This window comes from Thamnophis elegans, chromosome 16, assembly GCF_009769535.1.
Source record: "Thamnophis elegans isolate rThaEle1 chromosome 16, rThaEle1.pri, whole genome shotgun sequence".
Classification (NCBI taxonomy): Eukaryota; Metazoa; Chordata; class Lepidosauria; order Squamata; family Colubridae; genus Thamnophis; species Thamnophis elegans.
In genome coordinates, this window is record NC_045556.1 from 25170789 (window position 1) to 25449124 (window position 278336).

At 47.4% G+C, this 278336-nt stretch overlaps 13 protein-coding genes across 25 annotated transcripts in view; 9 read left to right on the forward strand and 4 right to left on the reverse strand.

Moving 5' to 3' along the window:
- Window positions 1-12328: 12328 nt before the first annotated feature.
- MAP1A (microtubule associated protein 1A) lies at window positions 12329-51290 on the forward strand. 2 transcript variants are annotated; one of them, XM_032233713.1, is made up of 6 exons: window positions 12329-12393; window positions 22100-22182; window positions 22545-22685; window positions 23272-31069; window positions 46190-46419; window positions 46522-51290. In XM_032233713.1, the coding sequence occupies exons 4-6, from the start codon at window positions 23422-23424 to the stop codon at window positions 46675-46677; spliced, it is 8034 nt and encodes a 2677-aa protein (XP_032089604.1). In that variant the 5' UTR covers window positions 12329-12393; window positions 22100-22182; window positions 22545-22685; window positions 23272-23421; the 3' UTR covers window positions 46678-51290. The 2 variants fall into 2 exon arrangements, with proteins under 2 accessions (XP_032089604.1, XP_032089603.1); XM_032233712.1 differs by having other exon boundaries at window positions 46190-51290.
- On the reverse strand, window positions 46756-102824 carry PPIP5K1 (diphosphoinositol pentakisphosphate kinase 1). 2 transcript variants are annotated; one of them, XM_032233714.1, is made up of 29 exons: window positions 102617-102824; window positions 102353-102530; window positions 101795-101990; window positions 101621-101711; window positions 101221-101306; window positions 100169-100323; window positions 98887-98988; window positions 98588-98749; window positions 98127-98248; window positions 97870-97971; window positions 94917-95003; window positions 94701-94776; window positions 94410-94519; window positions 94053-94138; window positions 93144-93269; window positions 67014-67135; window positions 66655-66837; window positions 63334-63475; window positions 62735-62958; window positions 62510-62637; window positions 62196-62310; window positions 61743-61850; window positions 61548-61664; window positions 61022-61186; window positions 60781-60865; window positions 58460-58582; window positions 56576-56638; window positions 53731-53868; window positions 46756-52173 (listed from the first exon to the last, which is right to left on the reverse strand). In XM_032233714.1, exons 2-29 carry the CDS (start codon window positions 102500-102502, stop codon window positions 51857-51859), a joined length of 3681 nt encoding a protein of 1226 aa, XP_032089605.1. In that variant the 5' UTR covers window positions 102503-102530; window positions 102617-102824; the 3' UTR covers window positions 46756-51856. The 2 variants fall into 2 exon arrangements, with proteins under 2 accessions (XP_032089605.1, XP_032089606.1); XM_032233715.1 differs by lacking the exon at window positions 56576-56638.
- Window positions 102825-104917: 2093 nt separating this feature from the next.
- On the forward strand, window positions 104918-114841 carry CKMT1A (creatine kinase, mitochondrial 1A). The gene is made up of 9 exons (XM_032233165.1): window positions 104918-105316; window positions 108096-108294; window positions 108383-108478; window positions 112419-112640; window positions 112923-113008; window positions 113575-113698; window positions 113859-113993; window positions 114203-114328; window positions 114636-114841. The coding sequence occupies exons 1-9, from the start codon at window positions 105162-105164 to the stop codon at window positions 114750-114752; spliced, it is 1260 nt and encodes a 419-aa protein (XP_032089056.1). The 5' UTR covers window positions 104918-105161; the 3' UTR covers window positions 114753-114841.
- A 3060-nt stretch (window positions 114842-117901) lies between these two features.
- On the forward strand, window positions 117902-120374 carry LOC116519338 (zinc transporter ZIP1-like). Its single transcript, XM_032233178.1, has 3 exons — window positions 117902-117945; window positions 119109-119412; window positions 119726-120374. Exons 1-3 carry the CDS (start codon window positions 117902-117904, stop codon window positions 120329-120331), a joined length of 954 nt encoding a protein of 317 aa, XP_032089069.1. The 3' UTR covers window positions 120332-120374.
- A 9237-nt stretch (window positions 120375-129611) lies between these two features.
- On the forward strand, window positions 129612-136027 carry PDIA3 (protein disulfide isomerase family A member 3). Its single transcript, XM_032232918.1, has 13 exons — window positions 129612-129848; window positions 130117-130195; window positions 130293-130410; window positions 131222-131326; window positions 132050-132179; window positions 132788-132904; window positions 132991-133116; window positions 133523-133705; window positions 133926-134034; window positions 134552-134680; window positions 134935-135014; window positions 135224-135281; window positions 135643-136027. Exons 1-13 carry the CDS (start codon window positions 129706-129708, stop codon window positions 135760-135762), a joined length of 1497 nt encoding a protein of 498 aa, XP_032088809.1. The 5' UTR covers window positions 129612-129705; the 3' UTR covers window positions 135763-136027.
- Window positions 136028-144792: 8765 nt separating this feature from the next.
- Window positions 144793-147302, forward strand: HYPK (huntingtin interacting protein K). Its single transcript, XM_032233066.1, has 4 exons — window positions 144793-145029; window positions 146095-146150; window positions 146803-146854; window positions 146979-147302. Exons 1-4 carry the CDS (start codon window positions 144844-144846, stop codon window positions 147072-147074), a joined length of 390 nt encoding a protein of 129 aa, XP_032088957.1. The 5' UTR covers window positions 144793-144843; the 3' UTR covers window positions 147075-147302.
- A 49-nt stretch (window positions 147303-147351) lies between these two features.
- Window positions 147352-155541, reverse strand: MFAP1 (microfibril associated protein 1). The gene is made up of 9 exons (XM_032233065.1): window positions 155350-155541; window positions 155023-155242; window positions 154802-154931; window positions 154321-154508; window positions 153976-154084; window positions 153733-153893; window positions 148708-148867; window positions 148431-148520; window positions 147352-148285 (listed from the first exon to the last, which is right to left on the reverse strand). The coding sequence occupies exons 1-9, from the start codon at window positions 155429-155431 to the stop codon at window positions 148103-148105; spliced, it is 1323 nt and encodes a 440-aa protein (XP_032088956.1). The 5' UTR covers window positions 155432-155541; the 3' UTR covers window positions 147352-148102.
- Window positions 155542-165142: 9601 nt separating this feature from the next.
- On the forward strand, window positions 165143-190431 carry FURIN (furin, paired basic amino acid cleaving enzyme). 2 transcript variants are annotated; one of them, XM_032232521.1, is made up of 17 exons: window positions 165143-165288; window positions 170782-171085; window positions 176725-176901; window positions 177082-177180; window positions 181166-181261; window positions 181712-181840; window positions 182087-182163; window positions 182391-182479; window positions 182565-182737; window positions 182824-183036; window positions 183921-184021; window positions 184107-184210; window positions 184296-184413; window positions 185368-185547; window positions 185635-185759; window positions 187044-187160; window positions 189097-190431. In XM_032232521.1, the coding sequence occupies exons 2-17, from the start codon at window positions 170906-170908 to the stop codon at window positions 189651-189653; spliced, it is 2535 nt and encodes an 844-aa protein (XP_032088412.1). In that variant the 5' UTR covers window positions 165143-165288; window positions 170782-170905; the 3' UTR covers window positions 189654-190431. The 2 variants fall into 2 exon arrangements, with proteins under 2 accessions (XP_032088412.1, XP_032088413.1); XM_032232522.1 differs by lacking the exon at window positions 176725-176901 and having other exon boundaries at window positions 165144-165288.
- Window positions 190432-196472: 6041 nt separating this feature from the next.
- On the forward strand, window positions 196473-212551 carry FES (FES proto-oncogene, tyrosine kinase). Of its 4 annotated transcripts, none has more exons than XM_032232498.1 (18): window positions 196473-197395; window positions 197895-198068; window positions 198204-198300; window positions 200340-200523; window positions 200831-200968; window positions 201063-201191; window positions 201353-201475; window positions 202119-202305; window positions 202536-202628; window positions 205830-206039; window positions 207176-207298; window positions 207374-207427; window positions 208196-208314; window positions 208944-209038; window positions 209326-209449; window positions 209785-209942; window positions 210136-210258; window positions 212178-212551. In XM_032232498.1, the coding sequence occupies exons 1-18, from the start codon at window positions 197180-197182 to the stop codon at window positions 212312-212314; spliced, it is 2484 nt and encodes an 827-aa protein (XP_032088389.1). In that variant the 5' UTR covers window positions 196473-197179; the 3' UTR covers window positions 212315-212551. The 4 variants fall into 4 exon arrangements, with proteins under 4 accessions (XP_032088389.1, XP_032088392.1, XP_032088390.1 ...); XM_032232499.1 differs by having other exon boundaries at window positions 196526-197395; window positions 205830-205952; XM_032232500.1 differs by lacking the exon at window positions 207176-207298 and having other exon boundaries at window positions 196527-197395.
- Window positions 212552-212643: 92 nt separating this feature from the next.
- Window positions 212644-245259, forward strand: MAN2A2 (mannosidase alpha class 2A member 2). 3 transcript variants are annotated; one of them, XM_032232497.1, is made up of 23 exons: window positions 212644-213956; window positions 214032-214289; window positions 214380-214524; window positions 225994-226165; window positions 233524-233651; window positions 237261-237434; window positions 237731-237917; window positions 238091-238268; window positions 238366-238568; window positions 238658-238840; window positions 238923-239037; window positions 239135-239202; window positions 239325-239490; window positions 239809-240045; window positions 240134-240256; window positions 241079-241193; window positions 241276-241409; window positions 241521-241662; window positions 241826-241959; window positions 242751-242828; window positions 243026-243220; window positions 243340-243450; window positions 243604-245259. In XM_032232497.1, exons 1-23 carry the CDS (start codon window positions 213825-213827, stop codon window positions 243757-243759), a joined length of 3534 nt encoding a protein of 1177 aa, XP_032088388.1. In that variant the 5' UTR covers window positions 212644-213824; the 3' UTR covers window positions 243760-245259. The 3 variants fall into 3 exon arrangements, with proteins under 3 accessions (XP_032088388.1, XP_032088387.1, XP_032088385.1); XM_032232496.1 differs by lacking the exon at window positions 242751-242828 and having other exon boundaries at window positions 238091-238302; window positions 238484-238568; XM_032232494.1 differs by lacking the exon at window positions 242751-242828.
- A 3405-nt stretch (window positions 245260-248664) lies between these two features.
- UNC45A (unc-45 myosin chaperone A) lies at window positions 248665-267007 on the forward strand. Of its 3 annotated transcripts, none has more exons than XM_032232455.1 (20): window positions 248665-248884; window positions 248979-249015; window positions 249098-249273; window positions 249420-249512; window positions 250101-250268; window positions 250914-251082; window positions 253654-253824; window positions 253902-254073; window positions 255974-256274; window positions 256433-256527; window positions 256944-257085; window positions 258206-258346; window positions 258500-258624; window positions 259460-259526; window positions 259613-259726; window positions 259838-259953; window positions 260041-260158; window positions 260234-260389; window positions 262041-262074; window positions 264389-265109. In XM_032232455.1, exons 1-20 carry the CDS (start codon window positions 248708-248710, stop codon window positions 264811-264813), a joined length of 2997 nt encoding a protein of 998 aa, XP_032088346.1. In that variant the 5' UTR covers window positions 248665-248707; the 3' UTR covers window positions 264814-265109. The 3 variants fall into 3 exon arrangements, with proteins under 3 accessions (XP_032088346.1, XP_032088345.1, XP_032088344.1); XM_032232454.1 differs by lacking the exon at window positions 264389-265109 and adding an exon at window positions 265935-267007 and having other exon boundaries at window positions 248667-248884; XM_032232453.1 differs by lacking the exons at window positions 262041-262074; window positions 264389-265109 and adding an exon at window positions 260628-261192 and having other exon boundaries at window positions 248668-248884.
- PRC1 (protein regulator of cytokinesis 1) lies at window positions 262190-269573 on the reverse strand. Of its 3 annotated transcripts, none has more exons than XM_032232457.1 (14): window positions 269485-269573; window positions 269275-269407; window positions 269069-269191; window positions 268764-269000; window positions 268523-268693; window positions 268289-268438; window positions 267980-268127; window positions 267758-267894; window positions 267586-267681; window positions 267363-267509; window positions 265208-265309; window positions 264177-264278; window positions 263427-263606; window positions 262190-262995 (listed from the first exon to the last, which is right to left on the reverse strand). In XM_032232457.1, exons 1-14 carry the CDS (start codon window positions 269493-269495, stop codon window positions 262918-262920), a joined length of 1815 nt encoding a protein of 604 aa, XP_032088348.1. In that variant the 5' UTR covers window positions 269496-269573; the 3' UTR covers window positions 262190-262917. The 3 variants fall into 3 exon arrangements, with proteins under 3 accessions (XP_032088348.1, XP_032088349.1, XP_032088347.1); XM_032232458.1 differs by having other exon boundaries at window positions 263504-263606; window positions 267755-267894; XM_032232456.1 differs by having other exon boundaries at window positions 267755-267894.
- A 1217-nt stretch (window positions 269574-270790) lies between these two features.
- Window positions 270791-278336, reverse strand: part of VPS33B (VPS33B late endosome and lysosome associated) — a 10251-nt gene continuing 2705 nt past the window's right edge. Inside the window, exons 6-23 of the mRNA XM_032232717.1 lie at window positions 278027-278072; window positions 277742-277836; window positions 276658-276762; window positions 276214-276310; window positions 275718-275795; window positions 275480-275553; window positions 275270-275356; window positions 275094-275184; window positions 274751-274825; window positions 273552-273616; window positions 273402-273456; window positions 273271-273317; window positions 272979-273111; window positions 272802-272875; window positions 272631-272732; window positions 272461-272533; window positions 271897-272007; window positions 270791-271418 (exon numbers count right to left, since the gene is read on the reverse strand). Coding sequence (XP_032088608.1) covers window positions 271339-271418; window positions 271897-272007; window positions 272461-272533; window positions 272631-272732; window positions 272802-272875; window positions 272979-273111; window positions 273271-273317; window positions 273402-273456; window positions 273552-273616; window positions 274751-274825; window positions 275094-275184; window positions 275270-275356; window positions 275480-275553; window positions 275718-275795; window positions 276214-276310; window positions 276658-276762; window positions 277742-277836; window positions 278027-278072 — 1488 coding nt within the window. The 3' untranslated portion in view covers window positions 270791-271338. The remainder of the gene's footprint in view (window positions 271419-271896; window positions 272008-272460; window positions 272534-272630; window positions 272733-272801; window positions 272876-272978; window positions 273112-273270; window positions 273318-273401; window positions 273457-273551; window positions 273617-274750; window positions 274826-275093; window positions 275185-275269; window positions 275357-275479; window positions 275554-275717; window positions 275796-276213; window positions 276311-276657; window positions 276763-277741; window positions 277837-278026; window positions 278073-278336) is intronic.

Below are 278336 nucleotides of genomic sequence, written 5' to 3' on the forward strand. Positions count from 1 at the left end.
GGAAATAACTGATATTCAAGACACAACTAAAGACATTATAGTAGAACTCCCAGAAGAAGCTCTTAGGGAGGAAATAACATCACCACCACTAGAACCAGTTATCACTGAACCAACTGATGAACTAACTCAAAAACAAAAAGAATTGAAGGATAAGATCATGGAGCATTTTCTGCTTAATGAGGAAAGGCAACGTTTACCATCACTAAAAACTGTGCCGAAGAAAATTTTGGCCCCTATCATGAAAATGGTTAATGCAGTGTTTTCAACAATTGAACCGGGATCCATCTTGGAAACAAACCAGTTAATGTACAGCGCAGCTGTAATAGTCACTAATGAACTAGGCATTAAAATTAAAGTACCTAGTCATACAACAGAAAAAGTATCAAAGCCAAAGTGGAAAATCCGTTTAGAACAAAAAATAAAAAAATTAAGGGCAGATGCTAGTAACTTAAAGAACATGCATGAGCAACGGCTTAAAAACAACAAAATCATAGATCGGCTAATCAGGAGATATAGATTGGATACAAGAAACATCAATGAAGCTGTAGAGATTGTAAAACAGCAGATAACAGCAACAGCTAGAAAAATTGAAAGATATGAGGCACGAATCATCCAATATAAACAAAATCAGCAATTTCGATCAGACCAACGGCGTTTTTATCAAAGTCTTAATGTAAATGGTGACACCAAAAGTGAAAAACCAGAAAAACAGGCCACAGTTGAATTCTGGAAAGAATTGTGGGAAAATGCAAAGGACTACAACAAGGAAGCAAAGTGGATACATGACTTTGAGAAAAGCATTGGCAACAAACAAATGCAAGTATTAGAAATAACAACTGAGATGGTCAAAAATCGAGTTAAAAAGGTAAAGAATTGGACATCACCTGGAAAGGACCAATTACATGGTTTCTGGCTCAAATATCTGACCAGTTTACATGCAATATTGGCCAGGCAACTGAATGAAATTTTACAAAAGGGCCAAATTGATGAATGGTTGACAACTGGAAAAACATACTTGATTCAGAAAGATCCAACTAAAGGAACAACACCTGAAAACTATAGACCAATAACATGCTTGCCAACAACCTTCAAATTACTCACAGGCATTATTGCAGATAACATGATGGATTATTTGGAAACAAACAACATCTTGCCAGTAGAGCAAAAAGGCAACAAAAGAAGGAGCAGGGGCACAAAAGATCAGCTTCTAATTGATGAAATGATATTAGAAAATTGTAAGAACAGAAAAACGAACTTGAATATGGTCTGGATTGATTACAAAAAGGCATTTGACTCACTGCCACATAGTTGGATCATAAAATGCTTAGAAACAACTGGCATTAGCAAAAATATTACATCCTTTACTGAAAAGGCAATGAAACAATGGAGAACTGAGTTGGCAGTAGGGAATGAGAGCTACGGAATGGTTAACATCAAGCGAGGAATTTTCCAGGGTGATTCACTTTCACCTCTTCTCTTCATCATCGCAATGATCCCACTATCAGTAATCTTAAAAAAAATGAAATTAGGCTACCAAACAGCCAAAAAAGCTGAAAAAATTTCGCATTTACTATATATGGATGATTTGAAACTCTATGGAAAGTCAGAAATAGAAATCCAATCATTGACAAACACAGTCCGAGTATTCAGCACCGATATTTCAATGCAGTTTGGCATGGAAAAATGCGCCACTGTATCCATAAAAAGGGGCAAAATCACTGCATGTGAGGGAATTGAAATGCCCAATGGCCAATTAATTAAATGCAAAGAAAATGAAGCCTACAAATACTTAGGCCTTCTGCAGTTGGATAACATCAAGCATGGAGAAGTAAAAACTATTGTCAGGCGAGAGTACACCAACAGAGTTAGGAAAATTTTGAAATCTAAATTGAATGGTGGAAATACAATCAAGGCCATAAATACCTGGGCAATACCAGTTATAAGATACACAGCTGGTATAGTTAACTGGACACAAGCTGATTTGGACCTTTTGGACCGAAAAACCAGGAAACTAATGACAATGCACTACAGTTTACATCCACGTGGTGATACTGATAGACTTTACCTGCCCCGAAAATCAGGTGGCAGAGGATTATTACAAGTGAAGCAAACAGTTGAAGAAGAAAAACATGCACTGGCTGATTATTTAAAAGAAAGTCAAGAACATCTATTAATCGAAGTAAAGAACAAAAATCTACTGAAGGCCCAACAGACGAAACAAGAATACAGAAAAGATGTGATAAAATCAAGAATGGAGAGTTGGCAGAACAAAGCACTGCATGGCCAATTTCTGGAAAAAATAAAAGATAAAGTGGACAGTGAACAAACTTGGTTATGGTTAACAACAGGTACATTAGAGAAAGAAACAGAGTCACTAATCCTGGCTGCGCAAGAACAAGCTATCCGCACAAATGCCATTAAGGCCAAAATCGAAAAATCCTCTGATGATGCCAAATGCAGACTTTGCAAAGAAGCTGATGAAACTGTTGATCACATACTCAGCTGCTGTAAAAAAATCGCGCAGACTGATTATAAATTGCGGCACAATTCAGTAGCACAAATGATCCATTGGAATTTGTGCAAAAATTATAATATTAAAACAGCAACAAACTGGTGGGAACATCAGCCTGAAAAAGTCACCGAAAATCAGATGGTCAAGATCTTGTGGGATTTCCGTATACAAACCGACAAAATACTGGCGCATAATACACCAGACATCACACTGGTTGAGAAAAATAAGGTCACAATCATAGACATCGCAATACCAGGTGATAGCAGGGTCGCTGAGAAGGAACATGAAAAAATCGCAAGATACCAGGACTTAAAAATCGAAATTCAATGACTATGGCACAAACCAGCAGTGGTAATTCCAGTGGTAATTGGCACACTGGGTGCTATTCCAAAAGCACTGGAATTACATTTAAAACAGTTAAAAATTGACAAAATCACCATCAGTCAAATGCAAAAAGCCGCACTGCTTGGATCTGCACGCATATTAAGAAAATACGTTACGACGTCCTAGGCCCCTGGGTGGGGCCCGACTAGTAACCAATGCCAAATCCGGTGAAACAACTGGCCGCTGTGATACAATTGTATAATAATAATAATAATAATAATAATAATAATAATAATAATAATAATAATCCTCTGATGATGCCAAATGCAGACTTTGCAAAGAAGCTGATGAAACTGTTGATCACATACTCAGCTGCTGTAAAAAAATCGCGCAGACTGATTATAAATTGCGGCACAATTCAGTAGCACAAATGATCCATTGGAATTTGTGCAAAAATTATAATATTAAAACAGCAACAAACTGGTGGGAACATCAGCCTGAAAAAGTCACCGAAAATCAGATGGTCAAGATCTTGTGGGATTTCCGTATACAAACCGACAAAATACTGGCGCATAATACACCAGACATCACACTGGTTGAGAAAAATAAGGTCACAATCATAGACATCGCAATACCAGGTGATAGCAGGGTCGCCGAGAAGGAACATGAAAAAATCGCAAGATACCAGGACTTAAAAATCGAAATTCAACGACTATGGCACAAACCAGCAATGGTAATTCCAGTGGTAATTGGCACACTGGGTGCTATTCCAAAAGCACTGGAATTACATTTAAAACAGTTAAAAATTGACAAAATCACCATCAGTCAAATGCAAAAAGCCGCACTGCTTGGATCTGCACGCATATTAAGAAAATACGTTACGACGTCCTAGGCCCCTGGGTGGGGCCCGACTAGTAACCAATGCCAAATCCGGTGAAACAACTGGCCGCTGTGATACAATTGTATAATAATAATAATAATAATAATAATAATAATAATAATAATAATAATCCTCTGATGATGCCAAATGCAGACTTTGCAAAGAAGCTGATGAAACTGTTGATCACATACTCAGCTGCTGTAAAAAAATCGCGCAGACTGATTATAAATTGCGGCACAATTCAGTAGCACAAATGATCCATTGGAATTTGTGCAAAAATTATAATATTAAAACAGCAACAAACTGGTGGGAACATCAGCCTGAAAAAGTCACCGAAAATCAGATGGTCAAGATCTTGTGGGATTTCCGTATACAAACCGACAAAATACTGGCGCATAATACACAGACATCACACTGGTTGAGAAAAATAAGGTCACAATCATAGACATCGCAATATCAGGTGATAGCAGGGTCGCCGAGAAGGAACATGAAAAAATCACAAGATACCAGGACTTAAAAATCGAAATTCAACGACTATGGCACAAACCAGCAGTGGTAATTCCAGTGGTAATTGGCACACTGGGTGCTATTCCAAAAGCACTGGAATTACATTTAAAACAGTTAAAAATTGACAAAATCACCATCAGTCAAATGCAAAAAGCCGCACTGCTTGGATCTGCACGCATATTACGAAAATACGTTACGACGTCCTAGGACCCTGGGTGGAGCCCGACTAGTAACCAATGCCAAATCCGGCGAAACAACTGGCCGCTGTGATACAATTGTACAACAACAACAATAATAATAATAATAATAATAATAATAATAATAATAATAATAATAATACAGCCATATTATATGGGTAAATATCCTTATTTACATGGGTATTATATTATATTATTGTAAATATCCTTAAACATAATACAGTTTTATGTGTGTTCAGCTCCAGATTGTTCTGGCTGTACTACAGACCAGCTGATCTCCCTCTTGTCTATATGCAGACTCATCATCATCCCGAATGAGACCAATGACCTTGTATCATCTGCAAACTTCAATATTTTAATTGAGGGATCATTATTGGTATATAGAGAAAAGAGTAATGGAGGGAGCACACAGCTCTGGGGAATGCCTGTGCTCATTTAATTGATATCCTCCTATAAGGTTTGCAGAGCTACTACAAAATGCATGCTTCTATTGTTTGCTTTGGTTTACTTTTGCTTAAAAAAGACCATTTCCTTGGCCAACTTTGGCATAGAAAGCACTCAAGATGGAACTCATCTATCAATTCACGTACTTATGTATGTAGTTTGAGATCAAAAATTGACGGAGTAAGGACTTGTTTCAAATTCCCATTTTCCCTATCATGGAACACTCAGAATATTTCAAGTTGTGTCCTTTAGACCAACAATTATGATACATGGCTGAGGCATCTCAACTTTTATCTTGTTGGAACACAGCCAGCTTAGACTTTTCTGACGAAACATTTCAAGTGAGCTGTTTTGCTCTGAGCTGAAAACAAGTCTTTTTTTCAGTTTCATGCATGACTAAAGACCAGCTTGAAGCACAGATCTTCAGCTCTTAACAAGAACAAAGTTACTTCTGATTTCTGAGCACATGGGGAAGGCTCAATCTCACCATATTGTGCGGCCCTGGTGGCTGCTTTCCTGTGAGTACGCAGATCTTCTTCTTCTTCTTCAGTCCGGGCTGGGATGACTTGCAGAGAGGGGCCCTGCCTGATTAAGAACCATTCGTGCTGGTCCAAAGGTTTTAGTCATTTGGGAGTTGTATTCCAGAATTTGATGACTGTTTATTGATTCTATTGTCAGCAGCCATGGCTAGTTTGCAGACTGGTTTGGTTTGGTTTAGTTTATTGGATTTATATGCCGCCCTTCTCCCAAGGGCTCAGGGCGGCGTACAACATTAAAAAAAACACATATTATAAAAGTTAAAAAGAATTAAATAGAATATCCCAAACAAAGCCAATTTGGATTAACAATAACATTTTTTAAAAAAAAATCAATTAAAATTAACAATGATCAATAATTTATTTTGTTTTGTTCAGGCCAGGCTGGCTTGCTGGAAAAGCCAACTTTTTAGGGTGCGTCGGAAGGACCGGAGGTCATGGATTATACGAACCCCGGGGGCAGCTCATTCCAGAGGAAAGGCACTCCCACAGAGAAGGCTCTCCCCCTGGGGGTCGCTAGCCGACACTGGCTGACGGCACCCTGAGGAGGCCAACTCTGTGCGATCGCACTGGACGGTGGGAGGCTACCAGTGGCAGTAGATGGTCTCGCAGGTATCCTGGGCCTAAGCCATGGAGCACTTTAAAGGTCATAATTAGTACCTTGAATCGCACCCGGAAGACAACCGGCAACCAGTGCAGACTGCCTAGAAGGGGTGTAACATGGGAGCACCTAGGTGCCCCCATGATAACCCGCGCAGCCGCATTCTGGACCAGTTGAAGTCTCCGGGTGTTCTTCAAGGGCAGCCCCTTGTAGAGAGTGTTACAGTAGTCCAGGCGAGAAAAGACAAGGCCATGAGTGAGTGTGCACAGAGCATCCCGATCCAGGAACGGGCACCATTGACGTACCAGGCGAACCTGGTAAAAGGCCCCCCTGGTCACGGCTGTCAGGTGTTCTTCTACACTAAGCCACGTATCCAGGAGGATGCCCAGATTGTGGGCCCTCTCTGAGGGGGCTAACATTTCTCCCCCTATCATCAAAGATGGAACAAGATGCACAAATCGGAGTGACGGAAACCACAGCCACTCAGTCTTGGATGGATTGAGCTTGAGCCTGTTCCTCCCCATTCAGATCCGCACAGCCTCCAGGCATCGGGACATCATGTCGAGAGCATAGTTTGGGTGGTTTGGGGTAGAGATGAGAAGTTGGGTATCATCAGCATATTGATGATACTATACCCCAAAACCACGGATGATCTCACCCAGTGGTTTCATATATATGTTGAACAGGAGGAGTAAGAGAACCAACCCCTGGAGCACCCCACAAGTGACGCGCCTCGGGGTCGATCCCTGCCCTTCAGTCAACACAAACTGCAACCGATCTGACAGGTAGGAGGAGAATCACCATAAAACGGTGCCCCCAACTCCCAACCCCCCGAGTCGTCGCAGTAGGATACCATGGTCAATGGTATCGAAAGCCGCCGAGAGGTCTAATAGATCAGGACAGAGGAGCAGTCCCTGTCCCGGGACCGCCAGAGATCATAGACCAACGCAACCAATGCCGTCTCCGTGCTGTATCCGGGCCTGAAACCTGACTGAAACGGATCCAAGTAGACAGCTTCATCCAGGAACTGGGGAAGCTGACGTGCTACCGCACTCTCAACAACCTTCACTACAAAGCGAAGGTTGGAGACCGGACGATAGTTGGTTAAAGAAGCTGGGTCCAGGGAAGGCTTCTTAAGGAGGGGCCTCACCACTGCCTCCTTCAAGGCAGTGGGAAAGAACCCCTCTCTCAACGAAGCATTAGTAATCACCTGGAGCCAGCCTCGTGTCACCTCCCGGGAAGCCAAGACTAACCAAGAGGGACACGGGTCCAGCACACAAGTGGCAGCCCTGAGTCTCCCCATAATCCTCTCCATGCCCTTGGGGGTCACAGGGTCAAACTCATCCCAGATGGTCTCCACAAGATTCATCCCCGTCGACTCGTCCAAATCTACCCAGTCAGAGTCCAAGCCTGTCCGGATCTGAGCGATTTTATCCTGCAGATACTGAACAAATTCTTCAGCCCTACCCTGCAAGGGGTCTTTCCCAGTTCCTTGGTTAAGTAAGGAGCGGGTCACCCTAAACAGGGCGGCTTGGCAGTTATCTGCGGACGTGATAAGAGCAGAAAAATGTTGCCATTTTGCCGCTTTTATTGCCACTAAGTAGGATTTAATATGAATTCTTACTAGTGTTCGGTCAGATTCGGACCGGCTGGCCCTCCAATCATTCTCTAGACGTCTTTTCTGGCGTTTCATCTCCCGGAGGTCCTCGGTAAACCAGGGAACTACCTGGGATCAACACCGGGTCAGAGGCCGCAAAGGCACAACATGATCCAAAGCCCCAGTGGCCGCCCTATCCCAGGCTTCCACTAGGGCTTCGGTCGAGTTGTGACCAAGGGATTCAGGAAACGTCCCAAGCTCCATCAGGAACCTTTCAGGGTCCATCAGGCGCCTGGGGTGGAACCATCTAGTTGGTTCCGCCTCCTTGCGGTGAGGGGTAGCAGTATGGAAGTCAAGCCTGATGAGGAAATGATCCAACCATGACAAGGGTTGGATAGAAATATCCCCTAAATCTAGATCATTCATCCACTGCCCAGAGACAAAAATCAGGTCGAGCGTGTCTCTCCCATTATGAGTGGGGTCTTGAATTAACTGAGTTAGGTCCATAGCCGTCATGGAAGCCATGAACTCCCGAGCTGACTCAGATGTCTCGCCAATGGAAGGCAGATTGAAATCCCCAGGATCATAAGCCTGGGGAAATCAACCGCCAATCCAGCTAACACATACAGCAGCTCCGGCAGGGCTGATGAAACATAGCAGGGAGACAGGTACGTAACAAAAAGGCCCACCTGAACTCCAAGGCCCCATTTCACAAAAAGGGACTCACACCCGCCTATCTGAGGCACAGTGACCTCCTGAGGTCTGAGACTTTCCCTAATAACCACCGCCACCCCCCCGCCCCTGCCCTGGGCTCTCGGGTGGGTGTACATGATATATAAATTAACTAAACAAAGTAATATGTTTATGGCAGATCTAAGCAGAAAGCCATTTGTTCAAGGTGCATCAAATCATTTCTAGAATGCAATTTTTAGGCCCCAACAGCAGATAGGGGCTTTGGGTATTCTAATGGGGGACTTATTCCATCTGATATACCTATCGAATATTTTCCTTCCCATGCTAATAAGTCAAGCTCACCTCCCATAACTCCTATGCACTATTCTTTATCTGAGGTCAGTTAAACATACATTCCCTACCCTCCACTGATCAAATTCACATTGCTTTAGCCAAATTCATTTATTCAATTTATAAGAAGGTCATGTCTGCCATCTTGATATTTGAAACCCTGACCTCAGAAATGCTTATGCTGTTGGTGTAATCAGCCACTGACTTTTAGCCTTTTTCTTTCCCTTGCCTGTCTTCTTCCATGAACTGGAAGGATGGAAGAGACCACCTGTGTTTCAGCTTCCTTTGCAGATAAGGTGATACAATTTCTCTGGTACCACTTGTCATTTATTTGCAGGAGTTGATGGAAATATCCTCAGGTTAGAAAAAGGTGCACATAATAAAATAACACTGTACAAAAAAAGTATTATTTATTTTTTAAATCACCATGATCATATGTTGACCATTACATTATTCTCCATATTGATTTATTGTTGCCAAAGTCATCCTCTCATCAATTATTAGAAATGAAATTCTGGCTTCAGGTTGACATCGCGGCGAAAACAGACTGGAAATTAGTGGAGCTCTGATAAGCCCCACAAAACTCAGCTGGTACCTGCTGCTGGAAGGCCTTCGGGCCATAGCCATCTTGTAGGGATGGTGAAGAAAAGAGAGGCACTTTGTGGACCACGAGTAATTGGGAATTTTCTCGCTAGGACAAAAGCAGCTCTCCCGATCAGCAGCTGGGGGGGGTGGCCATTTTCCGATGGTCGTCTCGAAGCTGGGACAACTGGGCCTAAGAATAGAGCTCGAATGGTGTTTGGACAGAGTGCTGTAACTGGATGAAATAATTGCCAACTCTCACTTAAAGAATTTTTTTTAGAATTTTGAAAACCAGGTCTTAAAAGAAATTTCGGGGCTTAGAAGAGTGGCTATCTTGCACTTGGGGGGAAAAAGAAAAATCAAAGTCCATAAAATAAAAAGCCAAAGAAGAATTTTTGTATTTGGGAAGCTGGGGAAAGCCAAAATATTCTTTTAAAAAATGATTTTCGGGAGAAAATAGCATTTTTATGTGTATTTTAAACCTCCTGGATATTTTGACAATCAGCTGTATTTGTTAGACTACCTTATATGGAACAAAAATTTAGAGTGCCATCTACTGGAGAAAAAACTACTACAATATTCAAAGCTCAGCAGGCTTGGTGAGTGAAATATATACTAAGACTAAAATAGATAAAACAAGAGAAGTAGCAGCTGGAAGATTTGACCTTGGCTATACAAAAAAAGAGAATTTGGACATTGTGAGAAAATTTAAGGAGTGCTTGTGGGTTTTTTTTTCCTTTTCTTTGCTCTCTTTGAAGAAAGCTAATTTACAACTGGATTTGTTTATTTTCGGAATTGTATTACTATTGAATAATATTAACTCAGTAGAATACCCTACTTTTGAAGAGAAGAAGAATAATTGAAGAAAAAAAGAAAAACAAGAAAATTAAATACACTTTAAATGTATAGAGATAATTGGGCAGATTTTAAAAACTTTTTAAATTGTTATAAAATGAAGTTTCAGATATATGGAGAAATATTTTTGATGCTAAAAGAAGTACGTGAATCCTTGATAGGTAATAAAGAAACAGAAAGTTTGTTTAAACACACAGAAAAGAAAATAGAAGAGGAATTTGAAGGGGGGGAATTTAAAGGAAATGCAAGGTTAAAAGTTCAGAAGAGGAAGAAGCAAAAGTCAAGAATCAATTAGACAATACTAGAGAAATTTACAGAAAGGTAGAAAGGGTACAGAGGAAAAGGAGAAAACCCTCCCCAAAGAAGAAGCAGTTAAAAGACAAAAAGGGACATATTTTGCAAAAACAAGTGGAAGTTTTGGTGAGAGGGGTGCAAACCATACAACAAAAAAAGATAAAAGGGAAACAGAAGAGAGAGTGTAACACATATAAAAATAAAAAAGAGAGAAATAAGAGAGCGGGATAAAAGGCAGATCAAAAAAATCATTAAAAATGGGATCCTTAAAAGAGCAAGGGATGATGGATAAGGAGGCAAATGTTAACAGAAGAGAGGTATAATAATAATAGGGTAAATATTAGTACATACATATTATAAGTTAGATCAGTAGATGGGAATGTGAAAGTAGATAATTTAATAATACCATTAATTTTGAATAATTTAAACAATGTGGGGAATTTAAAATGTTAATGATTGGGGAAGGAGAATTCATGAGATATTTTCTGTGAAGAAACAGGATAAACAACTGGAAAAACTGGAAAAAAGTGAAATACAGGGTGTGCAGCAATGTTAACTACATGTAAAAATTGAATAAGAAATTATAAAGAACTATGTAAAGAGAATAATATTGTTGAAGTTGGAATAGCAAAGATGGTTAAAATGATTAATTTGTAAAGATGAATTAATAGTAATTAGTTGGAGACAAAAAGAAAAGGATGTTTAGTAATGATATGTAAGCTTAAACAAATTAATGGAAAAAAGGATTAAATAAAAGAGATGAACATTGATAAAAGTGGGAAGATTATGAAACTATGATTATAAATATGATGTATAAAATGTGACCAGGTCAACACTCTGTCCATAAAGTATGTATGATGGAAAAAAGAAAAAAATGTAATAAAACGTGTTTTTTTTAAAAAAAAAAAAACAAATAAAATTCTAATAAAATCCAGTTTAAGGAGGCATAGAGAATGAAAGATTTAGATTATTCAGGAAAACTCTGGGAATCGATAGAGACTGTTGCCAGTATGATGGAGCAAATAAGTGAGGTGCATTACTTGCATTCTGGCTTTATTTCGTATGTAAAATATTACTGAAGTATATAGGAACATGGCTATTTTTTTTACCTGTGCTTTAATTCCGGTGGCATCTGCATTGAGTCCTACAGGGTGGGGGCCTCTGGTGTTCCTTCAATTCAATCTCTTCTCTGTTGGGACCCCCTTCTCTGCAGCAATATTCGCCTTTGCAATGAGGGGGACCCGCCCCTCCGCTGCTGTGTGGATGAACCTTTCACCCAGGCCCCGGGAGTGGGAGCCCCCTTTTTTATTGATTTTATTGTTATTTCTGGAAGCCTGCAAATTATATAAGAGGCTGCTGCTGCTGCTGCTGCTGCTGCTGCTGCTGCTGCTGCTGCTGCTGCTGTGGAAAGGCAATCATGGCCAGCGCTGAGGCGGAAATCCGTGTTCGGGCATCCCAAGCACAAAAGGACCCTCCACCAGACCGAGAATTCAGGCACCAAGCGGACCCTTCGGCGCCAGACGTCCAGCCCCTCAGACTTCTGTCGTTCGGGCGTCCAAACCGGGGGGAAGGCAGCGCCACGCCATCGGGGCCGGAGAGTGGGACCGCCGCGGCAGCCCAGCCACACTTCGGCAGGCTTCTCCCTGGCGAGGAGCGCCTTCGCGGGCGGGCGGGCTTTGGGGAGCTGCTCTGCAGGCTCTCGAGCCCCCCGGCAGGAAGACCGCCGGTCTCTGCCTCCGCGGACCTTTGGTTCCCTGCTGCGGAGGAGGAGGAGGGCACCCGCCTCCGCCAGAACCCCGCGGGCCTCGCGGTTGAGGCGGCGCCCGGCGGGGGCAGCGGCGGCAGGCGCGGCCACGGCTCACAAGGGGTTACGGCTGCTTGGGCGGGCGACGAGCGGCTCCTCCTCCGCATGCTGACAGCAGCAGCAGCAGCAGCAGCTGTTTGGTGTTGCCGGGCCCGCCGGTAGGCTAGTTGCCGCGGGCATCCGAACGGGGGGCGGTGCCGGCAGGGGACCCCGCGAGGAACGGCCGTCGCCGGGCAGGTGAGGCTGGGCGCGCGGCGGCAGCTGCAGAGAAGCGGCCGGGCATCCCCTCGGCGCTCTGCGCATCCAGCCGGCGGAGGAGGCCCGCGGGGCGGCCCTGATTGTCCGGCGCGAGGAGGCTCGGCCCTATTAGCCCCCCAGGATCTCCCGCGGGGACGCCTTTGGTAGCGGGGGGGGGGTCCGCGTGGGCGCGCCGACCGAAGCTCCCCAGCCTCCGCCGGGGAGAGGGCGGCACCTGCCCGCCGCCCTCCGAAGCCGCTCGCCCGAGCCGCTTTTCGGCCTGCGGGGAGGGCTCCTCGGCCAACGCCCGCCAAGTCTCCCGCGGGGAGGGAAGCTCGGGAACTTGCGGCGCACGCTCGCCCGGCGCGCCCACTGCGGCAAATTCCGCAGCTGGCGCCCTCTGCTCCGAACGCCCGGCGCCCCGCCCATCCCCGGGGCCCAGCTGCCGGCGTCCAGTCGAGGCGTGAGCGGCGGCCTCGGGAACAGGAGGCGGAGCGGCCGTGGCTGATCCGGCGGGGTCTCCCGGCCCCGCGGCTGCTTCCCCCTCGAGCTCAGCGATCGAGCTATTGCCCCGGGCGCCATGCCGGCTATTGGGGCCCGTCCCTCCGGCGATCGGCGGAAGTGCAGGCAAGCCGTGTGGGACCCGTGAAAGCGTCTCCGGTGGATTGGGCAAAAGGAAGGAAAGGTCCCGACCTGGAGAAGCCCCCCAGGCCTCGGCCCCGAAGGTCGGTAAGCGGCAGGAGGGCCGCCCTTCTCCTTCCCGGCCGGAGAAGGTCACGCGCAGGGAGGCCCAGTGCCTCAGCAGCGTCTAGCCATCCGCCGGTGGGCTCCTCTGGGGCGTCCCCGCAGGGCCTCAAGGGGAGGCTGGGTGGAGGGGACGCCTGTCTCCGGGAGCAGAGCAGATCTCCTTTCTGGGCTGCCCCTACAGGCAAAGGACTCCCCTTAAAGGCTCCTTCAGGGGTCACTGTCCTGCCTCCCATCCCTCATCCTCTCAGTCCAGGCCAGAGCAAATTGGAGAGTTGGGGGGGGGATATTCTGCCAAGATCTCAGGGCTGCTTACAGGAGAGGCTTCTGCCTCCTCCTGAGGAGGGATCTGGGGCATCTTCCACTGCAGAGAAAGGAAGCTTGGTTATAAGTGGGCTTCTAGTTTCATTCCAGATCTCTTTACGCTGGTTCAGAGCTCCAGTGTAGAGCAAGAAGCCCCTGGGCGTAGGAAGAGGATGCTCAGGGGATCTTTGCAATCCAGACCTTGACCACATGCTGAGCTTGCCAAGAGCTTAGAGATGCTTCTGACTCTCCTGCCTGGGTAGATCATTCTTCCCACTGTTACCAGTGGGAGAAAACTCAGGCAGGTCAAGGCAGGGAACCTTCACATTGCCCAGTTTCAGGTTGCACGTCAACCATTTGGAGGTGAAGACAAGGTCTTGATGCTAGACTCTTAGCATATAGCCGCCTCTGTGGATTGGGTGTGACATTTCGTGACAAACCCATGGTTGCTATGGTACAATGAATTTCCAATAGTTTCCAGAAATTCCTACTTGGAGGTTTATATCCCACAGCACAAACAGTTGAAAGAACTCCACCGACTGGATGTCCTTCAGCAAGGTTCCACTGGGCAAGACATGATTGGGATCCCCTAGTTTTCTCTCAGGTCAGTATAGCAGGCCATCCTTCACAATTCATCATCTCCACAAGGGGTCACTCTTAGATTGTCCCATTGGCATCTTATCACTCTTAGAGCATCTGGGGCAGAATTCAGAAGCAGGTAAGCAGATCTAAGAGGGCAGTAGCCCCATTCCCAGGAACCCAGGGTTACCAGGCACGCTTGCTCACACACGACACGTATAGGAAAAGGTCGGTCTCTCTCTCTCTCTCTTCTCTCTCTCTCTCTCTCTCTCTCTCTCTCTCTCTCTCTCCCTCCCTCCCTCCCTCCCTCCCTCCCTCCCTCCCTCCCCCTCCATCCATCCATCCATCCATCCATTTAATCTATCAAATTTATAAGTTACCCATCTCCCTCACGCATCTAGTTTAAAGGCTACAATGTTACGTGCAGCATTAGTGTGGGCAGCTAAGAATGAATATATAGTTAATCATTTAGATGTAGAGAAAGCATATCTTCATGCACCGTTGTAACATACTATATATTTACAGAAGCTTGCAGGATTTAAAACTGATAGTAAAACTGATTGCTGGAGGTTGAAAAAGAGTCTTTAAGGCTTGAAGCAATCAGGATATGAGTGGAATCAATGTACAGTTGCAAGAAAAAGTATGTGAACCCCTTGGGATTACATGGAGTTTTGCATGAATTGGTCATAAAATGTGCTCTGAACTTCATCTAAGTCACAACAATAGACAAACACAGTCTGCTGAAAATAATATTACACAAACATCAGATGTTGCCATGGTTTAATTGTACATAACATGTAAACATTCACAGTGCAGGGAGGAAAAAGTATATGAGCCCCTAGCCTAATGACGTCTCCAAGAGCTAATTGGAGCCAGGAGTGAGCCAACCTTGACTCCAATCAGTGTAATGATATTGGATATGTTGCTGACAGCTGTTCTGCCCTTTAAAAACACACACCTGTTGTGGGTTTACTGGTTTCAAGAAGCACTGTCTGATGTGAACCATGCCTCGCAGAAAAGAGCTCTCAGAAGACCTACGATCAAGAATTGTTGACTTGTATGAAGCTGGAAAGGGTTACAAAAGTATCTCCAAAAGCCTTGATGTTCATGTGTCTATGGTAAGACAGACTGTCTACAAATGGAGAAAGTTTAGCACTCTTGCTACTCTCCCTAGGTGTGGTCGTCCTGTAAAAATGACTGCAAGAGCACAATGCAGAATGCTTCATGAGGTAAAGAAGAATCCTAGAGTGTCAGCTAAAGACCTATAGAAATCTCTGGCACATGCTAACATTTTTGTTGACACATCTACAATAAGGAAAACATTAAACAAGAATGGAGTACATGGGAGGACACCACGGAGGAAGCCATTGCTGTCCCCCAAAAAATATTGCAGCACGTTTGAAGTTTGCAAAAGAGCACCTGGATGTTCCACAGCACTACTGGCAAAATATACTGTGGACAGATGAAACCAAAATTGAGTTGTTTGGGAAAAACACACAATACTATGTGTGGAGAAAAAAAGGCACAGCACACCAATATCAAAACCTCATCCCCACTGTAAAACATGGCGGAGGGAGCATCATGGTTTGGGGCTGCTTTGCTGCCTCAGGGCCTGGACGGATTGTTGTCATTGATGGGAAAATGAATTCCAGAGTTTATCAAGACATTTTGCAGGAAAACATATGACCATCTGTCTGCCAACTGAAGCTCCACAGGGGATGGGTGATGCAACAGGACAATGACCCAAAGCATACAAGTAAGTCAACACAAAAATGGCTTCAACAGCACAGAATACACCCTCTGGAGTGGCCCAGTCAGAGTCCTGACCTCAACCCAATTGAAATGCTGTGGCATGACCTTAAGAGAGCGATTCACACCAGACATCCCAAGAATATTGCTACACTGAAACAGTTTTGTGAAGAGGAGTGATCCACAATTACTCCAGATCGTTGTGTAGGTCTAATCTGCAACTACAAGAAACATTTGGTTGAGGTTATTGCTGCCAAAGAAGGGCAACCAGTTATTAAGACCAAGGGTTCACATACTTTTTCCTCCCTGCACTGTGAATGTTTACATGTTATGTGCAATTAAACCATGGCAACATCTAATGTTTGTGTAGTATTATTTTCAGCAGACTGTTTTTCTATTGTTGTGACTTAGATGAAGTTCAGAGCATATTTTATGACCAATTCATGCAAAACTCCACATAATCCCAAGGGGTTCACATACTTTTTCTTGCAACTGTATAGTTAAAGAGTTAACTAAGATAGGTTTCAAAGCTGGCATGGCTGATCCATGTTTGTTTAAAAAAGAAAGTAATGGTGTGATTTCATTGTTGCTATTGTTCATTGATGACATAGCATTAATCACTAAAATCACTATGAGGATTATAACACTGTTAAGGACGCAGTTCAGTATAAAACATCTTGGTGAGAGTAGGCAATATCTTGGTTTACAAATAGATAAAACTAGGGGAGGATACAAAATCTCACAAACTGAGAAGATTAACCAGCTACTCAGGACGTTTGGGATGGAACTGTGTAAACCAGCTAAAACTCCAATGAGTCAGGATTTAGCCGTGATGACATACAAAGCCCTGTTTTCGATGAAGGTATTTATCAGTCCCTAATTGGTAGCTTATCTTATCTCAGTAATTGGTCAAGGCCCGACATAGCATATAGTGTAAATCAATTAGCCAGGTTTAATGCTGAACCTACTGAAAGGCACTGACAAGCTGCTAAGAGGGTATTAAGATATCTTAAATAAATGATGCATTATGCATTGTATTTAGAACCTAAGGATGATCTGAGTTTAACTGCATATGCTGATGCACGTTTTGCTATAAATGTGTCTACACGGAAATCAACATTAGGGTTTGTTGTATTCCTGGGAAAAGCACTAATTGGATGGCGGTCTCTTAGACAAAAACATTTAAGTCTATCAACTATGGAGGCTGAATTCTCATGTTTGTCATTATTATGTATGGATTTGATTTGTTATAAACAACTCCTACTTGATATGGGGATTGACATACGAAATCCTATTGTTGTTTATGAAGATAATCAAGCAGCAATTCAGATGGCACCCAATCTTGCTGTAAAAACTAGGTCAAAACACACTGATCTAAGATATCTAAATGTAAGGCAAAGTGTGAATGGTAAATTAGTTTCACTGGAGTACTGCATGTCTGAACATAACATTGCAGATCATTTTACTAAGGCCCAAGGTAATATAAAGCATAAACGTTGTTGCGAGGAATACGGATTAAGATTATAAACTTTATATATTGTCCTACCCAAAGGGGAGAATGTTAGGAATATAATCTAATGGTTGGGTTGGCAATATATAAATCATGTAACAATGCTCTACCTGTTTCTTTAAATCATGCTGTAAAATGTGATTGGTTGCTGTTTCCTCAATTGGCCATAAGAGGGACCCAGAATCACTGTTAGGTTCTGATCTGATCTGATCTGGAAGCTGGCTGTTAGAAGTGCCATATTGTGATCAGCATGAGCTATTGTAAGTTTTGCAACTCCTAGCAAACTTTGTATACCGGATTGTTTGTATTATTATGGACTATATTATTTGGATTATCCCTAACTGAAAGCTATTGATGACTGATTGTCTTAACCATGTATGACTTGGACTGTTTGATGGACTCTGATACCTCTATTTCCACGAAAGTAAAAGCCTACTTAAACTGCAGTATCTCTGTATGCTGGTTTGCGTGTTCTCCAACAACATTCTCACAATGCTTCTCTGAACGTACTCGCTCTCCCAATGGGGAGCTTACCTAACAAGTCCCTAAAACCTTTGGAAAATATTCAGCTATGTCTTGGCCCAGTCTTGCCGTTTCAACCTGTGTGTCTTGTTCAGTGGTGGTTGGGTTTCAGCCTTCCTCACCTTGGCCGTGTCTCTGAGCACTCAACACCTTATACCTCTGGGCACTCCAGGTGGGTTGCAGTTCTGGAAGATGACAGCGCTGGAGGAGGATGGGTTCCTGGTAGTCTCACATTTGATTCTTCTCAAATCTTTGGCAGTTAATTTGCGTCTTTTTCTCAACACATTTCTTGCAGCAACAAAACGTTAGATCCCACTCCAATATCTTAACAAGAGTGCTGCATCCCTCTGAAAGACCTTTTACAACTTTTGACTTATCAGAGTCAGTTAAATCTCTTTTTTCGCCCATTATGCCTGAGGAAAAGAAGCTGCCTAATAATTATGCACATCTTGATATAGGGTGTTGATCTCCTTAGTTGACACCCTCCCTCAATACGCAAATACAGATCACCTGAAAGGGCTTGCATCCACTAAGCATTCCGGTTTATACAGCTTGGAGGTAGAAAAATGCATAAAAATGATGATATGGTTTAACTTAGTCACTTGCCAAATAATTGTGCACACAGTGCAATTCATCAGAGATTCTATTCTGAATCTATTAAATTCCGCAAAGAATGTATTTGAAGGAATGAAAATCAGATTTTCTCTTAGCAATATAAAAAGATTGTGTCAGGGCTGCTTCACTTAATAACCAAGAAAGAAACCACTCAACTCCATTTTGCAGAATTAAGAGTACTTTTACTGGTTATAAATAAATAGAAGCTAAGCAAAGCTGGATATGAGATAAAAGCATATCGATGTATGACCCATTCCCCTCCCCTTGGTAATCCCAGCTCATAATCCAACCCAATTACTTCAAAGGTGTCATGTGGGAGACATCTTCAAAAATCATCATCAGGTTGGTATGCCGGACAGTTGGCCTTGGTGGGAAACTCCTCTCCCCGCTACATGCGCAGTAGATAGTAAGAACAACTCCCTTCTTACAATCTCTCCTGTACAGAATATTTCCCACACCCAAATACCATCCCCCCACTCCCCGTTTCAATGGCATCTGAAAAGCAAGCAGCAAAACAGAGGCTGACAGATTGACTCATGATTTGGTTTTGCAAGCTGCTGGCATTATTTTGAGAAAAAGATGGAAAAGTGTGTCAAGAAACCTCTGAAACAGCTGTGAATTGCAAACAGAATTATAAATAAATTTCCCATTTCTTCAAATAATTTCTGAAGCATATCTGATATGATTATTTTTTTCTGAAGATTGCTCTAGAAAGCCCCTCCTTGCCATTTTTCTAGTATTGTATATTATAAACCAAAGAAGAAAGTATTTCAAGCAAGCAAAAGTAAAATACAAGCCTGCCCCACTTTTTTTCCTTTTATCTTTGTGTGGCTTTAACAATTTTCTTTTAGTATATCTCTGTAAGCTACAACAACATTACATCTCCAAGTCTAGTTCATTAGCTTTTTTGTCATGTGGACTCCATGTAGAATCTTTAACAGGAAACAAAGTATTGCCAAGAAAGTCTGGTCTCTTTAACTGGCTTGGAGCAAATTTATACCAAAGCATTTTTGTTAAAGGTAAAAGTTATAAAAATAAGGGTTTTTTTTTGGGGGGGGGGAGACTACACCTCATCCATTTAAAAATCAAAGTGTCTCGCTTTTTTTTTCTTTTTTTCTAATCCCAAAATAAGGTTTAGCTCATTGCAAGGAATCTTTTTTTTTTTTAATTGAAACAAGTACAGCATCTTTCTTTACATCTGTAGAGAGTGTATCAATCGATTACAGATCCTCCACGGTCAACAAACATAACTCATATTAACTTAAGCATTATTATATATCCATTTTCATTTGACTGTAATTATTATTTAAAAGTAATAATACAAGTAATAATCTTGAACAATACCTGCCCACACCAGTGGGAAAAGAAAAAATCAAAAAGAAAAGGCAAAAAAAAAAAAATAGGACAAAAAAAACAAACAAACACGACAGGCAGGGAAAAAGAACAAAACACAGGTATCTATTTAAAAAAAAGTATATCAGCTGGTTACAACATGCTTTGGTGCTTCTCTTCCATTAATTCATATTAATTCAAATATCTTAACTCAAATGTTTACCATATTAACATCATTATACCTCCAGTTTTAATTACCTATAGTTATTTAAATATCCTTCATCCTTAGCTATACCAGAAAATTAATCCATAACACATGCTGACATTTCATTTACTACTTATAAAGTCCTCTATTTACATCAAATCCTCATATCCTTTTTTAGCTGGACATCCATAATATTTAGTTATATCATATATCATAACATTTTCCCAGTGTTGATTAACATTTGATTGTATGTATTTTATTTAGTTTTGATAATAATGATAGTTATTGTAATTAATACTCTTTATGTATAATCCAAAAATGTTTTCTCATATCCAATTGTTATTTATCATATCGACTCCACATTATATACATTACTATCAATATCAATTATTATTCAGCTATATCTATTACAAAGAGAGCAATTAGATTAGCTAGATTTCTTCAATCTATCAGCCAATTCCACATTATATACATTACCATCAATATCAATTATTATTCAGCTGTATCTATTACAAATTAAAATAATCAGGTTTAGCTAATTTTAAGTTATATTCTTGCATCTGTCAGCCTGTGTCCCTCCAACAGCAAAGTATTCTTAATCCAGTTGCCATTCGTTGAATAAATTTACCAAATGTTTTTATAAGCAAGTCCAAACAAAAATATCTTAGCACCTTTTGGCTCTGAATGTCAGTGATGAAATAATGATGTTGTCCCGGGCTTGTAAAATTTTTCAGATTGACTTTAATTCTCCAGGGTGGAGTTTCCATTTCTCCTGCACTCTGTCTCTTTAAATGAATCTTCTTTATGGCTCCCCCCCTCCTTTCTTCCTCTGAGATAGACCAGGCGCCATTTCTCACATTTTCCATTTGTATTTCAGGAACATTCATTCAACAATCTCAGTTTTTCCTTCATATTTTAAAATCATATGATCCAGTTTTCTTTCCAATTTTTGAAAAGAGTCAAAAAGCTCTTGACATGCGGAGAGAAGAATCTGAAATGAGGCTTCGGACGCCATGATGTGTCGTAGTTAGAAATTCCAAATATAAACACGCTGAAAACTGTGCAATCTTATCTGATCGTAAACACAGCCAGGTAGTAAAGATGTCAGATCGTGACAGGCTAATTAGTAGAAAGTTGACTTTACGATCCACTTAAAAAGAGTCAGTGAGGGGGGTTGCCGAAGCATTCCTTTAAGTATTTAAGAAATAAGGTAGCCAACAGCCATAAATCCATTAGAAAAAGACCAATTCGCCGCTAGATTCTTCTATTTTATGGTTTCAATTAGTTTAGGCTTTTAACGCGGACAGTCTCTCTTGAGTAATAAAATCAGCTTACCAGATGACATCACTTCTGCCATTCTTAGGGGCAACCTACAGTTTCAGTTAGCACGCAGCTAATCCAGAAAGGAATTGGCACGAGGAGTTAATACCCCCCCCCCCAGAGACTTTGCAGGTGTCTCTGAGGTCCTGGGTCTCTCCTCACCTTCACTGTCGTCTCCGGGACAGCTAGAGTTCAAAGAACCCGTCCAAAAATCCTTCGGAATAGAGGAATTTCAGGAATAGCCTGAAACTCCGTCTTCTCACTGCTAAGCCCCGCCAATCTTATCTTTGCCAAAAAATAAATAAATCTCTACCTGTAGATTAATTACTTCCCAGATTGATGAAGAAATGAGGAAGGTGGGGCTTAATGCCCTATATAGGTTAAATCACAATTAAGAGCACAGATGGAATCCTGGAACTTCCAGCAGCTCAATTTTCAAACCCTCTGCAAAACTTCTGCAGTTTACTCATGAGGGGCTGCTGTCCAGAGTGCAATTTATTATACAATTGATCTGACAAGATCACATTAACCAGAAAGCACCTTCCAGACAATGCTCACGGCTCCTTCAAAGATGTCAGCCTGCCATAATTTCCTACCAGATGCCCTGAAAACCAAGTGGAATTTCCTTGCGGTTGGTTCATAGTTCAGGAGAATGAACGGGAGAAAATATCAACATGAGTAGTCATAATCGACTCTAGACTTGAAGACTTTCCACCTGAAGAATTCAGCAAAGACCTGGTCATAATGGTCTTGAGTGTTAAAGCAAATGGGACCTATTGCAATTGGCAGATCTATTTGAAAAACAAAGCTTCTCTCCTTCTCTCCAGGTCAGAGGACCCTCCATCACCAGAGCGAGGACCTGGACACCGTCATCTTAGTCAATCCTGACGAGTGGAGCGCTGTGTCAGAGGTAAAAACATAGAAGGCCAGCATGTCTGGTTTTGTCACAGTTGTTGCAACGGAACTGTACAATGGCCTGTCAAATATGAGCTAAAATGTGTAAATGTCTTGAGCCATTCCTCAAAATTGTGTGCTTAACTACGGCATCCAGGCCCTGCTTTCTAAAAGTAAGCTGACCTCCTGCTCTTCCTCTTTATTTAACTGCAGTGTATTGATTCTCCTTAACACTGTTGGGTGAATATGAGTCCAAAAACATCACAGAGCTTGGCAGGTGTTTCTAAACCTTGGGGAAGGTGGGGCACTTCTGTTATAAAGTTCTGAAAACCCAGAAGTCATGAATAGGAAGCTGAAATCCATCTCTGATGTGAACAGGTCCGTTCTTTGATATGTGGCCCTTCTGCCCACAAGCTGCTAGTCCTGTGTGGGCAAATCTCTGACCAGGGAGGTGATTTGATTCTGCAGACTGGGACTTTCACCTACCAGAAACTCACCGGCATATTTGCAGATCCAGAGGTAAGCTTCATGAGTGGGTAAACTTGGATTCCAATTGAATCAGCTGGCTTTGTTCCCTTGCCACTAGTTCCTCCTACCTTGAATTTAATTTTGGGAGTCTAGTAAATTTTGTCTTAAGCCATTAGCTACCTTCAGCACTAGCAATTTGAGTTGTTGCGCTGGAGACATTTTTATATGGAGACTCGTCACATGGCATTAATTCAGAAACATTCAGCATGTTTTCCATCATCTGAACTGTATAATTATATATTCCAGAGATCTTAGATACTTTCTTAGACTCTTTAAAAATTCCTCTCTAGTACCTGCTCTTCTAGTCAATATAATGATTAAATAGCATCTTTATGTGTCTAATTCATATAAATGTAACATAAATATATGTCTATATTTCATATAAATTTAATAAATAAACATGTTTCTACTAAAAATAGTTGTAGGTTATCCAGGAGTAACAGACGGATCTATAGATTATTGATCGATTGTGTAGTATTTTTTTTAATTAAGATGAATTTGCATAGTATTCACTAAAATAATTTTTGAACTTAATCAAGAAGATTTCATTATTATAACTTGTTTTAAACTCTTGTAGGTCACCCAGCTTCTCAGTAATACCAATCCAGCTTCTAAAACCTCCCTCACCATATCGTGCTTGGGAGAAGGAGATTGGAGAAATCTTCGACACTCCAGTTTCCAAGACCTTTTTTGCCTGAGAGTTAATCCTGATTCAGTCCTGCCTGAGATGGATGGGATATCTGAATTTGCTGAATATGTCTCTGAGACAGTGGATGTCCCATCCCCCTTTGATCTTCTGGAACCCCCAAACTCGGGGGGGTTTCTAAAGCTCTCCAAGCCCTGCTGCTACATATTCCCAGGAGGAAGGGGGGACTCTGCTCTCTTTGCTGTCAATGGATTCAACATTCTGGTTGATGGTGGCTCAGACAGGAAGTCCTGTTTCTGGAAACTGGTCCGACATCTGGATAGGATTGACTCAATTCTCCTGACCCATATTGGAGCTGACAATCTCCCTGGTATTAATGGACTCTTGCAGAGGAAGATTGCTGAGCAGGAAGAAGAGCAGTCACAGGGATCCACTAACTACAGTGACTGGATAAAAAACCTTCTGTCCCCAGAGCTTGGGGTGGTTTTCTTCAATGTTCCTGAGAAGCTTCGAATGCCAGAGTCATCCATGAAAGTCAAAAGAAGCATTGCAGAAGCCAGCCTGACCCTGCAGTACCTCAACAGGCTAAGCATCAAGCCAGAGCCTCTCTACAGAGTGGTCACCAATACTGTTGAGCCAATCACTCTGTTCCACAAAATGGGTGTTGGGAAATTGGACATGTACATCTTGAACCCCGTCAAAGAGAGCAAGGAGATGCAGTTTCTCATGCAGAAGTGGACTGGAAACAGTAAAGCCAAGACAGGCATTATCCTTAGCAATGGGAAAGAAGGGGAGATTTCAGTTCCCTATCTAACATCCATCACAGCCCTTGTAGTGTGGCTTCCTGCAGGACCAACAGAAAAAATTATACGAGTTTTGTTTCCAGGAAATGCACCACAAAATAAGATTTTGGAAGGTCTTGAGAAACTCAAGCATCTTGATTTTCTGAAGTATCCTGTAGCTACCCAGAAAGATATGGCTTCTGTCACACCCTCTTCTGTGCTTAAACAGTCCAAGATTAAACAACGGACAGACAGTAAAGAGAGCCTCAAATTATCCCTTAAGCCGCCTACAACAAAGATAGTTACTGAAGAGGGCTCTAAAGAGATGAAGATGGAGACAGTAAAAGAGGCTAAAACTGAGAGAAAGGGAAAAGAGCATTCTGAAATGCTTCAAGAGAAATTGGTTAAAACAGAGAAAGTAAAAATTGACTCCAGCGATGCCCTTAAAGCTGAGAAAAGAAAACTTGCCAAAGACAAAGTTGGCAAAAAACATCTGAAAGAGAAAGTTTCTAAACTGGAAGAAAAGAGAGACAAAGAAAAGAAAGATGTTAAAAAGGAGAAGAGGGAGATTAAAAAAGATGATGGGAAAAAAGAAGAAAGGAAAGATTCAAGGAAAGATGAAAAAAAGAAAGAAGCTAAATCAGAGTTAAAAAAAATTTCTAAGCCAGACTTGAAGGCATTTACCCCTGAAGTAAGGAAGACTTTATACAAGGCAAAAGTTCCCAGTAGAATTAAAACTGATAAAGTTCGTACTAAAAGTGAAAAGTGCACCAGTGGAGAACAGAAGCCTCCAGCTGTTCCAAAAAACCAGCAGCAGCCTCAAGGCCCACCATTTATAGCTGAGGAGAGGCTTGTGATATCTTCCCCAGAGGACCTGACCAAGGATTTTGAGGAGCTAAGTTGTGAAGAGCCAAAAGAACCTCATCCTGCCTCTGCTCCTTTAGTGGCAGAGGCAGTCTCCAAGCATACGGAAAGGCAGGATCCCTGTGACCTAGCTGCTGAAAAGGGGGTGCTGATATCCAAAGGGACCAGTAGTTCAGGATTTCCTTCTCTGGCCATGCCAGGGGAGGAGATGGTTTTCCCAGAAGGTGAGGTGGTGGAAGCAGGCAAATCATCTGAAAAACCCAATGAAAAAGCAACCCTAGCAGAGCCTCTTGGGCAAGAACTGGATGAGAACATGAGAAGGAGTGTTGGAGAATTTCCAGGAAAAGGGAAAGATCAGATACTATCACATAGGGAAGAAAAAACTGCTGCTTCAGGAAGGGATTGGGTGTCCGCAAGAGAAGACGCAAGCTTGAAAAAGAAAGATGTGTTTAAAAAGGCAGAGCTGGAATGGACATTAGAAGATGATGTAAAGGCAAAAGATGAAGAGTTAGTAAAGAAAGAGCTTTCTCAAGTTCAGCTGCCTCAAGACCCATCTTTGCTTTCTGATGGGAAAAGAAAAGAACACAAGACAGAAAGAGTGAACTCAAGCAAAGTACCTGGGAAGTCACCAGGGATAAGGGAAAGGGAGGACTCTCATTTGGGAGGCACGCCTTTCCCATCAGGAGAACATATTTCCTACATCCAAGACGAAACCATCCCCGGCTACTCAGAGACAGAACAGACCATCTCGGATGAGGAGATCCATGATGAGCAAGAGGAGAAGATGGCACACTTCAAGCCAGACATTGGCAGTTATGACATTGCAGGATCAGATCAGACAGACACCTTTGAAGTTGCCAATGGGATCCAGACTCTTACAGCACCTGAAGTTGCCAAAGGACAGGAACCTGAAATCCTTGCCTATCCTACAAATCTTGTGGCAGCCCCTTTGGCAGAAGAGGAGCATGTCTCTTCAGCAACATCCATTACAGAATGTGACAAACTTTCCTCCTTTGCCACTTCTGTCGCTGAAGACCAATCAGTTGCATCAATCACAGCGCCACAGACAGAAGAAACAGGCAAAAGTTCTTTCCTGTTGGATACAGTGAACAGCATACCTTCCTCTCGAACAGAGGTCACCCAAGGCCTAGATTACGTACCTTCTGCTGGTACTATTTCTCCCACATCTTCCCTAGAAGAGGACAAAGGCTTTAAGTCTCCTCCTCCAGAAGACTTCCATAGTCAAATCGAAAATGAGCAGAAACTTGAAGCCTGCAAGAAAGTTTTACAGCAGCAGCAGCAAGAAATCCCACACTTTGAGAGGCCTTGGCAAGCAGAAGAACATTATGATGCCCTAGTGTTTTTACAACAAGGGCCCCTGAGAGATAGTTCCGGTGATATATCTATGGAAGGACCTCAAGAAACAACCCTGCTTTTGAGCGAAGCAAATGCACACTTGCTGCATGTACAACAAGGCTCTGGCGATTCTGAAGATCGCTGCATAAGCCCTGATGATAGCACAGTCAAGATGGCATCTCCCACTAGTGCAGGGCACACACCTTTTCATCAATCCCCTATAGAGGAAAAAATGGACTCCACAGAAGCAGAGATGTTTGAAAAGGCAGCAAAATCTCCTATAATGGGGATTGAAGTAGAAAGACCCAACAGAGCAATGAATGTATCCAGAACATTTGAAGGCAAGGGGAAGCATCATGAAATCAAGGAGATGTGCCTTCATGACATGCATGGCCTGGAAGCAGCAGCCATCCTGTGTGCAGGATTTTTATCTGCACCGAATGAAGTCAGGAGCCAGCATTTGGAGAAAGAGGAGCTAGCAATAAGCTTCTACCACAAACAAGAAACTATTGATATTTCTGACCTGGAGCTTCCCACTAAAGATACCCTTCTAGAGACCTTAAAAGATGCATCATCTAAAAATATTGGCACTGCCAAGGAAGCATCCCATGAACATATTGTTAGGCCTGGGACTGAAGAGTTCTCTGCTTCAGAAATACCACCACCAAAAGGATGGGAAGCAATTTCAGACATATCTAGAGATGAAAAATCTTCACAAATCATTAATTTACCAGGGGAAGAAAAGGCATCTTCTTTTACAGATGAAATCCCTGGGAAGACATCATATTCTGATAATTTTATCACTGAAATATTTCAAGTGGGTTTGCATTTGACAGAAACTGGCTTAGAGCAAAAAGAGTCTGCTTCTTCAGAAGATAGTAAATTTGTTTTGAGTCTTCATGAAGAAACCCCTTCATATTTATTCAAAGAAGAAATTTCTCCAAGGGATGCTACACTTCTGCTTATGAAAGAGAGCCCTACTAAAGAAACATCATTGGGCATGCTTGTGGAACAAGTGTCTCCTAAAACTAAACACCAAGCTTCAGCAGAAGAGAGTCCAAGTACAGATGAAAGATCAGAAACTGATATAAAAGAGAATCCATGCAGTTCCTCTTTAAATTTTCAGCAAAGTCCATTTCTAGATGCCACCATAATAAAGCCTTCAGCAGACCCTTTTCTGGAAAATGAAAGATCAGCTTCTTTAACAGAAAAACAAACTTGCAAGGAACTGTCTCCCAAACAAACATCTCCAGAATCTAAGTCCTCAAGCTTCACATCAGTGAGCCCAGTTTTAGATAGCAGTGCCTTGGAAGTTTCATCTGGAGAGAAAGAGCCTTGTCAATTTATAGGAAAGAAAGAGAAAACAAATGATCTATCTCCAAAAATAGAAAATCCTTATATGAGAGAAATAAATTACGAGAAGAAAGTGTGGTTTCCAGAGGTAATGAACGAAGTACCATGCAAAGAACAGCAAATGAAATATGACAAAGAAAAGGGAGAGTCTACATTTTTGGATGACAAGGTAGACATATCTACTAAGAAGGAAGAAAACATTCGCTCTCTGGAGAGTGAAGACATTCCCAAACAGGATAGTTTGGATGCTGAACATGGCTCCTTTCAGGGAGACCCTGCCAACGAGAAGGATGGCTTTTTATTTGTAGATGACAAGCCTACGTTTAAAGAAAAGCCAGCTCCCCAAGCACATCCCAATCAAGATATTTTGAATTCAGAGAAAGTTGACCTTTGTAGTTTTGAAAATAGTCCCTCTTTTGAACTTGAAAATAAGCCAAAATCAAGTCTGGAATGGACTTTTTTGTCCTTTCCACACCAGGCTAAGATGCCCATTTCAGGGCAAGGAGAAGAAGAAGAACCTCTCCCTCAATCTAATCAAGTAATGGAGAAAGTGACCTCACACCCATCTTTTGAACCCATGAGTGAAGCTATGGAGTCCCAGGAAGGAAAGCAAAATGCTGATGAGAAATCACCTGATCACGCAGATGCCAGTAGAAAGCAGCCAAGAACTTCTGCAACTCTTCTGAATGCAGGGCCAGGGTCAGAGGAGAATAGACAGTTTTATCCTGACCAAGATTGCAGAGGAAGCAGAGATCTTGACATCCCTTCACAAGACACACACTCCTTTGGCCAAAGCAAATGCTCTATGTGGTCAGGTGCTCTGGACCCCTCCGGTTCTTTGGAGTCGCACGATTCCAATGCGAAGGCAGGTGAGAAAGGGCAAGAGAATGAAGAGAGGGAACCAACTCCCTACCCTCATGAAAAAACTTTCCAGTATGCTGATGTCTATAGGAGTGTGATGATGTCAGATGTTGGCCGTCCTGGAAAGGATGCAGTGACCAAGAGTACTCAAGCCTTGAGCCCTCAGAAGGAGGAGTTCCTCTACCCCATTTCCTCCAAAGAAGAAGATTCTTACCTCTCCACTCCTACTGAGAAAGAACTCTCATCCCCAAGTTCGCCAAAGGTTACAATGGAGCATTCCTTTAAGTATGCGGAGGTTACTGAGCAGTGTTTTCAGGATCCACATTCCATGATATCCACAGACACACAATCTAAAGAAAGCCCACCAGAAAGCCCAATGAACCTCCAACCTGCCTCCTCTTTGGGAGATACAACCTTCAGGGACATGTTTAAACAGAAAGATCTAATCATTTCCCCTGAAAAGATGAGCCCTTCAGATAGAAAACCCAGTAAGGAGCAGGAGTCCTCAATGGGTTTTCATGCCAAAGATATTTATTATGAGAAAGCTGAAAGAGAAGATAGCGCTAGTGACTCAGAGCTGGAGAAAGGTGCCAAGGAGAGGTCAGAAAAAGAATCAGGGTCTCCAATGGTAAAGCACAAAGAACTCTATACTGTGTCAGAGAAGGGTAACATCTCTGTCCCAGGACAAGAAATCTATGATGGGTCATTGGGAGAGGGAAGTCACTCCAAGAAAACAGCCAGTGGCAGCCTTGCAGATCTCAGCAGACAGGAAGGGGGCTCAAATATGTCCCAGGTGGCCATCGAACAATACTCCAAGGAGGAAGAGCAAAAGAGCCTCTTAGAAAAAGCCTGGGATGATGTTGACCCCAAAAGCTTTTCACCTGCAGCCTCTGCTAAAGACAAGGACTCCCCAAAGGGACCCGTCCTCCTTCCTAAAGGACTTGATTGTTCTTCCTCTGGATTTGAACTTTCCTGTCTGGAAAAGCATGAGCCATCCATTTTGTTCAGACATGAAGCCCGTTTCTCCTCACACTTGGAACATAAATCTCTCATCTTAAACATGCCTGAACCTGCTTCTTCAGGGAAAGCCCAAGAAGATGAATACTTAGAGGTATCAAAAAAGGGGGATTCCCCCTTTGTAGAGCTATATGAAGAAGAAGGAAAGCTCCCTTTGTGGACATCTCCAGAGTATTCAATTCACAAACAGTCATCCAGCCCCACTGAGGAACCTTTCTCAGGGACCTCTCTCTCTGCAGGGCAGCCAACAGGTGGCAGCCCCTTCCCCAACCTCCAATACATCTCGGAGGCCCAGAGCCCACACATCACCTCTCCACTGCTTTCAGAAGAGGCTGCTTTAGATGCGGTAGAGGATGTGGCCTCTGCCAGCACAAAGGCCAGGCAGCCATCAAAAGCCACTTGCACAGTTGGCTGTTGTCCACAGCCAGCAAGCCCCCAAGAATGGCCAGCAGCCGCCACTCCCCTTCCTAATGCCCTGGCCACTTCTCTTCATGATCAGCAGGAGGCAGGAGCGACAGTTAATGGCCCCACAGAAGTCAGCCTCAGTCCACTCACTTTCTATGATTCATCACCCATTTCAGAAAAATCTAGGTGGGTAGTGGAGGAGCAGGAGGAGGTTAGTGCAAGGCAGAGCCGTCCCCTGTCCCTGTTGAGCCCTTCCCAGGAGGACTTCCCAAATCCTCGGTTGAGCAGCCAAAGAGAGGAGCACGGGGAGACTTGCCAAGCAGTAGAACCAGGCTTCAAAGCCATATCTAACTGTGGCCAGAAAGCATATGAGCGTAAACAAAGAAAGGGTGAATTATCTCCATCATTCATCAACCCAAGCCCTCACGATTCATCAGAAGACAGTGAGTTTTCACAGGTTAAAGGGCTTATTTCAGTAAAAGGAAAGCCACATTCAGTTCCTGGTGGCCATAGACCAACTACTTCTGCTCTGGAAGAAACTCCTCCCACCTCTGCCAGTGATTCAGGGACTTCTCAGTCAGACTCAGATGTTCCTCCTGAAACAGAGGAATGCCCCTCAATTACAGCTGAGGCAGCCCTGGATTCAGATGAAGATACTGATTATCTCCCAGTAGACAAAGCTGCAGGCAGTTCCCAGCATGGCACAAAGTATGGCCAGGACCCACAACCTGCTTCCTTGCCAGACCCTCAGCCTCAGACTCCACATCCAGATGTCTGCATGATGGATCCTGAAATGTTGCTGATTGAGCAGAACATGAACAGACTTGACAAGATATCCAAGAAGGGCATGAAGGAGAAAAATAAAGCATTGAAGAAGCTACTGGGCAAGTCCAAGTCCTCCGCCCCATACCAAAAAGCTGATAAATCATTACTTAGTCCCATGAAGCAACCATCTGACAGGTCTTCAAAACCAGGGATAGCCAAGAAAGAGAAATTGCTCAAGCCACCCATGGAAGACCGAGAGGAGGGTTCTCGAAGCGCCCACACCAGCCCTGGCAAGAGCCTCATCAATGGTGTCAAAGCTGGCCCAGGTAAGAATGAACAGAGGTACAGATTGGAAAGGTTCGGATCTTCCAGAGGAATGATTATTTGGGCAGAGGAGCCCAAATATCATCAACCCTTTAGTGCTTCTGAAAGGTCACCCTCGTCATCAGGAGACTTTGAGGGGGCACAAGAATTAATACAATACACAGCAGAGAGTCTGGTCGATTCCTCCTTCCTTTATTAGCAATATAAGGGAGGTTACTACCAGTGGTGGGATTCAGCCAGTTCGCACTTATTCGGGAGAACCAGTTGGTAACTTTCTAAGCAATTCAGACAACTGGGTTTTGGAAGAAATCTTTTGTTTTTTCCCACTTTACAGGGCTAATCCTGTAAGGAAGGCAGGAAGGAAACATTCTGGTGTTGTTTCTAGCCTAATCTTTATTGCCCTGCTTACAGAAACTGCCTCTCCAGTTAACCCTTATTACCATTGTAACAACTAAGGTGAAGTGCCCATCGACCTGAGTGACATTGACACATCCACATGATCACATGACCACCGAGCCCCACCTACCCAGCTGGTCATTAGGGCAGAGAACCGGTTGGTAAATTATTTGAATCCCACCACTGGTTATTACTTTCATTTTTATCCATAAAATGTTTTAGACAGAATTAAATTAATTACAGGGGCTAAATAAGCTATAGATGCCTCCTCCTTTTTCCATTGCTTTATCTGCCTTTCTGACTACTAATAGCAAAGCCCCAGTAAAACAATTAAAGGCTTTGTTTACGTATCCAAGAGTGTAAGTTCACTGTCTCTCCCTACTGGATGCATGTGCAGCTTGCAATGTTGACAAAAATATGCATTGCAGTTTCTTAGCTCCCACTTAGAATTAAGTCAGGGAGCAGCAGCCTCAGCCTGGCAGGATGGGAAATCAGTCTCATGAAAGCAATTTGTGTGAAAGAAATGCCCCTGGAGGTCCATCTTGGAGCACAGCAGAGTTTTCTGGACCCTGCTCAGGAGCGTGACGTTATCTGCTCCATCTCAGGATCTCCAGCCAACTTTTCTCCCCTTCCCTAGAACTCTAACAGATCGTTTGAAGTCTTCCCAGTTCTCCCTCTGTCCCCTACTTGCTAGTGCAGCCTCCCTTTCTCCCATACAGAAGTTGACATCTGTGAGAAACTCGTCTCTACTTCTGCTAGCTGCCAGCCTCAGTTAATGAAAAGGCTGTGCATTTGGCTCAGGACGTGGCAGGATGGCACCCAGGCTTCAGGAGTGCCATTCTGTCATATACCCCCTCCATCTTATGAGGGGTTGGGGTCATTTTCCCCCCAGCCTTTGTTTCATTGATATCTGCATGGCAGGGGACATTCTTTGGCTCACTTCCAGATCCAGACAGAAAAATCAGCAACTTGGTACTATTTTCCTGATTAATGTTAACTGCAAACCTGTATGGTTGCAGAGTTAGCATTATTTTGTAAGCCTTCTCTTACAGTATTTCATCTTTTCTGATCAAACTGTGACTTCAAACCTTACAACCGAATCCTCAGAGCCCACTTGAGCGATGAATTACTTCCAGTGTCCTTCTTATTTGTGCTCATTGACACCCATGGATACTATTCTCAACTCATGGCAGGTTGACCATTTCATTTCATTTTCATTTCATTTATTGAATTTATAGGCCTCCCAATCCCAGAGGACTCCGGGCGGCTTACAGAAATGAAAAATATTAAAAAAGGATTTAAACAATAAGATACAACAAGATTAAGAAGAAAACACAACCTGCACCCAATTAAAGGGGGGCTGGACCTCAATCAAGAGGTCAACAGCCCCAGGCCTGATGGAAAAGCCAGGTTTTAATAGCTTTACAGAAGGCCATGAGAGTGGGTAGGGTCCGGATCTCTGGGGGTAGCTCATTCCATAGGGCTGGAGCGGAAACAGAGAAAGCCCTACTCCAAGGCGTCGCCAGCCGGCATTGTCCAGCTGAAGGCACCCGGAGAAGGCCCATCCTGTGCGATCTTATTGGTCTTAGGGAGGTATGCGGCAGGAGACGGTCTCGTAGGTATCCGGGTCCTAGGCCATGTAGGTCTTTAAAGGTGATAACCAGCACCTTGAATCGTGCTCGGAGACCAATGGGAAACCAGTGCAGCTCGTGGAGGATAGGTGTAGTATGGGTGTACCTTGGTATCGCTCATGCGGCTGCATTCTGGACTAATTGTAGTCTCCGAACACTTTTCAGGGGCAGCCCCAAGTAGAGCGCATTACAGTAATCCAGTCTTGAGGTGATGAGGGCGTGAGTGACTGTTTGAAGTACCTCCCGGTCCAAATAGGGTCACAACTGGTGCACCAGGCGAACCTGGGCAAAGGCCCCTCTGGTCACAGCCGACAGGTGATGTTCCAAAGTCAGTTGCGGATCCAGGAGGACCCCCAAGTTGCGGACCCTCTCTGAGGTGAGCAAATTTTCTCCTCCCAGGATAAGGAGGGACTAGCTGGACTGTCCTTTGGGGGCAACATCCACAGCCATTCAGTCTTGTCAGGATTGAGTACGAGTTTGTTCACTCCCATCCAGACCCTAACAGCTTCCAGGCACTGGCACATCACTTCCACCGCTACACTGAGTTGGCACGGGGCGGACAGATACAACTGAGTGTCTTCCGCGTACTGGTGGTATTTAATCCTGTGCCGGCGAATGATCTCACCCAGTGGCTTCATGTAGATATTAAATAGGAGGGGGGACAAGACCGACCCCTGCGGCACCCCATAATTGAGGGGCGTAGGAGTCGACCTCTGTCCTCCAACCAACACCGACTGCGACCTGTCGGAGAGGTAAGAGGAGAATCACCGTAAATCTGTGCCTCCCACTCCCATCTCTTCCAGCAGTCGCAGAAGGATACCATGGTCGATAGTATCGAAGGCCGCTGAGAGGTCAAGAGCACAAGGATAGAGGAATGCTCTCCATCCCTGGCCCGCCAGAGATCATCGGTCAGTGTGACCAAAGTGGTTTCGGTGCAGTAACCAGGCCTGAAACCAGACTAAAAAGGGTCTAGATAATCTGCTTCATCCAAGGACCGTCGGAGTTGGAGGGCCACCACCTTCTCAACAACCTTCCTAAAAAAGGGAGGTTAGAGACTGGGAGATAGTTTTTAAAAATAGCCGGGTCCAGAGAAGGCTTCTTGAAGAGGGGTCTCACCACCGCCTCCTTCAGAGGTTGCGGAAAAGATCCCTCCTTCAAGGAGGCGTTCGTAATTCTCTGGAGCCAGCCTCGTGTTACCTCCCTGCTGGTCAAAACCAGCCAGGAGGGGCACGGATCCAGTAAACAGGTGGAGGCACTCATCGCTCCCATGGCCTTGTCCACTTCATCAGGAGTGACAAGCTGGAACTCATTCCAGAAAGTCTGAACAAGTTCTGTCCAAATGGAGTCCAGGTCTGTCCGAATCTGAGCAATTTTGTCCGACAGAAACTGAGCAAACTCCTCACCTCGTCCTGTAAGGCATCCCCCGTTTCCCCCCCTTTCAGGAGGGAACGGGTTATCCTAAACAGGGCGGCTGAGTGAGATTCTGCAGATGCAATAAGAGCGGGAAAATGTGCACATTTATTTATCGCCACTAAATAAGTCCTAATAAAGGCTCTTAGTAGTGTTCGGTTGGATTCGGAGTTGCTAGCACTCCAACGTCGCTCTAGGCGTCTCTTTTGGCGCTTCATCTCCCAGAGTTCCTCAGTAAACCAAGGTGCCCTCCTGGATCCACTGCTGCGCAGAGGCTGAAAAGGCGCAATCCGATCTAGGGCATCAGTCGCCGCTGTATTCCAGGTGGCGACCAAGGACTCTGTCGGATTGTGGGCAAGAGAGTCAGGTATCTCCCTAAGCTCCTTCTGAGTTCCCAACGGGTCCATCAGGTGCCTGGGGCGGAACCACTTAATTGGTTCCACCTCCCTGCGGTGGGGGAGTAGCTTCCAAAAATCAAGCCTCAACAGGGAGTGATCTGACCATGACAAGGGTGAGATGTCTACTACCTTTAACTCAAGATCACGTCTCCACTGCCCCAAGAGAAACACTAGGTCGAGTGTGTGACCCACTCTATGAGTCGGACCCTGAATTACCTGGGTCAAGTCCACGGCTGTCATGGAAGCCATGAACTCCTGGCCCCCATCAGAGTGTTCGCCTAGGGACGGCAGGTTGAAGTCCCCCAGTACTAACAGTCTGGGGAACTCAACCGCCAACCCGGCTACTGACTCCAGGAGCACAGGCAGGGCTGTTGTGACGCAGCTAGGAGGTAGGTACGACAGAAACAAGCCCACTTGAACCCCTAGGTCCAACTTCAAAAGAAGGGACTGACACCCCACAATCTCCGGAGCAGGGCTCCTGCGAGGAGCTAATGATCCTCGGATAATAATTGCCACTCCCCCACCCCTTTGCTGGTGTCGTGGTTGGTGGATTTAGATTTTAGATTTAGATTTTATTAACATTTGTAGGCCGCCCTTTTCCCTGAGGGGACTCAGGGCGGCTCACATAAAATCAGGGAGGGGAAGTACAAACAGTGACATAGACACATATAATAAAAGTAATAAGCAACATACATTCATCATTCGGGAGGGGCGGCTATCCTTGTCCCCAGGCCTGACGGGCTAGCCAGTTCTTGAGGGCTGTGCGGAAGGCCTGGACGGTGGTGAGGGTACGAATCTCCACGGGGAGTTCGTTCCAAAGGGTCGGGGCAACTACTGAGAAGGCCCTCCTCCTTGTAGTTGCCAGCCGGCACTGGCTGGCTGATGGAATATCAGTATATCATGCGGTATCGTCCGCATATTGATGGTATCTTATCCCGTGCCTGCGGATGATCTCTCCCAGCGGTTTCATGTAGATGTTGAATAGTAGGGGGGATAAGACCGAGCCCTGAGGCACCCCATATGTTAGGGGCCTAGGGGACGATCTCTGCCCCCCCACTAACACCGACTGCGACCTGTCCGAGAGGTAGGAAGAGAACCACCGCAACACGGTGCCTCCCACTCCCACCTCCCGCAGTCGTCGCAGAAGGATACCATGGTCGATGGTATCGAAAGCCGCTGAGAGGTCAAGGAGGACCAGGATGGAGGAATGTCCTCCATCTCTGGCTCTCCAGAGATCATCGGTCAATGCGACCAAAGCGGTTTCTGTGCTGTAACCGGGTCTGAAGCCTGACTGGAAGGGGTCGAGATAGTTTGCTTCCTCCAAGGACCGTTGGAGCTGAAAGGCCACCACCTTCTCAACAACCTTCCCAAGGAAGGGAAGGTTGGAGACTGGGCGATAGTTATTAAGAACAGCTGGATCCAAGGATGGCTTCTTCAGGAGGGGTCTCACCACCGCCGCTTTCAGTGCGGCGGGGCACCTGAAACCCTTCCGGGCACCTGAAACCCTTCCGGGCACATTTCGGAGAGGGGAACACCTCCCTCATGGCCCAACCAGGTTTCAGTAATACATACCAGGTCTGCCCCCTCATCAAGTATTAAGTCCCGGATGACGGGAGCTTTATGAATCACAGACCTGGCATTTAACAACAGCAACCTGAGACCAGGGCCCTGGCTTCTCTTGCCACCTGGTCCTTGAGTTGAGCTTACAGGGCCGGAACGAGGGATCGCTGTGACATAGCGAGCCCTCCTTCCCCGGTAATGGCTAGCCCAGTAGCCCCTGTCATACCTGCCCCTCCCCATCATGACCAGGATGCTCCGGCCCGCCCCCATCCCCAAAGACCCCCCTCTCATGGCCCACGCTCTTCCTGGCAGGCCGCATCTATCACTCATTCTAGGACGAGGGGTAGGCCTGGGCCCCCCTACCACTTCTGCTTATGCATTCAGTGCGGGAGGCACCAGGCCGCACCCTCAGTCCTCTCAGATGCACTCTCAGTCACTCTCTCATACATACCCCACTGTAGTCCATTAAAAACATATAAAAATACAATAGTATAATAATAAAGATAATTAAAATTAGGTGGGTTCATTCATCAAACAATCACACCATACACACTCCATACACAAAAGAATTGCGCAGATCTTTAAAAAATTCCACTCAAGTGGATTCAAGCAGAAATGGCGGTCGGAAACCAATGACGATGAAATGGAATGGACCATAAATAGACACTTTTCCTTTTACCTTCTTTCCTTCTTTTAGGGTCTCTTTTCTTCTCTCTGGCTGCCCCTCTTTAGACTCGGCCTTCTAAACCATGGCATTTCCTTTGACAGATGCTTCAGAGGTGGGAGGCAGCCAAGTCTTCATCTGCCTTCCCATCTCAGGATGATATTCTTGAACCCAGAGTGGGGCTGAACCTGGTAGGATTGAGAAAACTATTCAAAGTTGATGTTAGTTTGGCTATTTTAAATCATATCCTGAATCCTGACTCGTAATTCTTTGATTCTTTTCTGCTGATATGTATGTGATGCAACATCATATTGATGCAAAATCTCTTGATTAAAGCTGTCACAGTGCTTCATGTCTCTGCTGAAAATTTCAAATTGTTCAGTGAACCTGGGAGCCACACGTGCAGCCCCTTCCTTCTGAAACCGTTGATCAACCGTTATTATTCAAAAGCCACTGGGCCATCTTCCGACCCAGCTCTAGTAAAAAGGCGATGCTCAGGTTTGGCCTGGCCATGTTTTGTCTAGTTAGCACAAAAGCTAACCCTCTTCTAAAAAAGCAGAGATAGGTGGCGAGGAGGATTCCTCTGTTTACAAATCCTGTGGTTCTTAGCAGGATAGTTAGAGCCAAATTCTGGGGGAGACTAGGGGATGGTTACCAAAATGTAACCATCCCGTAGTCAGACCTGCAATGGTCAGGTGTCCTACCCACTTCCTTAGAACCCACAGCCCTAAAGTAGTCCAAGCAACACAACAATGTCAGCATTCTGTACTCCACCTGGTAAATCTCAGGAGGTTTCCTGGCAAAGTGCTGTGTGGAATAGGCACAGTAAGTACGGTAGCCAGACAGGAGAAGTAGGTTGCCAACTGAAAGGCTGCCAGTGCAATAAAGTATGCTTTGCCCTCTTACCTTCTCAGCTAGGCTCAAATCAGAGTTCACACCCATGTTTGTTTAAATTGACTTCTAGTCTTCTTCTACCAGCATGCCAAATATTACTTTGGTCACATCATCTCCCACAGCTCATCAGAAAACCAAGGAGGACCTCAAGATTGGTGGCCTCAGAGTTGGAGGCAATTCTGTTGAAAGCCTTGGATTGCCTCATGATGCCAGAGGCCAACCAGGGAATCGGCAGAACTGTCTGGCAATTCACTGGGAAACTACTGAAGCCCCCCATCGGAAACCCTCCCTCATGCTTTTGCTGCCTTAGTTCCTGGCTGCCAGTGAGTTTCAACTGGGCCAGGAAGTTTAAAAGGCTTCCAGATCACACCAAAGGAAAAACAAGGTTCAAAGTGTATCCACCCTTGTGAATTAAGCCAGAGATTACCTGGAGCAAGCCCAGGTCCTAAATCCTGTCCCAGGGGCATGGAAAGTGAGGTCAAAGACCAAGAAACTCCATACCAACTCAATGAAAAAGTCAAGGGTTGCCCTTACAATGGGAGGTTATCCAAGTCATCCCTATGATCCAAGGTTAAATATATAGCCATTTGCACCCTGATATTTAGAAAATGGGACCCCTGGTCACAAGGAAGGTCATATATGATCATTGCCGTTCCTTCCCATCAGCCTGGCTTTGATGCTGTTGTTTAGAACCTGAAACCCAAAGGATCTCAGGAATATCACCAATATTGGCCAGCCAGGTTTGGTAATATCCTCCTCCACTACTCTTCCATTCCAGGTCATGAATGAAAGGAGGGGGAGGAGAAGGAGGAAGATGCAAACATCAGGCAAACAGCACACCTTTGTCAGTTAATTTTTTGTATCTCATTGAACATTACAACATACATTGCCACCTAAAAACCAGTAAGAGTGATAGCCTTCTGGTGATATTACCTGCTCTTTATAAACTTGACAGCCATCTGTTCCCTAATCCTTATGAATTCAGGATTTTTGACAAGGAAGATCCAAGGCTTATTCACTGCTTTTCCTTGTGTTTGCCTGCTCTTTGCAACTTTGGCTGATTAAATGACAGTCTCTTTGCCCTGTCATGAAATCAGAGGACAGATGCACCTCAAGGATTTCTTCAGAACTAGATCTTCTTTATGAAAGTACAAAACAGCTTGTCCATTTTCCAAAGGGGTCTCTGGGCAAAGTGGCAACTTTCACATAACATGCTTGACCCAAATAAATCAATACTAATCCTGATGAAATAGGCAGCATCCACACACAGTGCTAAATTGACTTAAATTATTTGGGCTTCCCTAACGTATTTGCAAAGATAGAATTTGAGTTAACCAGTAAGCAGATTAAGCCCATGTTATGTGAAGCTAATCTTGAATCTTCATCCAGCTTCCTATCAGTGCTTAGATTGCAGGGCTGAGGACAAGATTAAGAAAAAGGACCTGGAGTGAAAATTACGCCTTAGAGCTGCTAAAGGAAAGTGGCTGTTGGCCCATGTCTATGGAGATTCTCAGTCATCTGAGTCAGGGTTTTCTCAAAGGTGCTTTTTCAGGAGGCAACTGGACTTTCTTGTTTTTCTTTGAAGACGTTTGGCTTCTCATCCAAGCAGCTTCTTTGGATGGTCGGGAATAGAAGGATTTATCCATTCCTTGCAGACAGTTGGCCATTTCCATTCTTTTAGGGAGTCGTAGAGAGCACTTAGAGGTTTTTGTTTGTCCTCAGGGTCACCTGAATCATTGAGAATTTGAAGCTGTCCTTTCTGCAGGATGCTTTTCTGCCCTGTGTCCCTTCACCCAACAGCCTGCTCAAACTCAAATTCTCAATTATTTAGGTGACCCTGAGTTCACAAATAATTCTCCAAGTGTTGGAAAAGCACCTTAGGGCAAGAGCTTATTTAGGCTATGGACTTCTCTTTGTGTGAACAGAGATCTTGAATGTGGGTGGCTGCCTCTGCCAGGCTCTGAGTTTGCAAGGCCTAAGAGAGGACAGGAATTGGCCAGCCGAGATGTCAGTCCAAGGTCTGCATCCAGAACTAGGGCCTGCTACTTTCCTTGGAAGCAAATTTGTCCCTTCTGCTCAGAGGTGTGAGAGCACTCTCCACGAGTTAGTTATACAAGATCCTTTGGAAAAGACGATGGCCTGAAGTTAGCTCCCAGCAGCTCCGGGGATATTTGTGGAGGCAGACAACCTTTTGGGCCTGAAGCGATTTGTCTTAGGGCCTCCACAGGGCTGGGAGCTCATCTTGTTTGCTTACATTTGAAACATTGTGCAAAATGGTCCAGGCATTTAGTGATCTTTCTGCTGGAAGTCCATGGTATAATTTTCACTGTTCACAGCTGAGAGCCAGACTCTGCCGAGCTGCCCAGCCGATTCCTTTGCTCATCTCATAGGCCTGCAGGTAGGGATGGGCAAGGGAGCCCAAACTACCATTCCCCAAATATTCTGGGCTGCCAGTTTGAAGATTCCCATGAAATCTTCTCCAGTAGCCTCCTATTAAAGTCTTCTTTCTGAAAAAAAGAGCTAGTTAGTGAATCAAGGCACCCAGGATCCTGTTGCTACTTCAGGAACATTCAGAAACCCTGGCTCTAAATCTGGCCCTCAGTCATGCTCCTTTTTCTAAGTTCTATACCAGTAATTTATTTTTCTTTTTTATTGAAGTTTACAGATACAAAGATTGAATATTTTATTTTATTTATTTATTTATTTATTTATTTATTTATTTATTTATTTATTTATTTATTTATTTATTTATTTATTTATTTATTTATTTATTGAGTTACAACCCCCGGTATGCCCAAATATGGGAGGAAGATCACTACTTCCATTCTCTGTCCTTCGGCTCGTCACAAGAGACCATCCAGACAGAAACCAATTTTTTTACTGTTGCCTTTTTTGTTACATTTGTTGTATTTGTGCTGATAAATAAATAAAGGGAGACTAGTATAGATCTATTTCAAGCTATTTAGCTCTCATCAGCTAGCCATCAGATTCCCAGTAAGGGTATGGCTAGCTGATGAGAGCTAAATAGCTTGAAATAGATCTATACTAGTCTCCCTTTATTTATCAGCACAAATACAACAATATATATAATATATATTATATACAACAATATATATTACAAATGAAGAAAAATACAAAAAGAAAAAAAGGCAAAGAAAGGAAAATGAGAATTAAAAAAGATAAATAAAATAATTACTAACCTTGTCAAGTACAAACAATGTTAGCAACTTATTACTTTCTCTGACATTTTAATAACATACCTCTTCTATATCTCATCTCTTAGCTATAACAAATTATAAAATCTCATCATTAGGTTCTAATCAGCAAAAGTTGATTAAGTAACAGTTGCCAGAAATAATATGTCTCAAATTTCATGCCAAAATGCATGAGATCAAACCTTTAGTCTCTGAAAGAAGCCCAATTGAATGGAGAGAGCTTTTCAGGATTAGAGGAGCTGTGGAATAGTACCCTTGCCCTGCAATTTACTGGGCAGTCTAGAAGGTGCCTGGGTGTCTCCTCCAGGATCCTAGGTTGGAAGTATGGCCATGACAGAACGAAAGCTCTGCCGGAAGAGCCCATGATTTTTACTGCATGCCTTATTAATGCCCTTGATCTGACCAGAACATTTTCCTGTGTACTTTTGAAAAGCCAAGGAAGGCTAATGAGGCTTCCTTTTTAGACACAGCTAGAAGTGAAGAGACAGCTGCCCACTTTCCAAGTTCATGAATATAGAAGGCTTCGCTAAGAGGAATGATCTCCACTTTCCCCTCTGGGTAGTTCATTTCCTTCTCCAAAGCAGAAATAAGGGAGAGCTTCAGGGGGATCCTTCAGTCCTATGGTAATCCATGCAGAGACAATTTCTTTGGACAATGGGAATCTGCTCGTGACCTAGGTTTTTTTGCTGAAGGGGAAAGAAAGAGATATGAGAGAATTCTTGTCTCCTGATACTGGAACCCAGTGAGAGCGTTTTCTGCATCTGGATGTTAGGAGATTAAGGTCAAACAAGAGGGATTTCTTTACACGCATACCACATTTTTAACTTGTGGAGTTCAGTACCACAAGATCTAATAATGGCTTTAAAAGTGGATCAAGCAAGTCCGTGATTAAGGCTACTAATGGACAAATATTATTTTAAGGAATAGCAATGGCACCAGCTGATAGGAAGCATACATATGCAAGTCTCTTATGATAGTAGAAGACCCCATGTGGGTGTCTATTTAGCCACTTTAATTGTTACTGTTTTAGCGGTAACTATAAGTTAATGGCTCTGAGTTGCAGTCTTGAGGATTTCACACAGTTCAGGTAGGGGGAAGAGCAGACAGAGAAGAGACTACTTCTTTTTTCCCAAAGAATTTTTTTTTATTCCCTTACATACCAGTTTAAGTATACCTTCACATAATTGTTATTCTTCTTTACATTTATCATTCTTATACATTTATTATTTCATTTAATAAGTTATAATGTACAATTAGGGTTGCTTTATTTACCATCCCTTCCTCCTTTTGTAACACTGCCTTGTTTTCCCTTTCTTTTCTCCCTCCCTTCTCTACTTCCTTCCTTCCTCCTCTCCTTCTCCTCCCTTCCTCCAGGCCCTTTCTCCTACTCCTGCTCTTCCTCTTCACATTCCTAACCTCTCTCCTTCTCTTTCTCTCTTCCACCCTCCTCTCCTTACCCCTTTCTCCCCCCCCCCCCCGGTCTTCCTTTCATTCTCTCCTCCTCTCTCCCTTTCCTTTTCTATTATTGTTGGTGTATATTTCAAAACTCAGTTTATGTTTCCTTGGGATGGTATTTCCACAAACCCAAATATAATTTAGTATCATTTCTTATTCCCTTACCTTCACTAGTCTACCTTAGTAATGTTTCCCCCCTTTATATTTCGCTCTTGAATATATACTTATATATTTAATATTTTCTTTTCTGTTTCCTTCCCCCCCTTTTCCATTTAATAGTGCGTCGTCTGGGTACTTTATCTTCTCCCTACTTTATTTTCTAGTTTGCTTTCTCTAGCCAGTCATAAAATCTCCGAACGTCTTGAAGTTCTCCGATTCCTCTTTATCCTTTATTTTCATTGTCAACCTATTCATCTCTGCACAATTAATATCTTTTTTATTATCTCTTCGTTTGTTGGTAGCTTATTTAATTTCCAATTTTGGGCAAATACAATTCTCGCTGCTGTAGTTACATGTATAATCAAATAGGTATCCCCTTTCTTGAATTTCTCTGGGATAATACCTAGTAGAAATATCTCTGGTTTAAATTCTATTTCTTGTAACATTTTCTTTAACCATACTCTTATTTTAGTTCAATATTTCCTTGCTTCTGCACTTGTCCATCACATGTGGTAGTATGAATCTATTGCTTGTTGACATTTCCAACATTTCGCTGACTTGTCTTTAAACATCTTAGCTAGTTTTCCCGGTGATATGTGCCATCTGTAAAACATTTTGTATAAGTTTTCTTTGTAAGCTGTTGACATGGTTAATTTATAATTCCTTTCCCATAGTTGTTGCCACTTTTTTAGTTCAATCGTATGGCCAAAATTCTTTGCCCAAGTTAACATTATATCTTTCACCATTTATTATTCTAGCATAGTTCTTAATAGGTAGCTATATAGTTCTTTGATTATTCTTTCTCCCGTTCCATAAGTATCTTAACCAACTCCAAACTTCCCAAGTTAAAACCGTACTCCCTTTTATCTTTTTCATATGTCTATTGTTTTTGCAATTGTGAAAAACATCCTATATCAATCCCTTGTTTTTCTAATTCTTGTTTTTGTTTTAGTTCCCCCCTTTCTGTTAAGATCGAATAATATTGTATCGAATAATATTTTTCATACTACTAATATTTGGATGTGTCAGTGCTTTCATTGTTGAAAGCCACATTGGTATTTCTAAATAATGTTTCCCTTTCACTCTTTCCCATATTGTTAATAGTCCATTCCTTACATGTCTTTGAAAATAGCCATGTGCCCTACTTTTATCATACCATAAAAAAAGCATGCCAACCCAGTTGCAAATCATGCCCCTCCAGTATCAAGAATCTTGTATTTCTCAGTAAAATGCATTCTTTCATCCAAGCTAGACCTGCTGCTTGATAGTACAATTCCCAGTTTGGTAATCCAAATCCACCTCAAATCCTTGCATCTTGTAACATTTTTATATTAATTCTTGCTTTTTTCCCTTGCCATATATATTTCCCCTTTTTCTGCAAAAAGTGAATAAGATGAGAGCAATAATTGGACAGTGTTTCCAGGTGGGGTCTGCCTAATATAAACTTCAGCAGCAAGCCCAGATCCTGAAATATATGGAGTTTTACCTGATTTTCAACTGGTCAGCTGTCAAGAAATTGAATTCTGGTTCCTATTGCTAATGGAAAGAATACAGAATGACCTATGGTGGATCCTGACAGAAACCAGGTGGGATGGTTCGGTGTGAATTGGCACAGGGTGTGCTACCTCTAAGTGGCAGAGAGAGAGAAAGAGGAGCCCTGTGTGTTCTATGTCACACCATGGTCAAGCAGAACTTATCTCACAAACATGGACAGGTGGGCACAGCTCCCTTCCATAGCTGATTCACAGCCCTAGTATTTAAAGATGGGACATAGTGGCTCAGTGGCTAAGACGCTGAGCTTGTCAATCAGAAAGGTCGGCAGTTTGGCAGTTTGAATCCCTAGTGCTGTGTAAGGGAGTGAGTTCCTGTTACTTGTCCCAGCTTCTGCCAACTTCGCAGTTCGAAAGCATGTAAAATGCAAGTAGAAAAATAGGGACCACTTTGGTGGGAAGGTAACAGCATTCCATGCGCATTGGCCGTTTAGTCATGCTGGCCACATGACCACAGAGACATCTTCCGACAGCGCTGACTCTTCGGCTTTGAAACAGAGATGAGCACCGCCCCTAGAGTCAGGAACGACTAGCACATATGTGTGAGGGAACCTTTACCTTTGCGATAAGGAATTTGTAAACAGCTATTGAGACTAATAACCATTGAGGGTCCAATCTGTGCATTTCATAGAAGCATGGAATCACAAGGTTGGAAGAGACGAGGCAGGAGTCCACGTATGACCTCAGACAAATAGTTGTCCAATCTTTTCTTGAAAACCTCCAGCTATGGAGTGTCCACCATTCCAGAAGACATGCTAATCCACTGCTTAATAGTGTCAGGAAATTCCTCTTCATTTCCAGGTGCCCATTCCACCCATTGCTTCTTGTCCAGCTCTCTGGTGCTATGGAGAATAGATCAATGGTAGCCTTTCAAGTATAGGAAGGCTGCTGTCATGTCTCCCTTCAGTGTTAAGCTGAATATACCTATCTTCATAAGATTTAGCCTCCTGACCGCTTGTCTTTGTTGCTCTTCTCTACACACTTTCTAAAGCCTCATCATTTTTGTATCGCGTTGACCAGAACTAGATGCAGCATTCCAAGTGTGGCCTCGCTAATGCAGTATAGAGTGGTACTATCACTTCCTGTGATCTTGATGCTATCCCTCTGCTGATGAACTGCATTGGCTTTTTTTGGCAGCTGCTGGCTCATATTCAAGGAGTGATCTATTAGGCCATCTAGATCTCTCTCACAGTTACTCGTATTGACCCAGGTACCATATATTCTAGGTCAATCTCACTTTGTCTAGGTAGTTCATAAGGGAGAGAAAGTGGGTGCACTCCAGCATCTTTATACAACTATCATTTCAGTGGTTATGAGAAAAAATTATGCCCGAGAAGATTGCTTTCCATCGAAATGGCACTAAAAAGAATTTTAAAAGATACCAGTTCAGATCCTCAACCTTGTGTATGAATGTGGACAGATCAGCAGAAAAGCAGAATGCTGGTTTCTACCAAGCAAATTGTCCTTTGGTTATTGGGATGTGTCCCACAAGGATTGTCCTTGCTTCATAGGGATTAGAAGAATCCAGGAGGGGCCTTGCCACCAGGGCCCGGCAGCCTTTAGGGAACTGGCCGGGCTTTGGGACTATTTCTGGCCCAATCTCAAGTTCTAAAGGTTATCTAAAGTTCTGTTTTGTGAACCATCTAGCATACTTTTGCTATTGCAAAAGATCAAATTTAGTAAAATGTAAAAAAAAAAGATGTTTCTTAGATTGTTTCTTGCAACCAAATAATAAGAAAAACTTACCAATTGTTTCATCCTTTATCAAGTTTCCATTTTCTCTCCACAAGTTTCCAGCAGCCCCAAAAGCTCCTCCACATCACCTGGACCACCTGTCTACATGGACTTGGCTTACATCCCCAACCATTGCAGTGGGAAAAACGCAGACCAAGAGTTCTTCAGGAGAGTCCGAGCTTCTTACTATGTTGTCAGTGGGAATGACTCCAGTAGTGGGGAGCCAAGTCGTGCTGTCCTGGATGCCTTGTTGGAGGGAAAAGCCCAGTGGGGGGAGAATCTCCAGGTAGGTGCCTGGCTGGCCTCCCTTTTTTCAGGATTGGTGGTGGCCAGAATTTCAGTGCAGTCCACAACCTTTTCACACGTGGTCCATATCTATTGTTTCCAGGTAACCCTAATCCCAACCCACGACACAGAAGTGACACGGGAATGGTACCAGCAGACACATGAGAAACAGCAGGAGCTGAAGATCATGGTCTTGGCCAGCAGCAGTACTGTGGTGATGCAGGATGAGTCTTTCCCTGCATGCAAGATAGAGTTCTGAGGTCTGAGCTTCCCCTCCTTTCCTTCCCCTCCCACGCAGCACTTGGAAGACCCATCTGCTCCCCACTGCTTGATTTGTTGCCTTTCCTGAGCGTCAGCTGAACTCAGCAAGAGCAGCACTCCATCCGTGTGTGGTTCTTGCTTGCCAGAGCCCCCGAGACCTGTCCCACATGCCTGGAGACGTGTGCAGAGTGGCCCCACCACTTCTTTGCTCTCCCTGGAATTGCTACCAAGGAGTTCATCTCCCTTGATTTGGTTTGTCTGCCCCATCTGCCCTGTTCCTTCTCATCCCATGGCTGAACTCCCTCCTGCTGGATTCGTGGATCTGGCTCTTGGACAATCCTAGGAGGGAATGTTGGGGACCCCACTGGAAGAAGACAAAGGCCTGATGGAGAAGGCAAGGCTCTTGCCCTCTAGAGCAAGCCAAGCAAGGAGGTGGCCACAAGGCCCTACTTTCTGGGGAAGCTGAACCGAAGAGACGGTCTCAAGAGAACAGACATAAAGTGGCAAATGCTACTTTGGCAACTCAGGCCCTTCAGAGAGATGGCACAACCCATCTTCCCCTCTGTGGCACAATAATTTGAATGGGGGAGGTTCCTGTGATGATCTGTGCCCAGGCTGCCCTTTTGCCCTTGTCCAAGGGCCTGAGGCTGGGATGGCGTCTGCCACTCCACCCACAGCTCTCATCCTCTCAAAGGCCCAGCTGAAAGCAAAATCTTTCGCTTTCTGTGACGAGGGCTTTCTGGATCAGCACATCCATGCAAAGCTGTCTGTGCCTGGGATGGGTGGGCGGTTGAGGCAGCAGCATTGGGAACTGTCTGGTGCAGTGCTGAGCAGGTTGCAAGAAAGCCTCCCTTTGTCCTCTGCCGGTATAGATCAGCTTGGAAGAACCAGATGATACCTGGCACTCTTCAAAGGAGAGGGCAGCCGAGGAGAAATAGAGCAGTGGTATTTTTTTTCCAGTTATTGTTTAATTTATTAATTTTTAATGACATGTATTTTTTCATGTACAGGTATAGTTGTTTTGCATTTGTGTTTAAAATGTTTTGACTTTTATTGTAGGCTCTTAACTCCCAGGTCACAGGGTACTCACGTTTCTAAATGCTGCAAACTGACAGAGGATGAAGAATTATCCCTCCCCCCATCACATTTGAATTCTTTGGTCTGCAGGAGCCCAGATCAGCCTTGGGACATCTGGTTCTGGATGAGGGGAAATGCATGCCAACCTTTGTGGTTCTCATGGCTTGAATTGCTGCCCTTCTGACTGGTGTTTAGCTAGCAGACCAAGTGTATGTCTGTAGTTAGACAAGTGAATGTTCTGACCCACTGATGAATGTGTCTTAGAAGCTGAAGCTAAGGGGTGGGGAGACAAAGAACTGTTCCTTCCTCTTAGGCAGTAGAAGGTCTCTGACCCATCTGCTCCTCCTCTTCTTCCTCCTCACACAGCCCTGCCTGAGAGTCACTCCAATATTTTGTAATTTTGAAGCAAGCTTCAGCAGTCTCTCCTTACCCATTTTACGGCAAAATTTATAAAAATGATTGCTCATCCTTAGCCATGAGAACCAATTTGACCTTTGGCAGCCCAAGGAGAAAAATACTGCTTCTGCTGTTCCTGCATGTGGCAATTAGTACCCGAGTACTCCTGTTCCTCTGACTCACTTGGCCTCGGGGCAAAGAAAGAGAAGCCACACATCTGCTGAGTGTGGTGGAAGTCTCACCTAAACAGCACAGTTCTCCTCTGGCCCTTTGGCTCCCCGTTAGGTCTGTCCCCCTCTAACATCTCGCCTGCCTTCATTTCTGTGTGCAATACGCTGTAATGCTAATATCCGCAAAGGAATGGGTCTGCGCTGACCAATAAAGCAACATTAACCACATGATCTGTGTGAGGCTCTCCCTCCGGCGCGCTGGTGATCGCAAGGCCAAGAGAACCATTTTGGCTCAGGAAGGCCCAGTTCCTCTCGATTGAAGGCACCTGGCCACAAGAATGGCCACAGAGTGGCCCTGTGACCCCTGCCTCAATCCAGCCACAGCTGCGCACATTAAGAATTAGGAACATGAGTTCCCGAACGGGCTGTGCCCTAACAAACCACAGCACAGTGGAATAGCTTGATGTTGTACGTAAGATGCTCTGAGTCAATGGCTGGGTCCCCATGACGGGGTGCTGGAGGAGAAAGCAGCACAGAAGGAGTGGCTGTGCTATAGGTCTCTCTTCTTTGGCACTGTGAGTCTGGCTGGGAAAGGGGAACTAGGGCTCACCAAGCCCCCTCCCCCCCAGCCTTCAGGTGGAGGGGGATTTCCAGCTTCCTTTTTGCTTCTTTGTTCTCTCCCCCTCCCTCCAGCTGCTGGCAATGTAATAGCTGTAACACTTTCTTTTAGAGATTGCATAGATCTCCCCCTCAGTCCCCCAAATACCCTGGAGAACTCCTATTGGGCTGAAGAAAGGAGCAGAGAGAAATTGCCACTCTTTATGGGCAGAGATTCCCACAGGTTTTGGGGTCAAGGAGGATATCGGAGGGATCTGATTTGGGAGCAAGTTTGGGGGAAGTGAGAGAGGCCTTAAACAGGACAACTAAAACAACAGGCAGCGAGTGAAGGCTAGTCAGCCAGCATGAAGAAGGAAGGCACTTCAAGATGACAAGCATCTGCGCTCGATTCCTGGACCTGGCCACACCTGGAAGGCTGAGCCCTTCCTCAGGCTTCATAGAGTTTGCATTCCCCACATCAGGCCCCCAGACCAGCATGGGGAATGACCCCTCAAACGTTGCCACACAATTTAGAGGTGCTGGGCTGCTTCCATTTGAGTAGCACATAAGCCTGCAAAGTGAAGTAAATGAAGCTGAGATTATCCTGGCAACGTCCCAGGCATCCGGAACCGACATGGCCAGATAGCTGGCCCAGCCCTATTTTTGATCCAGAGTCTGGCAACTGGAACTGTCCTCTGATCCTGGAGGGCTTGGTGGGCCTTGGAAGCCATTTCCCTGTGAAGAGAGTTCTCCTCGCTTCACAGCACTGGCACTTCTCTGCGGTTGGTGCTGTTCCCCCTCCCTGGTCTTCCCAGGACCCGGGATCTGAGCTGTGAGCAGGACTGTAGCTAGTTCAGCCACGCACCCACCTCTGCCTCTCGGCTGGCCTCAGGAAGCCGCCCTCCTCTGCGCTCTGGACTCAGGCACAGTATGGTAGCAATTGGGGTGAGGGTGGGCGGGTGGGAGAATCAGCCAGAAGTGCTGATGGGGAAAACTGAAATGGGCAGCAAAAGATACCTCCAGCGTGGTGCAGCTGTGGTATGCAACAGCTCTGAGTCATCACAGTGTTTAGAAGGATTTCTTTTGCCTTTATTGTACGTTATCTGCCCACTCTACATTCCACCTCCAGTTGCACAAACTCCCTGACAGGGCACACTTTTATTCCAGCTGCCTGTTTCCACCCTTTGTGTAACTCAATCAGAGATTTCAGCACACCACCTTTCCTAGGAAGCCCCCCACTCCACCCTGGGGGTCTTGGCAGTTTAACTGTCATTTCAACATCCAGGAGTCTGTTTGTCCACAGAGCCTCTCGCTTGAACTCCCTCCAGCCGGTGCAACCAAACTGCCCTCCACCCTTCATTCTTCCCCCTCCTGCTGCCTTAGCTCCTTCAGCAAGAAAAGGACAGCTAGAAAGCTCTCCCCACATCTGCCAGACCAGGGGAAAGGGGGAGCAGCATCTGCCCACAGGAAACTGTCTTGCCTTGCAGCTGTGGCAAGAATGCCGCCAGAGGGTTCTCCAGCTTGAGATAACACCCACAAGCATCTCTCCAATCTGCGGTCCCTCCTGGCCTGCGAAGGGCCCTGGGCTCCCTCCAGAGAGGTGCTGCCACACAGTTGCTGCAGCTCAAACATGGAATGTTATAGCAATCCACTTTTAACTCGTTTCGTCTGCCTCTTTCTTAGATGCAAATGATCTACTGAAAAAGCACTGCCAGAATGACCACACCAGGCTTTGGAGAAGCAGCCTGTCTGGAACCATTTCAAGCCATTGCCAAGAACGTGAGATGTGATTCTCCATTCAGATTGAAGCTGCTTTGCCTTCCTCCAGGCTGGAGGCCCTGGAATGAGTTGGCTGGCTCTTCCTGTACCCACCTGCCTCCCAGCTGCTTCCTTTTCCCAGAAGGACCAATTTGTTCTCCTCCTCTGCAGAGCATCTTTGGAGAATGTGGGAAAGCTGCTTGAAGGCCAACAGCCATAGGTCTCTGAACCCCTCCTTGTAAGCATCCTCAGAAGCACCCCTAAATTTCATTGGGGACTTCTTCTCCTGTTGTGGCACATCTGTAGGGGGTCAGATTCCGAAGCCCATCTTCTGTGGTTCTCATGAACAAATCCAGGCAAATATGATGTGGCATCAACCATGCCTCCCCCTCCTTTGACTGGAGATTTGTAGAAATCAGACAGCCTTTTGGCCAGTCCTTGGCCAAACCTTGCTCCTTAACATCCTCACCTCCCCTGGCTTTCCAGGCCTCCTCAAACTCCTTCACAACAAACTGCTCCTGCCCAGGGAGGCTCTACTCTTCGGCCCCTTTTCCACATCCCTCTCCGGCCTCCCCAGAGGCTAATGAGGCTCTACGTCTCAGTCCAGCAGAGAATAATGATGCAACCGGGGCCAAGAGTGCTTTACTACAGATTGTACCTACAGCACAAGGACTTCGTAAGGGTGTCATAATTCAGAAACACAGAAATCTTAACCAGCAACACTTTGGACATGACATCTCCCCCCCCCACCACCAACCATTGATGCATAGAATATATTACTATTTGCACTTGGTAACACCCCCACCCCCACTCAGCAACTGATTTGTACATTTCTAAGAAAACCTGGTTCACTTGGTGATTCCAGCAAGGCTGGAAAGAAGCTTCAGGGAGGCCAGTCCGCTTTCTACACCATCCAAAGGCCAAAGCCATGTTCATCGCTGCTTCCGTGGCTTCACCAGAACCCCAGGGGAAATCTGGAGTGCACAGTCCCCTGGGCTGTTCCTGAAGCTTCCTCAGCTCCACTGGGGCAACATGGCTCCACGTTGGAGTCTTCACCGCTCTGGGCCTTGGCTGGTCAAATGGCAGTCTCCCAGGTGCTGCCGAGGAGCAGAAGATGCCCTCTCTCCCTAGGCAAGGTCCCTGAGCCCCTCGCTCGGGGGGCCTTTTAGGCAAGATCTCTCACACCTCTTTGCTGTTCAGCCTGTCTGGCTCCGGCTCTGGGCCACACGGCTGCCCCTCTCCCTCCTTCGACTGTTCTTCCCCCTCGGCTGAGGCCTCCTCCAACCGATTTTGCTCTGGCCCCACCGCCTCCTCCTCGCTCACTGCCAAGAGCTCCCCCCAAGGGATGAAGCCCTGCAGGCCCACTTCTTCCACGCTGAGAAGTTCCTCACTGGGGGGTCTATCGCCAGGCTGGTCCTCGTGGAAGCAGCTGGCCAAAGGCGGCAAGAATTCCATGAAGCTTTTGCTGGAGGCCACATCAAGCAGGATGCTCCCCTCTGCAAGGCAAACAAAAGGGGGACTGTCATGGGCAGATCCTTGGCCAGGACCCAGTACAGCATGATCTCTACAGCACCCTCAGCCAGAAGGAATCAAACACCCCCAAGACCCTCCTGCATGGGTAGCCCCACTTCCTGCTGCTCTATTGGCTGCCAAGTGCTGACAGCTGCAAAAGAGCAGCTTGAGAACTGAAGGGGTGGCAATGTTGCCACCCCTTCAGTTCCCTGAGCCAGCCATCACCCCCTGGCGAGACTCAGGTGGGCTGCTCTTCTGGCTACCCCAAAGCCTTTCTTTCCCATTCTCCAGCATAGGGCAACAACCACCCATTCCCTTCCAGAAAAAAGACTCCAGTACAGAAGAAACAGGGCACAGCCAAGGCTCCCCCAATCATTTCAGATGGGCACAGCCAGCACCCTGAGTCACTTGCAGCTCAGGAGTCTGGGTAGGCAAAGAAGCCATTGTTCCTGGGGCCTCTGGAGCCTTTAGCCCATCATGGCAGCAGCTCTTTTGGAAGGTTTTCTGCTCTTATTGGAAATTCATGGCTGCTGTGGTGCCCCACACCATGGCATGGGCTTCCTTTGGGGAAAGTCTTCAGCTCTTCCAATAGGTGTCTTGAGTTGCACTCAGAGCAAGGCCAGCAGATTTAGCCAAGGTTACTTGCACAAACCCTTTCTTGGGTTATCAACCTTGGTGCCGAGCAGATGGGAAGGTGGGGTGGATACCAATAGAATCAGGACTGCTTCTTCGGATGGTTTGTGAGCCTAGCTTGGAGATCACACAGCGGGGTGCTCACAGTTCTTCTCAGATACTCGGCCTGCCCTTCCCTACCTGCTGCCCAGGGTTGGTGCTGCAGTTTAGCTGACCTCCAGCCAGGATTGTTCAGGCACTGAGACCAACAAGAGATTGTGGTTGGCTCAGAAATGAGGTTATGGACCTCTAACAGATCTGCCTGTTCCACTTAAAACTGGAAGGGAGGCTGCTGAGACAAGCCAGCTCTTCCCATTGGCTCTTTCGATCTGTAACTTTCAGCTCTTACCCCAATTGAATCCCGACTCCCCCTCTCCTGTGCTGAAACAGCACCCAGGACCTGCTGGACACTTAATCCTCATTCCCTGACATCTGACCTTCCTTTGAGCAGCTCCAGTAGTGCAGGGGAAGATTTTGGAACTCTAAAACTTGCCCAATAAAAGAAACCCCTAGGGGGGGTTGAACTCTGCAGACATCTTTGCCATTTGGGCTCCCCTGGCAGATTAAGGAGGGCCTTGGGGGGCTTAAACAACCATGACACTGTTCGTTTTGTCTTGGCATCCCCTTGGATGTCCTCCTGCTTTGGTATCCATTTGCCAGCAATACAAGAATTCTACCGCATGCCTGACCTTTTCACTTGTTCTGATCAAGTGAAGCTGAACAAGCTGTCTCTGAATTAGACATGACGGCATGTCTATCAAAGGCATGACACAAAGAGAAACCAAATAAATATGGCTTTGAGTTCAGAGCTGCAGCCCAGGATGCCCAGCCCAGAGGTCCCTCCCCTCTGTCCCCTCCCAAGGGGTTACCTGTGCCAGGCCTCGGCTGGGCGTTGGGGCAGCTCCCAGACAGAGTGGTCAAGAAATCGCTGACCTGGCGAAGAGAGAGGCAGTTGTGCAGCGTCTCCAATGGGTAGATGCTGGGCACCATGGAGCAGCCTTCAAACCCTGCAGACCAAACACAGCAGTGTCAGTGTTGGGGAGCCTTGCCCACCCAGCCTGCTTCCATTCCAATCACCCCAAGCGTCAGCAGCAGCAGCTCTGACCCTTTCTGAGCCTCCCCCCCCCCAAATCAAAGCAGAAGAGCAGCAGAACTGACAGCTTCCCCTTCACACTGGGGGCTGAGGGGGGTGCATCTGCAGTACAAGCAGCGATGAAAGCCGTCTCCCAGGCCCCATCATTGTGGGGGGCTGGTCCTGGGCTGCAACCTTAATGCTTTTGGGACAGAAACCCCTGGACAGTCCAGGAAATGCTGCAACAGCAACTGGGAAAAGCGCCTGTCTGCAGTTGCCTCCCACGCTTGTCCAGAGTGGCTGTGCTGCATAACAGCCCAGGTCTCATTCGCTGACTTGGTTTAAATTCATGCTGTTTTGTGCCATTTCTCTGTTTTATTCTAGAGAAAACCTGTTAAGGAGGTTAACACTGGAGGGCAGCACTATTTGGGGTGCATCAAGATGTGGGAGCAGCTATTGGGGACAGACAGAGACCATTGGGGCTGCCTCTCCTTTTCATTGTTTCATGAAAAATGATTGGCGGCTTTTTAAAGACGGCTCTGTGCTCTAAGAGTACTAAAACTGAGTTTTTATACAGGCATGACCTCACAGCCAGCAGGAGAGCTGCCCACCCCACCCATTGGGACAGTGGGGAAAGCAACGTCATGGTGGGGGTGGGGGGGAAATCTCTGCTTCCTTCCTTCTGATTTGGGTAGGAATGCCTGAAAAAAAAAAAGCCAGATTCTCAGCTCAAATGCTCCTTAACTGGTACAGAGCAGAACAAATAAACCCAGAAAAAGCCGTGATGGACACACTTTGGTACTTATACAAATAGGAAACAGACCACAAGCATACCAATTTTTTTGGAGGGGGGATAAGAAAGTGAATGAGAGATATAAAGGGAGGATTATAGCTCAATGCCCATCTCCTAAAAAAACAAAAACATTTTCAGGGAAGGAGATTATTTCTACCTGTGTTATATCTTGCAAAATAGCAAAACCAGCCAAGTGTCATTGTTTTTTGTGGATCCCTGCGCCAAGGCTGCTTAAGATTAAAATTTGCATTTTGGAAGGGGGAGCCTCTTAACAAAATGGCTTCCCTCTCAAATAGTAGACAGGAGGTGACTGGCTCGGATGTGGGCAGGGTCCCTTGGTGGCCTTTCAGGTGCCTATGAACAGCAGCTCCACAACGGGCACAACAAAGCCATCGGCCCACATGAAAAAGAAATCTCCACAGGGCTCTTGCATGCGGCTGTTGAAGCCTCACAAAAGGTTCCCCCCTCCTTTTGGGCAAAATTTGAGTGGACCCATGTGGCACAGCCAACAGCTGAGAAAGGAAACCTGCTGTTCTTACAGCCAAAGAACAATTTTGGTGGTGAGCAGCATTTTTTCTTTTTTGACATAGAGAAAAATCTTCCCAGAGCTATCAGAAGCTCCACTTTACAACATAAAATGCGGGTTTCTGGACTGGGTTGTTCATGACCATTGTGGTGAGAATCTCATTCCTTTTGCTACAGTCTTTCACCCTCAGCATTTGCAGAAGGCTAAGGTTGCCAGGCACTTAATCTCAGATACATTCCAGAGAGTTGGTCATGCAAGGATTGAGATCTGGACGAGCTTTGAAACAAGGTGGAGGCGCTTCCAAGCACGGAGCCTCTGCCAGGCTTAGCGGGTGCTCTCACAAAGGAGGCCACCTTCCTTGCCCTTCTGAGAGATTGTCCAAACCTTTACACCCCAAAATTCAATTGTTACGTCCTTCAGGAATGTCAGAGAGACTTTGAAGTACCCAGATGACATCTCCAAGACACAGTGGCACACTTTTGTCATCTCCACATTTTGTGGAGACAACGTGGAGAACAAAAACTTGCAAACATGAGAAAGATTCCTCTACATGTTTCAGAGTAAGCCACCTGCCACCTTTCAACCCCTTATTTATAGCTTGGAAGCCCACTCTGATCATGACTGCTAAAAGGGAACCCCAATTTCAGAACAATGAGAACTATAGTAGAAGCCCTACTATAGTTGGGAACTCGGGGGGAGTTTCCCAAAGACAGCAAAGTCCTATTAAAACAGGAATGGAGTCTTCGCCTGGTCAAGAGCTCATTTAAAGGGGGAAGCTTTAAAAGGAGCTCTTGGACCAGGTGAAGACCCCATTCCTGCTCTGGGGAATGACCTTCTCCCACATCCTTTCCCCATCTGTGTTCTAGAAAAGTGCTTCTGTGCTAAGGCAAATGGCTTAAAGGTGAACAGGGTGGGTGGGTGTACACTTCGTTGGACTTTCGCAAGGCAGCAGATGTTTCCCCTCCTCAAAAGTCTCCTTCCAATTGAGCTCAAGCCCTGGTGACTTTGTCCATGGGTCAGTGGACATAATTTCTTAAAGAGGTGCAGAAGTCATTCAATTTCATTGTACACATGTTGTGCATTGACAATAAAGGTTTGATTTGATTTGAAGTGACCCAGGCCCTTAAGCCCACCCTTCATTGTGGTGACTAAGTGACCCTTCTCTCCTCCTTCTGAAAAGAGCAGTGCGGTTATTGTGAGGAAATACAAGACAACATTACACAAGACAACCAGTCACAAACATACAGCAAGAGATGAGGACACAAAATGTGCAGGACAGGGACAGCCGAGAGGGGAGAGTCTCAAATTAAGAAGCAAACGTACCATTAGTTGGATGCTTTGCAAATGACACAGAAAATCTCTTTATGGCTGGCATAGACAAGAGCTCTGGGGAAACAAGAAAAAACATCCCTTCAGTGCGGAGGGGCAGCTGGCCCCTGCCAAAGCTGCTGCTGGTGGGGAAACAAGGGAGGGACACAAAAGCGAAAAAGCTGGGCTAAGCTCACTGGATCCTCAAATTGTACTGAAAGGCAGGACAGTCTCTTCAGGACAGTATGGAGATCCAAGCCCAGCCTGAAGAAAAGAAGACAGGACAGAGCGAGCTCTGTTGGCATCTCTTCCTAGCCTCTTCAGGCACAAGGAAACAGGGTTAGCGGCCAGCCCTTCCCCACCAGCCAAGCTCAACCAGGGCTCTGCAATCCAAGACAGGCTGGAACGGGCCTTTGCAGACCAGTTACTGGCTGCATCCACTCCTCCTTAAAGCTCCTGAGCAGTTTTAAGGCTTATTTATAGGAGGTGGGATTAGTTTATGGTCTTATTGTGGTCAATTTATGGTTTGGTGTGTTATATGAACCCAGAAAGCGGATTAACTCAGTAGCCACTTAATACCAGCTATGCCAGGACTGCCTCGGTGTCCAATTGCTTCCTTCGGTCCTGTTCAAGGCAGCAATTCCACAACAAAATCTGGAGGACTCTCGCATCACCCCTGGCAACCTAAGAGCCACTTTTGGCATCAGAGGCCAGATTCCCCTGATGGCCCATCATCCACAACGTCTCCCAGACCTTCAGACTGACCACACGGTAGAGCTCTTGAAGTCTCCTCCAAAATTGTACTCTTTAGACTAACAACAGCCAACCCAAATGCAGACCGACTGGCACTTTGCTTGAAGAGGTTCAAGGCAGAAAGGAGCTGCAGAATCAGGGGAGGGGAGGGGTACAACTTTGGGTTTCTTTAGGCAGGAGACCACCTCCAGCTTTTTAATCAGGGAGGGGGCACTTCTTCTGGGCTGACCTCAGGGGACCTGGGCTCCTCTGTGACACACACACCCAGCCCTCCTCCCTGCTGGTTCCCAGAAGCCTTCAGGGACTGAAGTGGAGACGCCCCCGAGGCCATTTATACTGGAAGCACCAGGTTTCATTTATTACTTTATTCTTTTTATAAATATCTCAAGGCAGCAAATGTACTTAATGCTCTCCACCCCTCCCCTTTTCCCCTCAACAACAAACCTGTGGGGTGAGTTGGGCTGAGGTGGAGTGACTGGCCCAAAGTCATCCAGATGGCCTTCACACCTAAGGCAGGACTCAAACTCACCATCTCCTGGTTTCTAGGCCACCATCTGACCCACTAGGCCAAACTGTCTAAACTTTCTGACTGACCAAACTTTCTTGGACTATAGGACTTTTTATTAGTACTGGCAATTTATTTATATTAAGCCTGGTACTGAAATAGAGCGTATGCCATAGAGAATCAGGTCCAAATGAAGTGGCCTTCAGACGGAATAATAATTAAATATCTCTGAAGAATGTAATTCCTTGTCCTCCAATCATCCTCACCCCCCTTCTTTGAACTTGTTCTAGTTGCTGGATCCTTCTTCATAACTAACTAGGTTTTCATAACTAGGTGCTTCAAAAAGTTTTTACAGATGCAAGTTATCCTTGCAAATACGCATTGAGAAATTTCCCAAAGGCCTTGTATGGCCATGAGCCTCTTTGGGGGCCCTCTCAGCCGCCAATGCCCCCCAGTGACCTCCCACCTTGCCTCATTAGCTTCCAGCTGCCAGGCACAAGCAGCAGCCTCGGGGCAGAAGAGAGAGGCCAGTCCTTCCCCACATCTCCCTTGTGACTAGAAAGGGGCTCCAGCAACTCCCCCTAGCCTCCACGCCCAGGTGGACCCTGGTTCCCTGGCCCCAAATCAGAAGGCGCACCTACCATCTTTGTACAGAAAGCTGGAGACAAACTTTTTCCCATGGCTGCGTGCATAGTCCTGAAGATTTGGGGCACTGGAGGAGCCCCCCAGGACAGTGGTGCTGAAGAGCCTTGAGCACGGGGACCCTGGAAAGCAGAGCGGGAGCTGATCTCTTCACATCTCTTCCATTGCAAGAGATCCCATTGCGCCAGTGAGCAGAGTTCCCTCCCACTGGGCCAGAGGTAGTATTCAGCCAGTTCTGACAGGTTCTGGAGAACCGGTAGCGGAAATTTTGAGTAGTTCAAAGAACCGGTAAATAGGTTGTCCCCCCTTCTCTCCCCCCGCCCCCCGCTGCCTCCCCAACCTCCCAGCCGATCTTCTTTTGTTGCCCTGAACAGGAGAACGGAGCTGGAAAGGGATGGGGATTTTGCAGTATCCTTACCCTGCCACGCTCACAAAGCCACACCCACAAAACCACGCCCAAAGCCACACCCACAGAACCTGTAGTAAACAATTTTTTATCTGGCTTAGGAGTCTCTGGGTGCCTGCAAATTGGTCTTGGGCCATCTTTGCAGTTTTTGGGTTTGGCACTCAATCTTGAGGCCTGCCCCCCCCCCCCGGCCGGCAGGGAGGGGGAATCTCAGAAAGGAGAGACAAGGAAAGTCCCTTTCTTCTCTCTCCTTTCTGAGATGCCCCCCCTAGCCCCAGCCAGGCCCCAAGACTGAGTGCCAACCCAGCTTGTTCTGGTTTTGGGATTCTTCCCCCGCTTTGGGGGGCAAGATACGAAAACTCCCACACAGAGGGGGTCTGGATGGGGGCTAGATTGCCTGCTAGAGATTAGTATTGATTGCTGGTGACTGGTGTGTGTTTCAGCTGGGCTGTTTTCATCATCTGCCTGGGGCTGCTGCATTGTTCAAGGTGGGTAGGCACCTAAATTCTGTAACCAAAGAAGGACAGCGGCCTGGCACCAGCCGGACACATCCCAACCCAAATCTCTTCTTTCTGCAAAGCTGGACATTCTTGGGAAACCTGAGCCATCTCTTGGCACAAAACCCCAGGCTGGCCTTTTCCAGCAGGAAAGTAAAGAAGATGGGAGGACTGCCCAAAGGGCAGCATGTGCCAGGAAAAGTCCTTGGCTGCCAGTGGTCTCTGGCTTTCTTTTCCCCACTGAGTGGGAACTTCTGCCCTCCTCCCTCACCTGCATCCAAGAACATTCTCTGTCGCCAGGAAGCCTTTTCCAAAATCTCCACATCTAAAAATTTGATGGCATTTTCTGGAATCTTGAATTTCTATCTTGAAATCTCCTTGCAACCAATTGGCAGCCTTGTTGAGCGGGTTATTGGCCCTGGGTCTATCTGAGAGAACTAATCAAAAGCTCAGCTATCCCCATCCCCACACATCCTCCCCCCAGCCTCCTTGCAACCATCCTATGCTCCCTTAAGGAGGAGGGGGAGGATCATCTCCTTGGCCCTGAAGGAGGCCATCTCTCAGGCAGGATGGAAGGCAGAAAAGCAGTTATCAGCGTCACCTCCCAACGGGCTGGCTTGTGGCTGCTCAAAAATTCTCCTTGCGGTGATGGTTTCCTTCCATTGAATCTCTGGCATGCTAAAGCCCAGCAATATCCCTTCAATCCCCAACCCCTTCCAACAGTTCAGTTCTGGGCTCAGGCATGAGGAGAGCAGAGGTGGCTGTGGGCTTCATTGCTCCGCAAAAGATGGCCGCTTCCCCGAATGTGGAAGCGGCCCCTGCAGCCTTGGTGGCCGGTACTTGGGAAGACTAATCCTAAATAGCCCAGCAGCGCAAGCAGGCCAATGATGCCCAGCAGGGGCCAGAACCCTCAGCAGCCTTCCAAGGCAACCCAGCTAACGTGGCTCCTTCCCAGACAATCTGCAAATGCCAGATTGGGGGTTGAGTGTCACTGAGCACTTCAAGGGCCAAGGAGGCAGATCCCCTTCAAAGGAAAAGAAAGATCCTGCTCTCCCGTCAAGAAGTGATGCTGCTTCATCTTCAACTGAGAACATGCCTCTTCCTGAATTGGGACTATCACTAACTCCTCCTAACTCAGCCAATCTAACTCCAATCTTCACAGAAGGGAAGCTTCCTTGGTCTGAGGATGGACAAAACCACACAAAGCAAGCAGAGCAGACTTCCCCACAGTTCTCCCTCTTCCGCAGGAGCACCCCACCTGCTCAGCTGGATCAGAGCCTCATTGGAGGCTAACAGATGCTGAGCGGCTGCTTCTGCCTCCTGCATCTTGGCTCCCCCAGCTGCTCCAAGCTCCCCTCCCTACCTGTATGTCAGGCCAGTCTAAAAGGGAGCAAAAGGGGGGTTTCATGCCTCATACCCAAGCCACTTTGTTTCCCTTCTGATGAATGCCTGGCGTAGGAAAAGAGCCGGTACCCGCTGGATTTGGATGACTCGGACAGCACCTGCAGAAAGGAAATGTTTGTAAAGCCAAGAGAGCCAAAAGAGAGCAGCCCCCACTCTTCCAAGGAAAAGAGCACACACACACACCCAGAGCCGCCCCTGCCTAGGCTGCAGTTGAGATGCATTGCTCCCCCTCCTCTTCCAGCTCCCCCACTCACCTCCATGGAGCCAGCCTTGCGGTTCCGGATCAAGGGTGACCGGCGCTGGATGCAGACCGGCTCCGAAGGCTGCGGGGACCGGGCCTCCACCCTGTCTGTCTCATCGTTGCCCTTGGACTCCTCCAGGTCCTCTAGACTTCCCTGCTCTGGCTTTCTGACCTCCTTCTGTAAGAAAGCTGAGGTTGTGATGCTCCAAGCAGTGGGAACCTCTCTTTGGGCACGGAAGCTGCCTTGCTAACAGTGGGGAAGGAGAAGCAAGCTGGCTGGCTTTGGGCTGCCGAGATAGGAGAGCTCTCCTTCCTTGCTTTTGCAGCTTGGTTGCTTAATGCATTTGTGCCAAAGTTTTCTCTTTAAGAGGAAAAGAGAGATAGAAGTATTGTTAGAGTAACAAGAAAAGGTTGCAGCTGTTTCTCTGTTACTCTTGCTGCTGCAGGAACAGCCTGACACCCTGTGTATGACATGAAACACCCTGCTTTGGCATCCAGCTGCCCTCCAAAGAGAGGAGGTTCCCTGGATACAAGCTCACCTCTGCAGAGGCTGGGCGGAAGCCGCATCCCGCTGGGGCACTGCCTTCCTCCTCGCAGCCTTTCACTCCGGGACTGAAGTGCAGCTCCACATGGAACCTCTCCTTGGATGATGGGTCCTGCAGAGGCCAGCCACACAGTGGATGAGACGGGCCCAAGTGCTCAGCTGGCTCAGCTCTGGTTGGCCCCGCCCTCACCTTGTTGTTGTCCTCATACAACATGATGACAATCTGGGTCATGTAGTTCAGCTCTGAAATGGCTCCCAAGTAGTCCATGGCCCTCTTCCACTGGGCGTCCTTTGAGGCCTAGCATGGAAAGGAGTGGCAGAGGGAGGCCGGACTGAAGTCCCTGAGTAAGGGGGCCTCAGGGAGTTGCTGCTGCATTCCCTCCCCTCCTGGCTGGCCTCAGGCAAAGATAACTCCCCTTCCTTCTGCAGCCCCACAAGACTCCAAAGCCCATAATGCTGCCAGCTGCCCCTCAGGAGGCCAGGACCAAAAGGAGGCTGATTAAAGAACAGCCATCTCTGGCACAAGTGAAACAGGAGGGCTCTGCACTCAGAAGCCTCTGTCAGCTGAGAAATGGAGGCAAAGCTCTGAGCAACATCCTGAACATGGCACCCTGAAGTGTCCTGGTGGTTGCTCCCAGCTTACATCTAGCAGGCCTCCATAGCGGAAGATGCTAAGTAGGGAATGGACGTGGCTCTCACTGGTGAAGTACAAACGTGTCCGGACATGACGCCCTGGAGACAGGACTCCCCTGGAATACCTGCAAGCAGACCAGCCAGGCAGCAAGAGTCACCCTGCTGGGCAGGCAGGGCTGGGTCACAAAGGCCCCCAAGGCCTCCTATGCAAGCCCAGGAGCCGGGGAAGGACCACAGGGCATCATCAGCTGGCTTCCTGTAGTCAGACAACCCAGCCCAAGCCCACCCTGTCAGGGGCAAATTGGGCATCTGCCTATATCTTACAAGGGGTGCAGCTTGTTGACAGACTCATCCTCGTGGGTTCGCTGCAGGTCCAGCTGAATCTTCTTGATGAGAGGCAGGCAAAAGCCCACCGCAATCTCCAGCTTCTCCTGTTGGCTGATGCCGTACTCCTGCAAAAGGTCAGGGTGTTTGCAGGGCAGCCTCAACACAACACAGCCTGACTGGAGTGGCTTGGCAGCAGGGGAGCGAGGCTTGCCCCATCCATACCTGGGGGATGACAATATCCGCCAGCGCCTTAGAGAGCCGGAGCAGCTCATGGGTGCCTTCCAGCTGCAGGCCAGCATTGTGCTGTATGTCGTACTTGACACAGTCGTAGATGTCGGGGATCTTGCTGATATCGTAACGCCGGTTCTTCAGTCGGAAGTCTTGCTCCAGCTTCCTCCAGCGTTGCAGCATCAGCTCCAGGGTCTCACTGTGGTACAGCTGCAAGTCTGCCAAGCCAGAACAAACCATCAGTGCCACATGAAGGGACAGATCAGCTGAACTCTGGATGGCAGACCAGCTGTTTCTTACAACGCCAGGATGTCTGCAAGCACAAAAAATTCTGCTGCTCAAAGACCACGTTTGGCTTTTAGAATCCAGAAAAGCTGGGGGAGCCGAAGAGCAAACTCCCTTTGGGTGGAGGAGCCTCCTAACCCCTGGGCCTCTTTCACACACTCCAGGACTTTGCCCCTTGGTCCCAAAACTCTTCAAGAGTTTTTTTAGAAAAGCAACAAAGATCCACCATCTCAGAAGCAGCCCACTATGGCACAAGCCATGTCCATGCAACTCCCACTTTTCTCTGCTACAAAGGGAATGACTCATACCAGCAGACTTGGGGTCCTCCAGACGTTTCTGGATCTGGGAAGTGAGGTTCTCAATCAGCTTAAAGACTTGTTCACAGGTCTCCACTGGATTCCCAATGATCCTCATGGACTTGATGAGCGAAGTACTGCCTGTTGGCGCCAGCTGGGGAGAAATCAGAGGAAAAGGTCAATGGTGCCCATGAGGGACCAACCAGGCTGCTGACCAGATTTGGACCAACTGCCTCCACCATGCTCAGCTGGGATTTCTGGAGTTGAAAGCAGAAGCCATTGGGAAATGTATATCTCAGACCTGGAAGCCATATTTATTCTGTCTTGAGGAATGCTTGCCTATTGAGTTCCTTTGCTCCAGCAAGAATCCTGTCTGCGCATGAAGCCAAAATCCCTGATTGGAGATGCCAAGTGTTAGCAAGATTTGAAAATAATGGCTATAATCCAATTGGCTTGAATTACAGTAATAAGAATATATAACATAATATCACAGGGTTGGAAGGGACCTGGGAGGTCCCCTAGTCCAACCCCTTGCTCAAGCAGACAACCTGCCCAGTCTATTCTTGAAAACATCCAGCCATGGAAAACCCACAACTCCAGCAGGCAAGCTGTGTTATTGATTCAATCAATAATCATTAATTAAATGTGCAACTATTGCCATTCACAAAGGTTACTCCTATGTCAACTTTACAAACTGCATGTATTTGCACACTTCTACTTTCTTCAAAGGGTTTATATACCCTTATTACATTATTCTAACTGGATGCCAGTGAAGAGATGCCCAACCTATTTATGATAAAGGTTCATTTCTGATAGATTTTAAGATAAGCAAGGAATCATATGTAGTCCTAACAGTCCCTGTGATACTCGCTCTCTCCAGCGCCATTGACACTTTTATAGAGCTCTTCTCATTCCTGAATGCCTTTCCCTGAATTGTTGCTATTCACTTGTGATAACTCCGTTATCACAATCAGAATTATTTCCTTTTTTATTCTTTCACACCCATTAAAGAGGCAATGTCAGGAGACATTCAAATGTTGCAGAGAAATGGTTACTTCTCAACAGGCTTAGATTTGGCAATGCTGTCCATCTTGTGTAGCTGAGCTAGATCCAGGTGATGGTGAACCAAAACCGTATTTATTTTGGGATATCACGCCTTAGAAACCTGCTGCAAGACCTCACTAGATGGATTCTCTCTTAAAGGGCTCTAAACCCCTGGGGGATAGTACAGTATGGCAAAGTCTACAGTGTTCCCTCCTCAAGTGAGGCCTTCTTTTTCTTCTTGGAAAAATGAGCTTTAGCAGCAGGAGATTTTGGATCTGGCTGGCTGCCCTCCTCTTTCTTGTCTCCTCCAGAAAAGCTGTATATAAAACTGCAGCCTTTAATAAAACCACCAACAATAGAAAAATACTCCTTGTAAAAATACATTAAGCAGGATTCATTTCCAAAAAGGCAAGGATAAGAGGGCCTCATAGTAAGTTAGATTTCTAGTGGCTTAATGTACACCTCTGTGCAGTTTCCTTGGCAACCACACCGTAGTGGATGGCTTTGGCCTTCTGCTAGGATCAATGTTTGATTTCCATGTTTAGGGGCAGCGTGGGGCCTCAGCGGTTGAGACGCTGGGCTTGTCAGCTGGAAAGCTGACAGCCCAGACCACACCATAGGGTGAGCTCCAGCTCCTGCCAACCTAGCCGTTTGAAAGCTTGCAAATGCGAGTAGATAAATTGGTACTGCTTTGGGGAGAAGTTAACAGCATTTCATATTTTCATGCAGGCCACATGATCACAGAAGCACCTTTGGACAACGCTAGCTCCCTTGGCTAAGAAACGGAGATGAGCTCCACCCCCTTGAGTTGGAAACAACTAGACAGGGGAAATCTTTAAAGCTTTTTCAGCACAGCCTGGCAATCTCCCATCAAAGTCAGTCCAAGGCTACTGCAGCCATCTGCTGAGACGGCCCTGCAGATGTCTGAGAAGGAAGCTGCCTTGGCTGGCTGGCTGGAAGCAACAGAGGAGCCAGCAAAGCACCAATCCAGAATTTTGCACATGACTGGACAGCACAGAGGGACACCACATTCCACCTTGAGCCTTTGGATCAAAGGGGAATCTCCCGTTGAAGTCCATCAGGCAGGAAAGGGACACCATGTAATTCCAAACACATTCTGCCTCAGCATTACCTCGTATCCAGTGTTGCAAGAAAATCCAAATGGTTGCACTCTATAACTCTCTCTCCCAGCAAAGATAAGAAATCAGAGCAATCAAGTCTACTTCTATACCAGGGTGTCAAACTCAAGGCCTGGGAGCCGGATCTGGTCCATGGGTACTTAGATCTGGCTGACCTGGAAACAGCAAAGGGCCAGACCGCAGTGCCTCTGCCAGCGAAAACAGAACTTCGGAGGGCTGCATGCGACCCCCCCAAGCTCTGTTTTCACTGGCAGAGGGTTGCAAGAGGTCATTCCAACCAAAAACAGAGCTCAGGAGCCCATTTTCACCGGCAGAGCGCTTGGGCTGCCACAGGTGCCCTCAAACACAAGTGACGTTGAGCTGGCCATGCCCACCCTGGCCACACACACCCCAGACCACCACCACCACCACCCCGAGGTCAAACACAAGCCTGATGTGGCCCTCAATGAAATCGAGTTTGACACCCGTATTCTAAAGGATATCCCAAAGAAAATAAACAAAAATGCATCTAAAGAATATGGTTTTTTCCATGTGGCTGAACAGGCATCCTGCCTAGGGAAAGGGTTTTTGGAGTTGGGTGACTGCAGCCCAGCCCTCAGACTCCAGGCCCTCTCAGTGCCCGATTCCCCTGGTTAAATTGGGCCTCCTGAAGCTTTATAGCTGTGACCAGTCAGAGCTTAGGAAAAAGGCTGCGGCCTTCACCACCACCCTAAGCTCCTCATCTTCATCTTGAGAGCGGATGAACCGAATCAGGCCAAGGCCTCTTGCCTGCCAGAGCCCTTTCTTGGTGGCCAGAAAAGACCTTTGCAATTCTTTGAACAGCAACCTTGCGAAGGTCTTAGCAGGGACACTTCCAACCATTCCTCTAGCAGCTGGTACTCTTTTGCGCACCCACAGCGGGACTAAAACGTCTGCTACAGAACAGAGCTGCCATGCCCCAGTTGCCACAGAGCACAAAGGCCTTGGCACTGTCCTGTTCAGAGAACTTTCCTTCAGCCAGAGCAGCAGCAAAAGGCCATAGCAGCCCGATGAAACAAACTTTGGCTGCCTTTCTGGCTGCTACTAAAGTTTGGGACTTTTCAGCCATTTTTCTAGAATAGGGGTGCCTACGAAAGCCTTTCTCAAGGCCAAAGAAATGCACCTCCATCACCTTCTCATAGTCCTCTGTGCAAAATGAGACGTCTTTCTGCATAATCTCCCGCAGACGAGCCTTCACCCGGTGCTGGCAGCTGCTGAGGGAGTCACTGTCGCTATCCAGCAGACCGTTCATGTTGGCGCTCTTCACCATTTGCACTAGGATGGGCGTCAGCTCCCCCTCCAGAGCAAGGAGGCCCTGTGGGAAGACACAGCTTAAGACTCTCCTCCCGCCCTCTCCACACTGCAAAGGAAGCCCCTGCAAGGCCCCTGCTCTAGCCAGGCAGAGGGCTGAGGAGACACTGAGGGTGAGGAAGAGACCCAAGCCCTCCTACAGCTTCTGCTGGCCTGACTGGAACTCCCCCTCCCAGGAACCTTTGCAAATGCTGCCGCTGTCATCTGGACTCTGCCCTCATCGGAGGCGTAGATCTTGAGATCGTGGCGGTACGTGCTGTGCAGTCGAAGGAGGCCACAGCCTGGAAAACCAGCATAGTCTCCTGGGCAGGAAAGAGAAACCCAGTGGCCGTTCCAGACATATGGGCATTTTATTTTTGTAGTGCCCTCTTTAAAGGGCAGAAAGTCCACTGAGTGGGCAGAGTTGCCAGGGCTGCAGGTCAGAGACAGGATCTCTGTTACATATGTAAATAAAGACTGAAGCCTTGGGCAGAGGCTTCACTCTGGTCTGGCTCTTAAATAGAAATTACCAAACTGTGAGCCCATTGGTCAATTTGATTGGCGGGAAAATAAAGAAATCTCAGTGACTGGGCTGCCTGACAGCTCCCTTTAAAAGATGGAGATGTTGGAGAACCTGTTCAATGTACTGGTCTACTACCGTGTTTCCCCGAAAATACGACATGTCCTGATAATAAGGCCATGCCACATTTTTCTGGTGGGCTACCTAGCAGTATCCCGAAGGTGCCAAGCCACAGGAACGGGGAGGGGGGGCAAAGGTGATCATGTTGCTTGGTGCCTTCGGGATACCGCTAGGTTGGTGAGCGGCACTGTGCCCAGCTGAAGAGGGGGGTTGCCAGGCAGCTGCTCTCTTGCGAGCAGGCTCCCAAAGAGCCGGGCACAGCAGCCACCTGGCAACCCCCCTTTCCAGTCGGGCACAGCACCATTCACTGACCTAGGAGTATCGCCAATCTGCGTGAGTGCCTATTCGCCGCCACCCAGCTCTCGTGGCTGGGCGCCTTCGAAATGCCAGTGAATGGCGCTCTGCACAGATGGAGAAGGTGCTTGCTCGAGCGGTTGTTCTGCTCCCGCTTGCGCACCTCCCAGCCTCATGATGCCCTGGCCCAGCTCTCCCTGCAGAGCCAGGGCACCTCCGCTGTCACCGCCAGCACCAGCGCCATCCCAGCATGGCTTTTTCGGCAGCTTCCAAACTGAGTCTTCCAGCAGTGGCAGCTGTGGGCGTATGCACTATGGTTGTGGGCTGGCTGTAGGTAGAGCATATAACCATAGAGCGTACGCCCAGAGCAGCCACTGCCAGATGACTCGGTTTGGAAGCCACTGAAAAAGCCATGCTGGGGTGGCGCTAGTGCTGGCGGCAGCAACGGAGGTGCCCTGGCTTTGCAGGGAGAATTGGGCCAGGGCATTGTGAGTCTGGGAGGCGCGTGAGTGAGAGCGGAACAGCCGCTCGCGCAGTCCCCTCTCCAGCCATGCAGAGCGCCAGTCACTGGCGTTTTGAAGGCGCCAAGTCACGAGAGCTGGGCAGGGGCCAACAGGCTTGGCGATACCCCTAGGTCAGTAAATGGCGCTGTGCCCGGTTGGAAAGTGGGTTTGCCGGGTGGTGCTCTTGAGCGTGGTCGCTTCATGGCTGTTGTGTTGCACTGCTGCGACAGCCATTTGCTCATGAGGCTGTGCCCGGCTCTTTGGGAGCCCACTCGCAAGAGAGCAGCCGCCCGGCAACCCCAAAACAATAAACCCTCCCCTCATAATAAGGCTCAAGCCATATTTTGTGTGTAAAAAGAAAATAAGATCCTGTCTTATTTTCGGGGAAACACGGTAAATAAAGAGCTATGCTACTCCTGTCTCTTCATTCAGCCCTAACTTAACACTGGTGTTACAAAAAAGGACAAAGGACAAAGGAGCTGAATTGACCAGGGCACCCACGTCATATCGATCATCATCGCAGAAGTGAAACACTGCATCGGCACCAAGATGACCACACAATACTCCACCATTCAACCCAGCCAAAGAGAGTTGGAAGAAATATATGTTCCAATTCCAGGGTTTCCTGGAAACCAACAGAGGCACTTTAAAAACAAAACAACGGGAAAGCTCCAGGACCAGATGGACTACCGGTGGAATTTTACAGAACATTTGAAGAAATACTGACCTTCCCACTCCTACAAGTCATGAATGAAGTGATGTCTGAGAGCAAAATACCGAAGTCATGGTCAGAAGCGTATATCACACTACTACCCAAGGAAGAGACTGATCTAACACAAATCAAGAATTATAGATCAATCTCCTTATTAAATTCAGACTACAAGCTATTTGCATCTATACTTGCTGAGAGACTTAAAAAATATTTAAATGGCTTCATCCACTCAGATCAAAATGGCTTCTTACCTAAAAGACAAATTAAAGACAATATGAGAATGATTTTGAATACTTTGGAATACTATGAGGCCCATCCTGAAAAGCAAATGGCACTGATGTTCCTCGATGTGCAGGAGGCCTTTGACAATGTGAATTGGCAATTTATGTTTTTGCAACTAGAGCAGATGAATTTTGGCAAGAAATTCACTCAAAGTATACGAATGATATATCAGAAACAAGCAGCAAAGATAATGGTAAATGGAGAACTAACAGATCCGATTGAAATAAAGAGAGGTACGAGACAAGGCTGCCCACTATCACCACTACTTTTTGTCCTAACACTAGAGGTCTTAAACAGAAAGATCAGAGAAGAAGAAATAAGAAGAATGAAAATTAAGAGAGAAGAGTATAAATTACAAGCGTTTGCAGATGACTTAGTTTTTATTCTTGAAGATCCATTAGAAACAGCACCCAAATTGCTAGAAAGAATAGAGGAATATGGAGAAGTAGCAGGCTTGAAAATAAATAAAGATAAAACAAAGATCATGACGAAGAATATCCCAGCAACACAAAAGGAAGAGCTGTCAGAAATGTTGCAGATTCAAAATACAAGTAAGGTTAAATATTTGGGGATATACGTATCACCTAGATGTAGCACTCTTAAAGAGGATAACTATACCAGACTAAAACGACAAATAGCAATTGATTTGGAGAAATGGGAAAATTTGCACTTATCAATGATGGGAAGAATTTCTACAATTAAAATGAACATTCTACCTAGAATTCTATACCTGTTTCAGACAATCCCAATCAGATTGGGTAAGGACTTTTTTCAAGATCTAAATAAAATAGTTTTGAAATTTATTTGGCAAGGGGAAAAAACTAGAATAAAACTTAAATTATTACAAGGTGCTAGATCTAGAGGAGGATTTGGGCTACCTGATTGGGAGCTATACTATCAGGCAACAAACTTGATGTGGATTAAGGAATGGATATCATTAAAAAACTCTAGATTATTGAATGTAGAAGGTCACGACTTATTGTTGGGATGGCATGCTTTCTTATGGTATAAGGGAACTAAATCACATGATTACTTTAGAAGACATTATATAAGGGAGGCGTTGTTGTTAAACAGGGAAAAGGTTAAAAGATTACACTATTTGAAAATTCCAGTCTGGATATCAACAATTGAAGCATTTTCATATCCAATAATATATAAAAAGGAACAAACAGTTAGATATATAGAATTATTGAATACAGAGGGTGAGCTCAAATCTATTCAAGAGTTGAAACAAGAAGGGACGGAAATGAACTGGTATTCATATGTACAGATACAATCTAGATATAATGAAGATAGAAAAACTAAAGGTCTTTATAATAAAATGACTGAATTAGACAAAATTTTAACAGGCACTGATGAAAAAGTAATTAAAAAACTATATGGATATTTATTGGAGTTTAAATTACATGAAGAACAAGTTAAAGAAACTATGATAGCCTGGGGAAAAAACTTTAGGTATGGGATTGACTTAGAGAATTGGCAGAAATTGTGGTCTCAAAATTACAAAATGACAATGTCTACTGCATATAGAGAAAACTTGTATAAGATGTTTTACAGGTGGCACCTACCCCCGACCAGAATCGCAAGAATGTTCAAGAATAAATCAGAAAAGTGTTGGAAATGTCACCAGATACCTGGTTCATACTACCACATGTGGTGGACTTGCACTGAAGCTAAAAGATACTGGACTAAAATCCACATGTGGTTGGAGAAAATGACACACAAACAAATAGACTTTAAACCAGAGGTCTTTTTATTGGGGATCATACCAGAAATCTACAACAAAGACTTAAAATATCTGATTGTAAATGTGTTAACAGCAGCCAGAATTGTATTTGCAAAAAACTGGAAAAACGAAACAATACCAAAACAGGAAGAAGTTATCCGAAAAATAATGGACTGTGCTGAAATGAGTAAATTGACATTTGAAATTAGAGAGCAAGAGGATGAATAATTTTATAAGATATGGGATTTGTTTTATCGGTGGCTAGGGGAAGAAAAAAACTTTGGAAATGAAAAATGATATACTTATGCTTTAATTGAAGAAAGTGAATGATGATATAATTATGTTGTGAAATAATCTAATAATGACACAATGAAGAATTAATATAAGGTCTGGTGATATAATGTATAAGGTTAAGAACTTATTATAATGGTATTTTGCTGCTGATAAGCAATTCTAATAAGGGAACAAATGAAAACTGGTATATATAGGCAGCGATGTTTTGTTGAAAAATGAAGGAATAAGATCTCTGTTTGAAGGTATGAAATGCAAGGTTAACAATGAATATAAGTATACTTTCTGGGGAAAAATAATGCTAATGTTAACTGAATATATATTGTAGAATGAAAATGAGACCTTTAGTTATATTAGATGAAACATTTGAGATGGTAAATATTATTTGAAGATGCAGATCTTAAAACACTTGCAACCAAACGACATGCTGCATGTGATGATGGTTTTTTTTTTGTGTGTGTGTTTTTTCCCTTTTTCTTTTTTTCTTTTTTTTTAACCCTAGGTTATTGTGGCATCTATTAAATATATAACAGATAGATATGGGGTGTGTGTATGGGGGGAAATGTAGTAGGGATGGATTGCTACAGGCAGGGGAGTAAGAAACGATACGAAACCAAAATCTATTAAATGAAACAACGAATGTATAAGAATGATAAAGGTTAAGGCATCTGTAATCAAATGACATACTGTATGGGATGATGGGTTTTGTTTTCTTTTTTTTGTGTGTGGTTTTTCCCCCCCTTTTTTTTCTTTTCCCTCTGCCTTTCTTTTTCTATTGTTATGTGATTATGTTGTCTATGTAACAAAAATAATAATAATAATTAAAAAAAAGAAAATAAGATCCTGTCTTATTTTCGGGGAAACACGATAAATAAAGAGCTATGCTACTCCTGTCTCTTCATTCAGCCCTAACTTAACACTGGCGTTACAAAAAGGACAAAGGACAAAGGAGCTGAATTGACCAGGGCACCCACGTCACATCGATCATCATCGCAGAAGTGAAACACTGCATCGGCACCAAGATGACCACACAATACTCCACCATTCAACCCAGCCAAAGAGAGTTGGAAGAAATATATGTTCCAATTCCAGTGTTTCCTGAAAACCAACGATCTAGTAGATCTATTCGACACTAGTGTCAGCCTCTGCTTTGCTTACTTGCTATCGGCTGTCATAGAAACGGGGAGGGTGAGGGCATGGTATTTGGGATGAGAATAAATGGTACTGAAGGTGATATGGCAAAGGGAGTTTTCTTCTCACCATCTTCTGCGCACGTTGATGGCTGGTGTTTGGACCTGGGCAAGGCCAACCGTCCTGCATACCAATGTAATGATGTTGTCTGGAGATGCAACCCACATGACACCTTAGTGAGTTGTAGATTGGACACTGGGGTGGGGGTCATTGGAGGGAGGGGGTTGGGTAATTGTTTGATATGTATGTGTTCGCACCTTTCTGGCTCAGATCTTGCTTTACTTTCGCAGCTATCTTTTCATAACCAGTAAAAGTACTTTTTAATTCCACAATGGAGTTGGGAGTTTTCTTTCTTGGTTACTGAAGGAGGCTCGCCTGACATTAAGCAAAATCTCACTTCGCACTCATCCCGGAGCTAACACCTTCCGAGGGGAGCGCACTCAAAACTAAAACCCACCAAAGAAATGTCCAATCCATGCAATGACCAGGAGGACATGGGGGCTGCCAGATTTTTATGCCCCTTGGAAATGGAATGGATCACTGAACTGAACTTAGAGGAAAGATCTGTTCGTCCCCGGTGGTCACTGGGAGTGGGGCAGAGGAGTGATCCTGAGGAGATTCTGGCCAGAGTTACCACCAGCTGACATCAGCGACCTGAGGCTGCCTGGTAGGAAGCCGAACAAGAGGACCTCATGATGTCCCTGCTATGAAATTTTTTCAAGAGGCATGGAAGAAACGCTGTTTCTGTGAGAGCCGTGCTGAGGGAGAAGCTGATTTTGCTGATCAAGAAGAGAGACGGGCGGAGGACCTGTCTAACCCGGGGGGGGGGGGCTGGGGGCAGACAGCAGAGCTGATCAGGATGGGAGAGCCCTAGCTGCAGCAGCAGCAGCTGCCTGAGTCCCTCCAAGGGGAGAGGGGTCCCCTGCAGACGCCGAATACCAAAAGTTCCTGCCCTTGATGTGAAATTCAGAGGAGACCCAAAGAGCTGGGATTTTTCCTGGTCCAGGTCTGGAATTGTATGTCACAGTATGAGGAGGATTTTCCTAATGAAGAAGCCAAGGTGAGAGCTGTTACCATAGCATTGGAGAACAAAGCGGCAGCCTGGATGGTCGCTTTGCATAATGATGACTCCCCCTTGCTGAGGAACTATAATGTATTTATGGCTGCCCTGAAGAAGCACTTTGATGACCCTCTAGCTGAGTCTAAGGCGAGAACTAGGATAAAGACTCTTACTCAGGGAAGAAGTCCAGTGGCTGAGTCCAAGAATTTTGTGAGTTGTCTGTGTGTATGTGGGATTGGTCCGAGGCAGCTTTAATGGACAGTTTTATGGATGGTCTGAATGATGATATATACCAGAACTGTGTGAATTGAGGAGCCCCACACAATCTGCAATGCTGGTATGAGATAGCAGTTGATGCCGAAATCGACCTAGCCAGGAATAAACACCAGGGAGGTGGTGATAAAGACAAAGATGACAACTAGGAAGAAGGCACTTTTCCTGAGTTATTGTGGACCTGAAGGCCTCGATATGGCTGAAGCGCTGTCTGAACCAGCTGATTTACAGACGGTACCGTGGCGAACACTCCAGGAATTACTCCGGACACATTACACACCCATAACCTCAACTATGGTGAGCAAACATGGTTTTTACCACAGACACCAAGAGGAAGATGAGAAGATTAATCAGTACGTTGCTGCACTGTGGAAAACAGCAGTTCGATGCAAATTTAGTCATATAAAAGAAACCATTCTTGATAGGGTTGCGACCTCAATCTATATAGGAGGCTATTGTGAAAGCCTAATCTTACATTTAAAGCAGTGTTAGAAGAAGCCAGAGCAGCGGAAGCAGCAATCCAAAAAACAGGAAACTCAAACGTGCTGCAAAGAGCAGCGACCGTGTATCAGGAGAGCTGGGAGTACAAAGACTACACAGATGAAGAACAGGAGGTTTATTGCCTACATGCCAAACGGAAGGAAAGGGAGCCCAAGATGCACGGAAGACTGCCATTTTGTGCTGGTTGCGGAGGAAATCATTCCAGAGCAAGCTCCCGATTCCTGGACGCAATTTATCAGAGCAGAAAGGACACATTGCAAAACCAGCCAGCCATGTACCGGACATGGCAGCCAGCATAACAGTCAGAAGAACGAACAGAATTCCGATGAGCAAAATTCCCAAAGAACAATAAAGGACAGAACCAAGCTGCAGAGGGAAACGAAATACACCAAATAATTATAAGGCACTCCGAAACATACAGTTAAAAAAAAAATCCATGTCTTACCCAAGACTGTACTGGAGCAGAGAAAGTGAATGGAGTGTCATCTGGGTGAGAAAATATTTTTTGTTGGAAGTTGACTGCAGAAATCCAAGGGGGAAGCATATTTAAAGCTATTTGTTGAAGCAGCAAACGGGCACAGGAAAAATACCGGAGAATTGAAAGAGGAAAAAAATCTGTATTTTTAATAATAATAATAATAATAATAATAATAAATAGAAATATGGTTTCTCAAAATTAAAAGACGTGGTACAGAGCAGTGACGTGCGGTGAGGTTTATGGCTGGTGAGGCACTGACACAGTGGTGGGTTTAAATTTTTTTTAGACTTGTGGACTTTAACTCCCAGAATTCCACAGCCAGGCATGCTCAGTTCGGATTTAAAGCAACAGCAATTGTTTTTCTCCTTTGCGAAAGAAGTTTCCTTCTTTCTTTTTCTTCTCCCTTCCCCTCCTTCCTCCCTCTCTCCCTCCCTCCTCCCTCTCTCAAACACACACACACACACATAGAAAAGTTGGATTGGACTATCTCTCCTACCCCCTTCCCTCTCTCACTCACTCTTTCTCAAACAAACCCAAACATAAAGTTGGATTGGAGGGAGAGCACCAGCGAGGAGACGACAGGAGGCGGCAGGAAGCCAGTCAAAGAGCCATACCAGAGCACGCATACTTTCCCCCAGCCCCGGAAGAATCCAGCCCAGCTTCACTGATTATAGGTTTGAAAAGGCAATGTAGCTCTGCCTGAAATCAAACTACACTTGGGGAGGGAGAGCACAAGCGAGCCAGGGTCCTTCCCTCCAGCCTTTCCCCAAAGCCTCGCACCAGAATTCCTCCTACTTGAGAGACCGCCTTCTGCCAATTACCTCCCTGCGACCAATTAGATCTCATAGACTAGGCCTCCTCAGAGTTCCATCTGCCAGTCAGTGCCGACTGGCAACTACAAGGAGGAGAGCCTTCTCAGTAGTAGCTCCGACCCTTTGGAACGATCTCCCCGTGGAGATTCGTACCCTCACCACCATCCAGGCCTTCCGCATAGCCCTTAAGACCTGGCTAGCCCGTCAGGCCTGGGGACAAAGATAATTGCCCACACCCGAATGATGAATTAATGTTGCTTATTATTTTACTCTATGTTTTGTATGTGTTATTGTTTGTATATCCCTTCCCTTGATTTTATGTAAGCCGCCCTGAGTCCCCCCAGGGAAAAGGGCGGCCTATAAGTGTTAATAAAACCCTAAACCCTAAACCCTCCTCCTCCCTCCGACCCACATATACCTTTTCCAGCTGTTTCAGAGAGGATTTCAACTCTGCTCTTGCCTCGGATTCTCTGAAGAAGCCCAGCCCAAACGAGTGCCCTCTACTATGAGGCAGGAGAACTGCTTGCCTCACCTACATCAGGATTTTTAGGCTTTTAACCCTTGCTTAACTCTGCTCGAGTGATCATAAAATGCCTAAAGTCAGACTAGATGAGGCACACAGTTCTTCTGCCTCATAGTAGATGCTTTTTAGATGCTTTTTTAAACACTTAAGCAGAGTCATCCACAGTGAGGCAGCAACTACCTCAGCCTGACCTCAGCTCTTGCCTTTTTACTTTTACTTTTTTTTTCTTTTCATGTTGGGAGTGGTGAGGTTGTGCCTCCCCTGCCTCACCTGACTGCACGTCACTGGTACAGAAAGCATGTTAAATCGCTAGAATTAATTTTTTTTTTACAAGTATTGCTCAATTATTGGACTTACAATTTAAAATAATTGAAATTGGAACTGTCATCAATATTGCAGGGAGACTGAAGCAGACAGAAGCAAGAGTGCCATCTGCTGACAAAAAGGGGAATATGCAACTTGAAAATAATCATCTAAAATGACTGAAAATATTTGTTAGACATGGATCTACTCTAAGACCACTAGTGATTTGATTTTTAGCTATGAACCATAGCTAAATAACATCATTGAACATTATTTAACACATAAAGAAATTTGAAGAGGCGTGAACAACCTGGTGAATTTAAATTGATTAAACGGATTATTAATGAGACACTTAAAATTGTAACTTGGAAGTTTTACTTTTTGAATGAATGAATCCTGGACAGCGGGCTAAAAAAGAGATTAACTAAATACAGATGCAATACAAGTCTTAGAGAATTATTTAATATGATTCAAATGGAAGGTAAAGTGCCTCCATCTTGGAAGACAGCGTTTATATCTTTGATACCCAAAGAAGATCAAGATACTACCCAACCCAAAAATTATAGACCTATTTCATTACTGAATGTAGATTATAAAATTTTTACTAAAATATTAGCAAATAGGTCAATGTTGGTTATACAACAATTGATACACACGGACCAAACAGGTTTTATACAGGGGAGACAGATGAAAAGCAATGTCAGATTAATTATTAATGCATTAGAATATTTGGGAAAGAACAACCAGATCCCTGCTGCGTTTATATTCTTGGATGCTGAGAAGGCCTTTGATCGAGTTAACTGGCAATTTCTGTTGAAGATATTGCAAAAAATGCAGATAGGAGATAATTTTTTACAGTCAATTAAAGCAATATACCAACAGCAAACAGCACAAATCATAGTCAATGGAAGTTTAACAGACTCTTTTCAAATTGGAAAAGGTACAAGACATGGCTGTCCTTTGTCCCCATTATTGTTTATTATAACTTTGGAAGTATTGTTGAATAAAATACGGGGCTTGGATGGTTTAAAAAGGGATCAAGATTAGGCAGCAAGAATACAGAGTCCGCGCTTTTGCGGATGATTTGGTCATAATATTGGAACAACCGCAGGAATCCAGTATGGTCTTAATGAATACGATTATTCAATATGGTCAAGTGTCTGGTTTTAAAATAAATTTAGGAAAAACAAAAATATTAGCTATAAATATGAATACTAAACAAAAGGAAGAATTAGGAGTGATGTTAGGATGTGAGGTAGTTAAAAAAGTCAAATATCTTGGAGTTAACATCTTAACTTCAAATGGGAATTTATATAAGCATAATTATGAACCACTTTGGCATAGTATACAGACAGAGATGAAAAAATGGGAGAAATTGCACTTATCCTTGTTGGGTCGGATAGCGGCAGTGAAAATGAACATCTTACCAAAATTTTTATTTCTTTTCCAAATGTTACCTATACTTAAAAAAGATGTGAATCTTTTAGAATGGCAGAAGGGTATCAACAAATTTGTATGGGCAGGAAAGAAGCCGAGGGTAAAGATGAAAATAATGCAAGATGTACGTGAGAGAGGAGGTTTGAAACTACCTAATTTAAAACTATATTATGATGCAATGGCATTATCGGTAATTAGTGATTGGACTCATTTAACTAATGATAGAATATTGAATATTGAGGGACACGATCTGGTATATGGTTGGCATGCTTACCTGTTATTCAACAAAAAATTGGATAAGAATTTTAAAAGTCATATTTTAAGAAATGCTTTACTGCGGGTCTGGAAAAAATACCAATATAAATTAAATGACAAGATAACCATGTGGGCAATTCCTAGACACGCAATTGAAAATATGAATATAGCACAAAAACAGGACAGAATTACTTACAGACAGCTTCTTACCTCGGAAAGGGGGGTACTACAATTAAAATCTTTAGAGGTATTAAAAGAGGAGAAGGTAGTTCAAACATGGTTCCAGTATGGGCAATTACAGGCTAGGTGGAAAATAGATCAAAAAATTGGTTTTATCCAAGTTGAGGATAATTTGTTTAAACAAATAAGAGATCAAAGCTTAATGCATATAAAGAGGATATATAATGTATTAATACAGATGGATTCGGAAACAGAATTAGTTAAAGATTGTATGATAAAATGGGCTCAAAATATTGAAGAACCAATAATGTTGGATACATGGGAAAGAATCTGGGTAAGAAATGTGAAATTTACACAAGCTCAAAATCTGAGAGAAAATTTTTACAAGATGTTTTATAGATGGCATTTAGATCCTAAAAAGTTGGCTTCTATGTATCCGAATGTACAGCCTAAATGTTGGAGGTGTGGTTCTCTCGATGCTACGTATTATCATATATGGTGGACCTGCCAAAAGGTTAAGGCATTCTGGATAAAAATATGGTGAATTATGCAAAATATCTTTAAAAGAAGGATAAAGTTTACTCCTCAGTTATTTTTACTAGGTATATGTACTGACTTTACAGTGGTAGAGACTAACTTGATTCTGCACCTAATAATGGCAGCAAGACTGTTGGTGGCGCAATACTGGAAGAAGGAAGATTTGCCTACAATTCAAGAATGGACATTGAAAGTCACAAACTTAGCCGAGATGGCTAAAATATCGGCATATCTTAAAGATCACTCAAATGAGAGATATAAACGAGACTGGAAAAAATGGATTGACTATATACAAAATAAATACGGGACCAAGAAATTCCAGTTAGCCTATGCTTAAGATCAGAAATGATTTAAATTGTTTAAAGTTAGTTCAGCAAGAAGAAGCTAAGGTCAATGTAGAATGTCATTAATTTCTTTATTTCTTTTTTCTCAATAGATTTTAGACTGTGTTTGTTAAAAATCCATACCGTGTACGGGTTCTGGGAAGTCGGGGAGGGGGGGGAAGGAGGAGGGGGTAGGGGGGTGGAGGGAGGGAGGGGCATACAAAAAAATTGTACTTCAATGTTTTAATGATTGAGGAATGATGAAATATTTGTGTGTTTTAAAAGAAATAAAACCTTTGAAACGAGAAAAAAAAAGACAGAAGTGAGGGGAATCTAAACAGAATGGAGTTTTTCCAAAGTATGGAGGAAATATTTGACCGTATGGACCAAAAACTGGCAAATATAATAACAAAGAATAATGGACAATGATCAGGATAATGAAGAAAGAATGGACCCACCAGAAGGAACAGAAGGGAAAGCAGAGAGAAATCAGAAATCATCAATCAATGTAAAAGATCTAAAAAGGGAATGGGAGAAACAGGAAGAGAACTGGGGAAAAGAGATAGGATGTGGAATAGATAGTTCTGGAACTAGACAATGGAAAAGGGTAGAGATGGGAGATAAAATCAGATTGTATAGTCATAGAGAGAGTAAAACTCTTAAGGAACAAATATGGGAGGAAAAATAAAAATAAAATAAAATAAAATTAAAGGTTCAGATGTGGGTAAGAGATGATGGGTAGGGGAAAGTAGAGTAAAAGAATATCTTTATGAATATATTTCAATAATGTGTATTAATATTATAATTAGATGGGTTGGACAATTAGGTTAGTAGTGTGATAGATATCAGGAAAATCTTAATATAAATAGATATGAAGAATTGGAAATTAGGTTTGGAATAACTCTACTACTAAATATGTATAAAAATATGAATAACAGTGAAATGTTAGAAATAAAAAACAGGATATATATATATATATATATATCCTGTTTTTATATATATATAATATACATACATACACACACACACACGCACACACACACACGCATACATACAGTATATATATAAATCTAAACGTGTACTAAATAGTAGAATAATATGGATTGAAGAACTGGAAAGAACATGAATAGATGTATGCTAAATATATAAATGATTGTGATTGATCCTAAAATTGTATATGGAGATATTGAATGGAAGAATGATGAAATTTTGATTGAGTTGACTAAGGAATTTACAGATGTTTTCAATGGAGTTTAGGCAAGTACAAGGGGACATTCATTTCTTTCAATTTAGGCCCTAATGTTACTCCCATTTGATTAAAACCTCGGAGGGTATTTTTTGCTTTCTGGCCCAAGATAGATAGCCAATTAGACAAACTAATTGCCCAAGGAGTTCTTGAGCCAGTTGACCATGCTAAATGGGAAACCCCAACCATTATGCTGATTAAACCAGATGGCTCAGTCCGCATATGTGCAGACTATATGTGCATGATTAATAAGGTATTGCAACAGAGTGCATACCCCATACCAATCGTCCTGCATTTATTGCAATCTTTAGGAGAGGGAAAAACCTTTGCAAATCTCGGTTTGGCCCAAGCGTACCAGCAACTACCAATGGATGATGCCACTGCAGAGGCACAAACCATTGTAATTCACAGAGGGGCATTTAAATGTCGTTGCCTCCAATTTGGAATAGTGTGGTGCCAGGACTATTTCAAAGTATAATGGCACACCTCCTACCGGGCATTTTGGGGGTGGTGCCTTACTTCGATGAGGTCCTCATGTCCATGAACAACAAAGAAGAGCTTACCCACCGTTTAAAGATTGTCCTAAGCCAGACTTAATGTAAAGAAAGAAAAATGCCAGATAGCCGTGCCATAAGTCGAGTTTCTGGAATATCTAATTGATGGCTCTGGGATACATCTGACCAAAAATAAAGTTAAGGCAATAAAAGAAGCCTCCACACCAAAGAATCACAGAACTTCAGGCATTTTTAGGCCTGTTAAATTTTTAAAGTATTTTTCTGCCACAGAAGGCAACAGTAGCAGGGCCATTACACCGATTGCTAGACAAAAAGGTGAGCTGGACCTGGGGACAGAAGGAAACCTCTGCCTTTCTGCAATTAAGGAACTTTTGTCATCTGACACTGTTCTTGCACAATATAATGAAGTTCTGCCCCTCATTTTAACCTGTGATGCATCACCATTTGGCATCTGGTGTCAATTTGTAAAGTGTTACCATAACTATTATCAAGTTGACATTGGAGGGAGGACTCCATGCATACCTCCGGCCAGAGTCAGATCTCATATTTCTACAACCTCGTTGGTGGATATGATTTATGACATAGACTGAGGGAGGGGAGAGATAGGGGTAAAGTGTAAAGATCATTAACTGGATATCAGTTTCAGCTCTGCAGAAGAACATGCCAAAAAGTTGATTTTAATAAATGATTGGATTTCTTTTGAACTTTGTCTTGAGGCTCGTAAATTAATTAGGTCAGCTTTTGGAAACTTCACAGAGAGCCAAAACTGACTTTTTAAAATCTATCAAGATTTCCGGGTTTCCTGAATCCCGGGCTCTCCAAGCACTCCCCCAATATTTGGGGTGCTTGGAGGGAAAATCAAGCAACCATGGCTGAAGATGGAGATTGATTGCAGCTGGAGGTATGCGGCTAGCTCCAGACATCAATGCTCCAGACAGCCAAGCTGAGATGCCTTTCCCAGTGAAAGAAGCAAGAAAGGATGAGTACTGGTGGAAATTAGCCCCTAAGGCAGCTGAAGTTGAGTTCCCTTACCCTAGCCCCCAGATACAGGGAAGGGTCTCAAACGAGCTGGCAAGGGTGGACGGGAGGTGGGACTGGGCTCAGGCCAGGCTCCCAAAGCCCCAGATGGAATCCCTGGGGAGTGCAATAGAGCAATAGAGGGAGGATTTTGACTGGACCACCCTTCATGATGAGGGGCCATCATGCCACCCAAAAGAGAGGGGAAGGACATATGATCCTGTTGAGGGGGGGAGACACAGACTGGAGTGCAGCCCCCCTCCTCCATCCAATAGAAGGAGAAGGAGCCCGAAACTGCACCCAGTGCCTCTCCTATGCAGCAGGCAGGCTGTCCAGGATAGGCACACCCCTCCTTCCCTCCCTACAAACTAGAGAGGAGGAAGGCAGCCAGCCATATCAGGTGGAAGCATACAGAGGCCAACAGGGGGTTGGAGGAGTAGGGCTGAATGACCCACCCCAATTCAAGGGAATGTTTGACAGGGACTCAGACCAGCTAGCTCTATTCCTTGATTCAGCTGATATCCACCTAAAATGCTACAGGCACCTCTACCCATCTCCCAGAGCCATGGTGAATACCATTGCAGAGGGGCTAGAGGGAGAAGCAAGGGAACAATTAGCAGCCCTCTGCAAGAAGAGAGCTCCCCAACTGCACAACATAGATGACTTCCTGAAACTGCTAGAGGCCAGATTTGAAGAGGTGAGGAGGACCCATATGCAGAAGAGGAACTCAGCAACCTAAAGCAGAGGGGCCGCCACATCAAAGAGCACATCCATGAATTTAGGAGGGTCATTGGAAGGCTACCCCTTTTACCAGAGCGACTGCTGATGCATTTCTTCAGAACATGCTTGGACAAGCAAATTGCCCAGGTAACCGCATACTGCAACATCCCAAATCGACTCTCTGAGTAGTTCCGAGTAGCAACAAAAGTCGACAGTAGGCTGTGCACCAACGACATGAGAAAGCAACCAGACACAAAAGAGAGAGGTTGATCTGACCTGAAGCCACCCAGCCGACCGGGAACCACAGCACTACAGTGGGCTGTGAGACCAGCCCTCCCTCGAAGTCTGCTGAAATGCTACAGATGCGGGAGGATGGACCACATGGCAGCTGCATGCCCAACCCCAGCCCCAAAACCAAGGCCAGACCCACCGCCCAGGGCACAACCAGAAGGAGGCTCCAAATGGATGACCAATACGTCCGGGAAAGCCCTCCAGGCTGGAGAAGCCACTTGCCCCTCAGGAAAAAGTGGTGAAACCCCAGGCAACGACAACCAGTCGCCCAAATCATATGACAGCGAGGACAAGGGAGAAAATGACCCAATGGTGAATGAATCAATTCACCCTTTCCTTTTTCCAATACGCCTTACAGCCCCCAAAACAGGAAACCAGGGGAATGTTGAAGCTGTAATAGACTCAGGCTGAACGAGGTGCTTGGTCAACCTAACCACAGTCCTGAAACTGGGGATCAGAGCAAAAAGACTGTCCCACCCGATCCGGTTGGAACAGGTCGATGGGTCCCTAATGGGAGGAGTCTATGCCACCCACCTGACCGAACCAGTGAGGCTAGAGCTAGCGGATCACTGGAAAGTAATTTGATTCATAACAGCCCCCAAAATGACAGATGCAGTCATACTGGGACTTTCCTGGCTAGACAAGTGGGGACCGACCATCTTGTGGCAAGGGGGTACCCGCAGACTTAGGATATCAAGGGGCCCCCACCCCCTCCCACATTAGCTAGCAGAAACATCACCCACACAGGAAGCCCCACAAAAGAACCCATCAGAAGAACTAGTATTCAGCAAGGCCGAGTGCAATGTTCTGCCTCCCCACCGTGAGGCAGACTGCGCCATCGACATCATCCCTGGGGCAAAACTAACCAAGCCCAAACTATAGGCCATGAAAATGCAAGAGATGCGCAAATACATAAACCTAGCAAGGGAGTTCATCGAGCCAGGCAAGCCACGGGTCGTGGCACCAGTCCTCTTCAAAGAAAAAAAAGATGGAACTATGAGATTGTGTGTGGACTTTTGAGGGATAAATGGGGTGTATGTACACAAGTTATAATCCCTCCCCCTCATGAAGGACATGCTATCTCATCTCGCCAAAGGAAAAGTCTTCATCAAACTAGACCTCAGAGAAGCATACTACCAAGTACTATCAGAGAGGGAGATGAGTGGAAAACAGTGTTCAACTGCTCCCTAGGGAGCTTTCAATTCAAAGTGATGCCTTTCCGACTGCAGTGGGCCCCAGCGGTATTCATGCAGTTAATAAACGAGGTGCTGCACGAGCACCTCTACAAGGGGATCCTTGTCTACCTAAACATCATCCTCATCTACACTGAAACCATGGATGACCACATACCCCTGGTCTACCAAATACTGGAAAAACTTCTGGCAGCTAACCTGTACCTTTACCTGTACCTTACAAGGTATCAAAATGTGAATTCCACCATGCACAGTTAGATTACCTGGGTTACCGAGTGTCAAATGAGGAAATAGAGATGGTCCCAGCCAAAGTACAAGCCACCCTAGGCTGGCAATCCCCTCGCACCCGCAGACAGCTACAAAGCTTCCTAGGGTTCACGAACTTCTACAGGCAATTCATCCCCTCCTTTGCAAAGACTGCCAAACCCCTGACAGACCTCCTGAAGACAGGAAGCCCAGGAACAAAACCTCGCCCGGGACAACCCCTACAGTGGGACCTAACCTGCCAAGAGGTGTTCAAAATACTAAAAGAAATTTTGCAAAGAAGCCGTTGCTGAAGCATCCTGACCCTGAGCAAACTTTTGTGGTCCAGGCAGACGCCAGGAACATGGCAGTGGGAGTGGTGCTACTCCAAATAAACAACCAAGGAAACTTACAACCCTGCACCTACACCTCCCACAAGCTCACAGTCACAGAGCGATGATGGGGCCGAATGGGAAAAGAAGACTTTTGCGGTGAGATGGGCACTGCTAACCTGGAGACACCTGTTGGAAGGGGGGCAGAAACTGTTCAAAGTCTGGACCACAAAAATCAGGACCCCGCTTCCTGGGGGCGTGGCCTGTTGCCGAGGAGGGCTCCACCGAGCTCCTCAGAGATCTGGTCTGTATATCTAAATAAGATCATAGATAGCACCCCTTTTTGGCTAAGAAAGGGGCAGGGAGTAGCTCTGTAGGCTAGGGTCTATTCGTAAGCCACAGCCTTTTTCTTTTTTTGGCTGTGGATAGAGATTAGATCCAGCCGGAGCGGAGCTTTTATCTCCAGCCAGTTCTTCTCAGCTGCCTTTTTTTTTGGCAGCCCCAGACAGGCTAGCCCCCCCCAGGACAAAACAAAGTTTTTTTCAAGCTAGAATTGATACGGGCGGGTCCCACCCCTGTGAGATTTATGTTTTTATTACTATCTTAAATACCAGCACCATTTGTCTTAGAGACTTCTTTGTCTAAATGGATTTCAAAATGGCGATTTCTCTCCGTGGATGATTGATAGTGGATATACTTAGCCGGTTTTACCTTCCTGCAGACCGCTCCTTAACAAAATAAACTCTTCTTCTTTGGAAACAGAGGGGAGCAAAGCGCTGCTTACTTGTTTATTTATTATGGCACCCAGGTCAAAGAAGCGCCTTGCTACAAATGTGTCTAAGGAATTTAAAGAATTTTTACTGGAACCACAGCCTTTGTCTCCTATGCCTTCTACTGGAGAACTTTTAACACAGGAATATTTCTTTAAAATGTTTAATGATTTTAAACAAGAAATTAAGGAATTTGTATTGGAACTATATGATGATTTAAAGTCTAAAGTTAATCAAATGAAGGCGAATACGTTTGCAGCCGTGTCTGCCCTGTCAGATTATTCTGCTGAAATAGAGAACAAATTGGAAAGTTTGGAGAAGGCTAATTTTAATTTGACTACCAATATTCAAATTTTACAACAAAAAATTAGAGACACTGAACAACAGCTTATGATGATAAATTTTAATAGGAAGGCATTTGCAATAAGAGTCAGAGGACTCCGTGAAAAGGAGCAAGAGAATCTGAAACAGACCTTTGCTGAAGCCTTCAGCCATGCGGTGGGAAGCCCGGGACTTAACTTTGATTGGCAGATTCGGAAAATCTATCGCCAGAACTCATTGATAGCGGAACAGCGACAGCTCCCGAGGGACATAATTATACATTTCTCTACAAAAGAATCTAGAAACGCGATTGTGCAAAAGTTTCATAACAACAGTCTCCGAGTTGATGACCAGGACCTGACTGTCTTCAAAGATATACCTTTCCAGATGTTGAAAGCAAGAAGGGACTACACTTTTTTAACTAAAGAGCTTAGGAGTCAACAGATTCGATACAGATGGGAGGCCCCTGCCGGCATCATGGTTACATTTGAGAATCAAAGATTTCGTCTTAACTCTGTTTCGGAGGCTCAAGATTTCTACTGTAGGACTTTGAAGGCGGGACTTCCTGATTCACTTGGAAGAGAGGAGAGACAAGCGGAAGAAGGCAAGCGGCAGGCCATGTGGCTGCAAGAAGGAGGGGGTAGCCTTTCCTCCCTCGGAGAAGCAGAAAAACGGAGATCGAGAATTTAGACATTTCAAAATATTCGCCAAAGTTAAGGACTGAATGGGGGTTTGAGACCTCTCTCCGGTAGAAAAAGCGGACTAATTCTTATCAGAAGGGAAAACTGGGTGAAACTACTTTGAGCTAGATTTTAAATTAACGTTAGCATAAATTTGATAGTGGTAAACATTAGACAAGCAAGGGATGAGGGTAAAATATATGTGGAATGATTTACGTTGTTTAAAGCTTATTAGAACAGAAAGCCGGTTGGGATTATCTTAAGATAGGTGTAAAAAGAATGCGGAATGATTTATGTTGTTTAAACTTTGTTAGAAGGGACCATTTTAAAACAGAAGGTTAACTGACTCTTGCTGAAAGTATTATTTGAATATGTGGAATGATCCATGCTATTTAACTTTTATTAGAAGGGAAAGTTGGTTGAAATTGCTTTGAGTTAGATTTTAAACAAATGTTAGCATAAATTTGATAGTGGTAAATATCAGACAAGTAAGGGATGAGGGTAAAATGCATGTGGAATGAACTACGTTATTTAAATCCTATTAGAAGAGAAAGTCGGTTGGAATTATCTTAAGATAGAAGTTGATTTCGGTGTAAAGTAATATTTGATCTACGCTGCTTAACTTTACTAAGAAGGGGAAGCTTGGCTAGATTATTTTGAATTACTGTTTGAAAAGGAGGTTAAGAAAGATCATTTACGCTGTTTAAATTTTACTAGAAGGGAATGCTTGATTACTCTTCTGCAAAGTAATTTGAATATGTGGCATGAACCACGTTGTTTAAATTTTATCGGAAGGGATCATAAGGTTTAGGAAGAGGAACGGGAGAGTCTACAGAAGGGGTAAATAGCAAAGAAGTAAGAGACGAGAATAAAATATAGATAGAATGATTTATACTATTTAAGCATAGATAAAGATGGGGGGCTGAGATCAACACAAAGAGTGGTTTCTTTTTTTCTTTTTTTCTTTTCTCTTTTCTTTTCTCTCTTCTTTTTTTCTGTTTTTCTTTCTTTTGACATATTACTTTTATTTTTTAATCCATATGTATACAAGATATTTTAGACAGAAGGTAGTGCCAGGTGTGGGCCCTGGGAAGTCGGGAGGATTAGGGATGGGGATTTGTGGGTGGGGGGTGGGGGGGGTGTTAACATAGTCTTAATAAGAACAAGAATGTATTTATATACGGTGGTTCTTTTTTTTTTTTTTTTTTTTTTTTTTTCCTTGGTTCATTTTACTTTTATCAGATCAAACAACACTCGAATAAAGGCATACACCAAGGAGGGAGGTAGAGGGAAAGAAGAGGGAGGAGTAAGGAAGGAGTAAGGGGAATGTAAGGAGGGTGTGTGGGGAGTAAGGGGAGAAGGAAGGCTTGAGGGGAAAGGAAAGTAGGAGGGGAGGGTTAGAGGGAGAAAGGAAAGTTGGAGGGGGTAGATGGGGTGTATGGAGGATGGAAGGGTTAGGTGGGGTTGCGAATGATGAGTTGTGTTTCCTTTTTTTCTTCGTTTTATCTCCTTTTTTTTTCTTTTCTTTTAGTAAATACCCTGTATATAAGTGATTGCAAATGGAATGTGAAAAATGAATAAAATATATTTTAAATCTAAAAATCAGGACCCCGCGGAAACTGTCACACAAACAAGTCTGATGGGCTCAATACTTCAACTGTTTTGATTTTGATTTTGTTTTAAAGCACATCCCAGGGGCAAGGAACTTTCTAGCTGACGCCCTTTCCCCATGCTCCAATACAAATGCAAACAGGAGCAGATAGTGGACGCCATCATTCCCTCTACTCAAATAGCTGCCCAAGTGACCACTAGGCAGCAACGCCGTGATCAGCAAGGCCAACCTGCAGGCCTGCAATTATATTCCTTTTAGAATTTTGGCCTGCCACACTTTCTCTTATTTCATTATGCTGTGTCTTTAGTATAGTCGATGGGAGGGGGGAATAGAAGGAGTAGGATTGTGGAATGTATTATTTTCATTCTTTACTAGAAGTCAAGGTCATCCTTTGTCTCCGCACTTTCACACCTGATCAGAAGCAGCTGGGTGGAGACGCCAGCGTGGAAGAAGAAGATTGGATCATGTGATGGACTGTGGGTGTGGGGACAAGATCATGAACTTTTAACTAGGTGGGATTCTGATGTAACTTCCAGAGTTGGAATCCCACAGCACGATGCCAACATGCCTGTCTTATTAAATTGGAACTTTAAGCATAGTTTTGTCTTCAACTCTGATTTAATTCTGCATGGTATTTGGAACCCTGACAGCAACTTAACCACGAGACTCAAAACCAAACTTCTAGCAGACCCCTGGTTCCAAAACAACCAACACATCTTGACAAAAAGAGATGACCTCGCATGGAAGGGGACAAAACTCTATGTTCCGGAATCCCTACGCACCCTAATTCTCCAGAGAACCCATGATGCCAAACTGGCAGGCCATTTTGGGTTCCTAAAGACTTTACACTTAGTCCGGAAGCAGTTCTGGTGGCCTGGCATAAAGAAAGATTAAAGTTGCACCATCTGCGCCACAATGAAGAGATGACCGGGAACCCCCACCCCGGACTTCTGCAAACAGTAGCAGAGCCAACGAGGCCGTGGGAGGAGATTGCAATGAACTTTATAGTAGAGTTGCTGAAAAGTGGGGGAAACACAGTGATTTGGACTGTAATAGACCTGTTCTCCAAACAGGCACACTTCATATCCTGCAGCGGACTACCCTCAGCTCACAAGCTGGCTAAACTGTTTGTGAAGCACATCTACTGTTTGCATGGAGTACCTTGAAGACTTATCTCAGACAGAGGTGTCCAGTTTACGGCTAAGTTCTGAAGGAAGTTCCTGCGGTCCATTGGGTCATCCCAGGGTCTTAGCTTAGCTTTTCATCCGAGCACCAATGGGCCGGCAGAGAGGCTGAATGCCATGGTAGAGCAGTACCTGAGGTTCTACATGAACTATCAGCAGTCCAATTGGGCAGTCCGCTTATCTTTTGCTAAGGTCATGTACAATAATGCTGTTCACAGTAGCACAGGACTCACGCTGTTCAAAGTAGTGAGCGGCATGGACTTCGTCCCAATGCCTGAGTATCCAAGGGATCACCCCTCCTCAGTCAGTTTGACTGATTGGATGTCGATGCTGAAAGCAACCTGGGAAAATGTCAAAAAAGCGCTCATTAAAGCGATACGAACCTATAAGTAACAGGCAGATAAACAACGGGCTCTGCAGCGGCCATTCCAGGTGGGAGAGAAGGTTTACCTCTCCACAAAATATTTCAGATTAAAGAAAGAAAGCAAGAAACTGAGGCCAAAGTTTATGGTACTATTCCCCAAAGTAAAGATCATCAATTCAGTCACAGTGCAATTGAAACTGCCTCAATTGCTGGGGAAGATACACCCAGCGTTCCATAGTAGCCTCTTAAACCCATGATCGGATCCACTCTGAGACCACCACCCCGGGAGACCCTGGGCCCTGTAGTCATAGGGGGGCAAACCCATTATGAGCTTCAACGAGTCCTTAATTCGAGGTGGCACAGGCAACAACTCCAATACTTAATCAAGTGGGAGGGCTATCCCTTATCAGAGGCATCTTGGGTAAAAAGTAGGAATATCCAGCCTGATCGCCTTATAGCAAAATTCCATGCAGAAAATCCAGGCAAGCCTGAGAGAGTAATGCATCCCTAAATTATATACCTGTACTCAAATTGTTTTTGTGTAAAGTGCAAAGACAATTAACCGGAGATCAGTTTCGGCTCCGCAGAAGAACATGCCAAAATGTTGATCCTAATAAATGACTGGATTTATTTTGAACGTTGTCTCGAGGCTCGTAAATTAATTAGGTCAGCTTTTGGAAACTTCACATCAGGGCAGCCACTAGATGCCAAATGGGGCCAAAGCCCCAATTGCATTTTATTCAAAACATTATCAGCGGTAGAACAAAAGTACAGCCAGTTGGACAAGGAAGCATTGGCTGCAGTTGTTGGGGTCAAGCAGTTTTACGAATACTTATATGGCAGACACCTTGATCTAATTACTGACCACCAACCACTCTTGAGTATTCTTGCAGGGAATCGCCCTATCCCGAACATTTTATCTCCCACAATGATGAGATGGACAATATTCATGGCAGCATATCGGCTAATTTACCGGCTGGGCAAAGACATAAGTCACGTCGACACCCTCATCCACTGCCAACTTCCAGATCTCATAGAAGATCCAACCCCGTTGCACACATACTACTAATTGAGGACTTTGCATCTGGTCCAGCCACCTCGGCTGAGATAGCGGGACACTAAACAAAGGACAATAGCAATAGCAATAGCAATAGCAGTAGACTTATATACCGCTTCATAGGCCTTTCAGGCCTCTCTAAGCGGTTTACAGAGAGTCAGCATATTGCCCCCAACAATCTGGGTCCTCATTTTACCCACCTCAGAAGGATGGAAGGCTGAGTCAACCCTGAGCCGGTGAGATTTGAACCGCTGACCTGCTGATCTAGCAGTAGCCTGCAGTGCTGCATTTAACCACTACGCCACCTTGGACAAAACTCTATCACAAATTCTGAACTGGGTGTGAAGGGGGTGGCCCAAGGGGCTGGTGGGGGATGATTTCAAACCATTTATAGCAAGGCAACACAAATTGGCAGCCCAAAAGGGGTGCCAATTGTGGGGGGATTGAGTGGTTGTTCCCTAGAAACTAAGGAAACAAGTACTAGAGTCACTACATGTGGGGCATCTGGGCATAGTACAAATGAAGTGGCTAAATATAGACAGGGACACAATGGAGTGGATCAATACATGTAATCCATGTCAGGTATCCAGACCAGCTCTACCAAGGGCACCCTTGGGAGAATGGGAGACAGCCAAAGCATCTTAGTTGTGGGTGCACATTGTTTTTGTGGGACCAGTACAAGATCAAATATTCCTAATAGTTGTAGATGCATACTCAAAATGGCTTGAGGTAATAATTATGACTACAACAATGGCTGAAGGTATTAAGGAGACTTTTCTCCACCCACAGCATTCTGGACATTCTGGTCTCTGACAACGGGCTCCAAATCACAGCAAACCAGTTTGAATTATTTCTAGCAGAGCATGGCATCCAACATGCCCTTGTCTCGCCTTTCCATCCATTGAGTAATGGTCAGGAAGAAAGAAGGTACGGTCAACCAAGGAAGTGTTAGCTAGAATGGGCTTCAGAGACTGGCAAACTAAAACAGACACATTTCTCCTAGCACAGTACATAACACTGAGCACCGCCAGTTAGACTTAGTCTGGCTTTTAAATAGAAATTACAATACTGTGAGCCCATTGGTCAAATTGATCGGCGGGAAAATAAAGAAATCTTAGTGGCTAGGCTGCCTGACAGCTCCCTTTAAAAGAGGGAGCTGTGGGAGAGCCTGTTCACTGTACCAGTCTCCTAAATAAAGAACTAAAGTCTCTATGCTAGTCCTGTCTCTTCATTCAGCCCTAACTTAATAGTCTCCAAGCAGACAAAAAGGAGGCGGGATGGATAAGAAGAGCTACAAACAAACAACTGGAGAAGCCCTAAATTCTCTTCCTGTCAAGACCAGCCCCAAACGTCATGGCACACGCCCAAAAGTCCTTCTCTTGAGCACCAGATAAGCTCATGACCCACGTGCCCAGTTTCCAATCATCATCATTCTTCCTTCTGCCTTCTGCTGTTTGCTGGCTGGCTGGCTGCTCCACGAAGGTTGGGGGGTTCTTTCGGGGCTCAGACCTTGAGGAGCTGCCTGCTTTCACTGAATCCCCACTCCAAAGCATAGAAGACCAGCCTGGCTCACAGCAGCAGCCCCCTCCAATGACCTACAGACATCCATGCCATCCTCTTGTAGCTCAACCAAAAAGGAGAGTTGGGTATCTGCTGTGTCAAGAAGGCCTGAAGGTGCCTGGTTCATCTGCAATGGACCTTCTGTCCTTTGGCTTGGGAGGAAGAGGGAGATGAGATCTCCCCCAACTCACAACAGGGATGCGGGCATGAAGCACTTAAGAGTGTGAGGGAGAAGGATCTGGCACAAAGGCCACATGCATGATACAGAAGTGGGGAACTGCCAAAGGTTGGGGGAAGAGAATGTGGGCTGGCTGAGACAGCTTTAGATGGGAGCTGCGGGCTTGCTGTTTGCTTCCTGCTTCCCATACAGAACCATCATGACCATCCAATGACTGGAGGAGCAGAAAGCAGAATGCCAAATCACAGCTCCTAATGGGAGGCTCAGGAGAGAAATCCTAAAAGGTGCAGTTCAGCCCTCAGAGGGAGCCAACTACCCAGAACATTAAAGATCTACTCTATTCACAAAAGTGTTCAATAAACTTTGGAATGCTTAAAACCACTTGATCAGGAAAGGTCAGTTTCACCCGTAAGACCATCTTGCCTGATGAGAAGTTTTGAGTACTCAGAAGTTGGCTTGCTGCCCAGGACCATGGGGACTGGATGGGGCTTCCAAGGCAACCCCAATCAGAACCCTTAAGAGAAACGCTACTCAAAGTGCTGCAATTCGAGTCCAGCAACCAGCCCAGAAGATCCTTTTGATGCAGATGCAGAGGCCAAAGTACGCTCTTCTTCCTTCTGAAGGGGGGTTTCTTTCAAAAGGACCCCACCTTGGAGGTGGCTATCAAGATGCTGTCAGCTGTCACCTCTGCCTCCGCCCAGAACCAGCAAGCAAAGCCCAGGCTCACCTTGGCCCCCTGGATACATGCAGCGGAAGGCTCGGCCCAGCTCCTCCGCTTGCACTCGGCCAGCAGGAGTCAGCTCGCCCCCCCACTTCAGCACCAAGAGCAAAGATGGGGAGGCTTCCTTGAGATCTGCACACAGAGAGAACGAGAGTCATTTCCTCCTGCCAGGGCTGGGACAGAATGGCAATGACGCTTAGACTTACAGTATATTCCGCTTCACAGCGCTTCACAGTATTCTCTGACCGGTTTACAAGCCTCTTGCCCCCAACAATTTGTGTCCTCATTTTACCCACCTCAGAAAGATGGAAGGCTGAGTCAACCTTGAGCTGGTGAGACTTAAACTGCCAAACTTCTGGCATTTGGCAGTCAGCAGAAGTAGCCTGCAATATTGAATTCTAACCACTATGCCACCACAGCACTTGAATGAAGACCTACTGCCCATTCCTCAACCTCCAGACCAGAGCAGAGGGGCAAGAACTGGGGAAACCAGATGAGAGGAGGAGAGGAGGTTGCTAGGGGCCTCTGAGACCTGGAAGCTGCACAAAAGTAGGTGAGTTCTGCCCCCCTTCCCCATCCTCTTGTCTTTGGCACTTTCCCCCTAAATGGGGATTGTTTGGCAAGTGCAGTGGGGGAGAGCAGTAGCTGCCCTTCTTCACAAGGGTTGGCATTTCAATTGAAGCTATATCAGTTTACATTCTTAATTTCCTCATTGCATGAATGAATGAAAGTGATCTCCATTTGCCCACCACCCAGAATGCCCCTCTTGTGTCTACAGATGCGTGTATGCAATCAGGGTCTTTATCCTATGAAATTGGTAGGGCTCACCCGCAACCCTGCAGGGCTCTCCTGCAACCAGGCCTCTTCCCCAACAACTGCCTTCATGCCCCCCCCCTACAAGACCCCAATACCTGCCTTCTTCCTCACTGGAAGCCTTCAGATGCCCATGAGGCAGGTAGGTCAATTGCACTTTGCGGTTGATTCCAGAGAAGTGTCCGTACCTGCCAGAATAACAAAGGGCCACCATTCTGGGCATGAAACCTCTCGCTTTACCCGCCACAACTGAAGTGGAGAAGCTGCAAGGGCACCCAACTGCCTCCCTTCTGCCCAGGGTTCTGTTGTGGTGTAGGAGGAAGTGTCCTCAGTCAGAGGGAGTCCACTCTTTCTGGGGACATGCGAGAAAGTGCAAGAGTTGTTTGCAAGGTTGACCTTACTCTCCCAGAGGTTTTTTTTGGGGGGGCAGAGGGGCCATGGAGACAAATCCCTGCTCACATCTCCAACACGGTCTTGAGCTGCTCCAGTTTTGACTTCTGCTCCTCGGCCACCGCATCCCCGAGAGCACTCTGCTCCTGCACTAGCAGCCGAGCAATGTCCAGCACCTCCTATTGGGGCAAAGGCTTGCTCAGGTTTGTGGAGCCAAGGACTCTAGGAATCAAAGGCACAGGCTCCTTAGCCACATCTGTCATCCCCCTCAGGGGACACCTGTCCAAGAAGACTGACCAATGGAGGGTGAGAGCTTCACCTGCATGGCTCCTCTGGGACCAGAGGGAGCCTCAAACTCACCTGAAGCTGCTCTGGCTTTTTCAGTTTCAGCTTCCCAGTCTTGTAGCCCTCGTATTTTTCAAATAGAACAAAGAATCTGGCAATGGCAGAAGCAGAAGCAAAGCAGGTTATTGACATTAGTGGTTGTTGGCTACATTTATGCATGTCCTTTCTTGGGAGCTCATTTTGTCCTGGAACTTTTTTGTCCTGCAGAAGACACCCAGAACTCCACCATACCTGGGATGCTTCACTTCCATCTTCATCTTCTGTTTGGGGGTCCGATCACCATGCCTTATAACTGCAATCACACACCGTAGCTCCATCCTGCAAGAGAGATGCTTGAGCTCATAGGATGCCCCCCACCCCTCATTCCTTTCTACAATGGCCAACACGTAGGGGATCCCAAGGTCTCCTTTGACCAGGACATCTCAACCATGGACCTGGGAAGCCAAAGCCGAAAGGACTCTCCTATCAGAATGCTATCCACGCAGGAAGGAAAAGCCTTGCATGGACTCCCCTTCTCTGAGCTCTGAAAACAACGCAACTGTGGCAGAGAATGCAAGACCCATGTGTGCATCCTAAGTAGATCTCTAATTGGAAGCAAGCTAATCAGCCTGCAAGAAGGATTCTCTGCACCAAGGCTTTAGAGATAAAGGAGAAGCAGCCTTCTGCACAGCACCAGCTGTGAATGGGGGCAAAGCAGAGGTGAGTTTTTAATCTTCTGCCACAGACCTATTTACAGGCAACTGCGCCACACGCAGAGCACGGGCAAACCGTGCACGCAGCGAACCAGCAGTAATGCTGGCAGCAACCCACCCCTGGGGCAAAGGTGCTGAGACTGAGAAACTGCCAAGGACTGCTGCCTTAATTAAAACCAGGCAAAGATTTTATTTTAATCCAGAGCTTGAGGTGCTATTTCATCTTTCTTAGTTTAGAAATGTGAAGATGGCTCTAAGTGTAGAACAAGACAGGAAATGTTATAAATAATTGGAAAATTCAGTGCTATACAAAATCACTCAAAAGTAACAACACAAAAGAAGAAATGCCAGATATCTTAGTGGAGAAACTATCAAGTGCCATAAAATCAATGAAAAATAGCAAAGCTTCAGGAAATGACTGTTACGGTTGAAACGCTGAAAGTTGGTGATCACAGTTTACATAAGATACTAACAAAACTATATTTGAGATGCCTCAAAAAATATTCAATGCATGGAAAAATACTTCTTATATACAAGAAAGGGGCCCAAGGAGATTTAAAGATCTATCACTGAATAAGCCTTCTTTCAGTCATCTACAAGGTTTCTATCGAGATAATAGCAAAAAGACTGTTGAGACCATTAAATGATGCCCAGCCAAAGGAGCAGGCAGGCTTCAGAAGTGGCTACAGCACAATGGATCACATCCAGGTTGTTCAGCAAGTCATTGAATGGCACAATGAGTACACCATGCTTCTGTGTGTGGCCTTCGATGACTATGAAAAGGCGTTTGACTCTGTATTCCAGCCAGCAATCATGAAGGCATTGCTCAACCAAGGCATAGACACTGCTAATATAGACTTACTACAATCAACATATGAAAAAACAATGGCAGTAATTTGTCTTAATGATCTTAAAGTGGAAATCGACATAGTGCATGATAAGGCACAATATCACCTATCAGCCTGCCTTGAATTTCACAACTCAGGCTGGGCAAAAGATGGAATAAAAATCAGTGGCGCCTATTTAAATCACTTAAAATGTGCAGATGATGATGTTCTCTTCTCACAAGACCCAGAAGAGCTACAAAGACACATACAAGGGCTGCACAAAGCAGGAGAGCCATTTGGCTTAAACATAAAACTGAAAAAGAGCCAGGTTATGTTTAATAAATTTACCAAAGAAAGAAAAAAAATTATATACCTTGGCCAGCAGATTTCAATGGAAGGTGATACAATAAAGGAAATCGAACAGCATCTTAAATGTAGTTAGTAGGCAAGCTAAACATAATTTTCAAGAACAACCTCCCCCTATGCCTGAAGACAAAAGTTTTTGATCAGTGTGTGCTACCTGCTCTAACATATGCCAGTAAAACACAGACACTCACCACACAATAATACAAAAGCTAAGAGTGGCATGAAGAGCCATGAGATGATACATGCTCGGCATCACAAGACAAGATAAAAAGACCTGCACATGAATTAGAGAACAAACACAAGCATACGAGGCCATCAAGAGAGTCAAAGAATTGCAATGGAAATGGCCTGGTCACATTTGCTAAATTGAGGGCAGGTGGACCAAGGCAGTCATAGAATGGATCCCACTTGATAAAAAGCACCCACGAAAAGGACCTAAAACAAGATGGTGAGATGACATCAGAGAGTATTGCAGGCACAATTGGCAAAAGAAAGCTCAGGAATCAGAAGTAGGTTCCTACAGGTTTGAACCAGTTCGGCGGAACTGGTAGTAACTTGGCAGCTTGAGTCACTGGAAACCTGCAGCGACTCAAGCCTGCCACAGCCCTGAATCAGTTATCTCGGCGGCCCCTATCACCAACTAGCAGGGAAAGAGAACAGCTGGAACATCCTGCCCTGGGCTCTCCAGCCACGCTTAGTGGCCTGGACTCCCCCTTGGCTTCCCCGAGCCTCCTACAACTGAGCCTCAGAACGTGGGCACTGATTTCAGATGAACTCCAGGAGCTGCTGTGGCCTTCAGCCCAAAATCTTAGGGAAGGACAGCATTTCACTTGATCTGTTTTTCTTACAACACTTCCAGGGACTGAATTTTCTGTACCCAGAAGCTTCTGCGCATTAATACCAACTCCACATCTTCTTGTTATCAGTAAATCCAACAATACCATAAGTAGGAACCCAAACCTAAGAGCCAAGGTGGCGCAGTGGTTAAATGCAGCACTGCAGGCTACTGCTAGATCAGCAGGTCAGCGGTTCAAATCTCACCGGCTCAGGGTTGACTCAGCCTTCCATCCTTCCGAGGTGGGTAAAATGAGGACCCAGATTGTTGGGGGCAATATGCTGACTCTCTGTAAACCGCTTAGAGAGGCCTGAAAGGCCTATGAAGCGGTATATAAGTCTACTGCTATTGCTAAAAAAAAAACCTACGTGGTCTTTCTAAAAAAGAATGTGTCTCCTACTGACAGGCCATCATCACAAGGGGTGGCCAGAAAGGGAAGCATGGCCAGCACAGTCAACACTAACATTGTCCCTGAAGTGGTAGGCACGATGGGGATGTCTTCTGCTTCTGTGGGGATGGACCAGGGGATCTGGAACTGGGGAGCCATTTCACGCATGATGATGTTCCTGGCAGGGAGAAAAGGGTCTGGTTGGAAATCACCTCTCCCAGTTTTGCAATAGGGCCACCAGCCCCCGAGGCAGACTGGATTCAGACCAATCATGCTCTGGTCCCTTCCTCCTCCCCTTCCAGAGGGGATGCTCAACCGAAGCACCACACACACCCAAGGAGCTTGGCACAGTCATCATAGTACTTCATAGAGTTCTTCACAAAACTGAAGCCGTTGACATCACAGACGAAGGACTGGCCATTGGCCCGCAGTAAGTCAAAGCCGCACACTGTCTGCTGCAAAGGGTGAGACGAGACCCAAGGGAAGTGACACAGGGCTCTTTGAGGCACTCTACCAACAGAAGGAGCCCCTCAGCCTCACCCTACCACCCTGGCCAGAGGATTGCAGGAGGAGGCAAACACAATAGAGAGCCCCCATTTCTCTGTCATAGTTTTAGCAGGGAGATGCAGGGACAGGGTAAAGCAGCACCTACAGCCTGAGACTTCGGAGCCAGGGAGGGGAGGGGAGGGGAGGGTGGGCCTAAGACCTGTCCAGGCATTCCAGGCTTCAGCAACAAGAGCGAAGAACTTCAGGGAGGGCTCCAGGAGGCCACAAGTCAATTGGGAAAGACTAACCTTGAAGGCCACACAGACTTTCCGGGCTACCAGCTTCTCTATGGCTGTTAACATAACTGGGTAGCGGATCTCCTTTCCTTCGCTATCTCGTTCCACCTTCCCATCGAGAGCAGGGGATTTCCGTGCCTCAGCGTGTGCGTAGTCGGGACCCACCGTGTAGACCTGAATGAAAGAACACCAGCAACAACATCACCCCACCCCGAGCTGCCAAGAGGGTCTCAAAGGAACCTTGGTGACCAGTCTGCCTGCCCAGCTCAGAGGACTCCTCTCAACAGGTCCCCACAAACACCCCCTCCTACCTTGACATCCGTGCCATCTGTAGGCATGAACTCCTCATAAATGTATGATCCGGTCTTCCGTACGCTGCTCTCTGGAGAGTAGACGCTGCTGCGGCTCCCAATCTGAAATAGTTCGGGAACTCAGCTAGAGAGGCGAGCTGCACCTCGAACGGGATGGGCCAGGAGGCCCGGAGCAGGTGGCACCTCACACAAAGGGGCAAAAGGCACCTCCACTTGGACAGCAAGGCCTGAGGCAAACAGGCAGGAGTAACAAAAGCCTGGGAATATCTCCTGGTTTAAAGCACAAAATGTAATGGATTCCTATATATCAGGCTTCTCCAACTCCTGGGCCATGGCCTGTTTCAAACTGGGTCACGCAAGCAATGGGCAAGTGTGCACATACACAAAGCTCCACTTACAAGAATGGTGGGCAAGCACATGCGTGAAGCTTCACTCATACAAGCAGGGGTACTTTCGCTCATGCGTGAAACTCTACTTGCCCAAGCATAGGGCGCTTCTGTGTGAATGTAAATTTATGTGAATATTTATGTGAACTTATGTGAATGGAGCTTTGTACGCAAGCACAAGCACCCTGTGCTCAAGGGCCTCCACTCGCATAAGTGGAACTTCATGTACATGCAAGCGTCCTCCACTCATGCACAAAGCACCATTCATGCAAATGGAGACCGTGTGCACCTACCACTCACACCAAAGAAGTTGTGTGCCTGTGTGTGTGCCTACCACTCATACACACACACACACACACACCCCGCACTAGGCCAGACCACCAAGGTGGAAAGGTTGGGGCTGGCTTGCCTTATGCCACTACTTATTTCCTACCAATTGTGTTTAAAATGGAAAAGATGAAGTTATTCCTGTTGTTCAATAAAACTAAAGTACATTCCTATGTACATAACCTCATTACCTTTATTCCAGCCGAGCCAAATCAAAATTGCTTTAATCAAAATCTTAATCAACTTCTGGAATTCAAATTTTCACTTTACTGAATATTCAAAGGAAGGAAAGGTATCCCGGAAATGTACATTATCTTAACTTCTCAAATCTGACACCTGAAAGGGGACCCAACCACAACGAATTGGGAGACCCTGGTGCTAATGACTCACCCCTTCAATATTTGACATTGATTATATTGTGCCCTCTTTGGCTTGGGATTACTGCTTTGGTTGTAACTGTAAAAAAGTATTATTCACACAATCTCCTGAAATAGAGATGATAGCCGGGTACACTGCTATTGGGAATGCCCCTCATCAGACAGAGGGTACCCCAGCCAAAGACTTCCCACCTTGCGGAAAAGGCGCTGGCTGCCCCCGCCAGCTGAAGAAGGATAGTAGATGTAGACGTTGTGGTCCTCAGCACTGACTGGCTTTTCCACAAAGGGCTTGGGGAAAATGGCCCCATTGACCTCCACATGGTCCTCCCCCTCCACCAGGCTGCACTCTGCAAAAACACACAAGGCCTTCAGGACAGGAAGCTGATACCCACCCCCACCCCCACCTCCGCATCAACTTTCTTTTCTTGGGGAGCTATGGAGCCTCCAGGCTTCCCAAACATCCAGAATCATCCTTGGAGGAGGCTGGGTCTGGCTGTGAGTGGCAAGGAGGTGGAAAGGCTGGAAAGCCACTATGCAAAATGGCTGCATTAGGGGGGCAGGGGGCACGCCCAGCTGCAATAAGACCCTTCAAAGGAATTGGGCACACCTGAAGATGAGGCCAGGGGTCTAACTGGGGGTGAGTGAGTGGAGGTAAACCTGTAGCCTACAGAGGATCAAAGAAAACATAGTGCTAATCTAGACCAGCACTGGTGATGTTACCTAGTTTGGGTAATGAAATGTCTGCAAGAAACTCACCAAGCACAGAGAATACCAAAGAACCCTGAGTTACAAATACTTTCTTTTCTCGATCAAGGAAAGGAGCAGCTCTTTAGCAGACATCAGCCTGCAAAGCCGAGTTTTGAGCCCTTCTAGTGCCTCTTTGCACAAAAAACAGAAGCCTCTTCTTCTCCTAAGGGCATTGGCCAGTGTCCAAGGGCCACCCTTCCTCTAAGGGTGGTTCCTGTAAGGCTCTCTTGGCAATGCTCTGGGCAACAAAGGAGACGGCTCTGCGCAACATGGTGCTACAGTCATCCATTTTCTAGGTTTTCATACTGCCTCTTAGCCCTTGCCAACTATGTTGCACAAATCCAGCCACACTTTGAGCATTCTCAGGCCCTGGTCTACACCTGGGGGCTTAAGGGCAGCCCAAGGGGCACCTTCCTGCTTATCCAGCAACTGACCCCCTTGCCTTGCCTCCAAAGTGGGCCAGGGAGGTGGCTCGGCCCTACTTGCCCCACACTCACCCTCTGGGCGATCAGGGTCCCGGTTGAGCACCGCATAACGAGGCAGGTCTACTCCCTCCTCCTGCAGGATCCGGTATACCTCCCGCCTACAGAGGACGGGAACACAGGCAGGGGTCTCTGGCTGAGGGGACATGACTGATGCCCCCCTGGTGGCCAGAGCACACCTCAGCTTGGCCACATTTGGACCACAGGGTAAGCAAGAGATTTTACTTCGCTCCAGTCTGCCTTGCTCTTCCCTAGTAGCCCGATTAAGCAAACTCCGGCTTCTAAGTCACTTCCACCCAAAATGACCCAAAGATCTGGTGGAAGATCAGGGTGCAGATTTGGCCCACTGCTGGAGGTACAACGTACCATGCAGCCCATAATACCCCAGCAAGTGTATCCACCTCCACAACCCTACCTGTCCTGGATGTAATATTGCATATCAAGGTCGTTAATCAGAAAAGGGTTGCAGAGCTTGGCATAAGCAACGGCTTTGTCCAGAGGAAACCCTGGAAGATTCAGGGAGGAAAACCATGTTGACCATCAGCTGAGCACCCAGGGGGAAGAGGAGCCGGGACGCCAGCTGGCCAACCTTTGGAGTGGAAGGAGATGAGGCAGTCGCAGGCCGGCCACTTCTCCACCGGCTCATTCAGGATGACATCTTCCCCCATGATCACCACCGCGATGTATTCAAACTTGCACAGTCGCTCCAGGATTTGTGTCATGGGCTTGGATTTGGACTTTTTGGTCATGGCGCAAATGCCAACCACAATCTGCCGTTCTGGAGGCTGCAACAGAGCCACAGCAGCAGCAGTGTCACCTTGGGCAATGGGGGGGTCCAGCAACACCGGGCTCTTCCTTAAAGTCAGGCACAAAAGCCAAACAAGGAGGAGGCACAGAAATACACACAGGCCCAAACTAAGGAGGACTTCCAAGAGAAGAGGAAGGGGTCCCACCAGGCAGAGCCTTCCCTGCTAAAAGCCCCCCAAAGCACAAGAGGAAGCACAGGGCAGCGCCCACCCCCATGATGCCCTCTGGGGGACTTCCAGCCCACTTCCCTGGGCGCCAGTGGAGGGACAACCCCAGCTTCCCACCGCCTCAAAGCCGGCCCTGCTCCTTCCGAGGCAGGCCGAGCAACAAGCCCCTTTACCGACTCTTCCTCCTCCTCCTCATCCTCAAAGAAGGGCAGCTCCTCCATCTTCAGCTCTGCTCCCGGGAAGTCCACCTCCTCATCTGGGCAGCCCAGGAAGAACTTAGCCGCGGAAGCGCCCTCCTTCAGCTCGGCCGTCCAGGACGACATGCCAGATCGCGCAGCCAACCATCCCGCTCTGCAACGAGCAGGCCGGCGTCACCAGCGGCCGCCCAAGCAGCCCCGCCCGCCCGCCACCCACCCGCCCGCCCGCCGGAGCCTTACACTGCCGCATCCTTCGGGCTGCGGGCGGACTCCGGAGGCGGAAGAGGACCGAGCGGCGTCCGGCCTGTCCGCGCCGATCTTTGCAGCCTGCCAGGACGGCGCGCCTTCGGCCGGCGGGGCCGCAGGAGCCACCCGGAAGCGCTCGCGCTCCGGCCGGGCACCAGCGGGCAGGCCTCCCGGACACGCCAGCCCCGCCTGCCAGAGCGGCCGCCGGGCGGGGAGGCGCTTGGCTCGGCCGAGGCTCCTCCCGGCGCCCACCGCCAGACCGCCGCCCGCCTCGCCCTGGGGAAGAAACTGGCCCTGCCCCGGCCGCTCCCGGCCTTCCCCTCCCGGAGCGCCCCTCTCCCCCCCCCCCCAGCCTGGCTCTGGCGGCCGCGGAGATCCCTTCCCCCACCGCTGCTCCGGGCTCTGGCGCGCTCTGCGCTCCCCGGCAGGGACGACCCCCGCCCGCCCAATCCAGGCCACGAGGGGCGGTGGGCGTGGGCGCCTCCGGAGCAGAGAGCGTCGAAGAGCGGGCGGTTCAAGCCCGGTCAGAAGCCAGGCGGGGGCGGAGTAGCCGCGAGCCACGTTGGGCTTGCTAAGGAATCCAAAGGTCGCCGAGCGCTGCCGGCAGCGGTCACCTTGACACACCTGCCCGGAGGAACCCAAGGCCAGCCACACCTGGGAGCAGCGGAGGACGCGCCTCTTGGCGGCAGCCAGCCCCGCCCCTCCGCTCCAAGGAGTTCTTCGCCGGCCAGGAATTGCACCGGATCTCCTCCACCTCATTCCTTTGGGTCCATTGCTCTAATCGAGTGTGCTCTATGACGGCGGTTGAATGTTTCACGTGTCTTTCATAGCGCCAACTATCCCACTCAGTTTTGCATTTTCTCCTTTCTGTCTCTCCATCTCTTAAGAGAAACGTTGAATACTTTGGGAAGACTGAAATTGGAAGGAAACCTTGTGCATCACCGGTGCTGGGAAGGGGTGGGCAGGGCAAACAAATGCAGTTGAAAATAGGGTGACCAATGTCCAGTGGAAATGCAAGCGCAGGTGGGGGATAAGAACGATGGAGAGAAAGGAGTCCTTAGGGCTCTCTGAGCTTGGTTGTTTTCTTGTCAATGTTTCATGAGCCAAATTAGGCACCATTATCAGCACCGCAAGAAAATAACCAAGCTCAGAGAGCCGCAATGACCCACCTCTCATTTCAACTCTGTGCTACAAATGTTCTCCTTTCTTGATAATTGAGAGTTTCTGATAGGGAAGAAGAGAAGGGGAACCTATCAGTGTCCTGGGGAGGAGGGGCTGTCACATTGCTCTCAATCTTGTCCCTCCCCTCACTGGCTAAAGGGAGCTTATTTACACCCCAGTTTTTTTAGCATCTCCTTTGGGGGGAGATGGACCGCAGACCATCAACAAGTCTCTGGGAGCTCCGAGGAAGGCACCAACCGGCTGTGCAGCCGAACACTCTCCGTTTCTCTTGCTAGCAAACTGATGGAGGAGAAATCCGACATGCCAAATATGCAGGAGGGGGCAAGAGATGGGCTACATTACCCTGATTGACGTCAGAATCTTATTTTCCCATGGGGAGGGGGACAGTCGACAAGAGCCCAGAATAGACTGTAAGCCTGAGGCTGGTCAACTGGAACATACCTGCCTGAATCCCAAGGCAGCTACCCCAAGATTCCCCCATCCAGCGCCCTTCAGCCGCTGGGGAGTTCAGTGGGGCCTCTGCCCTTGGAGTCCCTAATGCAGCAGGAGGAGGAGGGGTCTGCAGAGAACAGTGCCCAGTAGGGCGCTGCGTCTAGCCAGAACTGCAGCGGATCTGCTCAGCATTTCTTAGCGCAGCCCCTTGCTTATCCTCTTGCCTGGGGAGGTCAGTTTAGGGTCGGGGGAGGACCTTGGGTGAGAATCATATTGCACAAAGAAGCTTCATTCATCCCCATGAAATATCTTGGGGAACAAACCAGATCAGATCAGCGTCAAAGAACTATCCAGAGGCTCGTTTGTTTGCTTGTCTCTTCGCTTCTTTTATTCTCCTCTGCATGTCCCGGTGCGGGTGAAGAGGTGCCCAGCCGGGAGCGGGGATGAAGGCAGCAGGTACCAGCCAGCCTCGCCCAAGGGGACGAGGAGAGCCTTCTCCAGGGCAACCAGATTCCCACACCGCCGCCGCGCTGGAGGAGGAAGAGCAGGAGGAGGAGCGCTGAGCCCAGGACACAGCCGCGGGGCTGCGGAGATCGGGGGGCCGGCAGTGGGTGGCAGCAATGGGAGGGTCGCCTGCCGCCCCCGCGGGGCCGGTGCCCTGCCCTGCCCTGCGCTGTCCAAGCCGGGGTCGGTGCTGAAGCGCGCTCTGGGCGTCGCAGCCGCGGGTGGTGCTTCAGGCGAGGCCCCTGGGATGGGCTGGGCCGGCCGGGACGGCGCTAGGGCGGCGTAATCTCCGCGCTCCCCTCCCCGCGAGCCTTGCATTGGTGGCGCGTCTCCTCCCGCCTGGCTGTGAGAAGTCCTCGCCCGCCTGCGGCTCGCCTTCCTGCTTCGCGTCTTCGCTTTTCAGACTCCCCGCGGCGGCACCATGTCCAACACCTTCGCCCGCGCTCTCTCCGCCCGGAGATCCGCCGCCCTCCTGGCCGCGGTGGGCGCCGCCGGCTCTCTGGGCGCCGGCTTCCTCTTCTCCCGCGACTCCGTCGGCCTCTCGGAGAGGACCAAGCGGCGCCTCTACCCACCAAGGTATGTTTCTCGGGGCGACTGGGGACGCCCTTGAGGCGCCGATTCCTGAGAGGGCTGGAGCGCAAGGTCTGGGACGACGTGGCGGACCCCTCGAGGAACAAGGTCCCCTTCTCGGACCCTCCGTGAACTGCGCGCCGCTCCCTTTTCTCCTGCCCCGCAAAAATGAGGCCATTGGGTTTGGCCTTCGGGCCAAGAGAAAAAGGGACTTTGCTTTGCCACTGAGCGACCCCCAGAAAGGGGGGTTCAGGGCCGCCAACGGACTCCTGCCTTCTCAGACGCCAGGGGTTGCTTCCTCTCCCTAGCTAAAGAGAAACGCAGTCGGCTTATGGTCTGGAGCCTTCTCCGCCGTCAGTTCCTTCTGGGCCTTCTGGCTGCCTGGCGGGCTCTGGATCTCCCCCGTGACCGTCGCACAAAACACCACTAATCTAGGGGTATTATCCTCCCAAGAAGGGTCCTGAAAGCATCCACCAGCCCTGGGCAAAGCAGAGCCCCCCAGAATCCCTTTCGGAACAGGCAGGTGCCAGGCTGTCCTGGGGCCAAGCACGGGTCCGCAGGTGCAAAGTGAGCCTAGGCTTCTGGTGCAGCTCCCTCCTTATCTGCAAAGAAGGAATGGAGCCCAAACCCCGCCCACCTTTTGGGCTGCGGCTGGAGAGAACAGCCAGCTGCAGGCTGTTCTGTCCTGAGAAAGAGCCTTACAGACCCGACTGGTGTTCCTGTTGGAGGGAGGTCACAGGCAGCGTCTCCCCAGCCCCTACCCCTTCCTCAAGACACCTTGGAAGAGTTCACGGGCCCTCTAAATTGGCAATAAGGTCAAGAGAGAGCGGCTTCCTAAGCAGATTAAGGAAGGGAACTTAATGTAAGCATTACTCTGCTGCTGGATTGTGAATTGGGGTCATCACAGTTGCTTAAGTACTCCAGGTTGAAGTGAGATGTCCACCTGCCTAAGCCTCAGAGGAAAGGGTGAATCAGCAGAGTAGAGGGGATTCTCCAGCTTCTGGGTGGCAAGAGCCGAGACACCTTGCACCAGGAAGTGAGAGGAGAGGAAAACAGGCCACCTCCTAGGCGGCCCTTCCCAGGACTATAAACCAAGGCAAAGTCCTGGCAGAACTGAAATCCATGTAACCTGAGATTGAACCACATTTAAGCACAGACTGCTTAGACTAGCCACCTTCTCCCATTTGCCACTCTGGGAAGCATACAAGCTGCAAAATAACAAACTCCCCACTCTGACCCCGTGAGATAATGTAGTCAATTTGCTGACTCTATTTCTTATTTTTGTTTCTGGGGGTATCTTTTTAATGTTTTTGTTTGTGAGTCATTGGGAGTCAAACAGCATACAAATATTTTACATAGAATTGTCCCACTTTTATTTTAACTAGGCACCCTCTGCCTGCTAGTTGGCACTTAACAAAGTAGCTTATCTTCATTAACCTGCAAACTTCCTTTGCTACTGGCCCAAACCAAAGGTTCTCAACCCAGGGTTTATAGACCCCAAGACGTGTGTTGTCATCACAGGGAGTCCGCGAAGGCTCGAAGAAATGTTATGATTTAAATTTTGAGTGAAGTCTTGGGGGATTCGTGTCCACAAAAGATATTTAAGGATCCATGTGGTGAAGAAAAGTTTGAGAACAAATGGCCTAAACTAAGCAACTCCCAGGGAAGAGAGCTTGAAGAGCTTGTCTAACAAAAGGAAGCGCTTACAAGCAAGAGCCGAGGTGGCGCAGTGGTTAAATGCAGCAGTGCAGGCTACTTCAGCTGATTGCAGTTCTGCAGTTCGGCTGTTCAAATCTCACCGGCTCAGGGTTCACTCAGCCTTCCATCCTTCCGAGGTGGGTAAAATGAGGATCCGCATTGTTGTTGGGGGCAATATGCTGACTCTGTAAAGAGGGCTGAAAGCCCTATGAAGCGGTATATAAGTCTAACTGCTATTGCTATTGCTAAGTGCCATGGCAACTTAGTGCCATGGCAATTCTCCTTACTGCTGATGGATCCAGATTGGGGAAAACTGATGCAATAGCTTTATTAGTAAACTTATATTAATTGTAATGGTCCTAGTGTCTTCCCCTGCGGTATTCAACCTGCAGTGGGTATCCAACACTATTGCCTGCAATACACTTCGCTAAGAGGGCACGGGAGCCAGTTTGATGTAGTGGTTAAGGCATTAGGCTAGAAACTGGGAGAGTTTGAATTCTAGTCCCATCATAAACCTGAAGCCAATTGGATGACTTTGAGACAATCCTGTTTCTTGGCCCTAGGAAGAAAGTGGAGGCAATGGCATACCACTACTGAATTCTTGCCACTGACTCAAAAGCACCCCCCCCCCCAAAAAAGGCTGCTGACAGAAGACAGTGAAGTAGAAAATTTAATGGTTCTTCACTCATCCTTGGATGGAAAAAAGATTGGCTGTGCATTAACCGTTCCCGTTATTGTTGATCTCTCTGCTGCTGATGTTACCAATCTCTACCATAACGGTGTATATGCCTCGATATGGAATAAGGGAGGAAACACTAACTGAACACCAATATAGCTAAAGATGACCTAACTCTGGGCTGGGAATGGGATGAAGGGTCAGATTTCCCTAAAGGAAATAGGAGGCTTCCAGGGCTCACCTGTCAGGGACAATCTCTGAAAGCATCAGAGAACCCTAGAAGTAGAAGAACAGAACAAGTGTCCAAATGCTCCACCTGAAGGCTTGAGAAAGAAAAGATGGGAATGGTTCAGACCAAAAGGCAGAGCTCTCTTGTCATCTTTACTCTGCCCTTTCCACCATCTCCCATAGTGCCGAGTATCCTGATCTGCGCAAACATAACAACTGCATGGCCAGCAACCTGACACCAGCCATCTACACTCGGCTCTGTGACAAAGCCACACCTGCTGGCTGGACCCTGGATCAGTGCATCCAGACTGGGGTGGACAATCCTGGACATCCCTTCATCAAGACAGTAGGCATGGTGGCAGGAGATGAGGAATCCTATGAGGTGAGTTCTGAGAGGTCCACCCTCCTTGCCTATCAAGCCTCGGGCTTCTTGAGATGATTGCTAACCAATGGCCCTCTTATGACTCCAGGTTTTTGCAGAGCTGTTTGATCCTGTAATTGAGGAGAGGCATAACGGCTACAACCCACGCACCATGAAGCATCCCACAGATCTCGAAGCTCGTAAGGTATGCTAACTAGGACCCTGTCATGACTGCATGTACCGTAACTTCAATAGAGCTTTATTGGCAAAATTGGTCTTAGAATGTATCACAATCCACACATTTCTCTCTGCAATGATTTTAATGTACAACTACCCAGAAAAGGAATGTGGAGGTACACTCCAAACAAGTCTTAAATCTCCTAAATTATATGCTGTTGGAAAATTCATTCCTAAGATGCAATGCCAGCACAGCAAAATATAAATTTGACAATAAATGTATGGAAAGAAAGGAAAAGAAGGGTTATCTTTAAAAATAGCAGAAATACAACAATAAATAGTAAACCAAAGTCCCTAAACATTCTTAAAAAAATAACTGTAGGATGTTAATGGAAGCCAATCAGGGAAGGAGCCTATTTACTTTCAACCAAAGGATCAGCACTGACTGCCCCCCCCCCCCAGCATCAGCACCTGCCCTTAGTCCCACACTCCCCAGAGGGAGGATCTATGACTTGCTTCTTCCACAAAGTTCAGGTACATTAGTCAAATTCTGGTAACAGAAAACCCAGTGCCAGCCAACCCAAAGATCCCGAGAGGTTGAATCAGCCCTTTAAACTACCTGTGCAGGGTCCACAGCTCAGCGCAATGTGCTCCCAAGCCTGGTGTTAGTGACATTTGTACATCAGAGTAGAGTGTAGTCTCCAACCTTTCCTGCTTGGTGGACTGGCAGCAGCAGTGGGTGGTGACGGGGGTGGGGATGGTTTCATGCGCAGAACCTAATCTTGTGCATGCACAAATGGAGATTTGCACACTCACCTGCCACTTGTGGCACAGACTGACATGGGTCCACAGACAGGGGCTTGGGGAGCCCTGGAGAAGAGCTTGTGCCATTAGTCAAATGGATCATGATAAGGGCAGGAGCCACTGTGGCAAGGTCTTCCTGCCCAAGGTATGGTTGCACCATAGCCTCCACCTCCTATTCAGGCTGGACTACAAGTCCAGGAGGACACACATAGACCCCCCAGTCATAGTGACTCTCTATGTATTAAGGCATAACATTAGAGCAGGCAGAGACTACTAGTCAACCACACATAGTATTGTTTAGCTTGGGTTCAATTTTAATCTGTTCTGTCCCATCCAGTCTTGCATCAGGGCAGGATTCACCCTGATAGCCCAGACTTATGGCATATAGCTCATCTTAACTGGCCCACTCATTATAGGGATGCAATGGCTCAGTTGCCAAGACTTATGGATCAGAAAGGTCAGCAGTTCGGCGGTTCGAATACCTAGCGCAGCGTAACGGAGTGAGGTCCTGTTACTTGCCCCAGCTTCTGCCAACCTAGCAGTTCAAAAGCATGTAAAATGCAAGTAGAAAAATAGGAGCCACCTTTGGTGGGAAGGGAACAGTGCTTCATGCACTTTCGGCATTTAGTCATGCCAACCACATGGCCAAGGAGATGTCTTTGGACAGCGCTGGGTCTTCATCTTTGAAACAGAAATGAGCACTGCGCCCTGGAGTCAGGAACAACTAGCACATATGTGCGAGAGGAACCTTTACCTTACTGATTATTTTGAATCCTGAACTGAATTCCCCGATGGCTTCAAGTAGATCTTCAAATGTAAAGGGAAGTAGAGCTCTGTGGTACTCTACCTGACTACTGAGGAAGGACTGGAACCATTGCAAATTAGAGTCCCCAATCTATAACCCAATTGGATGGTCCAGTAGATTACCAGCAAAGATCACCGAGAGGCATAAGAGAACCAGGACACTTACACTCCCCCTGCACAGGTCATGACAAAGGATATTACAATAGCAGCCAAAGCCAGAGCCATCCATGCTCAGGGCCGATGATCCATTTCCTCTAGAGCGTGTGTGTGTGTGTGTGTCAAACTCAATTTCATTGAGGGCTGTATCAGGGTTGTGTTTCACCTCGGGGGGGAGGGGGGCTGGAGTGTGTGTGGCCAGCTTGACATCACTCATGTCAGGGGCGCATGTAGTGGCCCAAGCACTCTGCCAGAAAAAACAGGCTCCTGAGCTCTATTTTTGGCTAGGATGGCCTCCTGCAACCGTCTAACAGTGAAAACGCAGCCATTCTGAGCTCCATTTTCACTGGCAGAGGCACTGCGGGCCGATCCTTCACTGTTTCCAGAAAGACCGTGAGGATCAGATCTAAGCACCTTTGACACCCCTGCTTTAGAATATTCCCCACTGTTGACTCAAGATAATGCGGGTGCAGCCCTCTGTGACCCACATTCTGAGCAATAAATGCTCATCTCAGATTCCAACAGACATAAGCTGAATGCGTAAACCCAAAGAGATCTGGAAGTCACAATGTTGTTGTTTTTTAACAACAAAACTGCCTATTGCTCTTCTGCATACGAGCAACTCACTTGTCTAGCAGAGCCTCTGTTGCTTCAGGGACAAGCCTGTCAAATAATATTGGTTAGATGTAGACTTATGTGCTCCTTCAGGAACACGGTAGGAGTGGCATATCTAATACGATCTCCTTCTATTCCCCAACAACAACCCAGTGCGATAGGCTGGGCTAGGGGACAAGGCTGACCCAAAGTCACCCAAGGAACTTCTGTGACATGGTGTTCTCACCTAGGGTTCCTTAAAAAGCATGAAGCATAATCTTGGTCCCAGCAAAACCTCTTTCATTTACACGACTGTGAATTCCTTTCATTCACAGTCAGCCAGGCTTGGCAAACAGTTTTTCAAAGGAACATTTATCAACATGAACCTTATCTTGCTTGGAGAGCTGCCAGAGAACTAGTTTCCAAACGCAGGGCAAGGCAACACTTGGCACAGTCTCTTATAGTCACAAACAGAACTTTCCAGTCTTGAAACGACCAAAGGAACAAATTGTTTCCTGCAAAAGCCCACTCCTCCTTCTTGCTATTTTGTTTCCTATGGGGGGGGGCAATAACCTCCAAGGTGTAACTTTACTCCCAAGTCAACCCTGCTTTCTTAGTTGTTCTTGTCTTCTGGCAGCTCTGTGCATGCTCACACTGGGAACAGGCTCCAGTTGTTCCTCTGCCTCACTGCTTTCTAGCTCCCTCTCTGCCTACGATGCAGAGCCCCCAGGACTGGCCCATGTTCCTCCCCAACCTTCTCAGGCCATAACACATGGGAAGGACCAGAACCTGTCTTTTCTTGACTCCCTGACTTCTCTCTGTCACAGGCCGGGACAAGGCAGCATTTCAAGAACAGGGAGCCCCTTTGCTGGCTACTAAGGCCAGGCTGACTGTGGAGGCTGGACCTCAGATCCCAGAGTACGTCACACTTTGCAAGGAGACAACACACCATCTCTGCCTGGGATGGTCCCCTCTTTGCACGAGGCATTTAAATAGATGGCTATTCAATTAAACTGAATGAAATTAAATCCAGGGCCTTTTGCCAAGGATGGCGCAGTCTCATAGATCCTGTGCTACAAGTTCTGGGAATCTATGACTCCTACATACAGCAGCCTCAATCACTGTTGGGGTGGTGGGGCACTGCATCCCAGAGCAGAGCATTTGGGGAACAGCTGCTTTAAAGAGCAAGAGGAGGCAAAGAGAAAGAATGATGAGCTCGGGGCATTTGGGAGGAAGAAAACCAGAGAATGACATACTAGACTGGCATGCTTCAGCATTCCCAGCTGCTTCCAAGCAAAAGAAGCGTGAGCAATGGGTACATGTTCTGAGCAGAGGAAGTTTCATGGAAAATGCTTGTGCTCTGTGCAAAGTGCTTTCCTGCATTTCCATGACTATTCCTTAGCAGCCTGGCAAACAGGGCTTTCCTCTTGCTTCCCCTGCTAGAGGGACAGCATACCTAGCCTCCGCCTGGGAGCTGGCTTCCTGCCAAGCCCTGAAAGCAATGGGAGCCAGCCTGCCTGCCAAGGGCAATGGGAGGGAGGAGATCAAAGAGTGTGGCTGGGGAGCCCACCCTTCATCTCCCTGGGTATGACTAGCCTCTTCTTCCTCAGATCAAGGGGGGGCACTTTGATGAGCGCTATGTCCTTTCCTCGCGGGTCCGGACTGGACGCAGCATCCGTGGCCTGAGCCTGCCTCCAGCCTGCAGCCGGGCAGAACGGCGGGAGGTAGAGAAAGTCACAGCAGAAGCCTTGAGTGGCCTGACTGGAGAGTTGGCGGGCAAGTACTATCGCCTCAGTGAGATGACAGACAAGGAGCAGGAGCAGCTTATTGAGGTGAGTGTCCCGCATGGGACAGGTCCTGAATAGACCCTCCCTGGTTGGGAGAAGAAGCCACGAGGAAGGAGAGCAGAGAAGATCGGGCTCAGCTGATGATATTTGCAGACCCAGATCACCTGTTGTCTGGGACTGAGTGTAACTTCCTGCAAGGGCCCTTGGCTGCCAGCCATCACCACCGCTTCCTCAGCCCATTAGGCTGCAGGCAGCAGCTATGCCCTGGGACAAAATTCAAGGGAAGCATAAAGAGACCGTAGCAGGGATCATCATTTTCTTCTTCAGGACCACTTCCTTTTTGACAAGCCGGTCTCCCCTCTACTGACAGCAGCAGGCATGGCTCGTGACTGGCCTGATGCCCGGGGAATCTGGTAGGTCTCTGTAGATGCTTCTGATAAGGAGAGGTTTCTTCCTGGGCAGAGGTCCTCTGGAGTGTGGCTTCCTTTGGCAATGAAAAACATGGATTGGTGGGGGAATGGAGTTGGCTGGTGGGCTTTTCCCACTTTAAGAGCAGCTTAAAGCTTCGCCAAGAAGAGGCTGCCCAGGGAGGGAAGCAGGGGTGGGTTCCGGATCCAGTCACAACCAATATGCTGCAATGGAGCCAGGTGTCTACCACATGAACGTCCACTGCACACGCATGCGCACCACCGCCCTGTGAAGCTCCAGCTGCTCGGCGGAGCATCGTGCAGGTGCCGTATGCTGCGTGTGCATGTGCAAATGGCCCGGTTGGTTCAAATACAGGTAAGGAGGGCAGGCAGGCGGATGGGCCCTCCGAGGCATGTACCAGAACAATACCTGGTGCTCCCAGCAGGCACCAGTATGCCCGTACTGGGGTGTACCAGCCATAACCTACCACTGGAGGGGAGTTCTCAAAAAAGGCAGGTCGGTTGGTGGTAGCCTCTCCTCTCTCCTCATCAGCATCTTAACTCCTGATCAGGCACAACCATGAGAAAACCTTCCTGGTCTGGATCAATGAGGAGGACCACACTCGTGTCATCTCGATGGAGAAAGGAGGCAACATGAAGCGAGTCTTTGAGAGGTTCTGTCGGGGCCTGAAAGAGGTGAGTCTCCCCATCTCATCACTCAGACCTTTTCAAGGCGGCTGAATCAGAGGCTGCCAGAGAAGCTGAAGGGAGGAAAATGGGGTTAGGCAGGTGGACAAAACTGGGGAGGTGGTGGTCAGAGCACTGGCTTACACTTTGTCTTTCCTCCCACAACCAGGTTGAGCGACTGATCCAGGAGAGAGGCTGGGAGTTCATGTGGAACGAAAGGCTGGGCTACATCTTGACATGCCCATCCAACCTTGGCACCGGCCTGCGTGCTGGAGTTCACATCAAACTGCCACTTCTGAGCAAAGTAAGGACCAAGTACAAGGAATGTCCCAACTGCTCTGAGCCCTTTCTTTCAAATCCAGAAAGCCACCTTTCCTTGGTGTAAGCCAATGTTAGTGCTTTTCCCCTCATCTTTTGACCCCAGAGCTACAAACCACATCAAGCTCCCAGTTAACCCACCCCCACCACTGAGCTTTCAATGTGACATTCCTCCATCATTACATCTCTATTCAGGACCACCGGCTTTCTAAGATCCTGGAGAATCTGAGGTTGCAGAAGCGAGGTACTGGGGGCGTGGACACCGCTGCCACAGGGAACATCTTTGACATTTCCAATTTGGATCGCCTGGGCAAATCTGAGGTAATGGCCAGGTCTAGCTGGGTGAAAGTGCCCTATCTTGCCTTCCCTTGCTTTTTGTGGTGCCTGTTTGAGTCATCCAGACAACTGTGGGCATAGGGGAAGGGCCTTGGGAAAGGGTAGGCATATGGCAAGCAGGACTGGGACAGGGTGCTTCCTCCTTCAGAGGTTGGTGATGCCAGCACAACTTAGTACCACTCAAACGGGACATCCAGGCTGGACCACTGACTAGAGCCAAGGATCTGTCTGAACTGCTCCAGCTCAGCCCTCCGTCTCTTACCACCCTTGCTTGTATTCCTATCCTCGGCAGGTTGAGCTGGTACAGCTGGTGATCGATGGTGTGAACTACCTGATTGATTGTGAGCGGCGCCTGGAACGAGGCCAGGATATCCGCATTCCGGCCCCCGTCAGCCAGTCCCGTGGCTGAGTCCAACCGGACCCCTCCGAGGCTTGAGAGATGCCTGCATGCGTAGTCTTGTGGCTCTGTGTACCCTGCAGCAATCCCCATAAAGTCCCAATTGCTTGGCTTCCTTTGGTTTGCAACTATTTTTTCTGCCCATCCCTAGAAGCAGCAGGGAGGAGGGACCTTCTAGATGGAAAAAAGAGTCCAGTCTTCTCTCTTCCAAATCCCGGGCTCCCATTCAAAAGATGATAAAGGGCCTTTAAAGGCTTGGGAAGACAAACATATGGGGTGACAGACTGACAAAACTGCTCCCATCCCCAAGATCTAGGAGGAGAACAAATAGCCAGAATGCTGGGGACGGGATAGCCATGCATGGCAACTACAACCCAGCAGAAGACAGGAGGGCAGCAACATCTGAGGCTGCAAAGAGCTCAGCAATCCCTGCTGATAGGGCACCATGGACAGGACTTCCCAGCTCATCAGATTAAGGAGCTGGGCAAGCGAAGCGGGCAATGCTACCACTGCTTCTGCCCTAGGATGGCTGATCCAATGACCCTGCATTCATTCCCCAGTCTGCAGCCATTTCTCCTGGCTTGGGGTTAAAGTTAACCTGAAGCACTTGGGTCTTCTGTTTCCAGCAGTTGCTCTTCTCCTGGACCCTACCTAGGATGGGCAGTGTAGTAATAGTCAGCTCTCCAATAGGACATTCTAGTATGGGACATTCCCAAAAAACAAACAAATGGGCATTGGGGGAGATGTCTCCTGGTCCAATGTGGTCCTTTCTGAGTTAATTTTCATTGTGTCTTAGCAAACCAGGAAAGCAAAAGGGGATAGAAGTCGTACTTGAGATTTCAGAGGGAAATGTGCTATCTTCAAAGGTAGTGAGGAAAACCACAGGCTAATCAACCTGATACTGATGCTTGAAATACCAATGTAGAAAGGACTTTGGAGATCTTCTAGTCTAACCCCCTGCTTAAGGGAACCCTGAAACTACCATTTCAGACAAATGGCTGTTCAGTCTCTTTTAAAAAATATCCAGTTATGGAGGACCCACAAGTTCTGGAGGCAAGCTGTTCCATTGGTTAATTATTCTGTCAGGAAATTTCTTCTTAGTTCTAGGTTGCTACTCTCTTTGATTAGTTTCCATCACTTCTTGTCCTGCCTTCAGATGCTTTGGACAACCCTATTTTCTTTGTGACAGCCCCTTACACGTTGGAAGACGGCTATTATGGAAAGATACTAGAGCAGACCACAAAGAGATTCATAGCTACCTTAAAACCAGGCAGTACCTAAAACCACAGAATTCGGCAGAGATTGGTCAGGAACAACTTGGGTAATATTAATATTTTTTAACACTTCAATGGCAAAATATATCAACAAATACAAGGCACGCCTGTAAGATCACCTATATCTGGCCTAAGAGCAGAAGCAGTAATGCAGAAACATGAACGCACAGTCCTGCCAACCATCTAGCCAAAATGTTGGGTAGGTTACCTGGACTATACTTTTGCCTTCATCAAATGCTCCACACTAGAAGATACACACCATCTATTCAACAACGTATTCACTGGGATCAGTTTGACATGTGAAGAAGGAAAAGAACCTTCCTAGATATTGACATAAGGAGACAAGATAATGGAAAATTAACAATACAAACACAGGGATGAAATTCTAAATTTCGCAAGCAACCACCCCACTGCACACAAGAGGAGTTGCACCCAGACCCTTTTCAAAAGAACAGAAACATATTACAGCACAGAGTCATTAAGAAAAAGCATGTTTATGTAACAAAAAAGAAAAAAAAAAGAAAAAGCAGAAGAGAAACACCTTTTCAATGTTTTTTTTCCCAATGGCTATCCAAAAACTTCATACTATGTCATCCAAACTCCGACAAAATACATAGCCAACCACAACACAAAAACAAGTCCTGCCATACATCAAAGGAACATCCAAAATGGTTGGCAGCATCACTGGGCCTGGCGTTGGTCCAGGTGGAGCAGCTCCATCCACAGTTTGGTCTGGGGTGGTCCAGGGAGCGAGCGAGAGTTTCCCAAGCTCTTTGATTCTCAACTGCTTTTTGCAATAAGTGCAAGGTATGGCTCAGGATAGCATCCTCCGGATCAAGATTAGGGACTTTGCCTCTTGTGCCCCTCACAACATTCCTGCCTGTGGGAACCTCTGCTTTCTGGAGTAAAAGTACCTTCAAGAGTTGATCCTCTGGTTCTTCCTTTCACCCTATGCCCAATGACCATGTGGGCTTGACAGGTTCCTCATTGGGATCCAGCTCCTCCAGTCCTTCTGCTTTGTCTTGGGTATGATGAGGTCTAGGAGGGGACCCGCCTGGTGTGCCAGTCTCCTCCAGTTCGCTCTCATGACTGGACATTTAGATGCTCAGTCCACACAGTAGACTGCAGTCTCCGCATTGACTATTAAAGCAGACCTTGCCTAATGTCAGGACTGCCTGTGATCAATTCCTAGGAAAGAAAATCCTCAACTCCAATATTTCAGAAAAAAAAAGGATTTTTCTTAAGAATGAACTGCATGCAGCAACAGTCGGGCAAGGTGTGAAGCAAATGCGCCTGAAAAGACAAATTGAAAATAACCCCACAGCGCACCCTGCTCGGAGCTCTGTTCTAACTGCCAGACTTTTGCAGGCACAAGACCTAGGATCTAGGACATTAGTTTCACCCATTAGCCCATGCCCCAATGGGAAGGACTAAAATTCTCATCCCGTGTCTCCTCCTGAGGCATCCATGTGGCCTTTGGGAAGGTGAGGGGGGACAAGAGCCAGGCCTGGCCCTCGCAGCAGACTTCATGTTTCTTATACTACAACAAGCTTCCAAAAAGGAAGGAGGATTGTAAAAGCTTCCCACTGAGTCCAAAGGTTTCATGCTGACTCAATGCCAATTAAGGGCAGATAATCAATCTCAGGCAGAAAAAGGCAGCCCCCTCTGCAGATTGTGTGAACGAGTCAGCAGGCACAGGAAACAGAACCCCCATACAAGCCTACTGGCAGAGTTACATATCCGGGTAGATTCTGATAGCAAACCAGACTTTGCAGGGTTTTCCTCAGCCACTTCATACAAATAGGAAATCAAACGGAAGAGAAGAGACTATTCCCCTGTTGGGCCACTCAGCCTCTCTTGCTCCATGCTGGCTGGGACTGCTACAAAATGATGTCTGTGGTTCCAGCCCTCATGGCCACCTTATGCCACAGGTGAGGGTATTGAAAGCCCCCAAGTGGAGCAGAAAGACAGGTCAACCAAGCCAGGACCCCAAGTCCACCAGGGGACATCAAGGAGGGCAGCTGGTGCAGCCTGGACCTGTGCTGGAAGTAGTCTGCAGATTAGATTTCTTCTGGGGCTCCAGATAACTGTCCCCTCATCATCAGCTACATGGATACTGATTTGTTAGCTCCTTAAGCAGAAGATGCCCTTGGGCGGCCCTGAAGGTCCCTGGCATCCCAGCCTCTTGGCACAAAACAAAGGGAACAATTAGATGAGTCCCCTTCCCAAACTTTGCTACTCCTAAGTCTCATGCCACCAAGGATTTGTCCAGCTGGTGTCAAAGGTCCAGGAAATACTAGTGACCATGTCTACAAAATGTTCCAATTCCAGGGATACTCTAGTGGGGGGGGGGGGACCCAAGGACCACATTTATCCCGGGGCCCCTGGAGGAACTCGAAGGAGCAACAGAGGGGGGTGTCTTAAGAACCCTTCAAATCTCTCGAGTTCCTCCTAAGCGAGCCGGGCAGCCCTCCGGCCACTGGAGGGGTCGGCCGAGGCTGAACGGGCCGAGCGGGGCACTTCTCCCTACTCGAGAAAAGTGATCAGGCGGTCCTTACCATGACCGGCTCACACTCTTGACCCCTCCCCCGCGTATCCGGTCAGCTTAATTCCAAGAGCCGCAACGAAAGAACCGACGCCGAATCCCCCCTCCCCGCTCTTCACGCCAAGCCGCCCGTACTGCGGTCAACGACTGCCGCCTCGGAGCTTGCTCTCGGACCCCGAGAACCGTCCGTGAGACAGGCTCGAGGGAGGAAAGTTTCTCCCACCGGAGCAAAATCCGAGCCGTCCTCCCGCAGGCTAAACTCGGATAAACTCGGGCCCTGCTCCACGGACGGGGCTGCAAAGACTCTTATTCCAAGCCCGGCAACTTCTCCTCCTCGGTCTCCGACGGACGGGCGGGCGGGCAGATGCCGGCGGCCGCGGACTCCACGCCAGGGTCTTCGCCCCCTCCAACAAGGCCACCTCGGCGGACGGGCGGGACGGAGGCGGCCGGTTGGGACGGTGATGGGCGGAGCCAAGCGAGGGTTTAAAGGGCCGGCCGGTGCCGCGCCCGATCCGACGAGGCGCCATGTGGTCTTTGCAGGCGCTAAAGCTGGACTGCCTGCTCGCGCTGGCCACTCTGCCGCTGCTCTGCGGCCTCCTCCCGGCGCTGCTGTTCCGTCTGCGTGAGGCCGCGGTCAACGGTGCGTGGGGTCTCTTGGGGGACGGGCAGGTGGCGTGGGCCGTCGGGCCTCCCTCAGCGTCCTTCTCCCCGGCTTTCCACAGGCGCCTCACGGAGCGGGCGAAGCATCCTGAGCTGCGCGGCGGGAGGAGTCTTCATGGCCGCCTGCTTGCTGGACGTGGTGCCCGATTCGCTGGCCGATCTTCGGGACGAGCTCCGTCGGCAGAGTATCTCGGTACCTGAGGGGGGCAGCTCTCCCGGCCGAAGGCCAGCCAAGCCGCATAGCCTGCAGGCGCCTTACGTGCTGGGGACCCGCAACGGCCCCGTGGCCGAGGGCAGGAGGGGCTCGGGGCGGCTCAGCCTTCACTCGCGTGGGGGCTCCCTGGAGGTGGCCGCTGACCCCCGAGGACCGGCGGGGACCCCTCTGGTCGACCTTGGCCGGGCGGTGAGCCGCTCCCGTCGTGGAAACCAACGCCCACCCCCCACCCCCATGGCCTCACTGGGCGGCCGGGGTGGCGGCGCTGACGCTCCGCTTCTCCTTGTTGCAGCCGGCCTTCCCCGCGCCCGAGCTGGTCCTGGGGCTGGGCTTCCTGCTGGTGCTGGTGTTGGAGCACGTGATGCTGGACTGCAGCGACCGGCCGGGGGCCGAGTCCACGCCCCTCCTGGGCCGCCAAGAAGCCGCCGTCGTTGAGCAGCGGGCCGAGACGGTGCTGTCGCCCTTCCGTTCGCTGGTGCTGGTCGTCTCGCTGTCGCTGCATTCGGCCTTCGAGGGGTTGGCGCTGGGGCTGCAGGACACGCCGAGCCAGGTGCTCCGGTTGGCGGCGGCCATCGTCCTCCATAAGTGCATCATCGCGGCCAGCCTGGGCCTGTTGCTGCTCCAGAGCCGCCTGGCCCTGCCCTGGCTGGCGGCCGCGCTGGCCTGCTTCGCGCTCATGTCCCCCGTGGGCGTGGGCGTCGGGATGGCTGTGCCCCGCGGCGCCGGAGGCTCCCTGGCACGGAGCGTACTTGAGGGGGTGGCAGCCGGAACCTTCCTGTACATCACCTTCCTGGAGATCCTGCCCCAGGAGCTGCATCTTCCCTCGGGCCGCTTGCCCAAAGTCCTCGCTCTCCTCCTGGGCTTCTCTGGGATGGCCGGGCTGCGCTTCCTAGGCTGAGCTGCGCCTGCCCCCCTTGGATGTGGGCTCATTCCTAGGCCAAGGAGCCTCCAGAACCTTCAGTGGTTTTATTAAATAGCTCTGTCTGGAACAGAGCTCCTGTGGTGCCAATTTGTGCTCTTCTTGCCTCAATTGATGATCTCAGCTGGGGGGAGGGGCTTGTTGTTGTAATTTGGGAAGTCTTTATAATTTGCTAAAGCCCATTTGTCCACATAGACCCTCCCCACTTCTTTCCAATCTGGTGGGTTGGGAAGATGTTTGGGTCAGGACCTGAGCAGCTGCTGGGGCTGCAGCACCCCTCCTGGAAGAAACCTGGGAAAGTCGCATCCTGATGGACTGGCAATCCTCAAAGAATTAATGAGACAGTATGTATACAGGAGAAGCTGCTCCAGATCATAACCTGTTTACAGTGGAATTAGCTGACCTGGCTGGGCCCAGAGAGAGTTTTCAGATATGTGCCTATCTGGGTGTTTGTTTGTTTTTTTTACATCGGCTCTGTTATTCCAGAATGGGGCAGGGGGACTGTGCTGCAAATGTGAGAGACCCTGTGACATTGGGCTTTAGGAAGCAGTTGGGTTTTACTCTTGTACTGGCCTTTGTGTTGTGGAGTGGGACTCTGCCCTGAGTTGCTGGATTCCTTTGCATGGTTCTGGTGAGACATCAAGGCTCCTTGAGGCTGCAATCAGTCATAAAAATAACGGAGCTGCTCTAAGTCATCAAGGGTTATGCACATGCACAAATCACACTTTAGAAGTGTGTTTTTTTTTGTCTTGGGGCAGGAGTAAGAGAAGAAAGATAGGACCATCAATATGGTCAGACAACTTGGCTGGGTGGTGCTGCCCTCTTGTGTCCCCCATGGTAGAAGTAGTAGGCAGGGACTACTAGACAGGGCTGCTTAGGTAACTAAAGGACCCTGTTGGGTTTCAAGGGGAGCTCAGGTTTCTTCTCTGAGGAGTTGTTAAAAGACCTAGGTATCAATAGAAGAGAATTCATGTAGCTTAAGTTTGAATTGTGATGTCCTTGGTGCTGTCAGCATTGACTTCATTTAGTAATCAGGAAAGAAACCACTGGACTCCATTTGAATTGAAATCAAGTGTACTTTAACTAATTATAAATGAACAGTTGCAAAGCAAAGCTGAGTCTGGTTAATTAGGTGCAAAAATGGATAATATCAAGTACAATTCAATCCCCTCCCCTTGGCACCCCTGTACATAGTCCAATTATAATGCACCCAACTGTCAGGTGGGAGATAACTTCAAAAGGTGTCATCAGGATGGAATGCCGGACAGTTAGCCTTGGTGGGAAACTCCCTTCGTCCACATGCGCAGTAAGGAGGTCAAATCAGCGACTAGAAACTTCCTCCAGCACATAATGATTCCCCTCCCAGATACCATGCCCCCCCCTCCCCGTTTCAATGATAGCTGAAGCAGCAGCAAAGCAGAGGCTGACAGGTGCTCTCTGAGCCCGGTTGATTGTGCATCTACCTGCAATCAGAAAATGTGATGAAAACTTCCTAATCTCACAACACATAGATAGAATCAATCACAGTTTCGCTTGGGAGCATGCTAGACCAAGCTAAATCCAAAAATGCTAGGGAAATCCTGGAAGCTTGGCATTCAGAGAAATCAGCCATCAATAGACACAAAGAAATAAATCATATTTACACATTCAAGAGAGATAATTAAAGCTAAGGAAAGAAAAGACCAGAATAGATCTATGGTGGTTCTTCTCTTCCTTAGGAAAGAGACTGAGTCTGGATAACTATAGAAGCAAAACACTCCTCCCCCTTTCTGATTAACATCTATATGATGCTGTCAGATGAACTCCTTTCCTGGAATGAATATGTGGGAACAAACATGGAAGATGGGGACGAGATGCCACCCAGGGAATGATGAGATGGGTAGAAGGAGCCCTCAGCTGCCTAACAGGCAAAGAAAGAAATTCAAAAAAGGATCCTCTGTAATGTTTCTGGCTGTAAAGAGGCAGTGGGATATTTGTACTTTCAGACTTTGCAAAACTCTTAATGTAGCCTTACAGTACAGTAAAATTAGTCCATTTACTCTTGCTTCCTATCTCGTCTACCTAGGAAGGTTAACAGGTAGTCAGGTGTCATCAGTATACATACATGATATCTAGATGTTATTTTTTTATAAAAAGTTTTTTATTTTTCCCTTTCAAATTCATTCACAAATATATATTCTTATAATTGCTATTAATGTGTATCTATTCATCATTAATCTTTATTGTTATTTTCTTACAAATATATAGAATACAGTTTGGGTCACTTTCTTGCCACTCCGTGCCTCCATCTTATTTTGCAACAACTTTGCTCCTTCCATCTTTGGGAGGCAAAAAATGCTGTATTTGGTATATAAGACGCACCCAGATATTCAGTCTCCAAAAATACAGTAATGCTTTTCTTTCACTTTTTTCCATATTGTGTATAAACCATTTCTTACATAATGTATCTGAAAATAACTATGCAATTCTATTTTTCCCATACCGCATACCACAAATGCATGCCAACCCAGTTGCATATCATGTCCCTCCAAAGACAATAACCTTGTATTTCTCAATAATATCCATTCTTTTATTCTTGTTAAAGCTGCTGCTTGATATATAATTCCCAATGCGGTAAACCAAATCCATCTCTAGTTCTTGAATCTTGCAACATTTTTATGCTAATTCTCATTTTCTTTCCTTGCCAAATATATTTTCCTATTATTTTATTTAATTTTTCAAAGTACTTTTTTCCAGTTTTATGGGTATTGTTTGAAACAAAAATAATATTCTTGGTAATATATTTCTCTTAATTACCACTATTCTTTTCATTAATGATAAATGTAAGTTTTTCCATTTCTCTAGCTCTTTCCATTTGATTTCTTAATTTATAGTACCGTAATTATCTTCCTTGATAGTCACACACCTCAAAGTCAGCTGTATCCCCAATATTTCACTTTCTTTACTATTTGAATAATTTCTCCATTATTTCTCTTTTCTGTTTTTCTGTTATATTGTTCATTAGAATTTTGTTTTATCTTTATTAACTTTCAATCTTGCTAGTCATCCATACTCTTCTATTTGCTCAAGTATTTTTGGACCTGTTTCTATTGGATCTTCCATAATAAATACTAAGTCATCTGCAAATGCTTGCAATTTATATTCTTTCTTAATTTTCATTTCTTTTATAACTCAGTCTTGCCTTATCTTTCTATTCAAAACTTCTAGTGTCAGTATAAATAATAGTGGAGATAGCAGGCACACTTGCCTCGTCCCTTTTCTAATAGGCACTTTTTCTGTCGTATCCCCATTTATCATCACTTTAGCCTGTTGTTCTTTATAAATAGTTTTAACCATATTTATGAATCCCTCCCCCAAATCCATCATTTGCAATTGCATTATCATAAATTGCCAATTTATATTATCAAAAGCTTTCTGTGCATCCAAAAATAACAATGCCATTTGTTTCCCCGAGTGTGCTTCATAATATTCTAATGCATTCAGTATAATCCGCATATTGTCTCTGATCTGTCTCTTGGGTAGAAAACCATTTTGGTCTGAGTGTATAAATTCACTTAATAGTCTTTTGAGTCTTTCCGCCATTATCGATGCAAAGATTTTATAATACACATTTAATAAAGAAATTGGTCTATAGTTCTTTATTTGCTGCAAGTCTGATTCTTCTTTTGGGATAAGAGTTATATAGACCTCCGACCAAGAGTCCGGTATTTTTGCTTTCAATAACAACTCATTAAATACTTCCAGCATGATACTGCTTAACACATTTTGCAATGTTTTGTAAAATTCTGTTGGCTACCCATCTGGGCCTGGTGTTTCTTTTTCTTTTTTTTTGTCTTTTTATTGCTTCCATTATTCCCATCATTATTGTTCTCTCTTCCAGTGCCTTTTTAAACTTTTCTGGAATCTTGGGTGTTTCCGCCTTCTCTAAATACTGTTTTATCTTTTCCTCTGCCACTGTCTCTTCTTGGTATAGTTCCTTATAGTAATGTTCCACTATTTTTTCCTTTTCTTCCTTTTGGTAACAAATATTCCCTAATATTGGTCTAATAATTGGTTTATGTGGTTTATGAATTTTTTTTCTTTCTCTTTTTTTTTCATCTTGTACACCAGCCATCTTCCTGGTTTATTTGCTTTTTTCAAAGAAATTTTGTCTTGTTAATTTTATTTTATTTGCCACTTCTTCATTTTCCATTAAATTCAATTTATGTTTTTGTAAATCCACCATTTTTTTTATTTGTGGGTTTCTTTGTAGTTCTGTCTCCAATCTCTTTATATTCTTCCTCTATCTTCTTTTGTGTTTGTCTATTCTGTTTGTTCCTTTTTCCTAGCTAAGTTATTACTAGTTCTCTAGTTAGTATATGCTTTGCTGGTATCCCACACATTCTGCAGTGTTGTATCCTCCTTCCTCCTAAGAGCCAAGATGGCGCAGTGGTTAAATGCAGCACTGCAGGCTACTGCTAGATCAGCAGGTCAGCGGTTCAAATCTCACCGGCTCAGGGTTGACTCAGCCTTCCATCCTTCCGAGGTGGGTAAAATGAGGACCCAGATTGTTGGGGGCAATATGCTGACTCTCTGTAAACCGCTTAGAGAGGCCTGAAAGGCCTATGAAGCGGTATATAAGTCTACTGCTATTGCTATTGCTATTCCTGTTTTCTTTAAAGAAAAAGTTCAGTTCTTTTTCCATATATTGCTGAAATTCTTCTTCATTTAGTAAATTCTGATTTAATGTCCATCTCAATTCTTTTTCTCTGACTTTTCCATGTCATTATTATTGGGTTGTGATCTGCCCATATGTTCGTTTCTATATCAATCTTATGTGTTTTAGCAATTAGATCTATTGCAATCCAAATCATATCTAATCTTTGCCATGACATATGTCTATATCTAGATGTTATCTTGACCCCATGCCAATCAAGGTCTTGTCCTTTTTGCCTGGAACCTGTCAGGCTTGGATGAGGCGGAATAGACTTGGGTTCAGCCTTAGTGAGAGTGACTGTAGATCAAATCTGTGGACTTCTGGGGAGGAAACAGTGGACTGAAGATGACTCCACAAGAAGTGGAGCCAATGATAATGACAGACTATTAAGTAGATTGTCTCTTTCATAATTCCTTTTCAGACAAGGGGACAGCTGCTCCTCATGAGGAGACACCAGGTCCGGGAAGCTTCCATGCTTAGTCCATTCTTCCCCCTTGGATGCAATCTGGTGATCTTCCTGGACTCTCACTGCTCCTGGTAGAGAGCAAAAATGACCTTGATGGGCTGAAATGCTTTGTGTTTTTTTTAAAGTCCAGGACAACAGATAATTCAAAAGCAGTTTGGGCAGATGCCTCCCTAATTCAGCATAAGGTATATAATGAGGAGGGCAGTCAGTCTTGCAAGATTCTGCTATTATAGCCGATTTAAATAGAAAATAGTTTTTTAATTGAACTTTATTATGTTTCAAAGATAAAATTCAAAACAACAAAAAAGGAAAAATTGAAGAGGGAAGAGATCTAAAAATGGAGAAAAAAGTAACCAAAAAAATAAAAAGTTGATGGCTGACTTCCTTTAGTATAGATACAAAAACAAAAATAATCATTTATACAAATTAAAGTCAAAATAACAGTAGAATTATGTAACAGGATAACCTCTCATTCTAAGCTTAAGCATAACAATATACAGCATACAAACCTAATCATCGAATCCTAAAATCAAAACTTTATCTTTCTCAAGAAGTCCAAAAGTGGTTTCCACGTGGAAACAAAGCTTTTGTTTTTCATCAAAGTAATCAGTTTTGCCATCTCTGAAATTCAATCAAAATGGATTTACCTGTTATTTCCTGGGCAGGACAACTTAGTGGAGCTGAAATGCTTGAAGAGTAGATGGCAGCTGGGCCAGGAGGGGCTCTATGCAGTTGCCCATTTTCCTGCACTGAACTTAAACTCTGGCTCAACACTTGAGATGGATTTGTAATCAGCTGAGATATGAGTAAGACAAGGCACTTCACAAAATTGGGAAGAATTGTTCCAGTGTTATGTTTTAACGGATGAAGGTGAAGAATGGGGGAAATGGCAAGGAGAGGGGTTTTATAGCTCTCTTGACCCCTGACTCCCTTCCTAGTAGCCTGTCCTCAGCAGACCCACTTCTTTGTTTCTATGGCGGAGCCCTGAAGTGCAGGTAATCTTCAACAACCATTCAAATTTAAGATAGCGCTGAATCCCCTAAGTTACAGGTGTTGCAGCATCCCCACAGTTGTGATCAAAATTTGAGTGCTTGGCAGCAGGCCTGCACTTGCAACCACAGGGGGGATTCAGCTCCCACCCATCCCCCCGCCTATCTCCACATCTATACCATTTTGGTCCCCTGTGCTCCGCAGCCCTTGAGACCCTGGCTGATGTAGGCTGCCACCTTTCTCACACTGTTGATCAAGTCTTGTCAATCATTGGTTCTCAAGACTGTGGGCCTCCCTCCATTTGGATCAGAGAAAGTAGATTCAATTGTTAGGGCAGCCAGAGTGGGGCTGTGTCTCTCCTCAACCAAGGAACTGGGCTGAATTGTCACCTACCCAAAGGAGGTTGAACTGCAGGCCTACAGCAGTCTACGCTGCCCAGGGTGCCATTAAAGATTTGATGTAGCTTTCTGCCATGTGTCTGCCTTCTGCCTGGTTGTCCCAAATGCTGGACTCGACACTTATTGGCCTTTTCCCCTTTATGAAGTAAATTAAGCCAGTCATATTTGATCTCCAAATGCTGGCTTGTATGAAGGTTCATTCTGAAATTCTCACCCAAGTCCCATTCCTGTAAATCTCAGAATAAAGGGCTCTCTGGGCTTCCTGTCCTGGTAAATTATCCATTTCAGCCCATCCTGCAAAGGGAAGAGAGGACTTTGCAGCTCCATTGAACCTGCAGGCAAGATTTATCTTGCAGCTTGGGGAAACTGCCAAGCAGGGTTGAGAGACAACAGAGAAGAGGGAAGCTGGCAGCTAAAATAATGTGACATTGTGTTTAACAATTGCAGATGGAACTGATGTAAATCAGGCACTCATCCAACATTTGGTTTGTTAGCCGCCCTGAGTCCCCTCGGGGAATAGGGCGGCATACAAGTTTAATCAAATCAAATTTCACTTGTTGCATAGTGACAGAGTTGTAGGTCTCAATTGTAGGTCTCAGTAAGTGTACTGCCTGCCCCATTGCCCTCCTCAAGACTTAAGGAAGGTCCTGCCCACTTTGTTTAAATAATGATTTCTCAGTATTTTCTTCAAGGGCACCTTCCCAAAGTTGTACAAGAAGCTTTCTGATTAGGAGCTCCAGGGGCATTAGATCTTCCCAGGAAGTGTCTACTGGATCTCCAGCAACGGCTCAGCAGCAGTCTTGCTAAAGATTAAGAATCTACAGTATCGATGTCAATATCGATTGTGTTGCGCTTTTTGTCTTTGTGAAACTCTGGTGGGAGTGGCCTGTATGATGCATCGGGTCTGCGGGCCACCAGATTGACACCCCTGATCTATAGTCTCCTCTGCTCCTCCAAACCACAAAGCAGCTGACGAATTAGTGGTGGCTTCCCCAGTAGTTCTCAATTGCTCCCGCTAACAATACCAGCAGCTGAACTCACCTCTGTCCAATGCTGCTACCTGTTACACAGAATGACATCTTCGTAGAGGACACCGCTCAAAAGTTCCCCTTCACTTTGTCTGCTCTTGGAACCAGCTGCTGCTCTGGACGAACACAGCCTTTTCCAGTTTTTCCCTCTCTCTGGTCTATCTCCAGATGCCTTGGAAGGCCTTTGCACACAGAATTCTCAGAAGGTAGCATGTTCTGAATGCACAAGCTGTGCCCTGATCAAGGTGTGGAGCAGCTTGCTATTGGTCAAAAGGCACCTTAAAAGTTATCTAGTCAATTTGTGCCGAAACAAGTCAAGCATCTCTGACAAATGTTGGAAGTCCTCCAACAAAGCGCTCACCACTTCTTCAGGTTTGATGCCAGTGGTGGCGAGATCACCACCTTAAATAAAGCTTTTCCTTTATTTCCTTCCAGTTTCACCTCATTGGGTCTAGTGCTCCCTTCAAAGGCAAGAGAGAACTGGTTCTGGTCCTCCTCCATAACGTGATCCTTTGGTTGCACACAGGCTTATCAACTCCCCTAAGCAGACCTAGGAGTTCCTCCCAGCACTTTGCTTCCAACTCCTCCTTCTTAGGAAGAGTCTTTGATTGCACTTTTCAGATCAAATTTTAAAGTCATAATTATTTCATGTTTCTGATTCATTATGCTGTACGAACGGCCATTGAGATGAGCAGCTGTATAAATGTTGCATATTTCCCAATCTGGGAGCAACATTAAGAGATTTATAGAATAGCATGGTGAATTTTTCACAAATTGACAATGGGAAAAAAATGAAATGGTAATTTCTGGATTTGATGGTTGAAAAAAATAACCGGCTGAAGAGATTGTAAAGTTAAATTTTATTGTAACGTTAAAAGGGAAGGGAGAATAGCGAATTCGTTTGTTGTGAAGAAAGATGGAAGCCCAACCCCCCCGTTTTCTTCTTTCTTTTCTTCTTTCGCTTCTGCGTTTCTCTTTTGGACGTGTCGACCTTCGAAGCAGCTGCCCTCCGGCGGAGGTAGCTTGCCAGAGGACGGACGTGGCTCCTCTTCTCCAGCGCCCGGCAGCGGAGCCGCCTCTGAGGCAGGCCGCGCCCGAGGGGGCAGGAGTTGCGAGCCCGCTACCGAACAGCAGGCCGCCGTCGCAGCGAACGGGGAGCGGGCCCTGCCATGCATTTCCCCGGTTCGATGGGCTGGCATGCAAAGCCTCGAATCCATGACGTGGTTTATAGTCGCCTTCGGTCTTCCTCCGTACCCCGCTTTGCCTTCGGATGTGAGCTCCCCGGGCTCGAGGGCCGCTAGGTCGTCAATTCGGTACCTAAAGGAACAGAAAGGGCCGTTCCGCTGGCCAGTCGGCGTCTCCCGCCCTACGAGGCCGCCTCTCCCTCCCGGCCCCCTCGGCCCCGTTCCGGCTGAGGAAGCAGCGAGGACTCCGCTCAGGGACTCTCTCTGCGGTCGAGACGGAGCCGGTACCCCGCCGGGTCTCCCCACCCCTCCTCCCCCTCCGGGGCCGAAAGGGCGCTTCCCCCCCCCTCGCGCCAGGGCGGCTGCGCGAACCCGAGAGCCAGGGGTGGCGGGTGGGGGCGCGTCGGCCGGCGAGTGAAGCCCCGCCCCGGCCTAGACGCTCGGGCCAATGGGCGGGTGCCACACATTGGATCCGGCCCGTCTGCGCAGGGGGCGGGCCTTCCGCTTCCTCTTTAGCCCCGCGCTGAGGCGATCACCGGGGAAAGCGAAAGCTGCCGCCGTCGCTCCTGTCTGTCCTCTCCGCTGGACCTCATGGCGACGCTGCTCCTCGCGCTGCTCCTCGCCGCGGCAGCCTGGCCTGCCCGCGCTTCCGACGTGCTGGAGCTGAGTGATGATGACTTCGACAGCGGCCTAGCCGACCGCAACGTCGCCCTCGTGGAGTTCTACGCGCCCTGGTAGGTCGGGACTGGCGCGCGGCGTTCTCCGGACCTCCTCACCTGCCGAGACGCTCCGGCAGAAGGAAGTGAGGGGGGTTGCCCGCGGGGTCCTCGCGGCGGGCCTGGCTTTGCCGCTGCAGCCCGGGCAGCAGGGGGCGGGGCATCGTTGCCGTGGCCTCTCCTTAGTGGCTGCCGCGGCGCGCGGGCGGGAGTGGATTGGCTGCCGCGAGGCCCGGGAAGGCGGGTGGGGGGAAGTCTTGGGCTGACCGGCTGCGTCGCCTTACAGGTGCGGCCATTGCAAACGCCTGGCGCCCGAGTACGAGGCAGCGGCCACGCGGCTGAAGAGCATCGTCCCCTTGGTGAAGGTGCGTGGGGGCTGGGGGACGGCGCGGCTGGGGGGCTGAGCCGTGGGCGGGCGCCTTGCCCCGTCCGGCAACGTGCTCCCCTTGCCTCCCCTCCCAGGTCGACTGCACGGCCAATTCGGAGACTTGCAACAAGTACGGGGTGAGCGGGTACCCGACGCTGAAGATCTTCCGCAACGGGGAGGAGTCTGGCACTTACGACGGACCCAGGACAGCAGGTGAGCGACCCCCGAGGAGGCTGCGGCTTCGGATTGCGGGAAGCCTGGCTCGAGTCCTGATGCAGGCTTCACACCTTTCCTGTGTGTCCGTTGCCAGCATAGGAGGCGGTGGGGGCTCTTCTCCTTTGGCTGCCGCCTGGTAGACATTCCTGCCCTGGACCCTCTTGAGCAGCCCATGGAGGGTGGTGGTGGCTGCTGTAGATTTAAATTGTGCCCACCCGTTGCGGCTTTGGGATCTGGATACTCACCTTGCTTTGTCACAATGGGGCTGGTATCCTATCAGTACAGATAATATTTGACTTACAACCTTAATTGAGCCCAAAATTTTTGTTAAGTGAGTTTGCCTCATTTTAAGACCTTTCTTTCCACTATTGTTAAGTGAACCACTGCTGTTGTTTAGTTAATAGCATAGTTGTTAAGCGAGACTGGCTTCCCCATTGACTTTGCTTGTCAGAAGATTGCAAAATAGATCACGTGAGCAAGGGACACTGCACCCATCATTAGTAAGCTGCCAGGGATCTGAATTTTGATCATGGGGATGCTACAAGTATTGTAAGTGTGATAAATGGTCATGTCAATTCTTTTAGTGCTGTCGTAACTTTGGTCATTAAATGAACTGTTGTAAGTAAAGGACTACTTGTAGATGTGGGAGTAAGAGATTTGCCTATATCAACATAACAAATATGGGTTTGAAACAATAATTGAGGTACAGCACCCTGCAGCCTGTTCTTTTGGGGCTTTTGTATCATGTCAATGTGACAATGTGAGTTTGTAAAGATGATTGGGCTTTATTTATGTATTTTTTCCTAAGATGGAATTGTGAGTCATCTAAAGAAACAGGCCGGGCCTGCCTCAGTCCCTCTTTCTCCTGAGGGCTTTGAGAAGTTCATCAATGAAAAAGATGCTGCTGTGGTGGGTAAGTAGTTTGTGGGGCAGGAGATCGCAATACAGATCAGTGCTTACCTTAATTAGTGATATTTTTTATTCTTGTTTCTGTGGAGGATTTGATTTGGACCAATGGATTAGATAAAGCTAGAATGGGATATTTGCTAACCAAGTTAAATAAGTTGTGTTTAAAAAACATTAAACAATTTGATCTCCAGTTGGTTTGAAGTATCTCTTTGGCTTCGGTCTTCCTGTTGAAAGTGCTGTTTTCTTCATATGACTTTATCTTTCAGATGAGAACCTGTCTTGGCAAGGCACACTCACCAATGAAAAAAACCTAAAGGATGGGTTGGTTGTGTTGGGTGGGATTTGAAGGCTGGGACAATTTTTGTGTATGAGGTATAAGGTAACCCCTTGTGAAAAACACATGGACCTGAAACCCAGAAAGTGATACTGTCAAAATTCAGCAATAAAATGCCAACTTTTGGTTTTACCAGATACTTCTCATCTATAACATCAATAGCTAACAAAGATTTAACATTGAGTGATAAATTTTTGATAGGCTTGAAGTTCTTGTTTTGTCATTTTAAAGAACAGTCATGCATTGTGTGTCCCCCCCCCCCCCCCCCGGAAAAAAAAAACCCAACCATCCAGGAAATGTTTGCTTTTCCTTCTAAGTCATCAATCTGGTTTCTCAAAAGCGGAGCTACATTATTTATCTTTTACACAGCTGTTTATTTCTTACGAATTACAGGATTCTTCAGGGAGCTGTTTGGCGATGCACATTCAGAATACATGAAAGCAGCAAGCAATTTGCGGGACCATTACCGCTTTGGGCATGTCAGTGATGAGGACCTCATTAAGAAATATGAACCAGATGGCGAGTAAGTGTTCAGTGGTTGGCCTTGTATATTCCTGATTTGGCTTAAAAGGTTATAAAGGTTATGAGATTTGTTCTTGTTCTTGTGTGACTTGCCAGCCAAGTAACTTTAGTAGCTGCTCATATTCTCAAAATATAAAGGGCGGAATTTTACAGTGTAGAGTTAACTTCTCCAAATGAGTTTTTACTCATCTTTGGCTCTTGAAGGATCATATATATGTCACGGTTCTTTAGAATGATTAAGCCTTGGTCTGGGTAGCCTTCTGTGAAAGGTGGGGTGTTACTTTTATATAGTGGCACAAATTGCCAATTTCTGGGCAATTCCTTCTGGGCTGGTTCTTGTTTATCTATCTGCAGGTGCAGGCAAGTCAGAACTTGTTGTGCTTGCTGGTTTTGTGTTAGCTTCTCCCTATGGAATTGGCTCAAGCAGCTGAGACTTGCTCAGGGACTGGGGCCTGTCCTGGAGGAACCTTCAGTCATCTGTAGGGGATGGTTCAGTGGATCCTGTGAATGGGATTGCACTTGGTCTCCTTCGGACTCTTAAAGTTCTTTGAAACAAAGGGATGCTTGGTTGGGTTTGACTGTCAAAATGCACCAATCTCGTTTTCACAGGGGCATCGTCCTGTTCCGTCCCCAACACCTTGCAAACAAGTTTGAAGACAGCTCTGTGCGATACACAGAAGAAAAGATCACAACTGGCAAGATCAAGAAATTTCTTCAAGAAAATATGTGAGCATAGTCGTTTCTTTCCTATAGCACGTATATTTGTCTGAGTGGGATTAATGTACTAACAAAGGGGATTTTCTGTATTTCAGCTTTGGTTTATGCCCACACATGACTGAAGACAATAAAGAATTGATCCAAGGAAAAGATCTTTTAGTGGCTTATTATGATATAGATTATGAAAAGAATCCCAAAGGCTCCAACTATTGGCGCAACCGGTAAGTTTCCATTTCCATGTCAAGGATTCTGTGGGTAGATGAACCATTTTTATTACAGATGAAATCTGACTATTGCAGAAAACAGTAAACAAAATGAAAGGCATATTTGTGACAGTTATGGTTTCCCTGGAGCCAAGTTTTCTTATTTCAACAATATTAGCTAGAAAATGTGTGTTCTAATTTTGTTTTCCATTTTGGTAAATCCATTAGTTTGTTTCTAACAGATGTGATCTGGTATTGTAGAATTCAGTCCTCAGTTAACAAAACATTCACAATTCAGGTGTGGAGTTGAAACTGCACCCGGTTTACTTGTGGAGTTGGTTCTATTTTTTTGCCTTCAGATCTTGGGATGGTCATCGGATTTTCTTGAGCTGACAATAACAGGACAGTTGCCTTGTTTCTACAGAGTGATGAAGGTTGCTCAAAGTTTCCTGGATGCTGGACACAAGCTTAATTTTGCTGTTGCGAGTCGAAAGACTTTTGGCCACGAACTCACAGAGTTTGGGCTGGATGGTTCTACCAGTGATATCCCTCTTGTTGCTATCAGAACAGCCAAAGGAGAGAAATTTGCCATGCAGGAGGAATTTTCGTAAGTTTACTTTTCTGTTCCTTTGTTGGGATTAAAGAGCTTCTACTTGGAAGTTCCCCCTCTTTTGAAATGGAAACAGTTTCTGAAGGGGGTAGAGTTTCCATTTGATTGTTCTGGGAAGAGCTTTGAAGGAGGAGAGCCCTGTGTTATTTCCTTAGTGGCTCTTAAGGATAGTACAAATGGTCTATGCTAGCTGAAGCAATTCTTACTCCATTTGCAGCCGTGATGGTAAAGCCTTGGAGAGATTTCTTCAAGATTATTTTGATGGAAAGCTGAAAAGATACCTGAAATCAGAGCTTATCCCAGAGAACAATGATGGTCCGGTGAAGGTGAGAGCAGGGTTAGCCTTTCTTTAACCCTATAGGAAAGAGATTTTATATGGTGTTCTAATGTTTCTGAATTAATGGGGAAAGCAGAGCCTTTTGTATAGTTTCCTGAACCCTTAGGAAAAAAGTGTACCATAACAAAAAAAATCAACATTTTCCTTTCAAAACAATGCTTCATTCAGCACAGTAATGGCTTTCCTTGTTTCAATATTTTAAGTAGCTGTAACTAAACAAATAGAAGGTATGTTAGGGGAATGTGAAATTTTACAATACTTATATTCTATCATAAACAGTTGTATGAAACTGGGCCAAGTTCACCTTGATATGAGAAATGGGACTTGAACTGGTAATGTTACTCCACCATTGTACAAATGTGAGCTTGGACACTACTATCCACATTGCAAGAAAAGGACAAGTATGCTTGCATCTGGAGAAAGCAGCTGTTCTTTTTACCATGAAATGTTTTGGTTCTTCCAATACAATTATGGTTTGTTTATTTAAACCTTCTTGTCTTTCTCAGGTAGTTGTGGCTGAAAATTTTGATGAAATCGTAAACGCAGAGAGTAAGGATGTGCTTATAGAGTTCTATGCCCCGTGGTGTGGCCACTGCAAGAATCTTGAACCCAAATACAAGGAGCTGGGGGAGAAGGTAGGAGTTAAGGAAGCAAGAGTTGCCTCAACTTGAAAGTCTCTGTGGAGAAGTTACTTTATCTATAAAGTGACTGGTTCGAGTTCCTTTCTGGGTACCCTAATCCCAAGAATGGGAAATATTGGTGGTTCCTCTTCCTGCTAAAACATAATGTTCTTCTTTGCTTTTGACTTCACATATTTCTGATCTCAGTCAGTATTTTCTCTGGGAGCTGAGATTTTTGTCTTCCCTAATTACTGGCTTATTTTTTTCAGCTTAACAAAGATCCCCACATTGTTATAGCTAAGATGGATGCCACAGCCAATGATGTGCCTTTACCATATGAAGTCAAAGGGTAAGGAAGCCCAGGAATGGCTGTTGGGTTTTCTTGGTGAGCTACATTTGCTACTAGCAGAAGAGCTTTCTTAGAAATGCCTTTTGACCTGTTTGCCAATCATGCAGAATAATGGGTCTGTTGAGGTTTGAGGACCAGTTAAATTCATGTTTGCTGTTCCTACAAAAAAAGATTGAATATGTCTGACTGGATCTTTCTTTGCACTGCAGCTTCCCCACAATTTACTTTGCTCCTGCCGGTAGCAAGCAAAGTCCAAAGAAATACGAGGTGAGCAGATCTTTTGCTGGCTTTCTATCAGTGGGACTCCCTAAGTAAAGAGATGGGATATAAATTACAGCAGCAGAAATTTGGTCTGGTTGGATTGGGCCTTGGAAGGGAAATCGCCCTGAAATACCAGCGCGCTAGATTAGAATCTTTTAAAAGAATTCCAAAAAAGTTGATGTCAACTTTTGGCACCAAGGAGGGAAGAGGAGTGACTGAGGCAGTTTGGAGTTGAGCTGGGTTTCCTAGATAGACCACAACAGGTAAAAGATGGGGGACTATTGTGAATGGTGCAAACAGTGGGCGGGGGTGGCCTGTATCTCGCTGGCTTCTCTCCCTCTTGGCCTCACTTCTCTCTCCTTGCCAGGGGGGACGTGAGGTGAGTGACTTTGTCAGCTATCTGAAGAGGGAGGCCACGTATCCACCAATTCTACAAGAAGATGAAAAGCCCAAGAAGAAGAAGAAGGTGCCAAAAGAGGATCTGTGAGAGCCTTGGCTGCCACCTTGTTCAGAGAGGAGCCTGGTGGCTGCTCTCAAAGAAAGGCCAGGGCTCCGTGGTGCAGCTTTGTTTCTGGAAAGCAAAACCCTTCAGGCAGAGGAGAGCCTGTGGCTGCTGTCCTACTACTTTACCTGCCCCTTGTGTCTTAGCTGCACTTGCCATGGGTGCCCTGGACTGGATGGGGGGGTGTTGTTTTCTATTTTTTTTTTGTACATTTGGAGGAATGAATGAATAAACGAACCCTTGACCCCCACTCCTCCTGTTCCTGTGTGATGGTGGGACCAGGGAGCTTCGTGCTGGAGACCCAGTGTTACTGGCTTTGCCTTTAAGAGGGGCTACTAAGAGCTGCCTCTGCCAGAGCCTTTTTTGGCGATAGCTGCCTAGAACAGTCCTGGGCTGAGTGAGTGAAGCCAGAGTGGCAGCGGTGGTTGCTTCTGCTTTCTCCTTTTGTTGAGGAATGGGCACATAACCCATAACTACTGCATGGAGTCAAAGCAGTAGATACTGTTGTATGGATTTTTGTCTGGAAAACCTGAATCTTCTCTCAAAACAAAGCACCTCACTATTTTGCAGAACAGAATAAAATATTGAAATGGAAAAGGAATAAGAATAGAATAGAGGAGAGTGGGAAGGGACCTTTGAGGTCTTCTAATCCAGCCCCCTGCTCAAGCAGGAGAACCTATACCATTTTAGATAAGTGACTGCCTAGTCCTAGTCTCTTCTTAAAAACACTCAGTGATGGAGCGTCCACTATTTCTGGAGGCAAGCTGGTTTATTGTCCTCACTGTTAGGAAGTTTCTTAATTCCAGGTTGCTTCTCTGTTTGATTAGTTCCCAACCATTGTTTCTTGTCCTGCCCTCTGGTGTTTGTAGAATAATTTGACCCCCACTTGGGCATCCCAGCCCCAGATAGACAGCATAGCCACAAGGGTACTGCATTGTGTGGACCAAGTTACAAACAAGATTGAGCTTTTCAGATAGACACAGCAATGTTGATTCCTAGGCTAACCAATTATCAGGGAAGTTAGAAAAGTTCTCTGCTTGGCTAGCTGCTGAAATTACCAGGGAATGGAATGGTGGAGAACTACCCCAAAATAAAGTTGCTGGAAGAAGCCCACCAGTATTTTTATGCTTATTATAACTGGCTGTTCATATCAAACCTCTGAAAATGGGAGAGACGGCTCTTTTCCTGTGTCTAGGTTACAAGAATATGTATAAAAACATGGTAATTCCAGGACTATCTTAAAATCGGTGCCCAGCCTTGTATCTCCCTGTTCTCAGCTTTTTTCCTGCTTCCCCTGCTGTCCCTTTAGGCCAGGGGTCCTCAAACTACGGCGGCCTGTGGCCACTTACAGTCCACTGAAGCTATTAATCTGGCCTGCACAGGAGCGTGAGGCTGCACCCACTGGCCCCCACCCTTCAGCCAAGCTCAGGACTTACCTTTGTGAGCACAGGGGACTGGAAGTGGAAGGTAAGGCAGCCAATATTTTTGGCCTGCAGAATGCTTCTGAAGACAGGAGAAGTGAAAAACGGGGCACAGGGACACCCTGGGAGGCCAAAAACCAAAAAAATGTCCATGCACACCATTTTTCACTTCCCCCGCCTCCAGAAGACAAAGAAAGGGAGAGAAAAATAAGAAAGGGGGAGAAAGAGACAAGACCGAGAAAGAGACTAGTTAGATATAGACTAGTTGATTGTAAGCTCTTTGGGGCTGAGAAGAATTGCTGCAAAACTGAGTTTCCTGGAGTGGACACTAGACTCTGAAATTGAAAAAACCAATCTAATAAAAAGAAAAGTCAACCAAAAGAACAACATGCAAACAAAAGCAAATAAAACACCCCCAGGAGCAAAACAGTTTAATTTGTGTTCATTGTTTAATGGACAATTGGCCATGCCCATCTAGTCGCATGACCTAGACACACCCGCTCAATCAAATGACCATCTAGACCCCCCCCCCCCTCACAGTTCAGCCCTGCCCAAGGCTGAGTGACCTTGATTTGGCCCTGTTTAAAAAGTGTTGTGTTCCAGGAGGTGGTAGAATGATAGTTTTAAAATTGTTCTGATAATTGGGGACCGAAACCTGCCTTTTCCTTAATCCCCTCCTTTCTTTCAGAATACAGGAACAGTATTTATCCTCCCATTCTGGCTTCAGCAGTCTAGGAAGTCATTTGGGCCCTCTGTTGTGGCTCCCTGTCTGGTGATCCCAACACTGGTTGACTCTTATGTCTCTTTCCAGCTGGCTGTGGTTGTGAGAGGAGGAGGGAGAGGGTCACCCAAAGGGAACACACACACCCCTCTGGGCTGACTGAGGAATGAGCACGAACTGCGGCAGATACTTCCCTTTGGGTGACCCTCTCCCTCCTCCTCTCGCAACCACAGCCAACTAGAAAGACATAGAGAGATATATACAGAGAGGGGGATGGAGATAGGAGAGAGACAGAGAGGGGAGATAGAACGGGAGAGAGAGACACACACCACAGGGAGAGAGAGATACACAGGGAGAGAAGGGGAGAGAAGGGGGAAGGGTAGAGCAAGACACGGGGAGGGGGAGAGATACAGGGGAGGGGGAAGGGAAGATAGGGGGGAAGATAGGGGAAGAGGGAAGGGAAGAGGGGGGAAGGAAAGATAGGGGAAGAGATACAGAGAGTGGGGAGAGGGAGAGAGAAATGTCAAAAAGGCTTTGTGGTTCTGGATGTTTTTTAACAACTGCTTCTCTGCCCTAATGACCGGAGTGAGTGACATCAAGTGGCCACACCCAGTCAGGTTTTGTGTGGGAAATGGATCCAAATGGCTCTGAGTGTTTAAGGTTGCAGACTCCTGACCAGCGCATTGAAAGGCTTTTTTTCAAGCTTGCATTGGAATCTTAACCTTTTCATGTGATTCATTGCCATTCTGCAACTTGTGGAAGATTAGAATAGTATGGAATATTTTATTGGCTAGGTGTGATTAGACACAAGGATTTTTTTTTTCTCTTGTATAGATTATTTTTGACATTGGTTGAAAGAATTGAATTCAAAGAAATTCTACCACCTAAAAAAAGGGATGTGATTGCTGTAAGAATCTCAAGAAAATACCAAGGCCATAAATATAAGGGGGATTATTACATTTAACATATGGATGTGGTCTGCCGATACAGAAATTGTGCAACTTGTTCAGTATGTGTGCAAGATGGGAGGTCAAACACAGGGGTATCATACTCAATTTCATTGAGGGCCGCATCAGGGTACGGTTGTGTTTGACCTATGGGGTAGGTGGGCTTGGTTAGCTCAACATCACTTGTTGAGGGCAAGTGATGTCATTGATGCCAGGGCGGGGGCAGAGGGATCCATTGTCTCCAGCAGAGGAAGGCGAGAACAGGGCCAGTGCCAAACCCTTGTCCTCCAGATAGCCTTGCCATCTGCTGGTGGCCAAGTGCTAAGCAGGACCTTCCTTCCTTCCCTTTTCTTCTTTTTCCTCTATTCCTTCTTCCTTCTCTCCTGTCTCTTCTTGGATGCTCAAATGCAAAAGGGGAAACAATTCTCCTTTTGTTTTGCTAGCCCTCTGCTAGCAAAAATGAAGTTCGGGGAGACTAAAGGAGGCAATGGTGGGGGGCAGGAAGCCTAGCATCTAGCAATGACAGGAAAAATTTCACCATGCCTGAGACGGCCACTTTTCTGCCACATGGTCCAGCCTGTTTTCCTTTCCTACCCCAACATCTTGAGCTCTGGAGAACTTCAAAAGTGACCAACCAGTACTAGGGAGCTGATGCAAAGAAGGCTCAACAGATGTGGAACCCCAAGGGGCGGGAAGTGGAGCATGACATTATGGCTTGGGCGACTGGAGGCAGATGATCTATGTCCCCATAGTCTTCCCCACCTGAGGTACCCCATGTGGACTTAATGCACATTTGATTAATGAATGCATGGGGGCACCAGAGATGGTATATTCACTTAACATGGTTCAGTTAATGATCTCCTGGGTTTTGAGCCACAGTGGCGCAGTAGTTAGAGTGCAGTATTGCAGACTACTACTGCTGACTGCCTGCAATTTGGCAGATCAAATCTTATCAGGCTCAAGAATGACTCAGCCTTCCATCCTTCCCAAATTATTGGGGGCAATATGCTGACTCTGTACACTGCTTACACGGTACTATAAAGCACTGTAAAGTGATATATAAGTCTAAGTGCTATTGCTATTATGACTGTCATGGGCATGCTTCATTATGGTCATAACTCAAGGACTACCTGTAACTCATGCCAAGATGGTATGTTATGCATAACCTGTTTCCCTGAAAATAAGACCTCCCTTGTGCTAAAATAAGCCTTTCCCTGAAAATAGTGCAACACAACAGCAACCATGAGGGAAGAAGGTGGGGCTTAGCAGTGAGAAGATGGAGTTTCAGGCTACTCCTGAAATTCCTCTATACCAAAGGATTTTTGGACGGGTTCTTTGAACTCTAGCTGTCCCGGAGACGACAGTGAAGGTGAGGAGAGGCCCAGGACCTCAGAGATACCCGCAAATCTCTGGGGGGGGGGGTATTAACTCCTCGTGCCAATTCCTTTTTGGATTAGCTGCGTGCTAACTGAAACTGCAGGTTGCCCCTAAGAATGGAAGAAGTGATGTCATCTGGTAAGCTGATTTTATTATCTAAGAGAGACTGTTCGTGTTAAAAAATTATGCTAACTAAAACCAAAGAACAGGAAGATTTAGTGGCGAATTGGCATTTTCTAATGGATTTATGACTGGTGGTTACTTTACTTCTTAAATGCTTCAAGAAACTCCTCGACGTCCTCCCCCCTCTGAATCTCCCTAAGTGGATCGTAAAACTTATCTCCTACAAATTAGCCTGTCACGATTTGACATTTTTATTACTTTACTACCTAGTTTTGTTTACAACTAGATAAGATTGACAGCCTGTAAGAGGAAAAAAAAGTGCTTCGAAGCCTGTGGGGGAAAAAAAAAAAGAGAGCTTTTAATTCTTAACTACGACACATCATGGCGTCCCAAAATACTTCTAAGATTTCATTTCAGGCTCTTTTTTCTGCGTGTAGAGGACTTTTTAATTCTTATCAAAAACTGGAAAGAAAATTGGATCAACTGATTCTAAAATATGAAGTTAAAACTGAGATCGTTGAATGCTTAAATGTTCCTGAAACACAAATGGAAAATGTGAGAAACGGAGTCTGGTCTATCTCAGAGGAAGAGAGGAGTGGGGGAGCTCATTTAAAGAGACAGAGTGCAGGAGGAATGGAAAATCCACCCTTGAGAATTAAAGTTAATTTGGGAAATTTTATAAGCCTAGGACAACATTATTATTTCATCATCGACATTCAGAATCCAAAGGTGCCGAAATATTTTTGTTTGGATTTGCTTATGGAAACATTTGGTAAATTTATTCAACGAATGGCTATTGGACTGAGGAAATTTCGTTGCTGGAGGGACACAGGCTGACACAGGCTGACAGATGGGAGAATACAACCTAAAATTAGCTAAATCGGACTACTTCAATTTGTAATAGATATAGCTGAATAATGACTGATATGGATAGCAATGTATATAATTTGGAACTGGCTGATAGATTGATGAATACAACTGAAAACTAGTTAAACCCAATTGCTTTTTTCTGTACAGATATACCTGAATAATAATTGATATTGATAGTAATGTATATAATGTGGAGTTGATATGACAACTAACAATTGGATATGAGAAAACACCTTTAGATTATACATAAAGAGTATTAACTACAATAATAATCACTATTAAAAAACTAAATAAAATTTATACAATCAAATGTTAATCAATACTGGGAAAATGTTATGATATATGATATAATTGAATATTATGGATGCTTAGCTAAAATAGGATATGAGGATTTGATGATAATAGAGGATTTTACAAATAAGTAAATGAATTGCCAGCATGTGTTATGGATTAATTCTTTAGCATAGCTAAGGATGAAAGATGTTTAAATAACCATAGTAATTAAAACTGGAGGTATAATGATGTTGATATGGTAAATATTTGAGCTAAGATATTTGAATTAATATGAATTAACGGAAGAGAAGCACCAAAACATGTTGTAACCAGTTGATATACTTCTTTTTTTTTTTCATAATAGACACCTGTGTTTTGTTTTGTTTTCCTGTCATGTCTATTGTCGTTTTTGTCTTTTTTTGTATTATTTACTATTTTTTATCTTAATTTTTATTTTCTATTTGTCCTTTTTTCTTTTTTCTTTCTTTCTTTTTTTTTGATTTTTTCCCTTCCCATTGGTGTGGGTAGGTATTGTTCAAGATGATTACTTCTACCAATATTTCTAAATAATAATTACAGTTAAATGAAAATGGATATATAATAATGCTTGAGTTAATATGAGTTATGTTGGTTGACTGTGGAGGAGATGTACCAAAACTTATCTGTAATTGATTGATATATTAAGAAAGATGCTGTACCCGTTTTAAACTAAAATTAAAAAACATTTAATAAAAAAAATATAATAAAATAAAAATAAAAAAAACAGCAACCATGAGGTGACCATGCTTGCCACCACCTGTACCTCAAAAATAATAAGACCTCCCCAAAAATAAGGCCAAGTGCTTATAATATTTATATATAAATAAGACCCTGTCTTATTTTTGGAGAAGCGTGGTATGTCCCAGCAGTCAGGTGCATAGGCCTACTTATAGTTGGCCTTGCTAGTGCAGATGAATGTGGATTCCCACAAACAATTTGCCTTGCGCAGCAGGGAAGAAAAAAGTGTTTATTAATTTACAGGAAGAGAAAGCAATTCTGGTTGTCTAACATTACACACCAAAACAGGAAGCGAACATAGCTAGTACAAATCAGTCAGAACTGCTTTAACCTGGACTCTAGGCAGATGCAAGTGCCTAGTCCTCAGTCGGACCCTCACCACCCTTCAGGCTTTCCGCAAAGCTATCAAGACCTGGCTGTTCCGGCAGGCCTGGGGCTGATGAGTTCCCAACCCCACTTGAATTGTTGTGACTTGTGTTGTTTTTAAGCTGTTTTTTGTATTTGTTTTGTCTTTGTTTGTTTTTTTGTATTTCCCCCCTCCCCACCTTGTTTGTTAGCCGCCCTGAGTCCCTCGGGAATAGGGCGGCATACAAGTGTAATAAACATTGAGCATTGGTGCTATTATCTGTAATGAGTTTGAGAAGCGGAGGGCGGTCTTGGTACAGTTAGTTTAGCCACTAGCACTGATGCCACCTGGTTGTGTAATGAAACATCTTCAAGAAAACAAGCGCAGAGGGCACCAAGGATCCTAGCACCAACCTGAGCTACAAATATTTTCTTTTACTGGTAGCTTAGACACTGTTTGTTAGCCCCAGCTTCCTCCTGGATAGTTACGTCAGCCAAGGTGATTTGTAGTTGGGTCCATGCTGTGATGATGGCCTCTTTGAGAGGTCATCTATCAACTTCTTTCTAATGGTTCCTTTTCAGAGAAGGTTGTTGAAAAGGTGCTGCTTAGGACGGCCCAGCCGCTCCCCCCCCCCCCCCTTAGCACCTCTATGATGATACCTGCTGCTCGGGGGGTCATCACTGCTTTCAAATGAGGCTTTAAGGCTCTGTCCGGGGATGAGAGGGGAAGGCTGACAAGACCCTACTTTCGCACTGAGGGCTCCACTTAGCAAGGCCGCCCAGGTCTTCGGATCTTCCAGGAAGGTCTTTCCGTGGCTTCATCCGTGCGATGTCCGCCTAAAGCGCGGAGAGGCTCTTTCCAGCCACTCCCTTCCCTCCACAGCCGCTGAACGCGGAGCCCGACACACACCCCCTCCCCTGGCTGGGAAGGCCAAGACCGCCTGGACTCCTCTCCAAAATTCGCTGCCATTCCCGGCCGACTGCCTCCTCTCGCGTTAGCTGCTGCTTTTTCTGCCACCCCTTCCCTAAGGTGACCAGACATCCCAATTTCAGCGGGATGATCACGCTTTATAACAATTTGTCCCGGGCCGTTTTAAAAAAGTCCCGATTTTCTGGCTTCATGTTGAAAGCCCAGTGGATTTGCTTAAGAAATCCTAACCGGGGCAAGACAAAAGACCCCTGTCTAACCTCTCTCTCTCTGTCTCAGTACTTTCATTGAAGATATTAAAACTTTAAAGCAAGAAAACGGACCCACCCCCGCCCCTTTTACTCACTTTTATAAGAAAAAATGACCAAGTACCATAGAGCTCCAGGAAATGCTTGGCTAGAGGGGCCGCCAGTGTTACTTCCTGGATTTTCCGGAGGGGAGGGGCATAAAGGTTGGAGGTCGGCTCGTGTGGAAGAAAAAATGGTGGCAAAAGTTTCTTTGAAAAATATTTCCCTGACTAATTTCACCATTTTAATTTGATCAGTTCTTTGTATTAACATCTACATCATTCTGGATTGACTTGTGCCTGCTGGTAAGTGAGCTGTGGTTTTTTCTTTTATTTTTTTAATGTATTTTAAAATAATATTTTATTTATTGTGCATAGAATTTTTTAAAATAGCTTTATTTTGTGTGGATTCTTTTTTTAAAATTGTCTTAGACAATTTAATTGAGATTCTATCCAAAATACAAAATATCAGCTGCAGTTATTCACTTAAGAACTGTGGCAAGAAAGGTGGTATAGTGACCAAAGTTACAATGGCATTGAAAAAAGTGACTGATGACCATTTTTCACACAGTGACCATTTTCACACTTAGCGACCGTTGCAGCATCCTCATGGTCACGTAATCAAAATGTTGATGTTTGGCAAGAGTTACAATTTATATTTGTAAATTGTAGTTATGTTGAAATAAAAAAAATTACAATACTATTTTTGCGTTATATTTTTGTTGCTCCGTATAAAATTTTTAATCAAGCCCCCCACCCCCGTCCCGGTCAAAGGTGTCCCTCTTTACCAATCTGAAAATCTGGTCACTTTACCCTTCCCGCCTGGCTGCTCCTAAAGTCCCCGCCATCCCCATTGGTGACTCCGTCCCCCCCCCCCCCGTCAGCCGGAAGCGGTAGCTGCCGCTACCGGAAGTTACGTCCCGGCTTCCCTTTCCGAGCTCTGCGGTTGGCCCGAGTGCGCCGTCCCGGAAGTGCGTCATTGCGGGGCCGGCGGTGCGATGGCGGCTGAGGGAGACGTCGAGCTGGAACTGGAGGCCGAGCCCAACGGCTCCGCGGTCGGCGGGGATGGCGCCGGTGGGCGCCTGGCTGAGAAGCCGCGGAAACACGACAGCGGCGCGGCGGATCTAGAGCGCGTGACCGACTACGCGGAGGAGAAGGAGATCCAGAGCTCCAACCTGGAAACGGTGCGGGGCGGTGGGGAGAAGAAAAGGTTTCCAGCACCGTGGGGCTTTCCCGCTGCCTCCGAGAAGCGCCCCGCGTGGCCGCTCGTTGCTCTAGGTCTAGGCAGCCGGCCTTACATTTCCTTCTCTTCTCTTTGAATGGCCCAGAAACATTGATTTTTCTTGGGCTGCATTCATGTGGATTGGAAGATTACTTTCCCCTCAAACTAATTTCAAGTTCTGTCCATATTCCCACGGGTTAAAAAGTAACCTGTAACTATCTGTTCACCCACAGCGATGTAGATGAGGTTAATTCATACTTCTCGACGCACAATCTATCCCATAATTAAGCCTTTAATTCTCTACATCACCCCTGCATTCAAATTTATTTAATTTCTGTAGTGCCCAACTCAACTAATTCTGGGTAGCTTACAATTCTAAAATTGTAAAAATAAAATAAAAAATAAACATTAATAAAATCTAATATTATTAGATTTACATATTAACACAACATCTGTGCCCTTCTGTGTCTTTTATGGTTTTAATACATGGTGTTTGCCATGTTCTTTTAAATTTATCATTATTTAGAAACATTACTGTTTTAGACAAACCTAAGTATTTTATCTAAATATGTAAATTACAAGTCACAATATGCCATGTTTTTAGCTGGCTTTATAGCATGTTTTAGACTTCTGCTCCCACGTAACGACATTGCAAATTTTAATATTATGCTGTTGCTCCAGAAATCTTTGGAGTTTGGGATTTTACTACCTATATAAATCTGACCGTTGTAATTTATCTGAGTAATCAGATTGTTTTTTTGGAGTACTCTTACACAAGAATTCTGCAGAATAAAATTATTTTATTCCTTGACTCAGGTTTATTGGAACTCCTGCTGTGCATGGAGTCCACACTACCCTTCTGCAGTTTCAAGTGATTCCACAATGAAGAACCCCTGAAAAGAAAGAGTTCAAAACAATTTAAAAACTTTTTGATGTGAAACTTTATATAATGCCTGCTGCATAATCTGTTTTTATATATGCAAACTTTTCATTTCTCTAAGTTTTCCTTTTGTTTTGATTTTCCTAGGCCATGTCAGTGATAGGAGACCGAAGGTCTAGAGAGCAGAAAGCAAAGCAGGAGCGGTGAGTGCTTGAACAGTTCCAAACTTCTGTTCCCAAAGAGCAGCATGGGGCTTATAGGTATAAAACTACAGAATTAACTGATTTCCAAGATGGAAATCATGGCTGCGAGTTTAAGGGTGGTAGTGAACACATCAAGAGAGTGGAATATTATTTCCCAGGCAAATGCAAATCCTATCACTATACCTGTCTTGACAGTAGTTGGAAAACTCAGGAAGATTGGCATGTTCTTTGATAACTTCTTAAGGTCTTCTGCTTGGGCAGGGTGGGTGGGTGGGGAGGACCAAAAGACCTACAAGGTCCCTTCTAACTCTGTTAAACTGAGATGTTTTCTATAGCCTTTACTAAACTATCATATAATTTCCCTTTTAGAAAAATTTGTTCAAAATTCATTTGAAATGAACTTGGCATTAAAAACTGTTCTTATTGTTTGAGCTTACTTGCCATAGCTGAAATAAATCTGTTTTAATGTCTGATAATGTCTGGGGGTTCTTTGCTATTGGAAGACCAATCCTGGGCTTTTTGGGGGTTCTGTTATATAGGCAGTATTAATCTGTTATGTTCTCTCTGGCATACTTGTATGAAAAAGAGGGGCCAGAAGGACTGTACTATTGTCTGGATGAATATAATCCTGAGCCATTTCTCTTTGTTGTAGAGAAAAAGAGCTGGCAAAAGTCACCATCAAGAAAGAGGATCTGGAATTGATTGTAAGTCTAGCATAGAACTAACAAGTTGGCTTGACTTTAATAGAGGTATTTGATATCTCAGAAAGGTCTGTGTGGATACCTGCAACTTGTACTGGCTAAAAATTACCTTCTCTCTTCTTTTTAGATGAATGAGATGGAGATATCTAGGGCAGCAGCAGAACGCAGCTTACGAGAACACATGGGCAATGTGGTAGATGCACTAATCACTCTTACCAATTGAGAACTCTATGCTGGGGGCCTACATGATATTTTGAAGTTATTAAATAAAAGTGTGATTTTCTAACTCACTGTGTTATAGATTGATCCAGATTAACCAGTTGTCTTCCCCCAATTAACTGAAAAGTGTTATGTTTTTAACTATACTCTTCAAGAATTTTACTGAACTCCACATTTTCTACATATGCAATTTTTAATTGAAGAAATGCATTAAAGAAAATCAGAAAAAGGCTATCAGATTCTTGTGACTGATCTTTTCAAGGTAAAGAGGAACATCTGGAGATAGGAAAAATAAACTTTATTCCCAACTTTTATCATTACTTGTACCCTTTTTAGTGGTGATTTACCAAATTCAGTGGGGCCAGACCACCGCCTGTTTCCCAAACTGCAGCTAAAAAAAATCAACCCTGGCACTGGAGTCTAACAGATTCCAAAATAAAAATGAAACAATCCAATGTTATCTGGAAAGTGAATTTGTATAAGTTACATTGTATCAGCTCTAATGTTATTTTATTTGCAAACAATCCTCTAATGTTGCCACTGTTCTATCAATAAGAGCAGAACAAGGAGTAGGCTTTTTCCCTGTTAAAGACAAACTGGCTTCACACAAGCACTGTTTGCATGATGTTCATATGGTTCATTTAGTAAATTATAGAAACAAATAATGGCTTAGCATGTTTCATGAAAGCTGCTTTCCAGCCTTTTTCTATGGCACATCTATCTTTAATGCGTATGGAGCAATACAGATTTAGTTGAAAGTATTTTTGTATGACAGGATCAGATCAGCAAACAACTAGGATAGTTTGTCGTCCGTCCCCCTCCCCTGCTATATAAGCAGTGTTCCTATAAAGAAAAGTTGTCTTTACAGTCAGTCAAAATTAGAAATGGGACTGCAAAAGATCTAAAGGAGAGTCCATTACACTGAACCAGCACCAGCTTAATCGATTCAAGCCAATGAAAATATTTTGTGGTCCCAAGTAACAAAGTAGTTGAGCCAGAGCTAAAAGAGGGTTCTGGATGATCCTTATCCATTCAAGTCACTTTCCGCTTCTTACAAGAAGGTCTCTCAAAGACATCCCGCACGCCAGCTGCCTTCTGCTTGAAGAACTTTGTATTCTGGGCACTCTCCTGCCCCCAAGCAGAGTCGAAGGAAGTTGTGTCCTGGTCCACCAGGTGGGTGTATTTAGTCCGTCCAGAACGCCCAAAGTTCTTCACCTGGATTGCAAAGAGAAGAAAGTGTGGGAAGGATTTGAGATGAGGTCTCTAGAATTGCTCACCTAGCACTGATGCTGCCCAGAGAATGCTGGTGGGAGCCACAAAGCTTATCCTCAATTCGCAACCGGGGTCCTTTCCCACTTACCTGCATGACTTTAGGTAAGATTGTCTTGTTGAAGTGATCCTCTAGAGTTGGTGCACTGAAGTCCCTCTTGTACACATCCTCATCTTCATCCTGAAGAAGCAAGAGCACACCTGAGCACAGGGAAGTTTGAGAACTATTGGGCATAGGAAAAGGACCCCCAATGTTCCATTTTGCAGAGGGGATGAAATATTGACAAAACTTATACAAGGATGACAAAAGGCAGGTCTGGCTATTGAACAGCTATTTGATCCTCTCAGTTTTGGGGCAAAATGCTTACCATGAAGAAGGCACCGCGGTGATAATATTTCTGCAGGAACTTGTATTTGCCCTTCACAGCCTTATTGGTGATGACCTTGCCATTGGCTCGGAGCTCGGCCCGGCGTTCTTCCTCGGTCAAATTCCGTACCCGTTCAATCTCTGCTTTCTCCTTCTCCAACCTATATAGAATAAAAACCCTGCTTCAGCCATACTCTCTCTGTCCCTCCTGATGTTTGATAAATGACTTTTAGCAGCTTGCAGATCCCCTTGGCTATGGAAGGTTGCCAAGCAGCCATGGGGCTTGTCCAGTATTACAACAGCCTACTTTTGTGTTCCTGACAACAAGAGTAAGATTTTTCTTTTAACACCCAAGAGTCATATCATATCATGGGATTTATAATACTCCCCTTGATAGTTTCTGTGGAACCCAGAACTGACACGGCCTATAGATCAGGCATCACTATTACAGCCCTTGACCAACTGCTGATTTAGTCTTATGCATATGGAAGCCTTTTATTGTTGCAGCCTGAAGAGATGGATAAAGTGCTAGATAAAATGCAACTTATAGCAATAGCACTTAGACTTATATACCATTTCATAGTGCTTCAATGTATCCTTATGATTTCCCACTTGTTATTCCTAGTTCATCACACTGGATGAGAAAAATCTGGTTATTCCGAGAAAGCAGAAACTGCAACTTTAAAAAGGAACAATCAATAACCATGTCATGAAACTTTTCTACCCATGATGCTATTCTCTGGGATTGGAACCATCTGCACCTTTTTAATACTTCCAGACCAAGATGCTTAGGAGTTGACTGCCCTATGACCCCTGGCATGCTTGGCATTTGGTGCAGACTATTTTCAAGCCACCTTGAATTAAGTAGCTTGATTGGGAGATCTCTCTCCCAAGCCAATTACCTAGACTGACTCCCCACAGAGCCTTTATACTTGCTGTATTCAATATTTTGCCATCCTTGTTACCAGAAATAAGGTTTAGCAATTATTTCCAGCGCATGAGCAGCTCTGTGGTCCTTTTAGAGAAACTGAATAAATCTCTTGCAGACTTTTGTGCAGTTTGGCAAACTGACTTATGAATCCTCTATTAAGCTACAATAGCTCAAAGCAGAAGAAAAATGAGAAGCCTGAACTGTCTAGAAAGGTGACACATTTGAGAGTGTAATTATTAATTAAGCTGCTAACTTAATCTATACAGTTGCAAGGAACTAGTGGCTTAAGTATCAGATAAAACAAAAAGCACCAAGAATGAGTGCTGATAAGACATCTTGGAGTAGAACACCAGGTCCAAGTCTGCTTGCCACAATACAAAAGGGATGCTGGGCAACAAAAATGGTGAGGGGCTTGGATGCAAAATCCTGAACAAGAGTGCTGGTAAGAACTGTGTATTTTTAGCCTAAAGAAGAGAAGGCTAATGGGAGGGTAGGACAAGAATGGAAGTTTTACAAATCCAGCCTAGTTTACATAAGGAAGAATTTCCTGACTGTGAGAAGAAGTGGAATAGTTGCTCCCCGCCCTTGAAACTAACAGTTTTCAAGAAAAGATAGATAGGAGAACCATTGAGCTGGGATGCTCTGAGGATACCCACTCAAGAAAGGGGGTTGGGAGTGAGGGTATAATGGACTCAAAAAGGGGAGGGGGAAAGGAGAGGCATCATATGTAAAGGAAGGGAACACAAGCAGAGACTGAGGAAATGAGCATAGAGGGCCCAGTCAAAGCATCTGGCAACAAAATAAAAGTATATTATTACTGTGGATCATTCTTTTCTGGACCATGTTACAGAACTTTCAGAGAAGTGCCTTAATAACAGTGGGAGACTTCAACTACTCAGATATTTGCTGGAAAGCCATTTCAACCAAGACTGCCCAAAGATTCCTTGTAACTGTCGCTATCTGTTTAATTTTTTAGAAAACTACAGAAGAGTCAAAGCCCATTGCAGCATTCTTCTGGTCTCATGATAATGATTTCAATGTTCCTTCCCAGTTTCCCAAAAGGAAAGTCAATGGGGAAACTGGAAGTTAAGCAAGGTCATATAAGGTCACATATTCCTCTCTAAAGACAACAATCAGAATTGTCAAGGAATGCTGACACTGTTGTGCATTCATGTGATCTCATGCTTCCTGTCCTCTGTCCAGTATTAAATATGCAAACTGTTAAATGTATTGTGGAAGACTGCCTACAATATGAGTTTTCTGCATGAAGCAACACCAGACGAATGCCTGGATAGCTGAATTGGACATCCAATTATGAGAGGCCACTGCCTCTTCCCTAGGGTTTTGTATATAATTATGTGGATTGAGTTTATGTTTACTTGTTCTGTCATATTCTCATCACATGCTAAATAAATACCATTAGGACAGAAAAAAAAACCTGTCCTCAAATATAGTCTTTCAAACCCTCAAATTGGGGTAGATATGCTCAGTATTATTGTTCTATCTAGTTTTAGTTTTAGTTTTGTTTTAGTTTTATTAAACATTTATAGGCCGCCCTTTTCCCTGAGAGGACTCAGGGCGGCTTACAATAATAGGGGAGGGGAGTGCAGGACAAAACACAAAAAGAAAATGTGAGTAAAAATAATTAGCAGTAAAAACACAACATTCATTCAGCATTCGGGAGGGGTGAGAGTAAGGTCTTATCCCCAGGCCTGACGGGATAGCCAGATCTTGAGGGCTGTGCGGAAGGCCTGGACGGTGGTGAGGGTGCGGATCTCCACGGGGAGATTGTTTCATAGCGTCGGGGCTGCAACTGAGAAGGCTCTCCTCCGCGTAGTCGCCAGTCGGCACTGACTGGCGGATGGAATTCGGAGGAGGCCTACTCTATGCGATCTGATTGGACAGAGGGAGGTAATTGGCAGAAGGCGGTCTCTCAAATAGCCAGATCCACTACCATGGAGCGCTTTATGAATGGTAAGTAGGACCTTGAAGTGCACCCGGAGATCAACAGGTAGCCAGCGCAGCTTACGGAGGATCGGTGTTATGTGGGCGAACCGTGGTGCGCCCACAATCGCTCGCGCGGCTGCGTTCTGGACTAGCTGAAGTCGCCGGATGCTCTTCAAGGGCAGCCCCATGTAGAGCACATTGCAGTATTCCAGCCTAGAGATCACAAGGGCTCGAGTGACTGTTGTGAGGGCCTCCCGGTTCAGGTAGGGCCGCAACTGGCGCACCAGGCGAACCTGGGCGAATGCCCCCCTGGTCACAGCTGACAAGTGATGGTCGAAACTCAGCTGTGGGTCCAGGAGGACTCCCAAGTTGCGGACCCTGTCTGAGGGGTATAAATTTTGATCCCCCAGCCTGAGTGATGGAACGTCGGCCAAATTGTTGGGAGGAAAACACAACAGCCACTCGGTCTTGTCCAGGTTGAGTACCAGTTTGTTAGCCCTCATCCAGTCTTTAACAGCCTCAAGACCCCGGTTCATCACATCCACCGCTTCATTGAGTTGGCACGGGGCGGACAGATACAACTGTGTATCGTCCGCGTATTGGTGGTATTTTATCCCGTGCCTCCGAATGATCTCGCCCAGCGGTTTCATGTATATGTTAAATAGTAGGGGGGATAAGACCGAACCCTGCGGCACCCCATAAGTTAGGGGCCTCGGGGACGATCTCTGCCCCCCCACCAACACCGACTGCAACCTGTCCGAGAGGTAGGAGGAGAACCACTGCAGAACAGTGCCGCCCACCCCCACCTCCCGCAGTCGTCGCAGAAGGATACCATGGTCGATGGTATCGAAAGCCGCTGAGAGGTCAAGGAGAACCAGGATGGACGCATGGCCTCCATCTCTGGCTCTCCAGAGATCATCGGTCAATGCGACCAAAGCGGTTTCTGTGCTGTAACCGGGCCTGAAGCCAGACTGGAAGGGGTCAAGGTAGTTAGCTTCCTCCAAGGTACGCTGAAGCTGGAAGGCCACCACCTTCTCAACAACCTTCCCCACGAAGGGGAGGTTGGAGACTGGACGGTGGTTATTAAGAACGGCTGGATCCAAGGACGGTTTCTTCAGGAGGGGTCTCACCACCGCCGCCTTAAGCGCGGTGGGGAAGTGCCCCTCCCGAAGAGAGGCGGAACAACTGCCTGGATCCAGCCTCGTGTCACCTCACTGCTGTTGGCAACCAGCCAGGAGGGACACGGGTCCAGTATACAGGTGGAGGCACTCACAGCTTGCATAGCCTTGTCCACATCCCCGGAGGCAACATCCTGAAACTCAACCCAGAGATGGTCTGCCAAGTCATTCCCTTGTGTCTCGGCTGGATCTGCGGGAGTGGAGTCCAGGTCCGACCGAAACCGAGCAACTTTGTCCGCCAAGAACTGAACATACTCCTCAGCCCTACCCTGTAAGGGGTCCCCCGTCTCCCTCCTATTTAGGAGGGAGCGGGTTATCCTAAACAGGGCGGCTGGGCGGGACTCGGCGGACGCTACCAAGGTGGCAATGTGTGTTCTTTTAGCTGTTCTTAATGCCCGGATGTATTCCTTGGTGCATGCTGTCAAAAGTGCCCGGTTCGGTTCGGACCTATCGGATCTCCACTGGTGCTCTAGGCGTCTCCTCCGGCGCTTTATCTCCCGGAGCTCCTCGGTGAACCAAGGAGGCCTCCGGGAGCTGCTGACCCGGAGGGGCCGTAGTGGCGCAATCCGGTCCAGAGACCCTGACGCTGCCGAGTGCCAGGCAGCAGCAAGAGTCTCCGCCGAACTGTGGGCGAGAGTATCAGGAATAACCCCAAGCTCCGAGCAATCTAGAAAAATAATAACTAATGGATTTAATTATAAGGAATTGGTTAGAAAACTTCACACTGATCAGCTGTTTGACAATGGAACAAGCTACTTTGGGAGACGCTAGAGCTGTTTACAAAGGCTGTGGCCCCTCCATCAGAAGGTGTAGCATTGGAAACCCACACTGGGAAGTGGGATGGATTAAAAAGAATCAGGCACAGTAAATAACTTGACATCAACAATCATCCTCGTTTACCCCCTCTTGTGAGGAGAGAAGGTTTTAACATTTTATCTACATATATAATCAAAGTTCCGATTATACTCACGCCTCACGTTCCTCACGATCTCGCTTGATTCGCTTCAATTCTCGCACTTTCCAAGCTTCATACTCTTCTTCATCATTCTCATCATCCGTATCCAAAGCATCAAGGGCTGCCAAAGATCGCCTGTTCTCCTCCAATTCCTTCTTGGCTTCTTCTTCTACAATCTGCAGCAATATAGGGGAGGTAAGCCTCCTGAAGGACCACATTCCTTGTGTCTCAATCACCTGCTCCTTCCTTTCCAAATACCTTCAGAGTGTACTTGCGCCTCTCTTCAGCCATACGTTTGGCCTCTTGTTCCAGTTCCTTCTGTTTCAGTGCCTCTGCTTCTCGCTCCTGGACTGTGATTCGGTCCTTTCTGCAACAGATATTTGTGCCAAGTTGAATAATATCCAAATTAAATCTTTTCTAGAAGAAAACTTAGAATTCACAACCATCGCTGCAAGAAAAATGCCTTGGAAGGTATGCAAAGTGGAGCTGTAATTATATGCCACCAACATTTAAAAAGAAAAGCTGTGAAATAACACTCAGGCTCAAGAGATCAATGCCCACTGCCACCTCCTCCCCTTCCTTTTCTTAACTAATGGAACTTGCTTGCGAATGAAGACAGGTTTGAGACGTGGTTCAGTTTCATCTTCACTATCTGTATACTCCTCATATTCAGACTCAGTTTCAGACTCCTCCCCAGAACGGCCTTCGTCTTCCAGTTCCATCACTTCCATCTCCTCATTCTTGCGTTCCTGAGCACGTTGGCGCATCATATTGCGTCGACGTTCAATTTCCTGTTAAGGAGAGATAAAGGGAAAAGGTTATCATGGGTCCATGTATCCACCCCATTCCAACCGGTCAGATATCAATTTATGGCTATATTAAAATTACACAGTTGTAGGACTTTTACATGTCAAATAGTCCAGATCCAACTCTTGGAATCGCTAGCAAAAGCTGAGGACAAATGGCCAAGATTCTAGATGCTCCCAGTCAGAACACTGGGCTACTGGATACAATGCAAAAATATCCCCCTACATTTCTAAAGATGCAGTTCAACACCACACCTGGCTCTTCCGCCTGCACATACCTCATCGTCTACCTCTTCCTCCTCTTCCTCACTGGTGTCCTCACGCTCCACGTGCCAAGCTTCGCCTTCCACTTCAGAATCGCTCTCTCCCACCACTTCTGGCTCCACAATCTTGCGGTGCCTTGCCAGCCTGGAAGACAAAGGCCATTTTCCTCTCTCTGCCTCTGCTGGATCACAAAAAAGCCTCCAGGCTTCACCCAGGCAGCCCAGCTGCCACTTACCTCTCTTCCACATCCTCGCTGACACGGTTCTGCAGGCGGCGCAGCCTGGGGTCGCTGGCCAGCTCCTCCTCCTGCTCCTCGGGCTCCAGCTCCTGCTCCTTGGCCTTCTTAATGAACTGGAATTCCTCGTCTTCCTCGTCGGAGGACTCCATGGGCGCATAGTCGGGGCGCTTCCCCGAGACGTACCGCTTCACCTTCACCTTCTCCATGGAAATCTCCCCTGGAAGAGGCGGGCGAGGTTCAGGCTTTCCAGCTGAGCCCAGCACCCCCCTCTTCCTCCCCCATCGCCTCTCCCTGCCGAGAACCCCCCTTCCGCCCCCTCCTCACCCTTCTCGTTGCGGACGGGCACGGCCCCCGCCGTGGACTGGATCGGGGGCTGCTTCATGAGGGCGCTGCTGGAGCCCGACATGGTGACGGTGGAGGCCCGGGCCACGAGGAAAGACGGCTGCTCGTCCGCCGCGCGTAAACACAGAACTGACGGACGACAGACCCGCCTCCGGCTGCTCTGGGCCGCTTCCGCTTCCGGGGTTCGTGGGGGCGGACCCCCGACGACCTTCCGTTGCAGCTGCGCCTGCGCACTTTCTTCCGAGGTGGAGCTTAAGTGGCGGGGTGGCGGTGGGCTCTGCCTTTTGTCTCCCTCCTGGAGCAGCCCTCGGAGTCTCCGCCGTGTTGCTCCGGCTTTCGAGTCCGGATGCCAAGCTCGCGTATTGGGGTAACAGGGAATGGAAGCGCCTAAACCCCGGGGCCGGGGGGGAGGCTTGTTTCTTGTGCCCGACAGAAGGATCGGCTCGTGGATGGGACCGCCAGTCGGTTGCGAAGGAACATCTTTCTGACCGAAAAAAGAGGAATTATTCACCAATCTGGAAACAGCGGGACATATGTTTAGAGGGAATAATAAAGTATGCTTGGCAAGGAAAAATTGCAGCAATCACATTTTCCATTTCAAGTGGTTTCGATTCCAAACCAAATAAGGTACTTTAATGGGTGTCATGGATTAGTAAAGAGTCGTATATAATCCAGCAAAGGGGCAAAGATCAAATCCAAGAATTTCCAATATTTAAAAGAGCAAGGTTCCCCCCCCCCCAAGTTTCAAATTCTACTGCTGTGCTACCTGCCTAGGTGGATTTCAGTGTGGATTATATTTTGGAGTGATTCCATCATCCTAATCAAAGGGCCAGACCTATCAGAAGAGTTGTATGTGTATTTGGGTGGGTGTACACTTTTTCCCCCTTGAAAATATTTAATATTATAGTAAAATTATTTATTTATTTATTGAATTTATATTGCTGCCTACTCACTCATGGTGACTCAAGACGGTTTACAGAATATAAAACCACATTTAAAACATTAAAAATTAACAAAAAGAATCAAATAAATTAATATAGCACAATATCACACATACACACACACCCCAGTGGCAGCAGATCAAACAAGTCATTTAATGGGCTTCACCCCGCTCTGGGTTCCTCAAGCCCACTGGCAGAAGCAGGTCTTCAGCGCCTTCAGGAAGAGTATTAGAGGGGGGGGCATTCTAATCTCTAGAGGAATGATGTTTCAGAGAGAGGGAGCTACCACAAAGAAGCCTTTCTGGGTCCCACCAGGTGTATCTCCCTTGGAGATGGAACCCGCAACATTCCCTGTCTCCTACTCTGATGCATTGGGTAGATGTGACCATCAAGTGACAGTCCCTGCAGGAGAGGTGATACATGTACACACCGGGGTCTGCACAAAAACATGTGAGCTGCATTTTGCATAAACTGGAGCTTCTGGATGCTCTTCAAGGGCAGCCGCATGTAGAGCGTGCTGCAATAGTCAAGACAGGAAGTGACTAAGGCATGAGTGACTGTGAGTAGGGACTGTTGGTCCAGGAAAGTGCATAACTGGCGTACCACCCACAGTTGCACAAAGGCCCTCCTGGCCACAACCGCCACCTGCTCTTCAAGCAGGAGTTGTGAGTCTAGAAAAATCCCTAGATTATGCACTGGGTCTGGGATAGTGCCACTCCATCCAAGGCCAAAGATGGAAATTCTCCCTCAGTCAATGAACCCCAAACCCAGAGCCACTCAGTATTGCCAGGCTTTAGTTTCAATCTGTTGCTCCCCATCCAGCCCCTAACAACCTCTAGGCACTGCGAGAGAGAGGATAATTTAGCAACTTATTAAAAGTTTGGGATAAATAAAGAAAAGGAATAAGTCCATATGTCTCCTTTCTTGATTCCTTATTGAATGTCTATTTTTATGAGGAAGGACTAAAATTTGTTTAGTGCAGACACAATAATCCATTCAGATTACAATATTTTATTAATAGAGCAAAACTAGGATCTCTCCAGCCACATGAAACACAATGCTATTCCAATCTTGTAAGGATGCTGTGTGAACTAAAAGGAATATTGAAAGCAGTTGAATCACTCAGTGGAGAAATAGAGTAATTTAAGATGGTTTCTTTAAAAAACTTGACAAGACTCATGTCATTTGGCTGGCTGTGGTGCTGGGACTGAGGGAGGGGACTTTCTTGATCATACACTTTTATACAAACGTGATTTCAGAGCAGAACTATGTTCCTATTGTTTAGTGTTAAGGAAAGCACACCATTACCACATTTTCTGCGATTGTGTATTCAGCATGAGCTTTACTTGTTCTTGTGGCCCTGGAGAAAAACAGAAGAGCAGCTATTTCTGAATGCTGCTATTTATTTGGTAGAAGAGCTCCAAACTTTTGAACAAAAATGTTTGAGAGATTCCAAGAACACCTTTCAAATTAGGCAGTTTTCTACTAAATGTGAAACAAAGCACATTTTCCATTTGTGCCTGCCCAAGTAGGTTTCAGAATTGTCTCAACAGTGAGATAAATGAAAGGTAGAAGAGAGAAGCATATTCCGTCAGGCCTGGGGACAAGGATAGTTGCCCCTCCCGAATGATGAATGTATGTTGCTGACTATTTTACCATATGTTTCTTTGTCAATGTTTGTTTTCCCCTCCCCTGATTTTGTGAGCCGCCCTGAGTCCCCTCAGGGAAAAGGGCGGCATACAAATATTAATAAAATCTCTCAAAAATCTCAAATCTCACAGTCCCCATGTTTCAGTTCTTTCAGATGATTGCTTAAAAACCTAGGCCTGTTTAGAGAAACGGTAACATTTCTAATATTCAGTTTCCTGCCAGAAGTTCTTTTCTCAAATTGCTCACATTCTTCCTTTATTTGCAGATGATGAGATCATTCGACGGCACAGGATAAAATACCATCAGTATGCGGACGATACACAGTTGTATCTGTCTGCCCCGTGCCAACTCAGTGAAGCGGTTGACGTGATGTGCCAGTGCCTTGAGGCTGTTAGGGTCTGGATGGGGGATAACAAGCTTGCACTCAATCCGGATAAGACCGAGTGGCTGGTGTGTTTCCCTCCCACTAATTGGCCAAGTTTTCCATCTCTCAGGCTGGGGGGTCAAACAGTACGCCCCTCAGACAGGGTTCGCAATTTGGGAGTCCTCCTGGACCCACAGCTGACTTTCGAACACCACTTGTCGGCTGTGACCAGGGGGGCATTTGCCCAGGTTCGCCTGGTGCACCAGTTGCATCCCTACCTGAATCGGGAGGCCCTCACAACAATCACTCGTGCCCTTGTGACCTCTAGACTGGACTACTGCAACGTGCTCTACATGGGGCAGCCCTTGAAGCGTTCCACCACAAATGCGCGCACAACAAAAGCGTGCCTGACTAAACCGCGGTGACTAAAGCGCGGTGACAAAACCGCGCGACGAGTGAGCGACGAATTAGCCCTAAAGCGTGCCGACAAAAGCGTGCCGACAGAAGCGCGCTGTAACGTAACCCTAAACCTAAACCTAACCCTAAACCTTGCCTTAAATTAAATCACACTTCTGTCGGCGCGCTGTTGTTGGCGCGCTTTTGACATCGCGGTTTTAGCGCCGCAGTGTTGTCGGCGCGCTTATGACATTAGCGCTTTTGTCGGGTCACGCCCTTGAAGAGCATTCGGAGACTTCAGCTTGTCCAGAATGCAGCCGCGTGAGCGATTGTGGGTGCACTTTGGTTTACCCACGTAACACCAATCCTCCGCGAGCTGCACTGGCTGCCTATTGGTCTTCGGATACGCTTCAAGGCGCTAGTCGTCACTTATAAAGCCCTTCATGGTATTGGACCTGGGTACTTGAGAGACCGCCTGCTGCCAAATACCTCCAACAGACCGATCAGATCCCACAGATTAGGCCTCCTCCGAATTCCATCCGCTGGCCAATGCCGACTGGCGACTACCCGGAGGAGAGCCTTCTCTGTGGCTGCTCCGACCCTCTGGAACGAGCTCCCCATGGAGATTCGAACCCTCACCACCCTCCAGGCCTTCCGCAAAGCCCTTAAAACCTTGCTGTTCCGACAGGCCTGGGGCTAAAGAGTTTTTGCCCCCCTTCTCAAATGGTATGGTTGTTGTGTGTTTTTAAATTTTGTATTGTTATGTCTCGTCTTTTTTATCCCCCTGTTTGTATCTCCTTCCCTGATTGAATTGTGAGCCGCCCTGAGTCCCCTTCGGGGAAAAGGGCGGCATATAAATGTAATCAATCAATCAATCAGATATGGGTATGCTTGCCTTCCCTGATATAGCCAGAATGCAAAAGCATTTCATCCCACAATAGGAGAGTTTATGGCTGAGGATGTTGTGGGAACCCAGTCATTTATTTTATGTGTGAAGTGAGCCATCATGAGAAGCCAGGCTGAGTGGCTTGGGCACAGACTACCAGGTGCCAAACTCTGGCCTGCTGTAATAGTCTGTCTGGTTACGTAGGTAGATCTCTGACCTGGTATTGGTGAGGGGAAGAGAATGACCATCAACCTTCTGGGTCAGGGCAGAGATCAGTGTCTATCCTTTTAACAACCAGCTTTGCTGTGTTAATGGGTGTTTCCAGGGCAGAGAGCAGATGATGGTGCTCAGCAGGTGAGGGACAGGCCACTTCCTGTGTGGTAGAGTTCATTGTAGCAAGGCCTGGGATCCAATCTGCTATTAATGTATGTTTGTGGTATGGAGACCTCACCTTGCCGGGTGACATGATTTCCGATATCAACTGACTCAGTTCTGCTTCTAGGCCAAGGGATGGTTTCCTGCTGGGGTGGGGCTTTGTTCAGAGACTACCTAGTTGCTTGTGAATATCAACAAGCTCACAGAGAAAGTTTTTTTGGAGTTCTTTGTGTGGAGCCGAATTTCCAAGCTCTTCAGAAGTAAAAGATGCTAACATGAAAACAGCTGGGACTGTGGCTGACCATGTGGAGGGTCTTGAGGAGAAATGCAGGAGGGGGGGGCACCTACTTCACAGCAGAGGGAGCTCAACTCCAGAAGCACCTTCTCTAGTTTCCACAGTTCCTTTCTAACTAGCCTCCTGGCTGGCCTTGATCCAAGTCAGCTAAGATCAGCCTTTTGGGATGCATATTGCCGGCATGCTGGCTGCAGACACTGATCGCCTCATCATAGGTTGGCTTCCCCTGGCAGGTTGACTAAGGTGAGGGTCAACAGTTTCTGGTTTGGCAGGTTTTCATATGAAGCAACATGCTATGTTAAAAACATGGTCTGGTTATTTGGGCATAGTACTTTGTGTGGCAGGAATTCTGGTTTCCTAACATGGATAAAGTTGAAGATTAGTTTGTTGTGTAAACCTATCCTTTCCTTGACCGGTTTCAAAGCAACTGTTTTGTTTGTACTCTTCTACAAAGGAAGAATTGCAATGCTGGTAGCCAGGTGTTTTTTTTTAAAAAAAGAACATGACTCTTTCAAGAATAGAAGATTGTTAATGATGTTCCCTGACCCTGGAAAGTATATGAATAAGCGCTCTATAAGGGCATACTAGCTATTAGATAAAAATGCACAATTTTGTTTTCTAAAATTATAGCCTGCTTTACGCATACTGCTCTTCCTGGATTTGGTTTTCTTTATTATGGTTTGTATATCAGAATCTAAATTACTTGTATTTTGTCAATCAGCCACATTCCTTATTTCTGGATGCTGGAATATTTTAAACATGGATTGTTTTTTGCTTGAACCTGAAGCTACTCTATATGCATGTATTTATATGCTGCTTCAATCACTGAAATTAACTCTGCTCAGTTAAGATGTCCCAGAATAAGAGGCACAGAAATGTGGTAGGCACAGTGCCCTCAAATCTTACTCTGCGTCTTTTTCTGCTACAAGTGAGAGATGGAGGACTGACCAGGAATGCCAAAACACCCACCTCCTCCCACAATGCCAGCAAAATACCTGTTTAACTGCTGACACACACACAAAAAATCCAAATCCAGCAAGCCTGATATGGAATTCCCCACAAGTAAACAAATCATTGTAGCTTATGTATGCGTGACTGTTTCATTCAGGGGGTGCTTCTTTGGCTTGATGTTTATGAGGGTTTATCAGGTGAGTGGCTTCCTGCATTGGGGTTTTTTCTGTGTCACTAAACAGGTATTTTGCTGGCATTGTAGGAGGAGATGGGTGTTTTTGGCATTTCCAAGTAAGCATTAAACAAATAAGTATATAGTATGCAGTGATAAATACAAATCAACAATAGTATTAGCAAATGAATAAAAATATGATAAAAATATCAGCTAATGATTACAGAACAAATCTTTAATCTTTATCTGTCAGAGCAGCTAATCACTAATGTTTCCTACTTCATTAAACAAAAATAAATAATGATTAAAACAGAAAAAGTTTGAATACATATATCATGAATAAATCCGAAAACCTGACTAGAACCCTCTCCCTTGTCCTTCTCTCCTAGAAATAACTGTGAAACAGGCAGCCAGGGGAGCAAATGAGGTGTACTCCAGACCACTAACCCCAAAGAATATTGTCGTGTTCAGGCAATGTCTGTGCACTAGAGGAGCTTCTTTTGCCTCTGCAGCCACGCGCCACTGCACTGCACAAACATCGTTCTATGACAGCCAGTCCCACTCCAGCAACTCTGGGCGGATTGAAGAACCAACAATTTCATACTCCAACCCCCAAAATCCCAGGTTAAAACAGTAGTCCCAAACTGGGAGAGCAACATTTCGTGGCACGACAAAACCGCGCTACGCAAAATAGCGGAGATTAAATCGCGTCGCTAAAGTCGCGACGTCATCACCGCGCGTCATCACCGCGGGGACAACAGCGCGGCGACAGAAGGGCCCATCCAAGGAGATGTTGTTGAGGAAGAAGAGGGCAGCCTGCCTCCGCCGGGCAAGCCCGCTTCGCCGGCCCGGGAGAGCCTCAGCCGCCGCCGCTGCCGCGTCCTCCTCCGCTTCCTGCTGCCCCCCGCGACTGAGCTGGACCCTTCCCGCGGGCTGCTGCTGCTGGGCAGCCCGCTTTGCCCCGTGCCCGCTGCCGCTGTCAGCTGGAGGAGGAGGGCTACCTTTGGAGGCAAAGAACGAAGTATGTAGAACGCCCTTCTGTCACCGCGCTGTTGTCGCGGCGGTAGGGTCGTTTTTTTCTTAGTGCTTCGGACGCCGCGGATTTGCCTCCGCACTTATGTCGGCGCGGATAAGGGCATCGCGGTTTTGTGGAACCCAACATTTAGCCAGCAAGCTTCCCCTGAGGCCTTGAATAGTGGCACAGCCAGGCCTTTGGTGCCTTACGGGAGGATGCCAGCATCAGGGCCACACAGATGGGGCAGGCACAGGCAGAGGGAAAGCATGGCAACAAATTGTCTGCTGAAAGGGACCCACAGTATGCCCTCCCAGCAGCTCTGGGGGGCACAGCAGAAGTGATGGGAGAGGCAGTCCTGCAACAGCCTGGCTGGCTTTAGGGGAGATAAGCAGCCCCTTGAATCCCACCGGCAGCCAGAGCAGCTCAAGGAGCCATGGGATTGCTGCCCAAACGTTGCTTCTGGGCCAGCTGAGACCTCCCAGGCTTATGACTGCCTGACTGAGTCAAATTCTTTGAGAAGCTCAGTTCAGGCACCCAGGAGCTTCCCCCATGTAGCTGTCTATATACAACACAACACAACACAATACAATAGCAGAGTTGGAAGGGACCTTGGAGGTCTTCTGGTCCAACCCCCTGCCTAGGCAGGAAACCCTATACTGTTTCAGACAAATGGCTATCCAACATCTTCTTAAAGACTTCTAATGTTGGGGCATTCACAACTTCTGGAGGCAATTTCTGTTCCACTGATTGTTCTGTCAGAAAATTTCTCCTCAGTTCTAAGTTGCTTCTCTCCTTGATTAGTTTCCACCCATTGTTTCTTGTTCTACTCCCAGGTGCCTTGGAAAATAGTTTGACTCCCTCTTCTTTGTGGCAACCCCTGAGATATTGGAACACTGCTATCATGTCTCCCTTGGTCCTTCTTTCTATTAAACTAGACGTACCCAGTTCCTGCAACCGTTCTTCATGTTTTATATAGAAGAACTATATTTATTATAAAAGCTGATTACAATCTGAATCACTATATTCAATTTTTGGAGGAAGATTATCTGCTTGCCACAAGATCAAGTACTTAGGTGAGACTTTTGCAACCACTTAGTGTATGTGATCAAAACGAAAATGGGAATTTTCTTCAGTGTTTTGAGCAATCTGGATTATAATCAAGCTAAGGTTGCCTTAAAGCAAAAACCATCAGAAAAAGCTTGGTGTCCGAGGTCTCAGGCAACCCTTTTGCCACTTTAAGCACCAAAGTCTCTGGAACATTTATTTTCTCCAAAAGCCACACTTTCTTGATGGCATATTTCTTTCTCAGCAGACTTGGAAGGCCAGCTCAGGACGATCCCCAAGAGGAGGATTCAGAAGAATCATTCATTGGAAAATGGCAAAGATAATGTCAAGAAGGAAGGTGGGTGGAGAAGTAAGAAGACTGGTCTTTAAGAGGAAGGCAATGACAGGCTCGATCCTGAAGAAGGTTTCAACCAGGACAGGTCCCTCCAGTCCAGGCCTTCCTTACAGGGACAAGATGGGGAAACCAAGGGATCAGAGTGGTTAAAAAAATACCTGTAGATTTCAGTGACTTGCATGTGTTATTATGAAGCCAGTGGTTAAGAAACACTGCCCAACTCCCATGAAGAGAGATGGAAAGTACTGGAGAAAAGATATCTGAGGGTAGACATGGAAGCACTCTTCAAACTACTTCCCCAAAAGAGGTGTGGGTGTGGGTGTGGGGGAAACATACTGGAAGCTTCTAGAATGCAGACTGTGGAGTAAGGGATAAATTAAAAGACCAATTCTAGCTGAAAGTGAGAAAAATCTTCCTAACAGAACAACCTGACTGAACGGTATCTTAAATCAGAGGATCAATGTCAAACATTGGGGAGGCTTTAATTTCCATGCCTGCAGGAGGGTGAGCTTGATGGCCTCGAGGGTCCTTCCAAGTTCTGGCACAGCTGCCTCCATTCATTTTCCAAATAGGACTGCCTACTTCAGAAACACTCAGACCAGCGCCGCAACTCCAGAACACCCGACTGGAAGAACTACCGATCATCTCGTTCGACCAAATCCGCAAGCCCCAGGCCCGCATTTCTTTCCCTTGCGTCCTTTCGTAGCCCGGATCCCGAGATCTCCGCACGAATCGGCCGTTTGGCGGCGGCTGTTGGGCTTCATTATGGCTCTCTTTGGTTTGCCCTCTCCTTGGAGGCGACGCTTGCCGGGACTTCATGTTCTTCGAGCCCCTCTGCTTCCAGACTTTGACCATCCCCGGCGCCTCCTCCGAGGCTTTTGCGGCGGCGTTTGTCCCCTTCCAAGTGCGGGGCCCAGAAGCGGAGCGCAAGAGAGGCGGCCTCGGATCACTCGGAGCTCTTTCACCGCTGCCTCAGCACCTGCCCAGGCTCCGCTCCTCGGGGATTCCCGACTCCCCGCGGGGTCTTCTTGGGCACCGACCGGGCGAGCTCAGCGTCCTCGGCACATTGGCGAAGCGATCGACGAAGCCGCCGGTATCCCCGGAGAGCCGCGTCCGCCGAGGGGCAAGCAGAAGCGCTGAGTGGCCTTCGGGCCGCATGGTCCCCGGGGTACGGACGGCTTCGCCTGCCCCGCCCGTCCCTCCGCCGCCTTCCATGGGCACGGACGAGCATCGGGCTCCGGCGGCGGGCGAGGCGGCCGGGGGTGGGCGTGCCTGCCTGCCTGCGAGGGGAGGTGCCGGGCTGGGGCCGCCCGCGCGTCAAACAGCGTCAGGCCGCTGCCAGCCTGCGGGGCGGGGGCAGTTCGGCTGGGCTTCCCGGTCCGCCTCCCGCCCGCCGCGATGACGCCGCTCCCGCTCGCCCAGGGGCCGAGCGGGCAGCCACGGTGAGGAGAGCGGCGCGAGCCCCGAGGGCTGGAAGGTAAGGGCGACGGCGGGAGAGGGACACCCGCTCTAGGCCCGCGGCGCTGGCCGAAGGGCGCGGGCCGCCGTGGGGGTGGGGACGGCGGGGCTTGCTCGCCTTTCGGGCCCGGCTCTCGGCTTTCGCGGGGCCTCTGGGCGGCTGCCGCCCGCTCGTCCTCTCCTCCGCCTCGGGACCCGCATCCAGTCGGCGACGGGTGGGCGAGCGGCGAGGTGGGCGCATGCAGCCCCAGGACAGCCGGTCCCCGCCAGGGTCGGCGCCGCCGGGTGCTGTCCCCGTTGGGATCTGGAGGGCAGGACGCTCGGGCCGGCGGAGGCGCGTGGAAACTCTGGAGCCCCTCGAGGCCTTCCGGACGGATCAGGTCATCCAAGGCTTTGCTCCGCGGGGAGGGCTCCGTCGGGGAGGGCTGGGTGCCCGGACCAGGCGCTTCCTCTCGGGCCTCCCGCCTCGGGAGGAGGAAGTGTGTGGCCGAGAAGGCTGCCTGCCGGGATGTCTGCGAACCCGCAAGTGAGTCACAGGCCCTGCGGGGGTGGGGAAAGTTTCCGGGGCTAAGTCTGAATGGCACGTCTAACACCTGGCCGTCTGGGGAGAGCTGCGGAAGCAAACCTTGCTTCCCGAAATCTGAAGCCGCGGAAGGATCCTATGTTGATTAGGGAAGCCAGTTACTTGTCAAAATCTCTGACTGGCAGCGATTGTTTTCCCCCTGAGCTCGAGGCCAGCTTAATCTGTGCTTGTCTGTAGCAAGCCAAGAAGAAGAAGGTAAGGACCAGGGATTGGGTGTTTTGGTTCCAAAGAGCCATCCTGGTTTGCTTGGTCAGCTTCCAGCCAGACTAACTGCCATTTCTGTCTGGGAGCTACTTTGAAGCTCTGCTGCTATTGCCACCGCCCCCCCTCCCCCCCAGCAGCAGAGCTTCAAAGTAGCTCCCACTAAGCTGTGGCTGGGCTTCACCAATAGAAGTTGTGCAAGAGTAGAGAGATGCGAATCATGCATAGGAATCCCCACCTCCCTTGAGTTCCCATCCATCCCCTGCATTTCTGGGGTTCTTGTTTTTACTTTCCAAGAATTCTCAGTGTGTGTGGAGGGGGAGTTAGTGGGGAGAAAAGAAAGGCAGTAGAAGGAAATAAATGAGAATTTGGGCTTGCCTGCTGGTGTGAGAGTTGTCTCCCGAAGCAACACCTTTTCCTGTGAGTCAAGTTCACCTGTAGGCTCTGTCCCCAGAAGAGGCTCATAGCAGCTCCCTTCACCTTCCTGGTCTGTGGGTCTGTTGAGAAACTATGGATTAAAGGGCTGAGCACCTGATGGCGGGCTTGCACCTGGTTCCTTTGGGCTTGAGCAAGCAGGGCTTGGGATGTGGGCCTCTGAGCTGAAATGGGTTACATGGTTAGGAAGCGGTTGTCTCCTGAAGCTGCTGGAGGACCTGCTGAAGGCACTTTCACACTTTTAGCAATAACAATGGTTAGAAAGAAAATGCCTTGGCACATCTATGCCGATACATGTCTGTGTGTCCCCATGTTCTTCATTTGCTCAGTTCCGCTAACAAAGTCAGGGTTAATCATTGAGAAAGTATCTGCCGAGAAGGTATAAATTGGTGCTAAGTTGGGAGTGCCCAACATGGATGCTTTGAAAACAAGTCTTATGCTCAGAACTCTTCAAGGACTTCATAAATGACCTAAAGAAGGGCATAGAAAAGGAACTCATGATATTTGCAAATTGACACCAAGATTGAAAACTGAGTCCTCTCTAACAAGAGGTTTGTTCATTGGTGAGAAAAGTCAGGTCCTGCACTTAGGCAGGAAAAAACAAATGCACAGATACAGAATGTGGCACCTTGCTCAACAGCAGTAACTGTGAGAGGGATCTTGGTGTCCTAGTGGGCAATCATTTAAATACGAGCCAGCCGTGTGCTGCAGCTGCCAAAAAAACCAATACAGTCCTAGGCTGCATCAACAGAAGGATAGTATCAAGATCATGTGAATTGATACTACCACTTTACACTGTATCAGTAAGATCACACTTGGAATATTGCATTCAGTTTTGGTCACTATGATATAGAAAGTCTGCAGAATATTGCAACAAAGATGAACATAGGGTTGAAAGGGATCTTGGAGGTCTTCTTAGTCCAGCCCCCAGCACAAGTAGGAGACCTTAATAAGGGGTCTGCAGGCTAAATAGTATGATGAATGGTTGAGGAAGCTAGGTATATCTACCCTACCAAAGAGAAGGATTACGAGGGACATGATAACTATCTCCCAGTACTTGAGGCGCTGTCACAGAGAAGATATGATTGTCTTATTCTCCAAAGCACCAGAGATAATGGATGGAAACTTATTAAAGAGAGATCCATCCTAGAAATAAGGAGAAATTTCCTGACAGAACAATTAATCAAGGGAACAGCTTCCCACACAAAATTGTGGGTCACCATCACTAGAGGTTTTCAAAAATAAACTGGACAAACATTTGACTGGGATGTATGAGATCATCTGTCTTCAGCAGAAGGCTGAATTAGAAGACCTCTCAAGATATCTTCTAGCTCACGGCTGTCAAACTCCTGGCCCATGCCCAGTTTAGCGAAGGGGGAAAAAGTCCCGATATATCACATGACAATGCTGTGACAATGTGAGTTTGACACCCCTGTTCTAACCTATGATTCTAAAGACTCCAAGACAAGGAAATTTGCTTAAATTAAGTGGGTGTATGTGGGTGGGTGTAAGAGAGAGAGATGTGGCTTCTTGGGGTTGCATTTTGGAGAAGTGTCAAGAGAAATGCTAAAAGGCAATCAGTTTGGGATTAAATTCCAAATGAAATTGGGTCTTCAGGGTAAGGAGACATGAAGAACTTTCAGCTGCAGATTTCTAAAAATCTATTGAGATGAATGTCTAGAGCCGTGATGGCCAACCTATGGCATGCATGCCATAGGTGGCATGCGGAGCAATTTATTAGGGCACACGAGGCATTGCCTTGTCAGCTCCAGCGTGCATGCATGTGCTGGCCAGCTGACTTTGGCCTTTGTTTTCGGCTGTTTTTCATCTTCCGGAGACTTCCCTGAAGAGGTTTCACTGAGGGCAAAAAACCGGAGGGCAAAAACCCCAACGTGCAAACCGGAAGTCCATTCATGAACATCCCATTTGCCCATAGGGCCATTTTTTGCCTTCCGGAGGCTTCTAGAATGCCTCTGGAGCCTGGGGAGGGTGAAAAATGGGTCCATTGTGCGCCAAAAGCGGAGGGGAGGGTGGGGGTCGTGCATGCATAGAATTATGGGTGTGGGCACGCCTGCACATAACCCCTTTGCACTCCCCCCACTTTTGGCATGTGATGGCAAAAAGGTTAGCCATCACTGGTCTAGAGGCAGCTCTTTAACTCTTTAACTAGTCCAGAGGGATCCCAATGAGGGTTAGCTCAGGAATAACAGAGTTGAAAGGGACTTTTGAGGTATTCTATTCCAACCTATTTCCTGGTCAGGCAGAAAACTGAGGATGCCAAAATCTGAGTGGAGAATAACACTTAAAAGGGACCTTAGAAGGGATCCTATACCATTTCAGAAAATGGCTGTCCAGTCTCTTCTTAAAAACCTCCAGTAATGGAGCACCCAGAACTTCTGGAGACAAGCTGTTCCACTGGTTAATTGTTCTCACTGTCAGGAAGTTTCTCCTTGGTTTTAGGTTGCTTCTCTCTTTGTTCAGTTTCCATTCGTTGCTTCTTGTTTTGCCTTCTGCGCTGGAAAATGCCCCCTTTGTGGCAGCCCCTCAAAAGCTTGCTTTGTGACTTGCCTATCACATTCTTGGGCAACGCATATGAGCCATTTCCTCCTTCCGGTGGTCTGTAGTATGTCTCTGGTATGTCTCCCCCCCCTGTCCCTTCCACTGGCACTAGTCCAGGGAGACTGCTTGGATTCTTTGCCACGAGACAGGTGGCCTGAACCTCTCCCTTTCTGAAGATGTATCGGTTACTCTGCCAAACTGGCTGGAGAATGGATTTGCTGCACATACCCGTCCGTTGTCCAGGGCAGAACCTGTTCCTCAGTCGGAGTGGCATTTCCTTGGATTACAGAAATGGCCCCCATCTGTTCCTTAAACCTCCCAAGTTTTTGTTTGCTCGGCCAGTCAGTAAGCTTGTTCTTCTAGAAGGTTAACCTTTGGAGGCTGGAGCTCACTTTTGGTGCAGGGCCAGACAGGAACAGCAAGTGTGGTGAAATTAAGTGATGTGGCTGGGTAGAATTTCCCCTGTTCTCTGACTCTCCTGACCTTCATCTCGCTGCAATGACCTTCTGCTTGGTCATCTCTCTGCTGACTCTTCAGCCTTGGGAACGGAGGAGTTGCATTCAACTCCGAAGCCTTCCTTTGGCTGAAACCCTTCTATGCCAGACCGCTTGGACATACCGAGCAGGCAGCAAAGAGTCCACTTCTGACCAGGTTTTTGGGTCAAGAGATGGGGGTCAAGTGCAAACAGTAGCTGCCCACAGAACAAAGGGGAATTGATACCATCCCTTGTCCTGCTGAGCCAGCAAAAGAGGGTGGGGCTCAGAGTGCCCAGTGGCTCCACTGAAGGGTTTCCAGGCCACGTACCTCTTGTTTGCCCAACATACTGCCTGTGTGTGGTTGCCCCATTTTTCTGTGGTCGCCCCAGACAGCACTCTCCCCAGTGTGCTTGTGGGAGATCAGAGCACAACTGATGTCTGTCTGGTTTAGAGAGCAAGAGAGCAATGGCTTTAGGGGGCTCTCGGTAGCCAATTAAATCTGCCCCCACCCTTTGCAAATAAATTTCTTTTTCTTTGCAAACCTGTTCATTTATGTAGAGCATGTTTTCAGTTTTCCTTTTTCTCTGTAAGCTCCTTATGGAGGTCCCACGGCTCCAAGAAAAGCAATAACATAGTAGGTACAACACAAAGTTTTTTGAAGGTTAGGATTTACTTATTAAATAGGTAACTGCTTAACAGGATGCAAATTGGCTCATTTACACAAATGTGGCTCTGTTGGGTGGCCAAGAACCCCTGCTGTGAAGGAACCTGGTGTCTCCTCATTTGGGTTGCTTCTGGCCACAGCTTTGCAAGAGGGCCAGAGGGGCTTCGGAGAGCATCTCCTGTTCTTCACAGGGAAGCAGGGAAGTGCAGCTTATCCTGGACACCTGCCTCATCTCCTTCCCTCAGGGTTGGACTCATCCTCGCTATGCTCCAGTTGGGTTTGTAGGAGTACCTCCCTCCCTCTCCTTGGGGCCCTCCAGAAGGGGGACTGGAGGCCCCAAAGCTCCCCCCCATCCCACATGAGGGCAACTTGCCTTGCACAGGGGGGATCTGTGTCTCTTTCATGTAGGAGGAAGCTTGTCTCAGGAACTTGAGAAATGGGGCTTCTGGATGGGGCTTCCAAACCCTCACCGGCCACTTGGCTCCTGTTGGCAGACGTCAGCCTCTTGCTACATCCTACTTTCCGCTTCTCAACATCTTGGGGTTGCGGGGAAGGAGGTCCAGTCTGAGCCCTGTTCTTTCATTTGGTCTCCAGGTGCTGTGCAGTCAACGTGTGGCTCAGAGCTGACCCGCATGGTTCCTCAGGCCGACTGAGCCCTTGCTGGGCAGTGCGAGGGGCCTCTCCTGGCTGCCCAGCTTGGCTTTCCCTCCTGGCTTTCATGGATTGGAGGCTGTCCTTGCTGCTTTTCTGGTGGGCGATGACAGTGCCCCTGGCCCTTCTGGTCAGCGAGGGACTCAGCCAGCACATCTACACCAATACCTGGGCTGTGCTGGTGCCCGCCGGCCTGCAGGAAGCCGAACGGATGGCCAGGAAGCATGGCTTCCTCAACCTGGGACCGGTGAGTTACTTCCCAACAGCATTTGCTCCTATTTAAGCCATTACATGAAGAGGTTTGCACATTGTGCTGCTGGATGGAGGGGCTGCAGGGGTGCTGCCCTTCCTGCTGCAGGGCCTCATGGAGGTGAATTCCCTGGGATGTTTGGATACCGGAGGAGCAACATGAGATCCCAGTGGGTAGTTCCTGACACCTGGAACAGTGGAGGAGTCTTCTCCCGGGCGCTCGCTGGGTGCTCTTTGAGCTTGGCTCTTTGCCTGTGGACATTGGATTACCTGGCGAGATCACATCTTCAGTGCTTCTGAACTGAGCACACTGAAGTGAACTGAGATGTGATCTAGTTGGGTAGCAAAACATCTGCGAGCAACAGCCAAGCTCAGGGAGCATCGAGGTCAACCTTGAGCTACAGAGATTCTCTTGGATTGGAACACTTTCCTTGGCCTGGCAGTGTTTGCTTTCATGGCTGAATTCCTGGCTGTGCTGACTTCTCCTTTGGGAAGCAGGTCTCAGCTCATCTGGAGCTGGCCATTGGGCTGACTGTCTGCTTTTGGCAGAGACAAGTGCCTAGGAAGTGGGAAGTGGCCGTGCTCTTCTTTAGGGCAGGACATTTGATGTTGGCTGTTTGGAAATAGCTGTTTTGATGACGGCTCAGCTATGGCAGTTGTAGCAGGCTCTTCTCTTAGCAGCAGTGATGTTGGCTGAGGGCCCAGCTGCCCAGAGGTGATGCAGGATCAAAGCCCACTTCCCTTGGCAAGCCAGGTGGCCAGTGATGTCAGTTCTCACCCTGTCTTCTGGCATTGAGACCAGCAATGGTTCACACATCACTGTGGTGTGAGGAGCAGGCTTTTACCAAGACCATTTCATGCAAATCTCTTTAGAGAAAGACATTTCTTTTGACAAGTTTTTGAGGCTCACTGTGCTCCTTGTTGGAAGTTTGGAATGTTTCTTGAGAAAGGTGTATTATGTAAGGCATCGTCAGTTACACTGTCTACAAGGAGGGGAGACCAGCAGAAGGAGAGCTGAGAGAATTGCTGGATGTGGTTGGAGAGTGAGCTGGTGTGTAAGAAGTCTTAGACTTATTTTAATCCAGAACAAATGGGGTTAAATCACCTACTGAGTAAAAGCTTTTTTTTTGTGATGAAATCCCTCTCCCTCTCCCCTCTTTCTCTCTTTTTACAATTGTCCTCAATTGTAATTAGCAATGGTTTCATTGGGTTAAGATTAGGCAGGAATGAAATACTGTTCATGAAAGTTATATTTTCTTCACAGTTTGAGCCTTAGCGCTACCTTAGGTTTTCCCTTTCAAACCTCTCATTCTATTTTTAAAGTTTGGAAGTTTAAAATAATGGATAAAGATACTAACTCACACACTTCTAAGACACTGTAAACATTACAGATACTTTCAAAAGAATTGCTGAATGGAGGCCCCCAAGGTACCGTCTGTGTTGATCAACAGTTTGAACAGATGATTTAGATTTGCAGATGGCCCAAAGGTGGAAGAATGACCAATGCCTCAGATGAACCACAGAACAAAAAAAGAGAACCTCTGTAGCTTATCAAAGCAAAAGAAAAATGGGAGAAATGCAAAGCTCAGTGTGGTTGCATAAAGAATTCTCAGATAAACAAAAAAAAAAAGGAGAAGCTCAAAAAATGGAAAGGGCCTTTAGGAAAAGCAGAATATCAGAGAATAGCCATAACCTGTAAGGATGGAGTCAGGAGGGATCAGGTTCAGAATCAGCTGAGGCTCTCAATGAGTACCAAAAATGGTTTTGAGAAAGTGGTTGATCTGCAGGTTGGAGAAGTGAGTGAGATGGTAACAGATAAAAGCCAAAAACTTGAATTGCTTAATTTCTATTTTGCATCTGTCTTTTTGCAAAAGAAAAAAAATGGCCCAATTTGGCAAAAGGTGCACTGTGTTGGAATAAAGACCAAACCCAGGTCAAAATAGGCAGCAAGTGATGGGAGAAGTCCTTGCTGCTTTGAGGCAATTTAAGTCTCTGTGGTGGATTATAGCCCAAGGTGATAAACTGATAGATGGGAAGTCAAAACCACAGAAAACCTCTGGACTGAAGAAGATTTCAAGAAAACTTATTCCCTTGTTTATAAAAGGGAAAAAGTGGGCCCAAGAAACTACAGAGCCATCAGCTTGACATCGGTATCTGGGTAAATCCTATAGAGGATTATCATCAAGCAGACACTTGCAAAGGAACATGGTGATGACCAGAAGCCTATACGGTTTACTTAAAAATAGGCTGGTCAGTCAAACTATCTTTCTGGACAAAGTGACTAGATCATCAGAGCAAGGAAAAGCTGTGGATGTTGTATACTGAGATGTCAATAAAGTATCTGACTAGGTTGACAGTAACCTTCTTTTTGATGAAATGGAATTAGTGGTATGTAGGATGGGTGGGCAGCCTCATTGTCAGATGCTGGATCTGTTGAACATCTGTGTCCAACAGGTGGCCCTGAATGGATCTGTGTCTACAAGGAGGGAACTCTGCCAGGGGTATTTGGAGATTCTGTTCCGTGTCTAACCTTCTTCAGAATTGTCATGAATGACTTGGAGGAGGGAACGGAAGGCATGCTCAGCAAATTGCAGAAAGACACAAAGCTGGAGGTGGTGTTAGATGTTTATGAACTTGTGGACTGGTGCGGGGGGGGGGGAACCGTTGCCATGGAAAAATGTGGAGGGAGGGAGTGGGTTGCATTGCTGCCCACAGGTAATTCTACCTCTCATATTCTTTTCCTCCCCATTCTCTTTGTCAGTCATAGATGCACCATTTGACCAGGGCAAGATTAATGCAGAGATGCCTCAGGGCTCCTTGTTGTTTTAGCTCGGGATGATTCCCTAGCCCTCTGGATGCAGCCATCTTCTTGGATCTATGGGGAAAGGGGCTGGCAGGGAGAGGATGCACAGGGGGTGGGAGGAACAGAGCTGGTGTATGGGGCAAGCTCATAGAGACTGCCTGGAAAGCAGAGCTCCTTCCTGGCACTTTGGCAGCCCCTGCCCCGCTGCAAAAGGTCAGGAAGTCCCTCTTGCTTCATCTGTAGCACTTTTCCTCTCAGGGAACTGAGGCACCTCTTCTTTTTCAGTGTGGTAAGGTGGCCTTTTCCGTTCCCTGTTGAAACTTGATACGCCCCTTGTCTGCTCAGCAAAGTGTTTCATCAGCACAGTGCAAACAGGCCTTCTGCCCATGACGGATTAATGAAGGGGGCCAAGTCTTTTGGAACATGTTGCGGTCAATGGAACAAACTGACCCAGCTACAAGTTACCCAGTTATAAAAATAACCCCAAAAGTGCTGTTTTGAAGAAGCATTTTTTTTCAAGAAGGACCTGGACTTTCTGGACTCCAGAAAGTCCAGTTGCTTCTTGAAAAAAAGCACCTTCGGGACAGCCGTGACCTGGATAACTGAGAATCTCTCTAGACTGTTACAAAGATAGCCTTCTATCTGGTCAGCACCTGCAAAGGGTCCTGGTGTCATGGTTGGCTTGCGCTGGATAAGGAGGTTGGCTAAGAAAGCTGCTCTGTGCATTGTCTGCAGACACATGTGTGCTTTCTAACCTTGTGGGTGCTGCTGCAGGAGCCGCTGGGCATGGAAGTCATGTGAGGATTGTTGCCTGGGGGCCTGCTGTGTCAGGTCTGATGCCTATAGTGGAAAGTCTCTCTCTCCTTCATCAGCTGCCCACTGTTGGCATTGGGGATCTAGAATCAGGAGTGCGATTTTCTTTCAATCTTCTAATTTTGTGGTAGCAGGACCTCTTGAGTGGAACAGCCTTCTGGTAGAGAGCCAAGGAGATGATCTTGGCAAAAGGTGACACAGATGACAGTTGTAAAACCATGCTTTAAGATGGGGAGAGAGGGAGAGAGAGAATGAGAGAAAGAAACTCCCTGATTCACTTGAGTATGAGAGAGAGGGATGGAAAAACTCAGAGATTGTCAAGATTTTGTTACTGAAGCTCATAACAAAGGAGATCCAGCTAAAGGGGGGCAGCTGCCCTGCTCTCTCCCCAGGGCTGAGACTGCTTTCCAGCTGCCTTGGGGCACTGGGCAAGGGAGGGGAGCACTTTCCCTGGATTGCATGCCATTGCTTCTCTACCTGGCTCCCCTCACCACCAGAGGCGCTGCACGGCAAATGGAAGGAGGAATTCTTCCCCAAAGGGGGCTGGGAAGGTTAGTGATTTGATTGGATTAACTACCTTGGAAGTTCCATTCCAGCTTCCTTTTGAAGTGGCCCACTCAACATCCCAGTTTCCCTCCCAAGGAAATGGGAAGCAACCATGGATTAACTTGGTACTGTCTTCATCAAGATCTATGACCACTCTCTGCATGTATGACCACCAGTTTTCCTGCAGTCACATGATCACGTGTGATTCATCTGAGTCGTTTTCTGACAAAGACCATGGGAAGCCAGCAGGGAGGTCCCAACCTGCAACCACACAATCTCTTGCTTTTCTTTGGAGACCATCTTATAAATCTCTACCTTGCCTTCAATATAGCATATCCAAAAAATAACTACAACAATCTCTATATAGCATATCTTATAAGTAGGTATGCCACTTAAATCTTATATCTTCTGTTTCCAGCATAGGCCTCCTCTTCATCCTGAATCTCCAGACTGTCGCTGATCATATATTCCCTTCCATTCCGTTTCTGTTAAACCTTACTCAAAGTCAAGTACATTTCTGGTGCAAAAATCAATACCCTTATACTGTATATATACTCAAAATTAGAAGCCATAACTTTCCATTTAACCTGGGAAAATAGTTTTTGCCTATCTATGGTGATTCTCAGGCAACCAGATCATGGTTGTCCCAAAGGTGCTTTTTCAAGAGGCAAGTGGACTTTGGGTTTTTGTTTTGATTTGGAAGACATTTTGCTTCTTATACAAGAAGCTGCTTCAGCTTTGGAATAGTTTTTGCCTAGTTTACATCTGGTAAAACAAAATGCTCCTCTTTTTTTTCAAATTTCAGGTAGACCTTTCTTTTAAAACACTTATATTCAAATTTTCAGGTTTTAATCTTATATCAGAATGATCATAAAAAACTTGTTCCTGTATTTTTTCTTTTGATAAAACTAATGTCCCTTAAAAAATAAAGATGTTTTTTACAGGATATTCTTGTTCCCTATCTTTAATTTCCATTTTATCTTTTGTTTGTTTATAACTCACAATCTTATCCAATTTATTATCTAGTAATTTTTCAATTTTCTCTAGCTTCTAAGGATTGTAGGTTTTTTTTAAAATTAAAAGGTCCTTCTCTAGGAATATGGCGTGCTAGTTTTTTTCCAGCCCCCTCTGGTGGTTGAGGAAAATAGTTGCAGATTGGGGTTTCTCCTTTAGAGAGAGCAATCTCCTCCGATTACATTTGTTGAGGGATCCGATTCCAAACCAATCAGTGCAGAGCTAAATAAAACTAAGGCAACCTTCCTATGGAAAACTATGCTTAGGGCGGAGGGGGTGGGGAACAATTTCAAAGGCACCAAAGTTTCCCAAATTAATTTTCTCTCTTCACTCAGAGAGCTTTGGCTGTCCCAATCCTCTGCTGGGTTGGGCCACTTGGTCGCATCCCTTGGGCAGACACACAGATGTCAGGATGGGTCCCTTGCAGTTTAGGGGGTGACTTTCTCCTTCCTGTGATTCAGTGCAGTTCCTCAGGACGCTTCATACCAGGCGGCTACGTCCCCTCCTGCCAAGCAGCCCCCCCTCCCCCACAGCAGGAGGAAGATAGCAGGCTACTCTGCTGCCCTTTGGGGGGTTGTGTTATTTCAGCTCTTGAGAGGCGGAATTTGGGGGAGCCGGTTTCAAGGCATCTTGGGAAGGTGAGGAAGGAACAGAGAAAACTGCCAGGGCAGGAGGGAGAGCATCTTCCTGCTCATGGGGAAGCGTGACCTCCTGATGCCCCCCCAAAGTGTTTGCAGCTTTCCTCTGCTGTGGGTGCTGGCCACTCTGTCTGGGACCAGCTCTCAGATGAACTTGATCTGCTTTGCTTCTCCTCTCAGATCATCGGGGACTATTACCACTTCTACCACCGGGCTGTGGCCAAGCGCTCCCTCTCGCCACACTGGTCCTGGCACAGCTCCTTGTCCAGAGAGCCACAGGTATGAATTCCAGTCCTGCAGAGTTGACCGCAGAGTCAGAGGACTGGCCTGGAGGGCTGCACCATGAATCTTGCCCTACCAAGCTCGAGGGCTCCACAAGATACTGGCACCTTTTTCTTGCACACCTGCCTGTCAGAGTTGCCCAGGCGGGGATGGAATGGCTATTCTCCCGGTTCTCTATTCTCTGAAGGAGAGAGGGGGAGGGGGAAATGGGGTCTATGGTTGCGGGAGTGGGCCAGAACATTACGGTCACGATGGGGAGGAGCAGGTATGGCGGGAACTTCAGGGCTAGCCATTACCGGGGAAGGAGGATTCGCTACGTCGCAGCGATCCCTCCTTCCGGCCCTGTTAGTTCCACTCCAAGGCCAGATGGCGAGAGTGGTCAGGGCCCTGGTCTCAGGCTGTTGTTGCTAAATGCCAGGTCTGTGGTTCACAAGGTTCCCCTCGTCCGGGACCTAATATTAGATGAGGGGGCAGACCTGGCATGTATTACTGAAACCTGGCTGGGCCCGGAGGGAGGAGTCCCCCTCACTGAAATGTGCCCAGAAGGATTTCAGGTGCTTCATCAGCCGCGACCCCAAGGAAGGAGTGGGGGAGTGACTATCATCATCCGAGGGTCATTAGTCCCTTGTAGGATCCCTGCTCCGGAGCTTGTCGGGTGTGAATCCTTATTGGTGAAGTTGGACCTTGAGGGGCAAGTGAGCTTGTTGCTAACGTACCTTCCTCCCAACAGTGTTACAACAGCCCTTCCCTCGCTCCTCGAGTCAGTAGCCAAGCTGGCGGTAGAGTTCCCCAGGCTTATGGTCCTGGGGGACTTCAACCTGCCTTCGCTCGGTGGACACTCTGATGGGACGCAGGAGTTCATGGCTTCCATGACAGCCATGGACTTGACCCAAGTAATCCAGGGTCTGACTCACTCAGCGGGGCACACACTCGACCTCGTATTCCTCTCGGAGCAGTGGAGACGTGATCTAGATTTGAGGGGCATTAAGATCTTGCCCTTGTCATGGTCTGATCACTTCCTACTGAAGCTTGACTTTCAGAGACCAATCCCCCACTGTAGGGAGGAGGAACCGATTAGGTGGTTTCGCCCCAGGCACCTGATGGACCCTATGGGATTTCAGACGGCGCTTGGAGAAATACCTGACACTCTCGTCCACAATCCGGTAGAGTCCTTAGTCGCTGCTTGGATTACAGTGGCGGCGGGGCTCTAAACTGGATTGTGCCTTTACGGCCTCTCCGAGGTAGTGGATCCAGGAGAGCTCCTTGGTTTACTGAGGAACTCCGGGAGATGCGCCAAAAGAGACGCCTAGAGCGCCACTGGAGGGCCAGTAACTCCGAGTCAGACCAAGCACTGATGAGAGTCTTTATCAGGACCTATCTCGTGGCAATACGGGTGGCGAAATCTGCGCATTTTGCCGCTCTTATTGCATCCGCTGAATCGCGCCCAGCCGCCTTGTTTAGAATAGCCCTCTCCCTCTTGAAAGGGAGGGATGTGGACGACCCTTTACAAGGTTAGGGTTAGGTAGGGCTGAGGAATTTGTTCAGTTTCTAACGGATAAAGTCGCTCGGATTCGGACAGATCTGGTACCAGCCGAGGTACCAGGGGAAGGTCTTGAGCGAATTTTATGGAGCGAGTTTCAACTTGTCGCTCCTGAGGAAGTGGACAAGGCCATGGGAGCGGTGAGTGCCTCCACCTGTATACTGGACCCGTACCCCTCCTGGCTGGTCTCGACCAGCAGGGAGGTGACACGTGGCTGGATCCAGACGATAGTTAACACCTCTCTCCGGGAGGGGTCCTTCCTGCACCTCCTAAAGGATGCAGTGGTGAGACCCCTCATGAAGAAACCTTCTCTAGAGCCAGCCATCTTGAGTAACTATCGTCCAGTCTCCAACCTTCCCTTTGTTGGGAAGGTTGTTGAGAAAGTGGTGGCCTTTCAACTCCGATGATCCTTGGATGAAACCGATTATCTGGATCCCTTTCAGTCCGGTTTCAGGCCTGGTTACAGCACGGAAACTGCTTTGGTCGCGCTGATCGATGATCTCTGGCGAGCCAGGGATAGGGGTCACTCCTCTCTCCTTGTGCTTCTTGACCTCTCAGTGGCCTTCGATACCATCGACCATGGTATCCTTTTGCGACGGTTGCGGGAGGTGGGAGTGGGAGGCACCGTTCTTCGGTGGTTCTCCTCCTACCTCTCGGACAGGTCACAGTCGGTGTTGGTCGGAGGGCAGAGATCGACCCCTAGGCCCCTCAATTATGGGGTGCCGCAGTGTTCGGTCTTGTCCCCCCTCCTATTTAACATCTACATGAAGCCGCTGGGTGAGATCATACGCCGGCACGGGATTAAATATCATCAATATGCAGACGATACATAGTTGTATCTGTCCACCCCGTGCCAACTCAGTGAAGCGGTAGAAGTGATGTGCCAGTGCCTGTCAGGGTCTGGATGGGAACAAACAAGCTGGCGCTCAATCCCGACAAGACCGAGTGGCTATTGATGCTCCCTCCCAAAGATGGTCCAGCTATTCCATCTCTCAGCCTGGGGGGTGAAATTATACGCCCCTCAGAGAGGGCCCGCAATTTGGGAGTCCTCCTGGATCCGCAGCTGAATTTAGAACATCATCTGTCGGCTGTGACCAGGGCTACCTTTGCCCAGGTTCGCCTGGTGCACCAATTGCGGCCCTTCCTGGAAAGGGAGGCCCTTCGGATAGTCACTCATGCCCTCATCACCTCAAGACTGGACTACTGTAACGCGGTCTACATGGGGCTGCCCTTGAAGAGTGTTCGAAGACTTCAGCTTGTCCAGAACGCAGCCGCGCAAGCGATTGTGGGTGCACCTCGGTACACCCACATTACACCTATCCTCCGCGAGCTGCACTGGCTGCCCATTGGTCTCCGGACACGCTTCAAGGTGCTAGTCGTTACTTTTAAAGCCCTACATGGTATTGGACCTGGGTACTTGAGAGACCGCCTCCTGCCAGTCACCTCCCAAAGACCTATTAGATCCCACAGACTAGGCCTCCTCCGAATTCCATCTGCCGGCCAATGTCGGCTGGTGACTCCTCGGGGGAGGGCCTTCCCTGTGGCTGCTCCGGCCCTCTGGAATGATCTCCCCATGGAGATCCGGACCCTTACTACGCTTCCGGCCTTCCGCAAAGCAGTTAAGACCTGGTTGTTCTGGCAGGCCTGGGGCTGTTGAACTATCCAGCCCCATTCGAGGTTACGGCTGTTGTAGAATTTTAAATTGTTTTTTTTTAATTTTATTTTTTTGTATCCCCTCCCTTTTTATTGTTAGCCGCCCTGAGTCTCTCGGGAATAGGGCAGCATACAAACTTAATAAAATAAAATAAAATAAAATCTTGATCTACCAAGGGTTTGGGCTGATGCCCATTGGAGAGAAGACCATGGGGCCTGACAAGAGGAGATGCTTAGTTGAATCGTTTCCTCTGGCTTCTCTTCTGGCTCCACGGTGAGATCAAGCAGGTGAAGCCGAGAGATATGAGGGCTTCGGAACTCGAGACTGGGCTTCCTTTGCCTGGGGAGGAAGACCCAGGCAAAGCCCCCTCCCTGTCGAGCAGAGTCCACAGGGCCCATATGCTGAGCCTGCTGGCCTTGTTTCCTGCGTGGAGCAGGAGCAGGGCTTTGGGAAATGGTCATCAAGGTCATCCTGGGGGAGAAACGAGAAAAGGGAAGCCCATCAAAGGAAAACCTTTCTTCGCACCACTACGCAAAGGCTGGGTCTGCTTAGCTGTAAAGAGTTTTTCTTCTTCACCTTTTTGGAAAAGGGCCCCTGGCCATGAGCAGAGAGGGCCAGCAGGGACCTTCTGTGGCCCTCTTGGCAGGGCTGGGCTTGTGGTCCTTGTGGGGTCAGATGAGAGGATTGCTCTATGATAGCAGAGCTCCAGAGTGGCATCTTTTGCTTGCTCAGGGTTGGTTTGGGACCTGCGGGAGCCTGGCAGCATGCCCATGCACATCTCTTCACAGGTGCTCTGGCTGGAGCAACAGGTGGCCAAGCGCCGGACAAAGCGGGATGCCTTCATAGAACCAACAGATCCGAAGTTCCCCCAGCAGTGGTACCTGGTAGGTGAGGCTAATGCCTTGGGGGGACAGGACTCGTCCTGTCTGAAGCCCAGATTGGGGCAGGCTGGGGGCAGAGGGACAGTGCTTAGTCGCTCCAGTCAGTGGGACAGAGGCTCTAAAACGTTTTCCAATGGCTGTATCCTGAGAGCCTCCCCATAGGTTCCCAGAACTATCCAAGGGCAGCCAGGGGAAGAGCAGGCGTTGCAAGAGAGCAGCACATAGAAGGGGTGTGAGGGGGACGGACCAAGAGGGCTAGCAGGACATTTGGTTGAATGTTTGAAAAGGGGGGGAGGCCCTGTGAGATTGAGCTTGGATGGGGCCTTTCTCTCCGCTTTGTCTTGAGATGCTCTTTTGAGGACAGTTAGTTGGTGGTGGGGTTCTCAAGGCCCGTGTTCCCGCTCCAACACCTTGGCTCTTGGGCTGAGTGTCTGCTGCTCCCCTTTCTTGCAGTCCAACAGCAACCAGAGAGACCTGAACGTGCAGGAGGCCTGGCAGCAGGGCTACACTGGCCGTGGGGTGGTGGTCTCTATCTTGGATGATGGCATTGAGAAGAACCACCCAGATTTGGAGGCCAATTATGTAAGTGGAGGAGAGGATGGGCATGTTTGCTCTCCTGGGAGGGCAGGGCAAAGGCCTCCTGGGGCCTCGGCTGTCTCTCGCTGAAGGGCCTACACTTTCAAGTCTCCCCAGCCCCAGCCAAGGCATCAGGGGTGGGGGGGAGGTCTATCTCTCAGTGCCCAGCAGGCTGGTCTCCAGGATGGCCGCGTCCTGGTCTCCTGTGAAGGGGCAGAGACTAAGGCCCCAGAGGGCTCCATCTTTCCCTAGGACCCCGCTGCCAGCTTTGACGTGAACGACCAGGACCCAGACCCTCAGCCTCGCTACACACAAACAAATGACAACAGGTTAGGAGGGAGGGAGGCAACTAGGCACATGGCCTGGAATGGGGCACTGGGGTGTGGGGCTTTCATGGAAGACCCCCCTCCCAGCCCCTTGCAAGGGTCACGCTTGTCCCGGATCTGCACTATTGCATGGTCAGACTGCCCAGAAGAAGGGGTTGTTTGTTCATTTATGGCATTTATGAACTGGCCACCCTCCTTGGGCAGGCCTCAGTCTTTTCTGTCCGTTGCAGGCATGGCACTCGGTGTGCAGGCGAAGTGGCCGCGGTGGCCAACAATGGTATCTGTGGTGTGGGCGTGGCCTACAATGCCAAGATTGGAGGTGAGGGGTACCCTCGAGCTCTGCCCGCTTTTCAGCTGGTCCGGCTGACCAGAGGCAACCAAAGCAGTGGTCATCTCTGTTCCAGGTGTCCGCATGCTGGATGGGGAGGTGACGGATGCTGTGGAAGCTCGCTCCCTGGGCCTGAACCCCGACCACATCCACATCTACAGTGCCAGCTGGGGCCCGGAGGATGACGGCAAGACCGTGGATGGCCCCGCCCACCTGGCCGAAGAGGCCTTCCGCCGGGGTGTGAGTCAGGTGAGAAAGAGAGCTGGGTGGGCAGCTGTGGGCCAGTCAGGGCAGACCCCGAGGCCTCTAGCTGCTTCACCTGACCCTTTTCTCAGGGCCGCAACGGACTGGGCTCCATCTTCGTCTGGGCCTCGGGGAATGGCGGCCGGGATCGTGACAGTTGCAACTGCGATGGCTACACCAACAGCATCTACACCCTCTCCATCAGTAGCACCACGCAGTACGGCAATGTGCCCTGGTACAGCGAGGCCTGCTCCTCCACCCTGGCCACCACCTACAGCAGCGGCAGCCAGAACGAGAAGCAGATTGTGAGTCCCAGCTGCTCACTGCGTGCACTCTCCCCGCAAGTCCCCCTGTGCTCCAAAGATGCCTAGACAGTTTGGAACCCCACCCAGGATTGCTGGCTACAGGCGCTACGATTGTTGGATGGCAGTTGCTGGCCACGGGGCCAAGGTTGGGCCAAGGGATGACAGATGGTTCAGGGCCTGGAGGGGAAAAGAGAAAGATGAATGCCCTGAAGAGAGTGTGGAAAGGATCTGGTGGGGCAAATGGCTTGGGCGGACGGGAGGGGGGGCAAGGAAGGAGGGCAGGGCAGTGTTGGGAACTTTCACAGCGGTAGGAATGAGATAGGAGAGATGCTGCAAACAGGAAGGACACGTCGGGGGGGGGAGGGGTCAGACCCGGACGTTGCACCTGGTCACCTGCAGGCATCCATGGCGGAGGGGAGCCAACTGTAATTCCCTGTGGCTCAGGTTATCTTGGCTCAGGTTGCATCAAAGCAACCCCCCCGCCCCAATTATCCTTTTAGTTGATACTGAAACACCTCAAAAGTTTGGGGAGTTAAGGCCCCTCCCTCCTTGTCTGTGGCTAGACAGAAATCCTGGGTTTTAGGAGAAGGCTCCTCTCTGCTCAAAAGTGAGCAGACAGTAGTGGGACTCTCGTGGGGGTTTCTGCCCAGCTAGAGATCCCAGTGGGGGCCCAGCCAAGGTTGTTGTGCACAGTTGGATATGTGTCTCCCGGGAGGCCAATTCAAAGAAGGGCTGGGAGTGCCAGCCCTGAAGGTGGCCCCCACGGCCACTGAATGGGGTCCATTTCCCATCAAAGGTCCCGTGTGTGTGTGTGTGTGTGTGCGAGATGCTGAGCTGGCAAGATAAGCTGTGAGTGTGCTGGCCTTCCTCTCTCCATCCTCCAGGTGACGACTGACCTGTGGCAGAAATGCACCGAGTCCCACACTGGCACCTCTGCCTCAGCACCCCTGGCTGCTGGGATCATTGCCCTCGCTCTGGAAGCCAAGTAAGGGGTGAGGGAGGTGGCAGTGCCCATGCAGGCCGGGCCTTGTAGAGCGGCGGTTACCGATTCACCTGCCTCTTCTCTACAGCAAGAACCTGACCTGGCGGGACATGCAGCATCTGGTTGTGCGGACATCCAAACCTGCCCACCTCAACACCAACGACTGGGCCACCAACGGTGTGGGACGCAAAGGTAGCCTCGGGGATGGAGCGGACAGGCCATGGCAGATGCCACCCCTGCCTTGCTCAGTCCTGACTTGTGGCCCCTTTTTCCGCAGTCAGCCATTCCTACGGCTACGGACTGCTGGATGCAGGTGCCATGGTGGCCCTGGCCAAGAACTGGACCTCGGTGGGGCCTCAGCGGAAGTGCATCATCGACATCCTCCCAGAGCCAAAGTGGGTTTCGGGGTGTGGGGGGCTTGGAAACGTCTGTCTTCTCCCTCCTGGGGTGGGGGCTCAGCTTCTTGAATACATGGAGTCCTTGACTTACAACCATATTTTTAGTGGTTGTTACGACTATGTGTTATGTGGTTTAACATGTTTAGTCCTGAAAAAGTGACAGGTGACTCATCCTCACACTTAGAAGTGTGACAGCCTCCCTCCCTCCCCTCCATAGGTCAGAATTCAGGGCGTTGATAATCCACCTGCATTCATGATGGCTGCAGCATCCTTGGTCCTCTGTGGCCACTTGTGACTTTTCCAGCTGGTTTCCAACAAGCCAGATCTGCTTAACAGCTTCCTGATTTACTTAATGACCATCTGATTTATTTAATAATTGGAGCTTAACAACCCTGGCAAAGAAGGACATAGAATTGGGTGCAACTCACTTAATGGCCATTTTTGTTAGCATCATAAATTCTGCTCCCAAATGCCATACCTTGAGGACTACCTGTAAAGAACTTGCTTGGGAGGATGAGTAGCGTCTACCCTCTCTTGGCACCGCCCCTGTGCCCCCTATGCACCATATCCTCAGGAGTCACACGGGACACTTCAGGGACCTCGTGGATCAAGTCCATCCCCACTTTCTTCTCCTTCATGAGGTCACCATGCACCTCACAGCCAGTGCTGGCACTGTAGAGATAGGCCTGTCTACATATATCCACTTCCAAAGGACACCCAGCTGCCCTGGCAGAATTGATGGATTTAGATTTTGGTGCTGTTGACTCCAGGGACACTTTGGGTGGCTCACACAATTCCAGCGCAATAAATAAGTAAAAACAACAATAAAGAGAACTAACCAAAAGGCAGCCAGACAGCTAGTGGGGGTATCCAGGACCTCTAACAGAACCCATGGGGGAAGAGGCTCCATGGCTGCTGGCTGCCTTGCCCAAGGATCCTTGTCTCCTGCAGGGATATCGGCAAGTTTCTGGAGGTACGGCAGAAGGTGGAGGCCTGCTGGGGAAAGGCTAACTCTGTGGCTCGACTGGAGCATGTCCAAGCCAGGCTGACCCTCTCCTACAACCGTCGGGGAGACCTGGCTATTCACCTGGTCAGCCCAATGGGCACTCGCTCCACTCTCCTGGCTGCCAGGTAAGCTGACTCCTGCCACCTCTGGTCCGAAAGACCGCTGAGCCTCTGCCCCCACCCCTCGCCCATCATCTCTTTCTGCTTGGCCAGGCCTCGGGACTATTCAGCTGATGGCTTTAATGACTGGGCCTTCATGACGACGCACTCCTGGGACGAAGACCCTGCTGGCGAATGGGTGCTGGAAATTGAGAACACAAGTGAAGCAAACAATTATGGTAATCTGCTTTATTCCTCAATGTCTTCCCAGGGGCCAGGAAGACACTCTCCTGAGTGTTGATGGACCTTGCCCCAGATGTTCCACCACTCAGACTTCAAGTCCTTGTCCTCCCCTTCCACTGTGTTCACCAAGGCAGCGTATTGGGAAGAATGGCTCTGCCATGTGGCTCTTTTGTCCCAAATCGTGCTGCCAAAACTGGACTGCAATGATTTTGTTGCTGTTTTTACAGAATTAAGTGTGGAGAATGGGGGTGGGAGGCAAATTGCTCTCCTTCCCACTTGTCAATTCCCAAAGGAATAACCATCTGCAAAATGGGTTTCTGCCTTGTTTGTGTGTGCTTGGGCAACCCCCCCCCCATTCCCACAGCAGAACTCCCCTCAAAGGGCAAAGAAATTCAGCAACTTCCAGGGACTTCTCTTAATGCTCTGGGAATGACAGCTGGGTTCAGCTGACGCAGAACTTGCAAGATGTGGACTATCCTGTAAGTGCAAGTAGTCCTTGTTAAATGACCCAGAAGGAGCCCAGAATTTCCATGGCTAAGTGAAGTGGATGTTAGGCAAACCATCCCTGACTGGACTACTTAGAAATGGCATTCTGGTGGTTCCAGGTGTGGTCTTCCAGTGTCAACATCTGTCACCTTCCCCAGGTAGCCTTCGCCCACGTTGTCTCTCTGCCTGGGCCCAGTGAACTCCTTTGGCAGACAAGGCTCCACCACTGATGTCTGCACTGGTGTCCCGGCCGGTCTCTCCCGCAGCGTCTGAATCCTGGGACGGCAGCAGAAGGAAGGAAATGTCAGCTGGGGCAACAGCAGCGGCAGCAGCAGAGTGCAGGGTGGCCAGGATGGGCTGGAGAAGGGGGGGGACGACTGTCATAAATGCAGGCCAGTTCATAGTCACCCAAAGTTTGATCACAGGACCACGGGCTGCTGCAGCGGCCATAACTTTGAGGACTGTTAGTAACTATCATAGTAACTGAATGGTCAGTGAGTGAATGGTCAGTAAGCAAAACACATTTTTAAAAATTTATAATATGATTCAAAGGCCCCAAAGAATAGTCCAATCATTGAACAAATTGTAGTGACAAAGGCAATAATAAAGTGGTCTTCTTGAAAGTTTTGCATAGCTTTAGTTCTGCACAGGGTAGGAGCCTGATCCCCTTCCTCCAATAGGAGCTGGGTGGGAAGAAGGCTGTTGGCTTTTCTCCCCAGCGTCACCTTGGGTCCAGACTGGCAGGGAGGCTGCTCTGGGGGCTCATCCCCCCCTTCCTTTCTCCTGCTTTTCAGGCACCCTCACTAAGTTCGTCCTGGTTCTGTATGGGACAGGCCCCGACTTGCCGGACCTCTCCAATCAGTTTGAGAGCAGTGGCTGCAAAACCCTGGTCACTAACCAGGCCTGCGTGGGTAAGTCCTAAGGAAAAGCTGCTTGGGCTGCTTGGAAGAGTGTCCTACCCTTGGGGATGGCCCCTGTCCTAGACCTGAGCTTGTGCTCACTGCCTGCTGGCAGAAGGGTGGGTCTGGGCCTGGCCTGCCCCTCTTTGCTTGCTGGACAGGTTGGGCTCAATGGGTGCCTCCTTCGCCCCCTCCCCTCCAACTCCCAAGTGGAGGGAGGAGTCCTGCCTTAGCAACAGCTCTCCTTTCTCTGCGCTGACCGTGGTTCGTCCATTTGGGCCCACTGCTCTGCTACTCTCTCCATGTCCCCTTCAGTGGGCCAGTTGGGCAAGAACCCTCGAGGTCTGAGTGGAGGGGTGGAGGCACTCCTGCCAGAGCTGTGGGTAACCCAGTCCTCCACCTTGCCACAGGAAGGAGGGCTGCTTGCCTGCTGCAGTTTCTGTGTCTTGGCTCCATGGGGGGGTGGGGAACTCCCCCCTCCCACTGTCCTTGGACCATCAAGTGGCTCTCTCAGTCCAACCTCTGCTTCCAGGTGGCTCTTTTACTTCATCTCCTTGTGGACGCTTGTCACATTCTCCCTTTTACTTTATTCAAGTGGCTTCCATGTCATCTTTCTATTCAATTTGTTTTGAGATTCTCTAATATTTTTTTCATACAGGATTTTCCCTTTCACTTCCCATAGTCATCCTCCATTTATTCTTATCTCTTTTACTTCTTTTCTTCCGTGATTGTTTTATTTTTGACACTACCAAATAACAGCACATCCCACATTTGAGATATTCTTACCAGCCTTCCAACATTCCCTATGTACCTCAGCCTTTCATAGCAGACATTATTTTTTTGTTCTTTGCCGAGTGTAGGGATTAAAAAGTGTGGCAAAAAATGAGGGTATTTGTAAGTGGTTACTCAGCTTCCATTTATGTCATCCATTTGGATTCCCCCCAAATCACTTTCCTTCAGACATTTGTGTAGCAAACGTCTTCCTTTATAGCCATTGATAGAAGACTTGTAGCTCAGTGCTGAACTGTAGGTCTATTGATGCTCTCTGAGCTTGGCTGTTTTGTTGCAAAAGTTTCATTATCAAACTAGGGCTAGGAGGAGTGGGGTTTGGAATGGAGGAGGAGTATGTGTGGGCATCCTTGGTGCTCTCTTGCAGACATTTCATTACCAAACATGTTAGAGTTGTAGCCATTTCCTGGAGCATAACATCATCTACCTCTGAATTTCTACTTCGTACAGATTCTCCAAACAATCCAGAAGATACCAGTTCATACTTCCTGATGCTCCATTTGAGCCCTTCATTCATAATGAAACCTTCCTTTCCTTGCATATCTTCCTCATCTCCACGACCTTCCTTTCTCTTTGATTCACAAACCATCCAATCCTTTTCCCTTCCCTTCCACATTCATTCATCTTTTTTTTAAAGAAATGCAACACTTTGCAGAGAAATACCTGGTCCTGTGGAGTAAAAGTCATTCCATCAGTTGCAAAGTTTAGCATTTTTTTTTTTGTTAATTCAGGATTTATCCCATTGCAAAATAATAATGATTGTGACAACTTCTCCAGTTGTATCAATTATTCCATGGGTACTTTGAAAAGCTCAGAGCCGTTTATGTCAGATCATCTCCCTTCTGGCAATCCTATATCAGGTATAGTTACTGCGTTATGACTTTTGTCCCTCTGCTGGGTGACTGGAAGTCGTCTGGTCCACTCTGCTACCTGCTTACCACCTTAGCTAAGCAGGTAGCTTAATGGCTCTGCAGCTGAGATCGTCTGATGGAGGCTACATCCCTGGCACATTGCTGAGAGCCACAAAATATGAACAAAATAAGTAGTGATATGAAGACTGACTCAGGCTGCCCAGAGAAGTGGTTTCTCATCTACGGAGCAGAGAAGGGAGGCTGGCCAGTCATGCCCTGAATCCTCTCTCCTTTGCCTTCTCTTCCAGTGTGTGAAGAAGGCTTCTACCTCCACCAGAAGACCTGTCTCAAGACTTGTCCGCCTGGCTTTGCTCCGGCCCTGGGGCCGCCACCTCTGGAGAACAGCCTCGACCCCCACCTGCTGCAACCTCGGCTCTGTGTGCCCTGCCATCCGTCCTGTGCCACCTGCCTGGGCCTCTCAGCCGGCCAGTGCTTGTCCTGCCCAGCTCATGCCCACTACAACAGCCAGGAGCACACCTGCTCCCATCAGACACAGAGCAGCAGGGCCTCCCCTGCTGTGGGGGGAGAGGGCGTGGCTCCTGCCAGCCCCCCTTCCAATTTGCCGCTCTTGGTGGCAGGCCTGAGCTGTGCCTTCATCGTCCTTGTCTTCATCATCGTCTTTCTGGCGCTGCAGCTGCGGTCAGGGCTGTGCCTGCGTGGGTACAAGGTCTACTCGCTGGAGAGCGGAAACCTCATTGCCTACAAAGGGCTGCCTTCCATTCTGTGGCAGGAGGGGCTGGAGGAGGAAGAGGAGGAGGAGGGTGAGGGTGAAAGAACTGCCTTCATCAGAGACCAAAGACTTTGATGAGTCTGCAGCCCCAGGTGAAGCAGGCCGGATCCACCCCCGGGGCTCCTGCTCTCTTCTGGGGCTGAGCCCCTGTGTCTTATGGGCCTGATGCTGCTGCTGGAGTAATTCTCTTCTGGTTTTAATTCACCAAAGTTTTTTAAAAAACTAAACCAGTCTGTGTCCTGTTATAGTGGAAAGGAAGAGGGGTGCAGGGGGCACATCTCCCTAGATGGGGGAGGGCTGAGGCAACAGGAGGGCTTCCAGCTCCCTCCTGCCTTGGCCACCAGACATCGCCTATGCTCCTCTCTTCCCTCATGGCCAGGAGGGCCTGCCTAATATGCTGCCCCCTCTCTGCCCCTTACTGGTGGGGGGGAGGAAGAGTACTCACGCCCCCTTGCTCAGTGCAGATGGGCTGCCCAGCCCCCTCCCCCCCTGAGCAGGTTCTCTGGACTCTGGATCTTGGAGGGGCAGCCAGCCGGCTGGCTTGCTCACCAGCACCCCATGGCGGCTGCTCCCTGGATCTGCTGAGTGTTGCTGGAGCTTCCACCTTTCCTATGTGCCTTGTTGCGCCTCCCCCCTCGGATGACAATCTCTGGCTGCGGTCCTCTGGAGCTGCCTGGTGGAGGTTGTTTGGTTGGGGCTGCCCAGGACACTTTTTCTATAACTTTTTTGGTGCACAAATGATTTCTTGTAATTTGAAGAAGTAACCAATTCTTGGGGCCAGTTTTTTTAATTTAATGGATGTGGATATAACTCTAGAGAGATTAAAGTTTATTAAATGTTGGAACTATGCAAACCTGGTTTCTCCTGCTGTATTCTCTCGCCAGGAGCCTCAGTCAGCCCCTAAGCCTTAATCAAGAACTATGATACACCCCCTGCTTACTTCAAGCCCAGGAATATCTGACTCTCTGAAGCCTCTTCCATCCAGCCACTCTCCTCTTCTCTCTCCTGGTAAAATTGAGGAAAGCCCATCAGGACTCCTGGGGGATAGGCAGACTTTCACCAGGCTTTATTTGGCTGGGTCAAATTCCAAATAAAAGCTGATAAAATTCAAGGGCAGAAGCTAATTGTGGAATGATAATAATTAAGGGCATGGATCCAGCTGATTATTGCAACTTGGAGATGTTTAATAGGATTGTCCCATCCCAAGTGCACTGCTCAGTTCCTGGCAGCCACTTGGAGAGGATTGAGAGTAACTGAAGCTTCAGAGAAGGTAGAAGGAAGATTAACAGAGTTGAAAGGGACTTTGTAGGTCATCTAGTCCTACCCCCTGCCCAAGCAGGATACCCTACACCATTTCTGACAAATGGCTGTCCAATCTCTTCTTGAAAGCCTCCAGTGATGAAGCTCCCAAAACTTCCAAACACAACTTCTGTTCCATTGGTTGATTGTCAGAAAATTTCTCCATATTTCTAACTTGAATCTCTCCTTGATCAGTTTCTATCCATTATTCCTTGTCTAGCCTTCGGGTGCCTTGGAGAATAGCTTGACACCCCCCCACACTCCTCTCTGGCAGTCCCTCAAATATTGGAAGACTGCTATGAAGTCGCCCCTGGTCCTTCTCGTCACTAGACTAGCCCTGCGCAGTTCCTGCAATCGTTCATTGTATGTTTTAGCCTTCTGTCCCCTAATCATCCTGGTTGCTCTTCTCTGCACTCTTTCTAGAGTCTCAACATCTTTTTATAGTTCTAAGTGTGGCCTTACTAAGGCTTTATAGAGTGGTATTAGTATCTCACTTGATCTTGATTGTTTCCCTCTGTTAATGCAACTCAGGATTGCATTGGCTTTTTTGCCTGCCACTGCACGCTGCTGGCTCCTATTTAATTTGTTGTCCACTAAGACTCCAAGATCCCTCTCACAGTCCCTGCTATTAGTCTGGTTTCACCCAGTCTATATGTGTCCTTTTGGTTTTTCTTGTCTAACTGTAAGATTTTACTTTTCTCTACATTGAATTTCATTTTGTTCGATAGGTCCCAGTGTTCAAGTATTTTCTGGGGGCTGTAAGAGAATTGGGGGAATCGTTTAAACCTGAGGAGGGCTATAAATCACAGAATCATATTATATCCTTGAGCATGAGAAATGAATGGTACAGAGGCTCAGCACTTGTTTTCAGACAGCCAGAGAACAGTATAAAAATCAGACTTAAGTTATAGGGAGGAAGATTACAGAAAGCAGTTTGAGAGGAGAAGCAGAGAGAGGGGGGCCTAATGGCCACAAGGTGGAAGTCTGGGGGTCCCAATTGGTGAAGGCTATAGGCTAAAAACTCAACCTCAGGCAGGGAAGCTGGCTGGGTGACCCTGGGCTCCTCCCCCTCTCAGGACACCATCCCCAGGCTGGTTGTTGTGGGGAAAATAGGAGGAGGGAGGAGTATTGTATGTGTTTTCCACCTTGAGTTACTTATAAAAATAGAAAAGGCGAGATAAAAATAAATAAAAACTACCTTTTCTGGAGGCCTCTGGATCTTTATAGCAGGCTCCTATCTTTTGTTTAAGGAAACTACCTTGGGGCACCTCACCTGGCACTCAGCTTAATGGCAGCCGTCTGTGTGTGTGTGTGTATGTGTGTGTGTGTGAGAGAGAGAGAGAGAGAGAGAGAGAGAGAGAGAGAGAGAGAGAGAGAGAGAGAGAGAGAGAGAGATTTGCAGGAGAAATGGTCCTTTAGCTTACAGAGGAAAAATAATATAGCCCCACTTCTTGTTACACTTTAATTCAAATATTAATTCCACAAGGAGATAATTATGGAGCTGCCCAGATCATGATAATACAAGTAGTCCTCAACCTACAACTTTTCATTAGCAATTTCCTTAAGCAAGTGATCCTTTGATTCAGCTTCCTGGCTTCTCCGGTTTTCTGGAGATTCCCAGTGTTAATCAGTAGCTGTGGAGACACACGAAAGCTGCTTCCTCCACAGGCTCTCTGCCTTCCTCTCATTCACAAAGGAACCTTAAAAAAAAAACTTCCATGCCATATGACAGAAAGCCCCTTTCCTTGTGGGGATGTGGATTGTGCAGCCTGGCATGCAGGCTCAATTCCTACCACTAATTGCTCAGAGAAATAGTGGACTCCCCCGACGACCCTCCATTATGGGTGCCTTCATTTGGACTCAGGAGCACTTTTCACATCACACCTTTGAATTAGATCTGGAACTTAAGTGGCAGCTGGAATGTGGACCGACTGAAAGCCACCAGGCTCAACCCAGCAGATCCCAACTCACCACCTGTGTACTTGGTTGTCTCTGCTGGCTGGAACCTGCTCAGGGGGGGAGGGGGCTGGGCAGCCCATCTGCACTGAGAAAGAAGGGCAGTGGGGCTAGGTAGGAGGGGCCACTTGCCAGGGAGGGGTTAGGAAAGTAGGGGCAGAGGCTGGTGAAGAGAAAGCTCTGTCAGTGAGGAGGAGGGAGAGGAAGAATCCCAACCTGGATTGCCTTGCTATTATTTATTTTTATTTATTTTAGAAAATTTATATTGCCACCTGCTTGCCATGGTGACTCAAGGCAGCTTACGCGGATGGAAATAAAATAATAAGCCATTTAAGCAGTTGTCAATTTTGTGGCAGTTAAATCCATTGTATGTTATTTATTCTTAGTTCTTTTTAAGCCCCAATTTTATTTTTGTGGAGGGGAAAAATAATTTGTAATGGCAACTGCTCTGCAGTTCTGTGGCCAAGCAAATCCTCTTCCCCTTCTGAGCTGGCTGTGGGGGGAGGAAGGGACTGACTATGTCATATTAGAATTCTACATAACACAAACACAAGGAATAGAACATAATGATACCAGAGTCCTAGATTTTACTTATGGCACGCGAGCTAAAAAAGGTTCGCCATCGCTGCCCTAGATGATAGGCTCAAGATCCAGATGGATCTTGGGACACTTGAAGACTGGGACTTATCTAACAAAATGAAATTCTACTGAGGCTTGACTTCCGGAGGCCAAACCCCCACCGTAGGGAGGAGGAACCGACCAGGAGGTTCCGCCCCAGGCGACTGATGGACCCTTTGAGGTTCCAGACGGAGCTTGGGGTTATTCCTGATACTCTCGCCCACAGTTCGGCGGAGACTCTGGCTGCTGCCTGGTACTCGGCGGCATCGGAGTCTCTCGACCGGATTGCGCCACTACGGCCCCTCCGGGTCAGCGGATCCCGGAGGCCTCCTTGGTTCACCGAGGAGCTCCGGGAGAAGAAGCGCCGGAGGAGACGCCTAGAGCACTTGTGGAGGTCCGATAAGTCCGAGCCGAACCGAGCACTCCTAACAACTTGCACCAAGGATTACATCAGGGCACTTAGGGCAGCAAAAAGATCTCATATTGCCACCTTGGTTGCGTCCGCTGAGTCCCGCCCAGCCGCCCTGTTTAGGATAACCCGTTCCCTCCTAAATAGGAGGGATACGGGGGAACCCTTGCAGGGCAGAGCTGAGGATTATGCCCAATTCTTAGCGGACAAAGTTGCTCGGTTTCGGTCGGACTCCAACAGCAGTGAGGTGACACGTGGCTGGATCCAGGCGGTCGTAACCGCCTTCCTTCGGGAGGGGCACTTCCCCGCCGCACTTAAAACGGCGGGGGTGAGACCCCTCCTGAAGAAACCATCCTTGGATCCAGCCATTTTAAATAACTACCGTCCTGTCTCCAACCTTCCCTTTGTTGGGAAGGTTGTTGAGAAGGTGGTGGCCTTCCAGCTTCAACGGGCCTTGGAGGAAGCTAGTTACCTTGACCCCTTCCAGTCCGGCTTCAGACCCGGTTACAGCACAGAAACCGCTTTGGTCGCATTGACCGATGATCTCTGGAGGGCCAGAGATGGAGGCCATGCGTCCATCCTGGTTCTCCTTGACCTCTCGGCGGCTTTCGATACCATCGACCATGGTATCCTTCTGCGACGACTGCGGGAGGTGGGGGTGGGAGGCACTGTTTTGCAGTGGTTCTCCTACCTCTCGGACAGGTCGCAGTCGGTGTTGGTCGGGGGGCAGAGATCGTCCCTGAGGCCCCTAAAATATGGGGTGCCGCAGGGTTCGGTCTTATCCCCCCTATTATTTAACATATACATGAAACCGCTGGGCGAGATCATTCGGAGGCACAGGATAAAATACCATCAATATGCGGACAATACGCAATTGTATCTGTCCGCCCCGTGCCAACTCAATGAAGCGGTGGACGTGATGAGCCGGGGGCTTGAGGCCGTTAAGAACTGGATGAGCGCTAACAAACTGGTACTCAACCCGGACAAGAACGAGTGGCTGTTGTGTTTCCCTCCCAACAATTTGGCTAATGTTCCATCTATCAGGCTGGGGGGTCAAATTTTATACCCCTCAGATAGGGTTCGTAACTTAGGAGTCCTCCTGGACCCACAGCTGACTCTCGACCATCATCTGTCGGCTGTGACCAGGGGGGCATTTGCCCAGGTTCGCCTGGTCCGCCAGTTACGACCCTACCTGAATCGGGAGGCTCTCACAACAGTCACTCGAGCCCTTGTGATCTCTAGGCTGGAATACTGCAATGTGCTCTACATGGGGCTGCCCTTGAAGTGCATCCGGCGGCTGCAGTTAGTTCAGAATGTGGCCGCGCGAGTGATAGTGGGCGCACCGCGGTTCGCCCACATAACACCCATCCTCCGCGAGCTGCACTGGCTACCTGTTGATCTCCGGGTGCGCTTCAGGGTCCTGTTGACCATCTTTAAAGCCCTTCATGGTAGTGGATCTGAGTACTTGAGAGACCGCCTTCTGCCGATTACCTCCCTCCGACCGATAAGATCGCACAGACTGGGCCTCCTCCGAATCCCATCCGCCAGTCAATGTCGACTGGCGACTACACGGAGGAGAGCTTTTTCTGTTGCAGCTCCGACCCTGTGGAACGATCTCCCCGTTGAGATTCGCACCCTCACCACCGCCCAGGTCTTCTGCGCAGCCCTTAAGACCTGGCTATCCCAACAGGCCTGGGGATAAGTTTCTAAATTGCCCCACCCGAATGTTGAATGTTGAATGCAAGTTGTGTTTTTATTACTTTATTTATTTTGTTCACATATTGTTTGTTTTGAGTTACACCCCCTCCCTAATGATTGTAAGCCGCCCTGAGTCCCCTCAGGGAAAAGGGCGGCCTATAAATCCAAATAAAATACCAAAAAATACCAAAATAAAGAAAAGTACTTTTATACTTTTTATACTTTTTCTTTTATACAAGAAAAATCAAAAGTACACATTGACTGGGTGAAATTAGGCTTAATAGCAGTAACTGAAAGTGATCTTGGGAGTCTTAGCGGAGAACCAATTAAATATGAGCCAACAGTGTGTGGCTGCAGCCAAAATAGCCAATGCAATCCTAAATTGCATTAACAGTGGGTGGCACAAGAGGGATACAATCAAGATCAAGTGAGGTACCAATACCACTCTATAAAGCCTTAGTGAGACCACACCTAGAATACTACATCTAGTTTTGGTCATCAGACTATAAAAAAGATGTTGAGACTCTAGTGCGAAGTGCAGAGAAGAGCAACTAGGATGATAGGGGACTGGAGATTAAGACAAGAACGGTTACAGGAACTGGGCATGGCTAGTCTAGGGAAGAGAAGGACCAGGGGAGACAGGATAGCAGTGTTTTAATATTTGAGGGGCTGCCACAGAGAGGAAGGAGTCAAGCTATTTTCCAAAGCACTCAAAAGCCAGATAAGGAATAATGGATGGAAACTGATCAAGGAGAGATTCAACCTAGAAATAAGGATAAATTTTCTCACAGTGAGAGCAAACAACCAGTATAACAGAAGTTGCTTTTGGAAATTGTGGGAGTTTCATAACTGGAGGATTTTAAGAAGAGACAGGACTGCCATCTGTTGGAAATGGTTTAGGGTCTCCTGCTTGGGTAGGGGGTTCGACTAAATAACCTAGAAGGTCCCTTCCATCTGTTAATCTGTTAAAGAGCACTCTAGAACGCAGCTGAGTGCAGACCTGTATCCAGATCACTTTTTAATCCGTGGGCTCCAGATACAGCCCTACTTCTGGCTCACCCGCCGAGCCCACAAGTTCATTTCTGCAAGTTTGGGAAAGGATGAGGGACCCCCTGTTGAATGGCTGCCGACTGAATACCTGCAGGTAAACAGGTGTTTCCCCCCCCCCCCGTCCCTCCGACAATTTTCAGGGACGCAGAGCCCCATCCGCGCAGGGTTTCTCCAAAGTGGCGGCAAAGGGCAGCCAGCCTCCCCCCGCCGTCCGCTCGCCAGCCCTGTGGGCACCTGTGGGCCGGGACGCCAAGCGGCCTCACCAGCCAGCCAGGACCGCAGCTCCTTGAAGGCCTCGAGTCGCCCGGGACGCTCCTCTGTCCTTGGAGCGGGGAAAGGAGAAGTGGCGCAGGAAGAGGCAATTCGCAATGTTGGTCGGGCGCCGGGAGGCTTCCTGTTCCTCTTTTCCCTTTCGGACTCGCGCAGGGCGCCTGGCCGGCTTCGAGGGGTCGCGGCGACGTTCGCCGAGGAGTGGCGTGGGTCTCCCGGCCGCCAGCCAGCCGCGGCTCGAGGAAAGGGGCTTCGCGGCGGGGCGGGGCAGGAGAGCTCGGTGGCTAACTCCGGGGCGGCGATGGGCTTCGGGCTGGCGCTCGGCTGCCCCGAGGGCCACAGCGCCCTGCTGCAGCTGCAGGAGTCGGAGGTGCGCCTGCTGGAGGGGCTGCGCAAGTGGATGGGGCAGCGGGCCAAGAGCGACCGGGAGTACGCGGCGCTGCTGCACCAGATGCATAGCCTAGCCGGCAAGCAGGAAAGCAGCCGGCAGTCCCGACTCGGCGGCCAGATCGGTCAGGTAGGCAGCCCCGGGCAGGATTTCGGCTTGCCTCGGCCCGCGCCTTCCCGGTCCGTCGGCTCAGAGCAGCTGCGGCACATCCGAAATGCCCACGGAAGGGCGCGGCTCTCGACTGGCGCAAGAGAGCGGCAGCCGGGTTGCCTTTGGCGCTTCTCCGCTGGGGCTAGGTTTGTCCCGTGACCTCCGACGGCCGTTCTTCCCTTTGCAGGGCCGTTGCCCCTTCTAAAAGACCCAGTGGCTCCAGCGAGGTCAGGCTGGTTGACGATCAAAACCCATTTAAAATATCCATCCTTGGAGTTGACCAAACTGCCCTTTCTGATCATGGCACGTTTCCCTCCACCATCCTTCAGCTATCTTGTCTTCTGCTTAATGCAAACTGGTGGCAAAGTGAGGTGCCCTTCCTCAGAAAGATCTTTCCCCAACCAGTGTCTAGAGAGCATCCCCCTCTAGTTCATCCAGTGAAAGTAGGCCATACTTTTCAGGCTCTTCTCTGTTGCAGTGTTGGTGGTCCGTGGTGACCCAGACCGAGGCGCTGAGCCAAGCTCTAGAACGCCACGCGGAAGCCCTGCTGGCTGGACCCCTGAACACCCTGGCCCTGCTTATCCAAGACAAGCAGCAACTGCACCGTTGTTATAGTGAACAGTGGCAACAAATGAACCAGGATTTCATCCAGGTACAGCCATCTAGCTGAGTCCTCCTGGCAACAACAGGATCCCAGGGAAAGGGCTAGGAAATGTTGGGGTGGGGTGGGGTGGGGAAATCCACCAGGGCAGCCAGCCCTTCTGAGCTTCCTTCTTGGCTTTTCCAGACCACCCAACAAGAACCCGAGCGCCTGAGAGCCCAGTACCGCAGCCACATCCGTGAATGTGCACAGGCAAAGCGCAAATACCAGGAGGCCAGCAAAGGTGCGTCCTTTGCCAGGGGCAGAATAGGAGCAAAGCCTTTCTCACCCCCCATCCTGCTTTCTGTCAACAGCCAAATATATGTCTCCAAAGGAGCCCTAGTCTTGACATCTCTTGGGACAGAGACTGTGCCAGATGGTAGGAGTGTTTGTCAATGACCAGACCAGATGCGGCAACTTGAACTCTCAGTGATGCCAATAGGCATTGTTTTACAGGTCTTCTCTGGTGTTGCTAGACAGGGAAAGTGTTAGGCTGAGGCCCCTGCTCAGTAGGTTCTGCAGGACTCCACATTCTCTTTATTACATGGTGGAATGAATTATGTTACCCCCTCAGTGTAGGATCAGGTTACATCTCTATCCCAGCCAGATGGAAGGCTGTGAAATCCTGTCCTGGAGCTTAGAGACCAGGCATAGGCTCAACCATGGCAAAGCCTCATAAGCTCTGGTTTCAAGGACTTTTTGGCTACAGTGATTTAGCAACTTAATTCTCAATTAGGTGGCACTTCTCCAGCTCCACCTGATATGTCATTTGGATACTTTCTTTGATTCTTGGTTCCTATCCATCAAGCAGATGGTTGAGGAAGCCTTTCCACAAACCCATTTTAGAGGCCCTTCTCACATCACTCTGGCCTAAGTCAACTCAGTTTGGATTACTGCAATGTGCACTAAATGGAGCTACCTTTGAAGGCTATTCAGAAGCTACAGCTGGTCCAGAATATGGCTAAATAAGTGCCTTCTCTGTCCACCCCTTTGCCCATGTAACTCAGCTAGTTACAGCTACTCTGCAAGTTGTGCTTATTGCTAGGCTTCTGGCTGCTTTCAACCAGCCATCCACTACTTAGTCTGCCGGTAGGCACTCAAAAAGTCCTCTCCAGCTTAGGGTCCAACTGCTGCAGGATTGTTTTTGGTGTATTTCAGTTAAAGGAGTGAAGAGTTTACCTTGATTTATTGGATGTTGAACATGAATAAGAATGACATACTGCAGTTCTTCAATAATAATTCATAATCCATGAAGACCACATAATAAACATTTTTAAAAACACATAATCCAGAAGAGCAACATACAAGCATACATGCAGAGAGAAAAAACTTATCCATGCCTCTTTCAGATGGCCTAAGAATAAAATGGGTATTTTGAAGGATGTCTGGGGTGGAGGGCCTGCAGGAAGGCCATCTCCACTACCCAGCCAAGTGTTTTTTGCTGACCTAAGCAATGTGCCCTCTCTGCTGGCAAGCGAACCCTGAGGAAGGGGCCACATGGGCCCAATCCTGTTGGGCTCTTGCACATCTGGCTCGTTCAGCAGGCCTGGGAAAGGGGCATGATCTGCTCCCTGAAGGTGTTGGATTGTTATGTAGAAGTCCACTTTGGTTGACCTTCATTGATACAAGATATGCATTTTTGGTTTGGTACTTAGCTTTTTTTAAAAAGAAAAAAACTTTAATGAGGCCTAACTATTTAGAGAAACAGTCATATTTCTGTGCAATATGCTCATTCTATCACATCCTCCTGATTTGCTTTTATTCTCATCTAAGTGGGCTTGAATGAAGCTTTCTTTGCAGATGTGTTGCTGTGCCTCTCTGGTTGTTTAGGTAACCTCTTTTATATAATTTCTAAATCCAGAATTTTTTGAGATATAACAATCATAATTGTGGTAGTATTCATGGAATAGCTGCACCATTGATTTGTGTTACATTATAAATTTAGTTTTTCCTCCAGTTGACAAGGCTTTCCATTCTGAATTTGGTCTTTTTATAGCAGCTGCATCTCAATTTTTCACTGAACAGAAAATCCCTAAGATGTATAACTGTTATCTGCTTAGTTAGAGGTATTTTGTTCCTTTGCCTATGCTGAGTTGTGTTTGTTCTTTAGAGCCCATTTTTATTTTTAGCAAGGCTCTTCTGTCTGCCAAGGTCCCACCCTGGGTCTTGCTATCCCAGAGACATTGAAAAATCCTTTGCAGGGGGACAGAGCTGCAGGAGTCCACTGATTTGAGTCAAGGAATTGTCTAATGCTACCTTCCACTTCTGTGGCTCTCTCCTCAGACAAGGAACGTGAGAAGGCCAAGGACAGGTATGTCCGCAGCCTCTGGAAGCTCTACTCCCTGCACAACCAATACGTGCTGGCCCTGCGAGCTGCGGAGGTGCAGCACAGCTTCCACTATAAGCAGATCCTGCCCGGCCTCCTCCAGTCCCTGCATGGCCTTTTGCAGGAGATGGCCCAGATCACGTGAGAGCAGCAGCTGACCCCAGATGGGCTTGGGCTGGGCGGGGGGGGGGGGGAAATCGGGCTGGGTTGCTCAGGTGAAACAAAACTAGGTTGGAGGGAGAGAGGAGTAGAGTGGGCACTGCTGGGGTACAGTTAGCAACATCCTTTTTCTTACCTCTTATCTTTTTCTTCTTGTCTTAATTCCTTTGGCTTAGTATTTCATACTTGTCTGCACTCTGCATACAATCCTGCTGACTTCAAAAGGGAACCGCATGTGCATGTGTGAATGCTGTTCTTTCTATCCATCCTCTTGTGTTTGTACCAACAGGAAGGCAACTCTGCAAGAATATGCCAGCATCACAAGCCTGGTACAGGAGGAGATGGTGGTTGTGCACCAAGCCATGGTCAGGGCCATTGACCGCATCCAGCCAGCCACCGACTATGAAGAGTTCCTCCCCCCTTGCAGGTACTGTCTGCTGAGGTCTTGTCTCCTGGCTGGCTGGGAGAGCGAGGGGCCTGTGGCTTTTCATTCTCAGACTGGCTGGGGTCTCTCTCTCCAGGTGTGAGCAGCAGGAGATGCCAGGCATGGTGACCTTTGATAGGAGTTTGCTAGAGGAGGCTGAGACAGAGGTCCTGCAAGAGGGGCAGCTCCAGCTGAATGAACTCACCCTGGAAAGCCTGCAACACACGTGTGTAGGGGAAGGTGGATCCCTCTGGGAAGAAGGCGGCCCCTGGGCAGGGAGGTGATCCAGCCCATCTGCATGGCCATTGCTGAGGCCGGGGACTGTGGATGGAAAAAGAGAGATGCCCTCTATGTGTGAGATAGGACACCCCCTTCTCTGCTTTGCAGGCTGATCTCCCTGGAAGAGGAACTGATCAATGCCACAGAGAGCACTGATGGCCATCGCCGGCATGTCCAGATGCTAGAAACTGAAATCCAGAATGATGAGATGGCAGGAAGCCCAGGAAAACGGTGAGCTTTTGCCACTGAAGCAGGATGCTCCAGATCTTGCCAAATTGCCACTCTGGCTCCTTCACTTATCAAAACGGAAGAGTGCAAACCTTGAAGGGCCAGAAGAGGAGGCCAAGGGAGAGCAGCAAGCTTACCTATGCAAGGCATGCATGCCATTAGATTTGTCTTTCTCCCCCTTTTGTGAGGTTGTGTGAAACACATCTTGCAGCTCTCCGTCCCAGAGGCCAGAAAAGGAGGCAACACCGCAACTCCCTGCCACTCATTCCTCAGTTCCAAAGTCTTTCCCAGCTTTCCCTTTTCTCTGCCTGATGTCCCACAGCATCCCTCCCATGCCATGATGTACGAGGCATGGGTTCAAGGTGGTCCTTGAAGGCAACTCATTCATTCCCACATTATCTTCATGCAGCGGCTGATTGAAGAGAAAAGCTCCTGCTTTGCATAGAGAAGCTTTGGTTTTTCTCTTCTTAATTGCTGTGTGCAGGCCCACCTGGAAGAAACCACATGCTGGATGCTTTGTGCCAGAGGCCTCCTACCTCTTTGCAGAGTTGAGTGCTCCCTTGACCTTCTGCCACAGATGTGCTACCCTTGGCAAAGCCTCCTTTCCTGTGCATGCTCCATCCAATGCACCTCTTTTCTTCCGTAGTGTCCTCCTTCTGGGAAGGCAGAAGTCCCTGCATGAAGCTTACCATCTTTTCCATCTTGCTCTGGGCACTCAAGAAAAACTCAAGGCCCAAAGGGATTTGCTGCAACAAAAGCTGGATGAGCTGGGACACCTAGACCCCCCACCTGCCCCAGATCTGCAGGGTGACAGGCAGTTACTCTCTTCTGTGGTGGGTATAAGCAGTGCCCTGCCAAGTCAGAGCAAGACAAGGTGATAGCAAAGCGTGCCTATTGTGCTGATCGGGGAGAAAGGAGGGACACAAGCAATGGGCTTAGTCCAGCTGCTCCTTTTTCTCTGCCTCACCTCTTGGGTGGGCTGGATTCCAAGCCTTGAGGGGGGGGATGCTCTGCGGTGGTCTCTGACACACCAAGTTCACCCTCTGCCCTTCTTCTCTGGCAGGAGCAGGACGTTGAACGAGATTGGGGCCGAACACCGCTGGCTTTGGAGGCCCTGAAGCATCACATCTCAGGCATTTTTCGTCCACGTGTCTCAGTGAGTGGTCATCCTCAATTGTTGCTTCTCGCTGCCTCCCTGCCTAGCTGGATTTCCTGAACAGGCAAAGCCAAAAAAGGCCCATGTCCCAAACATCTGCTCTTAAAATATACTAGATGAGGAACTGGCATTTATTCAGAAGTAGCACAATTTTTCCTAACTTTGTTTTTGGATAAAATATTTTTAAAAAATCTTACTGCCACCATCCCAAATTTGAAAACTTAACATTCTTAAAATAGTGTAGAGTGCGAAGGTGCACGGACAGGGTGCTCTGCAAACAGAGGTGGGCGGGGGAAGGGGGAGCAGCTAAAAAAGCAAAACTGGAAGGAGGAACAGAGCAAAGAAGGAACAAGAAGCAGGAGAGTCAGAGGTAAGACCAGTAGGTCTGTAAAGAAAAGGAGGATTTCAGTCTTAAGCAAAGACAGAGAGTACCTAGAGAAATTCTGAACCCGCTGACTTTTCATAAGGAACTGAAAGTGGCGTAATTGTAACATCAGTTGGGCAAAACAGGGATCTATAGGCATTTCTTATGATCAGAAAAAAAGAGGAAACCAGAAGAAGAACTCCAACAGAGGGACAGTGAAGTTGAGCAATCTAAAGCTGAACCATTCTGTTCCTCTTAGAGGAATTGAAGAGCCATAAAGAGGGGAGACTCAAGAGCCATTTATTCATTTGAAAAGTGGGCATTTGGGCCAGCCTCTGGGGGTCACCAACTTGTCTTTTGACTCACTGATAGAAATGCAAGAAGGGAACGTCTTCCCATCTGCATTTTTTGCACTTCGAGTTTTCTAAGTATTGGACTGGCCTCCTGAAGAAAGAGTTGGACCTTGAGTGCCCTTTGTGCTCAGAATCAGAGTGCCCAATCTCTGCACACTTTACTTCTGAAAGCTCCTAGACCCGTGATGGTGAACCTATGGCACACATGCAACAGGTGGCATGCAGAGTCATTTGTTAGAGCACGCCAGGCCAACCCTGTCAGGTCCAGTGTGCATGCGCATGCTGGCCAGCTGACTTTGGCCTTCTTTTTCAACCATTTTTACCTGGAGGCCACCCAACACGCAAACCAGAAGTTTGGGAACAGACTGCTGGTTTGCACGTTAGGCCGTTTTTCATGCTCCGGAGCCTTCAGGAGCCTCCTAAAGCTCGAAAAATAGCCCTGCGGACAAACCGGAGTCACTTCCAAGTTGCCCATAGGGCCATTTTTTGCCCTCCGGAGCCTCCTGAAGGCTCCAGAGGGGGCAAAAATGGCCCTACGGACAAACCAGGTCACAGTTCCTGAACGTCTGTGTTGCCCGTAGGTCCTGAAGCCTCTGGAGGGTCTCCGGGGAGGGGGGAGTTGTTTTTGCCTCCCTCTCAGGAGGCAAAAGCCTCTGGAGCCTGGGGAGGGTGAAAAAAGCGCACCAAAAGCGGGGAGGGGAAGTGCTGGTCATGTACATAGCATTATGGGTGTGGGCACACCTGTGCCCGACCCCCCCTGCAATTCCCTGCTTTTGGCACATGATCCAAAAAAGGTTAGCCACCCCTGTCCTAGACTCTCACTCCTCCTTAAAGGTCTGTCTCCTCAATTCAGCTGTGCTCTCATCCCCAGCTCATAGAAATTGAATAATACAATAATTGTGGATGTTTTGATTGCTTTTACATGTTTTTTATTGCTTTTACTTTTGGAATTGTACAGTATTATCAGTCATTGAAATGGACAATTATAGAAATTGAATAAAACATTAGATTAACAGAGTTGGAAGGTACCTTATAGGTCATCTAGTCCAACACCCCCCCCCCACTCAAGCAGGAGACCTTACAAATGGTAGTCCAATCTCTTCTTGAAAGGTTCAAGTGATGAAGCCCCCACAACTTCCGAAGGCCACTTCTGTTCCATTAGTGGATTGCTCTCTGCTGTCAGAAAGTTCCTCCTCATTTCTAGGTTGAATCTCTCCTTGGTCAGTTTCCATCCATTATTCCTGGTCTGGTCTTTAGGTGCTTTGGAAAATAGCTTGACCCCCTCCTCTCTATGGCAGCCCCTCAAATATTGGAACACTGCTATCATGTCTCTCCTGGTCCTTTTCTTCACTAGACTAGCCATTCCTAATTCCTGCAACCGTTCTTTATACGTTTTAGCCTCCAGTCCCCTTATCATCTTGGTTGCTCTTCTCTGCACTTTTTCTAGAGTCTCAACATCTTTTTTATAGTGTGGTGACAAAAACTGGATGTGGTACTCTAGGTATGATCTTACTAGGGCTTTATAGAATGATATTATTACCTCACTTGATCTTGATTGTATCCCTCTGTTAATACAATTTAGGATTGCATTGGCTTTTTTGGCTGCTGCTGCACACTGCTGGCTCCTATTTAGCTGGTTGTCCACCAAGACTCCAAGATCCCTCTCACAGTCACGGCTATTAAGCCTGGTTTCACCCAGTTTATATGTGTACTTTTGGTTTTTCTTACCTAGGTATAGGACTTTGCTTTTCAAGATGAAAATGAGAAAGGGGCAGGCAGGGAAGGTAGGAAGGAAGGGGAAAGAGAGGTTCTTTGTGAGGGGAGGTAGCCAAGGAAGCAGCATTCCTTGGCAGGGAACTGGGCAAAGGCAGAAAGGAAACATAAATTTCAGACCCTCCAAACTGCTGCTTGCTGGAAAGGAAGAAAAAGGGGAGCCCAAAGCTTAAATCCTGGGGGCTGGCATTTGATCTCTCCCATTCTCGCTTCCCTGCTCAATTGCTAGCTTCTTTAGTTCAGAAGCAGCCACGTGGAGAGGAGGAGGGGTTCCTCCCTGAGTTTTTAAAAGTGAGGTTTTTCTTCCTACTCTACTGCAAGTGCAACTGTGGAAGTGTTGTTTCTGGTCTGGGAGATTTGTAAAGGTCCCTTCTCTGACTTTGGATTCGGTTCGTATGTGTGTGTGTGTGTTTCGCACCCTGGCTTCCCTGCTCAATTGTTTTAGTTCAGAAGCAGCAATCTGGGGGAGGGTTTTTTGTTGTTGTGGTCCCGGACCTAAATTGATTAGCTCTGTAATTACCAGAGTAAGCCTACAGTATTTAAAAGCTTTTCTTTTCTTTCTCTGTCACCCTTCCAATTCTAAATGTAACTTGAGGTGGACCTGTCCTTAGTTATCAAGGAGTCACTTTCTGATCAGTCTTCCTGATCCGGCCTCTTCCCATGCAGGAAGATGATTGAAGAAAGTGCCTTGAACTTCTGTCTCTTCCACAGCTGCCACCCTCTTTGCCACAGCTCCCTGAGGTGCAGAAGCCCCTTGGGCAACAGACCTGGTACCATGGCGCCATTCCCCGCGTGGAGGTACAGAAGCTTCTGCAGACCAATGGTGACTTCTTGGTGCGTGAGAGCCAAGGCAAGCAGGAGTACGTCCTCTCAGTGCTGTGGGATGGGCAACCACGACACCTCATCCTTCAGGCTGCTGATGTGAGTTTTCAGGGGGATAGCAGGATACCAGTGGGAGGCCCACACCTTGTGCAAACAAGTCATCAAGCATGTTCCTTTCACCTTTGCTCATTGGGAACAAGCCGCCTATTCCAGTACTGACTGACTTCTCTGGCCCTTTTAAAAAAGACCTAAGGGCTTTGATTGAGCAGAACAGAGCCCAAAGTATCCAGAATCTTGTGCATGAAATTGCCAGTGAACTCAACAAAGCTGAGTTTCAGTGCTGCCCTTTGACATCAGAGCACCCATACAGAATTTGGCAGGTGGTGGGCCTGAAGGATGATGCAAGTGGAGTGGATTGGCAATAAGTGTGGCTGTGGCATCATCTGCCTGGACGCTCCCTGGGCTGGAGTTCTGGTCAAAGAAATTTGAGCCACTTGCTTGAACACTACAAGAAAGCTGTTTTGTGCAAAGGACAGTGTTCCCTATTGTAAGGACCTGCCTCAGCTACGTATCTTCTTAGGAAAGCATGACTCTTGAAACAAATGGTATTTCTAAAGGAACTTTTATTGAGAGAAGTGATTGCACATAAGTCAGGTGGAGTCTGAAGATTCCTGCACAAAGAGTTAAGCTAATTTCCCCTGTTTTCAACCCCCACCCATGTCCACTAATACAAAGCAGCAAAGATGTTATGAGAACTCCGAGGCCGGATGGTGATAATAGGTTATGCTTGGGGACCCACAGCCTTGGGCTAGAACTGGCTGGGAGGGAATCCATCCTGATGGCCTATGTCTAATTCCCATGTGGTGACAGCAGAAGCGAAAGCATTCAAGGTATTCAACCCCAAGAAGCATCCTCCCTACCTTTCTGAATGGCAGTGTTCCAACAGGAACCTGACACCTATTCTCTACATTGTGAATTTCAGCTGGATATGATCTTGGGCCAGCTGTGTATATGTGTATTGCTAGAACCCACAATTCTTGCTCCTTTTCAGGAAGGAAGTTAGGTCTAGTGTGGAATAAAGTTCTGCCACCAGCTGGCTTGGGAGGCTGTAGGTTGGTATGAGAATCTTATTCCTTTGAGGAAAATGTAGAAGAGGAAGCAACAGCATAGAAGGGGTAGTGACTTTTCCCAAAAACTGTACTACTCCAGAGTAATGGCAGGGTGCTCTTTCCCAGAATCTGTACTGCTTGGAGGGTGAGGCTTTCCCTACCATTCCGCTGCTGGTTGACCATTTCCTGAAGTCCAGGCAGCCCATCACGAAGAAAAGTGGTATTGTGCTAGTCAAGCCCATCCCCAAGGTAGGAACCCAATGGTGGTGGTGGTGGTGAGCTGGAGAGTGCTTGGGATGAAATGATGGACTGCTCTTCCAACAGGACAAGTGGGTGTTGGACCATGAAGACATTATGCTGGGGCAGCGCATTGGGCAGGTGAGTGAGATCACAATAGGGCAACCCCTCTGAATGGAGGAAGCACCTGGCTGATCAGTTGTGCCCTCATCCATGCCTAGAACTTTCCTTTCAGAGCAGTACCTTATTTCACAATCTTCATTTGCACCCTTCCCCCGCCCCTGAAAAGGACGTTGTCTGCTTCTGGATGTGCTCCTTGTCCAGTCTTTTACCAAAAGGGCACAGATCAACAGGTGCTGCTCTGGATGCCCCAGGGCTCTGTGTTCACTGCTGCACAAGTTCACCCTACAGTTTTGTTGACCTATGTATTCTTTTCCTTTGAGTTCCTGGTCACAAGCCTTTAAGGATGGACCTAACTCTGGTATCACACCCTTTGTTTCTTTGAAATATTTTTTTTCACTTTACAAAGGAGCTGAAATACTTTTTTGTGGATTAGGGGAAAGGCTTATTTAGTTCTGCATGAAGGTCTGTTTTAAATAATAAATATGATGTTTTATTCCAGGGTATTGATTAAAATGTATTGATGTGTTGGTTTAATGTTGTTTCATTGAATTGATTTTGAATTATTGCTTTATATTCTGCTGCAATCTTGTGTTAGTGGTTGGTGGTTGGTCTTTGTGAAAGGTGAGTTATGAAAGCACTTAACAACAGCTGTTCTTTAGAAGTTTAGGAACTTGCTTGTTCTACCAGAATGCAGCAAATTTCGAGCCCACTTTTCTAGCCTTTGGCTACTCCTTGCCATGCCAAAGGAGGGGCTGGTGCTATGTGGCTTTGGCTTTTGTTCCACAGGGAAATTTTGGAGAGGTCTTCAGTGGAGTCTTGCGTGGCAGTAACACTCCAGTGGCTGTGAAATCCTGCCGTGAAACACTTCCAAATGAGCTGAAGGCCCGGTTTTTGCAGGAGGCTGGGTATGTATGATTCTTTGTTATCCGAGGCCTTCAGCCAATCTCCACAGCACATACACCAAGAACATGTTCAGGATTTTCCTTTCAATAGAAGTTGAGAGAACGCACAGCTCTCTCACTGGCTATCCAGTGACTGGCTCTTTCCCAGCTTATAGGCAGATTCTGGGGAGTTTCCTGGAGGGAGGCATTCAAAGATTCCGCCTATTTTGGCAGATCAGCAGAGAGCCTCTGTGTGATTCCCTGGGAATCCCCTGCCTTTGCCATCTCATGGCTTATCTATGTTTGAGGCTGGAAGGCCCTCTTCTGAGCATCTGAGGCAGTGGGCATAGGAGGGGCCCCTTGGTCCAAGAAAGTTGGCTGTGAAGGCTTCAGTAATTTGCTTGCAAGTCTTCCTTAACCAGAGATATTAGGGAATTAGGATACGGAAATCTTGACAACTAGATAAATTTCCTGTAGCATCCCAATCCTTTTGCGAGCCATCCACAGATACGCAGAAGGGTGCTACCAATTCTGAAGCATGTGCTGAATTTCTGCACTGCATATTTTGCAACTGCCATCCTTTCCCAGGATCTGAGAAGCCCTGATCTGAATCTGTCCCCTTCCAGCTGTGTCTTCTCTGACTCCCCCTACAGGATCCTGAAGCATTATAGCCACCCCAATATTGTGCGACTCATTGGAGTCTGTACTCAGAAGCAGCCAATCTACATTGTCATGGAGCTTGTAAAGGGTAAGTCTGCCCTTTTGCTCCACTTGCTTTCTTGAAGCTTGTACCCCGTATTCTGCCCTCCACCAACCTTTATAGGAAGAAATGATGTTGGCTTAAGAACGTTGTCTCTACCTGCCTTGCTAGAGGCTACTCCGTGAATGCCCAGGTGCCCCTCCTCTTTTTTCCGCTGCTCACCTGAACCCCCCTGGATCCTGGGGAGCTCTGCTGAGGAAAAGCTGAACTAGTTTTCACAAATGGGAATGCTCCTGTCCCAGAGTGGCCCCAGCCTCTGCCTTCTCCCTCCTCAGGGGGCGACTTTTTGACTTTCCTGCGCAATGAGAGGGCTCAGCTCACAGCCAAGGAGCTCCTGAAAATGATGGAGAATGCTGCCGCAGGGATGGAATACCTGGCCAGCAAGCACTGCATCCACCGGTGAGTCTGCTCAGCCCAACCTGTGGCCAAGTCAGGAGAACCTTGTTATAGGGTTAGCGGATTCCCCGATGCCTCTGCCTGGGAATGTCAACTGGTCCTTTCCAATCTGTCCCATGACCGAGGCTGCTGGTTGCTGCAAGAGGGGCACGGTTACCCTGAGCAAGATTTGACGAAGTGAGTCACCTTGTACCTTGGTGAAAAAGCCAGGAGACCCTCTCTTCTGTTTGAAGAAGACAGAGAAATGGCAAGATGGCCATTTGTAGAGGCTACTGGAAAAGTACCTGACCACAACTGGACTTGAGCATGACACAGGCGCCTCCGATTCTGCTTTCCAGAGATCTGGCAGCACGGAACTGTCTGGTGACGGAAAGTAACACACTGAAAATCAGCGATTTTGGGATGTCACGGGAACAAGTGGATGGCATTTACTCCTCCACGAGTGGAATGAAACAAATCCCTGTGAAGTGGACAGCTCCAGAGGCACTCAGTTACGGTACATGGTTTCTGGCCCTGCAAATGCCATAGTCCAGGCCTGCTGTGGAGTCTTGGCTGGGTTATTTTTAGCTGCTACCATGGATATTGAGCTTCTTGCAACTGCCTTGTCTAATCCCTGACAGAAATCTCTCCTTGAAGATTATGGGCAGTCTCCATGCTTCCAGCTCATGCCTGCTAATCTTCCCTCCTAGGTCGGTATTCCTCAGAAAGTGATGTCTGGAGCTTTGGGGTCCTGCTGTGGGAAGCTTTCAGCCTGGGTGCTACACCATATGCCAGTATGAGCAACCAGCAAACCCGTGAAATTGTGGAGAAGGGTGAGTCCTAAAAGGGCTTTATGGCGGAGCAGAAGGCACGGCGTGGCATAGTCCATGGCTGGGAATCTGAGCAAAAACCCAGAAACTGTGGCAAATGATTCTGAAGAGGGTTGGGAACTGCTCAATGCTGCAGGCTCAGGTATACCTGGAAACGAGACTTGAGACCTAAACAAGAAGGTAGAGGGTTGGAAGTGAGAGGGGGCAAACCACAGGCGTTCGGTAATTAGTTGCCCTGCAAATCCTTCCGTTGCTCTGCTTTCAGAATCCAATAGATTCTTTGAAAATACTTATAGTAGATGAATGGTTGGTGAAGATGGTGGAGCTTGCTGAGATGGGCAGGTTGATTTGTTTGAGTAGACAAAAGATAATATCTAAGTTTATTGCTGACTGGAAACCCCTTATGGACTTTCTGCATAAAACAGAAAAATATAAATGTATAGATTTGATGATTGAATAGGATAGATTACAGCAAGAAGAGAGTCACAATATAACTTCAGAAAAAGTGATCAATTTATATTTTGACTTATATGCTACAAAGAAGATTGGAAGCCATATCATCTTTCTTTCTTTCTTTCTTTCTTTCTTTCTTTCTTTCTTTCTTTCTTTCTTTCTCTGTCTTTATCTTCTCTTTGTCTCTCTCTTTCTCTTTTAGTTCTGTTCTTTTTTTCTTGTTTATATTAGTATCAGTTTTTACCTGATTTTAAGACTTTTAATATCAATACACACACACACACACACACACACACAATGTTGTATTTGTAAAAATATTGGGTTTCTGTCTGGATGGTCTCTTATGACCAGCCGATGGACAGAGAGTGGAAGCAGTGAACTTCCTCCCATATTTGGGCATACCAGGGGTTGTGACTTTAAATATATATATATATATATATATATATATATATATATATATATGTATATGTATATGTATATGTATATGTATATGTATATGTATATGTATATGTATATGTATATGATGTATATGTATATATATATGTGTGTGTGTGTGTATATGTGTATATGTATGTATGTGTGTGTGTGTGTGTGTGTGTGTATATATATGTTTTCTGAGGTTTTCGCAGGTGTTAGTATGTAGGTCTTTGGTTATTCGGGTTTTCTCCCGCGTAAGAAAACCCGAATTCTCCCGCAGGAGAAAACCCGAATAACCAAAGACAGACAGACAGACAGACATGCATACATGCATGCATACATACATACACACACACACACACACACACACACACACCAAAATATAATACATTCTGGCAAATTGCTAAATCTTCTTCAGGGATCTTCACTTGATATGCTGGCAAAGTGGGATCACTTTGGAGTATGAAATGGTCTGCCCGCTTGGTTTCCCTCATAGGCTCTTTTCATATAGTAAAACTGAATGACAGGTGGTGATATCCGAAACAAAAATCATTTCACAATTCATGTCCCAGCAAGGCTTTTTCCTGGTTAAAGCTTTATACTAAATAAGTATAAGGAACTAAATATATAAAAAGAGAACATCAAACTACAGACTGGTTTGCTGTTAATCATGAAGATACTTGGAAGATAAAATCACTATTATTCAGTGTTGGATTTCAACAATTAACATTCATTTGCTGACTTCAATGGTATGAAAAACGGTTTTATCAGTTCTGGCTGATTTGCCAGCTAAGGTCATTCCTAGATGAACTGTACTACTGCAAGGCAATGTGAATGTGCCTTTCCTTAAGGATTACTTTAAAAATTGGTTAGCACAGAGATCAGCCACATAAATTTAACTGCCATAATCAGGTTTGTGATTGGCTGGTTTGTCTGCCCAATTTGATTGGTTGATTGATTGATTTTAATTCTCAGGAAGATATTGAGCTGTGAAAAGGTGCTTTGTTGCTTGTTAGAAATTCCTTCTATAACCTGGTTGCCCCTTTTGCCAGGTATTCGTCTGAATGCTCCAGACCAGTGTCCCGAAGAAGTATACCAGCTCATGTTAAAGTGTTGGGAATACAAACCACAGAAACGACCCAGCTTCAGTACCATACTCCAAGATCTGGTTATGATTCAGAAGAAGTAACGGTGAGAATGCTGATTTCAGGATGTCTGCATGGACACATTTTAAATCCCATGCGGTGCTGACATCCCAAACAATGGCATTTCCTTCTTGGTATATCTTTCTAGTCACACAGACCATCTCCAATCAGGTCACCTGCCAAGCACTCAGCAGTGGTGGCCAGAGAGCCCTAAAGCTTTGGTCTTTGAAGTCATTTATATTTTCTCTAAAATTGATAATAATTATAAAGTTTGGATTATATCCTCAAAAATGTACGCTTAATTGCAAACCCCAATCTTCACCTCAAATAAGATATATAAGATATGAAGCTTCACTTCACTGTGATGGAGTGGAGGTAGGTTTAAATGATGAAACTGGTTACAGAAGCACCACATTATACCAGAAACAAAGCAAGGAATATTTCATCCCAAACACGCCACAATATTCACCATTTACAACCAGGATATAGCAGCATCTGTTCAGATCCTCATGACTACGCACAACCAAGGATTTAAAGGAGGCCAGGCCCAATGAAACACAACCAAATCATCATGGTTCCTAGGAAAGCTGCAGCACTGCTTGTCTTTATAGTTCCAAGCCAAAGCCTCTCAAAGAATCAGGAATCCACATCAGTGGTCTATTGGCAAAACCTTCTTTCCTTAAACTGCCATGGCCAATAACAACAGCCCACCCCAGAGTGATCCAGGCACAAGGATCAAATCCTGCAGGAGAACCAAATGCTGATTCTGCCCTCTCCACCACCCTAGTGATGTATATGGCTGGTTCTCCATTGTGAATTATACATTCATGCTTTCCTCTTTTTGTCTCTCTCATCTTTGAGGCTATTTAATATGCCAGTTCGCGGGAAGATAAAGATGGCAAAAGTTTTGGTCATTATTAAGCCAATTTTAGGGCTCATCCAGGGCGCCCCTGGCTGGCACTTTAGGCTAAAGAGAGAGCAGGGCCCCCGAAGTCTTCCTTAAGAGCCCGCAGGGCCTATCCCGAGGTTCCGGGAGAGGCTCAACCGCGGCTGCTTCAGGCCTTTGGCAGAAACGGCGAGGAGCGTAGCCCTTAGCCGGGCAGCTGGGCCTCCCGGGCCCTCGCGTAACCCTTGCGGGACCCGAACGTCAAGCCACATAGGCAGCAACGGAGCAGCCACGGGCGCCAAGCCAGGGAGCCTGCCTGCGAGGATCCCCAGGCCGGTCTTGCGGTAGGCCTTTGGGGGACGAGGCGGCGGCCCACTTGCCTTCACGCGCTTCCAAGGCGCGGATCCACTCCGGGGGCCGGCTCGGCCTCGCAGGAAAAGCAGCGGCGTGGTCGGGAGGCGCCACCACAAACCTGTCAGGGCGGAGGCGAGGCCGGCGGCGCGGGACGGGGAGCGGCGGGCCGCCCGCTCTGGCCGGGCCGGCAGGGGCCGCTGTGACCGCGGCGGTGCGCCTCCCGAGGCGACGCGGGCAGGAGCGTCGGCGGCGAGAGCCGGGCGGGCCGCGGAGGAGCTGGGTCGGGGCGGCGAGGCCCCGCGGTGCGGCGGCCGATGAAGCTGAAGAAGCAGGTGACGGTGTGCGGGGCGGCCGTCTTCTGCGTGGCCGTCTTCTCGCTCTACTTGATGCTGGACCACGTGCAGCGTGACCCCGCCCGGCCCCTCCCCGGGGGGCACCTGCCGCGGGTGAGTCCGGGCGTGGGGGCGCGGGCGTGGGGGCGGGCGGGGGTCCCCCAGGCTGACCTGGCGCCCCCCCCGCAGAGCCAGATTTCGGCGCTGCAAAGCCGCATCGAGCAATTGGAGCAGCTCCTGGAGGAGAACCACGAGATCATCGGGCGCATCAAGGACTCAGTACTGGAGCTGACGGTCGGGCACGAGGGGCGGAGCGCGCTGCTGCCCCTCCGGCTGGCCAATGGCTCCTGGGCGCTGCCCGCCGACGGGCGGCCTGGCTTCTTCTCCGTGGCGCCCGGAGACTGCCGGCTCGGCCCGCGCGCCGCCCGCCCCGAGCCCGCCCTGCAGGTGAGCGGCGGGGGGGGGGAGGGGGGAGAAGAGAGGCGGGGGCGGGGGGGGGCGCCCGGTGCACCTGCCTTCTCCAACCTCCGCCCGCAGATGCTGGCGGTGTCGGCGTTGTTGCCCTACGACAACCAGGACGGCGGGGCGTGGAAGCAGGGTTTCGAGATCACCTACGAGCCCCACGAGTGGGATGCGCAGCCGCTGCAGGTCTTCGTGGTGCCCCACTCCCACAACGACCCAGGTGAGCCGGCGGGGCAGACGGCAAATTGGCCTTCCATGCGGGTAGGACTCGGGAGCTTCCTGGCTGGGCTCTGTGGCGGGGAGGTTGCGCTTGTGGAGCCTGTGGGCACCACAGGTCCTGAACTGGGAGGAGAAGGGGAAACTCGGGAGCAGAATGAGAAGCAACTCATCCAATGCCCGACTGCTCAGATGCATATCTTCACTTTACCCTATGTGATTTACCCCCACTTCAGTTCTTACTTTCCAGCATAAGCAGTTACAGAGGCAGAAAAGGATTAAATGGTAAACCAAAGAAATTAAACACATGATTAGAAAACCAAACGTACCTTGAAAAAGGCAATATAATAGAGAAGGAAATGTACCAGAAAGTACTGTACACCAACACATACCCATCAGAATAGGGCTGGAAAGACCCTTGAGATCTTCTAGTCCAACCTCCTGCTCAAGCAGGAGACCCTATACCATTTCAGACAAGTGATTGCCCAGTCTCTTAAAAAATTCCAGTGATGAAGCACCTACAACTTCTGACCACAAGCTGTTCCACTGGTTAATTTTCTCACTGTTAGGAAAGTTTCTCCTTAATTCCAGATTGCTTCTCCCTTTGGTTAGTTTCCATCCCTTGTTTCTTGTCCTGCCTTCTAGTGCTTTGAAAATTAAGTTGACCCATTCCTATTTCTGGCAGCCCCTTGGAAACTGGAACATTGCTATCATGTCCTCCCTATTCCTTCTTTTCTTTAGACTAGCCAAACCCAAATCCTGAAACAATTCTTTTTTTGTCTTCAGGCCATTAATCATTTTAATTGCTCTTTGCAATTTTCCAAAGTCTCAATATCTTTTTTTAATGTGGTGATCAAAACTAGATGCAATATTCCAGGTGTGGCCTTACTAAGGCTATAAAGTGATTCTAATACTTGATGTGATTTTGATTCTATGTCTCTGTTTATATAACCAAAGATTGTATTCACTTTTTGGGTTGTTGCCACACACTGCTGAGTCATATTTAAGTTATCATCCATTAGGATTCCACGGTATAAACTAGTAAAAGCAATTTGGATATAAATTGCAATGTGACTTGGGAAAAAGACCTATAAATTTTATTAACAAATTTTTATTTAGATCTTGTCATAAAGGTGTAAGGTTTTTTTTCTTTTGGGGGGGGGTCTGACGAGAGGAGATGGGACATAAATAGTAAATGATTTTTAGCCAATTATAATAACAACAAGGAAATATCAATGGATATTGTTTAATAATATATACATGCTATGGTATTGGCAAACGTAACTTGGATATAAATTCTAAACAGTGAGTTTGGGGAAAACGTGTGGGGGGGGGGAAGGTTTAGAAACTTTATTAATTGACTTTTACTTAAAAGATGTCATAAAGGTGTGATGTTATTGGAGGATTTTTTGAAATAGCTGATGAATGCCATTATGTGGTTGTGTCTTTAAGTATGAATGATTTGAGGTAAAAGCATGTTCAAATAATTGTAGTCAAATGAGAATTGTGGTACATAGATAGCAGTGGTGGGTTTCAAAAATTGTTCGAATCTACTCTGTGGGTGTGGCCTCCTTTGTGGGAGTGGCTTGCCACCCATGTGACCGGATGGGAATGGCTTGCCGCCCATGTGACCAGATATGAAGATGCCGACAACACTTGTCAGAACCACCTTAAATTACCTCACACACAGCACTGGCATGTATATGATGTAAACTTGTTTTTTAAAAGGCATCTTTGGTTTGCGTTAAAACAACTTCAACACACGCAATGTTCTGATTGCACCACAAATGCAGTAGTCATACTTATCTTTTACAGAGGCACTGAGTTTTATAAATATGAGCATGATAGTGTAGAATAATCATATCCAAGGATCAGTGGTGGATTTCAAAAAAGTTTGGAACCTCTTCTGTAGGTGTGGCCTGCTTTCCGGGTCCACTGGTGGAACCTCTTCTAACCGGTTCGGTAGATTTGACGAACCGGTTCTATCAAATAGTTGCGAACTGGTAGGAACCCACCTCTGATAGATAGTAAGATATACAAAGATTTTTGATTTAAAGTGTATAATCTAATATGAACTGTAAGTAATGACTGTGGAAGAAATGCACGACAGTTATCTGTAACCAATCAACACGCTTTCTACAAGATGTAATGAAGGATGATTCTTTTTTGTGTGTTTTTGTTCAATTAAAATTTTAATTTTTTTTTAAAAAAGATATAAAAAACAAGCAGACAAGCATCGTTCTCTTCAGCCCCCCTTCCGAGTGGGAGACAAAAGTTTTTCTAAGATTACCTAGCAACAAATTGGGACCTAGGTTTTTAGGCCCGTTCCCAATAATAAAAGTAATCAATCCTGTGACAGTCCAGCTCAATCTCCCCTGCATTTTAGGGAAAATACATCCTGTGTTTCATTGTAGCCTACTAAAACTGACCCTGGGATCTAGGTTACGACCTCAGACCCAGACTGTACCTCCTCCTACAGTAGTACAGGGGGAAACCCTTTATGAAGTGAAGAAGATTCTAGACACTAAGTTGTATAGGACTCAATTACAATACTTAGTTCACTGGAAAGGGTACCCTTTGTCAGAAGCTATATGGGTAAGCCAAAGGATCCCCCGGGGTGGGGGAGGTGGTTAAGTAACTGATTAACCCCGTGTGTTACTTTCATTACAGGACACACTCTTCTGTTGAAGAGGGGCAGCCTGTCAGGCTTGGAAGCCATTGGGGTATCGGGCCTCAAGCCTGCCACATATTCAAACATAGTAACTATGGGAAACTGGGAGGGGGGATCGTATGGAGCTTGGCAGATGTGTAGCCAAAATAACATTCCTTCTAAGAAAGTCATTTGCACTCATCCCTGCACCTGGACAGATGTGGATGGGAGGAATCTTTATTCGTGGCAATGATGGTTGGACCATGTGATGGACATTGTGGGTGTTGGAGCAGGGTCTTGAATTTTCAACTGGATGGGGAAACCGGGAAGCTTTCAGATTCAGTTTTTCCCAGATGTGCCAACATGGCTCTTTTAATAAATTGGAGCTTTGAGGAATCTCTTGCCTTGGATTCTTATTTTATTTTGGATGATATTTAGAACCCTGACACTTGTCCCATCCCTACCGGAATCTGGACAACATCCCACTACAGAATCTTCACCCCTGGAGATAGGTCTGTAAGAAGCTTCTATCAGATCTTTAGCTAGTTTAGGAATTAAGCTAATTTTCGGGTTGTGCTGGGATTTTGCTTAATGAGAAAAATTCTGGTGTAGCAAGAATGTCTTGTAGAATCTATTAACCTATTAGGACCTGAAGACTCTCCATTTTTAATATTTTCAAAATTATAATCAGCTTCTTAATATGAAAATGGACAGCCTAAAAATTGAGTACGTTTCACTAATATTATTAGTATTTGTGATGGTGGGTTTTTAATACCTTGCATTGGCTTCATATAATTTTTTAAACTTATTTGCCAATAAGTTTTATTGTCAAATTTAGAGCATTTTTATATTAAAATTTGGGTTGATATTTTGTCGATTTCTAAAATGTTGATTTTTTTCTTTAAATTTCCAGTTACTAGCGCGTGTTAACAAAAAGTTTTATATTTTATCCAGAAATCCTTAGTTACTGAAGATATGCTCATCATCATGCAGATTTCTTTCTGATCCTGCATTTTGTTTATATTGCCTTCATAATATCCCATTTTTTAAAAAAGTTTTATTATTTTAATTAAAAAAACACAAAAAAATCATCCTTTGTTACATCTTGTAGAAAGCGTGTCGATTGGTTACAAATACATTTCATGCGTTTCTTCCACAATCATTACATATACTTCATTCAAATTGAATTGTACATTTTAAATCAAAATTTTTAAACGTATTTTACTATCACTGTACCACAATTCTCATTTAATTACAATTATTTAAACGTGCTTTTATCTGAAATCATTTGTATTTAAAGACATAACCACCTATTGGCATTCATTCGCAATTTCAATAAACCTCCAATGACATTACATCTTTATAACATATTCTGAAACAAAATCAGTTAATAAGATATCTAAGCATTTCCCCCACTTTTCCTTACAATTTAAAGCTTATATCCAATTTGCTTTTCTAATACAACACATATATCATTAAACATTATCCATTAACATTTCCTTGATATTATTGTAGTTAACTAAAAATTATTTACTATTTATATCACCTCTCCTCATCAGGCCCAAAAGAATTATATCTTTATAGCAAGATCTAAACAAGAATTTATTAATAAAATTTATAGGTCTTTTCCCTAAGTCCCAGTTTACAATTTATATCCATGTTATTTTTACTAATTAAGCTTATCATTTCATTATTATCGCAGTTAATTATATGTTAACAAATGTACATTTAATAACAATTTAAAACAATCTACAAAATACTAACATTCCTACTTATTAATCACCAAAAGTATTCATTAACATTTCCTTGTTATTGTGGTTAACGAAAAAATATTTACTATTTATATCACATCTTCTCTCTTCAGACCTAAAGGAATTATATCTTTATAACAAGATCTAAACAAAAAATTATTAATAAAATTTATAGGTCTTTTTGCCAAGTCCCAATTTACAATTTTTAACTAAGTTACATATACTAATTGAGGTTATCATTTCATTATTGTTGTTGTAGTTAATTATATGTTAACGAATAAACATTCAATGATAATCTAAAACAATCTACAAAATACTGAAATTCCTACTTATTAATCACCAAAAATTAACTAACTTTTTATCATCAACTTTCATTATCAACCTATATCTTTCCAGTGACAAAACAATCTTATCTCTCTTGCCAGTTGTTTCTCTTTTCAGCTCCTTTATAAAGTTTTTATAAATTTTTCTCCACACTTCATTGCTTAAAAAATCTCTCAAATAGCCTTGTTGCTCTTGAATTGTTATTAACATTAGCTTGTGTTTGGTTGTCAAATTTATTTCTGAAAAGGTTTCTCTTCTTAACTCCATCATTATCACCCTTTTTTTTCCTCCTGTACTCTGGGATAAATTGTCAAAATTGTCAAATTCACTTTTCCATCTTCCCTTCTTTCCACTTTCACCCATATTTGCTCCATTAATAAGTTCATCTATTGTCTTGTCTTTATCTTCTATATTTTCATTCTCTTCTTTAATTTTTGGGGCTCCAACCCATCATCTTTTGCTGTGAGAAACAATAGTCTATCTAACTTCTTCTCAAATCTCCCAAATCCTTCCAGAATATTTTGAATTCCAGCCAGGATATTTCAAAATTTTAAGGTTTCCTCATCTAGATATTGATCCATTTTTCAAAAAAAAAAAAAAAAAAATGAAAGAGAAAAAAAGAAAAAAGGTGTCTGATAGCCACTGCCACTCTAGCCTTCCAAGCCTCATATGTATGTATGTATGTATGTATGTATGTATGTATGTATGTATGTATGTATCAGGGGTGGGTTCCTGCCAGTTCTGACCTCTTCTATAGAAGAGATTCCACAAATCTACAGTGCCATTTAGAACTGGTTCCAGCTCCCTCCCCCCGCCCGTCCACACATCATCAAGTTGAAGAGCGAGAGGAGGAATTCTGGGAGTTGAAGTCCACAAGTCTTAAAGCTGTCAAGTTTGAACACCCCTAGGGGTTTTTTTCTAAAGGGTTAGGGGTGCAAGGGTGTTGTAACTTGACAGCTTTAAGTCTTGCATGCTTCAAATGAGTTTCTGAGCCAACATTTTGGTTGCTAAGCAAGAACGTTATTAAGTGAGTTTCACCACATTTTACAAGTTGTTCACGCCCACCCAGTCACATGACTGCCAAGCCACTCCCGCTCAGTCACATGGCTGGCAAGCCACTCCCACAAAGCAGGCCACACCTACAGAAGAGGTTCTAAAATTTTTTGAAACCCACCATTGGTATGTACATACTGCTTCCTTTCTCTGTCTATCGGCTCATCACAAGAGACCAGACAGAAAGCCATTATTTTTACTGTTGCCTTTGTTACATTTGTGTTGCATTTGTGCTGATTTATTTATTTATCAGCACAAATGCAACATATATACATATGTATATGTATATTGATTTATATTTATATTATTTATATTTATATTATTTATATTTACATTTATATATTTTAAGTTAATTTAAGCACAAGTTCTTTTGTACTCTTCAAAGGAGAAGGATTCTATCTTTTTCTTTCTTTTTCCTTCTCTTACCAAAATATTTTCCAAGAGCACCTGCAAAAAACAATTTGTGCCTTTGACTCTCAGATTTTGTAAGCAAGTTGCAAACCCTTCAGTTACAAAGTTAGTAAGATCAAAGAGGAATGAACAAAGTATACATTGTTTCAAAAAAAAAACTCCAGACTCTGGCTTCCAAATGGCAGATTTGACTTTTTCATACTTGTCTCAAGGTTATGGAAAACAAAAATCTTTAATTGTGTTTGGTGGAATTTAATAACAAATGATAGGAAGAATTTGTTAAAATAAAAAAGAGGGTTTTAATTCAAGCCAAAAAATAAGGTGATAAAAAATAGAGGAAAAAAAATCAATCCGTTCACTTCAAGCGGAGAAACAGGAAACGTTACGGTCACTTCAATCCACAAAATTGTCAAGGCGCCCTACCTTAGTAACCAAGAAAGAAACCTCTCAACTCCATTTTGCAGAATTGAGTACTTTTACTGGTCATGAGTAGATAGCAGCTAAGCAAAGCAAGATCTAAGGCAAAAGCATGCGTAATCATAGATATCAATATGTGACCCAACCCCCACCCTCTGGTAACCCCATCCCATGGTCCAATCTGCACATCCCTCAGGTGTCATGTGGGAGACATCTTCAAAAAGCATCATCAGGTTGGCATGCTGGACAGTTAGCCTTGGCGGCAAATCCTCTATCTGCAGTATGTGCAGTAGATGGTGAGAACAACTCCCTTTTTACAACCACTCCTGTACTGAGTACTTCCCCACCCAAATACCATGCCCTCGCTCCCCGTTTCAATGGCAGCCAAAAGCAAGCAGCAAAGCAAAGGCTGACATCCGGCCCTCCGTCAGAAAAGGAAGTCATCCCTGCAGGAAAACAAACAAACAAACAAACAAACATACAAAGAAGACAAAAGAGGAACAAGAAAAGGTAGAAATATAAAAGTCAATTCGGGTCAGGGCTTATCGGGGTAGGCAGAGTAGAATTTACGCAATAGTCTAGGAGCCCTAACGTGGGACTTATCGACCCATTCAGCTTGGGAGGGGAAAAAATGTTTCCAGGAGACTAGATATTGAATTTGATTTCTATGTTTTCTAGAGTCCAAAATCTCCTTAATCTCAAAATGTTGCTCTCCTTCAATGAGAAGAGGGGCAGGTGGTGCAGGTAGAGGAACCCGCAAAGAGGAAGTGTGTTCTGGCTTTAAAAGGTTTACATGAAATGCCGGGTAAACACGGTTAAGATACTTTGGCAGTTCCAATCGCACTGAAAAAGGATTAATGATCTTCACATTTAGATAGTTTGGCATAACGTTCCGCTGCCCTGAGTTTCTTGAGCACTGAACGCACCAATTTCACATGTTCTTCACATGTTTCTGTGTAAATAAGGATGTCGTCAAGGTAGACCATCACGCCCTTGTACAGGTGCTCATGCAAAACTTCATTTATCAATTGCATAAAACAGCTGGTACCCCCTATAGGCCAAATGGGAGTACTCAGAATTGGAAACAACCAAGTGGGCAGTTGAAAGCAGTTTTCCATTCATCTCCCTCTTTAATTTTGATTCTGTAATAGGCTTCTCTTAGGTCCAATTTCGTGAAAATCTTTCCTTTACCCAACTGGGCCAACATATCCTTCATTAAAGGTAGGGGGTAAACATTCTGTATACACACAGCATTAAGGTTTTTGTAATTAACACAGAGACTAAAGGAGCCATCTTTCTTTTCTCTGAACAACACTGGAGCGGCCACTCGGGGCCTAGCAGATTCAATAAACCCCCTTTGCAAATTTTTGTCAATAAACTTCCGTAATTCATCCATTTCACGGGGGGTCATCAAATAGATCTGGGGTTTTGGAAGTTTTACCTTGGGGAGGATATCAATCTGTGTAATCAGTGGCACGGTGTGAGGGTAATTTATCAGAGGATTTTTCACTGAAAACATCTCTTAGGTCCCAATATTCTTTTGGGATTTTCTCCTCCCCCTCAATTTTCTCTTGCCCCGTGGCTGCTAGGTTAGAGTCAGCATTATCATGTTTGGGAGCCCCCCCTCTCCCTCAGGGGGTGTAGCAGATTGGATGAGTAACCACCCTTTCCTCCAATTGATGTGTAGGTTCTATTTATGTAACCAGGGTAAGCCTAATATAAGAGGCCGTCCATTCCTGGTGCTACAATAAAACTTATTGTCTCTTGGTGAGTTCCCATCCACATGTCTATTGGCTCAGTAACAAAATGGGCAGGGCTCCCTCAGCTATTGAGCCATCCAGCTGGCAAAAAGCAATTGGGACTTTTAAAGTTTTCAGTTTCAGGCCCAATTTTTCCACCACTTCGGGACTAACAATGCAACGTGTGCAACCCGAATCTAAAAGGGCCAACATTTTTTCTTGCGCTCCAGTAGAGGGCACTTTAAGTTCAACTGGGATAGTCATGGGGCCCAATCGGGAATTTACCAGACGTTCATCGTCAGATTCAGTTTCACTTTCCTCCGATGAGGAGGGTGATTCCTCTTCCCCTGGAGCAGGGCGGAACTGTGGATTAGGTTCCACCCCTTTCATGGCGGTCTCCCTCCTCTTCCCAGGCAGTTTATCTGGCTTTCTCTCCCCCCTAGGAGAGGGCTTTGGGCTCATCTTGGTGCGGAAATTTGCTGCTCGGTGCCCCTCCTTCCTGCAACGGAAACATGATCGGCTTGGGCTTGCTTGCAGACCCACTTTCCCCTCCTTTAGGAGCTCCTGGGGGGGGTTGGGAGGGGTAGCCTTCTCTTTTTCACTATCTTCATGGTAATTGTCTCGGGCTAAATCAATCTCCACATCCACATCATACCTGCAATCTGCGGGGGACCCCCTTTTTACACAGTTCTGGTATATGTCTTTGTTTAAACCACCCATGAACCCATCCATCAAAGCTTCTTCGGACCAACCCCACGTGTAAACGGACAATTCACGAAATTCTTGTATATATTCAGCAACTGGCCTGTTCCCCTGGATAAGTGTTTTAAATTTAGTTCTTGCTTTTCGCTCTGTGAGTGGATCATCAAAACGTTTTCTCAGGGTGGCCATAAATCTATTATAGTCTCTCAGTAGGGGGGAGTCAGCATTATGCAGGGCCACCATCCAAGCAGCTGCCTTATTTTCCAATGCCTTGGCCTCCTCAGTTGGCAGATCACCTCCGAACTGTTGCATGCAATTCCATACTTGAACGAGGAAGAACCCTAAATCTTTAGATTCTCCCCCAAATTTCACACCAAGTGAGGGAACTTTAGCCATCCGGCGTCTGCAGGGGGCCCCTCCCGCTCTTGGGATGTTTCTGGTGGCTGCTGCTGGGGTCGGGGCTGGGTCATTCTGATCAGTTCCACCTTCTGATCCCCCGGCTCCTCTCGGCAGAACAGGCCCTCTGCCGATCTCTCCTCTGTTTCTGGGAGATCTTCTTTTTCAGGACCACTCTCACATAAGCGTTGCCTTTCCCAAGCCTTTTCAAAGAGCTTCATGGCCTGGGACACCATAAGGTTCTCCTCATCTGCCTCCTGCCAAGCAGCTGCTGGTCGCCTCTGTCTCTTCGTGGTAACTCCAGCCAGAGTTTCCTCGGGGTCATACTTCTGTCCCACTCCCAATGTCCATCGGGGCGAATGGATCATTCTTCCAAGTGTAGTCCGGCCATTCACTCTGTTTCCAAAGGGCACGATGACGCAGCTGCTCCCATATCATCCTCCTGGTCACTGCCTTGGAGGGACATTCTTCAGGGTTTTGGGATTTTGTTGCACTCCCCTTGGAAGGTGTTAGCTCCGGGATGAGTGCGAAACTGAGATCTTGCTTAATGTCAAGGCGGCCTCCCTCAGTAACCAAGAAAGAAACCACTCAACTCCATTTTGCAGAATTAAGAGTACTACAAGATCTAAGGCAAAAGCACGCGTAATCATAGATATCAATATGTGACCCAACCCCCTCCCCCTGTTAACCTATCCCATGGTCCAATCCGCACATCCCTCAGGTGTCATGTGGGAGACATCTTCAAAAAGCATCATCAGGTTAGTATGCCGGACAGTTGGCCTTGGCGGCAAATCCTCTATCTGCAGCATGCGCAGTAGATGGTGAGAACAACTCCCTTTTTACAATCACTCCTGTACTGAATACTTCCCCACCCAAATACCATGCCCCCCTCCCCATTTCAATGGCAGCTGAAAGCAAGCAGCAAAGCAGGCTGACATATTGTTACAAGAAAAAGCAAAAACTTTCCAAGGCAGTCCAAATTTGCCGTTTTATTCTTTTACTTAAAGGACTAATTTATCTTTTAAAAAAAGTTTCCTTGGGCAATTTTTCTCAGAATAAAAAAAAAACCTCACCCGAGGGACTCACTTTCACTTCCTTCCTTCCGGAGCCTTCTCCGACTTCGTCAGCCTGGGGACTACCTGTTTGCCGCCGGCTTGAAGCACTTCCCTTGGGTCAATCAAGGACTTTGCGATGTCCCTGAGACCAGCAAGGCTTTGTCTTCCTGTTCACCGTCTCTACACGACGGTTTAGGTCCTGCTGCACTGTCCAATGGCAAAAGTGTCAACGGCGGTCTTGGACTGTTGAGATTGCACGATGTGTTGTCGCGATGTTGGCTCCTCCTCTCATGATATCCCATTTTGTGGTGAACAGTATTTTTCTTGGCTCTTTTTTCAAATTTTGAGCTAATTTTTTTTCACTTCCAAATTGAACGATAATACACTACAAATGTGCCAAGAGGACTTTGTCACCCAAATTAAATTCAGAAATCACTGAAAGCCTAGGATCCTTGGTGGCCCTCATTACTTTGGGACAGCTTATGCCCAGACCTCCCCCACTATAGTAACTTTTCAGAGAGCCATAAAAATATGATTTTTCAGGCATTTGGACATGAGATCCTGTTATCTCCAAACAGTGATGCATAGGACTGATTGGTTTTAAAATTTTAATTACTTTTGTAAAATCTGATATGTTCAGACTTTCTGGATATGGAGCAGCATATATATTGCAGTAATAAGTACTGTTACTCCTGAGTCATTAGGATAAAAGTTGTTGCTGATTTTATTCATACACCAAAGCTTTAACTGTCTCTTCTCCAGATTCCTCAGCCATGGGCATGCTACCTTCATCAAAACTATTTTATTTCAATCATTACAATTCCTTGAAATGATGTAGTGAGAGATGTGTAGCAAATAGAGACCAGCATATTCTTGTTCTGTTTCTCTTCCTGACGTCTCCTTTTTGTCAAGAGCTAATGTATTGACATATTAGTGATGGGTGTGTTATAATGCTTCCTTGTATCTTACTCAAAGGCTGGATCAAGACATTTGACAAATACTATGTTGACCAGACTCAGCACATTCTGAACAATATGGTGCTGAAACTGCAGGAAGACCCACGGCGGCGCTTCATTTGGTCCGAAATCTCTTTTTTCTCCAAATGGTGGGACAACATCAGCAGCCAAAAACAGACTGCAGTCCGCAGGTAACTGTGATTGGGTTGTGTCTGTGTGTGTGAGATTTATTTTCTGATTTTAGAATTTGGGAAACATAATTTTAGAAGGATCATATCAAGGGTTGGGAAAGAACTTGGTGCAGAAATGTGAGTGTTTCAGTCACATAGGTAATCCTGTGCAGATGTGTGCAGACGTACAAGAGGAACTAGACTGCAGCAAAAGATGCAGTTTGTTTTGCACAATAGAGTCAGTGAGCAAGAATATCTCCCTAAGTAACTTGAACATCATACATTGTTTTGTGTTTCCTCTGTCATTTGCCAAAGCGGAAAAAAATTGCTCTCAGATTTCATTGAGGAATTTGGGAATTGGTTTTTCACCCACCTTTATACCAAGCTTATAAAAAATTAGTAGGATGTTAACTGTTAACTTTAACATCCTACTGGATGTTAAACCTGGTGGAATGGAGACAGTTAGCAGGAAACAATTATTTATGGTTTCAAAGATGGAGGAGAAATATAAGAGAATGATATAAAAGATTGCATAGGATAACAAGCTAGAAAATGCAAAGATAGACAGAGGCCTTCATTGAAATATACACAGGCAAAGAAATACTGGTAATGTTACGTAGGAAACACAGGGATGTTCTTAAGGCATCCGTGAGATGATATAGAATAACAGCTACGTAACATAAAAGCAGCATCACTTATTCACACACAAGATCTGGGTCAGCATCACTTATTCACACACAAGATCTGGGTTCCACAGTACATTACACTTATCACCAAATTAACTCATTTTTAATATCCTTGCCCTTTGCATATCTTTGTAACATAGGTCAGGCCTGTCCTTCTGTCCACAATGAGTTTATGCATGAGGAGAACTTTATTACAGACAAAAAGGAGTTTGGCAATGACAAGCAGATTCAGGGTTTCTGAGCACTTGGTAATCTAGCTTGAGGGTGGAAGGCAGGAGAGTCCAAGTGGGACTTGGTCTCAAACAATCCATGCCACTTCCCCAATTACATCCTTCCCCTTGCCTCCTGCCATCACTTCCTCTGTCCACTACTGATCTGATCTTCATCTCTTTCTCAATACCCTGCCTCCTTTTATGATCCCTAATAAGTTCAGTTCCCCAGTAAACCTGCTTCTGGGGTCATCTCTAGGCCTCTCTTCATAACCAGAATGTCTCAGGTGTGCCTAACAGTTGCTTGTCAGTCATCTGGAGCTTCATGTACTCAATGAACAGCTACCAAGACTCACCTATCCAATACTGTAAACCCTCTAAGCCAGTGGTTCTCAACCTGTGGGTCGGGACCCCTTTGGAGATCGAATGACTCTTTCACAGGGGTTGCCTAAGACCATTGAAAAACACATATTTTCAATGGTCTTAGGAACCGAGACACCAATTTTATGGTTGGGGGTCACCACAACATGAGGAACTGCATTAAAGGGTTGTGGTTGGGAATGTTGAGAACCACTAAGCCCTCACCCAGTTCCAAATTTTTCACTTCATCCCCCTGCAGTACTATTCCATATGTTATATCTGAACATTATGGATGAAGCAGGCTATTGTGTTAAGCTGAAAGGGAGTTTCTGTGGCTTGGGTGTTATGTGAAAACTGCCATTGTGATGTGCTAAGTGTATTTTGTACTTAACCATGGTGCAATCTCAGAAATTCTGTTCCTGGATGTTAGTTTTTTTGTGGGATATTTTGACCAATTTGTAAAAGTTTGAATCAATCTTGAAGGATATCTAGATTGTTGCTGGAGTGGGCAGGAAAATGAAAATATTTTACTTTTCCTGTGTGCTGCTTGGAGAATCCAAGCATGGTTAAATTCTGTCTTTCTGCCCAATGGACTGGATTGAATTTTCTGGCCAGGCCTCCTTGTCTCCTCTAATATTCAGTTTTTCAATTCAGTCCAGCCCATTCAGACGCATCTTAAATAGTCTCCAAATAATTGTAGATTAGAATTTTATTTGGTGTTGAGTGTATTTTAAATTTCTTTTTTGGTTTGATAGTCTTGCTTTTGTTAGTGTGACTGTAGTGAGTTTGTCTTTTGTTTCTTTATCGCTCTCAACGGTTCGGGTTCGGCTGAGGCAGACAAAGCTCAACCACGTGCGCTGGACTTTGCCCGGACGCTGGGAGCATGTCCTTAAGTGGATTTTCACCTCCGGGATTGTCTGCTTGTTTGGCGACCTGCGGGGTTAGCCGCTCTGCTCACTCGATCGTGCTGATTACCGTCTAGAGCCTTGCGGAGTCCGGAGCGGCTTTTCCTTATTGGAGCCAATCAGCATGTTCCTCACTGGGCACAGCCATTTTGGATCGTCTTCTTCCAGTGGCCATTTTGGGCGCCAAACTTCTCCTGCGCTCGGATTCCCGCTCTTGTCCATCAATGGTTCAGTGGCGGAGATTGTTGTTGTGAGCAGCGGAATCAGCGAGGCAACATTTCGGAGGTTTTTGGCAGTAGCCATCCTCCACAGAGCTCCTTAGCTGTAGGCCCTTTGGTTTTTTGACCACATTTCAACCCGGCTGTGTCGTGACCGTTTTTTGGTCCAGATCTCCCTCCCTTCCCTCAGGGAGTATGCGGACCTATTTGATTTTGAGTTAGAGTCAGAGGGAGAGGGTCCTTCTAACCCTCCCCTGGACAGGGGTCCAACTCACAGGCCCACTGTGGCGGGGACCTTCCCAGTGGAGGACCAGAGCCGGCTCTCTCAGCAGAGATGCACGAGGTAATCGCCATGGTGATGTCCTAGGGCATCGCCAAGGGCCTGCAGCAGCGGGAGGGACAGTGTCCTGTTCCTCAACCTGAACAGCAAGCACCCTGGGCTCGCAAGGAGAAAGCTCATCCCATTAGGCCTTCTTCCCCTGCTCCTTCTGTGGCTACTGTGGAGGATGATGATCTGGGGGATCAGGACTTGTTGGAGGACGAGGGCCTAGTAGCTGACAAGCCCGCATTTGCCGGGTTGTTTAAACCCACCTTGCTCAAATCCATCCTATTCAAGGCAAAGATCGCCACCCATATGGAGGCAGAGTCTCCCCCAGATCAAGGGGCCCTTGATCCAGCTGATCACAGTAAGGGCTTATTTGATGAGCATGTGCCAGCACAGGAGATTGTTCCGTCACCTAAGCTTTGGATGTAGTCCAAAGGCAATGGGTGCAGCTAGGAACCTTGGCTACGCCTGGTGGCAATGACAAACATCTCTATTCCGTTGACCCCAGTATGGAGGAGATCTTAAAACTCCCAACTGTAGATCCTCCTGTCGCTGCCCTTACTTCTTCATCAGTCCGGATCTCTTGGAGGGCCTAAAAACGGAAGATAAAAGAGCTGAACGGGCCTGTCATAAGACCCATCAAGCCATAGTATGAGCCATTAAAGCAGCCACTTCTGCCTCTTTCTTTAATTGGGCCTCCATTGCTTGGCTTCGCCAATCACCAGACTTCCCCAAGGGGATTGCAGACTGTGCCATGACGTCAACAAAATCGTGGCCGCAGTGGAATACTCTGCGGATGCTACCCTTAATGCCGCAAAATTCGGTTTGCATGCCATGGCCTCTAATGTCACCTCTTGACGTCTCTTATGGCTTCGCCATTGGAATGCCGATATGAGATCAAAATGGAAGCTGGCCTCAGCTCCATTCAAAGGGGTCAAGCTGTTCGGGGAAGCTTTAGAATCAGTGTTAGTGGAGAATAAGGACAAGCGGAAGGTTATGCTCTTGTGTCGTGCAAACTGGACCGCAGGTCTTCCTATTTTCGTAGGCAAACACCCCACCAGACTTATCTGTAGCCCAATACTTCCTCCTTTCAGCGGCTGAACCAACAGGGCCAGGACCGTGTGCAGGATAGACAGTCCTTTTGGAATAAGAACCATTACCAGTCCTTTTCCCACCGGCCATTTCGAGGGGGGTCTGGAAACAGGCCCTTCAGAAGAAATAAGTGACCACCATCCCAACCCTCCCATAGGGGGCGGCTACATCTCTTCGCCACCCATTGGGAGGAGATGATGAGCCGACACCTCGGATGTGTGAGTCCTCCTATTAGGCCTGACTTTGGAATTTTTCTCCTCCCCCCCCCCCACCACTTTATTCATTGCCCTACTCCAAATTGCCCCATCAAGAGAGGCCTTATGGAGGCCGAGATCTGTCATCTAAGGGAAATCAGGGCAATAGAACCGGTCCCTCCTGGTCAGGAACGCAGGGGCTTCTACTCCATCTTATTCCTAATAATTCCTCTAATTCAAAATGCAGTTGTTCCAGTCCATTCTGGGCTGCATTCAAGAGGGGGATTTCCTGACATCAATCGACCTGAAGGAGACGTATCTTCACATGCCCATCAGACCCATCAGAACCTGCACACAGGTTCTTCTACGCAGGGGCCCACTTCCAGTAAAGGGCCCTTCCGTTCAGCCTGTCATCGGCCCCCAGGACTTTTACAAAGATACTGGCAGCAGTGGCTGCGCATCTACGACAGCGTCCAATACGTCTCCAATGCTTATTGATCCAGTCGTCGACACCAGCTCAGGTGGCACGCCACCTCCGCATCACCATGCGAACTCTACAAAATTACGGCTTTACCATAAACCTCGAGAAAAGTCACCTGACTCCCATCACCAGACTGCTGCATTTGGGAGTGGTGACTGCATGTCACTTTGTCAGGTCTCCCTGTCTCAAGACTGCATTATGAGCCTTAAAGAACTGGCCCGCTGAGTGTGCAGCTCCCCCAGAGTCCAGGTGCTCACACTGTCACAATTATTGGGAAAGATGATTTTGTGCCTATCAATAGTTCCTTGGACACGACTGCACACAAGACATCTGCAGTGGTTTCTACTCCTGATGCATAGAGCCAACGCCAGCAATTCCCGGACCAAGGTGAATCTTCCTCCCAAGGTTCTCCGTTCCCTCGGGTGGTGGCAGTCCCCAGCTGTGTCGAAGGGAACCTTCTTCAAGGAACCTGTTCGACTGATCATTGATGCCAGACTCTTCAGCTGTGGAGCTCCTTTTCAAAACCAGGATGCACAAGGTCAGTGGTCACCTCAAGATCCCTCTCACAACATAAATTGGTTAGAGTTGAGGGCGGTAAGGCTGGCTCTGAGTAGTTTTCAATGGGACATACGGGGCCATGTTCTCATACTCACCGACAACATAGCGACAAAGGCGCACATAAACCGTCAAGGGGGAACCAGATCCAGCTCGCTCATGTCGAAGGGGGAAGCCCTGGGTTGATGGACGGAGAGACATCTGGAGTCCATACGGGCAGAACACATCTCTGGGGTGAACAATGTACAGGCGGATTGGCTGAGCAGGACCACTCTGGACCATTTGTAGTGGCGCCTGCTTTCGCAGATTTTCCAGCACCTTTCAAGGAGGTTTGGTCTTCCCTTGGTTGACCTGTTCGCCACCCCAGAGAATGCCCAGCTCCCCCGCTTCTTCACCAGGTTCCAGTGTCCCCTGGCAGAGGGGATCGATACACTTCGCTGCCCCTGGCCGCCTGGCCTTCTTTATACTTTTCCTCTGTTGGCTCTCATTCCCAGAGCAATCAGAAAGATTCTGGGGGAAGGTGCGGAGGTACTACTGGTGGCCCCTTACTGGCCCAGACGGAATTGGTTCGCCGACCGGACCTGCCTCTCTATCGCACACCCCTGGAGAATTCCATGGGAATTGATTTCTTTAAACCAGGGGGCGGTTCTCCACCCGGAGCCTCAGTGGCTCAACCTAACCATCTGGCACTTGAGAGGGACCTCCTAGAAAAGGCCAGGTTTTCCAGCAAGGTCATCAGAGCCATACAGGCTTTCAGACACCTGTCTACCACCAGGATATATGATGCCACCTGGACCGCTTTTGCTCGCTGGTGTGCAGGCCACCAGATTCAGCCTCCTACAGTTTCGATCCCACAAATCTTGAACTTTCTCCAGGAGGGCCTTTATAAAGCATTAGCCCCTAATGCCCTGTGATGCCAGGTGGCCATTTTATCCACTGTAATCCCATCACCTATGCTCCAGCCACTCAGCATAACACCGGAGGTGTGTAGCTCCCTGCACGGGGAGCCCTCCTCTTAGCCCTCCAATCATTCACCGTTATCCATCCTGGGATCTTGCCACAGTTCTCAGGGGTCTCTCCACCTCGCCCTTTGAACCCATCTGCAATGCTTCCTTGCGACACCTGACTCTTAAAACTGCCTTTCTTGTCGCAATTTTGTTGGCACGCAAGATCTTGGAGCTGGCAGCCCTATCTGTTCACAGTGATTTGTGCATCGTCCATCCAGACAGTGTCGTTCTCCAGCTAAATCCATCCTTCCTGCTGAAGGTCAATTCATATTTTCATCATGACAAGGAAGTTGTGCTTCCAGATTTTTGTCCACACCTGAGACATCCCAGAGAACGATGTTGGCATTCCCTTGACGTTCGTAGAACTCTTAAACGGTACCTCAAGCGCACAGCCTCTTTCCGTTGGTCTGAAGCTCTATTCGTTTCACTTCAGCTGGCGTCCATGGGCCACAAGGTCACCTTGTCCACTGTGGGGAGATGGATCAAGGCTTGCATTTCCTTTGCCTACGAGCAGCAGGGTAGACCAGTCCCATCACGGGTCACTGCGCACTCGATGCATAGTGTGGCCACAATGGCAGTCTGGGCCACCCAGGGGTTGGTTGAGGAAATCTGCAAGACGGCGACTTGGGTGTCCCCATCATTATTTTTCAGACACTGCAAATTAGACAAATTTGCCTCTGTGGACGTTGCTTTTGGCAGAAGAGTTCTGCAGACGGTTGTTCTACACCTCAATAGAGTTGGGTGGTTAGTCCTGCCCTTGGACGTATTTTTGTTTGGGTATGTCCCATGCTTTGACTCTCCAAGCAGCTCACAGGAAAATGACCATTGGCTTACCTGAAGGGTCATTTTCTGTGTGCTGCAGGAGAATCCAACTCCGCCCTGGAGTGAGGTCTTCCATCAGAACAGGTTGCTTCTAGTCTGTTGGATGATGGATTCTACTACAGAGTTGTCTTTCATAGGACCACGCCTTCATTGAAAAACTGAATATTAGAGGAGACAAGGAGGCGTGGCCAGAAAATTCAATCCAGTCCATTGGGCAGAAGGACAGAATTTAATCATGCTTGGACTCTCCCACAGCGCACAGAAAACAACCCTTCAGGTAAGCCAATGGTCAATCTGAGCATTTTTAGTTCAAAATGTTCTTTTATAGGTTCGAAGCAAATTGCTCCAATCATTCCAGAAATTAGAAATCTTCAATTTGAATGAACTTATAATGGGGCTGTTTTGAATAAAATGCTTCAGAAATGGTTGGCCCAACCTAGTTTGAATATTCAGATATTTTGAATATTCAGACATTTTTGCACTCGCTGCCTTTGGAGAGTTTTTGACATAGATCTTTGTTTGCAGGCTCATAGGAAATGGGCAACTTGAGATGGCCACAGGAGGCTGGGTGATGCCAGATGAAGCTAATTCCCACTATTTTGCCATGATTGACCAGCTCATTGAAGGGCACCAATGGCTGGAGAAGAACATTGGTGAGTGCCACGGCCAACAATGTGGTGTGCAAGGGCCAGGCAGAAGCATTGGTGATGGCATCGCCTGGAAGGGGTTTGGGGCCACTTGGGAGGAATCTTATCTTTGTAGCTGGACACCCCGGTAACTCTCAGGCTACTCACTGGAATTCTGTATGTTGCATCAGAAAGAAGCAAACTGTCATCAGAAGGGTGACTTCAGGAGGAAAGCCTTCCACGGGAAAGTCTGTCTTTCTGTAAGGCCCGACTTTCCCCCCTTAATCAAGGAAGTAAAGACTCTTGAAACTTTGCATTTCAAAAGGCTCCTTTTATTGAAAAAGAGGTGATAACTGGACGAAAGCAAAGCAGGGTCTGGGGTCCTTAAGGTAATACACTAGGAATAAATAAAAGAAGTTAGAATCTCCTCCCAAACGTCTGATGTGGACTTGGCCATTCTGCAGATGTGAAGATGTTTTTTGTAAGGGGAAAGTGATAAGACTTTCTCAGGTGTGCTTCCTGAGTGATGCAGTCTACATGTCCCCCCCATTCCCTGAAAGATGAGAAAGTGCCAGGCCTCTAGGTGCCAGGCTAGAAGTTATTAAGCAATTAATTACATGGCACAGGATATATAGGAAAGAAGGATAGAAAAGTGTAAAGAAAGTATATTCATTCCCTTGAAGAATGGCAGATTCACAGATCTAACATATTCGCCCTCCTTAGAAAAAAGGATAGTCTACCTGGAAAATAGAAAATACAATGAAGGATATTTCAGGTAGAATTTCCTTAACAATTTAGGAGCCCTAACATGTCTTTTGGCCACCCATTCATTTTGGGAGGCTGGGAGATTTTTCCATGTCACTAAGTACTGGCTGGCCTGTGGCAACTTGAAAAGGGGTAAACCCTGTGCTGGTGTGTACTGAGTTGCTGTTTGCTACTTCAGCAAATGGTAGGAGATCAGTTGTTCTGTTGATAATTAATAAAACATCTTAAATATTGTTCCAATATGGAGTTAAATTTTTCTGAGGCCCCATTAGTCTGGGGGTGATGGGAAGAGCAAAGGCCCTGGGAGGAGCCTAATAAGTTCAAAAATTCCCACCAAAAGTGGGAAGTGAAATGAATTGGACTCCCCTGTCTGAAATTATTCTTTTTGGGTCTCCATGGAGGCGGTAGATGAGTACCAGGAACATTTTGGCCAGGGCTTTGGCAGTGGGGATCTTCTGGCAAGAATAAAGTGCACCTCTTTGGAAAATAAATCTGTTACGACCCAGATTACAGTATTTACCTCGCTTTCAGAGAGCTCTGCAATAAAGTCCATAGAGATCTCTGTTCAGCTGCTGAAGGCTCTGCTATGATTTGTGGGAGACTGGGGCATATCCCCTGCTGTCTTTTGGCTGCAGCACAAACAGGGCAGCTGGCCATGTAGCTTTCAATGTCCTTTTTGAGCGATGGCCACCAAAACTGTCTCTTGATAAGGTGCAGGGTTTTTACAAAGCCGAAATGCCCTGCAATTTTGGAAATATGGCATTTTTTCATAAGATCCGTCATTGGGATGCAGGTATATATAATTTTCCTCCCACCCAAGCCAGGTCATCCTTAATCAGGAAGTTATTTTTATGTGACTGAAGCTATTTGTCAATTGCAAGCACTTTTTTGAAGGCTTGGGTGGTGCGATCTGCGATTAAGTCTTGCTTGGCTTGTGTCCTGGTGATTACTTTAGCTTCTAGTTATGGGGTTTGGAGGAGGAATTTTATTATTTCTGGTTTTGCGCTATTGTATTGTGGCTTTCTAGAGAGCACATCTGCCAATAACCCCCCCCCCCCCTGCTCTTCACTGAAAACCTCCACTAAGTCTCATTCTTTTGGGATTCCTGGAGTTGCCACTGATCGGCCAGGAAGTGCCATTTCGTTCCCTTCCCTTTTTTCTTTTTAATTAAAAGGTTTTTTATTTTTATTTTTGAAAACAAACACAATACAAAAAAATCCTCTTTCTTTACATACTATAGAAAGTCTATCAGTTGGTTACAAAAAGTTTTCGTGCATTTCTTTCACCGTCACCCATGATTCATATTAATTCTAGTATTTTAAATCAAATATATTTGTACATATTACCATCATCCTAACCCCATTCTCATTTGACTATAATTGTTTAAACATCCTTCATCATAAAACATACCAAAACTCAAGACATAACCACATACTGGCATCTCATTTGCTATTTCTAGTATCCCAATAACACTATTACTTATGGCCTATTCTAGCTAAACATCAATAACATTTAGTAACAAAGGTTTCTAATCTTCCTTTCCAAATCACTGTTTACAATTTACATCCAATTTCCCCATGTTGTACCCATATCTATATATACATTATCATTATCTCTCCTTTATTTGACTATTCCATTATCATAATTTAGTTCTTTTTTATTAATCTTTATATGTAACCAAACCATTTCTCATCTTCCTTTCATAGGTACCATTCAGTATTCATATCCAATTACTACTTGTTACATCAATACATATGTATACATTATTATCATTTTCAATTGTTTATTTAACCATATCTATTGTCACTAAATTTCACTGTCCAACTAGTTTTAGATTAAACACTTTCATCTATCAGCCTGTATCTTTCCAGTAGCGAAACAGTCTCATGTCCTCACACTGACCTACATTAGCAGTTGTGGCCATTTCAGTAGCTGGCTTTAGGCATATCTTGCACACTTGCAGTGTCCTGTAGTCATGTGACTGCTGTTTGTGAACCTCGCAGTGAAGGTCAGAACTGGTGGGATGGTGGGACCCTGTGACCAAGTGCCTAAATTGTGATCATGTGACAATTCTCCATTACTCTAAGGAGTGCCTAATCACATAACATAAGGAGTTGAGTATGGAAATTTTATTTTAGCTTAAAAGCCTTGATTTCGTCTTCAGATAGATTCGCCATTCGCTAAATAAGTCTGAGTAAAATATAAAAGCTTGAAAAGTCCTTTCGCACAGCAATATCTCTTATTCTCTTCCTGATGGCTATAACCACAAAGGAGTAAGCCTTGAGCCAAATCATTCAAGCACTTTGCAAAAGGCTGGTTTGGACTATATTCAACTGGCCATTACCTCTTTGAAGGGAAGGTGGAGGCCAGGCCTGATGCAAAGCTACAGTTCCTTCCTTGATTTGATGGAGGAGGAGGTAAAATATCTTAAAGACCAGGAAGTGTCTTGTTCCTGCCCCACCAACAAAAAATAGAGGAAACAGAGAAGGCAGTCTTCCTCTAACTAAGGACACAAATCTTAGGCCAAGTCTGCACACACCTGCCTCTGAAACATCTCAATTGAGGAATACACCAAGTGATCCTGACTGCCCCATCCACCATCAGAGTGGATTGAGGCCATTTGTGCACACACACACACCAGTCTTTATCTGCATCTCCTAGCATTTGAAGGGGATCCGCCCCGCCCCCCGACTTTGTCTTCAAAAGCCGAGGATAGGGGGAGATGCATTGGGAAACAGTGTGGGAACCAAAGGAATCCTCCCAAATCTAGGAAACCCCCCAGCAAGCCTTTCCTCCTGCCAGCAGGAGCGTTGCCTTGGCAGGGCAGGAGGGCTGCAACTGGCCTTGGGATTGTCTTCTCTCTTTTGGCAGGGGTGACGCCACGCTCTGGCTGGGCAGTGGATCCCTTTGGTCACAGCGCCACAATGCCTTATCTCCTGCGCCGGGCTAACCTGACCAGCATGCTCATCCAGCGGGTCCACTATGCCATCAAGAAGCACTTTGCAGCTACCCAGAACCTGGAGTTCATCTGGAGGCAGAGCTGGGGTGAGGCCCTGGGGACCCTGCTTTGTGCTCACTCTTCTTCCTGGAGGACCGGGGCAGTGCCCTTGGAATTATTTATTTGTATCCCACCTTTATTAATTTTACAAATAGCTTAAGATAGCAAATGTATCCAACACACTTTTCTTCTCTTCCTATTGCCCCCATCCCAACCCCAGACCCTGCCAGGATGTGCTTTTCCCCATGTCACTCGGCTAGACAGCTTTGGTCCATGTGGGATCTGTGGTGGCGGTTTGGGCAGATGAGAGCGTGAATCTCCTCTGATTTGCCCCCTCCCTCAGATTTGGATTCCAGCACAGACCTTCTCTGCCACATGATGCCTTTCTACAGTTACGATGTGCCCCACACTTGTGGGCCTGATCCGAAAATCTGCTGCCAGTTTGACTTCAAGAGGCTGCCAGGTGGGCGCATCAACTGCCCCTGGAAGGTCCCTCCCAAGGCCATCACCAGTAGCAATGTGGCTGAGCGGTGAGTGACTGAGAGGGGATTGGGGCCAGGCCCGCCTCTCAAATGCACTTGCAGCCCTTCCTGCTTTCTTCCTCACAGCCTTTGTGTCCATCTGCACTTGCCTTGCTCTCCCTCCCTGCTTTCCAAGCAGGCTCAGGAGCCTTGTCAGCCAACCTGGCTTCCTCCCTTCCCAGGGCACAACTTCTGCTTGACCAATACCGGAAGAAGTCCAAACTGTTCCGAAGCAGCGTCCTGCTGGTGCCCCTGGGAGACGACTTCCGCTATGACAAGCCCCAGGAATGGGATGCCCAGTTCCTCAATTACCAACGTCTCTTTGACTTCCTGAATGCTCGCCCAGAGCTGCACGTCCAGGTGTTCTGTCCTGTCTTGGGAAAGGAGGATAAAGGTGGGCTGGGAGGATGCCTCACTGAGGTCCTGGCCTCTGACATGATGTCACTCTCTCCTGCAGGCCCAGTTTGGGACACTCTCAGACTATTTTGATGCCCTCTACAAGCAGATGGGCATTGTCCCGGGCATGCACCCACCTGGCTTCCCGGTGCTCAGTGGGGACTTTTTTTCCTACGCAGACAGGGAAGATCACTACTGGACAGGCTACTACACTTCCCGGCCTTTCTATAAGAGCATGGGCCGAGTACTCGAGGCCCATCTCCGGTGAGTGGCCTGCTGAGGAGGAGGAGCACTGCTGGGGAATCATATCCCAGCACTGCGCACCTAATGGTCTCTCTGTCCTGTTGCCACAGGGCTGCTGAGACCTTATATAGCTTGGCTCTGAGTCACGCCCGCCATGCTGGCATGGAGAGTAGGTACCCACTGTCCGATTATGCCATGCTCACAGATGCCCGGCGCAATCTGGGACTCTTCCAGCATCACGATGCTATTACTGGCACTGCCAAGGAAGCAGTAGTGGTGGACTATGGTGTCAGGTAGGAGTAAACCTGGGCTGCTGGACCGGGACCACAGAGTTCAGCTTCATGCCTGGTTGACCTTCTCCTCGTTCCATCACAGATTGCTTCACTCGCTGATGAATGCCAAGAGGGTCATCATCAATGCTGCCCATTACTTGGTCCTAGCAGACAAAGAGTCCTACCACTACGACATGGCAATGCCCTTCCTTGACACAGTGAGCTCTCATCTGCCTCTGCCTTTATACCCAGAGGAATGTTAGCAAAGGGGTGGGGACCCATTTGGGACACACTCAGTCTCCTTCTTCCTTCCAGGATGAGACCCGTCTCAATCAGGACTCCCTGCCAGAGAAAATGGTGATCAAATTGGACGCCACACCCAGGTGGGAGAAGGGGGGTGGGAGTGCTGCCAGTCAGGGCAGTGGGGTCCAGCAACAGTCTGGACTGTGTTCTGCCACTGGTGGAGCCGGGGACGGAGCTTGCTAACCTCTCTGCCATCTTGCAGGTTTGTGGTAGTATTCAATCCCCTGGAGCAAGAGCGCCTCACTGTGGTGACCCTGCTGGTGAACACCCCTCGGATCTGTGTGCTGAATGAGGAAGGAGAGTCCCTTGCGGTGCAGCTCAGTGCCCAGTGGGAGTCGGCCACAGACATGGTGCCTGATGTCTTCCAGGTAGTTTGGGAGAATGGGCAGGGAAGACGGGAATGACAGAGGCAAATCTTGCAAGATCTACAGAGAGATTTTTAAATACATGCAGGTCTAGAGGGATCATAGATTGTGTGGATGTCTTCCAGCTTATGTCCCAATTAATCCGGAAAGTTCCTGAGGGAGGGGGCATGGAGGTGTGTGCATGCTTGGCCTTCTCCCCGAGAGGCTGCACTGCAGACTTTTTGGAAGAATCTTGCTCTGGTCTTAGTCTTCGTTGCATGGATGGATGGACCTGGAAGGACCAAGGGGCTCCGCCAGGCTTATTTTATTCTTCATTGACAGGTGTCTGTCATGATACGCCTGCCAGCACTGGGCCTCACCATCCTGCAACTGATAAAATCTTTTGATAACCACAACACCCTGAAATCTTCAGTGCGCCTCTTCCTCCATGGCCATGACTTTGCTGGGCATAAGTACGAAGCCGTTCCTGTACAGGTTCTGTCCACTGCCACAGACGATTTCTGCTTGGCGAACCAGCACATGAGAGCTTGTTTCTCAGGGCCAAGTGGCTCCCTCAAGGTGACCCGCAGAGAAGACAAGGCTGGAGGGAAAAGGGGAGGGCAGGGGGAGGAAATGCACTAACTGGTGCTCGGCTTGTGGACTGCAGAGTGTGCATCATATTGGTGAGAAACAGGAGCAGCAGCTGAGCAGCCAGTTCCTTGTCTATGGGACCCGGACAACCAAGGACAAGAGCGGTGCCTATCTTTTCCTACCCGACGGTGAAGCCAAGGTCTGAGTGGACTGCTTCAGCTGGGGTTGCTCACCTTTACCTGGGAAGGGGTGAAGACAGAAGTGGTCCTCACTTGGACAGCCTGCATCTTAGACGTCTGTCCACCATGAAATGTGATGCTTGACTGGCTTCCAAAAGGGTGGGATCAAGTCATGGAGGTCCCAGTCATCATCTGGGAGGCTTGCTTGGGAACCTGATTGGCCACTGGGAGAGCAGATCACTGGATGAGATGGGCCGGGGAAACCTGATGCAGCTGTTTTTTTTTAGGATGGCTGCTGTCTCATGCCTTTCCAAATGGGCATGAAACACTGCTTGCCTTCTCCCCAGGGATGGGAGGGCAGCCTTTGGGGAAGGTGGAAGACCCTTTTCTGTCCATTTCCAGCATGAGAGAAACAGCTGTATTGCTCAGGCCAGCCCATCTTCAACCTGCAAGCAGCCTCTGTGCCTCCCAGTCTGCTGATGGGGGAGGTGGGTGAGGGGCATCCCAACCATGGCTGCACTGACAGAGCGGCTGCCTGCCTGCTGAGTTTGGCCATGGATGGCATTGGGCTCCTGTTTTCACATCAGCAGTGCTTGCCTGACTTACTGATCTCTTCTCTGGAGAAAATGCTCTGCTAGGTGCCACAAAGAGGGTTTCAGAATGGCTGCTGTTTTTTGAGTCTGGGATTTCTCCCCAAAAGCTTAATTGTTAAACATTTTCAAATATGCACCTTTGTCTAATTGTTTTTAAATTGAGTACCATTAAAAACTAGCGAAAGGCAGGCTAGAAATAGATGAAGCTGGATCAGAGCCACTTCCCCACTTTCATTTTCTTCTTTGTAGCCCTACACCACCAAGGACCCTCCAGTGGTGCGGGTGACCGAGGGGCCCTTTTTTTCAGAGGCAGCCATTTACTACCAGCACATCCAGGAAGTGGTCCGACTCTACAATGTGCCAGGTGAGAATTTCGGCTGTGCTGCAGGAGCGGATGTGGCTGCGCAGAATGGTGTAGTCACTTCACGTTGCATCTCTGGCCACAGGGGTTGATGGCCTCTCTCTGGAGATCTCCTGCCTGGTCGACATTCGTGACCACGTCAACAGGGAGCTGGCCCTGCGCTTCAGCAGCAGCATTGAGAGTAAGGGCAGGTTCTTCACTGACCTGAATGGCTTTCAGGTAAAGGGCTGGCAGAAACTTGAACAACCCTTTACCCCCTCCCTGATGCAGCTGGAGGAGCCACCCACATAATTTGCCAACGAGCCACCCATATGTTTGCCTGCCCTGCAGATCCAGCCCCGGCAGTACCTGAAGAAACTGCCACTCCAGGCCAACTTCTATCCCATGCCAGTCATGGCCTACATCCAGGATAGCCAGCATCGCCTGACTCTGCACACAGCCCAGGCCTTGGGAGTGTCCAGCCTTAGCAGTGGTGAGTGTGATGGAATGGGTACAGGAGCACACAGTGGCCAGTCTGGAGAAAAAAAACAGGACGATGAGCCTGAGGCCTGGGAGAAGTCAAGTGGGATCCTGGTTGTGGGATGGGGCACCTCCTAACTGGTTTTTTTTTTGCTTTCTCTCCTCCCAATTGGCAGGCCAGCTGGAGGTGATTTTGGACCGGCGCCTCATGCAGGATGATAACCGTGGACTAGGACAAGGTCTGAAGGACAACAAGCAGACCTGCAACCGCTTCCGTCTCCTGCTGGAGCGATTCAGCTCAGCAAACAAGGTAGGAAGTCCCAGGGCTCCCCGACTGGATTGGGCCTCCTTCCTTGCCGGGATTTCTTGGGGAAACCTTTTCAGTGCCTGCAGATGTGTCTCATTGAGATGGATATTCAGAAGGCCTTGGGAAAATGATCTTAAATCCATCTTGCCAATGAGCAAGCACCCAGCTGATTTTCTCCTTTGACTTTGGAAGGCAGAGCAGTCCTGGCCATGATCCTTGCGTGGAAAGTCTCCCACCTAATCTGTTGCCAAAGAAGCAGCCCTGTGGCCTTTCCTCTTGCCCCCATCCCTTCCGCATTGGTGACCTCTGTCTCCTTTTCTGCCAGGAGAAATGCAAAACATTTCCACTGTTTCATAAGAGAAAGTGGAAAGCATTCCGCTCTCCCCGTCAATGGTTGTCATTTCGTAGTGGGTGTGACTTTATACACATGGCCTCCAGTTGAGGAGTGACAGAGAAAAGAGGATCCATCAGAAATGAGGAGATCAAAAAGAGAGAGAGATCTTTCTATTGGGAATAAATATAAATAGAGATCTAAGAGATATTAGACCTAACAGAGGGGCTAAGAGCAGAAGGAATAAAGGAAGCCCAAGAGAGATGACCCATACAGAAGGCAGGAGGTGCGGGAAAGTGAATCGGTCCCAGGAAGCACACAGATAGAGCCAGCTCTTCAGCCCTGCTGAAGGAATGACCAGCTCCCTGTCCACGAGGGGTGTAGGTCTGAAGCAGTGACATTCATTCTGGTAACCTACCTATTCTGATCGCCCCCCACCCCCCACCCGTCCATCCATCCCCAGAGCTCCAGCTTCTTTTCCAAACTGGCCTCCATGCTGAGAGACTTGGTCTTCCCCAGCAGCAAGGTTGAAAGCCCAGAGGTAAAAGCTGGTCTTGTGGTGTAGTCTGGCCTTTCCCTGCCTTGTTGATGTGTGTGTGTATGTGTGTGTGTGTGTGTAAAAGCCAAGCCTAATGCTTAGTAGCCAATAGTTTAGCAACTGTAGAGGCTCCTGTAGGACTGATGCTGATGCTCCATATCCTGTGTGGCAGTGTCTATCTTCTCTCATTCTTGCTGCAGGCCCAGGAGAATCAGCTCACCAGCTTCCCGTCTCTGCTCAGCCACATCACTTCCATGCACCTGAATGCGGAGGTTCTGACCATGCCACTTGTCCAGGAAAAACTGCCCCCTCCAGCACTGAGGTCTTTTGCACCATTTTCAATCACAGTGCCCTGCGACTTCCACCTTCTCAACCTTCGAACGTTGCAAGGAGAGGTGAGAAAAGGAAGCCAAGCCCTCAGCCTAGACAACCCTTGCCTGCTTCCCAGCCTTCTCTGCCTGCTGAGCAAAAGCCTTTGGGCTTTCAGGTGATACACAGGCTTTCTTCTCCCCAGGATGAGGCTTTACCATCTGCCGAGACAGCTCTGATACTACACCGGAAGGGCTTCGACTGTGCCCTGGAGGCCAGGAATCTGGGTTTTAATTGTACCACCACCCAGGGCGTGGTAGGTCAGGATGTTCTCGGTTGCCCTGGAGGGAAAGGCACCAGGAATGGATATTTGGTAGCGGGGGGAGTTTGTATAAAGTTGCATTAGGAAATTAAGGGGAGCTTGGGTTGCTGGTCATTTGCATCTCAGCTTTTGCCTCTTGCTCTCCAGCTGTCCTTAGGCAGCCTATTCCAGAGCCTGAACCTGATCTCCCTGCAGCCCTCTTCTTTGACACTGATGTATCCACTGACCACGGCCTCCCTCAACAGCACCACCATCCACCTTGACCCCATGGAGATTGCCACCTTCCGCCTTCGTCTCGGATAGCCTGAGCCCTTCATTCGGAATTTCTGTGTCTGGACCTTTTTCCTCCTCTGGCACAGCTGCCCCAAAGGGTGCTGCTCCATACCAAGGCAGACAAAGACTGGACCCTTGGGCAGCTGTGTCCTTTGATGCTGCAGAATTTGCCTTGGGTCCTGCCTGTACCTGGAGGACTCGTGGCACTGCTTCCAGAATTTGGTTCTAGCTTGGCATGAAGGGCAGGGGACTATGCTGCAGAGATGGTGGATGTTGTTTGAGCAGCTGCATTTGGTTTGAATGATCCTGAACAGATGCAGTGTGTAGCAAACACTGTAGAACAGAGGATGGGCCAAGTGACGCTTCTGCAGCTTGAAGCAAAGCCCTCATCTCTAGTGCTCCCTTCCTCCAGAAAGCAGGGGTTGGGTGGCAATTTGCTCAGGGTTGGGAAGCATCTCCCCATATTTTTTCCTAGAGGATGGAGTGTTTCCCCACAGTGAATTCTCAAGACAAATGCTGACTACATTCATACTCTGATGACATTTTCTTTCCAGAGGGAAGGAAAAAGCACGTTGCTGTGCTGCAAGCAAGGCTTTCCCCCTTAAATCTCTGCTGCAGTTTGATCCAATAACTTTTAGCTAGCACAAGACTGAGTGCTGAAGGAAACTCCCTGTACATTTTTGCAGAAAGCCTTGAATCCAAGAGAAAAGCCTGCTGCTGTGTTGTGGTTAATAAGAGCCAGCTGGCTCAGTGTCTCTTCCTTTCTGAAGGGTGAAGCCAGCAGTGCCAGCCCAGCTACAGAAGTGCAGAACACACAGCTGAGGAGCAGCTGCGGTCCCAACTGCCCTTTCTTCCTGGCCAACAGACTCCTAGGCAAACTTTGGGATGTGTCACCTGGGCTTTCATGTGCATTTTTGCATGGCATTTGTGTGCACAGCCCACATGCTTCATTTATGGCTCAGTGTCATGCAAACCCAGAAAACACATTAGAATAAACTCTGGGCCAGCATACTTTATGAAGAAAACCCTGACTCTGGAGGGGCTCTTGCAAATCTGGTGAAATTGAGCCCTGTAGGATTTGTCATCCTGCCCAGAAGACCAGTTTTGATCTTAGGAAGGCACTCCTCCGTCAGGCACTTGCCAACTGCCATGAGGACAATCTAGAAAGGGGGCAAAGGCAAGTTTTTTTTCTGCTCTTTGCTTCATTTCTGCAGGGTTCTGTCTCTGTGACAGGCTTTTCTTTGGATGGTGTATGTTTACAAACAAATTGATGGGTAGGCTATCACTCCTAGGTCATAGTGTCTTAGACCACAGGACCTTAAGAGGTCTACCTACCCATAGACATAGTTTTCAGCATGTGATGCAAGAGTTGTACGTAATGCAAATGCTGAGAAACCTAAATTAGACCTTGGAATCTCTCTTGGTTTTGAGGGATGTTGATTATATGAGGAAGAGGAGAAAGCAAGCTACTGTTTTCTGTGTTGCTCAATTTGTGCTGCATTAACTCAATGAACAGGATGTGAAAGTGCACCACTGTGTCTTGTCTTTACAATAATTGCTGTGGGAGGTGGGGAGGGACCAGGAATTAATCAAGCAGACTCAGGTTGCCCTGCTCCGGCTGTCCCTCAACCAATAGAGCCAGTGAATAGGTTAGAATCAGGAAAATTGATTGTCTGGGATAAGAAACAGGGTTGCTCAGTTCCCAAGATTTGTAAACATGCAGTGGACGTATATAGCAATAGCACTTAGACTTATATACCACTTCACAGTGCTTTACAGCCCTGTCTAAGTGGTTTAAAGAGTCAGCCTCTTTGCCCCCAACAATTTGGGTCCTCATTTTACCGACCTCGGAAGGATGGAAGGCTGAGTCAACCTTGAGCCGATTTGAATTGTCAAATTGCAGGCAGTCAGCAGAAGTAGCCTGCAGTTCTATACTCTAACCACTGCGCCACCATGGCTCAATATAGTTCAGTCTCACTTTCCATATAAGGATAAAAAGCAAACACAAACCACAACTGAGAATCATCTCAGGAAAAAAGATTCAAATGTTTGTGAATTCCCAAGTGGAGAAGTCTCAACTTATTGTTAAAACAGGCATCCCAAGCAAATTCTGGAGCACAGCCAGCTTTAACAAAAGCCAGATAGGCTTCTGGTGTTTACTACTACAGCTGTGTAGTAATCCAGATTTAAAGTGCTAATTCCTAGTGCAGAGATTAACACACAACCATTGGCAGCTCCATAAAGAAGTTACAGGTTTTGTCAAGATTTAAACACATTTTGGTTTAAAGAGATAGCAAAAAGTCCAACCCGTGTAGTTGGATGGCTCAAATTTCCTTGAAAACCTGAATCACCGAATAGACCTATTTATTTTGTGATTCTCCTTTATTCCTTCATTTTAGGAATTGTGCAGTTCTGGTTGACAATTCCAAAAGTTGGAGGGATAGGCAGGAAAAATATAAGTAATTCTTGGAAAAGATTGAAGTATGGCATTCTGACAGTCAAGCTGGTGGCAATACTCAGGACGAAACTACAGCTCTATTCTTTGTGAAAGGCCAACACAAAATAAGGGATGTACATTACAAGCCATCACAGAGCAGGGCTTTGACTCTTGGTTCCTTACCTAATTTTTTAAAAATTATTTTGGCAGTGGTTGCCAGTCAATTCAGTATGGGCCTTCCCTTTCCCAATCCTTGCAGTTTTGGGCTCTTTGCTTGTGGTTTTAGTTATGTGCCCCTCTTTCCATTTTTTTAAATATTTGCGATTTTTTAATCCCTTAATTTGTCAGTGAGCTGGTCTCGTGAGGTGTCTTGTTTTCTTTGTGGTATTGTTTTTGCTTGGGTTATTATGTCACTTTTCGGGGTATTGTAAACATCTGGAACTATTTTATCTTTTAGCATTTCCATCCATGGAATTCTTCCTAGTTTTTCTCTCAGTCTGTTGAAGTCAGCTCTCTTAAACACTACAATAGTCTGACGGTTCATTTACCTAGTTGTATTATACTTGTACTATGATGAATTCAAGTATGAGATGGCTATTCTCCCCCAAAGTTCTTATAGCTTCTCCTTCCTCAACCATTTCATCCCTATTAGTAAGGATTACGTCTAGTTTCCTCCTCTATATTTTGTATGACAAAGTTTCAATTAGGCACATCAGGAACCTGTTTGATTTCCCACTACCTGCAGTCCCCCCCCCCCAATATTGTCAGGGTAGTTGAAAGTCTCCCATTAGTACTGTGGCATATTTCATGCACACCTCAGCTAACTTAGCAAAGGGTTGTGCAGTCTGTACACACCTATAGCTGTGTCATTTTTGTTTCCTCCAACATTTAGCCAAATACTTCCAAGGCGGCTGTTTCTTTTGAACAATTTATATCCTTCCAGTTGTGTGTTCCAATCATGTGTTTTGTCCTACCAAGTGTCAGTAATAGCTACAGTTGTGAGCCAGTTGTTTCCCAAATACATTGAGTCTTGAGGTGCAGTTTTTCTCTTGCTAGAAGTGCTTCCTGTAGGCTGCAGTATTGCCCTTCCTACACCCTAATCCATAATGTAGAAAGCCAAATTTCTCACAATAATCACCATCATTTGAGCCAGTGGTTTACTTCTAAAATCCTCCAGTCACTCATTAGTTTTTGCCCTAATTTGGGCAGCCAGATCTTTTGCTTTTCTGCCTTTTTTGTTCATAGTCCTTACAAATTGATTTCAGGCTTTTAGTTATATCAATTGTCCTCACATGAAATAGGAGAAAAGGATAATGATAAGCTATATTAATAATATATTTAAGCTAATAAGGCTTAAGTGTAATAGCCAGCCTCTATCACCTCTTTGCACCTGTGAGCCAATTCACTTCCCTTAAGAAATTGGTCTACAAATTGATGACTCTGTGAGTCACCAATGCATGCCTCCCCCCCTCCCCTCTCTCTGGGGATGTCTGAGCTACTTCATTTCTTATCACTGGAACAGTTGACAATTTTTTCTTCAAGGGTTTCCATGCTTCCTTCCTGGTGAAGGATACAAAAGTGGCTTCTTCCAGCTTTGATTCCTGCAAGTAATAATTCCTGCTCTTTTGAAATCGCCTTTGGCAAAGGCCTACGTCAGGCAGGCCCCTCATCAAAAGGTATCACACTCATTTTTCCTTCACCAAACCTTCGGTGTTGCCAGACCAGTTCAGGAGCCCTCATTAGCAGACTCCTTTCCCTAATGGATCCTTCCTGCCGCCAGTCTGGCAGCGTCCCCATGGAGGCCGGGTCTAAAAGCAGAGCCTAATGGCATGGGGTGGGGGTGCCCGCTAATGGATGTGGGAGCAGGACGGCGAGCGCCGTTTCCCTGCCTTCCTGCCCAGTCCGGGCTGTCTCCGCCTGGGAGCCGCGGGGAAGATGCTGCTCTGGCTCCTGCTGCTGCCGGCCTTCCTCCGGTCAGGCGCCGGCGACTTACAGGCACGGCTCGCTGCTTCTCGCCGGGGTTCGTCCGAGCTGAGCGCCGCCGCCTCGGGGCCTCTCCCGCTCGCGGCTGCCAACACGCATCTCTGCGAGGGGTACTGGGGCGCGGACGGGCGCCTCCACGCCGCCTTCTTCTGCCCGCGCCTTTCCGATGCGCCGGCCGACGCTTACTGCTGTCAGCCCGGCGGGAGCGGCGCCCTCAAGTCCTGCTGCCCGCGACCCGACGCCGACCGTCCTCGGGGCGCCAACGCCACCGCCGCGCTCCCGGCAGGACTCCGGTGAGGCTGGGAAGGCGGACCGAGAAGGGGGTCGCGGCGGGAGGCCTGGCCGCCGGGCTGACGCCGCTCCGTCCCGCTGCAGGAGTCCGTTGTTGCCGTTGCTGGCCGTGGGGCTCTATGGTGGAGTCGTCCTGGCGTTGGCCGCGGCCGACCTCCTACACTTCCGCCGCCGCGCCGCCGGAAGGAGTGTCATCACGTGCCCCGTGCAGGGGCCGCCCCCGGAAGTGGTGGCCGTCGCGTCCGCGTGACGCCCACTCGACGTGCCATGGCGGCCTCGGCGATGGTGGAGCTGCGCCGGGAGGGGAACGAATATTTCCAGGCCGGCCGCTACGCGGAGGCGCTGGCCGCGTACGCGCGCGCGCTGGACCTGCCCGAGGCCGGGCCCGAGGCCTCACAGCGCGCCCTGCTGTACCGCAACCGCGCCGCCTGCCATCTGAAGCTGGTGAGCCAAGCCGCCGGGGGCGAGGCGGGGGGGGGGCGAGCGGGGGGGGGGAACCGTCTTTTTCGGTTTCCCGTCTGCCGCCTTCCTTTCGCAGGAGGACTACGCGCAAGCCGAAGCGGACGCCTCCCGAGGTGAGCGCCCCCTCCCCCCGCTTCCCCGGCGATCTCGGCCTCGGCCCCGGCCCCAAAACGCCTCCCTTTTGCTCTCGCGCAGCTCTGGAGCTGGACGGGCATGACGTGAAGAGCCTCTTCCGCCGTAGCCAAGCCCTCCGGGGCCTGGGCCACCTCGACCGGGCCGCCTCGGACCTGCAGCGGTGCGTGCACTTGGAGCCCAAGAACAAGGCCTTCCAGGAGGCACTGCGCGACCTTGGCAGCAGCGCCCAGGAGACGGTAGGCCCCGAGCCCCCTCCGCTCCCGTTGTACCGAGAGGCTTCGGGGATGGACCAATGCCGCGCGGAGCAGACGCTCTTGTCTTCCTCAAGATAAGGCTCTGAATTGGCGTAAGCAACCCTCTGTTCTTTTCCTCTTGATCCCAGATGAAAGCCATGACCTGCACTGACTCCAAAGTAGAAGCCATGTTTAAGTTGCTGCTGAGCAAGGAGGAGAAGGATCAAGACAAGAAGCAAAAGGTACTGGTCAGGGATTTAGGATGCCCCTCGTGATGGGCTGGGCAAAATGTGCTGCATCTCATGAAGCCTGATGAACAAGTTATTCTGAAAGCAGAAGTTTGCTAGTGACAGGTGGGCTGGAAAGAGTGTAGAAGCAGTGCAGAACTTTAGATGTAGCATATTCTTGCTTTCAGTTTAGCAAATATTTTCTCACTCTAGCTGGTCTTTCACTTGTATATTGTATCAGAAATGGAAATAATAATGTGGGTATATAGGGTGTAGCATGCATTCTCATGATAATGGGGCATAAGCTTTGAGGCTCATGCCCCATCTTCCTTTGCTCTCTCCCCAAAGAACCTATAGCAGCACCTCCTGATTTGAAGTAGTAGCAGACTTTAAATCTTGTTACTTAATGGTTTCTCTGGCTTGGATTTAGGGGGTGGGGTGTGTGTGAAGCCTAGGATTGGATTTAGGTTGGAAGGTCTGCTTCTGGTAGTGTATAGCAAGAGGTGGGCATATTATGGGTCAGTATTTCCCAATGCAATATAAATCAGTATGAACAGGGAAATCTTTTTCAGGTAGCTAAACACTGATTCTTTTTCTGACCAGGCAGCTCAGAACTTGATAGTTCTGGCTCGAGAGGAGCCTGGTGCCGAGAAAATTTTCCAAAATGATGGCGTGTGCTTACTGCTGCAGTTATTGGACACAGGCCGTTTGGATATGATGATAGCAGCCTTGCGGACCTTCACCGGCCTCTGCCGTGGCCACTGTACTCGAGTAAGGGCTGCTGCAAGATGACATTTTTTCGGAGCTGGGGGGGTGGTCATTTGGTTTGCCTCCTGACTCTTTCAAGGATGATGCTTTGGTGCTAATAGCATTTTACTTTCTCTTGGAGTGTCTAACCAAATAATTAGCATACTGGGTGGGTGGGGGTGTCCTTCCTGAACCAACTGAAGCACCTATTGCACACAGCCAGGAACTAGTGAAAGCATCGCTGCTGATCAGACTCCTTTTTGCCTGTGATTTTGTGACCCAGCAAAGGGGCTTGGGAGAGAGCAAGCCAATCACATTGTTCTGTAGCTCAGTTCTGGAAATAGTTTTGGATTTGTGTTGCTCACAAAGTCATGATTCCTTGCCATATTGGAATAGACACCAGCGTGGTTGAACTCTGGTCTTTTTGTATAGTTCGGGGGGGGGGGTAGATTTCACTGTGTTATTGAAAAATCAACCCCACCTCCTTCGGTTTACCGACTTGGATCCCAAAACATTCTGCTTCTCCAGGATTTTGAACAGCTGTGCTTGCTTCCTGAAGAGCAATTCTAGTTAGACTTGAATTTCAGAGTAGCTGGTTCTAAAGAAGATAGGTAAAATGGGTCTACTCTGGATCCTTCCTTTGTCTCAAAGCTGGGTATTTTCTTACAGACGGTGGTGATTCTGAGTGAACTGGGGCCCCGACGCCTCTTTACTGTCCTAGAGAGGGAGGATGAGCAGCTTTCACTGGCTGCCTATAACCTCTTGCAGGTCATGTTTGAGACTCTCAGGCAGGGGCTGCAGAAGGAAGTGGTACATAAAGACAATGTTTTGGCATCAGGTGAGTCTCCAGCTGCCTTTCTGAAGTTGTGGGGATTACATCACTGTCTGTACTGCTTAGTGGAAGGATGGCCAGAGATACATTTTCTTAAGTCTGGATAGATTACAGGCTGTTCTAATTCAGGCTTGTCAGACTCGAGGCCTGATCCAACCAGATAGGGCCCATCATGTAGCTAGATCTGGCCCAAGGGGCTGCCCTGGAGACAGCAGAGGCCTGGCGGCTCAGCCCAGGCTGGCCAGGCACTGGTCTATAACTTGATGGTGGCATCTGGGCCAGAACACGGTCAGCCTTTGATCTGCATGGCCACCTTAGAGCTGATATGGGGCTGCCCCCGCTCTACTCCGAGCACACACAGAGGAGGCGATGAGCGGGGCCTGGCGTCCCTGGGGACTGTTTTGCCCCACAGGCTGACTGCATTCTGAGCATTTCCCTTTCATTCAGGATGCCAACACTCGGTGTCTCTCTTTTGCACGCCCAGGGGGTGGAGGTGAGGCAGTGAGGCGGTTTCTTGCTGGCGCTAGGGAGGCTGTGTGGGTTGGATCAAAGGCTGACTATGTTCTGGACCGGATGGCCGCACCAAATTGTAGAACAGCATCGTGCCCGCACCAATGTCTCTATATCCCATTCACAAGGCCTGGCCTCACAGCCCCCTTTCACTGGGACCAACCCGCCCTCATGTGGGAAAGCTAGGGCCAGCAGCGGCAAGGCCAGCGACACTTCCCGAACCCGGAGAAAGGAAGGAGATGGGAATGAGACTTTAGAACCATTGTGCTTCTGCCTGCCAGTTATTTGCTGGGACAGAAGCAGAACTGCCCTTTTGGCATCAGTTTCAGGCATGGAGGAGCGGAAGGGATGGTAGACAAAAAGGGAAGCCGCTGCTCGGCAGGTTTTTTTTTTAAAAAAGCTGGCAGAGGCTTCCCATTTTGACCCCTTCCCCGTCGTTGCCTCTATGCCTGACGGGCCTCTCTGTGGCTCTCAGCTCGCATCTCCAGACCCGCATACGTGCGTGTGTGTGTGTGAGTGTGTGCATGCAGTGGTCTTTCCCCTTGCAGCCCTGCATTGTGACATTGGGGAGAAAAAGAGTAGGAGAAGAGAAGCTAGGATGGGAGCTTCTTGCAGCCTTCTACCAAGCTGAGGGGGTGGGGTGGGGGCAAAGCATGATGCGATTGGCAGCAGGTTGGAGGAGATCTGCAGTCCAAAGTACCTTGGGAACACAGCATTAAAATGGTAAAAGATGAGAAAAACAAGCGTTCCAAAAATGCAGCTTTCATTAGTTTGCAACCTTGCCATCGGAGAAGGTATCTGTTGAGGGCACAGGGCTGCAAGACAAGGCACATGCACAAATGTGCGCGTGATCTGAGAGCCATGCACGATGGGGGAGTGGTCAGAATGGGAAGCCTATTGCCTCCTGAAGAAGCACCTTGGGGACTGGCCAAGGAGAGTGAGCACAGCAGCAGCAGCCTCAAGGAGGTAAGCGCAACCGGTTCCACCACAAAACCGCGGTAGACAAAAGCGCGCTCGACGAAAGCGCGTACGTGACGTCATCACAGCGCGACGAAAACATCGCGCTGTGAGCGGTAAATTTAAAATTAAAGCGAAAACCTTACCCTAACCCCCCCAAACCTAACCCTAAACCTAACCCTAAACCTAACGCTAACCCTTAACCTAACCCTAAACCTAACCCTAACGCTTAACGTAACCCTAACCCTAAACCTTAACCTAACCCTAAACCTAACCCTTACCTTTATGTGAATCGGCTTGCTTTAATTTTATTTTAATTTTAATTTAATTTATTTTTTAATTTTTTTCGTCGCGCTGCTGATGACGTCAGGTATGTGCTTTTGTCGAGCGCGCTTTTGTCGACCGCGGTTTTGACGGGTCACGAGCGCAACCGAGCGCCCTCTTGGAGAAGCAGGGCTGGGCTGGGCTATGGGGTCCCGGTGCCCTGGGAGCTCAAGGGCCAGGCTGAGCATTTGTCTTCCAGGGCTCGGGGCAGCCTGCACAACCATCCAGTGGTCCTCTGTGGCCTGAGAGGGATGGTGAGGCTCCTCTGGTGGACAAGAGTTTGCCACTTGCCCTGGTCTCGCCTTCCTCTGCTGGAGTCAATGGATCCCCCAACCCTACCCAGGCCACCACAGGTCCCCCCCGCTGACACGAGTGATGTTGTGCTGCCCCCCAGCCCCCACCATAAGATTAACTACAACCCTGATGCAGCCCTCAGTGAAATCAAGTTTGACACCCCTGTTCTAGATCATGACTCCCATACCAGGAAGGGCCAGAAATGTAAGTTGCATATTTTCCAGCTTTGCAATAAAAAGGGAGCCTGGGTTGCCTTGTTTCAAATTGTGCTGCATGTTGGGGGGGTATTCTGATAAATTACTGTGCTTTTAGACATCTCATATTCATGTTTTTATTTGCATTCACCTTGGATAAAGCATATTGGATGTTTGCAGGAGAACAGTTATGCTAAGCGAAGTTATGCCTTTGTTCACTTGTGTGATGTAAGTGATGGTAGCTCACAAATATCATTGGAGATGTTGCTTTCCCCTCTATCTGATGCCCTTGCTGTAGACTCATCCAAAGAGCTGAGGTTGCTTCTTAGATGGCTATTAGAGGCTCTCACTCGAGTAGGTGTCTCTTCCTATGGTCGTGACAGTATCCTCAATCTGCTGATCAGCGTAATAGCTCCAAAGTCACTGCAAGCCTCCAACAACTCTTTGACTCTTTGGGTCATTGATCATGGTGAGCATGACTCTATGTGCAGAAAGTTTTCTGTTCTTGGCCCCTTCTCTTCTTTAGTAAACAATGGTTCCTTGCAGGTCTCAAAGAGATCTTGGAGGTTGGGGGCACAGTGCCCCACAGTCCTGTAGGCCTGCGTGTGACAGAGAACACCCCCATGACTGTGGCCGTGCTGCTCAGTAAGCTTTATGAGGACTTGAAGTGTGATGGCGAGAGAGAGAATTTCCATCGACTTTGTGAGGATTATGTCAGGTAGGTCTGTGAGTGTGTAAATGCAACCCTTTGGAGATAACTGCTGTTTGACAGAGGGAGCTGTCACTTCTTAGCAATGAATGCTGGGCTGGTTGTCAGTTTTTTGGCTTTGCTGGCTTTTGTTGGTGAGCATTTCATTGCAGACTCTTCACGAATGAAAGAGGTATGAACTACCACGTTTCCCTGAAATAAGACCGGGTCATATTTGTTTGGGTTCCAAAGTAAGCATTAAGGCTTATTTTTGGGAAATCACAGTATTAGGGTGATCAGCCTGGCTGGACGCAGGCACAAGGGGTGGAGAATATGCAGGGGGCCAACAGTGTCTAGCAGCAGCTGCAGTGTGGTGGCCCTTCGGTCAGTGCACTCTGTGATTGCCCAGCCCATGCAGCGCAGGTGAGTTCATTACCTATCTGTTCTGACCCCCTTCTCTGTCCAGTAACTAATGCTGAGACAAGCTTAACTGGAATGTACTTTATTAGCAAGAAACCAAATCTTCGGTGGCTGAAAGCCAAGCATAACAACAGATAAGGACCTTGGCAGCAACTCAGACAAGCCTTGTCAGCAATCCAGCCTGCCAAGCTAGTTACAAAAGTTCTCCAACTTGTAGTCAATGCGTTGACTTCTGCAAGAGGGGTGTGTGCACAAGCAGTCTTTTTATAGCCTGGAGAGAAGCCTAATGACCACCAGCTGAGTGCAATTACCTCCTGTACTTGCGCAACTGTTCCTGACGTCTATTATCTCTTCGGTGCCAGGCATCCAGGAACAACTCACTGCTGGATTCCGGATCACTCTCCCTTTTTTCCTCCCCACTAGTCCAAGGCTCAGGCGCTTCCTGGTGGCCAACCAGTCTCTCTGCGCCCTGCTCGGAGTCGGAACCCTGTCCAGGGTCCTCCACATCCTCCAGAGCCGATTCATAGGGGCCCCTCGCTGTCGGAGTCTGGTGGCAGCTCCAACGGCACCTGCTGGGCCACAACACCTATCCAAGCAACAGGCGGAGGCAGAGGCATGGGGGGACAAGGCAGATGATCCAGAAGCACCTTGGGAAAGCCGAGAGTCAAGTTGCAGTTGGCAGGTTACCGCAGGAGGCTCATCTTCGAATGGCAGCACTGGCAGCAGATACTGGCAGAGGCACAGGGAGAGGGGAGGAAAATCAGGTGATCTTGATGTGCCACAAAGGTCACAGGCAAGCCAAGAGATGTAGACAAGCCTCCCGTGGCCGGCTGCCCACTCCATCCCACTAACTTTGTTTTCCATGGCCAGTTCAGCACATCTGGATCAGCTGTTTTGCTGTGCCCACCCCCCTCCAGCTGATGACGACATTAACTGGGGCTTATTTTGGGGGGTAGGGCTTATATTAGCAGGCTAAAAATCAGGCTAGGGCTTATTTTCTGGTTAGGCCTTAATTTCAGGGAATCACAGTACTTTAGTAGTTGTGTCAGGCCTGGAAGTATCTTCTGCATTGGGCCTTCAGGCCTCCCACAATTAATGCTGTGGGAAAATAGGAGGGGGGATTATATGGAGTATAGTCTAAATAACATTCCTTTCTCAGAGACTCAAAAGACTTCCTGTCTTTCACCTGTAGGGGTGTGACTATGAGGCGTCTCCAGTTGGAAGGGGCCTGATTGGACCATGTGATGGACATGTGGGTGTAGGGCAGGGACTCAAATGTTCAATTGGGTGGGGAAAATCTGGAAGCTTTCAGATTCAGGTTTTCCCAGATGTGCCAATATGACATATAATAAAATGGAACTTTGGGGAAACACAAACCTAGAACTCTTCTTCTGTTAGGGGTGTTACTTGGAACCCTGACATGTGGTTTCTTCCTATATATTTAGTATTTACATAGTAGTTCTATATTTAGTCTCTTTGCTCATAGTGGTTCCTCTCTCTTCCTTTCTAGGGACTGGTTCCAGGGTCATGGCATGCCTGGGAAACTCAGGGCCATCCAAACAGTGAGCTGTCTCCTGCAAGGCCCTTCAGAGGCTGGAAACCAGGTGCTGGAACTGAATGGCATCATGGAAAACATTCTGGCATTGTGTGCCTCATCTCAGGTGGCTCACCAGCTTGTGGCTGTGGAGGCCCTGATCCACGCAGCTGATAAGGCCAAACGTGCCTCCTTCATCACCGCAAATGGTGTGACACTGCTCAAGGAGATTTACAAGCACAGTGAGCGTGACAGCATTCGCATCCGGGCCCTGGTTGTGAGTAGAAGGAGCTTGTTTTGGATCAGGTTGGGTGACAGGGAGGGAGGGAGCTTATTCAGTGGCACTCCTTTCTCTCTGTTGCTTGTTTGCCTTTGGTAAATGACACCTGCCCGGTGCAGGCAGGTTGTATGATTGATTGTTGTCTGTGTTTTCAGGGCCTTTGTAAATTGGGCTCGGCAGGGGGCACAGATTTCAGCATGAAACAGTTTGCCGAAGGCTCCACCATGAAACTGGCCAAGCAGTGCTGCAAGTGAGTGTGGGCTTTCCTTGGCTGCAAGAGGTGCTCTGCCCTAAAGTAGTATAGCCTTTATTGTCGTACAAAATAAATACAACAAAAGCCTCCAACACCTTCAGTTCCACCTGCTCTTGCACCCTTTGGGGGAGAAGACATCAAGTATTGCTTGCTGCTTTCACATTTGTAAGCGTGGTGAACATCCAAGGGTGAGTGTGATCTGGTTGCAGGTCGACATGTTTTATGCTGAATGGAAGCTAACAGCCTGAGCAGATCTGATGTAGTTGCAGTATGGACTGAATCTGATATTCTGTGATTGCTATCAACCTTGCATGTTTGAGCTCTTGTCCCTAATGGTTGAAGTGAAATTCTAATGCTCCCTACTGAATGGCTGGGGCCTTGGTAGATCTAATGTCCCCTTGTCCCACATCTAGATGGTTGTGCAATGAGACCCTTGATGCTGGCACCCGCCACTGGGCAGCAGAAGGTTTGGCATTCCTTACCTTGGACGCAGATGTCAAGGAAGAACTTCTGGATGACAAGGCAGCTCTCCAGGCTCTGTTCCAGCTGGCACAGGTAGAGCTTCTTTGGGAGTTGAACATGATAGGGAGGAAACTATTCCATCAGCCATATTCTAATAATGTCCAGTGGCAAAAATCAGAGTGCATCTTTTCTGATTAACAACTTTTAGAAAGGCTTTTATTAGTTCACTTCATCAGATGCAGAGTAGCTGCACAGATGTAGGAGTTAAATTGGGGTGAGATGGGGAAAAATGGCAGAGGAAGATGGTTGGTCTGATAGATTGAAGTGACATGTGAGACAGAGTACTTCATCAATTGTTTAGAACCCATTATATTTGTTGAAAGCAAGATTGTGAGAAGCCTTTTGATGTCTGCAGGTGCAGCTCCTCCTCAATTGGTGATCCTGTGAAAGTCCTTCTTTTCTAAAAGAGTCATTTTGAAGTCTGCTATGCAGGCTCCTGGGAGGTTGAAATGCTTAGACCTTGCTTGAGTTCTGATGTCAAACATGTCCCTTAATTCTTTTGCACAAAGTTGTTCTCTTGATTGTATGAAGAATCCAGAGGGGCATTGCTAGCAGATAATGGCATATCTCGCATTGGAGGAACAACGTGAAAGTGTCTCTAATCCTGTGTGCCTGTGATGGGCTCTTAGTGTAGATAGAGGCATCTGGGTTTGAACAGTATCTATCTCCCATGTTGGCCTCTTTGTCCTGTTTTTTCTTGCTTCTTGTGAGAATATGCTTCAGGTTGGGTGGAGTCTGTGCTCAAGTCTGGGTCTGCCCCATGCTTGAAAATGTCATGTCACCATCCAGTATGACTGCATTGCGCGTTTGTCTGTGATAAAATCAGTAACATTTTGAAAAAAAGATTGTTGTGCAGCCCACTGACTGGTAGCTCAGGGGAAGATAGACTATGCTTGAATGATGGAAGATATGTCCTAAGGATGATAAGACAAGTTGCCCCAAGAGGGATCCGCTGGCAGTGTCCAGTGGAAGAAGATAGCTGTCTCTGGAGATACTCAGTATTGATTTTTGGAACACTCTGGCTTAAGTGCTTGTTTATCCAATTCAGAATTCCAGGATATCTGCAAGTTATAGATGCTTGTGTCAGCATTGGTGAACTCAAAAGGGCTGCCAAATAAACTTCCCCTCTCCCTGCTCCTTGCTTCCATCCTAGTCAGAGAATCGGAACTGCTTATTTGCAGTGGCCTCTACACTGGTCAACTGTACCAACAGCTATGACTTTGAGGAACCTGACCCACAGATGGTGGAGCTTGCTAAATATGCCAAGCAGCATATCCCTGAGAAGCACCCCAAGGTGAGATGGAAAAGTGCCCAGGGGGATGAGGAGTGGAGGCAAAAGCCCTGAGGGAGAGAAGGGATTGCGCATCTTAGGGAGGTGGCAGAGGTGCAATGGAGCTGCCTGTAAATGGCAGTCCTTACTGGTGCCTTCACTCATCTCATCTTCTAGGATAAGCCAGAGTTCGTCCATAAGCGTGTGCAGAAGCTCTTGGCCGCAGGTGTGGTTTCGGCTCTTGTTTGCATGATCAAGAACGAAAGTCCTTTAAGCCCTGCCTGCCGGGAGCTGATTTCCAGGTGAGGCTCTGCGACTTGACCTTGAATCCAGAGGTGAATAAACTGGGAATACTCAGGTGGGACTGGCAGTGGGGAGGGGTTCCTCAGTGTACAGCATGAGTTTCTGGGGGAGAGGTGGCCGCTCATCTTCCCTGCCAAAGATGACTTGCATCTCGAGACATTCAGACATTGGTTATTGCTCCATTGATTGAACATACCTGTGAGATACAGTTTCTCATTTTGCTGCTGACCTTGCTAGGCAGTGGTTCCTCTAAGACCTATACTTGGACAAGAGAAGGGAAAGGACTGCAGAAGACTCTTGAGAACCGGCAGTCCATGGGCTCCATGCATCTCCATAGTCCTTCCAAGAAAAGGGTTTGAAGCATCTTTTTCTCCCTGGGGCTTATTGGAGCAAACTAGCATTATGATTCCTGAGACAGGAGATCATTAGTTGAATGGTCTTGGTTTGGGGGGTGGGGGGGGAGGTGTCAGGGCCCAGTAGAGACTCTAGGGATGAAAATTACAGCCCAGCCCTGCTTTCTGCAGCTGCTGTTTTTTGGCCCTTCCAGGGTCCTCAGTTAAAACCAGAGTCCCAAAAGTTGGAAAATGCCATTTGCCTGGTGCAGGAATCTAGCTGAAAGCGTGCCAGTGGAGGCCATGTCACCTGCACCTGAAATTGCTCTCTGATGAGGCAGGGTTTCTGGTTCCTGTGTGTCTTAGCTCAGTGAACTGGTAGGGTGGAGATAAGGAGTCCTATTTGCTTGCCATCTCTACTCCCACATGGCTGGTGGGAGGGTATGTGCTTGAACCTGGCTCTGACCCCCCCCCCCCTTCTCCAAATCCTGCTGTGCTGCAGGGTTTTCCAGGCCATAGTGGATAACCCAGAGAACCGTGGAGCTGTGGTAGCTGCTGGAGGGGGGAAGGTCAGTATTGCCCCTTCCTCCTCTTTCTCTTCCCTGCAAGGCTCTCAGGGCTGAACAGTGTTTCCCCCTTCCCTGTCACCCAACAGGCACTCATCCCTCTGGCTCTGGAGGGGACTGAAGTGGGGCAGAGCAAGGCCGCCCAGGCTCTGGCCAAGATTGCCATTACTACAGCTCCGGAGATGGCCTTTCCTGGAGAACGGGTCTGTGTGGGGCAGCACTGGTGGGAATGGGAGGCGGCTCTTCTTTGTTCCTCCTCTCCTGTGAGCAGGGCAGGGCTCCTCCTAGCTGAGCCTGGCACTTTTCTTCCACAGGTCTATGAGGTGGTCAGACCCCTGGTGAGTCTCCTGCATTTGACTCGTTCCGGTCTGCAGAATTTTGAGGGGTTGATGGCACTCACCAACCTGGCTGGGACCAGTGAGAGGCTAAGGTGAGGCCTGTTTTGGGTCTGGGAAGGCGAGGTCCTTTGGGGTCTCAGCATGGCTTCTGTGGCTACTTTTCCCCATGTCTCCTGCAGGCAGAAGATTGTGAAGGAAAAGGCCATGCCCATAATCGAAGGCTACATGTTTGAGGAGCATGAGATGATTCGACTGGCAGCCACGGAGTGCATGTGCAACCTGGCCTTGAGCCCCCAGGTGGGCAGCTGAGAGCAGGCTGGGGAGGGCTGGGCACTACCCCACAGGCCTAACAGCTGTTTGTCTTTCATACAGGTGGCGGAGCTGTTTCTGGCCGAAGGCAGTGATCGGCTCAAATTGTTGGTTTTGTACAGTGGGGAAGAAGATGAGAGGCTTCGTCGGGCAGCTTCTGGGACGCTGGCGGTCTTGACCTCGCTGCTGCCACAGATCTGTGTCCGGATTTCCCAAGTGGTAAGTTTGTGTGAGCTAACACTCTCTCGCTCACAGAAACACACACTTCCTGAAGAGGGCACCTTGCTCTCTCTGTGAGCCTGGGAAGGCAAGAGGCACGATCTTCTGCCACAGACCTGCTTTTCCAGGGGCACTGCCAACTCTGGAAGCAGGGCTGTTGCTTGGTGGAGCATCCAGTGGGTTGCAAGGGCAGGGTCGGGCATGCCTGCCACCTGCCTCTTGTTGCTTCTCCTCCAAGACAACGGACTGGCTGGAAATCCTGCAGTCTCTGCTGCTCAGCCCCTGCATAGAGCTTCAGCATCGTGGCGTGGTAGTGGTGAGAAACATGATGGCAGCCAACCGGGAGGTGGCCACGAAGCTGATGGAGAGCGAGATGCTGGAGATATTGTCCATGGCGACCAGAGCAGAGGACAAGCCCCAGGTGGCTCAGTTGGCCCAGGAGTGCCTGGCTCATGCGGTCTCCTATGGCTTGATTAAGCCCAATGCTGCTGCTAGGGAGTGAGGGCCCTCATTCCATTCCCCCCCCCCCCGGCTCAGAAGCACCTCTGCAGCACCTGGCCCACACACCAGGCTGGGCCTGGTGGGGCACTACTGGCTGCTGGGACTTGTCAAAGCGGAAATTCTTTGGGGTCCTGGGACAGACACGCAGACACACAAACTGAGAGACTGCCCTGGGGCAGGAGGGAAACACACACAACACTGGTTCTCTCTTGCACTTTTGGCATTTTGTACACTGGCAGACAACGCTGTAGGATTTAGGGAATAATGGGATCCACTGTATAAATAAAAACAAAAAAACCCTTTTTGTGCATCTGGTATATTCAATGTTTGAAATTATAGCATTTGGAATAGTGAAAGGAGCTCTGTATGGCCAAGGGAGAGGCAGGAGGAAAAAAAAATCAGAAATTGTCTCTAAGGGGGAATTGTGGTTTCCATTAGATTGACTCAGATCTCCAGCTGGGTGCCAGTGTTAAAGGCAATGCCCAGAAGGCCCCTTGGTTGAGTGCACAGGCCCCTCCCTGTCAGACCTGGAAGCCATCATTTACAAGCCTCAGAGTCTTTTTTCGTTGGCGACATTACTTGGAACCCTGACAACCCAGCTTTATCCAGCAGCAACTGTCACCCGCCCCCTGGGCTGCTAGACTCTGCCTCGCAGGGTGATTGATGATCCAGGCCGCCTGGCTCTGCCAGGGCCAAGGCTGCACCATCCATGGCAGTTGCTTGCAGCAAAGCATCCTCCATGCAAGCCAATGGCGCTGGGGCCAGGCCAGGTGGGGAATAGCTAGTTCAGCTTCTGGTTTTTGCTGAAATGGTGGCATGGAGGGCAGGCCTGAGCCTCTGTCGGGGGGGGGGGGGGGCGGGGGGGGGGGCTGTGTGCTGCATGAGGCCAAGCCGGACCCTCTAAGACGCATGTGCTGTTGCGAGAGGCTGCACTGGAAGCTTGACCCACCACTATGGGGCTGGCTGCCCTCCTAGGCAGGCAGGCAGAGGTGTGGCCATGACCTCAACAACTCCAGATGACACACCCTTTCCCCCACAGGGCTGCAGCTGGTGGCCATTGGCTACATGGTCCCCCAGACCACCTTTCACAGTGCTACCCGCTCTCCCCACTGCAGCCCTTGCTGCTTCACCCTGCTTGTTTCCTTTTCAGGTGCCAGCCATCTCTACACCTGGGGCTGCTGTAGGTAAGGCACTTGGGGGGCTTGACCAGGTTTTGTGGGGCCAACTGTTTTCCCAGGGAAATATGACCAGTTGGGGGAACCAGGATGTGGCCATGTCCAACAGGCATTTCTCTGGAGGTTGAGCAACTTCACAGAGGTCAATCTTGATCCCAGAACGTGAATGAGAATTTTGAGCGGGGATGGTGATGGTGGTCAGTGCAAATTTCCTCTGAAGTGAGCAGCACAGATGTTTCTTAAGGCAGCACAACAATGTTTACATATCAGAAGCACAACATTAAATGCAGAATAAAATTATCTTTTATGTAGAGCAAAGTCTGACATTTAAAAAAAGCTTTTTCAAAACAGTACAACTGATTTTTTGCTGCTCACCTACATCTTTGAACAAGCGAACAGCCACACAAATAAATAAGAGGCTGCTGTAGTGAGGAAGGTGCAAATCTAGCCATGATCATAAAATGTACAGTCGAAGTGCCAGGGGTGCCAGCCCAGCCAGGAGACGGGCCAGTCGGTGAAGAGGGAGGTGATGCATCCTTGTAGAGGACTCCCTTCCTATGCCCAAGGTGAGCAGGAGGCCACTGCTAAAGAGCAGGGCCTGGGTGGACAAGGTTGCCCAAGGAAAGGAGGAAGGCAAACCTCCGCCTGCTGCTCCCCCCCCCCCCGGCACCCCATGAACAAGGCAGCAGGCCACGGCCCAGAAGCTGCTGCATCTAAACCTTTATTCCCTGTAACATAAAACCTAGAAATCAATTCATTAAAAACAGTGGCAGCATAAACCGGGCCCCAGAAGGTCCAGTTCATGGTGGACCCTGGATGGTGAGTGGATCCAGGGCTGGTAACAGCCCCTCTTCAGGTGTCAGGATTGGAAGCCGTGGAGTTGAGGACATGGGATCGGTGCTCAGATTTGGAAGCCTCTGAAAGTGCGCGCTGGGGAGGGAAAAGAACAGTTGGTGTGAAGGCGGCAGAGGGAGCTGCGGGGGGGGGGGGGGCAGGGGTTTGAAAGGCAATGGGGTAGGTATTTGGACAACATGGGGGGCTTTTGATAGGAGGGGAAGCAGCGGCAGGGAAGGAACTGGGTAAAGGGAGGTAGAACTGTGGGCTGCCCTGCCCAAGCTTGCCTCCAGCCATGGAGCCCTCTTTCATGGAGGCCCCTCCCTCACCACTGCCATTTACAGGCAGGGGAAGCAGCAGCAAAAGGAGCCCCATCAGCAAGTAGGACCCACCCAGCCCTTGGTCTCCCTTTGGCCAGGGCTGACTGGCCAGAGGCCCGGAGGGGGAATGCAGCCACCTGGCGACTCTCGCTCCAGAGCCAGCCGGGACAGAAGGGCAGAGGGGAAGAAGAGGGAGAAGGGAATTACCGCAAATGCCGAATAGGTGCTGGCAACAGAGTAAATGCTGCCATTGTGCTGGGCAGGGGCTGTCAGGGTACACCCACCGCTCAGAGGTGTTCTGTTGAGCTGAGACACGTTCTCCTTGTTGCACTCCATCTGGCCTTTGGAAGGGGTCTTGGCAACCACACGGATGGGGGTCCGGACAAGCTGCAGGCAGAGAGGGGAGTGGCACTTTGGGCAAGGACAGCCAGAAGATTAAAGGAAGGAGCACAGGAAGGGCCATGTTTGACAAAGGCATTAAGCCATGGTGCAGCTCTTCTGGGAATTTAGGACTGCCACTCTCCATCCTCCTCAAACAATTGCTCTAAAGCCACTCAGTCCCTAGTGCCACAGGTATGTGCAATGTGGGCTCCATGAACTCTGGTGCTCTTGCCTGAGCACAGCTGACAGGGCAATGCAGGAACGGCCCAGCTGTCATGTTGCTTTTGCTTTCTGCGTAATTTTGTCTGCATTCCAAAACCTTGAGCTGCAGAAGGCCTGTGCCACAGCTAAAGGGCTGGATTTAGGCAGCAGCCCACCCAAGGAGGCTAACCACCTCTATTGTGGCCAGGACTTCTTGCCAAGTGCCAGCTGCACCCAAAGCCAGTGCAGCACTTGGGCATTGCAATGGTGTTAGGCCAATTCCCACTGCTGAACTTCCTGTAGTTTCTGCAGCCTCTTGGCCTTTTGACAGAGCTGGAAATAGGATGGGAGGCTGCCTTCCTCCAGACTCTTTACCTTGCTTGCAGACAGGGGTGGGTGGCATCTGGGGGAGTTTAACACCGAACCTCTCAGGGCTGAGCGGATGGTGCTGTTGGGAGTTGTGGTGGTAACGTTGAGCTGCAAGAAAAGTCCAGGCGTTAGGAAAAAAAGGGGTCCCTGGTGCACAGCAAAAAACATCTGATGGCCGTTTCCAGGGGAAAATACTGCTAATCAATTCTCACTTTCAGATCTACCACATGTCTTTACATCACAATACCTTCGGCTGCACAGAAAATGGATTAGAAACCTGATCAAGGACATAATTTTATTGTGTCTCACACTTCTTGCCCTGCCCTCAGATGCTGTGGGGAGTAGGATGATCCCCTCTTGGAACACTACTATCCTCTTACCCCTAGTCCTTTTCACTAGACTAAACATACCCACTTCCTGCAACTGTTCTTCATGTTTTAACCTCCAGCCCTCTAATCGTCTCCGTTGCTCTTCTCAATTGTACATTGAAATGTGTCCCTGTGTAGGGATGATTGTATGCTTCTGGTGGAACCTGGTGCTGAGTTGCAAGAGGGTGGGGGCCTTTCCCAAAAAGCTCAGGCAGATCAGCCTTAAATCACTGGTGTGCAGGGATCCTCCCCTAAATCTTTCCAAGGGGCTTTAGTCTGGTAAGATTTTCTTTATGGGTGAAAAGCAATAGTAACTACCCTGAGCAAACCAGGTTCTTGGTACCTTGCACCTGATAACACTGTTGGGAGGCATTTGTATCCTAGAGATGCCCTCCAACCTCTCCGGTTTTTTTAAAACTACATTTGTTTAGAAAAAAGCTTCTAACTGGGATATGTAGCAAATAATAAAGCCACCACCCCACTTTCTGGGTTAGTCCTGGACCCGAGGTGTCTTCAGGCATTCAAAAGAGGCCAGGGGTGTCCAGAGCTCCAGCAAAAAAAGTCCACAAAGGGAAAAGATGACACTAAAGAGGAAAGGAAAAAAGCTGTCCTGCATTTATATATGCGAGGTAAAAAGGCAAACCCTGACTTCTGGGTGATCCCACTTACCTTCCGTGCTTTGCCAGGTGTAGTGATGCCCAAAGCCCGTCTCTTGGTGGGGGTGCTGCCATAGAGCATCTCCTCTTCCATCTGTCGGGACTTTTTGAGTTGCTGAAAGGCAGAACGGAATGAGAGTAGGCTAAACAGGAACTGGCGTATCTGAAATGGATCTCAAGCGAACTTTTTAGTTAAATCATCTCTTTGATTTAGTTCATCAAAGAGATGGACCAGCTGCTTAGCTATCACACTTGGAATCGGAGGGCAAGTCAGAAGTTGGGGGAGGAAGACGATGCAGGAGGGGCTGCAATTCGCCATCTCTGCCAAGTGCTTAGAGCACAGCTGGAACCGGCTCTGCTTCCAAGTGGGGAAAGAAACCTTCTGACATCCAGTGGTGGAGCCCTGCTCTGCATGTCCCAAAACCCACAAAAGACCCCCTAGGTCTTTGATGGGTTTAGAGCTCTGAGAGGCAAGGGAATAGCCATCTTAGAGCACAGAATTATAGGACTGGAAAGAACCTCGGTGGTCCGCACATGGCTGGCTCATACTTGGTCCACTAGGACATCTTGCGCTCTCTCACATTTGCTAGATGCCACCCACTCTGTACCTGGGCATTTGGTTATCCTTGCCTAACTGTAGGACCTGACTTTTCTCACCCCTGAACTGCTTTTTGTCCCAGTTGCTGTTGGCGCCTTTGAGACATCATTCCATTCACCTACTCCTTTTCTAATTGTTTTAGGAAATTACTTGTTAGCTGCTTTTCAGCTACCAAGAGCTTTGGGATTGAAAGACTTTGCAGCACCAGGTGTGTCTCCTTCAGCCTTAGTGAGAAATATAAATTTAAGAACTTAACTTTATTTTTGGGGAATTAACAGCAAAAAGGTGAATAAAACATTGATTTTCAAATGGACAACAGGACAAGAAAAATTTGAAATAAAAATTTAGAATTATAAAGAATCTTTCCCATGAGAAAACGCTTTCATTCTGAATTCTTCCCAAAACAAATTATAAAAAATTGGATACCAGAAGGAATTAAAGATTAATTAAAGGAGAACATTCAAACTTGACTTACTAATATAGAATGAAGCAAAATATTTAAATATTAGATGTACTGAAGGGTATTTTTGAACAAAGGAAACAGAAATTAATATCTGCCTCTGTAGATAGACTGTGCTTCAAAGATGCCATGCAAGAGGAACAAACAGTTCTTGGCATGATTGAGACTGATCTGAAAGCGGCTTTAAAAATGAAAGGCTACAAGAATGACAAGGAAAAAGATGCTTCACAGGGCATACAAAAGAAATCAACTCATGCTTAATAATTCAAAGGATGACAAACAAAGAAAAGAACCTGGATAATTTTCCTATATTGGATTTAGAGAACAGGATTGTTAATGTTTTGAATAATTTTGTGAGAAGGGACAAAGAAATATGAAAAGAAATGTTGTAGGTATAGGCCACGCCCGGGTAGTGGGCCACAGGTTGAGGACCCCTGTTCCAGGATATTATTTGAAGGGATTAAAGGCCATGATTGTTAAAAGTAAAGGTTGAACTAGACCTGTTCTTCTCCCTTCAATGGATCTTTGCTGGTTTCAGGACTGAAGTAACAAGTCCTGATAGATTTGTTTATGTGTAACCAGTGGGATAAGGGGAGAAAATATTGTGTTTTTCCAACAGTTACTAAAGGGGAAAGTCATTTCTTTACATATTTATTCTTGTTTTGTATTTTTTATTCTTTTCCTTTTTTTAGTTTATATTTGTTTTTAACTCTTTATGTTTTAGCTTACATCTAACTGTAAGATAGGCAGCCAATAAAATGTATAGATAAAATATAATAAAATAAAAAAAGTTTTTATTGATATAAACTTTAATAAAATTACTATTAAAAACAAACAAACAAACAAACAAACAAGCCAGCATTGCTGGAGGGAGCCCAGAACTGCCTCCTTGGGAGAAGGGGGAAGCAACTGCTGGGTGGGCTTATAGGCAAAATCGTTCCTCCTGGCTGCCCTCTGGCTAGAAGGGACTAAGCACAGCTACCAATCAACAGGCTTGCTACCCTTTTACCATTCTGGGAGTTGAAGTCCACAAGTCTTAAAGTTCCCAGGTTTGGACACCCCTGGGATAAACTAACAGTTATGTGTGGAAGGCTGAGGCTATCCACTCACCCGTTCCTGCTTTTCCTTCTCCTTCTCCAGATGATGGAGGCGCCATTGCTCAGCCACATGCTCCATAAAGGGCTGCCCGCTCACTAGGAAGTCCTGAGCATGCTCTTGCTGCCACAGCTCAACACGGACCCTCAGCTCCTCCTCCAACTGCACTAGAAAAAGTCAAGTTTAGGTGGGGCTGCCAGAGGTTCACAGGATAGGGAGAGTGACTAGGACCACTTGCCTTGGGAAGGGTCTTCTGCAGCTTGGCACGCAGCTTCTCTTCTTTCAGGAGGTTGCCTCCTCGGTTGGTGAAGCGACTTAGATCGGTGGCCTTTTTCTACAGGGAGGAAAAGGTGAGAGTCTCATGCTGCCTGGAGAGGCAGCTGAGCCCACACAGCCCAGCTCACAACTACCTCAAGCTCCTGAAAGAGACACCAGCTCCTCTTCCATTTGTGGATTGCTTCAAAGAGCTCTTGATGTGTCTCGTAATAATGCTTTAGTCGCATGAGCTCATTGTCATGTTGCTGCAACAACTCTTCGCTGAAGGTGTCTATGATGGAGGAAAACATGTGGGATGGCAGAAAGGGGCCATTGAAGATGGCTTCACTCACCTTCAACACTGGCCCCCAACCTACCTTCATAGTAGGGGCCAAAGGAGCACCTCTGCTCTTCCCCCAAAAAGCACTTGTCCCAGTAAGTGGCCAGCTCAGCCCGAATGGCCACCACCACCTTCTGCAGGTTCTGGCACTTCAGTTCCTCCAAGCGGTCAACTTCTAGGTGCAGCTAAAAGAGGCAGGGCAGAGAGGAGTCAAGGCAATGAAACACAAGGAAGAAGGGCTTATCTGACGCATAACCTTTCAATACGAATGTAGGGGCGAGTGCTGCTCCTGGACTACAGGAGCCGGCAGGGCCCTCGTACCCAGGAAGGGAGCCTAGCCTCTTACAGCGTCCATAATGCTGGCTCTGGAGCCCTCCATGTATGGAGCAAAGGCATTTCTCTCTTCAGGAGGCACTTGCAGCCAGTCCCAGAGCATCAGGATGCGGCAGCGCAGTTCTTTACATACAGCCTCTTTCTGAGCTCTTCTCTCCTCCAGCTGGGAGACAACAAAGGAACAGCCTTAGGTCCAAGGAGAACTAAAGGAAGATAGGTGGGTGCCTTCCCAGCCCATTCCCCCAACCTGCTGCAGCAGATCCTTCAAAGCAGCTAAGTTGTTCAGGGAGAAGCAGAAGGTGCCTGAGTCCTGGCACATGGCTTCTCGCTCAAAGGTGGTGCTGGGCTCCTGCTCCAACTCCTCCATACAGAGGATAACCTTCTGCTTCAGGTGGACAAACTCTGCCTGCCGATGCTCCTAAGGGGAAAGGAAATGGTCAGCATCAAGCTGCACCAAGCCACCCTTCCCCTCTTGGAGACGCCCAGACCTTCTCAGCTGCCAAGGATGCCAGGTGGCGCCGGAAGCAGTCCAGGTCCGCCAGGCTGGGCACAGCCTCGCTGCTGCCAATGTTGTAGGGCGCCCGGCCCAGCAGCCCCGCCAGCTCCTGGTCGCGCTCCTGCAGGGCGCGCAACTCCTGCCGCCTCTCGCGCTTCTGCTTGAGCATCACCTCTACTCGGGTGCGCAGATCTTTCTCCAGCTGCAGGATGGTGGCCTCCTCCTCCTCCTGCAAGACAGGCAGGTGATAGACGGGCTCCGGCGGTGGGGGCGCGGGGCACCGCTACGTGGACTCACCTGGAAGGGCGCCAGCTGCAGCTCCTGGCACAGCGCGGCCAGCTCCCTTCGGCACAGCGCGATGCTTTTCAGTAGCCGCTCCCGGAGGCTCTCCTCTTCCGCCACCATCTGCTCCAGCAGGTCCTGCACGGCGCCGGGGAGAAGAGCGCGCTTCAGTCACCGGCCGCCCCACTCCCCCGCCCCTGCCGCCCCGCCGCGCCGCTCACCTTGACGTGCCTCTTCACCACTTCGGTGCGCTGCAGCCGCTGCTCCTCCGGGATGCCGATCTCCTCCCAGATGCCGCGCAGGTGGCTCAGCGCCTGGGTCAGGCAGGCTACCGACTCGCCGGCCAGGACCTCGCTGTGCAGGGAGGGAAGCCATCAGCTCTGTCGCTCCCGCCTCGGACCACCCCCCCGGACCCCCGGGCCCCCTCGCACCTGCGTCTCATCTTGGCCGGCCAGGGGGTTCCGCGCCTGCTGCACCTCAGTCCCGACCGTTTCTGCTTCGCGATTCAAATCCCCGCCGCGCTGCGATTGGCTCAGCCGAGGGCCCGCCCACGAGTGCTCTTTCGCGGCCAATCCGGGGCCGGCGGCCGCTGTGGGCGGGGCCAGAAAGGCTAGCTTTACGAAGGGCACCCGCGGGCCCCTCCGCGTCGCTGCAGGGAGGGGCGTTGCTGGCCTCGCACCGGATTGTCACCGCGCTGCCTCGGCCAGGCTGCCCGCCCCCTGAGTCGCCCCGCAGCTCGTTCGTGGCGCGAGCCTAGAAACCCGGAGAAGCCGCCTTCTAGTGTAGCCTTGGCCGACGCTGGGCCAGTCATCGCCCCTTGCAAGAAAGCGGCAGGCTCCACCCCGAATCAGACCCAGATGGGAAGAAACGGTGGTGTCGGTGGTCTTCCCTTGCTCCACTAGGCCTACTATCCTCCGCGAGCTGCACTGGCTACCCATTAGTCTCCGGACTCGCTTCAAGGTGCTAGTCGTTACTTATAAAGCCCTGCATGGCATCGGACCTGGGTACCTGAGAGACCGCCTCCTGCCAATTACCTCCCATAGACGGATCAGATCTCACAAACTAGGCCTTCTCTGGATTCCATCTGCCAGTCAATGTCGGCTGGCGACTCCCCGGCAGAGACCCTTCTCTGTTGCAGCTCCAGCCCTTTGGAAGGACCTCCCCGTGGAGATCCGGACCCTTACTACTCTCCCGGCCGTCCGCACAGCCACTAAGTCCTGGCTGCTCCAGCAGGGCGGGGGTGGGGGCTCTTGAAGTACCCAGCCCCACGGTAACTATGAATGTTGTGTATTTTAAAGTGTTGTTTTGTCTATTTATCCCCCTTCCCTTGTTTATTGTAAGCCGCCCGGAGTCCTTCGGGAGTGGGCAGCATACAAGACCAATAAACTAAACTCAAACTCATTTCGCTGCAAGCCGTCTGGAGGCCATGGGGGGGGGGGGGGGCTTTTACCCAGGTAGGGAATTGCCGGAGATCTGAGGCCATTTAAGGCATCAGTGTGAAAAGCAGCGTCCTGTCGCTGGAGGAGTGGACCTCTGGCCCTTCTGCCAGGTGGCCGCCCCCAATTATGTTATGTCTCTGTTTTCTCCCCCCTCCCTTTCCAATTTCCATCCAGTTTGGTTCATCTTCCACTAGAAGGGAAAGAATTGTGATTTGGGGAAGGGAGAGGATGAGAGCAAGCAGGCACAAAGGCATCAATTAAACAGGAAACCACATGATAGGCAATTGACCAGTAGCAGTTACATCAATTAATCTTTTATTTTGTCTTATTCCTGTGGTTTCTGGCAAGATGTTTATGTGCATTATACACGGACCCATTTATTGCAGGAGAAAAGTTTCCAGAAACAGAAGGCGGAAAATATGGATGGGAGGGGTCACTGGGGTCATGTAGGGTTTTTTCAATCTATGGAGGATTTTTCTTCATTTTTCTTGGATGAGGAAGAAAGATCTGTCTGAAATTCTGGGCTTTCTTCCTTTCACTAAAACATTCTAATTTTCTTTCACTGCTGCACACTTCTCTGTCTTGCTAGACACTTCCTCTCCCAAGGAAAGCTCCCGTTTCCAAAGAAGCACCTTTGGACTAATTAAAAAAACTCCAACACAGAGATTCAGCAACTCCCACCCAATGGAAGACCAGAAGAGAAAAGGTGCTCTATGCTTTCCTTTATCATGGGAGGGTAAATGACGGCGATTCTCCAGCTGGTGGGAACACAGCCTCTCTCTGGCTGGGCAGAACAACCAAGGTATTTTCAAGCATCCCTTTGCCTCCAGTTTGCCTTGAATGCGGTCACATCCTCATCTCCATGATAGATTCTAGCAGGCGAGCACTGTTGGTGATGGCCGTCGTCAGGATTATGAACCGGAGCCCTGGAGGAGAGGCAGGAACCAAAGGTGACCCAGCAGAGAAGAAAAGGCTTCCCTGCCCTGGATGGTGTGACCACAGTGATGCTGAGACCCTGGCTTAAATTGCTTGTCAGCCTAACCTATCTATCCTATGGGACTGTGAGAAGAGCAGAGGGAGTGGGGGGGCTATTGACACCTGCTTGACTTCTTGAAGGAAGAGCAAGACAAAAATCCAAAAGACTCTAAACTCAGTCCCAAAAGAAGCCTGATAGGAAGCTACCACCAACTGGTTTATCTGCATAACTGGAAACGGAGGGGAAACCAGTTACAAAAAGCTTACTTTTTCTCTTGATTTGCCCAAGCTTACTTTCAAAATGGCTAGAAGTAGGCCATTACTTCTACATAACTAACCTACATCACCACCCAGTTTATGTGCAGGGGCTCAGAATGCTACACCACGTGAGTCAACCAACTATTGCCCTAGTTTGGGTGTATCTCATACCTCTTTCTCTGCCAAGGAAGCGGAGAGCAGCAACTTCAGAGAAGGTGCAGCCTCCTAAGAAGACTGCCAGGATGACTTGCTGGGAGGCTGGAGGTCGAGGCTCTTCTGCAGCTGCAAGGAGAACGTAGCTAAATCCATGCCTCCATATGAGTTGGCAGATGCGTATGGAGGCATCTGATTGATCAATACGTGGTCTCTCTTCCACCTCCTTCTCAGGTCTGCATCCGCTCAGTCCTAACAATGACTCCTTCATATAAGCACCTCCCAGAGGCAGAATGGGAATTGGGAGGATCACAAGGACCCTGGCAACTCTCCTAACTTCCCCAATTCTCTTGCTGATACAGCTTTTTAGACAGCTTAAGAAGATTGAGTCACCACCACAACTCTTGGGGGATACATGCCAATACGTTTGCTGATAATAAAATCCGCACCATGATCACTGAAGGAAACACACAGCATGCTCCTTTCTGTCCAGAAGGGTGAAGTTGCTGGATAGAGACCCGGCTGTGGGAACAGGACCCCAGCCTTAAGCTGGAGGAGCAGCAGACCCAGCCAGCCACTTACCTGTGACAAATTCATGGCCCCCGAGCAACCTCACCACCTCTTCTAGGCCCAACCAGCCCCTCCGCTCCAGCACCTGAGATAGAGTAGAGTCAATCCAGAGCTGCCAAGGGAGAAAAGGAGCCCTCCTCAAATAACCCCATTAGTCCCAGCAGTCCAAAGGCTCTTAGCACCTGTTCCATTATCTTGCAACTGAGGGGCACATAGGCGCCACTGAACACATAGGCCATGTCCCGGGGCGCTTTCAGGTCGTATTCTCCATTCCCACGTGGGATCTGCAAGGGAACAGGTGGTCACAACTGGAGGCCTCTTCCCTCCCTGCCTCAAGTGAATCACGAACTCACCAGGCCCAGCTTCTTGCTTATAGCTCGGAAATTGTTCTTCCTGGCCAGTGAACTGAAGGCATCCGAGAGCTTCTCTGGGGAAGGAGAGGAAGGGGAAAGAGTTCTTGAAGACTGAAGATACCCATCTCTTTGTCCTTCCCAGGAGCCAGGGTGCAACAAAATCCCATGATCCCTTACCTGCCGCTTTATCCGTCACCAGTTTGCTGACTTTGTTCTCCATAGCCGTCAGAGTCTCACCGGACACTTGCTCCGTCAAGAGCCCCAAGTGCTTCAGGTTATGGAAGGTCAGCAGGTGCTCTGGTCCATAACTCTGCCAATGGGCAGGGATCGGCATCACAGCAAAACAAGAGATAGGTGCAGAACACAGTGAAAGTAAGAGAAAGCTTTGGGGAGGGGGCAGAGCTGCACCTCCAGAAAATTGACTTGGATCTCTCTGCCACCCAGGGGAGGGCCACATGTCCGGCCTCACCTGCAGGTACTGGGTTTTCAAGGATCGGTAGTCCTTGGGAGAAAGTCCTGGGGAAGCAGACAGAAGACATGGGGTCAAGGCACACAACAGGGCCTGCCTGATCCAGCTCTCCCTTCCAAGCCAGAACCCACCGTTTTCCGTGATCGACAACAGGCACAATATCCTCAGACTCTCAATTGGGGTGACCTGTTTTCGGAACAGTACAGGAGAAACCAGTCAATGGACAGCCTTCCCCAGACCTTGGGCCACTTCCTCATTCCCATGATTCAGCCTCCTCTCACCTGCCGGTCAATGTGCTCTTCAATGAAGCTAATGCTCTCCCGGATATCAAACCCTTCCAGAAGGGCTGCCAAGCAAACAGAGTGATGAGAGCAAAGCTAGGCCCAGCCTCTCTCTCACCATTCTTGCTTGCAAAGACCTCTGCCTGCATGGCCTCTGCCTCCTAGCACCTCCCCTCCAGCTATCAGAAAGGAAGCTGCCAACGCCCACAAGCAGCCCAACCCTCAAGCTGAGAATCTTCCGGAATCAGGCCAGTGCCCAGAGGGAGACTTTCCCCACTTCCATATGGAGACTCCAAAGTTCAGCACTCAATGCAGAGATTCCAACCTTGTTTTGGAGTAGGGTTATGTGAAGTGCGGCGAGCCAAGGAAATTTAAAGGCATTTAAAAAAATTCTTTAACTAAATCCTTAATAACAAAACTGTTCAATACTTCCATTCCTCTCCTTGCAACCATGCGTACCCCATTTCATTCCCTGCCTGTTCTCCCCTCTTCCTTCATGCATTTCTTTTGCACCTGGATCTGAATTCATCTCCTCTGCAAGATCAGACCCCGAAGGTATTCCAAGGCCTGGCTCTTCAGTCCTTGCCACCCACCCACTCAAGTTCCTTTGATGTTTCTCCTCATACTCCCAGCAACAAGGAAGTTGGAATCAATGATCTTTTCTGCCCTTCCAGCTGCTTATTCCACACAAGGGACCACATCTGATCCACTTCCCTTAGGCAGCATTTGCAGGTCTTAAGGTTTCTGCATCCTTTCCAGGGGGAAAGGATGCAAACATTCCTCCAAAGTGCAAAGGTTCACCACTTCAAGCTGGTCTTTACCATATATGTGTCTTGCAACTACTGTCTATTTTCCCTGTTAAATTGATCTCTAGTACATTTTCATTTCCATGCTTGTTACATCACTATAGATGAATCAATTTTTCAGTCAGCAACACAGAACTTACTGCATGCAAAAGGACATGAATGTTCATGTCCACAACCAGCAAATCTCTACTGTTGCCAAAAGACTTTCTTATACACCTATCCATAAATACCTGAAAAGACCAACTTGTTTGTTAAAAGACTCTTGTTCCCTGCCCACTTGCTAACCTTCCCACTGGTTTGAAAGTCTCAGGAGATGATTTCTGTCATCTGATACCTTCCCACATTAAACTCCATAATCATATTCAGCCAGTTCACTTGTACAACCCTTTTTACCATGTTCCGTCTTCAACAGTTCCTGGAAATCTTGTCTGGTTTTTTTCTTCATGATGGACTCACAGGCCCCAATATCTGCACATATGAAGAAGATGGTCAAACCAGGAGGAGGAAAATATTTTCTGGAACACACCTAAAGCTGCCAGTGAATCCTCCAGCACTGAGTCTTAACAACTAAAGAGAGCTTGAAGCCCTCCTGCTGCAGCCAGGCCAGAGACAGGTTTTACAGAATGGTTGCAAAGGCTCTGCAGCCCATATCTATCTGGGACCATGCAAAAAGAGTCCAGGGAGGTTTTGATACTAACATTCCTCTGGCTGGGACACCCATGCTGAGAGGACTTACGGAGACTCAGCAAGCGATGTTCTTGTTTCAGGCCTTTCAGTTCTTGGGAGACAAAGTTCTTCATCTGCTTAATATCCATTCCTCGTCGTCGCTGGAAGAGAGACATTTCCTTCAGGCAGGGCCACCAACAAATCTACCCTTTGTGGCCATTATTGCCCCATTTCTAGCCTACGCACATCATACTGGGCCTGCAGATTCCGTGCCTTCTGACTCAGGAGACCGAACACATTGGAGAAGTGTTCATTGCGGATTTCGCTGAACACCTGTAGAGAGATGCAGGCCAGATTGTGGTAACCTGGAGAAGCCCATTGACGCTCTCCCAACCATCCAGCTTCTGCTCTCAGAAACTCCTGGACTGCTCCTGTCCCAGAGCAGATAAAGTTTACCTTGTCCTGGGAATTCAGCAGGACTTTAATGCTTCGGTCAGAGGAGGTAACATCTGGACCAAAATCCACACTTCCTGTAGAAAGTGGGTTGCTCAATCACTTGCCTCATGGCACTCAGTTTACCAGGGCCCAGTAATTATTCTGGATGATGTCAACCTCTGGACACCTCCAATCCAGCCCTCAGAAACTTGAAGGTGAGATGCCAATGCCAGAGGCTTAAAGCTGGGGAGGAACTCACCACATTTTATGCGAAAGGTATCATCCACCAGGCCTTCATAGACCACTTGAGAGCAAAGGGCTGTAATGTAATCCACATCTAAAGAGATAAACATGAGGCTCAGGCTCAGCTCAGAGGCCAAAAGCAGCATCTATGGGCAGGGTAGAAGAACAGAGATCTGAAGCTGGAGAACAGCTTCCACTTGGGTCAAGCAGACTGTTTTGCCACTTCTATTTACCAATTTCAAGCTCAACAATAAACTGTTTGCTCAAAATAAGGCACAACAGCTTCCTCCTTTTGGCAATTGCTTGGGTCTCCGGCAGTTTCCAGGACATGTGAAACCAAGAACTAAAGTATGTGAGAAGCATTTTGTCTCTTACTTCCAAAATCACCCCCCCCCCCAAAAAAAAGCTGCCATACAGCACCCGCACCGAAAGAAGGCTTAGTAGGAGCTCCCACAGGAATCAAGGAAGGTTTCTAGGCAGATACCACCTCTCTTCCCTTTCCCCAGACCCACCTCTGTCTATAAGGAAGACGTGGCCAATCTCTGGCTTCCGATCAATGTTGTCAACTTCGCTCTTTTCTGCTATGTCACGCCAAAGCGCATGGACCATCTAGGAGAAATGAACCCATTGCACTTTACAGGACCTGCAGGTTACCACATCACAGGCAGGATTCTCTTGCAAGATACTTTCCTAATGACAGGTACCTGCTTTGTCCCGACAAGAAAGAGCCAACATCTTACCATCTAACTACAGCAAAGCTTTCAGGAAAGTTTTGGGTAGCTTGGAAGGAAAAGAGCCTTTTACATAAACAGGGCTGCTTTCCGTCAAAATGGGGCCACCCCTTCTCCTTACTTTCAGCCATGGCTCAGCCAACAACAGCCTCCATAGAGCCATTTCTTTTTCTGTGGCACATTCTCTCCAAGCAAGTCCACCCGCCTGAGTTGATCTTGCCGCACCTTGGCACACCGCCCAAGTCCATAAGTCTCAGTGAATGGGCCGAAGAGAGAGTTCATCAGCTGTAAAGCCTGGGCCACTGTGTTGATCCACCGCTGGTCTGCTTCCTGCATAAGTCAATGGAATGTTGGAACCTTGGAACCCGGAGGGCATAGTTGACTCTTGGAAACCCAGAAATCTCTTCCTCACCAACATAAAGCAAACGGAATTTGCTCAATTCGCAGTCAAAACAGAAATCAAATTAATGGTTAAGCATCATGATCTGCAATATGAGCCAACTACTGTATCACTAATATAGACAAATACTGTAATGCCAAGTTACTAATTGGCAGGTAATAATTAAATGTGGCTTTTATTACAAAGATTTCTTTATAGAAACATGTAATGCTTATAATTTTTATGTGAATATGTAATATTTTTCTTTAAGAGTATGTGCTGCTGCTCTGATAAATGTAAAACGTTATTTTTTTAAAAGATCCCCTTCAAGTCCTAAAGGTTTTATGTAAGTATTGCAGGCTACTTCTTCTGACTGCCGGCTGCTTGCAATTTGGCAGATCAGATCTGAGCAGGCTCAGGGTTGACTCAGCTATCCATCCTTCCAAGGTAGGTAAAATGAAGAGCCAGATTATTGGGAACAATATGCTGACTGTAAACTGCTTAGAGAGGGCTGTAAAAGCACTGTGAAGCGGTATATCAGTCTAAGTACAATTTGTGTGTATTTGTGTATACGTGGATGAAGTACACATGCCTTTGCAGTGTTGACTTCCTGCAACTCCTTGGACAAGTCTTTGTAATTTTCTTGTAGGGTTTTGAAAGTGATTTTCCCTTGCTTCCTTCTTCCTCTACTGAGAAAGCAACTGGCCCTGTGCCTACCCCCCCCCCCTTTGCATGTAAGGTGAAATTAGAACTCAAGCATGGCAGTTTCTAGCCTGGGGCTTTAATCTCTACACCAAACTGACTCTCTCAAGGATTTACGAGATGGGACCAAGATGCAGTCTCCAAGATACTGTTGATTCTGGTGAGATAGCAAGAAACCACTCATGAATCACAGCTAGCATAAACGACCTTACCAAATATAATACTAACCAGAAAATAATCTCGGAAGAACTCAGGCAGCTCCATGCTGATGATGTCATTATCCAGAGGGAGAAGGGAAAAGGACCACTCATCCCAGGTCACATCTACAGGGTCAGAGATATTGTTTGGATGCCTATCTGCCTTTCACAATCTGAGCCAGAAGTTTGAGTCTAGAGGAAGAGGGACCAGCTGAATCATCACCTCCCATCTATTCCCAAGCCTCTTCTCCTCATACTTTTCGGCTTAACAGAGGCATCCAGCTGTGATACATTGGGCCCAGTTCTCAACACTTACCACCATAGATCCCTTCCTCCTCCAACACCAGCTCACATGTGTAGAACTGCAGGAGAAAACAGCCAACCATGAAAGTGCCATACTCAGAAGCCTCAAAGACCTTAAGGGCTTTTGTAATCTTTCCTGGCCAAGAGCCCTCTATGGCACAAACCTCCTTTATCAGTTGAGGCTCAATAATCCAGACAAAGGTAACTGCAAGGGTGGTGTATGGTGCTGCCTTCAAGACAGTCAGAGCATTTCTGACCAGTACCACACAAGGGTTTAACCTAAAGATTGTTCCAGAATCTCATGTTCCTGGAATTCATTTCTG

Excerpts from the sequence above, each read along its gene's own strand:
- MAP1A (XM_032233712.1), top strand. The coding sequence starts at position 23,422 with ATGGATGGGATATCTGAATTTGCTGAATATGTCTCTGAGACAGTGGAT. Across the intron at positions 31,070-46,189 it reads TGGTGTCAAAGCTGGCCCAG|TTTCCAGCAGCCCCAAAAGC; the intron begins GTAAGAATGAAC and ends TCTCTCCACAAG.
- PPIP5K1 (XM_032233714.1), bottom strand. The coding sequence starts at position 102,502 with ATGTCGTCCTGGACGGCCGAGCTGAAGGAGGGCGCTTCCGCGGCTAAG. Across the intron at positions 97,972-98,126 it reads GACTGTGCCAAGCTCCTTGG|GAACATCATCATGCGTGAAA; the intron begins GTGTGTGTGGTG and ends TCTCCCTGCCAG. Across the intron at positions 61,665-61,742 it reads TGTATGAGGACAACAACAAG|GACCCATCATCCAAGGAGAG; the intron begins GTGAGGGCGGGG and ends TGGCCTCTGCAG.
- CKMT1A (XM_032233165.1), top strand. The coding sequence starts at position 105,162 with ATGTCCAACACCTTCGCCCGCGCTCTCTCCGCCCGGAGATCCGCCGCC. Across the intron at positions 108,295-108,382 it reads GAGATGAGGAATCCTATGAG|GTTTTTGCAGAGCTGTTTGA; the intron begins GTGAGTTCTGAG and ends TTATGACTCCAG. Across the intron at positions 113,009-113,574 it reads CCTGATGCCCGGGGAATCTG|GCACAACCATGAGAAAACCT; the intron begins GTAGGTCTCTGT and ends ACTCCTGATCAG.
- LOC116519338 (XM_032233178.1), top strand. The coding sequence starts at position 117,902 with ATGATGTCTGTGGTTCCAGCCCTCATGGCCACCTTATGCCACAG. Across the intron at positions 117,946-119,108 it reads ATGGCCACCTTATGCCACAG|CTGGACTGCCTGCTCGCGCT; the intron begins GTGAGGGTATTG and ends CAGGCGCTAAAG. Across the intron at positions 119,413-119,725 it reads TCCGTCGGCAGAGTATCTCG|CCGGCCTTCCCCGCGCCCGA; the intron begins GTACCTGAGGGG and ends TCCTTGTTGCAG.
- PDIA3 (XM_032232918.1), top strand. The coding sequence starts at position 129,706 with ATGGCGACGCTGCTCCTCGCGCTGCTCCTCGCCGCGGCAGCCTGGCCT. Across the intron at positions 132,905-132,990 it reads AAATTTCTTCAAGAAAATAT|CTTTGGTTTATGCCCACACA; the intron begins GTGAGCATAGTC and ends TCTGTATTTCAG. Across the intron at positions 134,681-134,934 it reads ACAAGGAGCTGGGGGAGAAG|CTTAACAAAGATCCCCACAT; the intron begins GTAGGAGTTAAG and ends TATTTTTTTCAG.
- HYPK (XM_032233066.1), top strand. The coding sequence starts at position 144,844 with ATGGCGGCTGAGGGAGACGTCGAGCTGGAACTGGAGGCCGAGCCCAAC. Across the intron at positions 145,030-146,094 it reads AGAGCTCCAACCTGGAAACG|GCCATGTCAGTGATAGGAGA; the intron begins GTGCGGGGCGGT and ends TGATTTTCCTAG. Across the intron at positions 146,151-146,802 it reads CAGAAAGCAAAGCAGGAGCG|AGAAAAAGAGCTGGCAAAAG; the intron begins GTGAGTGCTTGA and ends TCTTTGTTGTAG.
- MFAP1 (XM_032233065.1), bottom strand. The coding sequence starts at position 155,431 with ATGTCGGGCTCCAGCAGCGCCCTCATGAAGCAGCCCCCGATCCAGTCC. Across the intron at positions 155,243-155,349 it reads GCCCGTCCGCAACGAGAAGG|GGGAGATTTCCATGGAGAAG; the intron begins GTGAGGAGGGGG and ends CGCCTCTTCCAG. Across the intron at positions 154,509-154,801 it reads AGGAAGAGGTAGACGATGAG|GAAATTGAACGTCGACGCAA; the intron begins GTATGTGCAGGC and ends TCTCCTTAACAG.
- FURIN (XM_032232521.1), top strand. The coding sequence starts at position 170,906 with ATGGATTGGAGGCTGTCCTTGCTGCTTTTCTGGTGGGCGATGACAGTG. Across the intron at positions 181,841-182,086 it reads CAGATTTGGAGGCCAATTAT|GACCCCGCTGCCAGCTTTGA; the intron begins GTAAGTGGAGGA and ends ATCTTTCCCTAG. Across the intron at positions 182,480-182,564 it reads CTACAATGCCAAGATTGGAG|GTGTCCGCATGCTGGATGGG; the intron begins GTGAGGGGTACC and ends TCTCTGTTCCAG.
- FES (XM_032232498.1), top strand. The coding sequence starts at position 197,180 with ATGGGCTTCGGGCTGGCGCTCGGCTGCCCCGAGGGCCACAGCGCCCTG. Across the intron at positions 197,396-197,894 it reads TCGGCGGCCAGATCGGTCAG|TGTTGGTGGTCCGTGGTGAC; the intron begins GTAGGCAGCCCC and ends TCTCTGTTGCAG. Across the intron at positions 201,476-202,118 it reads GCAGGAAGCCCAGGAAAACG|TGTCCTCCTTCTGGGAAGGC; the intron begins GTGAGCTTTTGC and ends TTTCTTCCGTAG.
- MAN2A2 (XM_032232497.1), top strand. The coding sequence starts at position 213,825 with ATGAAGCTGAAGAAGCAGGTGACGGTGTGCGGGGCGGCCGTCTTCTGC. Across the intron at positions 237,435-237,730 it reads CATCTGGAGGCAGAGCTGGG|ATTTGGATTCCAGCACAGAC; the intron begins GTGAGGCCCTGG and ends CCCCTCCCTCAG. Across the intron at positions 238,269-238,365 it reads GCCCAGAGCTGCACGTCCAG|GCCCAGTTTGGGACACTCTC; the intron begins GTGTTCTGTCCT and ends TCTCTCCTGCAG.
- UNC45A (XM_032232455.1), top strand. The coding sequence starts at position 248,708 with ATGGCGGCCTCGGCGATGGTGGAGCTGCGCCGGGAGGGGAACGAATAT. Across the intron at positions 257,086-258,205 it reads CTCTGTTCCAGCTGGCACAG|TCAGAGAATCGGAACTGCTT; the intron begins GTAGAGCTTCTT and ends CTTCCATCCTAG. Across the intron at positions 260,390-262,040 it reads GTGTCCGGATTTCCCAAGTG|GTGCCAGCCATCTCTACACC; the intron begins GTAAGTTTGTGT and ends TTTCCTTTTCAG.
- PRC1 (XM_032232456.1), bottom strand. Across the intron at positions 267,510-267,585 it reads TGCAGAAGACCCTTCCCAAG|TTGGAGGAGGAGCTGAGGGT; the intron begins GCAAGTGGTCCT and ends TTTCTAGTGCAG. Across the intron at positions 265,310-267,362 it reads AGAAGGAAAAGCAGGAACGG|CAACTCAAAAAGTCCCGACA; the intron begins GTGAGTGGATAG and ends TCTGCCTTTCAG.